General features: G+C 62.6%; 23 protein-coding genes, 1 long non-coding RNA gene, 2 other non-coding genes and 1 pseudogene across 66 annotated transcripts; 13 read left to right on the forward strand and 14 right to left on the reverse strand.

Moving 5' to 3' along the window:
* The first annotated feature begins 207 nt into the window (after positions 1-207).
* Positions 208-7,802, forward strand: SLC2A6 (solute carrier family 2 member 6). The gene is made up of 10 exons (XM_047700827.1): positions 208-396; positions 892-1,054; positions 2,040-2,246; positions 2,851-2,950; positions 3,484-3,695; positions 4,087-4,239; positions 4,882-4,990; positions 5,378-5,563; positions 5,739-5,884; positions 6,726-7,802. The coding sequence occupies exons 1-10, from the start codon at positions 305-307 to the stop codon at positions 6,879-6,881; spliced, it is 1,524 nt and encodes a 507-aa protein (XP_047556783.1). The 5' UTR covers positions 208-304; the 3' UTR covers positions 6,882-7,802.
* Positions 7,803-7,825: 23 nt separating this feature from the next.
* Positions 7,826-9,945, reverse strand: LOC125083034 (uncharacterized; annotated as a pseudogene).
* Positions 9,456-18,096, reverse strand: CACFD1 (calcium channel flower domain containing 1). Of its 2 annotated transcripts, XM_047700832.1 has the most exons (6): positions 17,892-18,096; positions 14,761-14,833; positions 13,171-13,296; positions 10,530-10,637; positions 9,996-10,087; positions 9,456-9,815 (listed from the first exon to the last, which is right to left on the reverse strand). In XM_047700832.1, the coding sequence occupies exons 1-5, from the start codon at positions 18,010-18,012 to the stop codon at positions 9,997-9,999; spliced, it is 519 nt and encodes a 172-aa protein (XP_047556788.1). In that variant the 5' UTR covers positions 18,013-18,096; the 3' UTR covers positions 9,456-9,815; position 9,996. The 2 variants fall into 2 exon arrangements, with proteins under 2 accessions (XP_047556788.1, XP_047556789.1); XM_047700833.1 differs by lacking the exon at positions 13,171-13,296 and having other exon boundaries at positions 9,456-10,087.
* A 371-nt stretch (positions 18,097-18,467) lies between these two features.
* Positions 18,468-47,768, reverse strand: ADAMTS13 (ADAM metallopeptidase with thrombospondin type 1 motif 13). Of its 2 annotated transcripts, XM_047700823.1 has the most exons (34): positions 47,647-47,768; positions 47,116-47,418; positions 45,085-45,196; positions 44,700-44,766; positions 43,428-43,708; positions 42,413-42,572; positions 41,213-41,388; positions 39,676-39,759; positions 39,382-39,506; positions 39,125-39,271; positions 37,580-37,720; positions 36,813-36,975; positions 35,913-36,017; positions 34,972-35,123; positions 34,799-34,862; positions 33,373-33,499; positions 32,825-32,973; positions 32,368-32,488; positions 31,659-31,739; positions 30,277-30,458; positions 28,427-28,562; positions 28,217-28,346; positions 27,725-27,907; positions 26,628-26,802; positions 25,993-26,113; positions 25,128-25,257; positions 24,818-24,997; positions 23,946-24,128; positions 22,804-23,008; positions 21,864-22,173; positions 21,184-21,330; positions 20,716-20,892; positions 19,477-19,652; positions 18,468-18,913 (listed from the first exon to the last, which is right to left on the reverse strand). In XM_047700823.1, the coding sequence occupies exons 2-34, from the start codon at positions 47,412-47,414 to the stop codon at positions 18,728-18,730; spliced, it is 5,175 nt and encodes a 1,724-aa protein (XP_047556779.1). In that variant the 5' UTR covers positions 47,415-47,418; positions 47,647-47,768; the 3' UTR covers positions 18,468-18,727. The 2 variants fall into 2 exon arrangements, with proteins under 2 accessions (XP_047556779.1, XP_047556780.1); XM_047700824.1 differs by lacking the exons at positions 24,818-24,997; positions 27,725-27,907.
* A 397-nt stretch (positions 47,769-48,165) lies between these two features.
* REXO4 (REX4 homolog, 3'-5' exonuclease) lies at positions 48,166-57,016 on the forward strand. Of its 2 annotated transcripts, XM_047700829.1 has the most exons (8): positions 48,168-48,559; positions 50,254-50,609; positions 51,927-52,064; positions 52,308-52,501; positions 53,650-53,738; positions 54,794-54,868; positions 55,374-55,448; positions 56,108-57,016. In XM_047700829.1, exons 1-8 carry the CDS (start codon positions 48,341-48,343, stop codon positions 56,237-56,239), a joined length of 1,278 nt encoding a protein of 425 aa, XP_047556785.1. In that variant the 5' UTR covers positions 48,168-48,340; the 3' UTR covers positions 56,240-57,016. The 2 variants fall into 2 exon arrangements, with proteins under 2 accessions (XP_047556784.1, XP_047556785.1); XM_047700828.1 differs by lacking the exon at positions 53,650-53,738 and having other exon boundaries at positions 48,166-48,559.
* A 392-nt stretch (positions 57,017-57,408) lies between these two features.
* On the reverse strand, positions 57,409-77,157 carry STKLD1 (serine/threonine kinase like domain containing 1). The gene is given in 22 exon segments (XM_047700825.1): positions 57,409-57,459; positions 57,461-57,502; positions 57,505-57,602; positions 57,891-58,031; positions 59,223-59,351; positions 59,428-59,556; positions 60,208-60,336; positions 60,982-61,299; positions 61,626-61,742; positions 62,963-63,046; positions 64,325-64,452; positions 64,962-65,125; positions 65,590-65,708; positions 67,001-67,116; positions 67,917-67,987; positions 70,046-70,147; positions 71,228-71,302; positions 72,634-72,678; positions 75,180-75,266; positions 75,409-75,416; positions 75,730-75,933; positions 76,902-77,157. Coding segments are annotated over 22 exon segments (2,469 nt in total). The 5' UTR covers positions 77,014-77,157.
* Positions 77,158-77,393: 236 nt separating this feature from the next.
* On the forward strand, positions 77,394-90,779 carry SURF4 (surfeit 4). The gene is made up of 6 exons (XM_047700830.1): positions 77,394-77,580; positions 85,454-85,640; positions 86,262-86,338; positions 86,939-86,982; positions 87,448-87,634; positions 88,384-90,779. Exons 1-6 carry the CDS (start codon positions 77,533-77,535, stop codon positions 88,648-88,650), a joined length of 810 nt encoding a protein of 269 aa, XP_047556786.1. The 5' UTR covers positions 77,394-77,532; the 3' UTR covers positions 88,651-90,779.
* Positions 90,648-94,875, reverse strand: SURF2 (surfeit 2). The gene is made up of 6 exons (XM_047700831.1): positions 94,771-94,875; positions 94,532-94,686; positions 93,857-93,960; positions 91,889-92,077; positions 91,537-91,703; positions 90,648-91,231 (listed from the first exon to the last, which is right to left on the reverse strand). Exons 1-6 carry the CDS (start codon positions 94,846-94,848, stop codon positions 91,145-91,147), a joined length of 780 nt encoding a protein of 259 aa, XP_047556787.1. The 5' UTR covers positions 94,849-94,875; the 3' UTR covers positions 90,648-91,144.
* A 32-nt stretch (positions 94,876-94,907) lies between these two features.
* On the forward strand, positions 94,908-98,385 carry LOC125083862 (surfeit locus protein 1). 2 transcript variants are annotated; one of them, XM_047700840.1, is made up of 8 exons: positions 94,908-95,115; positions 95,744-95,877; positions 95,958-96,040; positions 96,539-96,730; positions 97,419-97,491; positions 97,572-97,734; positions 98,033-98,114; positions 98,202-98,385. In XM_047700840.1, the coding sequence occupies exons 1-8, from the start codon at positions 94,926-94,928 to the stop codon at positions 98,269-98,271; spliced, it is 987 nt and encodes a 328-aa protein (XP_047556796.1). In that variant the 5' UTR covers positions 94,908-94,925; the 3' UTR covers positions 98,272-98,385. The 2 variants fall into 2 exon arrangements, with proteins under 2 accessions (XP_047556796.1, XP_047556797.1); XM_047700841.1 differs by lacking the exon at positions 95,744-95,877 and having other exon boundaries at positions 94,968-95,115.
* Positions 98,386-98,570: 185 nt separating this feature from the next.
* Positions 98,571-101,159, reverse strand: RPL7A (ribosomal protein L7a). Of its 2 annotated transcripts, XM_047700839.1 has the most exons (9): positions 100,857-101,159; positions 100,345-100,465; positions 100,013-100,162; positions 99,786-99,926; positions 99,511-99,590; positions 99,241-99,371; positions 98,898-98,967; positions 98,659-98,769; positions 98,571-98,622 (listed from the first exon to the last, which is right to left on the reverse strand). In XM_047700839.1, exons 1-8 carry the CDS (start codon positions 101,142-101,144, stop codon positions 98,665-98,667), a joined length of 1,086 nt encoding a protein of 361 aa, XP_047556795.1. In that variant the 5' UTR covers positions 101,145-101,159; the 3' UTR covers positions 98,571-98,622; positions 98,659-98,664. The 2 variants fall into 2 exon arrangements, with proteins under 2 accessions (XP_047556795.1, XP_047556794.1); XM_047700838.1 differs by having other exon boundaries at positions 98,571-98,769.
* On the reverse strand, positions 99,669-99,742 carry LOC125084172 (small nucleolar RNA SNORD36). The gene has a single exon (XR_007122521.1). It is a non-coding gene; the product is annotated as a small nucleolar RNA SNORD36 (small nucleolar RNA).
* LOC125084174 (small nucleolar RNA SNORD24) lies at positions 100,223-100,294 on the reverse strand. The gene has a single exon (XR_007122523.1). It is a non-coding gene; the product is annotated as a small nucleolar RNA SNORD24 (small nucleolar RNA).
* MED22 (mediator complex subunit 22) lies at positions 100,997-109,095 on the forward strand. Of its 4 annotated transcripts, none has more exons than XM_047700842.1 (5): positions 100,997-101,117; positions 101,496-101,649; positions 103,151-103,231; positions 103,965-104,173; positions 108,121-109,095. In XM_047700842.1, the coding sequence occupies exons 2-5, from the start codon at positions 101,527-101,529 to the stop codon at positions 108,539-108,541; spliced, it is 834 nt and encodes a 277-aa protein (XP_047556798.1). In that variant the 5' UTR covers positions 100,997-101,117; positions 101,496-101,526; the 3' UTR covers positions 108,542-109,095. The 4 variants fall into 4 exon arrangements, with proteins under 4 accessions (XP_047556798.1, XP_047556802.1, XP_047556801.1 ...); XM_047700846.1 differs by lacking the exon at positions 108,121-109,095 and adding an exon at positions 106,567-107,347; XM_047700843.1 differs by having other exon boundaries at positions 101,033-101,154.
* Positions 109,096-111,270: 2,175 nt separating this feature from the next.
* On the forward strand, positions 111,271-120,286 carry SURF6 (surfeit 6). Of its 3 annotated transcripts, none has more exons than XM_047700836.1 (5): positions 111,271-111,483; positions 112,705-112,938; positions 113,533-113,621; positions 114,733-114,924; positions 115,135-120,286. In XM_047700836.1, exons 1-5 carry the CDS (start codon positions 111,390-111,392, stop codon positions 115,606-115,608), a joined length of 1,083 nt encoding a protein of 360 aa, XP_047556792.1. In that variant the 5' UTR covers positions 111,271-111,389; the 3' UTR covers positions 115,609-120,286. The 3 variants fall into 3 exon arrangements, with proteins under 3 accessions (XP_047556792.1, XP_047556793.1, XP_047556791.1); XM_047700837.1 differs by having other exon boundaries at positions 111,274-111,474; positions 115,129-120,283; XM_047700835.1 differs by having other exon boundaries at positions 111,274-111,483; positions 115,129-120,282.
* A 14,995-nt stretch (positions 120,287-135,281) lies between these two features.
* LCN10 (lipocalin 10) lies at positions 135,282-138,321 on the reverse strand. The gene is made up of 5 exons (XM_047698927.1): positions 138,044-138,321; positions 137,307-137,446; positions 136,847-136,964; positions 136,504-136,606; positions 135,282-135,445 (listed from the first exon to the last, which is right to left on the reverse strand). The coding sequence occupies exons 1-5, from the start codon at positions 138,152-138,154 to the stop codon at positions 135,282-135,284; spliced, it is 636 nt and encodes a 211-aa protein (XP_047554883.1). The 5' UTR covers positions 138,155-138,321.
* Positions 138,322-139,119: 798 nt separating this feature from the next.
* LCN6 (lipocalin 6) lies at positions 139,120-143,377 on the reverse strand. The gene is made up of 7 exons (XM_047698928.1): positions 143,288-143,377; positions 142,914-143,053; positions 140,359-140,429; positions 139,796-139,906; positions 139,541-139,642; positions 139,241-139,318; positions 139,120-139,157 (listed from the first exon to the last, which is right to left on the reverse strand). Exons 1-7 carry the CDS (start codon positions 143,375-143,377, stop codon positions 139,120-139,122), a joined length of 630 nt encoding a protein of 209 aa, XP_047554884.1.
* Positions 143,378-146,554: 3,177 nt separating this feature from the next.
* LCN8 (lipocalin 8) lies at positions 146,555-153,776 on the reverse strand. Its single transcript, XM_047698929.1, has 8 exons — positions 153,693-153,776; positions 152,690-152,820; positions 152,180-152,250; positions 151,745-151,849; positions 151,570-151,659; positions 151,345-151,465; positions 146,930-147,044; positions 146,555-146,677 (listed from the first exon to the last, which is right to left on the reverse strand). Exons 1-8 carry the CDS (start codon positions 153,774-153,776, stop codon positions 146,555-146,557), a joined length of 840 nt encoding a protein of 279 aa, XP_047554885.1.
* Positions 153,777-156,079: 2,303 nt separating this feature from the next.
* Positions 156,080-161,537, reverse strand: LCN15 (lipocalin 15). Of its 4 annotated transcripts, none has more exons than XM_047698997.1 (8): positions 160,809-161,537; positions 159,991-160,022; positions 159,726-159,865; positions 159,579-159,649; positions 159,233-159,343; positions 158,265-158,366; positions 157,969-158,035; positions 156,080-156,200 (listed from the first exon to the last, which is right to left on the reverse strand). In XM_047698997.1, the coding sequence occupies exons 1-7, from the start codon at positions 160,867-160,869 to the stop codon at positions 158,001-158,003; spliced, it is 552 nt and encodes a 183-aa protein (XP_047554953.1). In that variant the 5' UTR covers positions 160,870-161,537; the 3' UTR covers positions 156,080-156,200; positions 157,969-158,000. The 4 variants fall into 4 exon arrangements, with proteins under 4 accessions (XP_047554953.1, XP_047554955.1, XP_047554952.1 ...); XM_047698999.1 differs by lacking the exon at positions 160,809-161,537 and adding an exon at positions 160,482-160,555; XM_047698996.1 differs by lacking the exon at positions 159,991-160,022 and having other exon boundaries at positions 160,482-161,537.
* A 4,349-nt stretch (positions 161,538-165,886) lies between these two features.
* Positions 165,887-167,752, forward strand: TMEM141 (transmembrane protein 141). Of its 16 annotated transcripts, none has more exons than XR_007122173.1 (5): positions 165,888-166,008; positions 166,298-166,364; positions 166,494-166,618; positions 166,898-167,005; positions 167,315-167,752. XR_007122173.1 is itself a non-coding variant. In XM_047699003.1 (5 exons), the coding sequence occupies exons 1-5, from the start codon at positions 165,955-165,957 to the stop codon at positions 167,373-167,375; spliced, it is 429 nt and encodes a 142-aa protein (XP_047554959.1). In that variant the 5' UTR covers positions 165,888-165,954; the 3' UTR covers positions 167,376-167,752. The 16 variants fall into 16 exon arrangements, 14 of the variants coding, with proteins under 14 accessions (XP_047554971.1, XP_047554959.1, XP_047554958.1 ...); XM_047699003.1 differs by having other exon boundaries at positions 166,535-166,673; XM_047699002.1 differs by having other exon boundaries at positions 165,889-166,008; positions 166,435-166,618.
* A 592-nt stretch (positions 167,753-168,344) lies between these two features.
* Positions 168,345-179,123, forward strand: CCDC183 (coiled-coil domain containing 183). Of its 4 annotated transcripts, XM_047698995.1 has the most exons (14): positions 168,347-170,246; positions 170,722-170,843; positions 171,296-171,373; positions 171,549-171,716; positions 171,844-171,948; positions 174,016-174,138; positions 175,424-175,549; positions 175,647-175,701; positions 176,226-176,326; positions 176,917-177,077; positions 177,321-177,489; positions 177,580-177,690; positions 177,760-177,856; positions 178,746-179,123. In XM_047698995.1, the coding sequence occupies exons 1-14, from the start codon at positions 170,177-170,179 to the stop codon at positions 178,862-178,864; spliced, it is 1,605 nt and encodes a 534-aa protein (XP_047554951.1). In that variant the 5' UTR covers positions 168,347-170,176; the 3' UTR covers positions 178,865-179,123. The 4 variants fall into 4 exon arrangements, with proteins under 4 accessions (XP_047554950.1, XP_047554948.1, XP_047554949.1 ...); XM_047698994.1 differs by having other exon boundaries at positions 168,345-170,246; positions 177,580-177,856; XM_047698993.1 differs by having other exon boundaries at positions 168,346-170,246; positions 177,321-177,690.
* A 193-nt stretch (positions 179,124-179,316) lies between these two features.
* On the forward strand, positions 179,317-200,190 carry RABL6 (RAB, member RAS oncogene family like 6). 3 transcript variants are annotated; one of them, XM_047698988.1, is made up of 15 exons: positions 179,318-179,647; positions 185,330-185,464; positions 187,103-187,150; positions 189,356-189,408; positions 190,312-190,403; positions 192,491-192,631; positions 193,055-193,160; positions 194,480-194,583; positions 196,316-196,620; positions 196,837-196,987; positions 197,835-198,050; positions 198,125-198,362; positions 198,654-198,825; positions 199,371-199,429; positions 199,517-200,190. In XM_047698988.1, the coding sequence occupies exons 1-15, from the start codon at positions 179,518-179,520 to the stop codon at positions 199,700-199,702; spliced, it is 2,136 nt and encodes a 711-aa protein (XP_047554944.1). In that variant the 5' UTR covers positions 179,318-179,517; the 3' UTR covers positions 199,703-200,190. The 3 variants fall into 3 exon arrangements, with proteins under 3 accessions (XP_047554947.1, XP_047554944.1, XP_047554945.1); XM_047698989.1 differs by lacking the exon at positions 179,318-179,647 and adding an exon at positions 184,996-185,044; XM_047698991.1 differs by lacking the exon at positions 185,330-185,464 and having other exon boundaries at positions 179,317-179,647.
* A 968-nt stretch (positions 200,191-201,158) lies between these two features.
* AJM1 (apical junction component 1 homolog) lies at positions 201,159-206,660 on the forward strand. Its single transcript, XM_047700762.1, is given in 5 exon segments — positions 201,159-201,719; positions 201,965-202,232; positions 203,313-203,467; positions 203,543-204,571; positions 204,574-206,660. Coding segments are annotated over 2 exon segments (2,916 nt in total). The 5' UTR covers positions 201,159-201,719; positions 201,965-202,232; positions 203,313-203,467; positions 203,543-203,601; the 3' UTR covers positions 206,520-206,660.
* Positions 206,661-208,598: 1,938 nt separating this feature from the next.
* Positions 208,599-210,058, forward strand: PHPT1 (phosphohistidine phosphatase 1). Its single transcript, XM_047700763.1, has 3 exons — positions 208,599-208,880; positions 209,203-209,327; positions 209,850-210,058. The coding sequence occupies exons 1-3, from the start codon at positions 208,622-208,624 to the stop codon at positions 209,940-209,942; spliced, it is 477 nt and encodes a 158-aa protein (XP_047556719.1). The 5' UTR covers positions 208,599-208,621; the 3' UTR covers positions 209,943-210,058.
* A 1,017-nt stretch (positions 210,059-211,075) lies between these two features.
* Positions 211,076-219,700, forward strand: MAMDC4 (MAM domain containing 4). The gene is made up of 29 exons (XM_047700790.1): positions 211,076-211,357; positions 211,853-211,960; positions 212,032-212,205; positions 212,286-212,411; positions 212,607-212,737; positions 212,822-212,906; positions 213,065-213,190; positions 213,304-213,438; positions 213,514-213,602; positions 213,683-213,856; positions 214,197-214,281; positions 214,356-214,535; positions 214,614-214,739; positions 214,874-215,005; positions 215,096-215,217; positions 215,298-215,409; positions 215,537-215,653; positions 215,788-215,922; positions 216,042-216,178; positions 216,250-216,469; positions 216,534-216,671; positions 216,759-216,877; positions 216,960-217,050; positions 217,176-217,322; positions 217,464-217,598; positions 217,686-217,813; positions 217,909-218,017; positions 218,730-218,908; positions 219,027-219,700. Exons 1-29 carry the CDS (start codon positions 211,312-211,314, stop codon positions 219,063-219,065), a joined length of 3,645 nt encoding a protein of 1,214 aa, XP_047556746.1. The 5' UTR covers positions 211,076-211,311; the 3' UTR covers positions 219,066-219,700.
* A 764-nt stretch (positions 219,701-220,464) lies between these two features.
* EDF1 (endothelial differentiation related factor 1) lies at positions 220,465-223,925 on the reverse strand. Its single transcript, XM_047700791.1, has 5 exons — positions 223,742-223,925; positions 222,189-222,240; positions 221,686-221,846; positions 221,256-221,349; positions 220,465-220,695 (listed from the first exon to the last, which is right to left on the reverse strand). Exons 1-5 carry the CDS (start codon positions 223,817-223,819, stop codon positions 220,634-220,636), a joined length of 447 nt encoding a protein of 148 aa, XP_047556747.1. The 5' UTR covers positions 223,820-223,925; the 3' UTR covers positions 220,465-220,633.
* Positions 223,926-228,840: 4,915 nt separating this feature from the next.
* Positions 228,841-229,238, reverse strand: LOC125083299 (uncharacterized). The gene is made up of 2 exons (XR_007122235.1): positions 229,169-229,238; positions 228,841-229,083 (listed from the first exon to the last, which is right to left on the reverse strand). It is a non-coding gene; the product is annotated as an uncharacterized LOC125083299 (long non-coding RNA).
* A 1,348-nt stretch (positions 229,239-230,586) lies between these two features.
* TRAF2 (TNF receptor associated factor 2) lies at positions 230,587-255,530 on the forward strand. 8 transcript variants are annotated; one of them, XM_047699564.1, is made up of 11 exons: positions 230,587-230,740; positions 240,521-240,730; positions 241,239-241,317; positions 241,571-241,669; positions 246,494-246,655; positions 247,650-247,724; positions 249,636-249,710; positions 252,026-252,373; positions 252,908-253,085; positions 254,127-254,275; positions 254,808-255,530. In XM_047699564.1, the coding sequence occupies exons 2-11, from the start codon at positions 240,543-240,545 to the stop codon at positions 255,024-255,026; spliced, it is 1,572 nt and encodes a 523-aa protein (XP_047555520.1). In that variant the 5' UTR covers positions 230,587-230,740; positions 240,521-240,542; the 3' UTR covers positions 255,027-255,530. The 8 variants fall into 8 exon arrangements, with proteins under 8 accessions (XP_047555520.1, XP_047555521.1, XP_047555516.1 ...); XM_047699565.1 differs by lacking the exon at positions 230,587-230,740 and adding an exon at positions 232,460-232,532; XM_047699557.1 differs by lacking the exon at positions 230,587-230,740 and adding an exon at positions 234,085-235,113.
* Positions 255,531-260,275: the final 4,745 nt, after the last annotated feature.

A 260,275-nucleotide genomic window follows, 5' to 3' on the forward strand; every position in this document is an offset into this window, starting at 1 on the left:
CACCCTAGCCAGTGCCCCGCCCCCGGCCCGCGCCCCGGGAAAGCCCCGCCGAGCCCCGCACGCCGCCCGCCCCCGCCCCTGCGCCGCGCGCGCCCGCATCCGAGCATCCGCACGGCTCGCGGCGGCCCCATTGGTCGGCGCCGGCGCCGCAGGGCCGCCTCGCAGCCAATCGCGGCCGAGGGGCGGAGCTCCAGCCCCAGCCGGATGCTCCGAGCCGCGGCGGCCGCGAGCGTCCCCCGGGCCGAGCTGCGCTCCAGCGTCCCGGCCTGCGGCGGCCGCACGGACCCTGCGAGCGGGGGCGGCCATGCAGGAGCCGCTGCTGGGGGCCGAGGGCCCGGACTATGACACCTTCCCCGAGAAGTCGTCCCCGTCGCCGGGGGAGAGGACGCGGGGCGGGTGAGAGGCGCGGGGCAGGGGGCTGCGGGCGGGGGCCGGCTTCCGCCCGGGGCCTCCTCTGACCTTCCGCCGCTGTCCCGCGAGGGCCCGTCTGCCCCCCGCCCCGGACACCCTAGTCCTGTGTACGGAGCCGCTCGCCGCCCGGCGCGGGCCCAGCCCCGACCCGCGCAGAGGGGGAGGGAAGCCCCGAGAGGGCAAGGGGCGCGCTTGCCTAAGGTCACGGCGCGCTGCGGGGGCTGCGGGGGCGAGGTCCTCGCGGGAGAGCGGCGCTCCTTCGCCCGCGTCTCGGCCTCGGGGCGGGGGGCCACGGGGGCCTCCCTGGGGATTCTCGCAGCGAGCGGACACTCACGCTCCAGGAGCCCTCGGCCGAGCCGGGGTCGTGCGGCCGTCCGGGGCTGAGCCGGCAGCCCCTGGGCCCAGGACCCCGTAGCCTTTCGGCCGCGGGGGGAGGAGGAACCCCGAGACCTCATCGCTCTGCCCGCCCCCACCCACCAGGGCCCCACAGAACAGGAGGGTGTTCCTGGCCACCTTTGCCGCGGTGCTGGGCAATTTCAGCTTCGGGTACGCCCTGGTCTACACGTCCCCTGTCATCCCGGCCCTGGAGCACTCCTCGGACCCGGACCTGATCCTGACCAAAACCCAGGCATCTTGGTTTGGGGTAAGAGCCATGCTCGGAGCTGGAGACGGGCAGGGCGGGGTGAGTGGGGACCCACTAAGCTCGGGTCCCCCTGTAGGACCCTGGCCTTCCCCCTCCCCCATCCTCGCCAGGTTGTGGGAGGGGCAGTGGGTGAGCGAGGGCAGAAGATTGCTCTGAAACAGGAGGAGGAAGTAGTCGCTAAGAAGGGTGGGAAGGAGACAGCGAAGAGATGGCCTACCAGGTCTTCCCCCTGCCCCAGACCACCCACACCCACAGCCCTGCCGGGCTGCCACAGCAGAGCAGGTACCTCCCTGGATGATGGGAGGCAGGGGCATCAGATGCCAATGGGAAGAGGCACTGGCTGGGGCAAGGAGGCCCCCAGGACTGAGTGTGGGCACGTGGGAGGGAAGAGTGGGGGCCCTGAGAGTACAGGATGCTGGAAGGACCATCTCCGTAGCTTCCGATTTACAATCCCAACAGAGCAGCCAAGATGATACCTAGTGTGTGCTGAGCACTCAGTGTGTGCCAGGAGTGTGCCGCTGGGCACCGTCCATGAGAGTGGGTTGACTCCAGGGCCAGCCCTATGAGGGGGCTCTTCCTGGTGTCCCCATAAAGAAACTGAGGCTTGGGTAGGCTGAGCAACGTGCCCAAGTCAGTGGCTGGATCCTACTCACTACACTGTACAAAGATTCCAAGAACCCCCAAATCTGAAAATGCCGGGAGCTTCAGGTCACAGAATTCTTCCATCTGCCGTAATAGTATTAGACATTTAAACGTTCGGCTGAGCTGAACCACTGTGGACAAGTGGCCCCACATACTCCCCAGAACAGGACTCCCCATGGTGGCATTGCTAACAAATGGTTGTGCACATGATGTTTGCACACCTCTGGGGACAGGAGGCTTACTACCTCATGATCAGCCTGGAAAAGCGGCTGCCCCTAGGCTCCGATGGGGGGTTGGAGTGTTGGATGCCCACACATGTCTGCCTTGCTCCCCTTTCCTACAGTCCGTATTCACCTTGGGTGCAGCGGCTGGAGGCCTCAGCGCCATGGTTCTCAACGACCTCCTGGGCCGGAAGCTCAGCATCATGTTCTCAGCTGTGCCATCGGCAGCCGGCTACGCGCTCATGGCAGGTGCCCACGGCTTCTGGATGCTGCTGCTGGGGAGGACGCTGACAGGCTTTGCTGGGGGGCTCACAGCTGCCTGCATCCCGGTAAGGCCAGGACTGCCCACCCCGTCCTCTCACTGCCTCAGCACTGTGCCGAGCACGGCGGCTGCAGTCTCCCGGCCACCCCCCACCCCCGACCCCCCTGGGCAGTGGAGATCTGTTTGCCAGGAAACCTCAGCTTCCCTGTAGCAGGACAGCTAATCTGTCCCCACATCCCCAGCCGACCTCACGCTGGACCCCTTCAAGTTTCTACTCCATTTCCCGATAATCAGGCACATTGCTCAACTGAAGAAAATCTGTGTTGAGCAACGGAGGAAGGGGAAGTCTCTCCCTCCCTAGGACACCTCCCACAGCTGCACACACACCCTGTCAGGGGCCAGGCCGGCAGGGGGCCGAGGACGCCCGGGAGGCACTGAGTCTGGGGGCCCGTGGGCCTCCCACATCCCCATCACCAGCTACCTGTTTTAGAGGTGAGCTTTCGCCCACTGGACCATTAGGGAAATGGCATGAGTCACAGTCAGGACAAGAGTCCCACCAGAAGACCCCACTTGTCACTTCCCAAGGTTCACCGGGGCCACCTCTCCCATCCTAGCCAAGCCTGGGAGCCTGATCTCACCAAAGGCGCGGGGTGGGCCCACATGTCTTGCAGGTGTACGTGTCTGAGATCGCTACCCCAGGTGTTCGTGGGGCTCTGGGGGCCACACCCCAGCTCATGGCAGTGTTCGGATCTCTGTCCCTCTACGCCCTTGGCAAGTATCATCCAAAACAGCACTGAGCACCTCCTGTGTGCAGGCGGGGGGTGACCGGGTTGGAAAGGCAGTGAACACACCCCAAACCAAGCCCCGTGCTGGGGGATGGGATACTGGCTTAGCCACCCCCATGCTGTGTCCCTCCAGGCAATGCCCAGCCTCTCTCTGGGCATGGGGCGGGGGGGTGGTTCCATATAGAAAAGAGATCAGAGCCCATCTGTTTGAGATGGGGTGGGGTTTAGGGTAGAAACCTGGGGACTGCTTGCTAAGGCTGCCCCTCCATCACCCTGCCATGGCCCTTGAGACCCATCAAGGACCGCCTTCTATGTGCTGGGCCCTGTGTTCAGGGCCAAGCAATTCCTGGGGCCCCTCCTGGTCTGGATCACAAAGGCCTGGGGCAACCAAGGTAGGCTTCCTGTGGGAGGCGGCCCCGGGGCTAGCCCTTGAGAACAGAAGGGGTTGCTCGGAGGCCTCGGCAGGAGGGGAGTCTGTCCGGCCTGGACCGCATCTCCTCACCCTGTCCTCACCCCCAGGCCTCCTGCTGCCGTGGCGCTGGCTGGCCGTGGCGGGAGAAGGGCCAGTGCTCGTCATGGTCCTGCTGCTCAGCTTCATGCCCGAATCCCCTCGCTTCCTGCTCTCACGGGGCAGGGACGCGGAGGCACTGCGGGCGCTGGCCTGGCTCCGCGGGACCGACACAGACATCCGCTGGGAGTTCGAGCAGATCCAGGACAACGTCCGCAGACAGGTGTGGGAGGGTGGGCCTCGGCCAGCCCCGAGGCCTCTTGGAGCCTCGGCTGCTTCTTCCCGGGGAACAGGGATAAGCGAAGCGCCCCCTCCAAGCACTGGGGGGAGGGGAGAGATTGTGGTTCCTGACCCAGAGCCCGTGCTCCCTGCTGCTGATGCCTGGGCATGCAGAGATCCTGGCACGCACAAGTCTGCCTTGTCCCACCCGCTCATCCAAGAGCCTGGGGTTCGGGCGGTGGTCCCCCAGCCTGTGTGTGGCCTGGACTACCTCTGGGCACAGTCTTTCCTGGGGAAAGGGAGGAGGGAGTCTCCCACCCAGCCCAAGGCAGAGTGGTGCCTGCTGGAGGGGCTAGCCCAGCACCCCCAGCCCAGTGACAGCTTCCTGTTTCTAGAGCACCCACATGTCATGGGCCGAGGCCCGGAGCCCCCACATGTACCGACCCGTCCTCATCGCCTTGCTCATGCGCTTCCTGCAACAGCTGATGGGTATCACTCCCATCCTGGTCTACCTGCAGCCCATCTTCGAAAGCACCGCTGTCCTGCTGGTGAGAGCCCGGCCCCAGCACCCAGGAGGCCGTCCCCTACTGCCGCGGGTCAGGGGTGCATGCACTGTGCCGAGCCCGCCAGGGTCTCCTGGCCATGTTTGTGCCACCACCCCCCATTCTCAGAATAATGTTTGGAGGCCAACTTACATGCCTTAAAATACCCGGGCTTCCAAAGGTACCTGTTGTCTAGAAGTGCTGAGCTCTGGGGGGTCATGGACCTCAGCTTCAGAGCATCTGCCACTCGCCAAGGGAAGTCCCTTTCCTCTAGACCTCAGCTTCCGCCTCTGTAGAAGGGAGATAACGGGGTGTGCCTGCCTCGGCCGGTCCTGGGCTCCGAGGGAGAGGAGATTGAGAGATCAGCGACAGTGCAGTCCCACGGTCATTGTGGCGCTGGGATTCCATGCAGGCCCCAGCCTCAGCGGTGGGCATGGCAGCTGGGTCCTGGCCAAGGAGCCCTGCAGCCCAGGCTGGGTGACCAGAGGAAGTGCCTGGCACGTGGTGTGTGCTCAGCAGCTCAGTGCTCCACAGGAGCTGTGGCCTTGGCTTGGGACCTGAGAGCCCTGCGCGGCCCCTTGTTGGGGGATAGGTGGGATGGGAGCAGCAGGCTGGAGCCCCTCAGCGCCGGTGGCTTCCTCCCTGCAGCCCCCAAAGGACGATGCGGCCATTGTGGGGGCCGTGAGGCTCTTCTCCGTGTTGATTGCCGCCCTTACCATGGACCTAGCTGGCCGCAAGGTTCTGCTGTTTGTCTCGGGTGAGCTCCTGCGTCCTCCTCCCGCAGCTCCTGGTCGTTGGCTGGCCCAGGCAGAGGGCACTGTGGCTGGGAGCTCCGGGGTGGGGGTGTGGGGTTGTCACACCTGCCCTGTGGGTCCTGCCTCCGCCAGTGCCCAGCACGGGGCCCGGCACACACCAGTCACCCCAGGAAGGTCTGCAGGGCTCGGGGGAGCAAACAGCGGGTATGACGTGAGCTTGGACGCGCAGGCGGAGCTCACTGCTCTACGGGAAGCATCTGGTCAAGGCCATGGTGGCGGCCTGGATGAGAACTGGCCCACCCAGGGCGCACAGTGCTGAGGGGCTGTGCGGAGGAAGCACCCGGCTCAGAGGGTCCTGGCCCCCCCGAGGGCCACCTGTCTGTCCACAGCCACCATCATGTTTGTGGCCAACCTGACGCTCGGGCTGTACGTCCACTTCGGTCCAAAGCCTCTGACTCCCAACAGCACCGTGGGCCTCGAGAGCGTGCCCTTGGGGGGCACAGAGCAGCCACTGGCCACCCCGTCTAGCTACCTCACCCTCGTGCCCCTGGTGGCCACCATGCTGTTCATCACCGGTAGGTACCCAGCGACTCTGCGGGTCCAGGGCCCGGGATAGCCAGCTGGGGGTGGGGCGGGGGTGCTGGTGCTCCAGTGGGAGGGGCCTGCTGGGGCATGGGCGGGGCGCTGGGGCTGGGCCGGGTCTGGGCAGCTCCGCGGAGGCAGCAGAGGCCCCTGGTCCTCTGTGGGCAGGATACGCCATGGGCTGGGGGCCCATCACCTGGCTCCTCATGTCGGAGATCCTGCCGCTGCAAGCCCGCGGCGTGGCCTCGGGGCTCTGCGTCCTCGTCAGCTGGCTCACCGCCTTCGCCCTCACCAAGTCCTTCCTGCTGGTGGTGGTGAGTACCGGGGTCGGGCTTCCTGGCCAAGTCCTCTGAGCGTCCCGCGGGTCCTCCCAGACGGGACGAGGGAGCCCAGAGGGCCTTATGTCTGGGGGGCAGTTTGGGTCTCCTGGCAGGGTCCCTGCTGGCCGACCCACATCCTCCGCACTGCTGGGGTTTTTTTGTTTTTGTTTTTATTTATTTTCAGCATAACAGAATTCATTGTTTCTGCACCACACCCAGTGCTCCATGCAATCCGTGCCCTCCTTAATACCCACCACCTGGTTCCCCCAACCTCCCACCCCCGCCCCTTCAAACCCTCAGGTTGTTTGTCAGAGTCCATAGTCTCTCATGGTTCACCTCCCCTTCCAATTTCCCTCAACTCCCTTCTCGTCTCTGAAGGCCCTGAAGCCAACCAGAATGTCACGCCCAGCGCCCGGAAGGGATAATCTGACGGGGGCGGCTGGGGCCCGGGGCCTCCCCTGGTGTAGCCCGCGGGACAGGGCAGGGCTGGGGAGTCCATGGAGTGTGCACTGCGCCCGCGGAGAGGTGCTGGTGGGCTTGGGGCCGGGCAGGAGGACGTGTGTGGTGGCTGCAGAAACGCAGGCACTTGGCTCCCCACCAGGCTGGGGGCCAGGCCTCCTGCAGGTGGGAGGGAGGTGGGTGCCTGAGCCCAGGCTGAGGCCAGAGCTCCGGGCAGGGCGGGCCACGCTAAAGCATTTGCGTCTGAACGGGAGGCAGTGAGGAGCCCCGCAAGGGCCCTGAGTAGGGGAATAAGGGGAAGGCCCCCCAAGGCTGGCTAACACTAGGAGGGCCCTGGGAACCCCCGTGTGACCAGGCGTCCCCTCTGTGCCCCCAGAACGCCTTTGGCCTGCACGTGCCTTTCTTCTTCTTTGCCACCGTCTGCGTGGCCAGCCTGGTGTTCACCGGCTGCTGCGTGCCTGAGACCAAGGGCCGGTCGCTGGAGCAGATTGAGTCCTTCTTCCGCACCGGGAGGAGGTCCTTCCTGCACTAGGTCAGGGGCCCTGCCACGGTGGAGACGTGAGCGTCTGCGCTGACCACGAGCCTGCACGCCAAGCTGGGGAGGCAGCAGCCATCCGCCATCGGACGCAGCACAGGAGGACCGGATGGAAGCGCGGCAGGCCCCCGCCGTGCATGTTCTGGCTCCGGGCCGCAGCTCCCCTGTCCGGCCTGGGCCCCAGCTCCAGCAGCCGGCCGCCAGCACGCCCCTCGGCCAAGACCCACTGGCAGGGGAGGCGGCCACGGGCTACAAGGCAGCCCACAGCCCAAGGACCGGGACAAGGCCCTGCTGGGTGACATGGGGCCGGGCTCCTTACTACAGAGGATGCGGCCACGGAGGGCTGTAATGAGGACAGAGACATGGGCCAGGAGACAGTGGAGGGCTCCACACAGGGACATCACAGTTTTGTTCTGATCTGCTTAGTCATCATGGAGCAACTTGATGCTGGCGAGGAAGAGCGATCTGCAGTTCTAAAACCTTGTGGGTGCTACAGGGAACATTCTGGACTCCCACAGGCCAGGGCCCAAGACCCAGCACAGACACTTCCTCCTGCCCCTACCCAATCTCTGGAAACGGGGCTTAAGGGCTCCCATCCGCAAACTGTGTCCACCCTGTTTTCGTCACAGTCGGTCAGACTCTTGGCCTTGAGAGTCACAGGATGGGGTCTCCTGCAGATGGGGGAGCCCACCCAGCAGCCAGGTTCTGCTAGTCCCAAACCCTCAGCCACAGTTGCCAGGGACTACTGGCCCAAGCAAGGCCCCCTCTGTGGGCCGCAGGATGGCTCTGTCCCACAGGCTCCAGCCCTCCCCAGCTGTGTGACCTGGGCAAGCCATGTTCCTCGGCGGAGAGGCTGTGAACAAGAGTGGGACAGGGCCAGCCACACAGAAGGTCAATAAAACGGCAGTTACTCCCAGGGCCTGCGGTCCCTGCCTGCTTGCTTACGGCCCTGTGGGAAGGAACAGGCAGACCGCACAAGCGAGGGTACGGACTACACCAAGCTTTATTGCTCAAAACGCAAGCTAAACACTGTGAGAAAACAAGGACCCCGAGATGACACAGTCCAGACCCGTGGAGGCAGGAACAGAACCGGGCGGCCTGGCCCCTTCTGCCACCTGGACGGATGTTCCTTGCAAGGTGGCACCCCACACTGAGGGACGGGGTCACTGCTCCGGGACTGCTTTGCCGGGCTCGCTGGGAACCCCGGGCACATGACGGGTCCATCCTGGCCGATGACTCGGGCTGGAGGGTCTGCGCCTGCCTCTAGAGCCCACCCCACCTGATGGGGTGGAGGTGGGGTAGAGGTGCAGCCTTCCTGGACACAGCCAGCCTCTCCCCCTGCAGAAGGAAGCCCCTGCCAGCAAGGCCCCTGCAGCAGGGTCAGGAGGGCTGGGCAGAAGCGGGCCCCCCCATCCCACTGCCTCGGTAAGAATGAGCCAAGAGGGGCCGGCAGGGCCCTTGCTCCTCTCGGGAGGTAGACAGGTCTTGTAGCACACACAGAACACACACACGCGACACCCCCGCCCGCCTGGAGTATAGAACCCATAGCCCTTTGAACCCAGCGCTTGCTTGAGAAAGGTGGTCCCAGGGGACCCCTGAAGGCACGTGTCCCACCAGGCCGGCCAGCTGCCGTGCCCTGGGGCTCAGCCTGGCGGGCTCTCTGGAAGGCCGCTGGGGGCCGCTGCTGAGCAGAAGCCCTGTGACGTGTCCCTCCCGCTGTCCAACACTGACAAGCACCCCCTGCCAGAGGGGAGCTGTCTCCGGGAAGCAAGGATTTGGACACAGCCCTAGGGCTGCTTTCAACAAAGCAGGGCTGGGGCTGAGCTCAGGGCTGGGAGCTGGCACAGCCAGGGTCCTGGGAGAAGGAAGAGCAGAGCTAGACCTTTTCCACACCAACCCATCTGTGCCCAGTGCCGCGCGGGCTTGGCCAGGCCCCATGGACAGGCCTAGCAGCTGGGGGCTGGTCCCTTGAGCGGAGCCGTCCATGGGCTGAGGCGGACACACGCAGGGGACACAGGAATGCTGGCATGGAGGGAGGCCGGGGGGGATGGCGCACAGCCCAGGCAGGGCCGCCTCCTCGCACCATCCACACAGGGCTTGCTCCCGGGTGGCCTGGGTACAGCTCATGGTGGTGGAGGCAACTCTGGCCTCTGCCCAGCTCTCAAAGGCAAGAAACTCCCCGAAGGCAGGGTCGGGGGGTAGGCCAGCAGCAATATTGGTGGGTTGAGCTTAGCCCTACTAACTCGGTTGGGCCACGGCTAACGTGGCAGGACCACACCAGAAAGATGGACAAATAGGCCCAAGGGACAAAGAAGAGCCTGCCCTCCCCAATTCCTCAGCACCAGGGCCTTGCGGTTGGAGGGAGAACCTGGAGGCCCGGGCCAGGACCCAGAAGTATGCTGGAATGGCTTGTGCAAGCTTCCAGGGAACTGGGGGAGGGAGCAGACCCTAGCTGTCCAGCCACTGCCAACATGGCTGTTCTGGATACTCAGGAAGCATCTCGGGAGTGCTGTGGGCTCCCACTGAGAACAGAGAGGTGGGGCGGAGCCTGGGCAGTGGTAGGAGGAGACCATGGGCCACAGGGCACCGCTGTCCCGATGACAGGTAGACAGAGGGGACCCAGGTGGCTCACTCTGCCCAATGCCCGGGCCCAGGGTGACATGCCTCCCTGCTCGGCACAGGCCCAGCATCTGTGGGGGAAGCCCCGCCCAAGCCAAGCCTTCAGCAGGTCCCGGGGACTCCGCTGGCGGTGGGAGTCCGGAAATGCACACGGCAGCCTGTTTCCAGCCGAGCCAGGCCAGCTGCAAGGAGTGGAACCAGGCAGGCCCCGCCCTGCCTCCAGCCCTGCGGCCTGGGTCACCGTCGAGGCTGCCCGCTGTCACCGCCAGTCTTCCTGCTGCGGGCCGAGGCCCAGGGCCGGGAGACACCAAGCTAGAGGGAGGAGAAGACAGAAGAGGACTCCAGGTGTAGGGACAGGTGTAGGGACAGGTGTAGGGAGGCTGGTGGGAGCCAAAGGCTCCTCTTCTAGGCTGTCCTTCAGGGTCAATGCTCCAGGCCTCATCCCTACAGGACATGTTTGAACTGAACCAGAGGGGCGAGCAGGGAGCTCACATTACAGCTCCCCCTCCAGGGTGTCCGTGAGCTTCTCCTCATCCACCTGCTGCTTCTGCTGCTGGATCCTGGCATAGGAGATCGCATCGCCCCTGGGGAGAGAACGAGTCAGCATCACAGAGGGGAATGACACCAGGCACACAGCCCTCCCTGCCACCACCAGATCCCTAGCCTGTGACCAAGGCACAACCTGCAGGGACACGCTACTGGGCTCTGCTTTCCCCAGAGACCTTGCTGCGAGGAGGGCAGGCATGTCCCCTCTAAGAGTGACACGGGTTCTCCCAAGCCACAGACCTGCCATCCCCGCTGTCGGCTGAGGCGAGGCACAGCCAGGCCACCAGAAGCCCATGAACCCTCCCACTCTCATTTCCTAGAGATGAACACCCTGGGGACGCTGACAAGTGTCGCTGACAACCTCTGTGCCTCAGTTTCCACAAAGGGATAACAGGGGCCCCACTCGGACCATCCTCCCTGAGAGACTTCCGGAGGCAGGATGTCAAGATTCCTCCCGGGGGCCGGGAGAGCCGCACGCACTTTTTGCCCAGAGCGGAGAGTCCATACAGCACTCCGGTGGCAAATGCGATGGCATTGCCCAGCAGCGTGGTCAGGGTCAGGCTGATGACGATGGGAATGACGGCCATCCTACGAGAAAGACAGAGGTCAAGGGGGTGCTCCTGCCCTGTGGCTGCCTCACCGCTTCCAGACCCCCTTCCCGGACACCAGGGCTGGGAAGGGTCCCTGGAAATCAGTCCCGACACTAGTTCATGGCCAGGCTTCGGAAAGCCCTTAAGACACATGTGCACTTGTCTGCGGAATCCTGTGTACTTTCTGGGGAGAGGACGTAAAGCCTTCATCAGATCGTTCAAAGGGTCTGTGGTACACAAAGGGCGAAACAGCCCTGGGAGAGTCCCTCTCCCTGTCCAGAAAACAGGCCGACCAGAAAATCTCAGGTCAGTCCAGCCCCTAGCGGCTTCCGACTCGGCAAGTTCCTGAACTCCTCCCGTGTTAAGGACATGATGCCCGGAACAGCGTCAGCACCGAACACACGGCAGCTCGCTGTACTGCGGTAAAACGGCCACATCCCCCAGGACGGAACCCAAAGCTGCAAGTGCACAAGGCTTGGGGTTTCCTGGTTCCCAGTGGGGGCAGCCCCAGCTCCGTCTGGTCCAGACCTCCGTCTGGTGTCCGCTCTGGCTGCAGCAGCCACGGGGCTGAGTCTAGGTGCTGGCTGGGACTCCCAAACCAGGGTGGCGGCCAAGCTTAGCCAGGCCAGGAAGACACTGTGCCTGGAGGGCCAGCTCTCTGTCCTGGGCTTCCCTGGGCCAGGCTGTGCCCAGAGGCCTCCCCTGCCCAGGCGCACCCTGTCCACAGAGAAGGTAAGACTGGGCCGCCCGCTGAATCCCACTTGACGCTTTCAGGAGGGATAAGCGATGGTGAGGTTTTGCCGTGGTCATAAAACCCCGAAGTAACAGAAGAAAAGGAGAAACGACACACACACACGAAAAGACCGTGGGGGACAATCTTCCGTCAAGACAAAGGCAAACAGGCTGGAAAAATATCTGCGAGGAGTGTAACAAAGCACCCGGAAACCTTCCCTCCGGGAAAGGTAGAACTTTCTAAGTAGAGCGTTAGGATGCCAATAGGTAAAAAAGTAAACTGGACCATTTCCAAAAAAGAAAACGCAGTCAGCAAAAACGTCTGAAAAAACATCTCACCTCCCCGACCACGGACACAAATGTAAAATGGTGCCCCGCCCCGGGAGGCCGGAGAGGGACAGAAACTCTGATCACCTCTTCGGGAAACAAGGTCGTCCCGTACTGAGGCCTCTCCGGCGACTGCGACCTCTGACCTAGTAAGCGCGCTGCGAACACATCCCGAGAAGAGCGTCACGGGAAGGGTTTTGGCGCGTTGCTGGCTGCCACGATTGATCTGATTTGGACCCCGGTTTACAAATTAAGAAAAGCGTGATGTGCACAGTGCGGTGAGCACTCCCGTCATTAGAAGTAACGTCATAAAGTCTTCGTGGTGATCCTGAGGACACAGATTTACTTAGAACGGTCACAACCACGGCAGAAACAGGTTTAGAAGGCGCCTGCAGAGGAGCAGACGGAAGCTTACCAAAGGGTTCCAAGCAGGGGGCTCCAATGTGTTCCAAGTCATTTGTAACGAACAGAGGTTGCTGTTCGTATTTTTTAAATATTTCTCTTAAAAGTAAAGACCGAGGCAAAGGACATGATGGCAGACAGCACTGAGACCCCGCGTTCCTCTGTGGTGGAGACCCGGTGGGAAGGGCTCTGGCACGAAGGAATGCGTGTCTGGTACTCAGTCAGTTAGGCCTCTGCCTTCATGATCCCAGGGTCCTGGGATCGAGCACCGAGTCAGGCTCTGCGCTCGGTGGGGAGCCTGCTTCTCCCTCTCCTGCCGCCCCTGCTTCTACATTCTCTCTCTCTCTCCCCGTCAAATAAGTAAATAAAATCTTTTAAAAGATTAAAAAAAAAAAAAAACACCACTGGCTTTCACAAAGGGAAGAAACCTCTAGAATAAACATCTCCGTTCTTCTTTCAAAGATAACCTAAATCCAAGTGACTACTGGTGTTGCCCCCAGAAGCTGCTGAGGGCCTCCCGTGGGCCTGCACTGTTCTAGAGGCTTCTGTGTGGCAGGCACACCCTGAAATTAGTTCAGCCTCATGACTCAGGTGGACAGGGCTGCATACGGAATCTGGTGTTAGAAGATGGAAAGTCCAAGGAAAGCGTGTGGGAAGGTGACCGTTTCTGTTCTGCGACCCGCTCTCCCATCAGGGCACCCGATGGGCTGCCCACAAACACATCCTGTGAACCTACCAGAATCTAGTTAACAACTCCCAAACGATGGGCCAACATCCCAGGCACCGCTCGCTTCTCGGACACAGCAGGCCGCGCCACAGGGCACCCGCCTCCCACGTCTGCACCGCGGTGGTGGGCCCGCTCCCGCCTCGCTGGGTCGCACTTCACACCGGCCATGACCAGAGGGCTCTGCACGACGCTCTCCCAGCCTCCTCCTCACCCACGGTACCCCCCACCACGCGGGACACCAGCCATCGCCTGCCCTTCAGGTCCTTGAGTTTTGGGAAACCGTGTCAGGGTCCCTGTTAGGTTCAAGGTCCGTGTTGGCCCGGCCCTCCCCGGGGCCCCTCACCCGCAGTAGAAGACAGCCTTCTGCCAGGAGCGCAGCCGGTCCACCTTCTCGGCCACCGTGTTCGCGAACTCGACGAACCGGCAGCAGAAGGGTGCCTCGCAGAGCAGCAGGATGAAGGCGTTCATGCTGGAGGGCAGGGAAAGGGGGGGCAGGCTGACAGGCCTGAGGGGACAGGGGTCCCCGATACCCAGCCCCGGAATGCCACCCTTCCCGTGCCCCCCACATCCCCCTCTCGGGGCCTCTGCTGAGCCAACGCTCGCACACCAGCCCCCCTCACCGAAGCCAGCACTCTGGAGGCAGGGTCCGGTCTTCCCTTCACCCTCTGTCCTTGAAGGAGACGAGACCCCCCGTGTCAAGCGCCCCCATAAGCATACAGCGAGCCCCTCCACGCTTAGCCCTGGGCAGAGAGCCAGCCGCCACTCGGCTTCTAGCATAGCCACTGCTGTCCCCACACGGCCGTCAGCACGGAGAAAGCTGTCCCCAGCAGCGGCTTGTCCGCCAAGGACGGTGAGGAGTGGGTCAGTCAGGCCACAGTCACTGAGCGCTGACCGTCGGCAAGCCCGCCCAGGGCAGAGGAAGCTTGGCAAGCCCTGTGGGGCAGGGTTCTCTCCCTCTGCCCCCGCCATCCTGTGCTCAGGCCGGGACGGCTAACCCGTGGGGACAGACTGAGGTGTCTGCTCCGGTCTTCGAGTTCCCTGTGACGGGGGCACAGTCACAGACACCGGGCCCTCATTACCTACCTTCGACAGAAACTCCAGCTGCGGGTGCCCCAAGAGCCCGCCGGAGCCCAGAGCGGGGACTCTGCACACCCCACACCAGCCCTGCCCCCTGCCCGGCTCCTCCCCAGCCTCCCCTCCAGCCCCGTCCACCCAGCCCTTCCCCAGCCAGGCCAGCCGACCTCTGGACTCTGCCCACTGAAGCCTCGGGCCAGCGCCCTGACCCCCACGTCCCCCATGCATCTCTGGGTCCCACCCCAGCCAGCCTCCGCCCCGGCCTGAGTTCTCTTAGGGCAGGGCCCCAACCTGTCCACCTCCGTGCCCCTCCCCGCCAGGTCCCACCTGGGCACAGGCCACACTTGGGGCACAGCCACCTTTCACATGCACTGGGTGGCTTAGATGTGGCCAAAGCTGCACTGGCCAGTGTCACCCCTGCCTTCCCCTCCCCCGGGATGGAGCTACCCTGGCAGGAGGTGGGCAGAGAATTCACCCAGGACGCTCTGACCGCCTGATCCCGCGCGCGCTCTAATTCTGCCCTGGCCGTGGCTTGCCCACCCCACACTGGGGCTCCTGATCCCAGCACCAGGCTCCAAACCCACTGGATGCCAAGCTTCCAACTAGACCAGCCCTGAGGACCCCCAGAGCTCCCAGAGGCCAGGCCCAGGGGAGTAGACATGGAGCCGGCAGTCTGGCTCAGTGGACACTCAGAACACATTGGTGACCCCAGTCCTAAACCCAGTAGGTGCCTGGGTGGGTGTGCCCCTGGCCTGGCCCTACAGGGAATCAGGAAAACAGAACGTGGCAGGGTATGGAGGAGGTGAAGGCCTGCACAGCGGCCAGAACCCACACGCCCCCAGCCCCACCGGCCACTCACATCATCCACACGCCGGCCGCAATGTTCAGAGGGCGGATGGTGACGCAGTTGAAGAGGCCCGAGATGGCGCAAGCTTGGAAGCGAGACAGGAGCAGGAATCAGCAGGGAGGAAGGGACAGAGCCTGCCGGGAAGGACCCCCAGCAGACCCCTTCTGACACCCCACGCTTGCTTCCCCCGACAGCACCTCCAAGTCTCCCCTCTGCCATCCGAGACAAGTGAGACCAATGGAACCGCTGGGCGTCCGGTGAGGCTGCAGCTCAGAGAGCCGAAGCAGCTGGCTCCAGGCCGCACAGCAAGGGTGCGGCTGGCTGGCGTGGAGGGCACCTCACCCTCTGTCCTGTCCACGGCTGGGAGGGCCTCTGAACCCCAGTCGTACCCACACCCACCACAAGGTACAGAGGACGAAGAGACCAGAGTCTGGAGGGCTCGGGCCAGGCAGGCGCCACCATCCGCTGGGTCGGCCACACAAGAAGCCTGACGCAGGAAACGTGGCTTGGATTTTGGCTGGGACAAGGGCTGCCTCTCTTGGGGCAGAGATTGGGATCAGGGAGACCCGGTGTGCTGTGGTGTGCGGCAGGCTGTGACTGACACACCGGCTGAGGATGTTCTCGTCCCTGTTTTAGGCCTGTTTGCTCTCCTGCACACAGGACGGGCCACAGCCCAGCCCACCCACCCCTGCAACACCAGGTCCTGATGCCCCAAATGTGGAGCCTGGCCCTGCGCTCCCGACCACGCCCACAGGCAGGGTGTGCCACACCCGCCTCGGCCTCCACGCACACCAGACACAGCAGCCGCCTCTGGGCCCGCTTCTCCCGGAACTCTCCGGAGCCAGCTAGGCACTTCCGGGGCCCTGGCTCCCAGCCAGGCATCTAGCCCAGGCCCTCGCTGGGGTGGGGCTGGAAGCTGGGCCCGGAAGCAGCAATTATCAACCAGTTGATTAAAGTGCAGCGGCTCCTGGGTTGGGCACCTGATCCCGGCTGGGACTGGAATTCTCCTGTTGTTTTCCCTTGTGACCCTACGCAGGCTGCGGGCGGTGGGGAAACCGGAGGAAGTGAGTCTGAACTGCAGAGGGGCTGCCCTGTGTGTCCGTGAGCCCGAACTGCAGAGGGGCTGCCCTGTGTGTCCGTGAGCCCGAACTGCAGAGGGGCTGCCCTGTGTGTCCCTGAGCCCGAACTGCAGAGGGGCTGCCCTGTGTGTCCATGAGCCCGAACTGCAGAGGGGCTGCCCTGTGTGTCCCTGAGCCCGAACTGCAGAGGGGCTGCCCTGTGTGTCCCCAAGGTCTCCTGAAAGGACAGAGGCGCATTCTGCCTTCTAAAAAGGAGACATTCCCCTTGGACATAGCACATAGGCTTTCAGGCAGCAAGGCCCCCCACCAGAGCCGTGGATGAGAGTGCCCACAACACAGTACTGCTTCTGCCCGGCTCTGGGCTCTGCCTGGGCTCCTCTGACAGCGGTCTACACCTGCGGCAGCCAGCAGTTCCCCTCCAGCTCCAACCCTCCCCCTGCCGTCCTACCAACAGCCAGCCTTGGGGGAGAACCAGGTTTCAACCCGGACAGAAAGGCTCCAGCCAGGAGCCCCATAACGATCAAGGCTGGAAGATGCTCCTGGGGTTGGCTAAGTGCGGGAGGCATCCTGTACCATCCTCTTTCCTCCCAGCCTACAGCCTCTACAGGACTGTCGGGGACCCTGCATAAATGCCCCTCTGAGGCCCCCACCAGCCAGGACGGCAACCCTACCCTGAAGTGACCAACCAGAATTCCTGTTTCATCCCTGAGCCTTTTTTTTCTTGATATTTTATTTTTCAGTAACGTCCGCGCCCAATGTGGGTCTTGAACTCACAACCCCAAGATCAAGACTTACACAGCCACCCACAGAGCGGGCCAGGCACCCCCCATCCCTAAAACTCCTGCATGCTTTGTGTTGTACCCTGGGGCGGACTGTTTGGTATTTGCATAACGACCCCCTCCGCCCCCCATCTTCAGGTGAAACTGACATTTCAAAGCCACTAGCTTCTCCTGGCGCTTAATCTGTAGCCTCGACACCATGAAGTCCGGGGACAGCCCAGGTACTCCACTCTGAGACCCAGAACTGCATGGGATACCAGGGTGCAAGCATCTTATCTAGGGCCTGACCTCCAGCCACCAGTCTCTCCTCCCGAGTCAGAAACATGCTTGCTCCCCCTGCGGTGACGGGACGCCTCTGGACGAGGGCCTGCCCTGCCTGGGCGGTGCACTCCCACGCCGGCACTCCTGAACCTCCTTCCAGCATGCACCCACCCTGCAGGGCTGTGGGGCCGGAAGGGGACCCTGAAAGGTGTTCCTACTGGCAGACTCGATCAGGATCTGCCCTGCCCCAGCCCGCGGTGCCAGGCGGGCACTGGTTCCAGCCCGGGGAAGGTGCCCGCTCCTCCAGCAATCCCCAAAGCGAGGGCCGCAGGCAGGGGAGAGGAGAGCCGACGTTCAAACACTGGACGCGCATCCGCGCTCGAAGACCCGCCGCAGGATCTTTATTTCACTTCTGTAGCAGTCTGCCTTCCTGTTCGCCGGTCGGGACGTGCGCCGGGGATGGCGCTGGGGGGACGCGGGGGGCGGCTGAGGCCCAGCGGCCGCAGAGGGCACGCGCCGGCCTCCGGATGGACAGGGAGCACCAGAGGAGAGGCCGCGTCCCCTCGGCTCAGTGCCGGGCCTCCCTCGGGGCCGCTTGTCCCCTGGCACCATCCGCCCCACGTATCAGCAACCTCGCCCGAAGGGGAAGACCGCGGCCGCCCCCACCCACGCCCACGCCCACGCCCAAGTCAACAGGTGAGGCTGCGTCCGGGCCGGGCTGGGCCGGCGCCCCGCGAGCCGCCCCCCGGGGCAGAGGCCGCGGGTCCTCGCGCTGCGACGCGGCGGGGGGCGGCGACTCGGCCGCTGGAGCGCACTTTCCGTCCCGAAACTTCCCCGGAGCCGCCCGGCCGCGGGTTGCCCGGCCGGTAACCATAGCAACCTCCCGGCGTCCTCCCCGCGCGCGCCCCGCAGAGCCTCCCCCACGCCCACCCAGCCCCCCCGCGGAGGCGCGCCAGAGGGGCGGGGCCGGCACGCATGCGCGGTGGGCGGCGGGGCCGGCCCCTCCCCTGGGCCGGGTACTCACAGACGGCCCCCAGCACCCCCGACAGGCGACACAGCCAGCGGTACCACCACGTCATGCCCTCGTCCTGCGCCGGCGGCGCGGAGCTGACGGCCGCCGCCGCCGCCCCGCCCGAGCCGCTCATGGTGCCGCCGTCTGGCGTCGTCCGCCGCCCTCACAAAGGGCTCCGGAGCCGGCCGCGTCGGCCCGGCGCGCTGCCTTGTGGGAGAGGCGGCCGCTCATTAGCATAGGGGGCGGTGCTCGCAGGGGTGGGGGCGAGGGGAGCCCCAGGGGCTCGCGCTCATTAGCATAGGGGGCGGGGCGCGGCGGCCCCCGCACTCTCCGCTGTCAGATCCTCCCGGCGGGACTAGCACCGGGCGGGACTTCGCAGAGAATTAACAGGTGCGCCAGGGTCGGGCCCATTCTTGAGTCCACACAGTCCCTTGTCGTCCTCCCTGGGCAGCAGAAAAGACCTCTAGGGGTGGCATGGGACTTGCTCAGGTCAAGAATGGGTCTGGACCCGACCGCCGCCAGGAATCTCGGCAACGCCGTAGGGTGGGTTTTCAAGCTGGATGGGACAGGGTATGAAGTAAGCGCTTCTCGGACTGCACATTCCGTTTATTGGTACAGAGAGGCCTTTTCAGGGAGTCCAGTCCCTGCTTCCCAAGGCCCTGAAGGAGATACTTAAGATTGGAGCGATCCAAACTGGAAAGCGCTCAGAGACCAGAGTCAACCCTCCGGTTCGCCGGGCACTGAACAGGTGCTCATAAATGTCAGCCTCCTTCCTGTCTCTTCCAGGACATGGAGGAGGCATCCCACTGTGCCCACAGGTCTCTGGAGAAATGTCCTTGGAGAGGAAGCTAGAGCGCGGCCCGGCCAGGCTCCTGCACCCTAGATTGGAGGGTCCAGTACCAGCCCCGCAGGCTGGCATGCGCCTCCAGGAAGCCCTGGCTAAACTCCATCTCAGCCTGGCTTCCCTCTGACTCCCAGTAGAGTGCCCGCTGCCCACGGAATGTCATCGTCTTCAGGCTGTGGGTGTCCCGGATCTGAGGGGAAAGGGCCAGCCACAATGATAACTAGCTCACATTCCTACACGGCATCATACACTCAGGGTCACATTTAATCTTCACACAACAGCCCTATCAGGAAGACACTACTGCTCCGCCCCAGAAACTGAGGTTCAAAAGTTGTGCTACTTCCCCAAGGACACACAGCCAGGGTGCTAGAGCTGGATTCCAGAAGCCAGGCTGCATGCACTGGGGAGCTGACACCTTGCAGAGGACAGTTCTCTTGGAACACATGAACCGCATGCAGGGAGGGACTGGCCTCTTCTGGAAAAGTTGTAACAGGGTCTAAAATATGCTTCAGGCCTGGGTTAACAGTCTACATCAGAAAAGGTCTGTGTTTCACTCTTGCGCAGAGCTCAATAACGTTTGTTGGTGAGTAAGTGGAGGAAATTCTTCTCTCCTGTTCTTTCACTAATGATTTTCAGGTTTTTGAGCAAAGTCGGGGGGTCCTCTAGTAAGCACCCCCGGTTCCCATCCCCGGGGATAGCTATCTCGAATCAGCGAAATTCAGCCCATTCCTGTCCCCATCCTGGTGGCCTTACGGAGATGTAGCTGGCTCCGGTTCCCGAGCCGACGTCAGTGGTCAGGGCATGGATGGCAATCCGGGCCTGCGGGGCCACGTTAATGAAGATGCGGCAGCCCCCCGAGTTGCTCCCATCGGGACTCTTCGAGGGGCTCACGATTTCACCCGAGGGTCCAAAGCGCTGCACGTCACAGTCTGCAGAGAAGAGCAGGTGGATGGGCGGGTGGGGACCATCTCGGGTCCTAGGAGCCCCCAGAAAGACCACCAATGCCGGAGGCCAGGGTAGCTCACAGCTGGGGAGCAGTGAAGGGGGGCAATATGGTGGTGTTCTCAAGATCAGGTCTCCCACACAGAAGCCGCCACTGAACCCCACCTCCACCACACTCTGTTGTGTGACCCTAGGCGAAGGCTTTCAGTGCTCTGAGCTCCAGATCCCCCTCTGTAGAGTGAAGCTAACAAGGGCAGGTGCCAGGAGAGTGGTTTTTAGGACTCAAGTCACATGTGCAAAAGTGCTTAACATTGAACCTGTCACAAAGGCCACTGCCATTATTAGGAGCCCACGGGAGCCCCGCCTGCCTGTACCCCCTGGCCCCCAGGGAGCAAAAGCCCACGTGCAAAAGACCAGGTAGTGGAGAGCAGTGAGAAGGGGCGGCCAGCCTCTGCTCTCAGTGAGGGCACCAAGAGATCGGGGACGGCGTCACGTCTCTGTAGAGGCAAAGCCAGGGGGATCCCAGAAACCTCTGGAATTGGCTAGGGAAGCCACATTCAGCCAGCCTGGGCTGTTGGGGGACAGCAAGTCCCCAGGAGCCTCCAGAGGGCCGTGGGACAGCAGGGAGGACACCAGGGGGGCCGTGGGATGCCATCCCCTCCGTGAAGTTGTGTGTGTGCACACACACACCTATAAGCATGCGTGCACACAGAGCTCTGCGGGGGCTGAGCCAAGAGCACGGTGCACCAGAACAGGGCTCAGCGGGGAGGGAAAGCTGCGCACAGAGGACTCTAAGGGTCTTGAAGGACATCAGGGCCAGGGTGGGGGTCCATGGTGGTGGCCTGAGCGACAGGGTGAGGATGTCAGGGTCCACGTCCACCCCTGTCGCTGCAAGGCCCCAGGGAGGAAGGGACACGGCACACATGTCCACATGCCAGGACCTCGTCCTGGGGTCAGGGAGCCAGTGGGGGATCCTCCATCTCCATGGGTGCCCTGTCTGCCCATCTGGCTGCCCTGCAGAGATGGGGGAAAGGCTCTGGCGCCCCGTACCTCTGTGGGGGGTTCCCGAGGCAGGCCGGCTCCCGTACCGCAGCACAACCCCACCTTCAGGCCGTGTGCGGCGCTGCCTCACCACCAGCGTGTTCGTTTTGGAGCTGAAGGTCGAGCCAGACAGCTTCCCGCACATCTTCCTCCATGTGAACCTGTCCCAAAGCAGCAGCATGTCCCCTAGGAAGGGGCCGTGCGGTGAGCATCAGCAGCACGGGGGCCTGGGGTAGACGGAGCCACTATCGGGTCCCTCTCATGTCCCGGCTACGTGACTCCAAGTCCCCAGACACAACCTCAGTTTCCCCATCTGTGCAACAGGACCAGCCCGCGCCCGTCCGCGATGGCCATGAGGATTCCAGGTGGGGTTGCCTGTGGCACATCGTGCCGGGACAGGGGTAGCCGGGAGTTGTGCTCCCCAGCGCACAGCGGCCTGAAGCTGGGCAGCAGCTGTGCACATGGCCCGAGACCTACCAGCCCTGCAGCTGAGGGAGCTCTCCAGGACCTGAAGGGTCACCACCTCACCCAGCGGCCGCCCAATGGCCACGGCACAGTCAGTCTGCCCTGGGCCTCGCATATCAATGGTTCCTGTAGGCTCAAGGTGCTGCTGGCCGCAGGCGCCTGGAAAGAGGGCAGGAGCACGGGTGAACAGGGCTTCCGGGCAGCGGACACCCCCAGCAGGGCGGGGGGTTCCGTGCTGGGGAGGAGCCTGGCAGGTGGGGGGCTGGCATCCTCCTGGGCCCCGCCAGAAGCAGGCTTCGGGCAGGGGAGGAAGCTGCATGGGTCCCGGTGTCTCCATCCAGGGCCCAGAGCCGCTTCCGGATGCCCCGGTGAGAGGGAAGCGGTGTATACAGCAGGGTATGGCTTGGAGTCCCATAGACCTGGGTCGGATTCCACGAAACCTCAGGTTCCCTTTCCCTTGATGATAACGAAAGTGAGCTTGAGCTCTGCCAGTGGAAGCAAAGTAGAAGAGGAGGGCTGGCCCCGAGCACCACCGCCCAAGCCCATGCCTTCGGTCTGGCTGCACGCCTCCCAGCAATCCACCCCACAGGGATCCCATGAGGAGCTGGCCCCAGCTCTCCCAGTGGAGATGCCTCTGCCCACCCCTCCTGCAGCCAGCCGGCTGCCCAGACAGAAAGGTTGAAGAACATAACTGGGCTCAGCTGGGCTTTCCTGAAGCCCAGGCAGGAGCCCCTGAAGCCGGGAAGCTGGGGAGAGGAGGTGGGCCCGGGGCTGGGGCCACTCCAGAGAAGCACCAGCAACGGCCAGGTCTGCAGCAGTGGCTTCCTGGCGGGGTGCCGGACTGGGAGTCCCCTGCCCGGTGCAGGGTCCGGCCCAGCAGCTCTGCACAGTGGCCGGCTTGGGCAAGTGCTGGCAGAAAGCGGCCGGCATGGGTGCCTGGGTCTGGGGTCCAATGCAGGCGTGACGCCGGTGCTGGGTGCCATCTCCGCAGGAGACAGAGCACTGCCAGGAAAGAGGAGAGGGAGCTTCGGCGGACCTCGCCAGAGGGTGTCAGGGACAGCAGTGGCCACTGGCCACGTGTGATCTGATCTAATCTTTGCACAGCCCAGGAGACGAGCCCATGTCTCCATTCCACAGAAGGCGAGACTGAGGCTCAGCAGCCGCCCCCCCCCAACCCTGCCCTCCTGCCCTGCACTGCCCTCGTCTGAGGTCCCGTCTCTGTGCGACCCAGATGCCCACAGTCCTCTGATTGATGCCGGGGGTGGCTGTCTGCTTGGCCCCTTCTCCCGCTCCACACCATGAGTGAGGGCCTCCAGCGGGAGACCTAACCGTATTTTCCTTAGTCTCTCTTGTACTTTGTGAGGTGCTTGGGCACAGGATGGCCCCAGAAAGATAAAGGTGTGGGACGGAGTCACCTTCCCCTTCATCTCCTGGTGTCTCCAGACCTCGGTCTGGACCTGCCCCTCAGGTCTCGAGGCCCTGCTATGTCTCCCATCTCTAGGCACCCGGCCACCTCCTCCCACCCTACTTTCTCCCTCCTTTCAGGGGATCACAATGAGTCAAAGCCCCCAGGGTCCCCATGAGTCAGGACCCTGGGCGGACGTACTCCCCAGCCCCAGCCCCAGCGCTTACCTGTGTCCAGGAGCTGACATGCCACCGGTAGGTGCAGTCGGTGATGACACAAGGGATGCTGGCCTGAGGCCGCACCTGAGCCGCACAGGCTGCCCCCTCCACCTCCACATCCTGGCCTTGGCTGAGCTGCACACAGGCCACGGAGCGTGTGGCAGTGCCGAGGCCACAGCTGGCTGAGCACGGGCCAAGGGACATGATTTTCCACCTGCAAGAGACCAAGGCCCAGAGCGCGGCCCTGAGCCAGGGAGGGCTCACCGCTCCTCCATTCTCCAAGTAACAGGGATAGGGGAGAAGATGCCCCAGGAGGAGGAAAACCAGTCTCTGCCCGGGTCAGCCCTGCCGGTGTTCATCTCTAACTGGTCAACAAACGGTAGCGGCTGAGGTCTTTCAGAGCCGGGACCGAACCCCGGGAACCCATGCTAGAGGCTGAGGCCCCCACCGTGACACCAGGCCGCCTCCTGGCTCTGGGATGCCACCTTGCAACCATGCCTTCGGCGGGCCTGGTGCTGTTCTAGACGCTAGGGAAATGGACTAAACCAGACCGAGACCCCTACCCGCCCTTCAGAGCACACGTGCTTCTCCACCTGGGCACCACTGACCTCAGGGGCCAGCGGTCCTGTCGTGGGGGCATCTGGACTGTGTGGGATGTTCAACTGCGCACCTGGCCTCCACCCGCTCACCGGAGGCCACTAGCATCCCCCTTCCCTAGCCGTGACATTGAAAATGTCTCCAGACACTGCCACATGTCCTGTGGGAGGCAGAGTCACCCCTGGTGGAGAAATGGGCCCCCCCGCAGGCTCCAACCCCACCTCGGGACCTCGCTGGCTTCAGCTGTTAGGTCCTGTGCCCCAGCTGGGACCACCCTCAGGCTGGTGGGGGGACCACCCTCGGGCTCCGCACCCTTCCTCCTCCCGGAGACCTCTCCAGCGCGCCCCCCAACCAAGCCCTGCTGAGAACCTGCAGCCCCGTCTGCATTTCGTTGGAATGTCGCCTCTGACTCCTAGGGCGGCCTTCCAGGGAATCCTGCTCCCTGAGGACCATCTCCCAGGCTGGAGCCAGCCCATGAGCCCCACGGTGACTGGCCTGGGGTCTGCACACTCTGGAACGTCAAGCTGCTTCCTCGACACCCTTGGGCTGCTGACCTGGCCGGGCAGGGCTCTGGGCTGCAGGCCTCCCGCTGCTCCGGGCGAGGCAGCCCCTGGCAGTGGGTATCCGGCAGGACCTCCTCGTCCTCATCCTCCCCGTGGGCCCGCGCGCAGTACAGCAGCCTCTGCGCAAACCCTCCTCCACAGCTCACGCCGCACGCCGCCAACTTATACCTCCACCTGAAACACACCGGAGTTGGGGGGCCCAGGGGAACGGGGCCGTCCCTCGTTTCCCCGACTGGGAAGGGCCTGGAGACGTCCTTTCTCTGAGGGGCACCCTTGCGTCTCCACCAAGAGGCTGGGCACAGTGGACAGAGAACATTCCGAAAGGCCCACTCCCCCCAGACAGAATGCTGAGGGCAAACTGATGTGTTCAAAGGGCAGACGGGGGAGAGACAGAGCACCCCAGGGGGACTGCGAAGCTGGCTGTGTCTCTAATAGGAATGCCGGCCCCCCACAGGCTGTGGGCTGGCCGGCACTCCCAATCTTCTTTCCCGCTGTGTTTGCCACATCACGCCAATGCCAACGGCAAACTGTGTCTCCCGGTCTGTCTGCTCACTCTTCCATCTCCCCACTGCCCCTGGCTTCTGCTCCAGGAGGGCCGGGGCACCTGTCTGTCCTGCTCACTGCTGTGTCCCTACCATCAGAACAGCCCCCGGGCGTGGCAGGCGCTCGGGGAAGAGCAAGGGATGACGAGCCATCAGCCACGTGTGCTCACAGCGTCCCACATGCTGAAGCCCACCACAGCCTTCCAGGACACCAGTGCGGGGTCCTGTAGGGGAGGGCATCGAGCAGCTTACAGGGAGGGGCTGAGGCCCGCTCCGAGGACGCGTGCCTGGGACCACCTGTCTCCTTGGGAAGGGGCCCACCTGGCAGGGCAGGGCTTCCGGCTGCAGTCCTGCACGGGGCGGGGCCTGGGCACCCGCCAGCACTCAGAGGGAGGCAGGGGGACAGGGTGGCCTTGGTCCAGCCTCACGCACCGAATAGCCAGTGGCACCCAGCCCCGTCCGCAGGTCACTGGGCACGGTGCCGAGGCTCGGGTCTCCCACCTGCAGCAGGAAGGCCAGTGCTCTGTCGGAGGCGACACCCCGGGACGACACGCCTCCCTCCCTCAGGGACCGGGGCTGCTGCCTCCCCCCAACCCCCAACCCCCACCACATAGTCTCTACCCCCCCTCACCAAGCCGGGCAAGGGGCAGCCCGACAGGCTTCCCGCCGACTGCCAGGCTTGCTTCCCAGGTCACAGAGCTCTTCCTGAACAGGGGTCCCCAGGACAGAGTCCATGCACGTGAAACGCAGCTCCCTCAGGCCTGTGGGGCGGAAGCAGAGACCCCAAGCCCCAAGAGGAGGGTTCGACAAGAACTACGGGTGTCCCGCTCTCTGGAGAGCTCCAGAAGACCCGACTTGCCAGCTGGGTGACCTTGGACAAGTGACTTAACCTCTCTGAGCCTCAGATTTCTCACCCGATGGTGCCTCACTTACAGGGATATTTATACGGACTTTGAAGTGGGGTACAAAAGGCCTGGCCCATGGCAGGCCCTCCAGCGACGGTTCTGCTTCTTGTCACTTGGTGAGGACTGCTCTAACCATACTGTACTGTGTTTATGACTACGATGGTGTCAGGGTCCGGTTCAGCGAATCTCTGCTTTAGGACTAGCCTCAAAAGAATCCCTGGACTTGATTCTGAACACGGACAGGTTTCCCTGGGCAAGTGCCGAGGCCTGTAGTGCAAGAACACATGGAATCTTAAAACCTTGCTGCTCTGACACGGCGGCCAGGAAGCTCAGAGCTGTCTGGGGCCCTTTGCTCGCTGACTTTCTAGAAATACGTGTGGGAGCCAACACCGCCGAGTTTTATTGTGTCTCCTGCCTTTCACCCAAGCGATGAAGACATGCCCCAACCTCTCTGTATACGACGTCACGTTCTGACCTAGTCTGGATTCTCTGACCTAGTCTGGATTTGAACTTGAGCCGGTTCAAATGCATTTTAGAACTATGCAAAAGGTAGGCAGGTAGGAGTTAGTGAAGGAGCCCTGGGGGCCTCACCTCGACCGCAGGAGGCAGAGCATGGCCCCGCCAGGGGAGTCCACATGTGTGCAGCGTGAGCCCCCACCCCAGCGCCGCCCGGTGGGGATGTGGCCTCCTCCTCCAGAGACCGGGGGTCTGGCTGCGGGGGACAAGCAACAGACTGCTGGGTCTTGGTCTCGGTCTCCCCCTCTGGATCCCTGATCCCCCACCCCACCCACCCCAATCTCTTCAGGAGAGGGGGTGTGGTCAGCACAACCCCAAAGATGGCCCCTCCCACTGCTCCTTTCCGGGAACACTTGCTTCCGGCTGCCTGAGGACGCCCCCACCCCACTCGCCACCTTGACCTCTGTACCAGCACAGCGGTCATCCACAGGGCAGGGCTGAGGCTGGGGCTCGGGAGCCAGACCAGCCGCATCCTAATGGGATGCTTGGGTCTGGGGCCCAAGCCCAGCTTGCCAGCTGGAGGGGGGACGAGGCCCAGAGCTTTCTCCCTAGGCTCATCCTTTGAGCAAGGCAGGTCCTGTACACAGCCACGTTGCAGAAGGACAGTCCTTGTGCTCTGGCCAGGAGGCCAAGGGTACCCAGTGCTCCCTGTTCTCCTGTCCGATAAGCCCCCAATAGCCCAGGGGTACCCTTGTGCCCAGGATACTCACATCGCTTGGTTCTGGAGAACATGTTGTGGACACACAGGGCTCCTGGGCACGCAGCTTCTCGTCTGTGGGGCAGGGACGCGCGGTAGCCGGGCCCTCTGCCCTGCGCACACACGTCCTATTCCACAAAGCCGGGTCTGCTCCACAGTCTGGCAAGCACGCGTCTGAGCCCTCCTGCCTGAGGACAGGACAGACAGCAGGCCCTGCCTCTCATTGGGCTGTAGGTATAGCCGGGCTCCTGGGGCAGGGAAAGGCAGTGAACCCGCACCCCAGCACCCCGGCACTCAAGGAGGAGCCCCACAAAGAAGCAAAACCCCGAGGCCTCTCCCTGGAGCGCTGGACAAGCGGCTGCCAGCCCTCCACTTGGCAGCCCGGGGGCCGGGACTCAGGCCTGGACCCGGTGCCTTCCAGAGAGGAAGGTGGGCCTCTGTCCCGAGAGTACCATCACTCCTCGCACCCGAGCAGGTGCCGAGAAACGGAATCAGGCCACCCAGGTGAGGGATGGCAACCGCGTTCCAAGTCCAGGCCAGCCCTGACAGGGGGCGGCTGCCAGCTGAGCTGAGGCAGGAGCGACCTCTGTGGGAAAGGGTGAGGATTCCCAGGTCCGCCACGCACAGGAGAGGGGCAAGGGAGCCTGAGCCATGTGTGCGCCAGCCACTAGTGACCGAGGCCAGGCCCCTCCCCACTGGACCAGTAACAGAACTGGGGCCCAGAAAGGGAAGGGACTTGACCTGTTGCCCCAGCCAGTTAGCAGCAACTCAGAAGAAGCCACTGTCAGCCCAGATCCTGAAGGGAAAGGAGGCACCATGGGGACGGCAATGGTAACAACAAAGGGACACTTATGGCTTTATGTGTGGGCAAGGATCTGGGGATTCAGAGAGGGAAATGGCCGGCCCAGTATCTCCTGGACAGTAATTCTGAAGCTGGTCCCTCTGGTGGGGCCCAGCCAGAGTCCTAGGGGTGAGGGGACACTCTGCAAGGGTAGGGCCGGGTGTAGGACAAGCCCTGAGCCCTGACTGGAGTTGGGCAGTCGCCTCCCTGCCTCCCTGCACTCGCCGCCCTGCATCTCTGGACTCCCCTCCCCACCGCCCGGAGCTCACCTCCCTGGGCAGGCCTGGGAGTTGCAGGCTTCCACCACTGCTGGCTCTGGGGCCAGCGCCCTGCACCGGGCAGGGGGCAGTGGCCTCAGGAGGGTTCCCTGGGCCTCCACGCAATGCACAGCCCTCTCCCGAAGGCCTCCCCCGCAGGACACGCTGCACGCACCGAAGTCTCCGGCTGCCCAGCTGAGGACAAGAGGGACAGAGCATCGGGGCGGTCCCTGTCCCCTCAAGGACTGGCTCAGGAGAGGCAGGGAGAGAAAGGCAGATCTGTCCAGCGGACCGGCTTCCCTGCTCTGCACTGGACCCTATGTCCCTGCAGGTCCCTGGACACGGCCCAGGGACAGCCCACTCAGCCCAGTGGCCCCCTGGGTGTCCCAGCGGCAACTGGGGGGCTCGGCCGATTGAGCTTCTGACTCTTGATCTCAGCTCAGGACATGGGCCCCGTAGCCAGTGAGAGCCCAGCAAGCATGGCAGAGCGCGGGCAGCACTCACTGTGGGGGGCAGGGCCCAGGGGCGCAGGACTCTGGCCAGGCTGCAGGCTGCTGGCTCCCTTCGCACCAGGCGGCCTCCACCCACTCGTTCCTGGCCTGGTCCAGACAGCCGTAGGTCACCCAGCGCAGCCCTGGGAGGGAAGAGGGGGGCTGGGCCACCTCCCTGCAGGGGGCAAACCTTGCTTCAGGCGAGCCCCGCCCCAGGCCTCACCTGCCCCACAGCTCACGGAGCAGGACCCCCGCATGGCGGCCCATGCCCAGGCCTGTGGCCGCTTAGGCTGGAAGTAGGTGAAGGTGATGTCTGGGCGTGCAAGGTCACCATACTCCTCCCCATAGCGCCTGTAAACCTGCCAGAGACGGACGGAGAGCTGGGGGCCTTGTCCGCTGGACTCCCCAAGGGAGCTCGGCCGGTCCTGGGGCTCTGTGTCCAAGGCCAGCCCCAGAGTGGGGCCAGGCTGGAGGGCAGAGCCCCAGAGGCCCCGAGGTTCCAGCCCCTGTCCCCACAAGTCCTTATCCAGCCACACAGCTCCATTCTCTGAGAATGGGGATGCTCAGGCCCGCCCAGCAGGTCCTGACACAGTGGGTCAGAGCAGCCCGGAATCTGTGTTTTACACACACACCACAAAGCGTGCAGACGTAGCTGCGCGGCCCTGGGAACAATGCTGCTGGGGGTTGGGAGGTGGATGGCCTGGGCTGCATGGGGAGTCACGAAAGGAGTGCACTAGTCCTCGGGGGTCTCCCTGTAGCCTGGGTGGACTCTGGGGCAGACCCTGCTGTCTCTCCAGCTGTGGGGCAGAGGCTGGCACTGCTAGACCAAAGTCAAGGGCCACCAAGCCTCGGACCTCTCCCCAGGGCTATTTCAACACATGCTAACGTCCATCTACTCCACAAAGCCCCTTTCTCCGCAAAGCACATGTGGGGACACGAGCAGAGGAGCTCACGCAGGAACTCTGTCCCCGAGAGACAGGAAGAGCCAGCATCCACCCAGAGCCTCCTCTGGACCAGCGACTGCTGCCAACACGGCCCAGCACACGCATCCCCGACCCTCGGAGGCAGGCGGCAGCCCCTTGCCCATTCTACAGGGGAAGACTGAGGTCTGGGGGCGGCGGCAGAGACAGGATGAGAACCTGGCATGATCTGCGGAGGACAGCGAGGCTTGGGAGAAATTTCGGCTGCTGGGTTGGCCCTCCTGGCACCCAGGACTTCTGCAGCGGGGGTGGGGAGGGGTCCTCACTTTCCCACCATTAGGATGGGGCATCCCCAGACTCTGGCACTTTCAAGATCCAAGCCAGCAAGCATGTTGGTTGCAGCTGCCACCTCTCGGGGCACACACGTGTGGGGCGCTGGACACCCACCGCACGCTTAATGCCCCTTATCTTTAAGAGGTGGATCTTCACGCTAACTTCATAATGTATGTATTCTTAGCCCCATTTTGCAGATGGGGAAACTGAGGTTCAGAAGAGTCAATTCCCTTGCCGAGTTCTTGCCAAGGCAGGATTCAACCTCCCGTCCACCTGCGTCCCCGGGCCCCAGCCCTTGACCTCAGGGTCTCCCTGTTTCCAGCAGCTGGGCTGCCCCTGCTCCAGGAGGGACGTCCCCCACAGTGGGTCTCTAATCTGGGCATCCCACTCCTTCCCCACAGCCTCCTTCGGCCAGGCCTGACACAGGCCCGATCCCCCCTGCGCTTTACCCGGAGCCCCCTCAGCAGCTCTGGCCCCAACACCCCAGTACCCGGGGGGAAACCCCAAGCCCTGTCATGGCCAGCAGGGCCCCTGGAGACCTGTGCAGCCTCCATCCTCCTCGCACGTGAGGTCCCCTTCCCTCATCCCTCCTAACAACGCACCCTGCGCACACATCGCCCTCTCCCTGCTGGGCCCCGCAGCGTCAGCTCATCTCAGACCCTCACACCACAGCCCTCCCCAGGGGTAGCCGCAACCCCTGCACGCCCACACTCAGAACTCCAGGGACTCCCGTGCGCCGCCCCCCCTTGTGACTGCTGAGCCAAGGAGCAGGTGACAGCAGGAGCAGGCCCCGCTGCCTCCCCCAGGCCCTCCCGATCACCTGGATCTCCACGTCGTCCTGGCTGGGTCCCTGAATGTGGATCTCCTCCAGGAGAGGCAGCCGGTCCTCGGTGAGGGCCACTCGGTACCCCACGCGGCTGTCCTCCAGGAGGGAGGGGTAGGTGGTGCTGGGAGAGATGCTGGAATTCCCAGCCACGACGTAGCGCCCTCGGATCCGCACGGCTGTGGGGGGAGCAAGGCTGTGGGCGGGGCGTCCGCCTCCCCCACACCTGTGGCAGCTGGGGCGCCGGCCCTCTCACAGAAGAGGTCCTGACTTAACAAATGGGGTGTTGGCAACATGGGGACGAGTCCCCAGTGCCACAGCTCTCCTCCCCGGGGCCCAGCCCTCCCCAGGGAGCCCGTCTGCCCAGTGCCCTGGCTGGTCAGGCAGTCTCAGCGGCAGACAGGGGACACCCTCCCAGATGCCCACAGGCATCTGACCACACATCAGTGGCCCTGCACCTCTGTCCAGAGCCTGGTGAGCACTATGGACCCGCTCTCTCTCCAAGCCTGCCCACACAGAGCTCTGCAGGCAGGTTTCGGGGGCTCAAGGCCCCCAGGGCCGTCACCCCCACTCCAGATGCCAAGGGCAGGTGTGGGCACCCTCTGGAAATCAAGAAACACTGTGGCATTAAGTGGTAAAGGAGGCGGCCTTGCCCAGAGACAGGTGTGGCCTTCCAGGAAGGGACTTATGTCACACCAGGCAGGAGTGTCTTTGCTTGAGGCGGGGACCGGCCAGGTCAGAAAGACCAAATAGGCGAAGCCTGACAGCAGCTTCGGTTGGCCTCCTCCGGGGACCTAGAGGCCGAGGCCATCACGTGAGTCATCAGTCACTCAGCCGCGCGTCGTGCCCACATCGCGACGTCCTAATCAAACTGGACGCTGAGCCCGGGTGAGCTCGCGCTTGGCGATAGCCGGTGCCTACTGCCACTCCCCCGTGCGGACACCGAGCCCCCCCAGACTCCGCCCGACAGGCATCTCCGCTCTGGTTTCTTCCACCATCTCCTCCCCTTGAGCGAGCCAGATCTGCGCACAGAAACGTTCTCGGTGTTCTGGGGGTCCTCCTGGGGACTCATCCGACCTGGCGGTGCTGAGGGGACCCCCGAAACTGCAGGTGGCGTCAGAAGTGTGAGGGCATCTGGGGGCACCTGGCGGCTCCGTCAGAGAAGCGCCTGCCTTCAGCTCAGGTCGTGACCGCGGGGTCCCGGGATCGAGTCCCTGCTCAGCGGGAAGCCTGCTTCCCCCTCTGCCTCTGTCCCCCACTCGTGTTCTCTCTCTCTAGTAAGTAAATAGAGTCTTAGGAAGAAAAAGTCGTGAGGGCATCTGGGGGATGGTGTTTTCTCAGCCTCGGTTGGTCAGGGACGCACCCTCGGGCCAGCTCACCCAGGTGTGTGAAGAGAGGCCTCCGGTTGGTGACGTGTACGCTGGTCAGGTTGCGGGTCACGGTCAGGAACGTGACATACTCTAGAAGGAAGCGGCAGGGGTGAGGGGGAGGGTCTCAGGTCACTGACATTGGAGTGAAAGGGGGATTTCAGATGTCCCCGGTGGGGGGGAGGCACCTTGAGGCCAAAAGCTAACAATGGGGTTGCCTCAGGCAGTAGAGGGTCCCCTGTCACAGGGGGCCAATCCAAGCCAGGCCAGATGGTCACCTTCCAGGGGGCTGCCCAGCCCAGGCGGAGGGACCGAATCCCAGGTTCCAGGCTCAGCATGTGGCCCACCACAGGGAGGGGGACTCCACGGCTCGGCTGACCCTCCAAGCGCCTACTCTGCGAACGACTTGACCTCTTTCAGAAATCGATCCGAGTCGCAGGCTTCCCAAGAATAACATCCCTTCGGACAGGATTCCTCGGGGAGGAGAGAGGCCAGGCCACTCCTCACTGTCCCCCGTCTGGGTCTTATCACAGCTACCCTGAAGTGCCACTGCCCGTGGCGGCCTCAGCCAACGCTCAGCTGCTCAGGGAGGCTGGCGAAGAGGAGGACGGAGGCAGAGGCCCACGCGGAGGGTCCTGGGCTCGCTGCCAGGGCTCTGAGCTACAGGGGGTTCTTAGAGGTGGGGAGGAGCGCGGCCATCCATCCTGAGGGGAGCCCCTACCTCTGGCCCTTCCACCCGTGAAAGAGCCATTCCGCGGCTGGCACGTGCTGTTGTCCCCTCCGCACACCTGACACACGTCTCGCACCTGAGCGGAGTCCATCCTGCCGTCACAGCCGAATGTCTGTGGAAAGAGCAGTGGCGGTGACACGCGGGCGGGTGTCACTGGAGGGTGCTGAGGCTCTGACGGGCGGCACTCGCAGCTTCCGAGGGCAACACGGGAAGCAGGTGTAAATGACTCGCCTGCGGTCACAGCAGGGCTCCGAACCTCCAGCCGACTCCAAGGTCACCCCAGCGCCCTGGGATCAGCCGTGCAGACTCCGCCGCAGCTTCATGGCGGCCAGCACCCGCAGACTCCCCCTCACCCCACCCCCTAAGCCCTTGAGCATCTGACTTCCCATGGGACTGGCCCCAGGGCCACCGTGGCTGAGAGGGCACCCTGCTGCCCACACACGCCTACCCTGCAGCTGCCCGACACGCACAGGCTCAGGGTCCCGTCCTCCCGCTGACCACTTGGCACACACCGGGTCCCATCCAGGAAACTGTCCCCACGCCTCACAATGAAGGTCTCGCCAATGGCCCGGCACATGTGTCTGCACAGAGCGTCCCCTGGGGAGGCAGAGGGACAAGGACCCCTGGTGTAGGGGAGGCAACTCGGCAGACCACAGAGCACAACCCAGGTGGGCCCGCCCCACCAGCCACCACCCCCACCCCTGCTTCCTCCTGTGGGTTGGGGGCAAGGGTCCCGTCTCCTGAGGCAGTGATCGCAATCAGGGCGGAGTGGTGTCACGGAGTTACAAGCCGAGCGCCCTCGGCACAGCCCCAGTGTCATCGCACTGAATCCTCTCGCCTGAGCAGGGGGCCTTGCTCCCATCTCCGTGTTACAGATGGGAAAGCTGAGCCCCAGGCCTGTTAGCAAGGGATGGTGCCAGGACGTGATTCAACTGATGCAGAGCCGAAGCCGGTGCCCAACCCTCCACGGCGTGGGGGTGACGGGGCCAGTCCCACCTTGACTGTACTGCTCAGCGGGGCCCCAGCGGTAGAAGGAGGCTTTGCCTGGGGACAGGTGCAGCGGTTTCCTGTCTGTCTGGGAGCACTGCTCGGCCATGAACTCCAGCTGGGTCTTCTCACAGGCCTGGCCAGGAGGAGGCAGAGGACAGGCACAGGAGGGGCCCCGGGATGGGGGCTTGGGGCAGGACACCTAGGATAGTGGCCTTTGCCACCGGGCACCACAAGGCACCATGCAGTGCACGGGTCACTATGTGGGCTTGAGCCCAGCTCCTGGCTTCGCCTTGGTTTCCTGCTCTGTAAAGTGAGGGAGACAAGCCTTTCTCTGCTGATGCAGGAATCCGGGAGAATTTGCCGGGACAAAGGACAGGACACAGAGGTAAAGAGCGCTGATCGCTGGCTCCCTCCCCCGAGCCTGTGCTCCTGGGGAAGACTGCGCCTTCCCAGGCTGGGGAGGCCCCGAGTCTGCCTGCAGAAGGCGGGAGGGAAGGTCTCATCGGGTGCGGATCTTAACTCAAGGTCCAAGGAACCACCCAGTCTGATGGCCGTGACCAAAACCATGAACAGCGAGGATGTAGAGAAGGGGGAGGACTTGGGGAAACCAGAACCCTTGCACCCTGCTGTGGGGAAGCAGAGTAGCTTCCCTGCTGGGCGGGATGCCGGGTTCCTCAAAGAAAGAACTGGATGTAGAAAGGCTTAATGACCCAGGGACCTCTCTCTTAGGAGTCTGCCCAAAAGAAATAAAAACTGGCACCAAAGTCCATGGACAGACACGTTCCCAGGAACACGACTCTCGACAACCAAGAGGTGAAAACGGCCCCGATGCCTACGGACGGACGAGCAGATAACACAAGGCCGTCTGCACGATGGGATGTTATTCAGCCACAAAAAGGAGTGCACTGCTCACACCTGCCGCACGGGGATGACCCCTGAGGGCGTGATGCTGAGAGAAGCCCGTCACGAAAGCCCGCCTACCGTGGGACGCCACTTCTATGAAGCGCCCCAGTGCAGGCCACGGGGACAGAAAGCAACCGGTGGTTGCCAGCGGCTGGAGGCTGGGGAAGGGGAGTGGCAGCTTCATGGGCCTGGGGTTTTCCTTGGGGTGGTAGAGATGTTTTGGAGCCACACTGTGAATGGACCAACGCTACGGGGTTCCACACTTCAAAACGGGTGATTTGATATGATGTGAATTTCACCTGTGCTTGGACTAAAAGGCAGGGGTGCCACCAGGAAGGGCGGTGGCATGTGGGGACAGAGGTGTGACACATGGAGGACCACTGGGGTCCCAGCAGAGACACAGCAGCACCCCACTCTCCAAAGCGCCCTGGCGTGAGCCACAAATCACAGCCGCCCCAATCCCTCGGCTCCCCGGGGCCCGGCACCACTGCCCTGAGCCTCTCGTCCTGCCCGGGGGAAGCAGGCCTACCTGGGCGTTGCACATCTCAGCCTGGAGGTCAGCACCCACACACGCACGCCCTCCAAAGGCAGGCCTGAAAATGTCCGTAAGACACCAGAGGTGACAGGTGCCCCCTCCGCCCCCCAACCGGGGAACATGGAGCAGCCCTCCCTGACCTGAAGGACAGCCCCTCCCTGTGGTACCTGGGGTTGCCACAGCGTCTCCTCCGGGTGACCACACCTCCTCCGCAGGAGCGAGAGCAAGGGCTGGGGGGACCCCAGCTAGACCAGTGCCCGTGCACCACCCCCACGGGGCTCAGCTCCGCCAGGGAGCGGCAGTGACCCTTGGAGCACCACTGCAAGAGAAGGACACGCCATCCCACATCCAGGGCACCCCATACCATGCACATGCACCCCACAGCCACGCTCACCCCATAGCCACAGGACACCCCACACAGGACACCCACACCCACACAGGCGTGTGCGTGCGCATGCAGGAACCCCCACACCCCCATCCTGCTCAGGAAACAATGCTAAACGGAAGAGGGCAAACCCCAGGCTATAGGACAGGAAGAGTCTGGCCACGCTGGGCAGAGAGGAAGGACAGAGGCCCTGAGGTCTGCAGCGGAGAGGAAGACACTGCCTGGTACAGCCAACGAGAGGCAGCCTGGGTCAGGGAGCTAAACCATGCTATCACGGCCACTCAGAGCCTTTGTCTCCTCTGTGGGACGGGGGGACAACACAAGCCTGTCTCCAGACCCAGGGAAGGGGGAAAAGAAACGCAGCACTGGTGCGGGGAGGGCAGGGCTCTGGCAGAGTCACTGGCAAGCCCTTTGTCGGTCTTCGGTGGTCCTGCAAACCTAGAAAACCCGTCCCATCTTCCAGGCCCTGCGGAGAGGCTGGGCAGGTCACGGGGACACAGGAAGCATCTTGAGGCCTAGCTCTCCCCACCAGGTGGCCAAGAGCAGCTCCGGGGCCCTCTGCCCCAGCTAACCGATCCTCCTGTCCCCCACCCCAGGAAATCAGGCAGCCAGGCTTTGGGGCCCCGCATGGATGTGGGTAAGGGTACACACACATGGGCACACACACACACACACACACGCACACGCACACGCACTCAAACATCCCTTCGTTCCTGCTCTGACCTTCTGCGTGCCGCACTCTGTCCCATCCAGGAGAGGAACGAGGAGGCGGCTACAGCTGCTTTGGTCCAGGGGGTCCGTGTGGCAGGACAGAGCCTGGCACATGTCCTAAGAGGGGAGACAAGTGCCCGGTTCGGGGCCACCACAGCCCATTGGCTCAGCGTCCAGTCTTAATTGTACCCCCACACCACAGGACCCACTGACACATACACTGTTCCATGGGCACTGGTGGCGAGGGAGAGAGGGCACAGCACACCTCTCCATGGGACAGGGACACTGACCAGGGCCCATTTTAGTGGCCCACGAATACAATTTCATTTCTTTCAAAATCAAAAGAAAAAGATGATCTTTGAGATCAAAGATGTTCTAATATGTAATATTAATATAACTGTATTTACAATACTCGTGCAATATTTAAAACACTGATAATAAGTGTTAATATTTCATGTGGAGAAAGGGGCCATGAAGGCAAAGGTGTCTGGGGCCCATGAAAGTCCTGTCAGCCCAGGGAGGAAGTCTGCGTTTGGGGCACCTGCCCCCTTCATCCCTTCATCTCCCCTCCCCCTGCCAGCTTACACGGCTGCTACAGGCTTTGGTTTGGAGGTCACTTCCTCCAGGAAGCCCTCCAGGTTCCCACTGAGTTGGAAGACTTTAGTGACTGCCTATCGAAGTTCCCTGGGCACAGAGCCAGGAGCCTGCTAGGGCCCACTCTACATAATTTGTGGAATAAATGTGTCAAAATGGGGAGCAAACATGGGGACTCTTCTTTAAAAAATTAAGAATTTTAACAAGTGACCCAGCCCGGCCCAGCAGGCACTCTCAGTGGGGCATGAGCTGGGCACAGGTGGAGGGAGCTTGGGCTGGATAGCGGACCAGGGTCGGGGCGGGGGGACGACAACTCACGAGGTGCTCCCTGGTGAAGGTGCAGGCCACTGCCTTAGCACCAAAGGCCACACGGCACTGCTCGTCTGCGCCATAGAGGAGGCCCGGCTGCGCCTGGGGGGGGCGCCCCGCGGCCCCGGCCTGCGGCCCCGGCAGATCCAACAGGCAGTGCGCCCGTCCTGCGCTGCGACAGGCCTGGGCTCAGGCTGCAGGTGGACACGGGGTGGGGGGTGGGGGCGGGAAGGGGGAGAGGGCACGAGAGCGGGAGGACCGGAGTTCTCAGCACGAACCCGCACCACGAGCGGGCCCTGGGCTCGGAGGCAGCTCAAATCCAGAGCTGAGGGGCCCGATGCAGCGCTGAGAGGGGATGCGGCGGACGAGGGTTGCATGGCAGAGTGGGTGGGAAGGAGGGTGGAGGCAAGGCAGGGTGGCTAGGGGTGGGCATGGGTGGGGCAGAATTATGGGGTGAACGCAGAAGCGGGTGGGACGGAAGAGCAGGAGCGGGCGGGAAGGAGGGAGCGGGCACCAGGAGGTGTGGACAGAGGGAGGGGCACGCGGTGGAGGGGTAGGTGGAAGGGTGGGTACAGGGGTGTGGAGGAGGATGGAGGAGAGCACCGGGGAGGTGATGGGGGCCCACGCGGAGGGAGGCACAGGACGGGATGGGAGTAAACAGAGGGCTGGGCAGGGCTGGGGCAGAGGGAGGGGTGGGTCTGGGGGACAAGTGGGGGTGCGCCCGGCGTGGAGATGAGGGCACGGGGAGGACAGGGCGGGGTGACCAACACAGCTACCTGAGCAGCTGCAGCACTTGCCGGTGGCTGCAGGCGGACCAGGACAGATCGCCACGGGCGGGCACGGCGTCCTGGGAGGCCATCACGTGGCCACTGGGCCCGCAGCCACTGCCGGGTGCACCATCGTGCTCCACGCCCAAGCTGTGCAGCGGAGGCAACCGCTGAGGGTCCCCTCACCTACCCACCCACTCCGCCCACCCCTGCACTCCAGGCCTGGCAGACCCTCCAGCTGCGCAGTTTCAGACCCCAGCGGCCTCCTGACCCTGCCGTCAGAGAGCCCTGCCTCAGTTTCCCAGCCGAGAGAGCACTGATTATTAGCCAGAGCCTCCTGCCTCTTTCTGCTAATAAACATCGAAAGGCTTTTAAAATGTTGAGGAAAGCCACTCGGTGGTGTTAAAAGGGAGGACGGGGTCGTGAGGCACCTCGGGGCGGGGGGGGGGGGGGCGTGCGGGGCTGCCCGTGGTGACTTTCTTGATCTGTGGGCTGGCCCAGAGTGGGAAAATCCATCCACTGCCTCTGTCCTTAGATTAGTAAAGAAGTCGAGAAAACGCCCAGGACTCCAGCCACCGTCTCCACTCCCAGGGGAATGGACACTGGTTTTCAAAACCTTCTTTAAAACAAACAAAACAACTTTTTCCTCCAAAACAAGACAGATGGAGGCGCTGTGGAGGCGGGGTGGGTGGGTGGGGGTCGAGGGTCAAGTGCAGGGGCTGGAGCCAGGGTGAAGGTGGAACTGCTGGGGGCTGATGTAGGGGTGAGGAGCCCAGGCTCACCGGGCACCTGAGCCGCCCACAGAGGCAGGGGTGCGGGGGGCCGCACAGAGCTCAGAGGAGCCGGAAGGCCTGGGCCGGTGGGTGCCCAGGGGAAGGAGCACAGACCCAGGTTTTTACTTCAGGAGTCTCTGTGCTGCACGCGGGCGCGACTTTCATAATGAAAAGACTTAAAGATCATCGAGAAAACTCGCCACTTCGGGTAAGTGACGATAGACGGGAGCACAGACATGCCTACAGAACGCAGAGCGCCCATAACAGGAAAAATCTGGAAACAGCCTAAAATCCAACAGCGTGGGATTAGTTAAATAATGCGCACCAAAAGAATTATAAAAACTCGGGGGAAAATGTTCGGGATGTATTGTTCCCTTAAGAAAATAGTAATGAGACAACATACAATGTAATCCCAATTTTGCAAATAAAAAATGATGTGTGTGGGTAAGAAATTACTAAAACAAAACGTGAACAGACATTCTCTCTGGGTGGTAGGATCTGGGATAATTTTGACCGTCTGCTTTCTCTTTACCTGAATTTCCTAAGAAACGGATTTTCTAATTGTTAAGTTCATCTTGCTTGTTTTGGGGGGAAAAAAGGGTTTTTTAATCATCTGGAAATCAAGCAGTATCAGATTTCCCAGCCCTTGTCCCTCCCCTACCTCCTGAGTCCACTGGGGCCAGGGGTATAGGTTCCTTCCAATAGACTCTGCCAGCCCCGACATGACCTCCTGGGAGCCCAGGTCAGCTCCTAGGCCTCAGCTTGGGGACAGGGTGCCTACCTGTGTGCGATCTCATGGGCGATGGTGACCCCCAGGTCAAAGCCAGTATCCTCAGTGATGAGGCAGCTCCAAGAGGACGAGCAAGCACCCCCCAGCTGGGTGACCCCTCGAACCTGCCGGTTACCATCTGGTAACTCCAGGTCAAACCTTGGGAAGAGAGGACAGCCATCTGCATGGTGCGGACATGCCTGCCGGACCGCCTTTGCAGAGGGGGCAGCTCCCGGGCGGGCTGGGGTGCCCCCAGGGAACACGGCTACCTGGTGATGTAGAGAACCAGGTCGGCGTGCCCGGGATCTGCGTCGTCCTCAGGGTTGACCGTCCTGCTCCACTCACAGACACTCAGCAGTGACGCTGTGATGTTGCCCGTGATGCTTGGCGCATCCTGGGGGATCCAGTAAGAGAGGCTGCGTTTATGGAGGCGGCGCCCAACGGGGGCCGCTGGCATCTCAGTCCTCACCGCAGCCCTGTTATGAGGCGGAGACCCACGGGAAGAGGTAAAGAGAACAGAAATGGGTTTTCCAGTGACTCTGGGCTCCCAGCTCGGCGCCTACCTCGGGCTGGGTCAGGATGACCATCTTCACTAGATGTACTCGGAACTGAGCCCCCAGAGATGGGTCCCTCAGCAGCTCTGACCCCTGTGGGGGGCAGGAGAGAAGGGAGACTCATGTGGGCTGGTGTGGCCCGACTGGCGCGCTGGAGTCCAGAGAAGACGTTCCATCGGCCCAGGGGGAAGATGCCAGTGGTCCGGCGGAGAGCCGGCCACGGGGAAGGGCAGATGCGCTCCTGTCCTCCCCTTGCTCAGGCTCAACACACACACACACACACACACACACACACACACACAGAACCCTGAAACAATGGGACACGGAGAGTTACTAGTCTAGAACATTCCATTCCAACCCTTCTTCTCTCACCAGATTCGTCCTGTCCTTTCTCTTTTCTGTCCATCCACCTGAAACTGTTCTCTGCTTGTCTAACCTGCACATCTCCATGAGGGGGCACGAGGGCCCCCCTCCCTCCACAAGCCCTTTCCGGGTACTCCAGAAAGAAGCCCCCTCCCCACGCCCCAGCCAGCCTCCTGGCTCTCTCTCGCCACATGTGTCAAGATGCCGATCGCGGCTGCCTTATCATGTGGCTGTTGGCGCCAGCTCGTCCTCTGAATGACACACGGCCCCGTGAGAGCACTGTGCGGCCACGGGCCTCGGCTGGCCTGGGCCAGAATCCGAGCTCCACTGCTTCCCTTCCCACGCTGCTCAGATGCTGCTAAGGGAACCCAGAAGCCCAGGTTCCATATCTGTCAAGTGGAGGGAAAGCCTTCCATGGTCGTCAGCCTGGGGGACTTTGCCTTTTGCCCAAAACAGGTGGCCGTCCCCGAGGCAGGGCACATTCGTGGGGCAGCCCACCCCCCAGGGCCGGCACTCTCCTTGCCGTGTTGGTCCTGATCTCCTGACGCTGCGGAAGCTTCCGCGGCAGCCTAGAGCAGTCACTGTGTGTGTGTGTGCACGCCTGTGTCCCGCGCATGTGTGTGTCCTGCACGTGCTCTCTAGCTGCGGCACGGGTCTCACATTCCTCTCCTGACTCTGTCTCTCTGACACCACTCAGTGGGAGTCGTACTCTCCACCCCACCTTCACCCCTAAAGCCAAGTGAAGGGGAGGCCAGCGGCAATGGGATGCCCACAAGAAGAGGGCCGGCACTGCTAGCCAAGGTTCCCACGGAGCAAATGGGCTTCAGGACAGAGGCCAGATTTGAGAGTCGCCTGGAGAGAAGGGACCCAAGTAGCAAGAGGCCGTGGGGTGTACTAGGGACCCAAGAGGGGGTCCTGGGCCCTCGCCCACCTCCACTCCAGGTGAGGGAAGGGAGGAGGAAGCAAAGTGCAGGCTGCACCCCTTCCCACCCCCAAAGTCCTGGGCCGCAAGCATGACCCCAGACTTAGTGTTACACCGAGTTCAACCTGAGTTCAAACTCCCAGGCAAGCCAGCCAATCGCATTCCACCCAAGTTCCTGGCATGGGGCACCGTGTCCAGAGGCTCCCGAGTCCCATGCATTGGGGTTGGCACCATCCAAGGCTCTGCACAAGGAACACTCACCATGTTGAGGTTAGTGAGCACGTAGCGCTCGGTGTCCTCCTGGTGAGCCTGATAGACATCGGGGCCCACGGCCACCAGCAGCTCCAAGTGCAGGACACTCCCCGCAGCCTGTCTCCGGACGCGAGGGGAAGGAGGACGGCCCGTTGAGAGAGGAAGTGGGGCTGACAGCAAAGGTTCTAGAAAGAAGATGACTCGTGGCTTTGGACCCCCATGCCCAGGTCTTTCCTAGGCTCGGAGACACCGTGTGAGCCCGGTCCCTACTACTTCCCGCTATAGAGCTTAGGGAGACAGGAGTCCTCAGCTTTCACGTGGGGAACATGGGGGGCAGGCGATCCCTGCCTCCCAGCTGGGTGGACACCCGGGGAGCGGGCCTGGGGTGGGCCCACTCTCAGCCCCTACCTCCGGGAGCGGGTCTCCTGATGCCTCAGGAGGCTTGAGGGTCCCAAACTGTCACAGGTCACTTTCTGCAGCAACTATTAGAACTAGTGGTGGCTAGCCCGAGAGGCTGCTGGGTCTTGGATCCCGCCCCACCCTGAGGGCCAGATCCCATAGTGACCAGGCATCCCGGAGCATCTGAAAGGGCCCAGTGGCAGTGCACGGCCCAAGGAGGGAGCTACTGTGTGGCCTTTTGGTCCTTTACGTCTCTCCAAAGCCCCGGGCACTGGCTCTGCATCCTTGATGCCCCTCTGGGCACCTGCTGGAGAGCAGAACAGGCTCATTCCATGGTGACAAGGCTTGCCCAAGACAGCGCCCTGCCTGCACCCGGAGGCAGCCCGAGGGCTGGACAAGCAGGCCTGGGAGGCAGCAGGGCCCTCTCCAATTGTGATCATGCCCAGAGCCACCGTGTCAGCCCTGAGCGGCCACTCTCTGTCTTTGGGGCCCTGCGTTCCCGTCCGTGTGAGCAACCAATACCAGTGAGTGGCGTCCTGCCAGCAGCGCACATCTGTGAGCGTGCTGTGTAAGCTAGGAAGGGCTGTTTGTAGGCTCAATGTCTACCTGTTCACCAAGTAGACAGTTGGGGGCAAGGCTGATGGCCGGCCACGTGCTCCCCTGCCCTCCCTGCGGCCAACATCCTGATGAAGATGGTTCAGTCACGGCTGCGGCAGTTTGCATGGCTCCCTGGGCATTGGGGAGAGCTGGCCCTCCCCCCCAGAGCTGTCCCCAAGGGAAGTCCCACCCTCCCTCTCCCAGGGGCTGTACCTTGGATGACTTCTGGGGCCTCAGGGACTGTGGGGACCTTGGGGACAGGCCTATGGATCAGGTGGGGCTGGGCACGAACCCAGGGAGGCACCAGCTCCTGGTGCTGCTTCCTCACTGGCTGGACATAGAACCTGTCCGCACCCACCAGGATGTCGCCCTCCTAGAGAAGAGAGAACAGCATGGCACTGAGCCCAGTGGCCCCACTGCGTGACAGGGCCTCTCTGGGACGTCACAGCACCAGGCAAAAACCTGTCCTGAGCTCTGTCCAGGGCTCCTCTCCAAGTCCAGTGCCCCCAAGCCCATCCTTGTGGGACAGCTGGGGAGGACCCGTGCCCTTTTAGGGCTGTGCCCACTTCTACACCTGCAGCCAGCACCCACCCCCACCCACACTCCAGACCTCCCTCAGGTCGTGGCCTTGGCCTTTGGAGAGACACTGGTGGGATCCCACATGTACAGAAACAGGGAGGGTCTCCAGGGACTAGCTAGGCCTGTGCTAACAGATAGCACAGCAGTCACCAGGAGTCACAGGCTGACCAGGAATGGTTTATGTCCCGGCCCACACTGGGCCCTGCAACGCAGCAACCAGGGAGGGGCACGTGATGACGTGAGCAGCTTTGGCCGCTTGGATGCATGGTGACAGATTTACACGGACACCTGACACCAGTCCCCATCACTTCTCAGCTGAAGACCCTGAGATCCAATCGAGTGACTGGTCCAAGGTCTCCTGGGACAGAGCTGGAATCAGAACTCAAAGGGCTGACTGCCAAGCCCTGGTTCTTTCTGTTACGTGGTCCCCCAGGTTCACACCTCGCTCTGCCACCGGCTAGCCCGGCGGCCTTGGGGAACTCAGCCCGCTTTTCCGAGCCTCCCTGGGACACGCCCTCGGAGGCCTGGCGCGAGGCAAAGATCCAACGCGGTGTCCTCCGGCACACCTGGCTGGGCACCGTGGGGTCCCCCCGACCCAGCACACCCTCAGCACGGCCTCTCCCCGAGGCGAAGCCGGGCTCCCACTCACCAAGCCGCCCGAGCAGTAAGTGACTCTGGCCCGGGCGCCCGGAGGCAGCAGGGGGCGGCCTCCCGTGAAGCAGAGGTGGGCCGGCTGCCTCAGTAGCCGGAGGGAGGCGTTCAGCACGTGCTCGCTGGTGAAGGAGGTGGACAGGAGGCTCCGCTCCGGCGGGAAGGAGACGGTGATGCGCCGGCCCCAGGCGTGCAGGGAGCAGCGCGGGGTCCTGCAGGGAGGCCCCCGGGGCCCGTCTTCACAGACACAGCTGAGAGGGGCCACATGGAACGGAGGCACTGCAAGGGAGAGCAGGCTGCCTTGCTCAACCCTGCTCGGCCCTCCTCTTCCTGCCCTGGAGAGGGAGCCCCATCCGTTCCCTTTGGCATGTGGAGTGGCGTGCTGGCCTGGGACCCCGGTGGAGGGGGTGCCTGGGTTCAAATTCAGCTCCTTCTGGCTTGTAGGAGGACAGAGTGCAAGTCGCTTCTCCCATCTGGGCCTTGCTCCGGGGCGGACCAGCGCTCAGCACGCTAGCCTCGACCCATGAGGGGTTTCACGAGGGGTGGCATGAACCCCAATAGGCAGAGCAGGTACAAGTCCAGCCTCTAGGAAAAGCAGGCACCCGAGACCAGCCTTGCCATCCTTCTCCACCCACCTGCCTCCCCCCTAAGGAGCCCCCAGAGGAGTTAAGGACCCCAGGCCCCAGGAGGGGAAGAGCTCCAAGGACCTGGGGTCCCGATTCACAAGTTTCCACCCCGAGGCGGCCCCAAGCAGGGCTCCGTGTGCATCTGACCCAGGCCTCAGACAATTTGGGCACAAGAGGGACATCCCTTATTTCTTTCCACCCTGACTAGCCCACCCTGCCTCTGGTCCCCAGCAGCCTTTAGATCAATGGCCCAACTCGGAAAGGGGCCTGGCACGGCACAGAGGTCCACAGACGGGGCCCAGAGCGACAGGAAGGCTCTGGCCGGGCCTGAGCCAGGACCTATCTTGTTTCTCACAGAGAGGATAAATATTTCCATCCATGACCAGAAACCACAAGAGCTCCTGTGGCTTCCCTAGCCCAAGGGAGGCCCCGGGGCAAAAGGGCCAGCTAATCAGCAACTGTTTCCTTGAGATACTGAGCAGAAGCCTGCGGTCAGAACCCCAGCTTGGTCCAGAAGGCTTCCATGGACTTGGCAGAAGTCCGGAGTTGATTAACAGGAATGGGGGCAGGTTCTTGGACTTCCTCCCCCCAGCAGAGCCCTGACCCTGGGAACCCCCCTGCCAAGAGGACCCCACGACAAGTACCTTTTAAAGCAGCTTCAGGACCGAAATAAGAAGTCAGGTCCTCTGGCTCCAAAGCCTGACGAAATTGCTGCCAGACAGAAAGGACAAGGGGGAAGAGAGGAAGGAGAGGGGGCGCCAGAGGAGCAAGGCAAGGGGGAGGGGAACCGGGGTGGGGGTGGGGGAGGGGGACACAGAATGGAGAAGCCCGTTCCTTCCTCAGCGAGCACACTCTATCCCCAAAACCCCATGCTCAGATCTGCCCCTTGCCCAGTGCAAACCCCAAAGCTGAGAGAAGACCCCAGGCGGTTCCCTCTCTCCCCAGGGCACCCTCCTTCAGCACCCAGAGGAGCTCAGATTCCCAGCCCCAGGGCTCCCCAAACACCTCGACGCCTGCAGACTCACCCACCTGCTGGAAATCGGAGAGTCCCCAGCAGCCCAGGAGAAAGAGGGCAGAAGTGAGAATTGCCCCCAAGCCTCTGTGCCAGGGGTGAGGCTCCCTCATCCTCGGGAAAACCAGCCTGTAGCCCGGGGAGAGAGCCTTGTGACTGGACATCTGGCCGGCGTGGAATGTGGTAGACCCCGGTGGGCGGGAAGATGAGGCTGTGTTTACTCTTGGGAGCTTCCTCTCGGGGCAGGGGCCATGGGAGTGGGCAGCCCGCAGACTCTCGCACGAGGTGAGTCCTGGGCCCAGGGCAGCGGATCCCACACCCTGGGATGGGGCTGGGCCAAGCAGCAGAGTCACGAGGAAGTAGCACTGGACCGGGGATCATGGGAATGTGGATTCAGGCGTGATTCTAGAACCGAGGCTGGGTTACTGTCCCCTGACTGAAGGCATGCTGCGCCTTCCAGCTCTGACAACTTGCTCTCCTCTACTGACACCCCGTGACCTGTCCTGCTTTCCACTCCCCATTCTCTGTGTCTAGCTAAAATCATCAGGAGGCGATCACTACACAAGCTCACTTATCTGGGATTGAAGAATCACTATCCAGGGCACCGAGATTTGGGCCACGACCCAAATAAGGCCCCACTAGGGAGCAAATCTCAGAAGCACTCACAGCTAAGATAGGCCACTTGGGTATGTTGCTCACAGACAACTTGTGATGCATGTCGGCAGCAGAAAGGGAACCGCATGACATAATCTGCCCTGAGGCTGTCACTGCTGGTCTCTCACTGTGGGGGGCTTGAAGGGTCAGGGTTGGTCCCTGGAATATTTGCACTTTGGCCCAGTTCAAGAGGTCACGTGTCCACTGGTGAGGACAGGCATATGGCCAGTCTCCTTAATGGACTCCTGGCTCCATTCTGAGATCCCTTGACATATAAGTGACCCTGTTTCATTCCACCCTTCCTCACCCAGTGCAGATCCCGGGCCCCCCACTACCCTCAGGTCTCAAAGACACTTTCTGCCTCAGTCGCTCCCCCCACTACTCACTATCCTGTGTCTGGCCCCCGTGGACAGTCACAGAACCAGGCCACGTGGCACCACGCTGCCCTCAGCATCACAGACCACCTGGCAACCCACTCTACTTTCTGGAAGGTTCTCAGTCACGCTCTCCAAAGCACTATTTCCAGCTCCCTCACACCTCCAGGACACCACCCCCGGACTCAGCTGACAGCTAGCGGGGGACGGTGCAGGGTCCCTGCCCCGGTGTCCTCTGCTATCCCGGAGGCTGCGAGGATTCCATCCCAGGCCCGGCGGGTTGGCTTTCCTTTCCCAGGCCAGATCTGCAGGATTGCCTTAGGCTCTCCCGCCCATCCCGCGTTTCCCCTTTTACCTTTCCCCTTACGTCATCCCAGTTCACGCTGTGGGCTCCTGACTGTCTCTGTGACTGCTCCCTGGAGGACACACTGCCCCCAATCCAAGCTCATCACCGAGGGCCTGGGCATCGGTCGTGGGCTCCCACCTGGCCTCCCCGCTCTCTCATGCCCGCGCGCCCTCCTTGTCCCATTTCTCACACAGTGGCAGTGATCCTTTAAGAACTCAAGTCAGACGGCGTCACCCCCCAGCTTTAAAGCAACCGATGGCTTCCCTGCCCTAAGAGTAAAATGTCCAAACCCTTCCCGTGGCCTCCGAGACTCTGAAATCGCAGGTGGGACTGCCCTGCTGCTCCTGTCTCCCCTTGGCGCACAGAGCCTGAGCCGCCCCGGCTGGCTTCCCCGTGCTCAGAGGTGTCAAGGGCTTTGCGGGTCTTCCCTCTGAGCCCTGGTTCCCCGTCAGGTTTCCACTCACTTGTCACCTGCTCAAAGAGGCCCTCCCTTGTGACCCGATCTAAGTGGCCCCGCCCCCCCATAGGGTGGCCACTCTCAGAGGATAAAAATCAGGAATTTTCGTTAAATTTCCGTTTTCGATAAACAACGAATACTTCTTGTTTTAGTCTAAGTATGCCCCCGATATTGCAACTAACGCGTCGGGCACAAGTAGGCAAAAACTGTTACTCACCTGCAATGCCCAGGTCCCCGGGCATCCTGCGAGCGGTCTGGCAACCGCACCCTCCCCACGCCCGGGGTCAACCTCTTCCCGGCATCTCTGTTACCCGCGGCCCGCAGTTGCCGGCACCCGAACTCCCGGGCTGGTGTGTGAGCTGTCTCCCTGGAGCCCCCCGCCCCGCGCGCAGACCCACGTGGAGACTTTGGGGAAGCCGAGGCTGCTCCGCGGCGTGAATCGAGGCACCGAGGGGCCAGGCAGAGGGCGGCTGGTGATTTATTCCCACCGCTGCTGCTCAAGATAGTTCTCAGCATTGTTTTGTTTTTTTTTTTTAAGATTTTATTTATTTATTTGACAGAGAGAGATCACAAGTAGATGGAGAGGCAGGCAGAGAGAGAGAGAGAGAGGGGGGGGGGGAAGCAGGCTCCCCGCCGAGTAGAGAGCCCGATGCGGGACTCGATCCCAGGACCCCGAGATCACGACCTGAGCCGAAGGCAGCGGCTTAACCCACTGAGCCACCCAGGCGCCCCAGTTCTCAGCATTGTTACGATGTTTCCTTGTTGCTGTCGGCTATGGCTCAAGAGCCTCTGCGGCCCCGTTGCGCTGGGGTCGACCTTTACTCCCCGGGCCTCAGTTTCCCCACTCGGGGAGGAAGGAGGGGCGGAGTCCGGGCCTCCCGGCTGGGGCCGTGGCCCTGCCCCGCCCGCTCCGCCCCCCGGCTCCGCCCACGCCCGCCCCAGGCCCGGCCACCCAGCGTCCCCTAGCGGCCGCCTGCGCCCCCGCGCTCGGCCGGCCCAGCCGCTGTGCTACAACGACTGCGGCCCCCCAGTTTCCTTCCGGCGTCCTCGTTTCTCATCCCCTTCCTCGCTCTCGGAAGATTCTAGGCCTCCCCGAACCCCACTCTCGGTCATGGAGACCGACGCCGCTCTCTGGGCCGGTGACCCTTCTCCCAGGAGGGCGGAGAGCCCCGTCTTGCCCCGGGCTGTGCGGAACCAGGGGCGGAGGCCCGGTTTCCAGCGGGTCGGGAAGAGAAGAGCACTTCCGGGGGGCGGGGGCGCACGTGCGGCGGCGCGCGCAGGGTCGCTTCCGGGGTGCGGGGGGCGAGTGTCCCCGGAGTCGGGGGTTTGGGGGCTGGCCTGGGCCTGCGCTTGCTGGGCAGACCTCGGCTCCGGGCCCGGGCTGCGGGGCTCCGGTCGCGCTCTAGCGTCGGGTCCCGGGGACCCCGGACGGCGGCGGCGGCATGGCCAAGGCGCTGACCCCCAGGCGCGCCCCGGGCGACCCCCTGGCCGAGCCGGGGCTTGTCCAGAAGCCCCCTCGGAAGAAGAGCAGGAAGAGGAGCTTCTGGAAGAGCAAAGGGCGAGAAGCAGGCAGGACGCCGGGAGGCGGCCCCAGGGCGGTCGTGGCGCGGCCTCCGAAGGCGCCGGAGGACTTTTCCCGAAACTGGCGGGCGCTGCGGGAGGTCAGGGCGGCGGGGCCGCGCGCGGGACGGGCAGGCGGGTGGGACCCGGCGGGGCCTGGCCGAGCCGCGCGGGCGGAGGCAGACGGGCCGCCCGACGTAGACCGCGAGCCCCGGGCGTCGGCGGCGGCTGCCTCCGGCGCGCGGCCGCGAAGTGCGGACCGTCTCCTCCTCTCCGTGCGTGTCCGTTTCCCCGACCGACCGCCTGCGGGGCCCCCGCTAGCCGCCCCGGCGGACGGACGAGGGGGGCCCGGAAAGGGCAGGGGCGTGACCGGGAGTGCGGCCCGCGCGGTGGAACCGGGCCCCGCTCCGCAGTCCCCGCTCCGGACCGGGGGTGCCGCGCGGCCAGTCCGCCCGCGGACGCTCCTTTCTGCCCCGCTGTCCCGGGGGTCCGCCGTGATTCTCGGCGGCCCCTCGGAGTTCGCCGCTTGGTCCTGGCAGTTTCCAAGGCAGGAAACGGGGTTTCAGAACCGGGCCCAGCGGCGCGCGGCCGGTGGAAACGTGGCGGGCGCCGGTTTTCTGGACTCTGCTCCCGAGCCTCCGGGTGAGCGAGACAGACAGGGAACGGCTGCCGCAGCCTCTCAGCACAGCCCGTGTCTTAGGATGCTGGCGGCCCCGACCGCCTGTCTCCAGGGGCGGGACTGATGCGGTTCCGTTGGGAAGCCCCCGGGTTCTGTATGGTTTCTCGAGTTGTGACTCTCCCTCTTTCTCCCAAGAAGGTAAAGCAAGATTAAGTGCGTGGGAAGGGTGGTTATTACGGGGGAACCTTGTGTTTTCTCTGTGTCATACGAGGAACCAAATCCTTCCTTTTTTTTTTTTTTAAATGCATTTAAACCATGGATATTTTTTTTCTTTTTTTTTTAAACTGGCTTGTGATGTATTATTAGCCCCAGGGGTACAGGTCTGTGAATCCACAGTCTTACACACTTCACAGCACTCACCATAGCACATACCCTCCCCAGTGTCCATCCCCCAGCCACCCTGTCCCTACCCAAATCTTAAACGTTGTGGGAACTGGTAAGTCGAAACCCAGTTCCTCGTGTCTCGGCTCACGGCCACATAACCAGGGTCTTCACTGTGGCTGAGAACAGCCAGGCTGGGACCGGAGCACCAGGGGAAGGTTGGGCTGGCGGAACGCAGGAGAGCCAGTCTTGTAGGACAGAAGGATGGCCCCTGGCCGCCCTTGAGCCTCCTGTACGGTGACAGACACTGTCCTCCGCTGTGTCTGAGACCCGCACAGCGGTAGCAAACCAAGAGATCTTGTGAAGGACGGGGGTTTCCACGCTGTGGCTCCAGGGCCTCATCTGTGGGAGAAGTAGCTCTTGATGAACCGTAGACAGGAAAACGGGTTGCGCATCATGCCCTCGGGCTCCGGGTCAGGTAGTCTCTGCTCAGTGGTTCAGGAGGTACTTAAGATGAACACTCGTGTGAAGTTTTGTAGGAACGAGGAAGCAGTTATCAAATCCTTGTTGCAGTCAGACAAGCGGAGAAGCCATGTCAACACAGCCGACTTCAGATGGGCGTGAGGAAGGGCTCCTAGACCGTGCGAAAATGAGTGTCCGCGATGCGGGATGCGGGTAGCAGACATACATCGCTGTGACTGACGTGCACGTACACGTGTGTACACACGTGTTTTCCACCTTGTGCGTGATTTCCAAATTAAGACGTGTCGTGTTTTTTATTTTGGGTTCTGTTAGCTCCTGAAACGAAAAACCCAGGCCCCGGAAAAGCCTCTTGTCTCTCAGACGAAGTCCAAAAAGCAGCCCAGGATTGTCACACAAAAGAGAAAAGCGATCCCAGATGCAGCACCGAGACGTGAGATGGGGACGGAGACCGCAGACGCCGAGGCCGTCGCCACCCCTGTCCCTTCAGATTCTCCAAGGACCAGGAAGATGCCGGCACCTCGCACACAGGCCAGCGGAGCCGAGCACGGTCAGGAAGGAGCCAGAAAAAGGACAGACGGCAACACTTCTCCAGACGGAGGAGACCTCAGGCATAAGAAGCAGAGAGCTAAGGAGGTGACTTTGGCCTTGCCTCCGGCCCTGCCCACCGAGTGAGTACAGGTGGCCCACCCAGTCCCCTCTGCCTCCCTGTGTGGCCGGCAACCCCCTGGGCTCATCTCCCCAGCACCTGCGCCCCTTCTCCTCCAGGAGGCCTAGGCAGGCGCCCCCCCCCCCCCCCCCCCCCCCCGCGCGCCCTCCAGCGCCTGGCCCCCTGCTGCTTCCTGGCCTGTTACTGCTTCCACGGAGGCAGAATGAGGGCAGGGTGTGTTGGGTAACTGTTGTCTCTAGGGCCTAGAGCAGAGCTGGCGCTTACTAACAGGCCTCCAGTAAGGATCTGTGGGATGAACGCACGCCAGAGCCGGAGGGACCCAAGCCTGAGAGCAGTTCACGCATCTGGCGAGTCGGGTGCGCAGGGGCGAGCTCCTGACCCCCCACCTCAGTGTGGTCATCTGTGGTGTCAGGCGGGGACTGGGAGGTTGTGAGATGCAGGGCGCTGGGTCAGCACTTGGTGGTTACTGAGCAGACCCAGTGGGGGTCAGTCTCGCAGGGACGACCAGGAGCCAGTGGCTGCCTCTCAGTGGCTCGGCTGGAGGTGGCCTGTCTGTAAGACAGGCTGGTGGTGAGTCGTCTGGGTCGCCGAAGGCTCTAGGAAAGACGGGTTGGACTGCCTGCGGGTGTCCCTGTGCCAGGGACGCCCTCTGGAAACGGAGCAGGCATGACAGGGCCCTCCCGCTTGAGGCTGATGTCAGGCAGAAGGCACGGCCGGAATGAGACACTTCTAGGGATTCTGCGCGTGCGGTCACAGTAGACCCCAGGACGGAGCAGGTCATGGAGCCGATGGCCAGAGGAGCGCGTCCACTCAGTGGGGTCAGGAAGAGATTTCCAAGGAAATGACATTCGGCTGAGCCCGAAAGACAGAATTCACCAGGCAGGAACGTGCACACTTGCACGGGCGTCTGCGTTCAAGGCTTGCTGTGAAGACACTAGAGGTCACTCCCGCCTAGTGCGGATGGGGAGTCAGTGTTTCCATTTCACGGCCCCGCATTGGTGGCTCAGTGATAGTTTCCCCCCTGCCATTTCCTGGTCTTGCGCTTGTGTTTTCTAAATGTTTGGTGATGAACCTCCTACTTTCTCAGTTTAGAAACGAGCGTCGGTAGTCGTTATACCTGGCGTGTACGTTTACAAGGTAAACGTTCTTACGTTTCTGCGTTTATCTGTGGTTCTAAGTTGGGGATAAGGAGCCGGTCTCGTAAGGAAACAGGAAGCGGCAGTGTGCGCCGGTCAGTCCACCGGAGCCTCGTACCACCCCCCACTCCCCTGCCCCCGTGCTGCACCAGCACCTCCAACCTGTCCTCTCTGCCTTTTAGAGAAGACATCTGGTTTGATGACGTGGACCCGGCAGATATCGAAGCGGCCCTGGGCCCCGAGGCAGCCAGGATAGCAAGAAAGCAGCTGGGGCGGAGCGCGAGCGGCATCACGCTGGTGAAGGAGCAAGCCTTCGGCGGGTGCGCGGGGCCAGGGCCACGGGCGGCACTCGGCCCGAGAGGGTGCGGGTTTGGGAGGGGGCTCTGGCTCTGGCCCTGGCCCCTGGCTGAACCCTAGTTGAATTGGGCAGGCGCGCCCCATCCCGCGAGGAACCTGAGCGGGGAGAGCTTGTCCCGCGAGCCGTGGCCGTGGGTGGAGAGCTCTAGGTGCCCATGGCTGCGTCCCGCCGTGTTGATTAAACTGGAACCTTTGGCTCCCTTCAGCCTGACTAGAGCCTTAGCCATGGATTGTGAGATGGTGGGCGTGGGTCCCAAGGGGGAAGAGAGCATCGCCGCCCGAGTGTCCATTGTGAACCAGTATGGGAAGTGTGTTTATGACAAGTACGTCAAGCCCACCCAGCCAGTGACGGACTACAGGACAGCAGTCAGCGGGATACGGCCAGAGAGCCTCAAGCAGGGTGGGTCCTCCCGGCCCATGAGCCCGAGGAAGGGCAGTGCCTGGGTCCTTCTCCCTTTTTCTTTTTTTTTTTTTTTAATTAGTTTTTCAAGTAATCTTTATACCCAACACGGGGCTTGAACTCACAGCCCCGGGACTGAGCCGGCCGGGAGCTCCTCTCTTTCTTCCTCTTGTCCCCTTTCTGTTTGGAGTATCCACCACAGCCGGAGTCCCGACAGTCTTACCTGCCTGGGCTGACTGTGGGCAGAGACCTCGCAGACACACTTGTGTCTGTCAGACAGGCTGACCCCGTGCCAGTGTGAGGTTGGGAGGAGATGCAGGACAGATTGTAGGGTCTCATCTTCGTGAGGACTTCGGGAAGCCATGGGAGGGTCCGAGCCATGAGAGGCCTGGCTCGCGTTCTAGCAGGTGCCTTCTGGCCGCGATGTTGAGAAGAGACTCTGGGCCCGTGAGGGTGGACATGGGGAGAGGGAGCACGTGCTGCTGGTGACCTGGTGCGGGGGAGCCCCCAAACCCAGATGCATCCTGAAGGCGGAGTCTGTAGGGTTTTCTGGTGGATTCGTCCTGTGGGAGGAAGACCAGAAAGACCCCGTAGGGGGACTCCAAGGTTGGGGCCTGGAGAGGTCCTGAAAGCTCTCGGGATCCAGGCCACACTGCTCCTTCCTGGCCACTCGGGTCTCCTTTCTCTGCTTCTCGGGTTCCCTCTGCACACACCTGACTGACAAGGGGTGCCCTGGCCTGGCCAGCCCCTCAGCTCTAGGCTCTGATAGGTCCCGCGTGGGGTGGGCTGCCCCGATCTAATTTCCTCTGTCGGGGTGGGGCGGTGGGCAGGCGGAGTCACGGGGTGCAGGCACAGTGAGGGCGGGGGTGCCCCCGGGGGCGTCTGCCAGCAGAGCCGGCCACTCTGCCTCTGGGCCCCAGGGTCTAGAGCAGCCCTCCTTGCTGTCCGGGGTGGAGCACCGTTGTTTTTCTCTCCTGTCGGAGAGCCCGCAGCCCAAGCCTGGTTTTCCCAAGGTGCCACAGGAGCGTTCCCATCAGGTGGCTGCGAGCGCTGAAGAAGGCCCCCCTCACGGCCGTGGGGGGCTGGCGTGCGGGGCTCCCCGGCACAGCGCACGGCGCTGACGGCCGCGTCTACACTCTGCTCGTCAGGAGAAAGACTGGAAGTCATTCAGCAGGAAGTGGCTGACTTGCTGAAAGGCCGGATCCTGGTCGGACACGCGCTGCACAACGACCTGAAGGTACGTCGGGCACCTCGGGGGGGATCACGGCGTCCAGTGTTCGGCCCCAGTGAGGGCCCCAGGTGCCAGTCTCCGGGCTCTTTCTGTGCCCTGGGAGGAGCGCCCGGCGTTTCCTGGCTCTCTAAAAGGCAGCTGAGGCACTGTGAGTTAGGTGACATGCCCACTGCGTCCTACGGCAGAGCGGGATGCCCCCTGGACCTGGTGCCCGGCCCCCTGCCTGGCCCTCTAGCACGTTCCGTGTATACAAAGCCAGGCCGCTGCCTCTGCAGTGTCACCCAGCTGGCTGGGGCCTACTGCTCCTGTGAGGTCAGAGCCGCCGTCTGTGGGGAAGTGTCCCCTGCGGCCAGCCCTGCATGGCCAGCAGACCGTCCAGGGCTCCATTTGTCTTCCTCATGGCAGGCAAGCTCCAGGGGCCCCAGAGGCGGTGGCCTCCGGCCTCTGCTTCTCGAGGGTCTCTGCTGTAGGCAGGACAGGGCCGCCTGTTCTGATGAGGCCACGGGGCAGGCAGAGTGGGAGACTGTCCTTCCTGGGCGTGGGGCTTCTCAAATAGTGTTCCGTGGAACCTGGGAGTTCTCCGATGTTTGAGGCAACCCTGAGTGTCGGTCTGCATGGCCTCGTGAAAATTCTGAACTGCGGAAGCAGACAGTGGGTCGCCCACCGAGTGTGATGTGGGGCCATAAACCCTCAATGGCCACCACCCAGCCCGTTCCTGCTCACTCCCCACGCGGCCAGCTCTCCTGAGGTCATGTGAGGAGCCGCTGCCGTCCGCTACTGTCCTGACTTCCCGCACATGGGACGCCGGCTCACCACGTGGGGACTCTGTGCTCGCGGGTCACGTGGTGGCTGTTGGTCTCCGCGTCCCCGGCTTCGGGATTGCGTCCTTAGTAACCGGGTTCGGCCGAGCATCGTCTGTGGACAGCGCAGTGGCGGTCTCTCAGAAGTCCGGGTCCCGCCGGTGTCCCCACTCGAGCGGGTTCTGTGTTAGGGATCCTCGTAGGAGGCGACTTGAGAGAAGGGGGTCCCACCGCCGTGACCATCACTCTCTCCTCTTCCAGGTGCTGTTTCTCGATCACCCCAAAAAGAAGATTCGGGACACTCAGAAATACAAACCGTTCAAGAGTCAAGTGAAGGTACGAACAGGAAGCAGGGGTGCTGCCGCTTGTGTTGTGGTTGGCTCTGGTTCCTGACAGCTTATCGTTAAAGGGGATTGGTCTATGGTTTGGGGCCACTTTTTAACTCTTGAAAGGTTAAAAGGAAAAGTAGAGATCTGAGCGCTGCGCTCAGAGGTCTCTGTGAGCGAGAACGGGTTCTCCCCGCTCCAGTCTCTGTGCCGAGAGCCCCAGCTTTGGGGAGGGAGCTGCCCGCGGACCTGCTGCCACGGAGGCCTGAGGCTGAAAGGCGGAGGTGCAGGCTCCTTCCCGGGCCCTCCTCTCCAGCCGACGGCGGGCTCTCCAGCCCTGGGGGGACCCGGCGCCTCAGGTGAAGGCACACTGAGGGGTCCTGGGTTGGGCTCAGGAGGTGACTGGCCTGACCCCTGGCCTGGTGCAGCACCCACCCCTCCACCCCTCGCGCCAGCAGAGCCTGCAGAGGCCTGCCCCCCCAGCGTGCGGTGTGCTGTCCCCTGTCCCCCGACAGAGTGGAAGGCCGTCTCTGAAGCTGCTTGCAGAGAGGCTCCTGGGGATCAGGGTGCAGGAGGCAGAGCACTGTTCGGTAAGTGTGTCCTGGGGTGATAGTCCTCAGGATTGGGGGCCATCCCTGACCGGGGGCCCGGTCAGGGACCTGGAGGACTTCTTTTTGGAAGGCCCCGGGTCTGTAAAACTGAGGAGACAGAGTGGGCTCCACAGGACATTCATTGCGTCCTGAGTGTTCACATTTAGCTGCTAAACACTGAACACAAAAACTACCATTATTGCAGTCGTTTGGAGAAAAACCCCCATCTAGACTGAAGGCCTTTTAGGCCGGTGCTGCTGAGGCTGGCTGGCCCCCTGGGCCTTGTGACAGGCTCCAAGGCTGGGGCCAAAGAGTGTGGGTGCCAGGCTGGCGTGTGGAACCTGGCCCCCACATCATGGCCTCGGTCCACCTCGCGCTCGGAGCCCGCCCTCCTGCCTGCGTGACCGTGTGTCTGTGTTGCCTCACAAGGCAGCGTGCCTGTCCGTGCCCCTCCTTGGGTTCCTTTCTTCTCCCGTAAGCGGGGCCCTGGAGATCCCAAAGCCCGGCCAGGACCGAGTCCTTGAACCACTGCTTTGCTCGGCTTTCTCCTTTGCATGCCCAGTGTCTGGCGCTCGGGCTTGGCAGTTGGGGGATTGGGTGGCCCGTGGCTGTGCTTGTCACCTGCAGGGACAGTCACAGTGGTCTTCTGTGTCCTCTAGATTCAGGATGCCCAGACAGCAATGAGACTGTATATCCTGGTGAAGAAGGAGTGGGAGAGTACGGCCCAGGACAGGCGCCCCAGAGCCCCCGCCCCAGATGGTGGCAGCGTCTCTGTCCCAAAGCGGTCGTGACCAAACATGGGACAACTCGGGCCTGCCCAGAGCGGCATCTCGGTCGAAACTCATTCTCCATCCTGTGGCAGGGCTCGTGGGCGTGCTGCTGAGAACTGCTGCTTCCCTCCGAGTTTGTGGTCTGAGAGCAGGTGCCCCTCCCCGCACCCAGGGGGCCGGGCAGTGCGGGCAGGAGTGTCTGTCCCGGGCGCAGCTGGAGGTGGCAGGTGGGGACGGACATGGAGGGGCACCTGGAGCTCTGGCAGGACGGGGGTGGGGCCGTCTGTACCGTGCTGTCACCGCAGCAAGGTGGCAGCTTTGCTGGGGGTTTGCCGTGTCCTGGGCGTGGAAAGTACCCGGTCATCCACCGGGGTGTCCGTGCCTGCCTTGGCTGGGAGGAGGGCCCACTCCTTCCTCCGCCTTGAGTCACGGAAAGAGCACTGGCCTCGCGGGCCTGGCCCCGTCTCGGGCTTAGCTGTGGCTGAGATTTTCTGAGCCCGCCGTTCCGCCCCCACCCCACGTATACTCCCGCCAAGTTTAAGGGCAGGGCCCAAGGTGTGGTGGTGAGGCTCAGGTTGTCTGAGCTTGGTGACGGCAGTCACTCCCAGAAGTCGGGGACTGTCCGCTTCTGAGATGGACGTGCTGAGCCCCGGCTGTTGGGCTGGAGCCTCGTGTGGGTTTGGCCGCGGGTTGCACTCAGTGCCCAAAGCGCCAGACTTGACCAAGCTGCCTGACGGCTGCCCGAGAAAGACCCAAGCCCGCAGAGGGTACTGAACATGAATACAGGTTTTTACTGGAGGCGGAGCTTCTGGAGGTTACTTTGTTGCCCTTGAGGACGGCTGTGCCCAGCCGCCGCACTGACTGGGCCAGCACCGTGGCTCGCGTGACGCCTGCCGAGCCAGGCCCCCAGAGCACTGCCCCTGGGATGCTTCCACGCCAGGCACTGGCCTTGGGCCTCACCCTGAGGAGGACATTCCCCCCCAGGCCTAAGGAAGACTCCATTCAGCGGGCAACTCTGGGGACATACAAGGAAAGGGCAGGAGAGAAGGGGTGGGGGTGGGGGACTTGGGGCATCTGCCTCCTTAGGGCAGAGCCGACTGTCCTCGCGTGGAGCAGGGTGGCGTGATGGCCTCCAGCCTTAGGAACACCATCTCTGCGTGTGAAACCAGCTCCTGGAAGTAGAGGAGCCATCAGAAACTATACACACAGAGATTTGAGTCTGGGCCCCTGGATTCAGGGCGACCGGCATCTGACTGTAGAGGCAGGTAGGAGGCCTGGTTGGTGGGGCCCCCGCGGACACTCACTAGGCTGGAGGTGAAGCGCTCCTTGATCTCCTTGACCAGGGGCCGGATGCCACTGGACACCAGCTCTGGCAGGATATCCTCTGTGGGCAGAGCGGGGGGTCCTGAGGTCAGCGCGCAGCCAGCCTGATGGCCTACGGCCTCGGCAGGGGCAGGGGCACTCTGGGGAGGCCGGCAGGACAAGGCTGGGCCCGTCCCCGCAAGGCTCCGCCCAGCCCACCCGCCTGCTGCCTCTCTACGGCTCTGCATCACCCACAGAGCCTAGTGAGCGCCCCTGCCGAACCACCAGGAAGTGGCGATGGCTAGAGCTGGGAGCGGGCTGCCTCTGAGCACTGGCATCTCGGGGGTGGGGTGAGGAGGACGACCCGCACCGTAGGCGACCAGGTGGGCCAGCAGCACGCAGATGTTCTCCACCACCTCAGGGTCGTCCTTGTGGAGCTGGTACGTCTCCTGGAGGAGGTCGAGGCCGCTGCCGCCCTCCTCCGGCACGACCACTTGCAGGGCTGCCAGCTCTGGGGGGAGGGGGTGTGCACTCTATCCGGCTGCCTGTGCCGTGGTGTCCTCTAGCGAGTGGGGTGACAGCGGTACCGAGTTTTCAGGGTCACTGAGAGAGTCCAAAGCACTTAGCATAGCAAGGACCTCAGCCACTGGCAGAGGCCAGCTTCCTGCCGCCCAGGGACAGCTGAAGTCTGTGTGTCCCCATGGTGGGACATGTACACCCCACCTCCCTCTCCCAGCAGAAGGCTCCTGTCCTCTGGGTGCTCTCAGCCTGGGGGCCCAGGAAACACTAGAGCACATGGCAGAGGACACCTATAGGGTGGGCACGGTGGGGGGGACCCCCAGCACTGCACACGTACACCCCCGGCTGGGCTAGACCCTGACTCGGGCTGGGGGCTTGTGTGAACGTTAACCCCTTGGCACCCTCTGGAGCCTCGGGGACCTGACGCTCAGGGGCACAACTTGAGTCTCCCAGCCAGTAGGTGGCAAAGCCCTTCCTCTCCCAGACGCTGGCCCTGAGCTCTGACCACCTCCTCCATCCTGAGCCAGATCCCTTTTGTCTTCAGGACCTCAGCCTCCCCTCCCATCCCCCGAAGGTGGGCAGCTGATGCAGACCTGGGCTGGGGGAGACCCTGGAGCCCGGGGTGTCTAACCGGGAAGGAAGAGCCTGCCAGTGCTCCTCCGAGCCTCCCAGTACTGAGGGTGGCCATACTCCCTCGGGCCTGGACAATTTCAGGCTCAGAAGCAGACAAAGGCCCGGCCGCCCCTAGGCTCCCAGCCTAGGCCACCCTGCGCATCTGCCCTGGGACCAGATGTCAAAGGGGCTGAAGCCCCGCTCACACCCCAGCCGGCAGCCTTGTGCAGTCTGTAGCCCCAAGTGTCTGTGAACCCATCACAGTGCCAGGTGCTGCACACTGAGCAACAGCAAACCATTCCTGTTACAGAGCGGGGACCTGGCTCCTGGGGTGTTCTGAGAAGCTGCACCCGCTAGGGCTGCGTGTGCACACCCAGCATGTGTTTGAGCAGTGTAGCGTGTAGCCAAAATGGAAAGTCTTCATGGCAACTTCTGGATGAAGAAACTATACACTGTTCTTCCCCTTTTTTTGAATCTGCTCCTGGGTTGGGTCTGCAGGAACCGGCGGACACGCCTTGCGGAGTGTTGCCCCCACCTCCTAGTGGTAGGCCCCGTCCACGGCCGGGCTCACCAGACACCTTCGCGAGGCTGGCCAGCCCCCGGTAGGCGTTGTTGACGAGCAGGACTCTGTCCTGGCACAGCCGGATGCTTTGCAGGAACAGGGCCACCACGTCTTCCAACTGGTCCTCCTTGATGCAACCTGCAGAAGGCCTGGTTGAGGCCTCGTGGCCTTGGGATGGGGTGGGGGGACACACCTCCCTGCCTGCGCTGCTCACCCAGCAAAGACAGCAGCCAGAAGACCGCACAGCCAGCTTCCGCCATCTCCGCGTCCCCAGGGTACGAGGCCAGAACCTTGATGAGGAGGACGGGGGCTTTCTCCAAAGGGGTCTTGTTCACAATGACAGCTGGAACCAGCACGGAATGGCAGGGACACCTAGCCCTTGGGTGCCTGCTGTATACGTCGCCCCACACCCTCTGGCCCCCACCAGGGATGACAAAGAGCTGTCAGGGAGAGGGCTGCTAAGCGGGGGTTTAAGTTCAGGGACTCCGTCCGCAACTGGTCTTGGGGAATGTTTCACTTTGGGTATGGACAGTGCCCTCTGGTTTCCCAGGCTCTCCGGGGCCGGGAGCTCTGTTTTCCTCAGAACAGATGCCCGGATGGCTGGAGGGCCGAGACAGGGCCTGGAGAGAAAGCAGCACAGTCTGGGGGCCCTTTTCTGAATCTAGAGCGAGAGTAGGGTGCCAGAGCCAGGCTACCATTGGGGACTGCCCAGGGAAATCCCAGGATGTGCAGCAGGTAGAGGGGTTCCCACAGCAGGAGCCCCTGGAGTCCATGAGGACTTGCCAGGTCAGGACAGAAGGTCCTGCCTCTGCTGGGGGCGGCCCCCCTCCCCGCCCCCTTCCCCTTCTGCTTCCAGGCTCAGAAGAGCCTTTTTCGTGGTCTCTGCTCCTGGAGTGTCTAAGGAGCAGGCCATGGGGGCTGCCAGAGGCAATTAGGGAGCAGCAAGGATCACCCCCCACCACCAGCAGGAGAGTGGGGAACAGGGGCCCCTCACCGTCCACCATCAGGGCCCAGAGCAGGCTCAGGCCATTGATGCAGATGTCCCTGTTGGTGGAGAAGGTACTCAGGTGCTCCAGGATGTGCTCAAACAGCCCAGCCTTCTGTAGCTTCTCTGAGGCCAATTCTGTGGGCAGGCCCCAGAATTAGGGCCATGGAGAAGCCTCTCCTCCAGGAAGCCTTCCCTGAATACCGCCTCCCTCTGTGGCCCTTGCCCACCGCAGGCCCGTGCATCCTGCGTTTCTGGGCATCTCCTGGGCCAGTCATACCCAGTGTGGGGCCCCGGAACAAGAGGACATGGTCCATCCCCTGGATCCCCAGTCCCAGTATTGCCCATCCTGTGACTGGGTTGGGACCGGCTTCCTGGGTGCTCCTGAGGTGGGAGCAGTGATTGTCTTTCCTGGATGGTGAGCCGATAACCAGTTTGCCTGACGGTTCTGATGGGCACCCGTCATCCATAGCACCCCTGCTCACTCCCAAAAGTGGGATCCAGTCAAGCAGGGCGAGGAGCAGAGTACAGGCACCCCCCCACTCCGGCCACAGGGGTCCAGGCGAGCGTCCCGGGGCTCGTGGGCCCAGCTGTCCACCAGGAGGAAGCATGCTGACCCGAGGAGGCAGGCGGGAGCAATGCAAGCTGTGTGCGGCCCCAGGTCCTCCGCGGCATCCCCAGTCCTGCCGCCCACTGCCTGCCTGACTGGTGGCTGCCCGACCCCAGGAGCCCCATGAGGTGGAGATGAGTGAGGCAGATGTCGTGTGAAGCCCACGGTGGCACCTGGTCCGTGTCTGCACGTTTGTGGAGGGAACAAGTGACAGTCGAACGGAAGCTTCCCATCCCAGAAAAGGACAAGCACGTGGAACGGACCCAGTGAAGGCGGGCGGCCGCGCCACCTCAGGGAGGCAGGTTCCCCCCCGGCCCCCGGGCCGAGCGGGGAGGGCGGGGCAGACGCACCCTGGCTGGAGATGACGGTGAGCAGGCTGTAGACCATGACCAGGAGCGGCTGCGACTCGGGGTGGACCCACATGCTGCTCAGCAGTGCGGGGATGACGGAGCTGTCCCTCCGCACCTCGGCGGCCCGGTCCTGCACCAGCGCTGCTTGGGCCGAGGGAAGAGCTCAGGGTGACCTCCTGTATCTGGGGATCGTGGGCCGGTAGCCTGCGGGGACGCTCCCTCCCTGGTCGGAGGTGGGTAGTGCCCCCACTTGGCGCGAAGAAAGCCAAGGTCAGCCTCGTTCCAGAGCAGGTTCCCGCGAGCGCTGGCTGCAGGGCGGGGTGAAGGGTGGAAGGGGCGGGCACCTGCCCAGCCCACACGGCCAGTGAGTAAGCGGCCCCCCGCAGCCAGTGCTGGTTTCCAAGGCTCTGCCGGGTCTGGGACAAGGGGCCAGGGCCAGCATTTACCCCACGTGGCTCAGCACGCACCTTGACCCAGGGTACGCAGCAGCAGCGAGCAGGCGCACAGCTGTACGTCAAGGATCCGCTCGTGTTGCTTCATGATGGCGACCAGCATCTCTACCAGCTCCATCGGCCACGGCAGACCTGGCAGGGCCGGGCAGCAAGGTTGAGCCCCGACCCAGGAGCAGGGGGCGGGAAGGGCGTCCGGACCAGACCAGAGAGCCCGACGCTGCTGGGACTCAAGCATGGGCCCCTGGACGGGTGAGTAGGCGAGTGAGGAACATGATTAATGAGCGCGGATGTGTCTGCCCTGGGCGGCCCCTGCCCCGGAGGACCCCCGAGCCTACGCCAGTGGCCCCCCGAGGCAGAGTCTTCCCATCGCGCTCTCACAGAGGAGGAAACACGGTCAGAGAGACGGAACCACTTGCTTTGGACCCAGCCTGACTCGAGTCTGCGGCCATAACTACCCGAGAGTGGGCATCTGTGGGTCTCACGGACTTTGGCTGTGGGGCGTGCGCGGAGTGAGAGGTGGTGGCAGGCAGCGGAGGGTCCGGTGCCCATGGTGCCCCTTCTCTACACCATTAGAGAAGGATCCCCGGCCTGCGTATCAGGCTCCCAGCGAGGCCACCTCCCTCAGCAACTCCCGGAAGGCACAGCCTCCCCTCCCGTGGACTCCACTGGCCATAGCCCAGCTCCAGAAGGGGTCTGGGGGCAGGACCAGGAAGAGGGAAAGGCGAGGGGCCAGTATGAAGTCTCCGCCATTGCCTTAAGGGCCGGAACCAGGCCTCTGCCATGTCTGGGGCCACAGCCCCCGGAACAGACCTTGTGCGGAAGAACAGGTGGACAGACGGTTGATGGGTGGGGGGACAGACGGACAGATGGAGGCCTGATGGGCGGATGGGTGAGCGAGCGAGTGTGGCACTCCGGCTGGTGAGGCAAGCCGAATGGCGGGATTTTATGAAACACTGTTTGGGCAAAACTTAAAAGGTACAAATACTCCTTGAGGGACGGTGCTGTCCCGGGTGGGGGGTTACTGGCGGCACCTGGGAAGGTGTGACGGGTCCATCTCCCGAGCACCCAGGAGTTTCTCCCACAGCCACACTTGCGCGGCACACGGGCCCCTCGCCTGGCTGTTCAGTCCCGTGCTGGACAATCAGCAACCACCCAGCCAGCCCCCGTGGGGACCGTGGAAGGAAAGGGACCCCCACTAAAAACCCGTGATGGCTGGTCACTCCACACCAACTGCCACCCCATCCCCCCCTTCTGCTGGGCAGAAGGGGTGACACGGGAAGGATTCCAAGCAGGGGGAACACAAGCAGGCCTCGGAGGTGTTAGGGAGCCCAGGCCCCCTCCCAGAGGTCTACCTAGCTGATCTGCAGGCATTCTTACGAGCCTCTTCATGGCTTGGAGCTGGACTTCAGGTCTGCTGGAGTAGCTCTGCATGACCTCTGCGGGGGAGAGGACAGCGTGGGGAGGAGCCTCCTGAGGGCCGGGCGCCCAGGGCCCGGTGTGGAGGCCGGCGCTGCTCACAGGTCCGCGCGCTCGGCCATGAGCTGGCGCCCTTCTCGCCCCCCTTCGCAGGCAGAGCCGCTGATCAGAGTCAGCCCTGGCCTCGGGGAAGGGGCTCCCTGCAGAGCTCTTTGCCTTTGGTTCATAAGGAACCACCCCAGTGCCCACAGTGAGCCGTGGTGTCCAGCCACACACACTGGGGACCCCTTCCTCATCCCGTGGCTGACTCAGAACCCCCCTGGAGCGCCCACCAATAGGCCCCATGCTGCTCGGAGAGGGCGACTCGCTCCAGGCCACTGAGCCCGTGGGGGATGGGCTTCCGTGGGACCCAGCTGCCTGCCCACAAAGCCCCCCGACCCGGCCGTGAGATGCAGGCAGACAGAAGTTAGGGCCTCATGCGTGTCCCCCCCCCAGAAGTGGGGGCAGAGGCGGCAGGTGGGGGGTCGTCCCCCGTCACCAGCAACCCGTGCAGGGGCCGCGGAGGGAGAGGACGGAGTGAGCAGACCACCCAGAACACGAGGACAGGCGAGTGCAGCCGACCTGGAACCTGAAGGTGGCCTCTAGGCCCACGGTTCACCCAAGACCTTGGGGTGGCGATTGTGCCGTCCCTGTGCTGGGAGCCACAAGGCGCCCCCCACCAGGGGCGCACGGTGGAAACGAGGTGCTGAGTGGTGAGCGAGCTCTGGGCCAGCACCCCAGCAGCACCCTCTAATGAGGCCTGCCCGTGTACCTCAGCAGACAGAGCCCCTACAGGGACACACCTGCCAGTCCAGGGCCACGGCCATGCCCCTGCCCATGGCCAGCACCGTTCTGGGCACATAGAAAGCACACGGGAAAGGCTGCCCAGTGAGGCAGCCGCTCTGGGCACGGGGGTCACCGAGTGCCACGGTGTGGAAGCAATCGGGGGGCTCCGGGGGTTGTGACAGCGGAGGCTACTCAGCAGGAGGGGAAGGGAGACCGGTCGGGCATGAAGGTGAACTCTGGGACAAGTGACAGAAGCAAGGAGGGTGTCTGAGCAGGTGGTGCCCTGAGCGATGCAGAGGCTGGGGTGGGATGGAGGGGAGAGCCCTGAAGTCTTCTAGGCCCCTGGCCAAGGGTCAGAGCAGTCCAGCAGTCCAGGGGACTGTGTGGCAGCAGAGGAGGGGGAGGCACTGACCGCCCTCCCCGTCCCAGAGCTGAGACGACAGCTCCCTCCCCCTCTGAGTCCCCAGCATCACCTAAAATGCTGGCGATGTTACTTTCCAGCAGCAGGTCAGTGATGAAGGGAGGGGCCACCTGCTGGTGCAGGGCCAGAGTGACACTGGAGGACTGGAAGTTGTTGCTCACGAAGGTGATGATCACATCCCTGGAGAGGAGGGGAGATGGCCGCTGGGCTCTCCTGCACACCCCGCGGCCAGGCAGGCAGACACCTGACCTCCACCCTCCTGTTTGCAGCCCCTCTCCTGCCAGTGCCAGCACACCCAGCCGGTGCGGGAGCTCGGTGAGGGGGAGACCGTTCCTCCATAAAATAACCGAACCATCAGATTTGACAACCGCATTGGTATAAAGAACCCAGGCCAGATTTGCTGTCCTATGTTCCTTTCTTCCTTCTCATGGGGAGATCAACTACAATTAGAACACGTTCCAGGTCCCCGGGGCCCTGCCTCCGCCCAAGGGAGAGGCCGGCTCTGTGGGCTCCGGGGCTCAGAGGCGTGCGTGCCGCTACTGCCCTTTGAGACAGACCACGCCTGGGAAAGCCCAGTGGGCCACGGAGGGGTCAGCACGTTTCACCGAGTAGCAATACATGCGGGACAGTGGACAGATGGCGGGAGACACGTGGCAAGATTAAAATACAAGCACAGCCCCCAGGGTCACCTGATCGTCACTCGCTCTGAGGGCTCGATCCGCAGCATTAAAGGCAGAAGAGAACAGAAGCTTCCCACATTGGGGATCTTCTTCTCCTCCAGGGTCTGCAGGACGCCCCACAGCCTGGCCGGGTCACTCCGGAGGGACTTTCGCAGATGCATGGCATCCGTTCTCTGAGGGGACAGTACTGCTCGTGGGCCCGACCCAGATGGCGCCCTGGGGCGAGCTGGCAAGAGGGCCAGAGGTGGGAAGACAGGACGAGAGCCTGCACGGCCGCCTGAGGTCCCGAGGTGCGCTCAGGCCCGCCAGGGTTGTTTCCTTGGCCTGTACCCCTCCGTGGGCCGGCAGGGGCACGTGACCTCGCTTTTCTCCTCCATAAGGAGGCAGGCAGCCCCCCGTGCGGGTTAGCCATGGGGTGGTGTATCTCCGTCATCGTCCCCAACGTGCCAGGGCCCCGAAGGCCAAGGGCGGGGTGCCCCACGCAGCCCCCGTGGAGGTGCGGAGCAAGGCAGGAGGCTGCGGGTCGGGGGCGTGTCCCTGTCGAGCCAAGGTGGGCGGGGCCGGCTCTCCGGGATGTGGGCGCGGGGCGGGGGCGGCCGGGATGTGGGGGCGGCCGGGCGGCCGGAAGGCAGCTCACGGTCGTGAAGGAGCAGCTGAGCATGTCCAGAATGATGCAGCCCAGGGACCAGACGTCCGACTTGGGGCTGAAGGAGAAGTTGAGGGCTTCGGGGGCCATCCAGGACTTCTGGAAAGGGTCTGTTGACAGGAGAAGGTATCAGAGGCAGGAGGCCTGTGCTCCCTGGGGGAGCAAGCGGCTCACAAGGGAAGGGACCGTCCGTGGGGGGAAAGGAAGAGGGCCCTGGTCTTCAGCCCGTGAGGCTGCCCACCGGGGCACGTGCCTAGCCAAGCCGGCCCGGGTGTGCACACTCACGTCTTCGTGCCCAATGTGGCTGCACACGTGGTTCGGAAGAGGCATGTGCCAAGAAGGCTGAAGCTTCCTCCCTCTTTCAACACCGTGCTCCTCTAAGGGTCAGAGCCTGGAGGCAGAATTCTGGTCCCCCCCCCCCCCCCCCCCCCGCTGCTAAACCTGAACCCCAGACAAGGAGCCAAAAGAGAGGGTCGCTGGTCTGCCGCTTCCTGATAGACCTTGGGCAGCCCTCCCTCTCCGGACCTTCAATCCCCCCCAGACAGTACAGCGGGGGACCCCCGACTCCAAGGACCCCTGCCACCCACACCTTCGGCAGATCTACCCACTCACCCATCCGCCCACCTGTCCGTCCACCCACCTGTCTGTCCATCCACGCATTTATCCTCTGTGCACGCAGGACTCTGAAGTTCTCAGCTATGGCTACTCTCTCCACCCAGGACAGTGGGTATAGGCTTGAAGCCCAGCTCCCTTGGCCCCGCTGTGTGTTCGAGGGAGGGAGAACCCATCTCCCCTTCCTCCCCGCGTCTGCCATCACCTCAGTGATTCATAGGACTCAGGAAAGTAACCCGGCTCTCCTCGGTGCGTGGCATCCACTAGCCCCCCATCTCCTTCCTTGAAGGTTAACGTTTTCCGAGTGTCTTTTGGACCCTGATTCCATGCACCACCCCCTGCCCCGGGCTTGGTGGTTACAACCCAGGCAAGGGGGTCTCTTTGGAGCCCACATAACTCCACGGGGGTCTGTGGGGACCTTCTGAGAAAGGAGAGGTTTGGGGCACCTGGGTGGCTCAGTGGGTTAAAGCCTCTGCCTTCGGCTCGGGTCATGATCTCAGGGTCCTGGGATCGAGCCCCACATCGGGCTCTCTGCTCAGCGGGGAGCCTGCTTCCCCCCCTCTCTCTGCCTGCCTCTCTGCCCACTTGTGATCTCTCTCTGTCAAATAAATACATAAAATCTTAAAAAAAAAAAAAAGAAAGAAAGAAAGAAAGGAGAGGTTTGATGTTGCCTTGTTCCAGCTCCAGCCGCTGCCCTCTGGACTCTGGGAGCGCCCCCACCCCGGTGCATGGCCTCTCCCCCACACCCCCCAGCCGCTGCTGTCCCGCAGCCTGGGAGGACCCCGGCCACCTTCCTCTGCACGAATGTTCCACTTGGGTTTGTCTGTCATCAGTGCGTGTGAGCTCAGGTCCTGTAACTTGCAGTGGTGGCTGCTGACGAGGGCTACGTTGGAGGGCTTCAGGTTCCTGAAACCAAGAGCGGGGCCTGTCCTCTGGGGGCCTGCCTGCCTTCCCACCCACTGCCTGCGGGCCACGCGCCCCTCCTGGGGGGCCAGCGCACCCTGGACCGCAGGCCCTGCTCCCCGCCCCACCCAGCTCTGCCCTCCTCTCCCCAAATGCCCCCTTTGCGGCCCACTTTTAAAACAGTGTTTCCTGCAGACATAAAATATACTCCGTTGTTTTAAACTCCAAAACAAGCAGCTCCAAGTAGGAAAACTCCAGTCCTTCTGCCGTTTTCTCTGCTCACATGTGTTCCCCTCCTTCCAGATCTCAGCTACGCGTTTGTTTTGGGGACTGGTTTTCAACCATTTCGTAATGTTTGGTGCTGTGAACACGAAACCGTGGGCATTTTCTTTGTACACGGGGTCCACATGGGTTTTTCTCTCCTTTAGATCAGGTACTGAGCCAGTCTGCGGCCATCGCCAGCCCCTGCAGACCGTGGACACTGGAGTCCTGCCGCGGGCGGGTCTAAGGCTCAGCCCCGGGACCGCGCAGCCTAATCTCCGGCTTCCCGGCGCTGTTATCTGGCAGCTCACCCTGCACTTTAGAACGGACCTGCCCGGTCACGTCCACTCCCGATGCTGGGTGAATCAGTGCGGGTGACGTGGAGGGGGTAGCATTCCCCGGAAGCCCGGGAGGGGCTCTGGAAAGGTGCCCGCGCTTCTCCGGGGCTGCGCTGCGCCCCGCCTCACTCCCAGGTCCTGGGGCAGGGCACCTGAGGGGACTCTGTGCCCTTTGTCCTGCGGCTGCCCGGCCCCCACGGTCACCTGTGGATGATGTCCAGCTGGTGCAGATACTCCAGAGCGTCCAGAACCTGGCCCAGCATGTTCTGCATCCACTGGGGAAAGAGCGAGAGACGCCAGGGTTGGGGGAGGGGGACTCCCAGCAGCAGCTGACCGGGCAGGTCAGCCACCCCAAGGAGCGGCCGGCGGGATCATGGAGCGTTCTTGCTTCTTCAGACGGGCCCCAAACTGCTGAAGCGCTCAGAGCCAGAGCAAAAGAGTTCTGCCTCGGGTCCCTTTCAGGCTAGGTGCGCGGGGCTCTCCCAACGGGGCATGCCCTCGCTTCCAGACCCCACGCTCCTGTAGCCACACCGGAGATACCCCCACCCGGGCCCCACCCCTTGTGGGTATCAGAGATAGCAAAGCCTTTATTGCCTACATTGGGGCTTGCCTTGCCATGTCATTAGAAGGAAAAGAGCTCTGACAAAGAACGTTCTGGAAACACCGTGTGTCGGAGGCAAGATCCAGCTAGTCTCCAGGGCAGTGATTTTCAAACCAGGTTCCGAGGAACCCTAGATTCTACCCAAGGGTGTCAGAGACGGGCTGAGTGAATGGAACCCCAGGCTTCTTCCCACTCCACCTGCCACCCGTCCTCCCGTGCCCCTTGTTCAGAGAAGCTTCACCTTCCTCGCTGGGTTTCTGAGAACATCCTGTGCTTGAAAGGGTTCCACCACCAACAGAAACGTTGAAACCCACTCCAGAGCCTACCCCTGAGGTCCACATTGGGAGAGGAGTGGCATGGCCCTCAAGAAGCCCTCAGGCGCGAGATGGTGCCTGGCGGCCTGCCGAGCAGAAGGGTGCTCAGAGCAAAAGCAGACACAATTGACTCAGGGTGGATCATAGGCTTAATGTGAAACCAAAAATGACTAGCTCGAAAGACAAGGGGAAATATCTTCATGACCTTGGAAGACAGGCTCTCACACAGGCTCAAAGGTGCTAACGATAAAAGGAGCATTGATAAATTCACTTCATTACAGTTAAGAACTTCTGGGGGCACCCAGGTGGCTCAGTTAAGTGTCTGACCCTGGCTAGGGTCAGGATCCCAGGGTCCTGCGATCGAGTCCCGTATCTGGCTCTCTGCTCAGTGGGGAGTCTGCGTGTCCCTCTCCCTGTCCGCCCCCCCGCACTTGTACACACGCTCTCTCTAATAAATAAAATCTTAAAAAAAAAAAAAAAAAAGAACTTCCGTTCATCAAAAGACACAGACTGAGAGAAGACAGACACTCTGGATGCCCATATCTGCAATATGTAAAGAACACCTACAGATCAATAAGAAAAGTCAGACAACCTCAGTGTTTAAATGGACAGAAGACTTGAACAGGCACAAAATCCAAGTAGCTAAAAAGCACTCCCTGTGGTTAATCATAATAACTCAAATTAAAATGCAATTTTCAATTAAAATGAAAAAGACTGAAGTGCTGGCCAGGAAGTAGGCACAAGGGGTAAGCACAAGGCTTACCCCTTGTGCTGGGAATAACCCCAAGTCAACCAAGCCATCCTGGACGTTGGCACATAGACTGGAACTGCTCTACAATCCAACAACTACACACCCAGGGCTTCATCCAGAGAAGATGAGTGATTAGGTCCACGAGTAAACACGCCCGGCAGTGTTCATGGCAGCAGCCCCAAGCTGGAAACACCCGCAGGCTCACAGCGCTAGGCTGTGCACAGACTGAGGTCACCACACGACGGGGCAGTGCCCAGCCATGCTGGGGACGATTTCCTGATCCGCTCACATAAAAAACCAGACACAGTGGCGACGTGCCATTAAGAGCGTGAGTCCGTTATTGGGGACTTTGGGGTGGGCAGAAGGGTCTCTGGAGACAGAAGTCCAACCGCTGGCAGGGCCAGGGACTTCTAGAACTCCAGAAGGTTCTGCATCTCGATCGGGGGCCGGGGCTATACGAGTGTCTGCCTGTGTACAGTGACCTGAGCTGTGCACTGAACACTCGTGCACATTACACCATGCAAACCCCTCCATGTAAACGTAACAAACAACCTGGCCAGTAGCATCTGCCCTCCCCTCTGCCCCTCTGTCCCATGACTGGGCCTGTGACATCACAAGGCCTCATAGCAAATGGTCCCCAGGCCTGGAGTCCCAGAGTCTGTCTTACTTCAGAGTCGATGATTGTCTTTGTCTCCCTCTTCTTCTCAATGATCTTCTGGAAGCTTCCCTCGTTATACTCCATCACCAGGCAGAGGAACAGAGAGGAAATCTGATGGGGACATGAGGTCTTAGCCAAATGCCACGGTCCTGATCCCCAAAGCCCAGGCCTGGGTGTCTCGGCGAGGTTCCTTGCCCCTGGGCCTGCCTCCTCTGGGGCCACCATGCACGGCGGCTGCGGGAGTATGGTCAGCGATGGGGGACTCACACTCACGGGCGGCTCCTGCTCACATCTCCAGCCTCACTGACACCCCCCCCCCCCACCGCCAGCTCCAACCGCACGAAGGTCCTCTGACTTTTCTGAAAGCGGCCCAGGCCTTCTGGCCGAGGCACTCACAGACGCCTGTGCCTGGAACCACCTCTTCCCAGGGTGACTCTCTATTCTTCGGGGCTTAGCTTCGGTCCACTTCCTTCTGTGGAGGAGCCTGCCTGGAGGGGGGCTCCAGTGGACCGGGTCAGGGGCCTCAGCTCAGCGCTCCCAGAGGCCCCTGCTTTCCTTCCACAGTCAAGTGTCCCCTTACCTTTTCTGTGTTTCCTCAAGAGTGTTACGGGGTGCTCAGAAAATATTCAGGGTGCACACAGTCATGGCCCCTCCCTAAGGCTGTTTTCAGGCCCCAGCTGGACAGGGGGCACGTGTATGAGGGGACCCTCCACTCCTGCTCAAACCTGTGGTTGTCCACCCCAGACGAGGACCCTAATGGGGACGTCCAGTTATGGTCTGACCCTAGCTGGGAAGCCTTGAGGCCTCCCTCCACCTCCGGGCCCTCCGCCCCAACCCTGCTCACCCTCCCTCTCCCCCTCCATCTCATCTGGAATAATTCGCAAGATTCTGGATCGCTGTAAAGAAAAGAAGTCCTATAACCTCTGGGCTAAAGTGCGGGGCTCGGGGGCTTACAGGCCCCTGATCTGAACCCCACTTGGCTGTGGTTTTGTTTCACGTTTTCTTCCCCCTCAGCTGTTACTGGCCCCCTGCAGGGCCCCCCAGTAAGTGCTGAGTCAGGGTGGCCACATTTAGAGTCCCTGCCATTGTGGCTCTGGGGGTTATAATGGCGTTGGGGTGCTCTGAGCTCAGTCCACTTGTTCCTGGAGCAAATGAATGGCCACTGAGCCGTAAGGTGTCCCTCGCACCCACCTCACTGTTCCATGTGAGGAAGAGCTCCCGGTAGCTGGAGATGTGGGCGTGCTGAAGCTTCAGCAGCGGCATCAACTGCGGGGACAAGGACGGAGCAAGTGGAGATGTTCGAGAAATCCTGCTTCTCAGCTCGTGTTTCTGTGTCACGGACCCCCACACAGACACAGCCTCCAGCTCTGAGTAGGGCTGGGGAGCGGGCGGCTGGGAGGGGCTGCGGCCTGGTGATTCAGAGCCAGACAGCCTGCTGGGGGCCTGTCTTCCAGCATGTGCTGCTGGCTGTACTGTGTGACCGAGGAGAGGCTCCTCAACGTCTCTGAGCCTCAAGCCTCATCTGAAAACAGCAGTGATGGTGGTATCTGCCTCACAGGGGCATCAGGGGGGCTAAGGGGAGCTGGTGCAGGCAAAGTATCTGTTGCAGAGGAAAGAAAGCCCCGTCAGGGGCAGCTGGAGCAGGCGGTGGCCAAAGGGAAGTGGGACATGGTCACACGTGCACCCAGCTCGCCTCCTGGGTGGCGCACACTCGAAGCCCCAGGGCCCTGCTCCCGGCTGAAGGTGCTTGAAGGGCCCACACAGTCGGGCTGCAGCAGTGGTGGCCACGGCCACCAGGAGCCAGGCAGACAGCTGCTGGTGGTGGCAGGCTGGGTGCGGGAGCAGGTCACCTCGTGGGCTGGGGAAGGGAACAGGGATGTGCACAGCTTTGAGGCAGTGAGGGCCGTGGGAGGGTCTCCCACAGCCTCCGCTTTACCAGCATATGCCCGGCCCCTTGACTGTGCAGCGGTCACACTGTGGACCAGACAGCTATTTGCTGGCAAAGCTCGGGAGCCGGGGATTCCCGAAAGAAGGCAAACAAGTAACCATTAACTAGGAGGGACACGTTTGGGTCATGGGAGATTCAAGAGAAACAAAGAAAGACTGCTCAGAGCCTTTGTCCAGCAAATCCAAGTGCACATGCTGTCACTGCTGTTATTATAAATCAGGATGTTCTTGGTGGTAGTGACTGGCTGACTGAAGGAACGGAAAAGAATGTACATTTTCTTTGTTAGATGATAGTTCTGTAGTTCCCACATTTTCTACTATAACTAATATTTTTATAATTGAAGGAACAATATTTTAAGAGATGGTTCTTGATAGACTAGCCCTGGGCCCTAGGGAACACTGAAACCTTATCTTCTCGGAGAACATATATTCTAAGTTGTCTGTGCCTGATTTAGAAATGAATGATTTGGGCACAGACTCCCCTCATGACCTGGGGTTTCTGGCTTCACAGCATGGGGCAAGATCTGGTTCTGACCCTCCCTCCATGCCTCCACCGAGGCTTCTATCCGGTCATTCCATAGGAGAGGACAGAACAGTCTCTGTGTGCTCTGCATCATGTCATCTCGAAAGGGTGCCCCCGTGAGAATTACCTCCTCCAGGGCCTCATTGGCCTGATGCTCATCGATACATTCCACCTGTAGGGGTACAAGAGCACTAACTCAGTAAATGTGTAGTCAGCCCATCACCACCACCACCATCACCACCACCATCACCACCACCATCAACAACATCACCACCACCATCACCACCATCACCACCATCACCACCACCATCACCAACATCACCACCATCACCAACATCACCACCATCATCACCACCATCACCAGCACCACCATCAACACCACCATCACCAACATCACCACCATCAACACCACCATCACCAACATCACCACCACCATCACCACCATCGCCATCAACACCACCATCATCATCACCACCACCATCACCACCATAAATATCATCCACATCAACATCAACATCACCATCATCATCAATCACCATCACCACCTTCACCACTGTCACCACTATCAACATCACTGCCATCATCACCACCATCACCAGCACCATTACCACCATCATCACCACCATTATCACCATCAACATCATCATCACCATCATCAATCACCATCACCACTTTCAGCATGATCACCCTAATCGCCATCATCACCATCACCATCACCACCATCACCATCATCACTACCATCACCACCTTCACTACCATCATTATTCACAGGGGTGCCAGGCTTCTACCACATGGCACTAGATGAGGCCTGGATATGTTCCTAAGTCAGGGATCCAAAAATACTCAGCGATGAGAACATCTTTGCTCCCATGGCAAGGATAAGTTTAGGATAGCGTAATACAAACTCTGACCAGTTATTAGAGGATCCGTTCTCACCATCTTGAAAGCAGGGGAGAAAATAATGTGTTGCCCCTAGAGCCGAACAGCTCTGCTCTGGTTGGCAAAGTATCGACCTCCCACTTCATTCCTTACCTGACCTGGGAAGACTGTCGCTGTCACTGAATGTGGGGCCGTGGGGGACGCATGGAGAGGGAGGGGCCAGCGGGAAGGGCAGCGGCCAGCTCCAAGTCTCCAACACACTTGGTGGCGGACGGCAGGTGCATATCATCGCCGCTTCCAACACCAGACCCTCACCCAGAGCGCCTCCTCATAAGGCTTCCACGTGATGAACCCTTGTAATTGGGGGTGATCGTGGATGAAAATGCAGACAGTGGCTTATTCCCAGATCCTTACAGACCCCAGACGGAGCAGCAGAGTGACTCTGTCCGTCTTCCGTTCCTCCTGTGCCAAAACTCATGCGTATAGGTGACTTTGGCCAAAACGCGCTGAAAGCTTCGCAAACGTCCCATCTGTTGACCTAGAAGCCTCACTCCCAGGAATTTATCCCAAGGATACCATGGATCCTCAAAAAAGATGCTTATCAGAGTTGTTTACACAGAGTGAAAATCAAGAATAGGCCAAGTGCCTACGGTACACGAGGGGATGACTGGGTCAGTTCCAGCACCCGGAGCAGTGGGGTCACGTGGTTGCCAGAGCCGAGAGAGGAGGAAGTGTGTCTGTGGCATGAGATGGGGTTTGTAAGCCACTAAGTGGGAAAAGGTATGTTAACCATCTCCGCAGCATTCTTGTCAAAACAAAGTTTATACGTGCTTAGGAAAAGACCAGAAGGAGACACAAAGCCCTACCTGCACCCCACCCTCATTTTTGGAAAAAAGAAAGACTGGCTGGCTTTTGAAAAAGCTCCTCGATTGCCCAGAAGGCAGTGGGCTCCGGCCTCACCGGCCCATGAGACAGTGGGGCCTGCCCGCAGTGGGGCGGGAGGAAGGCAAGGACTCCAGGCCCAGCCTCCTCTGCCAAAGGCTGCTGAGCGGCTCCACAGGCAGGAGGCCTGTCTGAACAAGTGGTGGCCCTAGCGGCTGATGCCTGCGACACTCCTCCGTGTGCACGGTCAACCCCAGTGCCACAGTGTCCCCGCCACCACCGTGTGCCATGAGAGGGTGCCAGGGACGCTCATGGCGCAGCTCTCTTCTCCTACAACTTCTGTTCAGCTGAACCACCTTGACTTGGACACACAAAGCGCTCGCCCCGTGCAGCTCCGTACCCCACCCTGCCATGCCAGCCCTGGTGAGGACGTGGTGGAAAGGCCCATCGAGGTCTTGCCCTTAGCTTTGTGTGACCTTGGGCCAGCCCCTGCCCCCTCCTCCTCCACCCCGGCCTGGCTCCCCTTGGTAAAAAGGTAGCTTGAATTCAAATGCTCTTGGGAGCTATGTGACGTTGGCCAGTCTGCAGCCTCCCCGAGCCTCCCTGTCCTTGGCGGTAGAGGGGCCCCCAGTTCCTCTTTGCAGGGTTGGCGGGAGGCTGAATGGGATGAGGCTGGCATGAAACACCTGCTGAAGAAATGGTGGTGGGGGGTGCGAACGCTCTCCAGGTGAGAGCGTCAGGTGCGCCGGGAAGCCCAAGGAACTTCAGGCCGCCCCCAAGGCTACTCTCGCTGGGATCTGCCTCTGTGACCGCTGGCAGAGAGGAACCAGCTGTCACATTGGGAGGCCCCTCTCCAACATGGGGATGATGAGTGGATGTCTGGGGAACCCAAGCCCAGGAGCCACCTCTTACCTGCTTTATCACACGCTTGACTTTGTTTTCTCTTTCCTCCACCACCAGGTTCACCCCCAAGGCCCCAGGACTCATCTGGCCCAAAATCTATCAGCAAGAGGAAGAGAAGCATTCAGGAAATGCACACGGCTTTTCCCTTCTGGGAGTGTGCTCAGCCCTGTGGCTTCTCCTGTAGGCTGGCCGAGCAAGCGCCTCCACCACACTGTGCAGAGAAGGAAATGTCCAGGAGCCCGAGGAACCCGGGCCCATCTCTCTGGGGCCCATGCTGGAGCTCTTTCCACCACCCGCTACCGCTTCTCCAACTTGCAGTGGGCACCTAGGAGCCAGCATCAGCCCACATGGGCACAGCTTTGGTCCCTGTCTCCAGCCACCTCTTGCCCCTGCTTCCCGCACCCCTCCGAACTCAGCATCCAAACCAAAAAACTAACTGGCCCATCACTGGTGCGTAGTCACAGCTGTGGGTGGCCTGGCCCTGGTGCCAAGCACCCTGCAGCCGCCTGTGAGCAACACTGTTGCTCTCTCATGTTCACACCGAAGGAAACGGAGGCACAGGGAGTGACGGTCATGTCTGAGGCTAGAGTGCTAATAAGTGAGGTGGCCTGGATCAGACTGGAACTCGGGCCTGAGTCCGGACCTTTTGCTTTGAACCAAACCTGCAGAGAGAGGGTTGCCGTGTCAGAGCTCTGTGCAGGGAGGCCAAGGGCCACCGGGGTGGGGTGGACACCGGCATTACAGGTCAGAGGATGGAAGAGGCCTGGCAAAATGCAGAGGAGTGAATGCAGGAGACGGAACCGAGTCTGGGGACCCTCAGAGTCCAGGCAAGTCTTGGATTCTGTCATCCAGCCCCTGTGGGTGGCCTGAACCCAGCTTAGGGAGTCGGGGGGCCAATGTCCTGAGCAGCTTACGCCAGTTTAAGAAGGTGCATGCCCAGGCTCTCTCCAGAGGCAGGTAAAACACACTGTGTCTCAGGGGGAAGCTGTTGTTTCTTCCTGAAAAGGTGCCTTTGCCTTCCGAATTCTCTGGCCCCCGGAAACTCAGCTCCTTTACCACTGGCTGACTCCCCGGCCGTCCTCCGACACGAATGGGAGTTCTTACAAAGCAAGAAAACCTAATCTACAAATTGTTTTCAAATTAATGACATTTTTACAAAGGCTGAATCTAACATTTAATGAAGGTGACGTGTTATGTATAGAAGCAGTTAATTAAACGTTCACTCATTTTCATTTTGCGGCTTTCCTTTCGTTTTGTGAATTTTTCAAGTCTTACACGTTTTCACAGGCCCTGGAAAAGGCCCAAGTCCTTCTCCCCGGGACTAGGGATGGCCTGTATTGGAGTTTGGGGGCTACTGATTCTTAATTTTGGACGCTCTAGGGTGCCCTGTCCCAGCGGGCCCAAGGAGAGCCAGAGGAGAGTGAGGTGGAGTTCCCTCGCACCAAGCATTCAGACAGATGGGGGTGGACCGTCCTTCATTTCATCCATCATTTTAGAGAGGGGGAAACTGAGACCCCAGGAGGCAAAGGGCACCCAGGAGGTCACCCTCCTTGCTGGAGGCATACCCTGACCCGGGGTGGCACCTGGCCATCGGCCACCTCTCCAGGGGCAGTGACCAGTAAACCAGTAAGTAGGGGGATGGGGAGGGTGCCGGAGGTCCGGGTCCCTGGCTCGCCCCAAACCGGCGGGCTCTTGTCGCCCCTGCCTCCCCGCCAGGGAAGAACTTGGCACCTGGTACTTCTCCATAGTGTCTCCAGGGGAGACTCCCAGCCTCTCCTCCCTCCGCAGGGCCCTGGGGGTGCGTCCCCAGCCCTCGCCAGCGCGCGGACCCTCGACTGAGCATGCTCAGGAGAGACGGCGTCCGGGCGAGCACCCCATCCCCCACCCCGGGGGCGACCGTCTGCCCCAGGTGTGTCCGCGGAACGGTGCGCTCCGGGGCTCCCGCCGGCACCTCCAGCGGATGGCCCGGGGGCCTGGTGGCTGCGGAGCGCGCCACGGGCGGGGCCTGAGGAGGGTGGGCGGGGCCTGCGAGCGCGGCGGGCGGGGCGGGGCCGGCGGGGCCGGAGGGCGGAGGGCGGGGCCGGAGGGCGGAGGGCGGGGTCGACGCGCGGCGGGCGGAGCCTCGAGCGCGACGGGCGGGGCGGCGGCGGGCTGCGCGCGGCCCCTTTAAGGCGCGGCCGGGGCGGGCCGGGTGGCGCGGCCCCTTTAAGGCTTGGCCTACGTGGCAGCCGCTGGAGCCGCGGACGGGGAACGAGGCCGGTCGCCGGGCACTTCCTGTGGAGGCCGCAGCGGGCGCGGGCGCCGACGGGCCGAGCGCCGAGCGAGCGAGCGAGCTGAGCGAGCCGAGCCTCCCGCCGCCGCCATGGGCCAGAACGACCTGATGGGCACGGCCGAGGACTTCGCCGACCAGGTGCGGCCTGCAGCCCGGCCGGGCCTCCCGCCCCCGGCCCCCGCCCCGAGCCCCCCTCCCGCGGGGCCTCCCGACCCCCGCCGCCCGCCCTCCCCTCGGGTCCCGAGCCCTCGGCCGCCCGCAGAGCCGGCCCCGACCCCGGAGGGCTGCCCCGAGATCTGGGCCGCGTCCCCGCTGCGCCCCCCCCCCGCCCCCGACCCCGCCGGCGGATCGCGCCCCCTCCCCCAACCGGGGCATTCCCTCCCGGGCTCGTCGCGCTTCCCGGCTCGGGACTCCCCCGGCCCGGCCTCCCGGCCCGGCCTGCCCTGGCCGCCGCCTCCCCGCCAGGACTCTGGGTGTGTTCTCGGGCCGTGCGTCGGCACCCGGGTCGGCGAGCTGTGCCCCCCGAACGCGGACCGGGCGCTCCCAGAAGAGGGGCATGGAGGGGCTGCCTCGCCCCCTCATGAGAAGGGAGCCCGGGGTCCTGGGGTCCTGGGAGCGACGCTGGTTTGGGCCAAGTCTGGCGACCCGGAGCGTCCTCTCCCTTCTGAACCGTCGCGGTGGTCCCTGCGCGCTTCCCCGTTCACTGGCACTCCTAGGGGGCGGGGTGGGGAGCTCCGGTCCTGAGCGGGGTTTGGTCCGCCTGGAGGCCTGGGGGGCCCTCCCGGAGCGGGGTGCGCCCTGGTGTGTGCCCCGCTAGAGACCTCGGCACTTTTCTCTTTGCTCTTCCCCAGATGTGTTGGGCTCGTGGGGTCCCTCTGACCCTCCCCGCGTTTTCCCTCCCTGTTTGGACTCTGCCCTGGGACTGGATTGAATGGGTCCCTATCTGCACACAGACCTGGGAGGAGGGGAAGCCCGTCTTCCTGGGTTGGTTTTTCCCCTCCCAGAGTGTACAGGCGGCCCCCTGAGCGGCAGGGAGGCTGGAGCAGGCAGTGGACGCACACCGGGTGGACCGAGTCAGACCCTAGAAAGGGGGAGGGACAGCACTGCCACCCTCTTTCGGTTAAGCTTTCGACTGTGTAGTGTCCCTTTTACTTGTAAAAGTATCCCGTTAGGTCTGTGGGTCAACAGCCTCATCTCGGCCAGGCCGACCGGGTTTCGCCCCGTTGCCATTTCGTTCCTTGGTTCCCTTAATGCGTTTGCGGTTTTTGCCAGAGGTAACAGTAGTGAGGTTAAGTTTTTAATTTTTATGGAGGTCGTGTTGAGTCATCGAACGCCGAGGCGTAAGCTTATTGGAAGGCTCGCATGGGTTTGTGTGATTTTAAAAAAGATAAAGGTGTTTCGGATCAGGTGCGGGTGAGCAGGGTTTTCCGCTGTTCCCCTCGAGGGCTGAACCTTCTAGTGGGGGCTGCTCATCGGTTCTCCTTCCACCACTTTCCTGTGCGCTGGTATCTGAAGACCAGTTTGGGGGAGAAAAAAAGTGTATCAGTTTGAAGAAATAGTTTTCCCTGAGGTCAGGGTTCTGTGTTTACAGACACAGTGTAAAAACTGTGTCCTTCGCAGAAACAGCTCACACGGAGAGCTCTCGGGAACCGAGCAGGCCTTCCTTCCCTGTCGGTTTTCACTGACACGGTTTTCGTGGCCCGATTTCATCTCCCCAAGTAGCAACTCGCGAAGAAGATGGCTCCTTTCAGCCGAGGGGGGCCGTGGGAGCTCTGTACACTCACTCTTCAGTCTGGAGAACCCTGATTTTGCAAGTGCATTTCATAACCAAATCCAGCTAAAATGTCTCTAACCCAGCTGCTGCCAGCGATCAAATGATAAACTTTCCTACAGAAAAAAAAAGTTAAAAATCTCTTTATGTAATCTTTTTTTCTTTTTCTCCACGTGTTTTATTTGAAATGGAAGAAGCAGAATCTTGGAACCGGAAAGGCCCTTGAAGGGGACCCAGGGTCTCCCTGCGCCAGGTTACTGCTGGGAAGGAAGGCAGGGCCTGCTGGGGTCTGCCCTGTGCTACACAAGACAAGCTTTTGAGGCCTGGTGTTCTTCTGGCACAAAAGGAGGGACAAGGACTGGCCTCACCAAAGGGCACGCGCCACCACACCTGGCTCCCGGAGCGGCCCAGGGCTGTGTGCGGCAGGCTGCGCGGGCTCCCACGGTCGGCTTCTCCATGCCGGGGCCCACCCGATTGGTGGCAGCAGATGTCCGAAGACATCTCCGTGCCCCCTTGTGGGTGACTTGGGAGGGCAAAACCAAAGTCTTCAAAACTTCAAAACCAAAATCAGGAGCCTCTGCTGCCACAGGCAGGCTCGACCCAGGAGGATGTGGGCAGATCAGAGCACAGATCCCAAGTGACAGTTTCCCGTGGACAAAATCTGGCCAAGCTGCCGTGGTGTTTTTGTTTCTCGCATCGATCCACTACTAGTAAAACAAAGCCGCCAATGATAAAGGTGCTTAAGTCCAGGCTTTTAGAACTGAAAATGATTTCATTTGAAAGGAATGGGGAAATACTGAAGGCACCGATCAGGTAACGTGATGCACCCAGCTTCTCTCACCCGGCCTTCAGAAAACAAAAGCACAAATCAAGTGACAGAGTTTGACCTGAAAGTCTGGGCTAGTGAGAGGGAACCTAAAAAGGCCTGTGTTTCCCACAGTATTTAGGATCACAAGCCCAAGACACTCACTCTGGGCCAGGCCGTCCGTGTGCAGCGCTGTTACCGTCTGGAAGCGTGCGAGGCTGCCCGCAGTGCCTACACCTTCAGCAGCGGGGAGGGCGGTCTTGCACGGCTTGCAGTGGGCTCAAGCTCTCAGTACCGAAGCTGGGCTCCTGGCCTCCTGGCCGGCCCGCACCCTTTCCTTCAGGCCCACAGAGGGGAGAGCACAGGGTCAGCTGTTCGGTTAGTTCTGGCTGGCAGGCCCCTGGAGAGCCGCACCCCTGGCATCAAGCTCCTCGCCCCGGGCAGCCAGGAACAGTGACCTGCTCCCAGGAAGCAGGCGCTAGAAAAAAATGCTGAGCGTGCCCTCTGCAGACACTAGGCATCCAGAAGCCATCTGAGACCAGGTTCGAAGGAGCCAGAGACCAATGAGCCCAGCAATCTGGAGTGACGTCTGAGTCCTGCGGCCGGGGCTCGCTGCCATTCAGCACCACGTAACCCACCGCGTAACCCCGGAGCTCTTCTGTACCGGCCAGCAGGAGTATTAGCACCTAACGGGTTCAGCTGACAGCTCATCACCAAGGTGACAGATAAGCTGAGTGGGGCCTTGGTCTCCTGGGGGGCTGTTGGTTTTTACCTGTCTTTGGCATGAGTGAGCCAGTCCTAGGAGCTCTGACCCCCCCGGGTGCTCCCCTTGGCCTGTGGTCAAGCCTTGGGCAGCGAGGATGGCCTGACGTAGGGCACAGGTGTTAGGGCTTTGGGTCAACCGTGTGGATGGCCGCTGGGTGCGAGTAAGGCTCCGGGGACGGTGATGGGTTCTGAGTATCTCGTTCCTCTCCTCTGTGCCCCCCCTCCCTCCCAGGGCTTCCTGCCTTACGCCATCAGGAGTAAGGGGAGAGGGCATTCTCTGCTTGCCCATCCTAGGAGGTTAGAAGAGCCGCCCTGCCTCTTCTGGGGAGCAGGGTGGAGACATGGGGGACTGCGGTTAGCGAGGCGCCTCCTGGAAAACGAGGCACAGCTCTGTTCTGGTCCGTGGGACCTGTCGCTGCTCTCCTAAGCTTGGGCTCTTGGTCACGTGGGGTTTTGGTACACACCAGGGCCTGCTGACACTTGTTCCTGGAGGTGCGGCAGGAACCCCCAGACAGCAGCATGCTGGGAGACTTGCTGGGGAGCTCTGAGGTCATGGCAGATGAACGCGTGTGCGTCCCTGTACTCTTGCTTTGGCCCTGACTCAGCCTGATGCGAGGGAAGTCACCAACCTCAAGTTCTAGTTATCTGGGATGTGTAGGCTTGATGTGGTCCTTGAGAAGGGCAGCCCCACTCCCCGGCGATCAGAAGGTGTGACTCGCCCTCTTCCACTTCCTCTGAGTTCTCCACCAGGAATTGCACACTGTGTCCCTCCAGTCCCTTCCGCCCTGAATACTCAGAGACAGTCGGGTTCTCGGTGCTGCAGGTGGCTGTGGGCTGTGATCACGAGTTAGGTCGCAGGTGGGGTGTGTTTCTGAAATCCCCTCCAGAACTGGAAGCCTCGTCAATGAGTCTCGCTCTCTGTCTTGCCCAAGTCCCTCCGATGCTCACTGCTCTGAACCATACCGTGCTTGGCACTGGGGTTCTTGGAGATGCCGGTGAGAAGCCCGCCCCACAGAGGCCGGCCATCCTGGCCCGTGGTCTGTCCCTGCTCAGTCTCCCCCTCCAGCTCTCTTGCCATGATTTGCTCCCGTGAGTGGCAGCGCTCTGCAGGGCCTGTGGGCGTGTTGGACACTGGTGCTGTGCGCACACCGGACAGGGGACCGCTCTGGGCTCTTGGGCACTGCCAGGTGCCTGACTCGGGCTGCTCCCTGACCTGTCAAGGGGATGCTGTCCACAGATGCGGGATGTGGATTCAGCGGCCAAGTCTGAACCGTTGTGACCGACACACATTCAGGGAATCTGTAAAATTGGGTCTGGCCTCTTGTTTATTTTTTAAACCATTATTATTATTTTTTTTAAATGATTTTTTTAAAGATTTTATTTATTTATTTGACAGAGAGAGATCACAAGCAGGCAGAGAGGCAGGCAGAGAGAGAGGAGGAAGCAGGCTCCCTGCTGAGCAGAAAGCCTGATGCGGGGCTCGATCCCAGGACCCTGAGATCATGACCTGAGCTGAAGGCAGAGGCTTAACCCACTGAGCCACCCAGGTGCCCCTGGAACCGTTTTTTAAAAAGATTTTTATTTATTTATTCGATAGAAGGCATGCAAAAGCAGGGGGAGCGGCAGGCAGAGGGAGAGGGAGAAGCAGGGAGCCTATTGCAGGGTTCAGTCCCTGAGATCATGAGATCATGACCTGAGCCAAAGGCAGACGCTTAACCGACGGAGCCACCCAGGTTCCCCAAACTGGGTCTGACCTTGTGTTTAAGCATAGGTTTTAAAGATTTTATTTATGAGAGAGAGAGCAAGCCTGAGTGAGAGCATGAGCAGGGGGAGGGGCAGAGGGAGAAGCCGACTCCCCACTGAGCAGGAGCCTGACGTGGGGCTCCCTGAGACCATGACCTGAGCCGAAGGCTGATGCTTAACCTGCTGAGCCCCTGAGGCGCCCCTCCAGAACCTCTTTCAAGCCAGCCAGCCTCTAATAAGCACCTGTGTGGACTGAACACGGGAGAAAAAAGCCATGTTCAGGGGAGCCTGGGCGGCCCAGTCAGTTACGCCTGCTTCCCCTTCTCTGTCTGCCTCCGCTCCCCCACTTGTGTGCACACACTCTACCAAATAAATAAAATCTTTTAAAAAAGAGAGAGAGATTCTGGAGCAGTGTGACTTACAAAATATAGTCGGCTCCAAGCCTAGACCACATCTGACTTTGAAAATCAGATAGGTGCTTAGTTCTCAGCAGAGATTACCTGAATTTTGGCATTTTTCCCCCAAGCTCAGAGCGTCTCCTCAGCATGTCTTGTGGGGAAGGGAGGAGTCTCTCTGTTGCTTTTTAATCCTCTTGACCCAGACACTCAAATTAGGGGTACAGACTCCTCTCAGAGCTTTTAAACACTGCCTGTGTCTCTTGGGCCGTCGCCGCGGAGCAGTGCGTGTGCTCAGTGGGGCTGCCTGAGGATGGCGAGGGCTCCGAGCGAAGCCCAGGGGCGCGGGCTCCTTTGTCCTCATTGGGGAGCACGGGAGCGCCTTTCAGCTCCAGCTCGGAGGCAGCCCAGCACCCCCTGATGTCTGTCTGCCTGCCTTTTGGGGCCAGCCTCCCCTGGAGTCCCGCTGCGGCTCCATCCCTGTGTCTCTGAGGACTGCACGGCGGGTGAGTCCACCGGTGACTCTTGCTGGGCCTTAGGAGAGCATCTGGGCCCCTGAGGCGGAAAGGGCAGGGTTGGTGGCATCCGCTGCCCCTGTTCCCACGGGTCTCACACCGGGGTGTGTGGATGCCCATTGTCCGTACGTCTTATGTGCGCTACGGAGACTCCCGAGTTCACAGGGGCATTCGAGGCCTCTCTTTCCAAACAAGGTTCCTTCTCCTTCCTTTTTCTCCTCTGCTCACTCAAGTTGGAAAGAGTCTTCGCAACCACTCACCCAGCCGTCCTCTCTCTGTGGGAGGATAGCAGAACCCGTCCCTGCCTCCCAACTGATGGGGCTTGGCTGCGACCGCTCAGTGCACGGGCCCAGCCTCGTCTTCGCAGATGTGCCTGGTCGATGGTCCAGGCGTGTCTTGTCTCTCACCGTGACCTCTGTGGTCAAGGGCTGAGCAGGCGGGTGCAGAAGCCCCACCTTGGGGCTCAGTCAAGCTCAGGAGGGGTGCGGAGAAAGGCCGGCTGGCTCGGAAGCTCCTCCTGCTCTCCCTCCCTCCCAGGTGAGCCTGTCTGCTGTGGCCCAGGGGGAGGGGGAGGGGAGGCTCCTCTGCTGACCCAGCCAAAGTGTGCCCGCGAAGGTTCACTGGGACAGCCGGAGGCTCATTCCCTGCGGCCGGGAGCTTCAGCTGTGTCTGGAACTGGAAAGCAGCTTTTCAAAACGCCAACAATTAAGAGATGCTCTTAGAAACCAGACATACTTTCACTGGTGCCAGTAAGTTTTCATCAGCTCTAAGAGGGACTGTGACGTTCATGTGACCGTCCCTCTGTGGGGTCAGACCCACAGATGCCCTTTGGACTCTGCCGCCCGACGCGTCACTCCCGTGGGTGGGTCCAGGTCTTCCGCAAATGGCCGCGGTCACCCTGGGTTGTAGGGTTTCTCTTTGCACTTCTTTTCGAGGTTGGAAAGAGAAAGTGGCTATTGGGACCCAAGGGACACCGGTGCCCCGATTCAGCTCGCGTATTTGTTTCCTAACTGTGCCTTTGTTAATAATGGCCCACCCCGCGGGGCAGGAGGAAGTTCTAAACCTGTTTTCTCTCTCCTTGATGTTTGCCAGCGAGTTTCCGAACTTGAATTTTCTGCTGTTGACACAGTCGTCCATCCATTTGTCAGCGTGTCTTTGTGGGAGACTCAGGGCCATGGAGCCGTGTGCCGCACCAGCCCCCCACGGGCGCTCCCACTGGCGGCGCCCTGCGGTCCACCTGCCGTGGCGCGGACTCTGGGCCGGGCCAGGAAATGCATGTGTGGCTGCCAGAGCCTCCCAGTGGCTCTGCAGGTCCTGGCCACCTGGAGACATGGGAGCTTACCATTGGGTCAACCTAGAGGCCCTCTAGGCCCAGGACCCTGGCTGTCACTTAAGCGGCCTGTCTTCTCAAGAGTGTGCTCGGCTTCCGTCTAGAGGGGATCTGAGTGTCGCTGGGGTGCGGGGGGCCACGCTCAGCTGTGTGTGACCAGCAGGCAGCATCGGGTAGGTGCGGTGCTGAGCGAGCCCCTCTCCCCTGGGGGGGTTCAGTTTGCCCGTTTGTCCCACCAAGGGACATGTGACACTGTCTGGAGGCAGTTTTGGTTGTCGCAGATGGAGTGGGGCTGCTAATGGCATTTGGTGGGCAGAGGCCAGGGCAGCCCACGATAGAGAAGGGCTCTGTGCAAATGCCCAGGGGCGCAGGTAGGGAGACGCCCCGCGCACAGCTTGTCACAAGGTGATCCTAATTCACTGAGGCCCTTGCCTGAGAATACGAGCCGTGTGTCTTGTGGCCATCCCACGTTTTGACGACCATCATTGCCGCCTGGACACGGGTGCCGAGAGGACGGGATCACAGAAGGGCGCGGTGGCCGTCGCCCGGGGGTCTGAGCCAGAGAGGCCGATGGCACGCCCAGACCCACAGGGCAGTGCTGAGAGAGGTGCTGAGGGGCCCTGCGCCTGTGGGGGGTGTCCAGTGTCCGGCCCGCAGCCGCCTTAGCGGGCTTTCTGGGGCCCACAGTTCCTCCGGGTCACGAAGCAGTACCTGCCGCACGTGGCGCGTCTCTGCCTGATCAGCACGTTCCTGGAGGACGGCGTCCGCATGTGGTTCCAGTGGGGGGAGCAGCGTGACTACATCGACACCACGTGGGGCTGTGGCTACGCGCTGGCCTCCGCCTTTGTGCTCCTCAACCTGCTGGGACAGCTGAGTGAGTGGCCCCGAGGCGCGGGCGGCATTCGCCCGGGATGCGTGGTCAGAGCGCGTGTGCTCCGGGGCGGGTGGGGGAGAGATGGGTCACTGAGGGTCTCCTGGGGCGGATGATGCTCTCCCTCCCCTCCCTGCCTGGCAGCGGGCTTCGGGGTGGGTGCTCTGGGCCGCTTGGGAGATCTGGGCGATCTGGGTGGGCCCAAGAGGAGCGGAGGGGTCAGAGCCCAGGGAGAGGGCGAGGGGAAGGACCACGGGCAAGGAAGAGCGTTAGGCTGGAGAGCAGCTCCCGGGGGCTTCAGGTCTTCTGCTCCTGACCACTCTCTTCTGGTGGCAGCCCCTCCCCGGTACCTTGCGGGGCAGGAAAGGGGCCTTTTCAGCCCCTCCCGGAGCTCTCCACAGCGGAGTTTCCGAGGGCCCTCCCACTCTGGAAAGGGGCCCGTTCTCTGGAGCAAGGGACCACTTTCTGGAACGGTGTCTGCTAAGCGAGGTCCAGTTGACGTGGGTGTGGTCCGTGCCTCTCGCTGGTTTCCTGGAAGTTGCTTTTCCCTCGGGGTGGTTCGTGGGGCTGCTGCTTCACGGGGGGCTGGCCGCAGCCCCTGAGCCTTGCCCTCGTCCTTTGCAGCCGGCTGCATCCTGGTGCTGAGCAGAAACTTCGTGCAGTACGCCTGCTTCGGGCTCTTTGGAATCATAGCGCTGCAGGTACGCGGGGCCGAGGCCCGGGTGCGCTCTTCCTCGCGGTGGCGGGAGCAGAGCTTCTGCACAAAGGTGTCTTTGGGGACTCAACGTCCCTCCCCCCTGAGCCCTCTGCCTTTGCCCGGACCTCCTGCTCTTCTCTGAGAAGTCACTGGAATTTCCTCCAAGCAAGCTCGTTGGAGCGGGAGAGGCTGGTGCCCGGAGAAGCTGCCAGGCTCTGGGTACCCACCTTCGGGCCGCCTCACTGAGTTTCCTTTGACGGGGGGACAAACCACAGGGTTGGCTACAGCCAAGACATTGTCTCACCATTTTCCCTCATAAAGAGCGCCCGGCCGGCCGTGTGAGCTGTGCGACCCGTAGCGCGTGACCCTCAGCGCCCCAGCCCACCGTGGGCTCCGGGGGAGCAGGCGCTGGCTCGCAGGCGCGGGCCGAGACGTGCTGAGCCCGGGTGCTGAACTCGCAGCCGTCCTGGGGCCCTAAACCGGCGGTGTGTCTTATGTTCGCACTTACACTGGAGGAACTGCCTGCCGCAGTCGATCGTGTGGAAACCCGAGTGGGTTTGGAAATGCTGACTCCAGCTTCTGTCTGTCTCCTCTGTCCCTCCAGACGATTGCTTACAGCATCCTGTGGGACTTGAAGTTTCTGATGAGGTACGTGTGCGCCCCACGGCGAGCTTCTTTTCGTGGCTCTCGACTCCGGAACCAGCAGTCAGAGGGGACGTCTTTGGGTCCAAGTGTGCTTGGAGTCTGTTGGGGTGTTGGCAGGGGCAGCCCGCCCCGCCCCCGAACGCAGGCCCGGATGAAGCCGTCTCCCTTGAGCCTGTGTTCACGAGGGAGGGAAGGAGGCCCAGAGTGAGCTCTTGCTCACAGGCCGGTCGCCCCTAGAGCCAGAGCTAGAGCCAGGTTCCTGTCCCTGTTGGGCAGAACAGACGCGGCTGTCTTGAGCTGTGGGGGGCCTTTGCGGGCGGAAGCGGTCATCCAGCTGGTCTGTCTTGGTTTGGAGAGAGGGACCCGAGGGCCTTGCCCGGGCTCCCGCCAAGGTCTCCCGGCCCAGTGCGACGGGCACGTGTCGGGCCCGGTGAGCCGTATTGACCCGCCTGGCCTGTCTGTTCCCAGGAATCTGGCCCTGGGAGGAGGCCTGCTGCTGCTGCTGGCGGAGTCGCGCTCCGAGGGGAAGAGCATGTTCGCGGGCGTCCCCACCATGCGCGAGAGCTCGCCCAAGCAGTACATGCAGCTCGGGGGCAGGGTCCTGCTGGTGCTCATGTTCATGACCCTGCTGCACTTCGACGCCGGCTTCTTCTCCGTAAGTGTCCCGCTCGCTCCAACGGGCAGGTCTCCTGGGCTTCGGGAAGGCGCGCTGCTCGCCACCCCCTCCCCTGGTTGTCGGGGGCCGTCAGAGCCATGTCGGAACGAGTTGGCTCCGAGGAAGCGAACCTTTGATCCTGTTAAAAGGAGTGAAAACCCGGCAGGCTCTCATGGGCTCAGGGTGGACAAATGAAGTCCAGAGTCTCCCTGACCCCGCGGGAGGGTCTGGTGCCCACCCAGGCTCTTCACAGACTCTCCCTGCCTCCCTTGCCTGCCCATTGCTCACACCTGTGCACGCGGGTGTCGGCCTCAGAGCAGAAGGTCCTGTCTTGTTCCCAGGAGCTTACAGTGCACATCTGGGGGGCCCACTGGGTGCCCTGGCCCGGAGGGGTCCCCAGGAGGGGCTCCTGGTGCCATGGTTGGGGGAGCCTGGTTCTAAGGCGTTCTGGGGCAGAACCACCCTGATAGCTTGCGGGCCCACAGGCTCCGACCTGAGTGTGTCGTAGGTCACAGCCTGTTGGCTGGAGGCTGACCTTGACCCTTGCCCCGAGGGCTTGCGCTTTGGAGCGCTGCTCTCCGAGCTGCCCCCGGCTCCCTCGGGCGTGAGCACAGCGCACGCCCCTCCGTGACGTCACCCTGACACCTAACCACAGTGACCAGGGCACTGGCAACTTGCCTGATTATTAAACAGGGTATGTCTCTTCCTCACCTTTTTGGGGGGATTTCTTACCTTTCCGACCTCTGCAGATTCTCCAGAACATCGTGGGCACAGCTCTGATGATTTTAGTGGCCATCGGTTTTAAAACCAAGCTGGCTGCTTTGACTCTTGTCGTCTGGCTGTTTGCCATCAACGTGTACTTCAACGCCTTCTGGACCATTCCTGTCTATAAGCCCATGCACGACTTCCTGAAGTACGACTTCTTCCAGACCATGTCGGTGATTGGAGGCCTGCTCCTGGTGGTGGCCCTGGGCCCTGGGGGCGTCTCCATGGACGAGAAGAAGAAAGAGTGGTAACAGACCCCTTCCCTGCCTGGCTGAGACCCGCGGCCACCGAGGACTGGTTCGGGGTGGATTGACAAAGCTGCCAGCATTCATGTGTCCTCTCCCTCCCCTCCCTTGGTAAAGGCACAGATGTTTTGAGAGTTTCTTTGCAGACACCTGAAAATTGATGGCTAAATTTGCTCTGGACCCCTAACCTAGTAGCCGAGCATCGGAGCCGGCCGGCTGGCAGGCAGTATTCCCCCTCCCCCACTCCCAAGGCAAGGCCTCGGCTTCTCGGAGCGAGTTGGGCTTGGCGGCGGCCTCCTGTCCTAGTCTTTCGGGTCTGCGGGTGGGGGCGTCAAGCTGTACTGTGAGCAGATACATTTGTGTATCATTCAGAGTGGTCTCCCTCTTATTATGCTTTCAGTTTACGTTTTTAACTAAAATGAAAGGATTCGGGATGGCCCAGCCCAACATCAGACACACTAAGTCCCAGTTTTAAACCGCTCCCATGGCTCCGAGTGGTCCCCGCCCCACACTGTAACACTCGCGGGGCCCGTGACGGCCTAGAGACCCAGACCCAAAGAATGATGCTGCCCGGGCAGGGCGGCCGTGGCCACTGTTCACAGTGGAGGTCACTCGTCAGAAAACCGCCTCAGATTGGGGCTGATGTTTGAAAGGGCAACCTGCCCGCCCCCACCCCAGGAGCTTTAGTGGCTCGAGGTGGGGACAGAGGCGCTCCAAGTCCTCCGATGCCCCTGGAGCCTGCAGGGACCCATGCTCCGACCCTGGCCTGGCCATACACCTGCAGGTTGGCTCCCGTGGTGGGGGGGGTGGGCCCGGTGGCAGCCGTGGGGGCCGGGCAGCAACACAGCGGGCTCTCAGACCAGTTACCTCACCCCGACCTCTGCACAGAGCCTCCGCTGAAGCCGTGGGCCCAGCTCCAATGTGGCTGGGCGCCTGCGCGGTTCTCCCCCGGCTAGAGGGGGTCTTCCCGGGCTGTGCAGCCGCGGCCTACCACCCTCCCTAGGCTGTCGCTTACTCAGATCGTCTATTTGCTATGCTGAATGCAGCCCAAGTTACTTTTTAAGATTTGTGATGCCTTACCGATTGGATCTTAATCCTGTATTTAAAATTTTCTAACATTGCCTTATACTGCGTTTCTCTTCTTGGGGGGTACGAGCGCCTGTGGCTCTTCTCCCCTCGCTGAGCCGGAGCAACACTGCGGGGGGCGAGTGGGACACCTCGGTGCCTCCCCGACTCTCCTGGGGCCGGCTGACCAAACTTGCCCGAGGACCGCCTGGAGCTTGTCTTCTCTCCTGGCTCAGCCATTACACGTACAGGCCTGAGGGTCACCCCTGGGGATGCTGGGGGCCGGTCCTGAGCCGGGAGCCCCATCTACCAGTCACACCAGAGCCAGGGTGAGCTGGGGAACCTGCCCCGCTTTCAGCTCCCAGAGGCTCGCCTGGCTCTGCAGCCTGGACCCACCAGCCCCGGGGGCCGCGGTGACACACGTCAGGGGCCCACCAGTGCCCGTGCCCCAGCCCCTGTGGAGGCCCATCCCCACACGTTCCTAACCACATCCCACCTGCACACCCCTCTGGCCTTTTGAAGAAGCAGCAATGGCTTACGGACGGAGGGCTTTTCTACTTCCCAGCGCTCGGATGCTCCCCACACGAAGGGGGGCTCTGACTCCAGGTCTCCACCTGGGCGGGGCCGTCCCTTGGTCCACCCCATCCCCCGTCAGCACAGCACGACAGCACTCTCAAATGACACTCAGCCAAGGCTGTTCCTCCATGACACCGTTTTTGACAGGGTACGGGTCCCTCTTGGCCCTGTGCTCGCGAGGCCTTTACTGGTTTGTAGAAGCAGGTTGACCCCCGGAGGCTGGGGGTTTGGTCAGAGGTCACCCTCCGTGCTGGAGGCTCCGGGCTCACCAGGCCCTGAGCAGACCCCCACCTGGGACAGGGTCGACGCCTTTGCAGGGAGGAAAGAAAAATACCATCTACCAATTGGCTTTGACAAAACAATTTCTGAAAATTTTTTTGCTTTATGTGGGAAATAGGTATAAATCTCATTTTATGCTGTATTTTATATCTTAGTTGTGTTTGAAAACGTTTTGATTTTTGGAAACATCGAAATAAATAATGGCATTTGTTGTACGCAGTGTGATCCTCTGGTGTTGTCCCGCCGGCGCGGGGCCTGGCCAGGCCTCTCCCTGGACGCCGAGTGAGCTCGACAGACCCTCCAGGCTTCGCTGAGGAGCACTCAGAAGCCACGTCTGGACCGAGCTCTTCCCTCGGGGTCCCTGGGGTCCCTGTGCTCCCTGGGGGTGGGGAGTGTGCGCCTGACACCCAGGGCTCTGACCCCAGCCCCACCTTTGGGGGCAGCTGGCGCAGAGTGGAGGGAGAAGGCCCTGGGGCACCTCAGTGGCTGAGAGGACGCACTGCAGGCGGCTGGAAGAGGAGCGCGGGGTCCGGTGGCTGAGGAGTTCTCAGTGCTCCACACGCGCTTTGTCTGCGGCCATTTACGAACCGGACTGTTTAAAAGGGCCGGAGCTCTGAGCCTCACGATGACGACTTCTAAACTTCCTCCTCGATGAGCTCAACTGCTTCTGCAACACGAACAGGGTCCCAGCTCGTAAGCCTGCCCCCGGCACCCCCAGGCCCCACCCTCACGGCAGGCCTGGAGCTTCTCGAGCCCCGGAACCAGGGACAACAGAGGCACATCACTGCCTCACGGCGAAGGGCCGGGTCCGGAAGCGAGTGTCCCGGCCGGGCTCCCCGTGGCATTCAGCAGCCCTCAGAGCCTCGAACCGGGAGGCGGCCAGAGCCGGCTTGGCTGTTTACTTTCATTTGCAAAAATGAGGTTGTTAACGTTTAAGGACAGAAAACTACCCCCAGGTAAGCGGCCGCTTGCCTTCCTCCGCTTGCGGACCAGCACCTGGGCCGCTGGCGGCTCTCCTCCGTCCCCGGGGCTCGTCCCTGTGGCGCGCCTTGGCTCCTCGCCCTCCTCTTCAGTCAGAAAGTCCTCGGTGCTGTCCCCAGGCTCTGTCCCTCCCAGGTCCTTTCTGGTGAACAGCTCGGCTGGAAGGTATGGGGGGGGGCGCCTGTTTCAGGTGAGGTTCACCACGCAGGGCCCAGGACCTGAGGACATGTGGTGGGATGGAAAGACGGACAGAGGCTGGAGCCCACTTGCTGAGAGCTCAAGACAGACCAGCCAGCCAGGATCCACGCCTGCGGGGAGAGGGGTGGGGGGCAGCCCCGCTTACGTGGGTATAGGTCTGTCATGCTGTCGTCACTGTCACTCGCAGCTGCACCATCGTCGCTAGACACAGGTTCCCAGAAGGCCTCTTTCGGACGACGTGGCCTGGCGCCGTCTGTCTGGTCTTCTCTCCTCCTCCTCTTGTGCAAGAGGCAGGCAGGCACGTACTCCACACCCTGCTTCTGACACTTTTCATCTGGGGGACAGGCCAGCACGCTGCCTGGTTCTGGGTTTGCCGCGGTCCCCCAGTGCGGAGCCAGGCTCCACCAGGGCCCCGTACCCCACAGTTTCTACCAGGAGAGGAAGGAGGCCAGCACGGGTGCAGGTTGTGGAGTGAGAAGATACGGGGGCGTGCTGGGCCTTGAGCATTGAACCCCAAGCCCTAGCCTAGCTCCCGGAAGCCTCTGGTACGCCAGCTGGGGCTCCACACTGCATGGTGGGGCTCGTGGGACCTGGGCCGTTGGCCCAGAGCAGTGGATAGAAACGGAGCCCCGATGAGGAGTAGGGTGGCATCGACAGGCCTGACTTGGGAAACATGCCCCGTGTGGGCCTGGCTCTCCTGTCCAGTGTGGCCCCCTCCGGGAGGAGGGAGAAAGAGGACCAGGCCCTGGTCTCCAATATCACTGCCTGCTTCTGCCCACCTCCAAGGTCCTATCCTCTGTCTCATCTCTGCCACCCACTCTGTGGTCCCACCTGGCCTCCTGGCCACTGGCCTCTGCACCCATTGTCTCCCATCTGCATCCCCAGCCAGGTTTCCCGGCTGCCAGGCTCTGGCTCCTTCTGGCCACTGATCCTGGGAGCCACGCACTCCAGTGTCGGGATGACTGTTCTGCTCCTGGAGTGACCCAGCTCTCCCTTTCCCGCCCACACCAAGCAGCCCTCAGGCTCTGCCCGGGCGCAGGATCCCTGCTTCCCAACCCTCCACAGTGTCCTTCACTACTGGCTTTAGGTGAAGATGGTCTCCTGTCTTCTTGGGGAAACAAAGCCTTCAGACCTCTCTTCATCCTGCCGGCGTCCATGCCCAAACCCACCGTACTCTGCTCATCTGGTCCTCCCCCACCTTCCCTTCAGGAACATTGGAGAAGTCTACCACTCTCGAGACCTCTGCCCCAACACCACCCCACCTGGCTGCTTCTCTCCTTCTGGGGGCTCCTTACGTGCTCAGGCCCGGCCCTGTCCCCTCTTCCATGGCTTCAGGAATGCAAACGCCACCTGTGTCAGTGGCGTGCATCGTCCGAGTGCTGGCCCCTGTTGTCAGTAGTCACTCTCCCTGCCACACGTTGACAGCAACGTTTCATTTTCCCACCAAGCCTGTCATCCAGATGCCACTCTCCTAAACCACCCCAGGTCTTGAGCCAGGAATTGGGGGTCACAGCTGACTTCCCCCTTCCCTCACCCACTGATCCTGCTCTATGCACATCTTCTCTGCCAACACCTGGTCACCCCAGCCACGGTCACCTCACCTGACTGCACAGCACTGAGCGGCCCCTCTTCCACCCCTCCCCACCCTGCCCCCCTCGGAACCACAGTGACCCTGACAGACAAAGCGATTGTGCTGGGCCCTGCTTCGGTCCTTTCAATGCCTCCCCACGTCACGTAGTCCTGACCTCCAAGGCCGTGTTCTTGTCCCCACCTACCCTGCTGACCCCGCCTTGCAGGTGGCACAGTGGCCTTCCTCCAGGAGCTCCTACAGCCAAGCGTTGTTCTGCCTCTGCCCTTGCCTGAGTCTTTGCTTCTACTCCCCACGTCCCTGAACTCAGGGACTCGGCCTCCCCAGGGGCCTCGTGGTGGTCCTCTGCACACGTCCTTCACAGCACTTGCTCGCCCGTAGTGACCTCGGAGCCCACTGCACCACCAGCTGGTGCCAAAGGGTGACTGAGACCCTTCTGCCTTCAAGGGGCACGCATCCCCCAAACACCTGTGGAGTGAGGCAGGCCGAGTCCGCCCGTGGCTACTCACATTCGTGGCTACTCACATTCTCGCAGAGCTCTCTGGTACCGGCGGCCCCGGGTGTGCCTCAGCACGTGCTCTGGGGACTTGTTGATGTGCCGCAGGGTGAGCCTGCAGAACAGCTGGTGCCTGGGGACAGGGAAAGCTCGGTCGGTGGGGACATTCACGACATCCCCAGAGCCTGAGAGTGGAGGTCTGCAAGGTGGCCCCGGCAGCAAGATTCTTAAAAGCTCCCCAAGCGATTCCACTCTGCAGCCGGGGTGCAGATCGCTGACCCAGGGCAGCTGCGACCACCCCACCTTGCCCTGGAACACAGGCCTGGCCAGTCTGGGCAGCCGTCGGGGACCAGGAAAGGCACGTGGGAGACCGGCAGGCAAGGCGCGGGATGAACGGGAGCAGCCGCCCTCGCCCACTTCCCTTCAGCCACTGGCGGCCATGCGGGTCCAGCTCCACCGAATTCTCCTTACACGTGCGAGGCTGACCCCGTCCAGAACTTCGGGTGACAAAGCGCAAGCCCTGCAGCTCCGAACGGCAGCGGACAAGCCCGGGTGACAAACCTCAGCCTTGCAGACACCGAACAGCACCCGGGAGGCGCCTATCCCACCCGAAGCTGGGCGCACCCGGCGGGGAGGGGTCGGGGCTCGCCACCCACCGCCCGTCCCCACTCGGGAACCCGCCTACCGCGGCCCCGCGCACGTACGGGTTCTTGGTGCTGGGCACGATGTGCGGCTCGAGCTCTGCGTAGTCGAAGGCCGGGGCGGCGCGGACCAGCCGCCGGTACTTCTTGCCGCGGGTGTAGAGCTGGAGCTCGGGCAGGCGGCAGGGCAGCTCGTGGCCGGTGAGCGCGCATTTCACCTGCGGGCCGGAGGGCGGGCGCGGGGGTCAGGGGGGCCCAGGGCACACCGCGGGGCCCGCGCCTCCCCCGCCGGCCCCACGGACCTTGTGGGCGCCGGGCTCCAGCCGCAGACTCGGGTGCTCCCGCAGAAAAGCACACACGTCGGCCGAAAGCTCCGCCATGGCGCCGCGTGGGCCGGGGGCGGGGCTCGGCGGCGCCCCGGAAGCACATGCCTCCGGGCCGGAAGTGCCGGCGGGCAATGGCGGCGGCCGTGCGGTGGCTGGGGCTGCGGGCGGCGGGGCCGGGGGCGGTGAGCGCGGCGCGCGGCTGTGTCGGGTGGGCTCGGGGGCCCGTGCCCCGGCTGGCGCGAGCTCGGCCGCTGCCCCCGTCTCCGCAGGCCTCGCCCCGTGCGGTCAGGAGGAGCGTCCTTGCGGTGCCCCCGCGCCCAGGTGAGGATTCGCTCGCGTGAGCCCCAGGCGCCCGGGAAGAGCGGCTCCCGCGCCCGCCCCGCGCTCTGCACCGAAGTGCGCGGTTCCCAGCGCCGGACCCGGCCGAGAGGGGTCTGGGACCCGTGGCTTGCGGGGGACGCTGTGCCGGGAGAAGAGGGTTTGGGGAGTCCGCTGGGGGCCTGCCTCTTCGCCGTCCGCGAGGCCCGTCACACTCCGGCAGCTGCAGTGTGTTCTCCTGTGCGTCGTGGCGTCTCCGTCTCCGAGCGCTGGAAAACAGGCCGCTGGGAGTGCTCCTGGAGCCGCTCTCCCCGAGCCTGTCCGGTCGGTCTGCGCGGGTGCGTCCTGGTGGAGCTCACCGCAGCTCGTGAGGAAGGCAGAGCTGTTTTCCGGGGTGGCGGTTGGTGGCACGGCCGGGACTGAGCCCTAGGTCTTGTATTTAGTCGGTAAACATCCGCTGAGCGTACCGGCTACCGAGCCCCGGTGTAGGAGCCGGGCTGGACAGAGGGTGCCGCAGCCTGTGGTCTGTTCCCTCTCCAGCAGTAGAGGCGGCGTCTCCTTGAGGAATGGGCTGCTCCCGTTCTGTTCGCAGAGGGCTTCTGACCCCGAGCCGGTGTCCTGAACCTCCTAGGGTTGGCCTGGGGGCCAAGCAGATGGGGCAGCTCTGCAGCCCAGGCACCTGCCACGAGAGCGCAAGAGGACTCCTTCCTCCATTGGTTTCTGCTTCTCATTCCTGTGACTGCTTTTGGCCTGGGGACATGGCAGGTAAAGACTGGCTTCTAGTTCCCGTGGCGCTGGGCGCTTGACCTTGTCGCCATCTGCTCACGTTTGTGCCGCTTCCACAGGTGCAGCGTCGAAAGTGGAAGCTGAAGCTGATCGAAGAGCTGGAGTCGAGAGTTGCTGCTGAGCCCGTCCCGCTGCCAGCAGAGTGAGTGTGTGGCTGCCCGCCTCGGGCTTGAGGTCAGCAGTGGGGCTTGGCTTCTGCTTGTGATCCTGACCCTTAGACCAGGGGGTGGCGGGGGGCGCGCAAAACCAGTTGTCCTACTGGGCTTCCTGACCACCGTTGCGAAGCTGCCTGAGATACTTAATACTTAGAAAAATATTTTTGATCCTGAGTTTTACCTTTTTTCCTGACGTGTTGTACCTGAGGATCCCCCAGTGCGGACGGCCCCTATAGCAGGATTCTAACCTGGTGGGTGAGGGAGAGTGCGCCCTCATGTTGTGTCCTGACTTGAGAGGATGATCTTGAAAAAGTGCCCTGAATGACTCTACTGCCTCTGCCTCCTCATTTTGAGGCACTGTCTTGGAGGGCAGATACGGTCGGCAGAGCTTTCATTTTAGGGGAGCAAATGCGCATGCCACGTCTGTGATGTGCGGGGTACAGCCCGGCTTGGCCTCACCCTCACTTCTCCCCCCTCCCACGTAGCCCAATGGAGCTGAAAAATCTGGAGTACAGGCCAGTGAGGGTCAGAGGGCACTTTGACCACTCCAAGGAGCTGTACATGATGCCTCGGACCATGGTGGACCCGGCCCGAGAGGCCCGGGAGGCTGGCCGTCTCTCTTCCTCACCTGAGAGCGGTGCCTACGTGATCACCCCCTTCCACTGCACTGACCTGGGGTGAGTGGGACACACAGGGATGCACCAGCCTTGGGGAAATCCAAGATACGCAGGAAGGTTCAATTCCTTGAGAGTTTGGAATTTGCACCTCCGACATTGTTAAGCCAGTTTGTTTTGCTTCTGAGCCACTGCTGTGTCTGGGGAGGCGAAGGACATCAGCCACTCTGGAGAAACGGTCTCGTGGCCAACGCGTTGCGTGGTTGTGGTGCCGCCCGACGGGGGGCTCGTAAAGGAAAGGAACCGGCCAGCTCTGCCTGGAGGGGGTGGGATCAGGGAAGGATTCCCAGGGGACTACTCGGGCTTGGCCTGGCGTTGGGCGGGCAACGAGTCCAGCGAGGGGCATTGCAAGACCAAGTAGAGCAGCTTCCCAGCTCTGGGTCTGGGAGGGTCTCTCCGCCACCCCGAGTGGGTATTGGAGGCAGGTATACAAGGCAGCTGCTGCTGGGGGCGTCAGGGTGTGGACGCTGCACTGGGCGAGGCACAGAGGGGAGCAGAGATGGGGGCTGCGGGCCCTGGAGATCAGTCTTTAGAGAGCCGGCGGTCCTGTCATTAAGACCGGGCCGGGGAACGGGGGGCCTGTCCCATTTTAGACTCTTCCCCAGCACCATCCTTGTGCTCACAAGGACGACCAGTGACGATCCTTATCCAGAGCCCTTCCCCTCCTGAGAGCTTGCTTCTGTCGCTGCAGAGTCACCATCCTGGTCAACAGAGGGTTTGTCCCCAAGAAGAAGGTGAACCCTGACACTCGGCAGAAAGGCCAGGTAACGGGTGTGACCCCTCCCTGTGAGCAGGCGCTCCAGAAGCCACAGGCCCTGAAGCGCCATCTCTTTTCCCTCTCCAGATCCAGGGAGAAGTCGACCTAGTTGGGATGGTGAGGCTGACGGAGACCAGGAAGCCCTTTGTCCCAGAGAACAATCCGGAAAGGAACCATTGGCACTACCGGGACCTGGAGGCCATGGCCAGGCTCACAGGCGCAGACCCCATCTTCATTGACGCGGACTTCCGTACGTTGTGCCCAGCCCACCCCAGAGGGGTGCCAGAGGGGCAGGTCGCGTCTGTAATACCTGGTCCTGCCCTCGTCTCTGCCCAGACGTTCCCCTCCTCCCTGCTGGCTACACTGGAGCGAGGGCGGGAGGAGCGTGGGGTGCGGCAGGGACTGAGGAAGGCAACACGGGGCCGGCTACGGGTTCGGAGACGACAGCTCTCGGGCGCTCTGGAAGGCCCCAGGAGCTGGCCAGTGTGCTGTGGGGGACGCACAGCGGGTGGCCGTGATCATGGACACGGAGCCCACGGTCTCTGCAGGGAGCAGCGTCCCCGGGGGACCCGTTGGAGGGCAGACCCGAGTCACTCTGAGGAATGAGCACATGCAGTACATCGTCACCTGGTGGGTCCTGGTCTCCGGCTGCCCCTGCTTCTCCCCTGCCCCTCCCCTGCCCACCCCGACCCTGACGGTCTCGCTCTTCCACCCGAGGTACGGACTCTGTGCAGCGACATCCTACCTGTGGCTTAAGAAATTCCTACGCCGGACTCCTGGCCCGTGAGCTCGGGTCGTGGGTGCCCAGGCCGCGGTCGGCAGGAGTCCCCGATTTCCAAGCTTTGTTTTTACTCGGGGTCAGGTCTGTCGGCGTAAATAAACCTCTTTGCTGCGCACCCGTCGCCGTCTGCCTGCGTCCCTGCCTGCGCTCGGCCAGCGCGCTCGGGTGCCTCGTGCCGCGGAGCGGTCGCGGCGATGTGCTCGCGACTGTCCCCCAGGTCCCCCACCTGCCCTGGGTTGGGAAACGCCTGCCACCGCCCCGAATGGACAGTGAGACGACGGCCCGTGTCCACCACAAACGCCAACTCACAGGGACCGAAAGACAACTTTATTAGTTTTCTGTACAGCGCGCGGCCGCTCAGCCCAGCTCGGTGGCCGCTCAGCCCAACTCGGTGGCCGCTCAGCCCAGCTTGGTGGCCAGCTCTTTAGCCTTTGCCTTCTCCAGCTTGGCGATGCGAGCCACCGACTTCGGACCCAGAACGTTGCCTCCCCAGTGGCGGCGGATCTGCAAGGACAGCGGGTCAGCGGGGCCTCCTTCCCGCGGCCGCCCACCAGGCTGCTCCAGGTCCCTGTCGGGCAGGACGCCCGGTCCCCACTGCCCGTGCGCAGCGCGCCGCACCAGCTGCCGCTTACCTCGTCATACCGGTCGTTGTAATTGGTCCTGATGGCCTCCACCAGCTTCGCCAGAGCCCCTTTGTCTTCCCTGAGTAGGCAGGGGTTACGAGGGTCACCACGCCTCCGGAGAGCAGGGACGAGGGCCCCGTCCGCCCCAACCCGAGCCCTTTGCCTCAGATATGACGCGACCACATGGCTCGTTCAGGTGAAGAAATTCGTGGCCATCATCGGCAAAGACTCGGGCACGCATCTCCCCCGCAAGGTAAAGGCAGCGTGTCTCGTCCTTCGGGATTAAGGGACCCGGGGCAGGGAGTGACTGACCCCGACGGGCTGCCGGGAGCGGGCCCCCGCGCGTACTCACGAGTTGACCTGCGTGAAGGCGACCGTGGTGCACGTCTTCCTGTGGACCAGACGCCCCAGCCTGGCCTTCCCCTTGACGATGCAGTAGGGAACCCCCATCTTGCGGCACAGCGCGGGCAGGAACACCACCAGCTGGAAGGCAGCGTCCCCGGGCGGATTCTGACCAAGGGGGGGAGCGGGGAAGGGCCGGCTCGGGGCGCGGCGGCCACTTGCAGGCGGACTCCGGGGAGAACTGCGCCCCCCCCCCCCGGGCCCCGCCCGCCCCCCGCACCTCAATGGGGTCCACGTCGTGCGCGATCACGACCAGCTGCGCCTTCTTGTTCTCCACCAGCGTGGTGACCGTGTTCACCCCTAGGACACGGCCGCCGTGAGCCGCCCGCGCCGCCCGCGCCCCACACCCGGCCCACACCAGCCCTGCTCGGCGCGGCTGCGGCTCAGGGTTAAAAAGCTCGGTTTCGCTCTCCACGGCGGCTGCAGCTGAAGGAACGCTCGCATCACGGCCGCGCCGCCCGCCCGCCCGCCGCCCGCCCGCGGAGGGCCACTCACCGGCTCGCAGCACGGGCGGCCTCTTGGTGGGGACGTCGCCTTTGCCCGCCGCTTTCCTCTCGGCCCGGGCCAGCAGCCGCTGCTTCTTCTCCTGCTTCGTCTCGGGCCGGTACTTGTGGGCCAGCTTGAGCAGCTGCGTGGCTGCGGGCCGGGCCGGGTCAGGCCGGGTCGGGTCCGCCCGGGGTCAGGTCCGCGCCCGCCCCCGCCCGCCCCCGCCCGCGCCTCACCCGTCTGGCGGTCCAGGGCCTGCGTGAACTGGTTGACGGCCGGCGGCACCTTCAGCCGCTTGTAGAGGATCGCGCGCTGCCGCTGCAGCCGGATGTAGCGCGGCCACTTGACGAAGCGCGTCAGGTCCCGCTTGGGCTGGATGTCCTGACCTGCGGGGCGGCGCGCGGGGGCGGTGGGCGGGCGGCCGGGCCGCGCCGGGGCCGCGCCGGGGCATCAGCGATCTTGGTGGCTGCGCGTCGTCACGCGGCTCAGATAGCAAATATCCGCTCACATCACCTGCGCCCGGCGCCGCCCCCGCCCGCCCGCCCGCCCGCCCGCCGCGCGCACCCACCGATGCCGAAGTTCTTGGGCCGCTTCTCGAACAGCGGGTTCACCACCTTCTTGGCCTCCTGCTTCTTGACGACGGCGGGGGCCGGGGCCACCTTCTTCCCCTTCGCCTTCTTCCCCTTCGGCTGCGCGAGACGCAACGCGCTGGGGCCGGGGCCGCGCGTCGCCGCCGGCCTCGGCGACCCCGCGCACGGGCCGAGCCGGAGCCCGCCCGGTCCCCGGGCTGCGCGCCCCTAAGAGCACGGCGGGCGCGGAACCCACAGCCGAGGCCCCCGGGGCGGCCCCCAGGCTGCGGCGCGGCCCGCATTGCGGCGCTGCACTCCCGCCCGGGCCCTCCTGCCCGCACTCCCGGCAGCCGCCAGGATGACACCCGGCCTGGGGCGTCCCTGCCGGGCCCCGCGGGGCTGCCCTAGCGCGGGACGGCGGAGAAAGCCCCGCGCAGCCCCGCGCTGAAGAGGATGGCCGCGGATAGAAGCCGGACCCCGGGCCGACAGAGCCCACCGCGAAGCCACTCACCATCTTGCGTTCCTGAAGAAGAGAGAGAGAGAACGGAGAATTGTGGGTAATATGTAGGCGACCTGGGAGATCGCGAGAACTGGCGCCTGCGCGGGATTTCGAACTTAAAGAGACAGGACTGCCCTCGCCAGCCTCCGGTCGGGGGCGGTGCCTCAGCGCGGCCGCTTGGCGGCCCGGAACCGGCGGCGGGGAGCCAGGCCTTCCGTGGGGGCAGCGCGCTCGTCTGCACCCAGCCGGGTCGCCCCGGGCTCTGCGGACCAGGTGCGGGCGTCGGGGCGGGGTCGCCATCTTTTCTCAGGTGTGACCCCCTCCCCCAGCGCCCCCGCTACGGAGAGGCTCCCGGGCTCCGAGTTCGGTCGGTCGGCGGCGTGCAGGCCCCAGGCCGGTCTGTCCGGGGCGCGCGGCCGCGAGGCGCCCGGCGCGGGGCGGGGGGGAGGGTGGTCCCGGCCTGGAGCAGGGGGTGCGGCGGGGGCGGAACCCGAGGGAGGCCTCCGGCGGACGCGCAGGGCGGGCCGCGGCGCTGACCGGTCGGGCCTGGGAGCCCACGGCTGCACGGGTGTGTCCCACGGCAGGCCGCGCTGAGGTCGCGGTTCTGCGGAGCCGGGGGCGGCTCCGCTCACGCCGGACCGTGGCTCCCAGGTGTCGCCGCCGCGCCGCCGGAGGCCCCGCCATGGCCCAGCAGAGAGCCCTGCCGCAGAGCAAGGAGACGCTGCTGCAGTCTTACAACAAGCGGCTCAAGGACGACGTCAAGTCCATCATGGACAACTTCACCGAGATCATCAAGACCGCTAAGGTGGGGGCGCGCAGGCCGGCGCCTGACGCTCTGAGACCAGGGGAAGGGGGCGGCTTAGGGTGTGGCCTGCGGTGAGCTCGGTGGCCGCCCGCTGCGGTCAGGGGTCACAGGGTGGGGGTCTGCTCTCAGGGCGCAGGTGCTCGGTGCCTGGTGGTGACCCCGGGCAGAGAACGCACAGGCCAGGCCTTTGTCTGCTCGGGGAAAATATTGGGGAGGGCAGCAGGGGAGTGGGGAGTAGCAAACAGGGCAACGGGTAAATATGTGGGCCAGCTGGTTAGGGACCCTGCTGAGATGGCCAGGCTGCCCTGTGCAGCGCCACGTAACCCGCGCACGGGTCTGGATGGAAGCCGCACTTCTCCATGCCTCCGTTTCCCCTGCATTCTAAGGCCCCCCTGGTGAATGGGTGACTGTGTAAAGCCATTGATGGATTGATCGCCATGGGGCCTGACGCCGGCTCAGATGCGGTTGCTGTCCTGCCAGCGCAGTCAGGGAGAAAAGCTGGGGAAGGCCCCTCCGGGTGGTGAGAACAGGTCAGGATCGGGTCTGCCAAGCCTGGCGGGCTGCCCCGCAGCAAGTGGAGGGGGACCTTGCGGCTGCTGTAGGCCTGGGGGACGGTTAGAGCCGCGAAGAAGCAAGCTAGCCTGTACGTAGCGTGCGTTCACTGTGTCATGCCTGTGTCATGCCGAGTCGTGAGAGCTACCGTGTCCCATCACATTTATCCTTCACAAGAGCTCTGTGGGGCAGGTACTGCTGTCCTCTTCGTTTCTAGAGGCAGAAATGAGGCCCAGAAGGCTTAGTAACTTGCCAAGGTCATTCTGTTCACAGCCGTCAGAGCCAGGATTTGAACCCAGGAACCCAGCTCCTCACGTTAGGGTGCCCTGTCCCCAGCCTGGGCTTGGTAAGGAAGCCCTGTCCACATGGATGGGCGGAAGTGAGTAGCCTGCACTCGGGCCAGGCCAGGCAGCAGCACCCCAGGCTCCTCCATTTACCGTCGGAGACACCTGGGGTGCGCACTCCGAGCGGTCCCGGCTTCGGCTTTGCCCACCTGTAGACCCAGGATGACGCTCCACAAGATCACTGTGGTTGAGCCCTTAGCATGGTGTCTGGCAGTCTGGAAAGTGCTCAGGAAACAGTGGCTCCGAAGACATACATCGTGTCTGTATGCATTCAGCAGCTCGGTTTACTGCGCGTCTGAGCTCCTGACCCCATTTGTACCTAAGAGGGCTCCACACCCGCAAGAAGACGTGACCTAGACTTCCTTCCCTGCAGGTGGTACAGAGTCAGGGTCCACAGGCATCCATTTTCCCAACGAAAGTGCCCATCAGAGCGCATGAGAACAGAACAGGAAGGCATGAGGCCAGCCCAGATCTGGCCAGCAGGGCACGGTGGAGAAGGCAGAGTGGATGGCAGGCAGGAGGCAGCAGGTGTGGGTGACCTGCAGTGGGCCAGTGCCCCGGGCTGGGGAACCTGCCAATTTGGGGTTTTTTTGTCTGCCCTCCAGATCGAGGACGAGACACAGGTGTCGAGGGCCACTCAGGGTGAGCAGGACAATTACGAGATGCACGTTCGCGCTGCCAACATTGTGAGTCACTGGGTGGAAAGGGCAGGGCCCAGACTGCAGGAGTCTGTGGTCCCACCTTTGGGGGGGGGTGGGCAAACCACTTCTCGGGAGACTCCCCTCAAGAGGAGGGCTGGCTGGCAGCTGTGCGAGGGGCAGCGGGTAGCCAGCCACGTGTGTCCCAGAGAGCGCCCTGCAGTGGTTAGAGAGGGGCAGACGTTTGCTTGCCCACGGCAAAGCTCCTGGAGATTCATCACGAAAGCAAAAGCAAATTGCCGAACAGACCAAGATGTGCGTTTTAATTCCTCCTCATGTCACGGGACAAACACAGGGGCCAAACGTTTCCATGGATGTGTGCCCTCGGGTGCAAGTCACAGGAAATGCCCAACTGGCCTGCTCGCTCCCCCGAGGAGGGGCACCGGCAGCCGCCCCACGGGACGGTAGTTTTAGCTGTGGAGCTTGTGGCTTTGAGAAGCATAACCCGTGTAAAGGGAGGTCAGCACCCCTACAGAGGCAGCAAGTGATTGGAGGGGGGCTGGGAAGCTGGGGGCGCCAGCCTTCGAAGCACGTCTTGAAGTCAGGGTGGGAGCCCTGGACCCTGTCCTTCACATGCTTGCTTCTGCCACGACCCGGTGAAGGTCAGTGCTGTAGTCCCACTCGACAGAGGAGGAAATGGCAGCTGCGCCCAACACCAGGCGCCCGGGGGCAAGGCTGCTGCGCCTCCCTCACCACCTTGCACGGGTTCTGATGGCCGCAGGTCCGAGCCGGTGAGTCCCTGATGAAGCTGGTGTCTGACCTCAAGCAGTTCCTCATCCTCAATGACTTCCCGTCCGTGAACGAGGCCATCGACCAGCGCAACCAGCAGCTGCGAGCCCTGCAGGAGGAGTGCGACCGGAAGCTCATCGCCCTGCGGGATGAGGTCTCCATCGACCTATACGAGCTGGAGGAGGAGTATTACTCGTCCAGGTACCGATAGGGCTGGACCCTGCTCGGAGCACAGCTGGGGGCCCCGGCCCAGCCTGCAGCCCTGAAGGCCCCGTGTTTGCAAACCCTTCCTGCTCTTGGCACAGATGTGTGCCCGGGTCTTAGAGCAGAGCGCACGTCAGAGCGAGTGACGGACAGACAACTGACGCCGCCTGCCAGGCCCCCGGCAGCGGGATGAAAATCACAGGACTTCAGGGGTGGGCCAAGCCCCAGAGGGGAGGGCAGAGCCAGCATTCCTGCTGGGGCTGCCTGCTGCCTCACTCTGGGCCTGCGCACCTCTCTTAGCTATTCAAACATTCCCACCAGGCCCGGGCTAGCTTCCCTGGCAGCCCAGGCTCATGCCCAGAATGGGCAGGGTGCCGGTGCTTGCCTAGGGATTTCGTTCCGTGTGGGCATCTCAGACCTTCAGCATGTGTGTCAGGGTCCATGGTGGGGGGGGTTGGGAAGGAGGAAGAAACCCGAGCAGAGGATGGCCTCGAAAGCTGGGCCTGGGGTACCCAGACCACCGAGTTCCTGTTCACCTCAGCCTGGTTCACAGACCAGAGCCTGTCTACATGTTAGGCCCATGCTGGGCCCCAGGGATATGGCAGTGGGAAAGACCCATCACCCCAGCTCTCGTGCACTACTTGGAATCCTGAGACCCGAGTCATCTGAGTGCGATGGGTCCGGAGGAACGAGAGTCCAGGTGTAATATACACAAGGGAAACTGAGGCCGGAGACAGGGAGGCCTCGCACCTCTGTCCCTATCAGCACAGAAAGTGAAGTCTCAGTTCAGACGGAGCAGTGTCCCCCATGCCCTTGCCCAGACAAACACGTCCTTCCTGTGGTGGCTTTCAGATGCTCCTTTTTGCCCCACAGAGGCCATGCTGGGGCCACAGATGCCCAGAGCCAGCATGGTCTGTGGTCTCGCCTTGGTTTCCCTACCCTGTACTCAGGGCTGGACCTCACTGTCCCTGGCCCTCTTGGCCTCTGTGGGAAGGACAGTGCCACTGTCCAGCTGGAGCGGTTCTAGATTTTCCAGAGGGTTCTGAGGCCACCTCTGGTCCCTGATACCCACCGGCCCAGCAAACACGTGAGCACCTCGTATACACCAGGCCTTCAGAGAAGGGTCCCGAGTGGGTCCCTGGGGTGGGTGTGCCATCTGTGTCTCAGACCATGCCAGGGGACATGGTTCACAGCCCCGTGGATTTTGCAGAATCCCTTCGCGTCCCTGTGTTTGTTTCCTGTCGCCCCCAAGGGCCGGGCTTGGGGGCCGGGTGGTTCCAAGACAAGCATTTATTTCTGCCTCTTGTTGAAGGCCAGGTTGGGGTGGTGGGGAGGGACATGCCCAAAGTCACTTTGACAAGACTAGAGAACCCAGGGCCCCGAGTGCCAGCCTTCCCACGTCCTGCCCTGCCAGTGTCTGGTTCACCCAGGGGGGTTCCTTGCTGTCCCCAGGGCCTTGGGAGGCTTACTGTGTAAGGCCAGGACTTAGTCACGGCCGCCAGGCTGTGCCCCCTCCTCGGAAGCCCCTAACACAGGCTGCTGTGCTCTGCATGCCCGTGTCCGCGCTCACCTGCTCTCTGCTCACGACTCGCTCTTTCTCTGCCTCTCGCCCTCTGCTCTCCTTGGGACGCCACTCCTTGCCCAAACCCCCGAAGGCAGGAGCAAGGGAGGGAGTGAGGTTGGGGTCAGATAGGTGTGGGACCTCGGGGCTCTAGTCACCCCTGGACAGCTCTGGTGAGCCACGCCCCTCCCCTGCATCCCCACCCAGGTCTTGCCATGCAGCCAGGCCAGCGCTGCTGACCCAGTCAGAGGCAGGGAGACCGAGTTCGGAGGCCTACAGGCCTCTCATCCTGCTGGTACGGTGGTGCAGCACGGAACACCAGGGCCCCTGGTTCTGCCCCTCACGCAGGCAGAGGTCCTGCTGAGCAGAGAAACTAGGAACAAGACAGGGTCTGCTGTTGGGGTCCTCGCAGAGTGTAGTGACTGTGAAGAGACCATAGCAAGCTCCAGACGCTTGTTTCTGGAGCATCTGGAGCCAGGATGGGAGGCGGTGGGACGGGCTGGCTCAAGCTTGCGGCTACTCAGCTGTGAAACACACTTGGTTGGTCAGCGGGAGGGCCACACAGCCTTTTGGAGGCTGGTCCTGGAGCCCCGCGCCCGGTAGGATGCCGTACTGGACCCAGAAGCAGGGGCAGCCCCACGTGGCCCTGGTAGCCAGGCGTGCCTGGAGAGGACTAGCACAGAGAAGAGGAGGGAAAGGCAGGTCTGGGGTGTGGTCTGTGTTTTCTTAACTTTGCTTCTGTCTTGCTTCCCTGCCCCTGCCCCCCGCCCTGGCTTCCGCCCGTCTCTGCCCGCTGCTGTCTCTCCCTGGGTTTCTGGTGGTGGAAAAGCTGGAGTCCTGGCGAAGCTAGCGGCCGGCCTCTGTGCGAAGCATCCCGGGGGCTGGACCTCGACACAGACTCCGCTGATGGCCGCTCGGCCCCCGTGCTGGCGTCCCCGGAGCCCAGCACTGGCCCCCTGCAGGCTACGGCCCCTGCCCACTCCCATGCCAGCGGCCCTGGCCCCACAGAGCACGCCTGAGCCTCCCAGTGCTCCCCTCCCTGCACCCCTAGGTTCTGAGGAGGTGTGGTGTCCCCTCCGGGCTCGCCACAACTTTGCTTCTTTTAGCCTTGCTTCCCATTGGGCAGCTGTGGTGGGCTCCTTGGGAGCTTTGGCCCAGGGCCTGCCACCCCCCCACCCCCTGCCAGGAGCGTTGGGGGGGGGCGGGTAGTTCCCCCAGCCGTTTCCAAGGTGGCCCACCTCCCGAGTGGTCACCTCTGTTCATGACCCTCCTGGCCTGCTGGGCAGAAGGTTCCTGGATAGTCCTGTTGGCCCCAGGAGTGGGCCAGGAGGATGTGCGGCTACTTAAAAGCTGTGGGGTGGTGCTCAGAGTGGACCATACTGGCCAAGTCCAGACTCTCCCTCCCAGGGCAGGTCTCCTGTGCAGAGCCACACCCACTGCCTTGTCCTCAGGGTCCCTACACTAGCTGACTGTCCCCAAGGGCTGTGGCGGCAGGGAGAGAGATCTGCCTGCCGCTTTTGTGGAAGCAAGGACTGGGACCTTCCTAATTTCTGCCACGTGTGTTTTGATAGTTTTGTAATAACAGTTGAATAAAAACAGCTCTGCCTGTTTGCAGCGGTTGGCACTCTCTTGTGAGTCCTGGCCCACCCTGGGGCCACCCTTGGCTTCCCACCGGCTGCCGGGAGAGCGGCTCTGGGCTCTAACTGCACAGCCTTGGGCCTGGGCAGGGATGTGGTCAGTGTGGGACCGTCACTGCATTGCCATTGTCTAGAACTGCCAGAGACCCGGAAGGTCCTTAACATTTGGTGATTGAAAAGCCACTGCCATTCCTGCACGTTACAAAGTCCAGGTGTGTGTCTCTGGGCCCTGCTGTCCTCATCGCACCCGGAGTCAGTGCTGTGGTGCCCTGCGCTACTGGGCGGAGCAGGGGAGTTCAGAAGGGGCTGAAGGGTTGTGTCTGCAGTCACGGAGCTGGGAATGAAGCGGCAGAAATCAGGACTCAACCCACAGGGAATGCTGGGCCCAGTGCCTCGCACAAGGCTCAATGCTGGGGAATCACACCAGAACCGGGACTTCAACCCTGTGCCATCACCAGCAGGCCTTATCTCCTCGTGAAGGAGACATCAGCTGGTATGTGGGGAGGTGACAGCCCACAAGTGTCTCAAGGAAGGGGGACACACACAAGCTGAATTATGCTGGGTCCCGGAGACACCTCACCCCACCCCCCACCCCCCCACAGCCAAGCAGAGGCACCGTGCAGGTTGGAGCATGGGCCTGGGGCCCAGCCCTGGCTCTGGTCCTGGTTTTCTGGGGTGCCCTGGGGAAGTTGTTTTCCCATTGAGAAAGTAGGTGATGATCTCCTTCCAAAGCACCTTCCTTGCAGAAAGAACTTGTATTTAACGCTGACGAAGGACAAAGGGATTACAGCCAGTGAAGCCCGTGCGGGGAAAGGGCTGGAAGGAGTGGACCAAACCTGGTGCTGGGCTTTCGAGTCTTCCAATTTCAAACACCCGAGCAGCGGGATCTCTGCACCACCGTGTGACGCTCTCCTGGGCTCGGGCCGCTGTTCCCGTTGGAAAATGAAGTGGTCTCCCCCTCCTAAAGCGAGGCAGCTCTCCACTGCCACCTCTTCCGCTCCAGCCCGCGGCCCTGGCAGCAGAACGCACTGGACAAACGGGCTGTTTGCAGCTCCCCTGGAGCCTGCTTCCAGCAGGTTTTGTCTCCGTGACCCGGGCCAAGCTCCATGTGTTAGGGTCCGCAGTGGCCTCCACGTCGCTAAAGTACTAGGTGGTCCTCAGTCGTAGCACCTGTGTCCCACGAGTCTTACCCTGAGACCGTTCAAAGCCCTGGTGAGGGTGTAAAGGTCGCATAAAGAACACCCACACAGATGCTTTTCGGGACTCACCTTCTGCACCTTCACTTGCGCTCTCGTTTATAAACCCCACGAAGGGCAGCTGCAGGCCTCATGACCCCACCCCTCGGACCACGGGCCCGCTCGCCTCTCTAAGAAAACCGACACTCTCTGGGGCTCAAGGCCAGCGTTGGGCCCAACCGACGGAATGATTGTTCATTCCACAATGTCATCTGGGATCGTGACACATACTGACTTCCCCGGTTGTTCTCCAAATGTCTTTTTATACTCGTCTTTATTGTGCTTGCATTTACTCTACTTTCTTCTAGTCCTGAAATCCAGAACAGGGTCAGGGTGGTGGTCTGGAGTGCATCAAGTACAGTTCTGGATATGCTATTTATTTATTGAAAAAAGATCTATCACGGCACCTTCGTGGCTCAGTGGGTTAAGCCTCTGCCTTCGGCTCAGATCATGATTCCAGGGTCCTGGGATCGAGCCCCACATCGGGCTCCCTGCTCAGCAGAGAGCCTGTTTCTCTCTCTCTGCCTGCTGCTCTCCTTACTTGTGCTCTGTCAAATAAATAAATAAAATCTTAAAAAGTAAATAAATAAGATCTATCCATTTTAGAGTGTGCACGAACAGGGTGGGGGGGCAGAGAGACAAAGAATTGGGGCCAGAAGGAAACAGACATCAACACCTGCCCGGCCTACTGACCCCCCCACCCCCGGGGTATTTTTTTAAAGATTTTGTTTATTTGACACAGACACAGTGAGAGAGGGAACACAAGCAGGGGGAGTGGGAGAGGGAGAAGCAGGCTTCCCGCCAAGCAGGGAGCCCGATGTGGAGCTCGATCCCAGGACCCCAGGATCAAGTGGAAGGAAGCCACTTAACAACTGAGCCACCCAGGCGCCCCCGGGGTATACTTTTTAAGGGAGAGCCAAAAGATTTGCTCAAGGCCTGGATGTGGGGAATGAGGGGAGGCAGGGTGGCTTCAAGGCCTGACGCTTGGAGTGGCCGGAGTGGCCGAAACTGAGAGAGAGAAGGCAGTGGGGGAGGCGGGGTTCTGTACATACCCATGGAGATGTGTCTGGAGTTCGGGGGAGTCATTAGTACCAAGTCAGGAGCCCTGAGGAGGGTCACTGTGCAGTCAGAGTTGACAGAAAAGGGAAGCGAGGCCCAGGGAGGAGGGAGCAGGTGGGTAGGAGGAAGGCCTGTCATCTGGGGCTCCCAAACTCCTGGGAGGACAGGATTTCCGGGAAGAGGTAGATCAGCTGGTTAGACCCTCTAGACAACCCTCACAGCAAAGGTAACTGAAAAGTAAGGCCCATCAGTCTAGATTTGCACGTGGAACCCAACTTTCTTCTCCCCGCCCTGTGGCAACTCTGCTGCATCCATCACTCCCTGTCCAGGGAAGACCTCAGGAGAGCGTCAAAGACCTCCTGGGAGATGGTGACGGAGAAGAGAGAAGCCCAGACTTACTGCGGGGGCCAGAAGTCCCACTGAAAGAGCAGCCACCACCACCCCGCCCGCCCCATCCCCGTCCCTCAGCGCGTCTGGCTTTGATGGTTAAAACTGACAGTGCCAGAAAGAAGGTGCAGGCGGCTCAGTGAGCGTGCCGCACACACATCAGACTGTGTCCACCGAAAACCCGTGCGGGAAGAGGACGAAGCCATCCTCTCCTCAAAACGGCACCCCATGACCGATGAGCGGCAGAAAGTTAAATCTTTACTGCTTCAAACGTACTTATCAGGAGCCTTTTCAAACGGCTTTTGAGGTGGTGATTTACAAATCTAAGCCCCAGGTCCCGCTTCCCCTGCGGAACATCGCAAGGTCCCCTTCCCTGCTCACACCCAGGCAACCCTCAAAGGGCCCCCAGTTGTGTCACAGCCTGTCACTGCCATGAGTTAAGGAACCAGGCGCAGGGGTCTCCAGGCTCAGGATGGTGAACGTTCCTCTCCCTCCCCTCCTGAGTTTTTACTTATTTGCGTATTTTAGACCGAGACCGCGCGGCAGAGGGAGAGGGAGAAGCAGACCCCCGCTGAGCAGGGAGCCCCACGTGGGGCAGGATCCCAGGACCCCGGGTCATGAGCGGAGTGAAGGCAGCCGCTCGCCCGACTGAGCCCCCAGGCGACCCCCCCACCCCGTGAGTTAAGTCTCAGCTCTGTTCAGAGCGACATCCCGGTGGGTCTTCCCTGAGCGCCCCAGCATCCTCCCTCCCGGGCCTTTCTTCTGAGCACCCCCCGCCACCCGACTCACGCTGCGCTCGTGCTGCGTTCTGCCCGGCGCCCCCGGGACGCAAACTCGCGAGGACACCGCGCCCCGCACAGGGCGTCGGAGGGCCCGTCCTGTCCCAGCACCGTCAGTTTTAACCGTCAAACCCAGACGCGCTGAGGGACGGGGATGTGGGGCGGGGGGTGGTGCTCTCGCCAGCTTCCGGTTGGGATTCGAGTCCCCAGAGGCCTGGACCACGGCCGGTCGGGCCTGTCGCCCCCCCCGGTGCCGAGCGCCTACAGCGTCCGCGGCGCGGTGCCGCGGCTGAGGTGCAGAGGCGGGAGCACCGGCTCCCTCCCCGTCCGCGCCCAGGGCCCACAATGCTTTGCGCCCCGCCCCGTGCCCCTCTTCCGGCGGGGCCAGGCCTGGCTAATCGAGCACCGCGCGCCGGCGGCTCGGCGCTCGGCCGGCGGCGCCTGCGCAACCCGCGGTTTCCGGCGTGGGTGGCGCGGCGGTAGCCGCTCTGTGGGGGTCGCGAGGTGTCTGGGAAGCGCGTGTGCCGCGCGAGGAGGGCCGCGGAGTGCGCGGCCATGGCTTCTCTGCTGGCCAAGGACGCCTACCTGCAGGGTCTGGCCAGGAAGATCTGCCGCCAGCCCAGCCCGGAGCCGCAGCAGCGCACGCCCGGTAACGCGCCGCCGGGCGTCGGGCCTGGGAGGGCTCGGGGCGGGGGGTGCCCCGCACGCTACCCCGTAGCCTTGCGTTGGGTTAGACGTGTAGGTGCGGGGACAAGCCCGTAAGGTTCTGGGAAGGCAGACGAGGGGTGTCTCAAGTTGCCGCTGCCTCCCCGCTTGTCGTGGGTCGGCCTGGGGGTTCCGGGGGACCCCGCTCCGTCTGCTCCCCGGCGGGCAGCTCCTGCGGGGCTTGGAGGAGGTGCCCGGTAGAGTGGGCAGCGTAGGGAGGTCAGGAGGGAACCGGGATGCCTCCGGGCGGCGTGGCGGGGAAGTGCCCCTCAGGCAGGTGCAGCAGGCTGGCCGGCCGGGGGTGCTGCCCGGGCCGGGTGGAGGCGAGTGGCGGGGCCTGGCAGGGAGCCAGAAAACGACTTCGTCCTCCTGCAAAGCAAGCGTGTGTTCAGTACACAAGGTGAACAATTGAGTTCCGGCGCGCCGGGTGGCTCAGTCGCTTAAGCACCTGCCCCTGGCTCAGGTCATGATCTCAGGGTCCCGGGAGCCAGTCCCGCACCCGGCTCCCAGCTTAGCCGCGAGCCTGCTTCTCCTTCTGCATCTGCCCCCTTGCTCATGCGCGCTCACTCGCTTCCTCAAGTAAATAAGTGAAATCCAAAAAACAAAAAAAGTAAAAGGGCGGAAAAGGTAAATTTTTAAAAATTGAGTTTTTCTTTTTAGCAGCTGGGTATAGTTTAGGTTTATGTTGTTTTAGGGTTTTTTTATGGGTGCGGTTTACGCATTAGGACACTTCCCTTTGTGTAGTCACTTTCTCTGTACAAGGGAACCTTACTTGATGTTAAAATGAAACCTGCGTCATCATTTTTGATGGCGGCACAGCACGTCGTCACGCAGCCGCGCCTCAGCTCGCTCTCGTAGGTACACGGTATTTGGGTTTCCCCAGTTTCTCCCTCAGACAGCATCGTGATGATGTTCTGAGGCCGTCTTTGTGCGTATCCAGATGGATTCTCACGAGCTGGGACAAGTGTGGACGTTTTTCAGGGATGGGCATGTGTGGCCGGTTTGCTTTCCAGGGTTGGTGGGTCTGAGCTCTGCAGATAAGGGTGGGTCCTCCTGCCTGATTCTCTGTCAGCCTTTTTTGGGATCAGAGGTTTTGCAAGACCTTTCCTGCGGGTTGAATGGGTCACAGAGGTTCAGACTGCACTGCTGTTTAACTCTGTTTCAGCCGGCAGAACTCGAGGCTCAGAAGCTGCTGGGCCCCCAAAAAAGAAGAGGAGGAAAACACAGAAGAAATCACGGGAGCGGGAGAAGGCTGTGGAGCTGAAGACCCAGGCTCTGGGGGGAGAATCTCCAGCACCTTCCAGGGCCAGAAAGCCGGCAGTATGTGAGGAGGGAGAGGCCTTCCCCTCCACGCGGTCCCCAGCACATGGGGATATGGAGCCGGGCCAGCTGACACCAGGTGAAAATGTGGTCCTCGATGACCCTAAGAAAACGTGGTGCTAGGCACACTGGAGTAGCTTGAGACTTTCTAGAGAGAGAGCTCTCAGGGGACAGACCCCAGGGGCTCCGTGGGTGCACGAGATCCCCAGAAGTAGGTAGTGGTTCTTGGCCATTTGGCAGCTGGGTCTGGTGAGGGGCAAGGTCACGTCCCACGAGGACCTGGAGCAGCTTGCCCTGCAGAGCCTCACGGCCTGCAGGTGTGTGAAGGGGAGTCACGAGAGCCGACCTGTGAAGAGACGCAGGGAAGCCCAGGCTGCAGAGGTTGGAAGAAATGAGAGATGGCTTCGGCTTGACCTGTAGGAAGTGTTTTGTCACACCACACAAGGGTGTTCTGTCCTGGAGGACGTCCTGGGGGCCAGTCCAGCCTGAGGAGGTGGAATAGAGTTTCCTGGACTGCCCTGCAGGTGGATAGGCTCTGGCGTTTGGGGGGGCGGGGAGGGCGGGTTGTGGTGGGCAGCATGTGGAGACTCAGTCTTTGAAGCTGGGCCTTGGGAGAATGGACGGGATGGTCAGGGAGGGGTTTCTTCTCAGTTCCCTGCCTCTTTCCTTGCAGAAACCCTGGCCACAGAGCCCGACTCTCTGTTTGCCCTGGATGTCGTGCGGCAGCGACTACATGAGAAAATCCGGGAGGCTCGGGGCCAGGTGAGCAGGGAGGCCGCTGGGGTGCAGGGAGCAGTGTTTACCGCGCTGGTTTCCTTGCTCTGCCTGGAGGAGAAGGCGCCTTGGTGCTCTTTGTGGGGTTGTCCCTCCAGCTCTGCAGCCGTTGTGGGGCTACAGGAGGGACCGCAGCTGCTCTTCCCACCCCTGCAGTGGGTCCTGCCAGGGTCTTGGCACTTTGTTAGGCAAGAGATCAGCTGTGGTTTGCATCATCTCAGGGAGCTTCTGTTCCAGGGCCACCCGCCTTGTACGGTCTCTGCCGGGCTACAGATTCCTTGTGCTCTCGGGGGGAGGCCCAACCTCTTCTCTCAGGGTTTGCCGAGCCCCAGGCAGCGCTTCCATCCCCGCAGCACCACGACAGCCCTGTGAGGTAGGCGAGGGCCCAAGCTGAGGTGACCTCAACAGGGAGCGTCAGACCTGCACCAGCTTGGCCTCTCTCTGCTCGCATTGTTGTTTTCTCACTCAGCCTCCAGCTGCCCTTTCCTGGGGACATGCCCTGGACCTCTTGCTGTGTGCGGATGGTCCCCGAGCTTCTTTGTGCAGCTGTCCTGGGACGAGCCCAGGGATCGTTCTAAGGAGTGGTCCAAGCGCCAGGCCCGGCCCCACATGCGGGTCCGCACCAGGCTCGTGTAGGGTTCCCTTGTCGGCCTGCAGAGGAAAAGTTCTTTGGTGAGAGCACAGAGGTCAGATATGCCACTAGCACAATGGGGCCGCGGTCAGCACGGCACTGAGTCGTTCTGACCTGATGCCACTTTTGAGTTGGTGGGTTTGGTTAAGCCTGTCCTCGTCTACGAAATGCTGCAGGACGTGTTTCCTGTGACCGTGAGGAAGAGACAATAACCGTGTTTGGAAAGTGCCCCGGTATGATGTGCCTGGGGACGGGAACCCGTACTTCTTACTCAGGGGTCTTAGTGTCCTCTTGGGGGTCCCTCACGTTCTGAGTGATGGATAATTTCACAGGGCACACTGAAGTCAGTGGGGACCTTGTCCGGTGCAGCCGTCTCCTCGCTTGCTTTCCTGCTCTGATTCCACGCCTCAGACCAGGGCCCCCCAAATTGGGAGGACCTTCCATGTGAGTTTTGCTTTCCTCTTCCAGGGCCAAACCATGGAGCTGTCTCTTGCTGCTTTGGAGAAAAGACAGCGGAGAAAGCAGGAGCGGGACCGGAAAAAGAGGAAGCGAAAGGAGTTGAGAGCAAAGGAGAAGGCGGCGGAGGTGGTGGATCTGCCCTGTGAGCTACCCCAAGAACCGCTGCGAGAGGACGTACCAGCGGGGCTGCTCTTCAATAAGGTGAGGCCGGACGCAGCCATGGCACGGGGGCACCTAGGCTCTGCCCGTGCCTGGTTGTGTGGCTTCTGGCCTCAGCTGCCCGTCTGCAAAATGGGGTCGTACTGCAGAGTGTGACGAGTCCCTGCCCACTGGGGTGCTTGTGAGCGTCACAGGAAAGGTACTGTAAAGCTGTAATTCACTGGGATCGCAACCCTTCTTTCTGAGGTGGAGGTGACTGCGGAGCAAGCCACCAGCAAGGCCCAGCGCCGCAAGGAGAAGAGGCGGGAGCTGAAGGGGAACCTGGCGCCGCTGACAGGCAGGAACTACCGGCAGCTGCTGGAGCGCCTACAGGCCAGGCAGGCTCGGCTGGAGGAGCTGCGGGGCCGGGACGAGGGGAAGGCGCGGGAGCTGCAGAGCAAGATGCAGTGGACCGACCTGCTGTACAAGGCGGAGGGCGTGCGCATCCGCGACGACGAGCGCCGGCTGCAGGAGGCCCTGAAACGCAAGGAGAAGTGGCGGGCACAGCGGCGGCGCAGGTGGGAGAAGCGCACGGCCCACGTGGTGGAGAAGATGCAGCAGCGGCAGGACAGGCGGAGGCGGAACCTGCGCGAGAAGAGGGCGGCCCGGGCCGAGCGGCGCCTGGAGAAGGCCCGCAGGAAGGGCCGGGTCCTGCCCCAGGACCTGGAACGGGCCGGCCTGGCATGACCCTGCGGCCGGGGGGCTGCCCTCCCACCTCGTGGGCGGGCGGCGGGAGCTTGGTCTGCGCTCCTGGCGGATGGCGGCTCCGTGGGCTCCCCCCACAAGCTGGTTGGGAGGACTCAGCGCCCCCCGGGGGAAGGAAAGGGTGAGTTACCGAGAACAGAGGCCCAGATCCTTCGGAGCCTGGGAGGGGCTGACCGGGTCGGGTTCCCGCCTTCTCTTGGGAGGCCACAAAGCTGCCCGCCAGTCTGGGGTTGGGAGGCGTGGAGGGCTGGAGGGTTGAGGGGCTCTTCCCGGGCTCCTCCTCCCCCTCCCGTGTTGACATGAGCCGGGAAAGTGTGGCCTTTGGGACTGTCCGTGTCTGTCCAAAACCCCCCTGGAAGGGAGGAAGCTCAGAACTGCTCCAGCCCAAGTCCAGAGTGGCACCGGCCTCGCCATGGGCAGAGGGTGGGACCGACGTGGCTGTGACTGGGAGGGTGTCATCCTGAGTGTCTTTGCAAGAGCAGCGAGAGTTAGAGCTTAAGGCGAACACCCACACGGGAAGTGTTAAGACTGTGATGCCCGCTGGGGGCCCCCTGGGTCGCTCCGTCGCTCAGAGGCGCCTGACTCTCGGGCTTGGCTCCGGTCTGGACTTCAAGGCTCTCGGATCAAGGCCCCCATCAGGCTCCCTCGTCAGCGTGGAGTCTGCTTGAAATCTCTCGTGCTCTCCCTCGGTTCTTCCTGCTCGTGCTGTTTCTCTAAAATAAATAAATGTTCGGTGGGGAGAGAGCGATGGCGGCCGGAGGACGAGCGCGGCGTGCGCTGTGCCGGGAGGAAGGGGGAGCCGGGGCGCGCGGAGGGTGTCCGTGCAGGAGAAGGCGGCAGACAGGGACGGCTGGGAGCTAGGACTCGGCGGGGCGATGCGCGCCTCCCACAGAGGCGGAGGGATTCCACACACCCCTGCAGGGGAGCAGAACCACTGCAGACACACAAGACCCGGGTTCGTGGCTCATGAGTCATTCCTCAGTAGAGCCGTTGGTAACTGTTTGGCTGAGCTCCAGTTACATCGACGGTAACGGAAAGGCTGGCGTGGCCATCCTGGCCAGAGCGGACTTGAGGGCCACAGCACCACAGAGGCTGAGGTAGGTCACGGCAGGATGGAGGGGCAGGATGGAGGATGGAGGGGCTCTGACGCCTCCATCACGGGTGCTGACGCCCCCAGTGACGGAGCTGCGGGTCCCCCAGGGGAAATCTGCCCACTGGGGGTGGTGGTTTCTCTCAGGCCGAGACACACCAGGCAGAACTCCAGTGGATCGGGAAGATCTAGATGCGGGCTGGGAGCCTGATCTAAGGACCCAGAGCGCTGTGTCTGGACACAAGCGTCCGGCTGGCCACCCACATCTGGGGCAGCAAAGAGAACTGACCGCCTGGTCCACGAAGCAAGCTCTCTGTCTCAAGGAATCGGCGTCCTCCCAGGCGTGTTGTCTGGCCACAGCAGGGTTTACTTGTTGGAGTCAAGAGGTGATTGCCGAGGTTCCGCATGAAGAAGTCTGTTCCAGGGAGAACCGTCATCACAAACCCCAGGAGATGTACCCTCAAGAGGGAATCATGACAACGGATCCAACAGGGAAGGAGGGACATTGCATCTCCGATGAGAAATCCACCAACCCAGCGGCTCAGCCAGTGAGGTCCCCCCCTCGCCCTGAAGTCCTGCTCCTGCCCAGGGTCTTCCGGTCAGGACAGCTCCTTCTAGTGTCCTCATAAAATAACTCTCCTTTCTTTGTTGGACTTCATGGTGGTTTTGTTATAGCTTGCATGTCCCGAATTGTAGTTCTCTGCTATTCCCGAATAAAGCCATTTTGGGGGCAAAGTTCTGGTGGTTTTTAGGTCAGCAGGAGTCTCCCGTTGGCACTGGTTCTTTGGGTGAGACTGAGAAGAAGGAAGCCGGCCTTCCCTCCTGTTTGGGGCCCCAGGGCTTGAACTAATGCATGTTCAGAAATTCAGAGGGGGCTGTGACCGATCAGGTAGCCCAAGTGAGGCATCTGTTTGCCAGACCTGGGGATGGGGGACAGAGGATCTCCAGACCTCGGTGGGTCGTGTCATCCAGCTCACCGCACTAGGCTGGCAGGAAGTCATGGGAACCTTGCATACGTGGCCTGTGGAAATAAAAGTTCGCTGCATGTTCTCTGCTGTTGGGTCGTGACACCTGCGTTGGCCCTGGGAGCTCAGTTATGGTCTCATAGCAGCGTTCCAGCTTCAGAGAGGAACCACCATGCTGCTTTTCCAAGGCATCTGAGCTCTGCATGTGGCAAAGGTGCGTCTTCCTGATCCTCCCCTGACCATCTGCTGGGTGGGTGAGCAGGTGACATGACCAGGCTCCTCCGCATCTACCTCTCCATGGGGATTTCTGACGTTTCTGTTATTCCAGGGGGTGTCTGGGAGCTTCACGTACCTTAGTGCAGACCTCAGTGGACTCCAGGCTTTGTGTGGGCAGCAGAGGCGAGCACTGAATCCGTCCTCATTCCCTAGCTAGTGCATCGGACCTTGGTCGCACACGCCAGCCAATCTGGGATTGCGTCCCTCCTTCTGGCCAAGCACTTCCAGGATCAGCTCCCACATACTTCCCTGATTTTTTTCCCCCAATATAAAGCAGCAAATGTTTCTGTTCACTTAGTGAGTTCGACCTTCCTATTTTGACCTTGTAATTGGGTACTCGGGGCCTGCTGAGGTCTGACTCCGCTTGTAGGACTAGAGATCAGAAGGCGAGATGGATGTAGCGATGAGGAAGCCGGCTCCTCGCGGTTTTGCGGAGAACCTGAAACTGCTCTGTTCAACTGGTAAAGTCATCAGTTAAGAAAACAGGCAGACTCCACGTGGGATCTGAAAGCTTTTGTCTGCAAGCACCACGAGTTCTCACATTTCACTGGCCCAAACCAGTCCCACGGCTGCACCCAACTTCCAGTGGTCACAGAAATGCAACCTACTCAGGGCCCGGAGGGAGGGCCAGGGTGCTTTGAAGAGGCTGATACCTCCTGAGCAGAGGCTGGCTGCCAGCGCTCTTGGCACACATTTCTACATCAGTCTCGGCTCTCAGCGGCAAGCCGTGGGTGACAAGTCTGTGGATCTGAGCGGTAAGGGGATTCAGAGATTAGGGCACGTCCACCCTGAAGAGTTCAGCACGAAGCTGGTATTTCTTCTTTCCCAAGGCACCAACGCCAGCTAGGAAAATAAAAACAGAAAACAAGACGATCTTGTTGTACGTAGGAGGCATTGGGGTCCCGACCCACACAGCAGCTGACGGTGCAGAAGCCAGCAGGAATCAAATGGGAGCAAAATGCAGTGAGGAGGGGATGTCTTTGGTCCTAGCTCTTGGGAGGATCCGTAAGTCCCCGCTCCGAGAGGCAAATGCAAAGCCTGTGTCAGCTCCAGGAATGTGAGGGGCAGAATGGCAGCTGGAGCCCGTGTGGGAGTTTGGTCCTGGGAAGAGGAGTGTGGCATGGGGGCAAAGACTCAACCACCTGGCCGGAGCACCTCTGTGGGGGGCTGGGGTGACCGCGACATTGCCCCGAGACTGTTCCTACAGCTTCCTGTTCTCTCCGACTCGGGGGTGTAAAGGCTGAAGCTACACACCCAGCCCTCGGTTATAAGGAAAGTCCTGTTGCTCTGAAAGATAATCACGTTTCATCCTGCTTCCGTGACCTGTGCAGATACCTCTGTCGGGAAGAACCTTACTCTGTCATGAGTTTCCAAGTGAGAATTTGCATGAGATCTGTGTAGAAATACCACCCGATGCAAAGGAGAGAGCCAGGGACAGGTGCACTTGAAGAACCCATCAAACGCTTTTTGCCAGTGAATTTTCTCACATATTTCCTCAGGAATTAAAAAAAACAGAAGCAAAAGCCAATCACCTCTCTAAAGGAAGCCCAAAGTGGAAAAAAGACCTTGCAGAGGCAATAGTGAGTCAACAGAAGGGTTGAAAGATATCAGGCAAGGGGCGCCTGGCTGGCTCAGTCCGTGGAGCATGTGACTCGTGATCTCAGGGTTGTGAGTTCAAGCCCCCACTGGGTGTAGAAGTCACTTAAAAATAAAAAATTCTAAAAAAAAAAAAATAAATAAATTTTAAAAAATAAAAAATAAAAAAAATAAAAAATTCTAAAATATGTCAGACAAGCTCAGAATGGGAGAAAAATAGGTCATCACGGAAGTAGAATTGAAGCAGCGTAAGATGGCTTCCTATGACAACAAGAAGCATCCTCAGCGACTGTCCACCGAAGAGCGTATCATGCAAAACGCAAGAGGAGATGGGCTGAATGGCCTTCAAGCTCTTCATGTCTGTTCATTCAGATCAGCTGGACACAGAGTAATCCCGATCCCTAGAGGTGTGACACCATGCAGGGTGACGTATACCGAGAGTGGGCGCTACAAATTTTCAAATACAGGGTGGTCATAATTAGTCCACGAATATTAACTCACTGTAAAGTAAATCTTAATACCCTAAGCAAAAGAAGAGCACCACAGGCAATGTTAACTTTCTTGAGTTGTTGCAAATAATAATAATAATAAAATAAAAACTGCTACCCTCAAGTAATTTTCAAAGGTCGCTCAGGAACTGGGAGGAAAGCAAGCGGACAGGGGCATTGGAGTTGGTGGGCTGAGCTCAAAGAAATGAGCTGATTTTTTTTTTTTTTTTAAGATTGTATTTAAGTGGGCACCTGGGTGGCTCAGTGGTTGAGGCCTCTGCCTTCGGCTTGGGTCATGATCTCAGGGTCCTGGGATCGAGTCCCGCATCGGGCTCTCTGCTCAGCGGGGAGTCTGCCTCCTCCTCCTGTCTCTCTCTGCCTGCCTCTCTGCCTACTTGTGATCTGTCAAATAAATTAAAAAAAAAAAAAAAGATTGTATTTAAGAGAGAGAGAGCATGAGCAGGGTGGAGGGGCAGAGGGGGAGAGAGAAGCAGACTCCCCACCAAACAGGGAAGCCAAAGTGGGGCTCAATCCCAGGACCATGGGATCATGAACTGAGCTGAAGGCAGATGCTTATCTAACTGAGCCACCCAGGTGCCCCAGGAGTAAACTGATTTTATTACTTAGGTTAAAAGACAAGAAATAAAAAGTAAATTAGAGGGGCACCTGGGTGGCTCAGTGGGTTAAAGCCTGAAAATCTGAACAAAATAGATCATATCCTAGGAAATACAATTTAGCAAAGGTGATTTTGGGAGAGAGAGCAGACTGCTTTTCGTAATGGAAATGGAGAAAATGTCTAGAGTTAACCCTGTCACAAAATAAATAATGATGGAATAAAACGAGGTCCAAAATTTTACAGAATCCTACCCAAAAGCCTACAGAACAGATCATTTTGATTCATGTACACTTCCCAGAAAACAGAAGTTTTGCTTCTAGATTACTTGTATTAATGAGCGTAACGTCAGCAGTGAAATGCAACGGCACAGAGGAGAAGAGGACAGAGGAGCAGCACTTAAGGTCCGGCAGAGCCTGCTGGCAAGGAGGCGCCTCCGAGTCTCCCCCCTTCCTGGGACAGGGCCTGCCACGTAACAGGCCATCACCCACAGCCACTGAGTACGTGGATGTTTACGCACCAGGTTCTGCTGGCGGCACAACGCCAGGATGTCTTACCTTTGCCTATGGTCCCCGTATTCTGGAGGCACATGAAGCACTGTTCGGTGGTGTGGGGAGGGCTCCGTGGGGGGCTGCCAGTGCATCGCAGGGGAACTGAGGCACGGCCCCTGACACGGGCCTGCGGTGCTAGGGAAGACGCCCCAGGGGAGCAGTGTGCAGGCTTCTCCCTCTCCCTCTGCCCCTCCCCCTGCCTGTGCTCTCTCTTGTCTGTTCTCTCTCTCTTTCAAAAAATACAATCCTTAAAGGGGCGCCTGGGTGGCTCAGTGGTTGAAGCCTCTGCCTTCGGCTCAGGTCATGATCTCAGGGTCCTGGGATCGAGTCCCGCATCGGGCTCTCTGCTCAGCAGGGAGCCTGCTTCCTCCTCTCTCTCTGCCTGCCTCTCTGCCTACCTGTGATCTCTGTCTGTCAAATAAATTAAAAAAAAAAAAAATCTTTAAGATGCTGAGTTGCATTAAATAGACTATTGTTAGGTCAGCCTTATGCTGTGATAGAAAAAAAAACTATTTAAAAAAAATACAATCCTTAAAAAAATAAGTAGGTATTGTTAGGATGAAATTCATATAACAGGAAACCGAACGTTTAAAGCACCTGACTCAGTGGCTTCTAGTGCATTCACACTGTTGTGTGGCTGCCATCCGCCTCTTGCTGCAGGACGTTCATGTCACCCCCAGAAAGACCCCGAGCCCATTAAGCAGTCCCTCCCCCTTCCCTCCTCCTCCCCTCCTCCCTCCCACCCCAGCACCCACCAACCTGCGTTCTCCCCGCTGAGTTAGCGCCTCCGGACACTTCACAGAAGTGGAATTACAGAATATGGACCTTCGGTCTCATTTCTCTCACCGAGTCCAGTTTTTTGAGAGTCCTTCCCTGTAGCGTCTATCAGGATTTCATTCCTTTTTTTTTTTTTAATTTTCAAGATTTTATTTATTTATTTGACAGAGATCACAAGTAGGCAGAGAGGCAGGCAGAGAGAGAAAGGGGGAAGCAGGCTCCCCGCTGAGCAGAGAGCCCGATGCGGGGCTCGATCCCAGGACCCTGAGACCATGACCTGAGCTGAAGGCAGAGGCTTAACCCACAGAGCCACCCAGGTGCCCCTGGACTTCATTCCTTTTTATGGCTGAATCGTATTCCATTGTGTGGACAGACGGCGTCTCGTTTGTTTGTCGATGGACGTTTGGGCTGCTTCTACCCGTCGGCCCCTGACAACCTGCTGCTGCGAACATGTGTGCACGGGGACGAGATTCATGAGCCCTGTTAGGGTCCATGATCAAAGGAACGAGACTGATACAAAGCGAAGGTCAAGCAAAGCTTTATTTCGCGCCAAGCATCAAGAATCAAACTGACCGGTCAGGGCTGTCTCTTACGAAAAGACGACGATGATCCCGACAACGTCCCTCCCAAGAAGGCCGCTCCGGACGAGGCTGCTCCGCAGATGAGGCCGCTCCCCGGTCGGAGCCGCTCCCAAGAAGAGGCCACTCCCAAGAAGGCCGCTGCTGATGAGGTCGCTCCATGGACAGGGCCGCTCCCAAGAAGAGGCCACTCTGGAGGAAGCCGCTCCCAGGACAAGGCCGCTCCCAACAACGAAGAGGCGATGACGACAGCGACGATGACAAGGAGGACAACACCGATGACACAGACTCTGCTCCCCATGACGCCACTCTGACAAGGCTGCTCCCCAGAGGAGGCCACCGCTCCGGACGAGGCTGCTGCTAACGAGGTCGCTCCCCAGACAGGGCTGCTCCCCGAACAGGGCTGCTCCTGCGAGGCCGCTCTGGAGGAAGCCTCCTCCCCGACGATGCTGCTCCCGCAGGGCCGCTCACCAAGGAGGCCTCGTCCCAGACGAAGCCGCTCCCCCGAATGACGCAGCTCCGCGAGGCAGCGGCTCAGGGTTGGCGGCGAGGTTGCTGCCGTCTAGGCCGTCCCGCGGCGCCGCTGCCGAGGGGAGGGTCGCGGTGTGTGGGCGGGGCCGCTCTGACAAGAGCTCTTCTTCTTCCCTCTCCCACGACTCTCCTTCTGCTCCCACAGACTCTGCTGCTTCCTCCCCACAGCCTCGCACACCAACCTTTATGGGGGTGGTTGAGCCCTGCCCCTCCACAGGTGGCCAATTGAATCCCAATTCACCCCAGTGGATATACACGCGCCCCACCCATTGGACGTCTCCACCCGGCCTGCCCCGCCCCTACATCGGGGGTCCACAAGCCAGTTCCTCTAGGGGAGGGGCAGGCCCTTACGAGCCCCACAAGATCAAGGCCGGTTGTGTGCAGCGCCTGGGGGTGGACCCCGGTGATGGGAGGGGCCTCAGGATGTGACATGGTGTGAGCGCAGCCGCTGGTCAGCGGGACACATGGGGGTGCAGCCTGTGGGGTCGGCTCCTCCTGGAAGGACCCAGAGGCTTGGTCCCCTGCATCAGCTCTCCAGCCCCACTGGGTGCCACCTTCCTACAAAGTCTCATCACACTGTGTGTTTTTCAGGATGCTTTACCCCCGGCCCAAGGTGCTGACCCCGTCGTGAGTAAATTTACTGAAATGTGTTCCCTCCCTCCCCTCCCTTCATCTCCCTTCTAGAAACTTATGGAAGTTCAAGGCAGGCGCTGAGGGCGGGTTCATTGAAAACTCGGCTGGCACATGCTTTGCCGATCGTGTTCCTGTCCTTGCTGCCCAGATCTGGGTTCGGGGCCCAAAGATCATTCTCTGTGCTTTGCCCCCTCTCCTTGCTAGGCAATCCCAGCTCCCACTCAGGTCCTGCAGGGTCCGGACTTGCTTAGAGCAGGGAGGGCTGCACAGGGTTGAGTATGGGTTGGCATCTCATTGGTTTCTTGCAGGTGTGAAGTCCTTCTGGAAGGAGGGCATGCCCTGTGGCTTCCTGAACGGATGGAGGCCGGGGGAGGGGGGTGGCCCGGGTGGGGGTGGCGAGCACCCTTGGTGTGTTGACTCTCCAGCCGGCTCACACGCTGCCTTGCAGCTGTCTTGTCATGCAGGAGGAATGATGTCCTTGTCCTGACCCCATGGCTGCCCCTGTCATCTGGAAAGGGAGCTCCGACACTGACGTCCTGAATGAGCAGTTCCGGCCACAGAACGCCACCATCAGACTAATGGTGTTTGCTATCAAAAAGTAAGTCGATGAGATGACAGAGTGTGGGGACCGGGAGGCAGGAGAGACCAAAGACATCATGGTGTGTGCGTGTGCAGCACAGAGAGGGGCAGGGACCCCCGTCCTCGGGATTAATGTGACAGTGCATGCATTCAGCAGCCTTACGGGGCTCTCCTGGGCCCACTGAGGCGACGCCGCTTGGCTCCCTCTCAGGAGGCTGCATGTCACTGCGGATGACAGCCCTGCCTGCTGACACCCCCCTGGCACAGACACAGCCCTGACCCCAGGCTGCTTTCCTGTGGAGTCAAGGGGCAGCGCACCCCAACATGCAGGCTACTGGGGAGCCCTCCTCCAACCAGAGACGTGGAAGGGGAGACACATACGTGCAGTGGATTGGTAGCGAGGCAATGCCAGTCGGGCTGGATCCTCCTGTGCGTCCCTTAGAGGATGCGGCTCATGAGGGGGATGGCAAGGTCAGACCCGGCAATCAGTGCCGGACCCCAGGTCCCTGAGCAGGAGCTGAGCAGTGAGGCCATGGGACCCCAGGTGACCCGTGAGCATGCCAGGCACGGCTACTGGCAAGAGGCCTGGCTCCTCAGAGCCCCTGGAAGGTGGGGCTGGTGACAGCATCAGCTTTCAGGATTGCCATGGGGTGGGGGGGGCATGAGAGCCCAGGGGGTGCAGGGCCTGTGGCAGGTGGAGCTTCCTTCCTCCAGAGAGCTCCCCCAAGGCCCTCAGGATCGTCCTGAGGCCTGGGTGACCCTTTCCCCAGGCCGTCTTGAGAGAGGCATCGGGCCCCATGGGCAGGGACTGAGACAGGTATAGGTTTGGCCCAGAATCCTCCCCCAGTCCCTGGAGACAGGGGACGGACATCACCAGCCAGAGCTTCACTGCCCAGGGCTCGTGGTCAGCACGAGTGGCTCTGTCGCAGCACTGCCCACTGCACAAACACAGGCTCTCTCCTCACATGTCCCCCCCTCCCCGGGCTCTAAATATGGCCCGGGCCGTGGGCTGGAGATGGGTTTGCACGAAGGAGCCCTTGCCTGCGGGATCCTTGGAGGGAACCAGACTCAGAGTCCAGCCGCGAACCCACACTCACGTTGCCCGGTCGTGGACTTGCCCCGGTGACTTGACTCGAGCCTGTGGGGTGTAGTGTCCCTGTCCCCAGGTTCAAGGTGGTGCCCACCTTCCCAGTGGGAGCCATTGACTGATCTTCCAGGAATGGGGCAGACCTAGGGAAGTAGCTTCAGAGGCTGCTGATAAAAATCCATCTCAGAGGGGCTCAGCAAACCTGCCTGACCACAGGGAACTGCTATCCCCACAGTGCGGATCCCCCCACAGTGTGGAGCCCTCATGGGGGACCAGCCACATGAGGCTGTTGACGAAGACTTCCCACGTCTTGGGCCGGGGAGATGTAGACCTGGACCCGGAGGTTATGACCTTGGATTCACAGCTGGGGCCCAAGCAAGCCCCCTCTTCTTCTAGGGGTCGACTTTCCCCTTCCCTGCCCCTGGGCTGGACCAGATACCTGATCTGGGGGAGTTCAGAGAATACCAGTGGTTGACCAGGGACCTTGTCAGCAAGAGAATCAGTCGCCATCAAGGAGGGACAAGGCAGGAGGTGGAGACAGCTTAGTGGGGGCCAGCGACAGCCCCCCAAAGCTAAGTGGGGCAGGAGGCCAGCCATCAGGCTCCCTGAGGAGCTCTGAGGCTTCCCAGAGGAAGGCGTTGTGCCCTCGGGCCCCTGGCTCACAGGAGCACAGCTGGGGATGACCCACCCTCGTAGCCCCCATCCGCTGTGGGTGCTGGGGGTCCTAGCACGCTGTCCCGTCCACATCTTCATCCTTGTTCTCTGCATAGGAGATGCAGGGAGGGCAGGAGAGGGGGCCATGGGTGGAGACCTGGCGTGGCGAGTGGGGCACACACTCACGGTGCTGGGGGTTCCTACTTCCGAGGAAGCCGCGGCAGGACTCCAGGCTGAACCACAGGGGGAGCTGGAGCATAGTGGACGCCCGGTCCCTCCCTGGCTGAGGAGGAGCCCCAGCCCTCTCTGTCCCTTGTTTAGGACCTCAGTCCACACAGGGGAGCCGCTCCGACAAGGCAGGATCGAAGGTCAAGTCCAGAGACAGCAAGTGGCCAAGACACAGAACAGTGGGGTTGTCGGTGGAGACGAGGGGGTGCGGTGGCCAATGCTGTAGAGGGTCTCGGCCTCGGCCTTGGGGCACCCTCTGTGGCGCGGCTCTGCTGTCCCGCGGAGGCCCGCGCACCGCCCGCCCTCGTGCACCTGCGGCTGGGGGAGCGCCTGCCCCCTCCTCTCTGCGGAGGGCTCTCTCCTGCCCCAGCCGTGCCTCCTCCCATGCCAGCCGGCAGCTGCCAGCCATGCAGCCAGGGAACCTGGACATCCTGACGACCCCTGCCCTGGGGACAGAGCGGTGCGGGGTGGGACGTGGTCTCCCAGTGGGCCTGAGGTCAAGGCCCCCACGGCGCTCCCTGCCCTCCTTTGGGCTCATTGTGCCACGTCCTCCCTCAGGCTCCCTGGGCCCAGCTCCTTCTCTGCTGGGGGGGCACCCTCGGCCCAGGCTGCACACGCTGGGACCGGGAGCAGGTCGTCTGGACCTTCTGGCCTTGTGCTTCCCTGCCTGTGCTACGGGCACCGGCTGGCCTCCCAGGCTGGTCCGAGGACACCCAGCGCAGGGAGGTGCAGGGCCTGCATGAGAGATGCCTCGGGACCCCCGAGCAAGCGCACAGGCCTCGCACAGCACAGCGCGCCAGTCTTGTGGGTGGCCCAGCGCTGGAGGCAGGCATCCCGCCACGGGGCACGGGGAGTCCTGGCGAGGGCGGCCGTGGCGGGGGAGACCGCTGAAGGATCCCAGAAGAGGCAGGAGACAAGGAAGACAACAGGACAGAGCTTCCCAAGGAGGATGACGTAAGGCTCAGAGGACCTCCGAAGCCCTTGGGAAAACTCAGAGGCCCTGGGGATGTTGGCTGCGATGCTGTCCCTGGGGCCGAACAGTTGTGTCCCAAACCCCCAGTCGACACTGCCTGAGGCACTCTTTGTTGCATCGAGGAACCAGGGCAGGTGGGCCAGGAGGACTCCCAGGGCGTCAGGTCGAGGCTATCCTGACTTTGCCTCCCTTTGCAGGACTCGGTGTGTCTCGAGGCAGTGCGAAGCATCGTTCTCTCCATTCTTGGTGCAGCCGGCCCCCGTGTTCCGGAGCAGATTCCTGGTGCCCATCCCGCTGCTCAGGCTGAGGACTGTCCCCTGTCATCTCCCACAGTGACCGTGAGTGCCACGGGGACAGGGACCACGTGGTTGGGGGTGCTCCCAGATGAAGCCACAGTGCTCAGTTCCCAGCTCAGGGCCCAGATCCTCTGCTGGATGAGGGAGGAGGGGAGGGAGTCAGGCTGGGGGAGAGGGAGGAAAGGAGGGAGGGAAAGAAGAGGAAGGTATAGAGGGAGGGAGGGAAGGAGGGAGGGAAGGAATTTGGGAGGGAGGCTGTGAAAGCGCAGAAGTGCAGCCCTACCATCAGGAGTCCTTGGTTGGAGGGAGGTCCGAGGGCGTCCCAGCCCAGACCCTGGATGGTGGCTCAGGGCACGTGCATCTGTCCTCCCCGTCCTGCCCTTCCTTCTCCTGGGCCCTCTGTCATCCTGGATCCTGCCCACCTCCTCCTCCAACCATTCTGAATGTTGCCAGGAGCAGGGGGGTGGGAGGGCATCTCAGGAGGGGCTTCCCGCATCCCGTGCCCCATGCCCCGGACGACACTGGGACAGGGTCTCTAGGACATGCTCTCCTGAGGACTGGGACGGAGGATGGCATCCATCTCCTTGGGCATGAACGCTGTTCCATTCCCAGCTGTCCCCACTGTCTCTCCCTGCTCTCTCCCTTCTGGCATGAAAAACGGTGCCAGAGATTCCGGGCTGAGTCCCAGGTCGAGCACTGCTAGGTGCTGGGTGCCCCTGCGGCCTGGGATGGGTGCTGCCCACTGTTGTCCCAGACAGGGGTGCCCGTCCCCCTTCTCCCCGGGGGACCTGCACCGGACCTCCGTGTCCTCCCGTTCTCCCCAGGGCTGCTGGTCCCCAGGCCAGACACCTGCCGGTCTGAGGGGGACCTGCGCTGCCTCCAGAGGGTTTCCTTGGCCGGTCTGAGGACACCCAGCGCAGGGAAGTACAGGGCTCTGCACTGGAGATGCCTCAGGCCTCGCACAGCACAGCGCACCAGTCTTGTGGGTGGCCCAGGCCTTCCCCGGGAGCTCCGGCATCACTAACACACGCTCCCCCCGTGCCTATCTGCCGCCCCCCACCTTGCATGCTTTCGGTCTGTGTCGTTGTGGGACCCGGTGACTTAGAGCCTGGTTGGGACCAGAGGCCGGGGAAAGCTTTCTCTGGCCTTGGGTTGTGAGTGCTGTGTTGGCCACGTGTGGTGTGTCTTCCCGCTCTCTGCCTTGCCCTGGTGTGTGTGCGGGCCCCGGGAGGAAGCTGCCGTGTGGTGTCTGGGGTCAGGCTGTGGTGTCCCAGCGGGAGCAGGGGTCTCGGCCCCGACATTGGGCCCCTATCCACTCAAGGGGCCTCCATGATCCCGTCTCCTCTGGAATCCACCCGGGGCTTCGGTATGGCAGAAGGGAAGTTCTACGTCCAAGACACCCAGGACAAAACCCAGTCCCTTTGGAAAGAAGTGGGCAGACACCAGGGCACCTCCTGGGTGATTCCCCTCCCAGAAACGACCAGAACAGGTGAAGGAAGCGGGAGAGAAAGCAGCTGAGGCGTGGCGAGCGGCCGGGCTGGGGGAGTCATGGGCAGGGAGGGCTTGGGCTCAGGGTCCCGTTTGGGGAAGGAGATGTTCCCCAGCGATGTCCTGGGCTGTGGGGGGAGGGCGCCGGGGGTGGACTGAGTGCTCGGCACGAGATCCACGGAAAAGGATGCATTTTACTTAAAAGAGATGATAGAGAGCGTAGAGGACGTGGAAAGCGACGATGACAGTGACACTGTACTGGAGGGAAAGAACACAGGGGAGGGGATGAAACTGGTGGCCGGGCGTCGGGGTCGGGGCATGGGACTGAGGGGAACCGTCCAGGGAGCTCTCCCCGCAGAGCGGGGGGCTGCGGAGGGGGCTCTGGGAGCCCCACAGGAGCAGGTGTAGGGGCAGGGGTTGGGCCAGATGCAAGAGCGGGGACAGGGGCAGGAGCGGGAGCCAGGGGAGGGGCAGGGTCAGCAGGAGCGGCCCGTGTGGGATGCAGGGCTGGAGCTGGGTCAGGGCCGGGAACAGGAGTGCAGGCAGGGGCAAGGGAAAGGGCAGGAGCAAGGGGCTGGAGCTGGGTGTGGGGCGGGAACAGGGGCCCAGGCAGAGGCAGGGGAAGAGCCAGTGGCCCTGCGAGGGGCCAAGGGAGGGGCAGCGGTCCTTGCAGAGGCTGGGGAAGGGGCAGGGGCCCAGGGAGGGACAGGCGAAGACATAGTGGCCCTGGTAGGGGCAAGGGAAGGGCCATTGGTCCTTGGAGGGGCAGGGGAAGGGGCTGGGGAAGAGGCAGGAGCAGAGCGGCGGGGAGGGGCTGGGTCTGGGGCAGGAACAGGGACCCAGGGAACAACATGGGAAGGGAGCAAGGCAGGGGAAGGGGCAGGGGCAGGATCCAGGGTAGGGACTGGGTGTGGGGCAGGAACAAGGGCAGAGGCAGGGGCAGGGGAAGGGGCAGTGGTCCTGGCAGGGGTTGGGGAAGGGGCAGGAGCTGGGTCTGGGGCAGGAACAGGGGCACAGGCAGGGGCAGGGGTAGGGGCAGGGGCATTGACAGGGGCTGAGTCTAGGGCAGGAACAGGGGCAGAGGCAGGGGCAGGGCAAGCGGCAAGGGCCCTGGCAGGCGCAGGGCAAGGTGCATCAGTCTTGGACGGGGCAGGGGGAAAGGAAGGGGCAGGGGCAGAGGGAGGGGCAGGGTCTGGGGCAGGGACAGGGGCCCAGGCAGGGGCAGGGGCAGGGTCCGGAGAGGAGCTGGAGCAGGGGCAGGGCCTGGGGCGGGAGCAGGCACCAGCTCTTCCTGGGCAGCGTCAGGCTCTCCGGGGCCCGGTTCCTGGTCCCCTGCCGGCTGCTGGTCCCCGGCTGAGGTGGCGGCAGGCACCGTCCCCCAATGCCCAGCTCCTGCTGATGCCAGGGCCGGCCCGAGCTCCTTGGATGGAGCAGCTGTGAGAGGAGAGAAGGTCACCCGCGTGCCTGCCTCTGCGTGTGCCTTGGCGCAGACGGGACCCAGCCCGGGGCCTCCCAGAGAAGCCACAGCCGGGAAGGAAGCCTCAGCGGGACGGCGCCCCGGGTGCTGGGTGCTCTGAGCCCAGTCCCTGCTCCTGGCCCCACACCAGCCTGTGGGGCTCGTCCCTGTGGGGCTCAGCACCAACCCATCCCCACACACCCCCAGGCCTCCAGCCCCGGCCTTCTCACCCTCGGGCTGGGCTTCCGCAGGTGGCCTGGGAGGTTTGGAAGCCTTTCCTGGGACTGCGGACTCCTGGGTCAGAGAGGAGGTCATGTCCGCCTGCCTCTTCTCCTCATCCGTGGCCTTCTGCAAAGACAGGGACCGGTCGCTGGACCGATCACCAGCCCGGACGCATCACAGCCCCGCCCGGCCGACCCCATTGTCCTCTTGCCCAGTTCCCCTGCTGCTCCCACATCAGACACAGACCTGTGTGTGCACAGCCCTGCACCCGGGACCGGGACCCACACCTGCAGGGCTCTTGGATCAACCCTGGCCAGAAGCTCGCATCCCACACACCCCGTCCCACCCAGCCAGCCTTGACCTTGAAGGAGACCTGCTCACTGGGCATCTGACCCCTCATCCACCTGCTCCTGCTCAGGAAGGCCCCACCCCACGTGAGTCCTCCTTCCATCCACGTGCATGCACACCCACTCTCACACATGCACACACACTGGCACACACTCGCACATGCACGCGCGCGCACACACACACACACACACACACAGGGGTTAGGGGACTCGGGGCTGCGCCCGTCGATGAGAGCGTGTAGGGCTGGGTGGCCGGCTCTGGCCTCCCGGTGTCACCTCTCTCTGCTTTCGGCCGAATGGCCAGAGGCGTTGGGCAGCCCTGACACGACCTCCCCAGCAAGGGAAAGTGTTTGCCGGCGCGCAGTCCTCTGCCTCCAGCGTCCCGCGTCGCGGATGCAACACGCGAACGTGTTGTTGGTTGGACGATGTCCAAGGCAATGAGCTGCGCAGGGGGCGTCCCTGGAATGTGGGTGCCTGGTGACGTGGGTTCCAATTCTGTTGGGCTCCGTGACCAGGGAAGTGAGGTCACCATCCTGGGGATCACTTCCCCGACTTCCTCCTCCCAGCAGAGCCCCCGAGGGCCCCCTCCCCCAGCTGCTCGGTGCTCACCCTTCACTCCATGCCCCGTCCATACAGTGGCACCCACACAGCCCACCCACAGCCCCCGTGAGTCCTGATGCAACCATTGTCCTCGCTTTGAGGACAGAGAGCTGGGTTCAGTCCAGGTTCCTGCTTCTTCCCAGGACTGTGACCCCGGACAGACCCTGTGCCTCTCATGGCCTCCCCAGGCTCTCCATCTGCCCCGCGGGGTCTTCTGGCTGCTATTTCTAGGGGCGCCATCCGGAGAAGGACTCTACAGACGTTCTGTCCCTGCTATCACAGGGGGCCGGTGCACACACTTGGCAATGCGAGGGGGAGCGGGAGCTGGACAGGGCACGCAACACAGCTCAGAGGGCCCCGGGTCTGCTCTGGGGTCCAGGCAAAGCCTCTCCCCTGCTGCCCGTGTCCCGGACCCAATGGGGAAGGCTGCCATTTACTTTCTGACCTTGTCCCCTGGCGACACAGACTTCCAGGGGCTCCCATTAGCTGTAGGCCCCGGTCCCAGGGCCTCGCGTGTGCCCATGGGCTGGGCCGTCCCCACAGTGGTTCCCGGGCATTCCCGAGTCCTGTGCACACATCCCTGTGGAGTCCCTCCCCCCAGGCTGGATGGCCCGTGTGACTGCGCTCTCAGGAAGAGAATGGGGCAAAACGATGGGATGTCATTTCCAAGCCGATGGAGGGAAGTCTGGGACTTTTCCTGGTTCCCTCTCACTGGTTCCTTCTCTGTGTGTGTCTCTGGGTCTCTGTTCTCTGTCTGTCCTTTGTCTCTCTTTGATCCAGGGCTTTTGGAGATGCAAGTCCATGCGGTTGAGCCGCCCTGGGAGGCCCCAATCCAGAGAACCTACTGAGGGTCCAGGATGACCGGCAGGCAAGTCCTGCCAGCCCCATTCTGAACCACTTCCCGCCAACACCCAAGAACGGTCCTGGAGACGGAGCCTGCCCTAGTCGGGCCTGAGAGGGGACTGCAGCCCTGGCCTCTGGGGGGACCAGGAGGCAGGGTCTCCCCGCCGAGCTGAGTCGGGATTCTGGCTCTCGGATGGTGAGCTGGTCCCTGGAGGCCCGTGTGTCCCACGGCACAGACAGCCAGGAGGCCCTCCCTGCAGGCTGGGGTCTGGTACACGGACTGTGAGATAGGTCAGGTCTGTTCCTACAAGCACTGAGCTTGGGTCCTGTCTTTGTCAGGACTCTGGGAGAAATTCGGTGTGCACAGTCAGTTCCTAAGCTGTACAAAAGGGCATCTGGGGTGTGGAGACCCTGTCCCTCAGGGGGCTGGTATCCTCCATGTTCTAGTAAGGAAGTAAGTAGAAAGAGGCTGTGGCCTTCTGGAACTGTGGAGGAGGATGACGGGGGCCTGCACAGAAACCCGCAGTGTCCCAGAGAACTGTGTTGACAGCAGGGTTGACCAGAAGGCGCCTAGCTCTGCGGGCCCCGGGCGTGCTCTGTGCAGACAGGCCTGCCCCCAGCACCTTCCCCAGCAGCAGGCAGCCAAGGTGTGGAAAGTGAGCAACAGTCAGAGAGCCGAGCTGGAGGACAATGGAGCGGGAGCCACTCACGTCCTGGAGGAACGAGGCCCACGTGTTGCCCCAGCCAGAGCCCTGGGCTGCCGCCAGTGTGGCCTTTCCAGGCCACCTCTACCACCCATGTCACTGCGGCCTCACTGTCTCTTCCCCCGCGGAGGCTGAGGCAGCGATCCGCTCTGGCCTCACGCTGTGTGGTCTAGGGGGGCCTCTGCAGGTCACCAGACCCAGGATTCGATCCTACTGCCCCCCACTAGAGGGGATGGGGGCTCTGGGCTGGAGGACAGGGTGAGGACACCTGGGGCCGAGTGCGACGCTGCTGCAGGCGGGGTCTGGGGCCTGAGCGGGCCGCATCTTCCCGTGCCTGTGCCCGCGGCCTGGAACGTGTGCCTCACAGCCCCGGCTGGACTTTGAGTCTGCGGCCGCGACAGGCTTCACTCAGCCGCTGGAGCAAAAATGCCAGACCCGTGCCCAGCCCTTCTTCCCCCGTCTGCTGTGGCCTTGACGGCTGTGGTCTCAGCGTGACCGTGACACGAGCAGGACGTGGCCACTCCCGGTGGGAGGGGTGCAAAGGCAGCAGAGCCGAGCCGAACCAGTCACATCCCGCCAAGCCCCAGACACCAGAGCGATCTGCCGAGACCCCCACACCGCCCAGCCGCGCCGGCCTGCACCGGCTGGCCCCACACTGACCCCAGACGGGAAAGATAAGTGCATCTGTGCGGCTCCCAGCCCCGAGATCCTGTGGTGGTCGCTCCGTGGCCTTGGCTGATGGAGCCATCCCGCCGCGCTCTCCTTGGGCAACCCTCACCGCGCCCGTCGACGCCATCACCCACGATGTACTGGTGACCCCACATGTCCAGCCCCTGCATCTCTGTCCTCTGAATTCCAGCCCCCCACAGGGCATCTCCATTTAGGGGTCCCGGACCCCAGACGCAGCCCCCAAGCCTGTCCCGTGTTCCCTCTCCTGTGATGGAAACCCCCTCCACAGCCTGCATGTCCCCCCCTTGCCCTTCCCTCTGCTCCCACTACCCTGGGGTTCTTCAAACATGGTTTCCTCTTCCACAGATGCCCACCCAACTCACCGAACTACCTCTGTCCTTCACCCCTCTTCCGAAAGTCCCTTCCTCCGAGAAGGCCTCCCTGACCGTCCTGGTCTGCAGACACGTTTCTCCGAGTCGCGCTGGTGTGCGCGCCCGACAGCCCTGCCGCGAGCCTGTCTCAGTGGCCTCTCCAGATCCCCGAAGCTGCCTTTGCCTATAGGCCTCTCCAGCCGCCAGCACGTGCCTGACGAGTCCCAGGTGCTTAGAAATGGCGTGTGGGTAAGTGAACTTTCTGAGAAAGTGCGGGCCGTCAGGGACCCCGGGATGGCAGCAGACGCACTGCGGAGAAGGAACACGGCAGGGATGACGCTGGACCAGCCCCGGTCTATTTCCCAGCAGGTAAGGGATAGCCTCATTCCGCCGGGGTAATCGGGAGGCCATGAGCAGAGTAGGCCTGGCTGGGCCTCTCCCTACCCGGTCGGCACCTGACCTCCTACCCCATCCCTCCATGATCCTAAAGGATCCCTCCTGGGCTACAGCCACGGCCCCGGCCGTCACCCCATCAGTGACCCAAGGTCATCAAACATGTCTCAGCACGTCTTGGCCAGCGCTCCTGGCGTCTGGGGGGCCCGCAGGCGGAGACCCAAGGGAAGCAGCGAGGGGACGGCTGGCTCTCAGGGCAGGATGGTGTGCACAGGCGTCTGCAGGAGGGAGAGGAGGCCTGAGTGGGCACGAGTCTGCGGGAGCCCATCGGCCCACAGTGTTCTTTGGCCCTCCCAGCGTCCCCCTGTGCTGGCCTGGGGCACTACAGGCGGCCAGGCCAGGCATCCCGGGTCCTCCAGCACTCGACCAGACGGCAGGCCCGGTGCCACCTGTTCAGGCCTGTGGGCAGGGCAGGTCTGGTGCTGCTGAGGGACCGGTGACGGTGGGCGGGTGAGGGGGTGAGGGGGTGGGGAGGTGGGGAGGTGGGGGGGTGTGGCCCTACCCAGGGTGCACCTTCCCAGCCAGCTGCAGATCTTGGGAAAGACGGCCCTGTCCCGCTCCCTCTGTCCATGCCCCACAAGTCAGCTTTATGGGATGGGTAGGGGCCGGGTGTGGGGTTGACCCAGACAGAAGGACCCGTGGTGTCTGTTACCATCTTTCGGGAGGACAGTGACACTGTGGGCGACCTCCAAAATCTCACATATGTCTATGAATTTTCTCATGCTTGGGAAGCTGGACATGTTCTGTCTGCCTGTGGTTAGAAGCAGAATCAGCAGGTCAGTGTCCCCAGATCCGGCCGTCTGGGGCCACACCCCAGCCCGGGGCCACTGCAGTGCCCGCCAAGCTGGCAGGACAGGTGCTGCTGAGGGAGACGGCGGGGGGGCCGGGGGTGTCCACTGTTCCCCCCGTGCTCCAACGCAGGCGGGTGTCCCCAGCACAGCCTGGAAGCGGGCACCACAAAGGACCACGTGGGGAGCCCTCTCTGCTCACACAGACCCTCCAGCCGCACCCCTGCCCCTGGCCGCACCCCCCATGGAGACTCCACAGGACCCCCCGCCCTCTCTGATGGACGTCCCATGGGCCTCGGTGCCCAGAGTGGGTTTGTGCCTCCTTTCCCCACCCCTCCCTGGACAGAAGCTCCTTGTCCCCCGTCCCTTCAGCCCTGGCCCTGTTCCCCCGATCCTGCCCTCAGCCCGGGGGCCGGGGGGCCTGCCTCCACATGGATGGTGAGTCCCACTGCTGGTCTCTCACCCTCTGCACTGGGGTCCCCCACCCAGCCCTGCGACAGCCACATCAGAGACCTGTTCACGTGGTCCCCACATCTGGCCTGCGCTTGGCCCGCCCACCTGGCCACTGGCTTGTTCTGTGTGGCCCAAGCCTGTGCTCCTACTTCCCGCCTCCTGCCAGCCTGCTGTGCAAGGGCCGTGACGGGCGACGTGGACTGCGTGTCCGTGTCCTCCCACATTCAGACACCCCAGAGCAAGGGGGAGGTGCCGGGGTTGGGGGGTGCTTACGCTGGGATTAGCACCCGTGTAGGGAGAGGATGACGCCAGAGCACCCCCCAACACGTGACACGGGGAGAAGGCGGCCGTGGGCAAACCAGGAAGGGGCGCCCCCCAGAACCCGTGAGGCTGGCCCGCTGAGCCGTGAGAATCAGCGTCCATCGTGGGCACCGGGGTCGTGGCGCTCTGCGGCGGAGCCCACGCTGAGGCCTCCCCTGGCCACACCTTCCCCTCTGGGCTTGTCGCCCCCCACCCCCACCTCACCTGCCCCGCACGCCCCCTCCCCAGAGGCGCCCGCCAGACTCACTGAAGAGCAGCAGGGTCCTGGAGGTCCGGCCAGCCCGGCCCAGGCGCACGTAGACCACGCCGTAGCTGTAGTCGGTGGACAGCACGTGGAAGCCCTCCACCCCCTTCACTGGACCGGGAGACAAGTGTGGGTCCACGGGGTCACCCTGCCCAGCAGGGGCGTCTGGAAAGGGCCAGGAGTGCCCCCGACACCCAACCACCATCCAGGCCCAGGCTGCAGGCTCTCACATGCTTGTGGGCTCTGGGACGTGGCTTGCCGGACACCCCGTGGGCCGCTGTCCCTCCCAAGCACCCAGCCCTGGGACAGAGCATCCCCGGCTCTGTGACCCTGAGGCCAGGGACACGCCCACCCCCAGGTCTTTCTCTCTGGGCCCCTGGCCGCCATACGCACAAGTATTCCTGAACGTCGCCTTTTTCCTATCTTTCCGCAGAATTAACGTGTGTGACCAGCACCCCTGTGACCTAGGGGGGCAAGCGGGAGCCCTTTGTTGGCTCTGTGTTTCTGGGATCTTCCAAGCGGGACCAAGGCCAGTCCCACAGCTTAAGCGGGACACAGCAAACACCCACGGTCTGTGGAACGTCCCCACACACCTGGTGGCATCTCCCAAAAGCAGTCCTTGAATTTGAGGGGCAGGAAGGGGTTTGGGGCCACAGAGACAGTCTGTTAGATTTCCAGATGACCGTGGGTCTGGCTCGCCACCCCTCACCAGCTCCCTTTCCCCCATGGACGGGGGAAATGCCCTGGGCTGTTTGTGGCCAGGGCTCCGGGAAGAGTGTGCCGGGCCCCCGCCTTGGTCCGCTCACCGGCTGAAGGCCAGGACCACCTTCAGCTGGCCTGTGGTGTGTACCTTTACCACGGATGCCCCCAGCTTCCTCCTGTCTCTGCCCCGCAAGAATCCATGGCCCTCAGAGGCGATAGCCAGAACGTACCAGAACCCTGAAAACTGTGGAGAGCGTGCTGGGGAAGCTGCCCGTGCCAGGCTCCCAGCCAGGCCCCCAGGAACCCAGCAGACCCTGACACTGGCCCGAGGCCCAGCCCGGGTCCCATACCCCCAGGCAGGCACAGCCTGTGTGCCAGACCCCGGCTGCCCACCCTGGGCCCTGGAGGGCAGGTGCCAGGCTGGCTGGAGTCCCCAGGGCTGGGCCATGGGTGCCGTATGCTGAAACTCACCTTCTGTGCAAGGCCTCCCCTTCCTTCCAGCTTGGCCCTCAGTCCCATCCGCCGGACTTCCTGCCACAAACCCTGTCCACCCCCACTAGAACCTTCCACCCACCCACCATCTCTTTATTCCGGAACATGCTCTGCTCATTCTGCCTCTGGCCCCTGGCATCTCCGGTGCCCTGAGGCTGCCCCTGCCTGGGGCCCTTCCCTCCCCCCTCCTGCGGGGTCGTGAGCTCCTACAGAGAGGCCGGGGCCTGGAACTCCCACCTGCCTCGGGCCACTGCCGAGTTTCAGGGAGTGATCATCCCGTCACACGCTGCATCCTTGGCCCCATCGACCCGGCGGTCTGGCTTGGGCACGGCAGGCGCGTGTGGCTCACCCTGTTCCAGTTGAGGTTCTGGGACTCCCTGGGTAGCTGTTCCTGCGGCCGGGACCCCAGAGCCAGCACAAGCGCCAAGACCAGTACGCACATCAGCCTCCCGGGTCCCATTGTCACCCTCCTCCCTCAGCCACCACAGCACTGGGTTTAAATCTCCCCACCCACGGGACCCTGCCGTGGCCGTCCAGCCAACCAGGAGCCTTGAGCCAGCCTCAGGTGGGCCAGTGGGAGGGAGAAGGGCTCTGGGACCCAGACGGACAGCCCAGGTGCTCGGCCTGGCAGGTCTGCCTGAATTCAAAGGCCATCTCGTTCCCACGGGAGGCCCTGGGCCTCGCATCCCAGCCGCCCCAGATTAGAGGTGAACAGCCCGGAGGCAGGCCCCCAGGGCTCTCTGTCCAGGCAGGTGCTGCTGGACAGGGCTGCTGGACATGTGTGCACCTGCCTAGCCCCGACCCCGCGGGCCCTGCCCCTCTCCGAGAGCAATGGCCAGCCCCCAGCCCCGCTTCTGCCAATGGCCCGTGCTCTGGCCACGATGTCAGGCACGGCCCCACCAGACCACGGGAGGACCGACGGCCTCTGGAATCCTGGCCCTGCCCCGGCCCCCGAGCCCCAGACCGGGAAAGCCACGCTCTTGCGCCCTGGACGCCGTGGCACCCCAGCCGTGCAGCCTGGTGGCCCCCACGCCCACCCGCAGGGTCTGCTCTAACTCGGACGGTCCTCCCACCAGCTGGGGATCCTGGTGACCTCTGCTTGAGGAGCCGCTGCCCCCAGCCCAGCCCCCACTCCGGAGCCAAGACCTGGGTCCGTCCTCCAGAGCTGGCTCTGTGCTGCGTGGTCCAGCCCTTGGCGAGCCCACCGCACCCAGCCTCTGCCCCCTGCACCGACGGGAGCCCCAACAGGGCAGTGCCCCGTCCGGCATTTCTGTTCGCCCTCGGCACACAGGTGAGACGCATCTGTAGGCGCCTGTGGAATCGCTTTATTTGGAACTGCAGCCTGAGTCCTGGGAGCGCACCGCCCCATGCCGAGCTCCCAGGCAGCCGAGCCAGGAGGCCAGCGCCTGGCCAGCCTCACATGACTCAGCAGGCACTGTCCCCCGTGCAGGTTGCCGCAGTCACTGGAAACCAAGAAGACCGCTGGGGGACCCCAGACTCACTGTGAGGGGTGTCTGCCCCCGTCCCAGTCCCCGGCCCCTCACACCGGCGAGGCTCGGGGCTGTAGGTCTGGGGTGATGCTCGGGAAGGCAGCTTCCCTGGAAAGCCTTGTGCGCACAGGTGACTAGAGGGACAGGAAGACCTGTGAGGGTGGGCACCCAAGACACACTGGGGCCGCCCCGCTCTGCCCACAACCTCGCCCGAGACGGGGCTGCCCCTGTCCGGGCCTGGCTTGGGCAAGAACAGGTAACCCCAGGAAAAGCTCCCACCCCAGTCCTGCCAACTCCCTGAGGCCCAGAGGACCCCGAGACCGGACAGGGGCCTGTGGGCAGCGGGCGACACTCACGGTCCTGCTGCAGCACGGCCTGCTGCTGGGACAGGAAGCCCAGACCCTTGCTCCATCTGGCAAAGCGGCGCATGGCCTCCTGGCTGGCCAGGTCCGTCCGGCCTACGGAGCAGGACAGGGGCCCTCACCACATGAGCCCCGTGCCCCAGCCATCCTTCCTGAGGGGGAGCGGGGGCTGGGATGAGCCTCTGGGACTCTGGGGGCACAGCGTAGCTGTGGGAGTGGTAGCCCTGGCCCCTGGTCTCCAGCGCTTACTGTACAGCTCCACGGTGCTGAAGGCCTCGTCCTTGAACTCCAGCTGCGTGAACACAATGGCGTAGTCCCTGAAGTTGGTGCCTAGCACCCGGTAGTCCAACACGCCCAGGGCTGGAAAACACATGCCCCCGGGGGAGCATCAGACCGCACGAGAGGCCGCCCGGAAAGCTGAGAGCTCCCCACCATTGTCTCCTGGTCCCTGAGCCAGCACACAGAGGGTCTCCGGGACGGGTAGCTGGCGAGTACCTGTCCCAGCTCCTGTGGATCCTGTCCCCTCGGGGGGGCACCACCACAGAGGGAGGCCCGGGGTCCCCGCGGGGGCATGCCAGGTAGAGCCCTCTGTCCTCAAGATTGGGGTAAAACCTCTGACAGAATGAGTCCTTTCGCTTCCTAGTGGAAGTCTTGGGGACGGACCAGACCGGTCCCCTCCCCACGGCACTGGGCAGGCGGCAGGGGACCCCAGGCGGGCTGCAGGCAGTGGAAACCACCGGGGAGGGCCCAGGAGCCAAGCGCCCCTCCCCCGCCCTGTGCCCCCCATGAGACAGCAGAGGCCGTTGCCTTACAGGGGTTGTCAAACGCCCACCCGGGCTTCTGTCTCAGCAGCTCTACCACGTTCACGTCACACCTCTCCAGCCTGGAAGAGACACCGTCCGTCCTCGGTTGCGGGTCGGGACTCAGGACCGGGAGGGGCGAGGACTCTACCTCCTGGATCTGGCCGGCCGCCAGCGTGCGGCACAGGGGGTCCTGGCTGCCGCCAGCCCCGGCTACCTGGAAACCTTGTTCTCCCGCGGATCCCACCCGGCCTGGGAAGGAGCCGGTGCGAGAGCAGAGTGCAAACCCGCTTCCTTCCACCTCCCAAGAGCCCCGGACCGACACAGCGTCAGCTGCAGCTTTGGGTGAAGACACTCCGCATCCAGATGGCCCACGGCCCTCCGAGGTCAGTCCGGGAACTGAACAAAGCCAGCAGAGACGCCGCGGTGTCTGCGCAGGACGAGCTTGCGGCTGGGACCTTCTGGAAGGAGGAAGAGCCGGCAGGAGCCCTGCAGGAAAGGACGCAGCGGAGCGCGGGGCTGCCATGGGGCAAACACGGGGTCTGCACAGTGAACAGACCGAGCAAAGGAACGAGCGGCAAGAAAAAAAGCAGGGGCTCCTGGGGGGCGCCGTCCATCCGGCGTCGGGCTCTCGGCTTCCGCTCCGGTTGTGATGTGGCGCTCGCGAGGCCGCGGCGGGCTCCGCGCTCAGCACAGCCGGCGGAAGCTTTGCCCCCACGCCCGGCCCTCCTGCTTGTGCTCACCCTCTCTAGAATAAACACATGAATCTTTTTTTAAAAGTCCAAAAATAAAGCAAAATGGGAGCGTGGGAATTTAGCGTGTGACCATCAGCCCGAGTCCGTGGAGGACGGGGGGCAACCCGACAGACGATGTTAGAAATCGGGTAGTCGTCTGGACAAAAACAAAGCGTTCCTCCTTGTTTCCCAGGGCCAAACCCCAAATGCAGCGGAGGGGCCCGAAGCGCCAGGGCTTGGAGCAGTTTCCTAGCTGACCGCGCTGCCGGAGAAAGCCGGCGCGCACCCACGCAGAATCGGAAAGAAACCCTCCCTGGAGGCAAAAAAAGAAAAAAACTCTCCTCAACGTTATAAGAAAAATGACAGACTGGAAAATATATTTGCAACGGTTTCTGTCGCAGACAAGCATCTAATATAATACGTACAGGTTCCTACAAACCAGGAAAAACACACCTCAGAGAAAAACACGCGGGACACGTGAGCAGGCAGCGCACCGGGCCGGCAGCATGGAGGGCTCTGCCGTCGTCACCGGGGCGCCTAAGAGCTCCCGGGGTCACCTGGGGCCCATCCGACAACGGAGAATGACGGAGGACCGAGAGCTGGGGAACACGTGTGACCCGGAGCCTGGCAGCCCCCAGGGACTGACCCTTTGGGGGACCCCTCAGAGACAAAGGCCCCCAGGCCCCCTCCCTAGAGGGCGTTTCCAAGTGCGGACGGTCGGAGAGCACGGTCTGTCCAGCAGCAAAAGGCCTGTGTGGGGCCACCCCGCGATAAGGAGGAGCTGAGCCCCTGGTCCGTGTGGGGGACGGTCACCGTCCGGCCAGCGAGGCCCCTGCAGGGCGCACACCCAGAAGAACCCAGGGAAAGGCTCAAAGGGAGACTCGCACACCCATGCTCGCGGCAGCGCCGTTGACAGAGCCAAACGGTGGAAGGAACCACGAGGCCCGTCCACAAGACGGAACATGACTCAGCCTGGAAAAGGCAGGAATCCCGACACCGGCCACACTGCGGATGGACAAGGAGGACGTGGTCCCCAGCGAGGTCTGCCCGACACGGAGGGACGGATCCCAACGGAGCGACTCCCAGGAGGCCCCGCAGGAGTCCACCGCAGACACCCGGCGGGGGAGGGGACTGTGCTCAGTGGGTCAGTGGGGACGGAGGTGGAGCGGCCTGGTGGCGACGGAGGGAGGGGACGGCGGCGCAGCAGCGTGAGTGTGCTCCGCGCCCCCGAGCCGCACGCTTAGAGGGGTGAAGGCAGCAGTCTTGGCGCTGTGTTCATCTTACTGCAGCTTTTAGACATTTCATAAAGCCCAAAGAGAACAAAACCTGAAATGCTGTAAAAGAGAGCAAAGCCTCTGTGGGCTGGTAGGGAACAACCCCAGCACGTGTGGGCAAATGACACACGTGTGCGGGCGTGTAACTGCCCACGCTTCACAGACATGGGCTACCCGCCGGGAGGAGACGGGCTGGCCGGGCAGCGGGGAGCACCCCCACAGTATGCCCTGGGGACCCTGACTTTGGTGCCGGGCACATGTATTTCCTGTCCGAGGGCCGACGGAGAAAATGGAATGACTCAGCCGGACGGAGAGGCCCGCGCGCTCCTTTAAGCCCTGATGCGACTGTGTGTCCCAGGCGCCGGCTCAGCACAACCTGCCTTTCCTAATCGGGGTCTAGCCCGGGGCCCCCAGGCCCTCCATCTCCTGCAGGCAGGCTTGGGAACGAGGGGTGGCCGGAGTCCCCGGAGAGCCCACGTGCAGCAGCAGCTCATGCGTCGCGGAGGCCCCTGAAGCCCAGCCCGAGCCCCACCCAGATGCGGGGGCCCAGCCCGCTCACCGGTGCCTGGAGGACAGCATTCTCAGGTGGTTTTCTGAGGTCAGGGTCACCACAACGCCCTCGATGTTCTTCGTGGCCTTCTCCAGCGCAAAGCCCTTCTCGCCCGAGGCCACAGCAAGAACATACCAGGGCCCCAGCAGCTGGTTGGGGAGGAGCACGTGAGGGGCTTGACCCTCCAGCCCTTGGAGGCTTCCTCTCTCTACCTGGGAACCCAGGGCCCCTGCCTCAGGTTAGCCCGTCCCCCCATAGCTGGTGCCAGTCTGGGCTGCCACTGGGAGGGTAGCCCCAAGGCTGCATGGCCCCACAGGAGGGGCCTGGGCCCCTAGAACAGACGGGCTTCCAGGCCTATGCCATCCCAACAGGGCGGCTGTTACCTGCTGGGGGTCCAGCCTCCCCAGCCACACTGTCTGGGTCCTGGGCACTGAGACCAAAGCCAGGAGAGCAGTCAGCAGGACAGCTGGCATCCTCCCTGAGATCTGCCCACCAGCACACGTGCCTCGGGGCCGGGGGTGTGCCGTCCATCCAGCCACTGAAAACCCATTTATGTGTCTCTGAATGGGTCACTGTGGGCGGCCTGCTAGCCACAGTACACCATCCGGCCACTCTTCTTTCGAGGAGGGGAAGTCACCCAAGGGTGGGGGCATTATTATTCTGCGGTGGCCTCTGCGCCCTGCCCAGATGAGCTAGAGCGGAGGGAGTGCGCCCCCGGGGAACGGGTGCCAAGCGCGCACCAAGCATCTTTGTCAACATGCCCGTGCCAGTCCCTGCTCCCTTCCATTGGAAGCTTCCGGAACGAACACCCTAATCGCGGTCACACCACCTCCTCTCCTCCCCGGAGATTCAACACCCTCCCTCGTTCGGTCTGGGAAGGCCAGAGACCCTGGTCTTTAACCCTGGTTGGCAGTAGGCCAAGGCCAAGTCCAGGGGGAGGCACAACTAGTTCTTCCAGGAGATGCACACTGGATCTTTTCTTTCAATCATTAAAAATTTTTTTTTTAAAATCTAAAACTTAAAAAAACAACAACAATAAAAACAACCCCTCCCGGCTCACCCATTATTCTTGCTCTGGTGGCCTGGCCTCCTGCCCCCACCCACAGTCAACACCCCATCAGGAATGTCCTGTTCCTTCTGCCCCTCCACTCCACCCGTCTGAACTTGTCCACTCTCTGGCCAGACTTGGCCCTGCTGCCTCCCAGCTCTGCGCTCCCTGACCCTGGCCAGACCCCTCAGGAGCTGCATGTGCCCCAAGGTCCCACGGGAGCTCTGTGTGGGCCTGGCTTCTCAGCCCCGATCATCTGAGCCCCTACCTGGGGGCAGAGGACAGAGGGCTTAGTAGGATCTCTCTGAGCCCCTGAAACCCAGGGGGAGGTGGCTAGGAAGACCCTTCACTGGGAGGTTGGAGGGAGTGATGGAATGTGCAGACCGTATTTCCAGGCCCCTCTGCCAGTTAGCTTCCAGGGGTTCTGTCAACACAGAAACGGAGGATTCGGAGGGCGGAGAACAGATAAAGCTTTTGTCTTGTTAGGCCTTTCTAAGGACGGGCCTCTCTGAAGCGGCCGCTCCAGCCCCCGCCTGGGAGGAGAGTTTGCCAGTGAGCGCAAGCAAACCAGCCCTTGCGTGAATTTGCAGCTAAAATTTCCACCACCCCAGGGCCTGGGGGTCTCAGATCTCGAACATGGATTAGGGTGTCCTGCGACCACCAGCTTCCCTGATGCCTGCTAGGGGGAGACGAAATGCAAGGACAAAAATGTCCCCCACACTTCAAACCAGTCCTGTGCACTGTGTGTTTCCAAGTACAGTTTCCTGACGTGACGTTTGAGGGGACTAAGATGGAAGAAGAGAAACGCTGCAAAGAAAGAGATACTAGAAGCAGACCCACAAATGCTTCTGGCCTTGAAACTACAAGGCCAGCTCTCCCAGTCCGCCTGGGCTGACATCACAAAAAAACACACACTGGGTGGCTTGCGAACAGCAGATGCTTAGTTCTCAATTCTGGGGGCTGAATGCTCCAGTTGGGGTGCCAGCAGGGTCAAGGAGGGCCTCTGGTGGGTCACAGACCTCTCAGTGTCCTCATGGTGGAAGGAGTAGCAGTGTTCTCTGGGGTCTCTTTCATAAGGGCACTGATTGCATTCATGAGGGCTCCACACTCATGACCTAGTCACCTTTCGAAGGCCCACTTCCCCGCGTCACCATACTGGGGGCTTGGATGTCAGCATGGATGTTGGGGATAGACACACACATCAGGACCACACAGACTGTGAAAACAGCTATGATCACCTTGCTTAACAAGATGAGAGCCACATTTGAAATAATATTGTATTTTCATAATTCTCATAATACAGCTGGGAACCATAAAAAGTGGTATAGGTAAATGACACCTGTGTAACCCAAAATAATCTTACAGAGTGCGGATTTGGGGAGAAAATATATACAGAGGGCTCTTGTGAACCAAAATGAACAAGTTGTACTACAAAGGAGACATCTTAAATCCTGGGAAAAAATAGAGTTTTATAAATATGTGCTGTCAGGACAACCGGAAATCCAGGGGGAAGGAGATTAAAACGGAGCACAGTCACCTCGTGCATGAGAGTCAGCGCCAAATGGATCAGAGACCCAAAGGCTAAGCGTGGAAATGCAACCGTGTGAGTAATGAGAGAAGTCACCAGTGAGTTCCTCTATGACGTGGATGTAGGGAAAGGCTTTCTCGTTGTGTCAGAGTTCACTCCTGAAGGTGGGACCACTAGGAAGCCTATGTCTTCACAAGGAAGGGTTTTGTGGCAGGAGTTTGGGCTCATGTCAGCACTGTGGGAGCTCATTTTGCAGGCCCTGTAAGGCTCTTGCCTTCTAGGAATTCTGGGGAATGTCCCGCAAGCCGGGCAGATCAGCCCCTACAAACCCATGAGCCACACTAACTGTGCATCAAAATCCAGATGTAATGAAAGGAAGTACTGGAAAATCACTTGACTCTATTTTTAAGCTTTTTTTTAATACCAAAGCCCTAAACAAAGTCAAAAGAAGAATGACAAGGCCGGAGAAAATATTTCCAACATGTGTCACATGTGAGGGCTAATAGCCATACTCTAGAAGAAACTTTTAAAAAATTAAAGAAAAAAGGACTGGGGCACCTGGGTGGCTCAGTGGGTTAAAGCCTCTGCCTTCAGCTCAGGTCATGATCCCAGAGTCCTGAGATCAGCCCCACGTCACGCTCTGTGCTCTGCGGGGAGCCTGCTTCCTCCTCTCGCTCTCTCTGCCGGCCTCTCTGCCTACTTGTGACCTCTCTCTCTGTCAAATAAATAAATAAAATCTTTGAAAAAAAAGAAAGAAAGAAAAAAGGGCTGAAAACCCATCAGAAAAATGGACAAATGACATAACCAGATAATTCGCATGAAAAACTTAACATGACCCTAAACATACAAAGACAGGCTCGTTATGAATCGCATTCCCGCCCCCCACCAATTTCTATGCTGGAGTCCTGAGCCCAGAAACTCGGCACAGGACGGGTGGGATGTGGACACTTCAAAGGGGCAATTAAGTCAAAATGAGGCCATTCAGATTAAATACACCTGGGATCCTTATCCGAAGAGACTAAGGTACACACACACAGGGGTGACCGCGTGAGCACCGCGGGAGCAGATGGCCACCTACACGCCGAGGAGAGAGGCCTTGGGAGGTCCTCGCGTGAGCCTGGCCTCAGACTCCAGCCTCCAGATCTGGGAGAGCCTGTACCGCTGGTGTTTAAGGGTCTGGTGCTTTGTCACGCAGCCCTGGTGAATGGACACAGGGCGCATTTTCATTCAATAAGAGAAATGCAAATTGAAACAACGCGGAGATGCCGCTCATCTCCTGTCGTGTTGCCAAAACCGGCAGAGCCCCGCGCGCCACCCACACGCGCCCACGCACGGCTCGGCCCACGGCACACAGTGCAACCATCATAGAGGGGAGTGTGGCAACATCGTAAAACCTTAACTGCGTGCCCGTGTATCTTTTGTTCTAGAAACCCCCTCCCGGGAACCTACCGTGAGGAAGCGCCTGGGACGGCAGGCGCGGTAGGACACCCGGGGCTTGGCCGGGAAAGCGCGGTTTGCGATGCGGCTGTCGACAGTCGGCTCGGGGCCACACCCGGGAGACCGGCTGAACGACAGATGCACCCACAACAGGCCTACGGGGCTGTGAAACATAACCCACAGGTCTCTATCGACCGGCGTGGAGGGACAGGACATCCAGGTATATCGTAAAGTGGAAAATGCGGGTGCCGGAGGGCATGTGATGTACGCAGCCTTCCAGGGAGACAGAAAGGGCGATGAGAAACCATGTCTGTCTGCGTATTTCTGCAAGACACGGAAGGACAGATGGGCATGCACACCCCCGGGGCTGGGCTAGGGAGGACGTTAGACCCCTCCCATTGCATGCCGTCTTTTTTTTTTTACAGATTTATTTATTTATTTTAGAAGGAGAGGGAGAGCGAGCAGGGGGAGGGGCAGAGGCACCGGGAGAGAGACTCTCCAGCAGGCTCCCCGCTGGGTGTGGAGGAGCCCGATGGATTCGGGGCTCAATCCCACCACCCTGAGAGTGTGACCTGAGCTGAAATCAGGAGTCGGACACTTAACCACCTGCGCCAGCTCCGAGTCGACCTTCTTTGTGTAGTTGTGCCTTTGGGATCACATTAATCTACCGCCCTCGAGAGTAAATGAGTGGGATACAACCGTATGGCAAGTGATGACGTAACCCCGGGAAGGAGGGCCGCAGAATCAGCCCTGAGAAACTTTGGTTGTTTAGTGTTGTTTCTAGAAGTTCTCGGGCTGAACAGTAAAGGAGCGATAAACAAATCCGAGTCGCGGCCTTCCTGAGGCTGGCTCTCCGCCGGGGTGACTCCTTCCCGTGTGCTCGGGGTGTGTCAGAGGACAATGGTTTTCCCAGGGTTGGGAAGGCAGGTGGAAAGGGGGGCTCGCTCTGCTGAGAAGGCTCAACCCCACCCGCCCAGACGGGCGGGCAGACGCAGAGCTGAGCGTTCCCGGCGCCCAGACCTTGGTTCCTCGGCACTGTTCTCTACCAAAGGGAACCAGGCTCCTTGGAGAGGTGATTCGAAGTTTGAGTCACAGGAAGCATCAGAGGAACTCGGGGTGATTCTGGTCCCAGACAGGAAACACGTGTTTGAGGAATCAGGGGAACGTGTCAGAAAGACTCCGGGGCCATCCTAAACGAGTGACCCTGGACAAGTCCGCATGGGTTTGCTCGCCAAGACCAAACACTGCGGTAGGCGCTGAGCCGTGCAGGAACGAGGCCGGCCTGAGCCTGTGCTGACGGATGGGACACACGTGGGGAGAAGCGAAGGCTCGAGGCCCCTGGACGGCGCTGACCTGCCCCGCTGAGCCCTGCTCTCCCAGCCCTCCTGAGCTCCCCGCGGGCCTGCATGGGCATCACCTGCGAGGTCTCTCGGCCTGGGGCCACACTAGCCCCTCCTTTTTTTTTTTTTTTTAAAGATTTTATTTATTTATTTGACAGAGATCACAAGTAGGCAGGGAGGCAGGCAGAGAGAGAGGAAGGGAAGCAGGCTCCCTGCTGAGCAGAAAGCCCGATGCGGGGCTCGATCCCAGGACCCTGGGACCATGACCGGAGCCGAAGGCAGAGGCTTTAACCACGGAGCCGCCCGGACGCCCCTGGCCCCTCCTTCTTGTACTGCCCGTAGGTAGCGACAAACTCTCTGCACTTCGATCTGTGTAAATAGCTTCATTGCCTACAATTCCCAGTCGTCCGGAGGTGACCTCCACGCCTGGCCTTGTCCCCGGCTCCGTTCGCGTCTGCAAACCGGGGAAGCCGCAGACGGCCACGTCCCTGGGCGTGGTGCCCCCCATCCTGCATCGGCCTCCCTGAGCCGCAGGGCTGTGTTTCTTTGAGCATATTTTGGCCTCCATTTCTTCAAATATTTTTCCGCCCATTTTCTCTGCTCTCTCTTGTGGGATGAGTCTACACGCCCAGCCTTGCCCCCCCCCCCCCCCCCCCCCCCCCCGCCCAGGCCAGTCTCTCTCCACTCTGCTTCTCGGTGCCAATACTCTGTGTTGGTTTGTCTGGGTTCCTGGCCCTCCGCAGTCCTCTGAGCCTGTCCAAGAAAGCCACGGCCCAGTGACTACGAGCATTGCCTGCATTCCGGCCTGGCTCTCCGCACGGTTGCCGGCTCGCCACCCAAGGGCCCTATCTGTTCCCATGTTCGTGCTCCCCGAGCAAACACTGTCGAATTCTGCCTTCTCCTAACGCGCCAGCTCCTGGAGCCTGACTTCCTTTTGTCCTTGAACTTAGAAAGCCAGTGTGTTCGAACCCCGCCTGCGGGCCGTCCGGGGACCTCCTGCTAGTCTCCCATGCGGCCTCATTTCCTCGAGTGTCCAGAGGCCTGTGTACTCACGGTGACTTCCTGAGGCTCTGGCTGCCCCTGTCGCCCTCTGAAAGCTGTTGGCTTTTGTTGGTGATGAAACTGCGTCCCCAGAAACGCCACTCTTGAAGCCGCAGTCGCCACGGCAGCTGTGTCTGGAGCTGGGGCCTCTCGGGCAATGACGGGGTGGAGGGAGGTGGTGCAGGTGGGTCCGCATCTCCTGGGACTGGCGCCTGTCCAAGTGGTGGGGAGCCCGGTGCGCGGAGCAGAGGCCACATGTGGGCCCCAAGGGAGGCCCACCGGCTCCGGGCCAGGAAGCCGGGTCTCACCAGAGACCAACCCCGTCAGCACCCTGACCTCGGGCATCCAGCTTCTAGACGTCTGAGAAGCAAACCCTGATGTCCGGGGGCCACACCCGGCCCACAGTGCTGTCATGCCCGCCCAAGCCGATGAGGTTGACTGTCACCTCTCAGGCAGCTCACTGTGTACTCATTGCAAGCTTGGGCCGGACAGATCCGTGGAAAGTCCAAATTGTCCCCAAGTACCCCTAAGCTGTCAGAATGCAGCTTTCAAACATCGCTCCTGTGGGTCTTCGGGGAATTAGGCTCAGGATTCCGTCTGGCAAGTCCCAGGCAGGCCCCACCCTTGGGGCAGGCTTCACGCTTGGCTGCCAGAGTGTCACGGGCGTTTCTCTGTTCTGGGGCAGCCAGTGCCCACCAGTGCCCCAGCACTGCTGGACCTCAGGGACCGCTCACCCCTGAGGCAGCTGCTCCCCAGAAGCTTTGACTGTCCTGGGCTGTGCTCAGACCGTGGGGCTGACACCTGTCCCACACTTCCTTCCATGACCAGGCCACCTTGTCTGCCATCTGGTCTCAGACACAGCTAATGGAAGAAAATGGGGTGATCGGACAGTCAGTGCAGGTCATGGGGTGACAGGGCATGACGGAAAAGGCTGGACCAACCATGCACGGCTGGGCGCAAGGAAGCCAGCAGGGGACAGAAGCACAGCCAGGACTGAAGGGCCTTGGCCACTGTGCCCACGGGGATTAACTTTAGGGCAGTGGGGAGCCGTGGAAGAATGTGGGTTGAAATGCAGCCGGGAGATCTGACCTACAGTTCTGTTCAGGCCTGGGGCCGCTCAGGCTCTCAGGGAGCGGGACGGCAGCCTGGGAAGGACCGTGGGGCCCACACGCCCGGGAAGCCTGGCCCGTGGGCTCTGAGCAGGGCAGGGCTGGGCATGACCGCCGGCAGGAAGGAGGGAGACGGCCCTGTCATCCTGCACCGAGCTGTGTGGTCCCCGGGCCCCACAGGGAAAGAAACAGGGAACAGACCAGAAGCCAGCCCGGCCCCATGACCTCCCCGCAGCTCAGCCCTCCCGGGACAAAGACCCAGCCAGGGGTGGGATATGAACGGCTCCCGTTCCCGAGGTGGTCACGCGGCGCCCACAGACCACCAGACAGCTGGGTTTGCTGTCACTTCCTAGGCAGCCCCGCCCATTCCCCCACAGCCCTGCTCCCCCAAGAAAGACGCTCGGGGCAGCGGGTTGGGTAGTGCGCTTTATTCAGAGCAAGGGCCAGCAGTCCCCCGGGGCCAGGACAGGCCAGAGGGACGGAGCTCGGAGCATCCCGGCCTGGCCCAGGGCTCCTCTAGATCAGCTCCTGAGACACAGAAGGGCAGGGCCTCAGGGCACGGCCTGGCCTCCAAACGCCCCTCGGGGCAGTGGTTAGGGCTGGGGGGTGGGGGAGCCCGTGTCCTAGCTGCGTGACCGCGAGCCAAAGCCGCCCTGGGCCTCGGTTTCTCTACCTGCAAAGGCAGGGTCACCGTCCCCACCTCTCAGGGCTGTGCTGAGACAGAGGGGATTGGGGGGCCTGGCACCGGGTGGGACATGGGGAACCCGAGATGGTGCCCACAGGGCGTGTGTCCCCCCACCCACCCCCCGGGCGGGATGAGAGTGCCTGGCTGGCCAGAAAGGCGGGACGAGGGCCCGGCTTCCTCCCCTCCCTCTCCCAGCCCTGCCCGCGAGACCCCAGCCTCGCGGGTGCCCCTCTGGCAGCCCGGCGTCCCCACCCTGGAGGCCCAGGATCCAGAGTGATTTGGGGCCCCTGTCGGGATGGGAGACCCAGCTTGGCGGGGGGCCCAGCGCAGCCCGGGGCGAGGCTCACCTCCTTCAGGAGCTCGGCGCATCTCCCTGCAGGACGGGGCGGCGTGAGGTGCGGCAGAACGGGCCCCTCGGACCCCCACCTACCCTCAAGGTCCCCAGCCTAGCACCCACCCAGAAGGCCTGGGGCTCACCGTGCCGGGCCACCAGGTAGAGCCCCATGTCTGCAGTCAAGTCCCGGAACCTCCGGAAGCCTGGTCCACATTCATCCTCCAGGCTCCGAGCTGCAGGGGGCACAGGGGGCGCTGGGCTGGGCCGTCCCCAGGGGGGCAGCAGCAGGCCCAGCCCCCAACCCTGGCATGCGCTTACTGAAGTACTTGAGCACATGGTAGTCCTTGCCTTGCCAGCGGAGGGACAGCCTCAAAATGGCATACTGCTCATAGTCCGTGTCTATCATGTGGATCTCCCTGTGGCCTGGGAGCAAGAGGCCCGGGAGAGACCGCAGGCATGCCGGCGGTTACCTCGCAACCTGGCAGACCTCGGAGGCCGGGTGCAGGGTCTGACTTCATCCTCTCCGCACCCAGGGCCCGGACCCTCCCATCATGCTGGGCAAGGCGTTGTGGGGACAGGTAGAACAGCCCTTGAAGGATGACCCACTTGGTGGTAAGAGAAGGGGAGCACCTGGGGCTTGAGGAGGAGTGCAGGGAACAGCATGGGGAACAGCACAGGAAAAGCAGCAAGGCAAGTGTAGCTGGATGCAGGGCCAGGGCTCTGTAACTGTAGCGGCCGGACAAGGGTTCTTACCGGGAAAAACAAACGTCCCTGAAACGTCTATTTCTGAGCCCACTATTTTTTCTGTCTCACAACTTCCTGAGCTGAAAGACGGCAGGGTGCTCATCAGGAAAATACCAGCCTGCATTCTCTCTGCAGGGCACATCCCAGGATGTGGGGGCGGAGGGGCCGGGCGGTGTGTCTGTACCCGGGAAAGCTCGGGCCAGGGTGAGGCTGGGGGAGGTGAAGAACGGGGGCCCCAGAGCGCTCCAAGGCTGCTTTTGTGTCTTACAGCCTAATGGGGCCTTATCAAAACACTACGCTTCTTTTCGGGAGAATTGAATGTCTAGGTCTACATGTAACAGCTCCAGGATCCTGGAGGTTCTGGTGCTGGGGATGGGGGTCAAGGTCTGGAGTTTTGGACACAGCGGGGCTGACCCTGTCCAGACCCCACAGCCGCAGCTGATGGAGCTGCCCCCGCCAGGCCCTCTGCCACACCTGCCTATTCCTACTGGAGCTCCCAGGGGCCCCAGGACCCCTCACCTGTTATACGCAACCTTCACAGTCAGCTCACGTCCACTCAGGGTCAGGAACAAGGCTTCCAGCCTCTTTGGGGTCTTCAGTGCCAGGTGTTGGCTGGAGGCCACCCCAACTTCCCACCAGAATCCTGCGATCTGGAGAGAGAAGCCAGAGCCCTGTCCTCGGTGGCAGAACCTCTGGGGCCCCGGAGCGGGGCGCCGGTGGTCCCTGAAAGGTCAGCATGTCTTCATGGCAAAACAGCAGTCACCATCCTTCCCATCAGACAGCAGGGCGCCTTCCGTGGGGCCAGAACGCCAGGGGCAGCAGTGGTTGGAGCCCAAGAGAGGGGAGGCAGCAGCCAGCAGCCCTTGGCACCCACGGGAGGGTACAACTTCTCTGGGAGCTGGGGTGGGGGACTCCTGCCTTCAGAAATGTACCCCAGCCCAGAACTTCCGTCTGAACCCAGAAACTGATCGTTTTGTGAGAGGGAAGTATACACGTCCCCAACGCCTGTCCTCTCTGAGCCCTTCTGAAGCGCTCCCGGCTCGGCTGCCAACACAGACCAGTGAAGAAGGAACTCGGGCAAAGCCCCCTGCGAGCTCCCCGCACTGGGAAAGCGTCCTCTGGTCGCACATGGTGCGGCCCCGTGAGACCTGGTACAGCAGGGCCGCTCCCAGGCACCTGGCCTGTTCCCACCGGAGCTCCCAGGGGACGGACCCCACCGATCCAGGAGCAGGAAGGGTCCACGCTGAGCCCCAGGTAGACCAGCCGGCTGCCCACGGAGAAGCTCAGGGAGGGCTCTGGCCCTGTCGGTCCCGGGTGTTTGCTCACACCCCCTCTCAAGGACAGGGGTGACCAGCCAGGCTAGGCTCAGACCCTCAGCCAACCTGCTCTGTCCGGGCTGACCTGGGGAGGGGTGGTCCTGGGGCCCCTGATGAGGCTGCTCTGGCGTCGGCTGGGGGGCAGGGGGGCTGGACACTCAGGCCCCTCCCTGCCCCAACCTCCCCACGTAAGACAGAAAGTCCACCTTCTGCAGGTCCAGGTCCTGGGAGGCTGTGTGCACCTGCACCATGACAATGCCCAGGACGACAGTGAGGAGCCCAGGCTCCATCGCGGCTCGCGGTGCCTCTGCTCCCCGGAACCTGGGTTTTTAGCGGGGGAGCGTTGCGCAAGAGCCTGAGACGGTCATCAGCACAGGTGGCCGAGACCCCTCCGGGAAGTGGCCCCCGGGACACCCACAGCCACCGGGGTGGGGTCAGCCCACACGAATGCCAGCTTCCTGGCCTGGGATGAATGTGGGCATGGCAGGGGGGCTGCCTGAGCAGAGGGGGACGAGGCCCCCACCATGGAGCAGCTGGGACCACAGCTCCAACCCCGTAGGGGCCGACAGACGGGTGCCGCGCCCAGACCCACGGGCTCGGAGCATCTTCCTCGCCTGGCATGTGGCGGCTTTCAAGCTCTTCCTGATCAGCCTTGGGGCAAGAGAGGCTCCGAGGGCCTGGTACAGCTCACTGAGCTGAGGGGGGAAGTGAAGGAGGGGTCTTGTCTCCCTGTGGAGGTCCCTGTGGGGAGGGGAAGCTTGGGAGCAGCATGGGAGAGGCACAGAGGTCCCTGGGGGGCAGAGGTGGACGGCCACATCTCAGGGATCTCAGCACACACTGGGGAGCTGCCTTCCTGGGGCCCGCGTCCTCGTCTACCCTGACAGGACACAGCCCCATCCCCAGGCCAGGCCCTGTGCCTGTCCTCGCCTGGATCAGTCAGGCCCGCACACAGCTGGGCACGACCCACCGCCCAGAAGGCTGGCCTGAGAGCGGCCCCGTCCTGCTGGCCCCCGACCTGAGGAGCAGAGCCAGGACATGAGCCAGGGCAGTGGGAGGCCAGAGCCGGCTCTTCCCCAGCTGGCCCCCCCCAACAGTATCGCTGGGTCCCCCCACCAACAGTACGGCCGGGCCCCCCCACCAACAGCACGGCTGGGCCCCCCTCAACAGTAGATTTTGTCCCAGATTAAGAGCCTGGCAAGAGGAGCCCACCTCAGGGACAGGGGCCCTGGCCCAACCAGCTGTGTGGCTCAGGGCAAGCTGTGTGCCTTGGTTTCCCAGCTGTAATGGCCACAAAGTAGGAGGACGGGTGCCACGTGGCCAGGAGGGGTCCGAGGGTGCCCAGAGCAACTCCTGCCAGGACCAGCATCCATGGTTCTAGACCAGTAAGAGGCAAGCTTCCCAGCTTCGGGGCCAGAAAAGTACACCCTGGAAGGGCTCCAGGCTTGGTCCAGTACCGGACAGCTCCCACCCCGCAGGGAGACAGGCCGCCTCGGATCCTGGATGCTGCACTGTCCTTCCACCAAGGCTGTCAGCTCAGGGTCTGCCCGGTGTGGGAACGTCCAGGCAGGACAGGGAAGCCCAGAGCTGGCCAGCCCGCCGGAGACAGAGGGACCCACCACACCACAGGACCAGCAAGGGCCTCCCAAGGAGGCTGATCTGGGACTAGCTAATCTGAGCCCCAAACTGGCCCAGCCCGGGCTGATGAGAAAGGGTCCCCCCACCCCCAGTGCTTGGCCAGGCAACAGAGGGAGGACAGGAAGCGTGGGGGACGCTGTCTCTGGGTGACCAGGAGCAGGATGAAGACAGGGGCCCTTCATCTGATCCGGCCGACTGCCTCCGGCTCCAGACCTCGGAAGGCTGCAGGGCACCTGTGAGCAATGAGGCAGGACCCCCACTACCTTCCTGTCGCCTCACCTGGCCCTTTAAAGTGTGTGCACTGGACGGAACCTGGACGTGCTGAGCTCCTTTCAGGAGAACGGCGGTGGCCAGGGGCCCCTAGGGAGGGCTCTCTCCCCCAACATCTCACGGAGTGTCCTCATGCAGCCCAGGCCCTGGAGCCTGACCACTGGGCCTCAGCCTCAGCCTGGCCCCTCGCTGGGCAAGTCACCAACTTCTCTATGCCTCAGTTTCCTGAGTAAGGAATGCAGCGAGCTCACTGTGTGTGTCCAGGGGTCCACTGTGGAGCATATGACATAGCCAAGGTCAAGGTCAGCCCAGCAGCAGGAGGGAACACCCCTGGTGAGTCCTGCTTCAAGGCCCCCATGCTGCTGTGCCCCCAGCTCCTGCGGCCAGGGGGCTGCATGTGCCCAGTGGAGCCCCCACAGCGAGGCGGTCTTCACGGGCACCCTGGCTCCCTGAAGGTGCCGTGAGCCCATGAGGACAGGACAGTGGCGTCAGACACCGCCTACGGGGACAGCCCCTCGTGGGTGCCAGGCTGGGCTGGAGTTCCTGTCCCCTCGAGCCAGGAGGTGCCCAGTGGTCAGTGTCTCCCGCGTGCCCACTTCCCTGCCTCAGTTTCCCTAGGAGTCCTGGATCAAGACAGAGCTCACCGTGCCCTCCCCAAGGGCCCCTGCAAAGAGGAGAGGAGCCTCTAGACTGCAGAATATGTTTATTGAGGGGAAGAGGGAGGCCCAGGGTTGGGGAGGAGGGGGTGACCCAGGAGGACGGTGGGTCCGGACAACTCGGGACGACAAGGTCTGCTGCTCCAGCTGGCCCTGCACAGACAGGAAAGGTACGGTCACTCCAGGCACCCATTCAACAAACACTCCTCGGAGCCTCTCGCTGCCCCCATCCACGGCACGCGTCGCCTGCAAGGCCAGAGCTAATTCTACCATTGAAACTTCCACAACTGTGGAAGCCCACCACGGTGGCCCCAGAGGCCAGCAGCATACCGTGGCTTCCCGCAGTCCCGGGGACCCCAACACATTTTCCAGCACCTTGCTTGCTCGCTGGCCAGCATGGCAAGAAAGCCCCACAAGGGCCACTGAACCACAACAAAACCCCCAGATTCAGCCCCTGAGAGGGGGGTCCACATGGACGCTTTACCCTGGAAGTTGTGGCGAGGCCCACAGCAGGACACTGGGGCTCCTACTCTCTGAAGGTAGAACCTCCCAGAGGCTGATCTGGCATATCCCTCCCCCTCTCCTCCCACCGAAGACAAGAACCTGTGGGGTGCGGCGGGACCAGGGGTCGGCAGCATCTTCTAGACACACGAGAAGTTAAAACAGCCCAACGCCCCCTGGGTGAATAGCCAGGAGGCCAGGGAGAGCAGGATGCCAGGGTCAATGGCGGGGGGAAGCTGCGGGGGATGGCAGGGGGGATGCGAGGGGTGGGGTGCTGAGGGAGATGCAGGGGGAGATGCCGAGGGAGATGTTGGGGGGATGGCAGGGGGATGCAGGGGGAGAAGATGGGGGGATGCCGGGAGGGATGGTGGGGGGGGAATGCTGGGAGGGATGCCAGGATGGATGCTGGGGGAGATGCTGGGATGGATGCCGGGGGGGTGGATGCCGGGAGGGACGGTGGGACGCTCCCTTCAGAATGAGGAAGGAGTCCCACCACACAAACACAGGCCTGCCAGGAAGGACCACAGGGCTGCCTCTGACACTTCTGTTATTTATTGTCTTATGTGGGTTCCCAAACTATTCATTGTGAAGTTGGTAAGGGGCTGGACAGTTTCTTAGCATCTACTTGGGGAGAGGGTGTCCCCAAGAGTCCACCTACTTCCATATCCCAATAACCCTATAACGTCAGTGCTATGCAAGGTGGAGGTTCCCGTCTCATGGGGCCCTCCGGGGGAGACCAGGTTCCTAGACAATTCCAAGGCCTAGTACCCCAGGAAGGTAGCCAGAGGCTGCGGGACACACAGCACACTGGGCTGACAGCATCTCCCGGACTCACGTCCACCCAGGGCCTCAGAGCAGGACCTTCCCTGGAGACAGGGTCTTTGCAGACGTGATCAGTTAAGGACGGAGACGAGGCTGTCGTGGACTTAGGGCGGGCCCGGCCCCTGTGACCGATGTCCTCGTCAGAAGAGGGACATTTAAACACAGACACACAGAGGGAGGACAGCCGTGTGCCCGTCGAGGCAGAGAAAGCAGGGATGGGGCTACAAGCCAAGGGAGGCCGAGGCCCGCCAGCACCAGCAGGAGCTGGGAGAGGCCAAGATTCGGCCCTGAGCCTCCAGAAGGAACCAGCCGGGCCCACTCCTTGACTTTGGGCTCTGGCCTCCAGAACGGTGGTGAGAACAAACTCGTGTCATATGTGGTAATTTGTTAAGGCAGCCCTAGGAAATCAGAGGAGGCTTCCTGGAAGAGGTAGCATTTAAGCTGAGGCCTGAATCGTGGAAGCGGCCGGCCGGGCAGCTGGGTGGGGGCTGGGGGAGTGGGATCCACACGTGCAGAGCAGCAGACAGAGCGGCGGCCCAGGGCTGCCCACGCAGGCCCTGGAGAACAGGACGGAGAGGCCGCCCTGCCTCTATCCGACCTGCGAAGGGCCGAGGTGGGTCTCCACAGGTGTCAGGGAGCTTCCTTGTCCCCAGAGGAGCACGCATCTGCGGGAAGGAAGACAAAGAGGCTGAGCTGGCCGGACTGCCCACAGCTTCCTGCAGCCCGACCCCCTGGGCCCCCAAACAGCCCCAACCCCTGAAAGCCTCTCCCTCCCAGCTGCCCATAACCTCCTCCTCAGTGTGTGCGGGCGGAAGGAGGGGGCTGCGGGCCCGCCTTACGAGAGACACCACCTGGTCTGGCTCACTGCCAGGGGTCGGCAAGGGGCCTGCGCACCTGACTTGGGCACCATGACCATCATGTCATCCTCAAGCCCCACTGTGGGGTAGAAGTCCCGGAAGGTCTTCACAGCTTGGGGACTTGCTTCCTGGGTCCGGTCTGAGGCAAAGCAGGGCCCCAGTGAGCTCTGTGTCCCACAGAGGTTGGGGGGTGGGTGGAGGTCTCCTGGGACTCACAGAGAGGTAAGGGGAAGGGGGCAGAGGTCTCTGGAGCTCACAGAGGTGAGGGGGGAAGGGGGGAGGTCTCTGGGGCTCACAGAGGTGAGGGGAGGGGGGGAGGTCTCCTGGGCTCACAGAGGTGAGGGGAGGGGAGGGGATGGAGGTCTCTGGGGCTCACAGAAGTGAGGGGAGGGGAGGGGGTGGAGGTCTCCCGGCCTCAGCGCTCTTCCTTGAGAGTTGACAACAGGTCCATCACCTAAGACTGAGCAGGTTGTGCACTGCTCAAAAGTGCCTGCCTGGCTGGGGAATCAGGGGACTGAAGCCGCCCGGAGGGGTCTCCTTTCCTAATCCACACAGGGTGTCTGGGAGACTGACAAGGGCCTGGGTCTTCCCCAGGGCCATGTCCCCCTGGGCCCCACACCCCTCAGGCCCCCAAAACCAGTCTCTAGCCCTCACCCCAACCTCTGCACCTCGGGGAGCCCCTGGCCCACTTTGCCAAGGCCCTCAGAAATTACAGCAAAACAGAACCTCAGCCCTCACTTCAGCTCTCAGGCAGCGGGGCCAGAGGGTGCCAGGGCCCCCAGAGGCCCCTTGTGCCGACTCCTCCCCTCTCCAAAGAGCTGCGGGGTCCCGCCACCACCCCCCTTCTTGGCTCCCGGTTGGGGTGATGGGGGAGGAGAGGCAGGGCCTGAGGGGCCCGGCCGAGGGGAGACAGGGCAGGGGGGGCAGCCCCAGGTGGGGAGGAGAGGGCCAGGTGGGCAGCAGCCAGCGGGGCCAAGGAGGGAGGGCGGGTGGCTGGGTCCTCACTGTAGAGCTGCACCATGGTGCTGAGGGCTCCCTCCAGTTCCTTGTAGATGTAGACCACAGCGAACGAGCTGTAGTCTGTGTCCGCGATGCACACGTCCAGGTAGCCCAGGGCTGCAGAGGGAGGGGCCAGCCAGCCGTGGGGGAGGGCCCAGGGCCCAAGCACGGACCCCCACCCATGCCGGCCTCTGCTTTGGGGCTCAAGGAAAGGGCAGAAGGTGGAGGGAAGGAGGGGTGGGGCAGGAGATGGTGAGGGGCTGGGGGATGGCCCCAGGTAGAAGGACCGTCCATGTCACCCCATGGAGACGCTTTGTCAGGGGTCACTGAGGGCAGGCGGGGCAGGACCTACCTGGAACTCTGAAGTGGCCCTCGGAGCCCGCCCTCAGGTACTCGGCGTCCAGCAGGTGACAGCCGTCAGCCCTGGGGGGGCACAGCCCGGGGCTCACTCTCAGCTGCTGGCCCGCCCCACCCCCACCACCAACCCCACCACACTCACCGAGGGAACTGCATGTGGACACTGAGGTTGCCACCCGCCATGGCCTCGATGGTCCTAGTGGGCATCAGCAGGTGGTCCTTCTTGCCCAGGAAGACCTTGCAGTCGGAGACCACGGAGACCACGTACCAGACGCCTGAGAACTGCAAAGCAGCTCAGTGGCCGGCTTTGCCCTGGGACCAGGGCCACAAAGCACACGGCCACACAGGCTTGTCTGGAACCGCGCAGCTGGGGGTCTCCGTGCCCATCTCCCCGTTCTGCCACCTACCTGGACAGGTCGCATGACCTTTGTTCCCCCAACTGTGAAATGGGTCAGTAATTACCCCCACACTGTTGTTCCAGGATTAAATGGAGAGAAGGGGGACGCCTGGGTGGCTCAGTTGGTTAAGCAGCTGCCTTCGGCTCAGGTCATGATCCCAGGGTCCTGGGATCGAGTCCCACATCGGGCTCCTTGCTTGGCAGGGAACCTGCTTCTCCCTCTGCCTCTGCCTGACACTCTGTCTGCCTGTGCTCCCACGTGCTCTCTCTCTCTCTTTCTCTCTCTCTCTAACAAATAAATAAAATCTAAAAAAAAAAAAAAGATAAATCTTTTTTAAAAATAAATAAATAAATAAATGGAGAGAAGGTCCAAGGGTTGGCCGGTTCAAGGCCCAGAGCAGGTACACTGTAGGCGCCACCCTGTTATCCCGTGGTGCCATCATTTCCCATGGGGCTCAGCCCCCATGCCCACCCGTGCCACAGCACAGAGGACTTTGTTACCTTCTTGGCATCAAAATCTGGCTGCAGCAGAACCTCAGCCCCAGCCACGGACACCCAGAGGAGTAGCAGGACCTGGCCCAGCAGGACGCACTTCAAGGCCATGCCTGCCGCCCAGCTCCCAGCACAGGAATCCCAGCCCCAGGAGGCCAGGCTTCATAGCCCAGCCCACCAGTGGGCTTAGCCGAGGGGCCGTGGGGCAGCAGATGCACTTGGCTCTGGAAATACAGCCCCCATCGTTCACTGTCCTGCACAATCACCCAAGGTCCCCCACCAGCCCCAGGGGTCATTTCCTGGAGGGCTCCAGAGAGGCGGACTCTCACCTCTCACCTCTCCCCTCTCCCGATCCACACCTGCCAGCCAGTCGCTGAGGACCAAGCAGGGACCTCATCCTGGCCTCCGTCCACCTCTAGACTGGCTGGGGCCCGGGCACATGGGGGTGCTCTAGCTCACGGCCTACTCAGGGTCTGGGTCCCCAAAGTCCTCACTTGTTCATACCTCGCCCCCACACCGCACACAAGAGTGGAGTCACCATGGGTCAGCCCAGCTATGACGGAGGGGACATCAGAGGCCTGGGTGACCCCTCACTCTAGGCCCCACTGCCACGCACCAGGTCTCCAGCGGGCTGGTCTAGAGGGCGGAGCTGAGCCCCGCTTAGGGTGGATTATGGCGTCACAAGTGTCTTATCAAAGGTTGCATAAGCACGCGGGCACGAGTGTCGCCAGAGCGGCACCCAGGGCTGGTGGGGGCTCACTGGCCAGGCCTCCCACGTGACCTCTCCTGTGCAGGCAGACAGCGTCCTCCACAGGAGGACCACCTGCTGGCCTTGGGGCACACGATACCTCTGATCGGGGGCGGGCGGCCCAGGCAAGGCCAGCGCTGCCAAGGGCTCCGGCGTGGAGGGGCCTACAGGGCCCGAGAGAGAGCCTCACCCCCAGCAGGGAGGCAGGCGAGGAGCGGGGTGCTTCTGAGGGCCGCCCGCTCTGGTTTCAGGGGATCCCAGCTCGCCGCCAGGTCCCATATTTACAGAACACGCATCTGATAAAGGATTTAAATCCTGAATCTGTGAAGAACTCTACAGATGCAAATAAGAAAAACAAGCAATTCAACTTAAAAAAAAAAAAGAACAGGCAAAGATTTGAAAAGCCATTTCACCAAAGACGACGTCCAGGTGGAAAACAAACATGGGAAAACGCGTCCGTGAGTCAAGGGACGGGCAAGGCGAGGCCGCTCTGAGACACGCCACAGCTCTAGGGCTGCCGGTCGCCGTCCCCAAGTCCTCGCTGCCCAGGCATCAGAACGTGGGCTGGGACCCTGGGAACCATGTGGTGGGTTCTCAGAAAGGGACACACTCATTTCCCGGACAATTTGACAATCGCACACCTCAGTGTTTACATGAGAAAAATGAAAAATTGGAAAAACCCCTGCGCGTGGGTGTTTGGAGGGCTTTATTCAAAACTACCCAGAAGCAGAAGCCACCAAGTGTCCCCCATGGCCACGTGGATGACGGGCCGTCCATGGCAGGAGTGCGTGGAAGGAGCAAACCATCCACTCAGGTAACGCGCTTGGACAAATCACGGTTGGTTCCTGGGTGAGAGAGGCCTTCTCAGGAAGACTACAGATGGGGATACCTTTCTAGACCTTCCAGAATTCGCAAGTGCCCAGGAACAGGAAGCTGCTTGGCGGTGGCAGGCTGGGGGGTGGGTAGGTTTGGCGGCCAGCAGAAGGGCACGCAGCCACCATCGGACCCGGGATTGTGGTCACGCATCTGCATCTGTCTATAAACTCACAGAGCTGACAGCAAAAAAGTGAGTTCCATGTGTGACGGAGACTTTGCTGTTTAAAACGCATAAATACAGGACACCTGGGTGGCTCAGTGGGTTGAACCTCTGCCTTCAGCTCAGGTCATGATCCCAGGGTCCTGGGATCGAGCCCCGAATCGGGCTCTCTGCTCAGTGGGGAGCCTACCTCCTCCTCTCTCTCTCTCTGCCTCTTTGCTAACTTGTGATCTCTTATCTGTCAAATAAATAAATAAAATCTTAAAAAAAAATAAAACGCATAAATACAAGCAAAAAATACCTACAAAATCTTCCCCCAAACGCACCTCTCCAGTTGGAGGACAGGAAGGCCAAAGGAGTCTGTCCCACTCCACTCCAAGGCCAGAGCTCCAAGGACAGTGTGGGGGCAGGACGTACACCCACGCCAACCGCAGGCCTGACCAAGGCCCAGACAACCATAGCCTCGGACGCCCTGAGGAGCCCTCAAGGTGCAGGGCAGCCCCTCTACCCACAGAAAACGCACTGGCCCCCAGCACGTCCCTGACCAGGGCCTTCACCACAACCCAGCCACCCATTGGCTCCCCGTGTCCTCGGCCACACAGCAGGGGGCAAACCTCAAGGACAACAAATCTGACGCGCCCCGGCATCTAGAGCCATCCCGCACCGAGGCAACACCCGGCCCGCTGGCCCCGTGGCATTTCCAGCACCGGCCCGGAGCCGGCCGCTCCCTGGGCAGCTTGTGGCTTCTGCCTCCTCCCAGCAGCCCTCCTCAAACCCCGGTCTACACCCCACCCCGCCCCGTCTCTTTCCTCCAGTCTGTGAGCTTAATCTGCATTTTCTTCTGTGTTTACGCATTGTCTCTGCACTGCCACTCAATTCCGGGACAGCAGGCACTACCAGTGGCCTGACGGCTTCGGACTCCCCAGGTCCGGGTGCAGAAGGTGCTCGGTTCACAGCTGTGGATAAATGAGGGAGGAAAGTCGCTTCGGCCTGCAGGTCCACTAGAGCCTGGGGCCTCTCTGCCACGCCACCACGTCTGCAGCCCGTGGCAGGGGTTTGCGTGCTGGCGCCGCCTGCCTTGTCCACAGCCGCAGGGTAAACTCCACCCGGAGCCTCGTCTGGCTTCCCTGCCTCACCGCTTCCCAGTGTCACACTGTGAAGACCAAGGGGCACAGGAGTGGGGGGCTGCCGCCTTGCCCATCAGCCCCCCTGGCCGGCCCAGGGCTCTGAGTTCTTGCCCTGGGGGTTCTCGTTCTGTGCCTGTTCACCAGACGGCCGGGCTGCCCTGTACCCGCTCTCTTGGTTCTCTAGCACCCTGTTAATCCAGGAGCCCCGCTGTCCTTCCGGTAAACTCTCACCGGTTATAGTCGGTCAGGGCTGCCGACCATCTCTCCGCCAGGCCCAGCCCAGTCAGGCTCCTGCCCCCCGGTGCTTCCTAACTGGGCCCCGTCCTCGGGGCAGGAGAGAGAATCTCAGGTGCCCCGAGCCTCCACCTGCTGACCATGGAGGCAGCCCAAGCTGCATGGACAATGTCAAGGGCCCCCTGGACCCCTGCACAGTTGGGCTCCACCCCAGGGGGCCCCAGCAGGAGGTGGGAGGGGAATCGAGGTTACTTTGTGCTAGCCAGATCCCCCTACAGTCCCCAGGGGTCTCACCTACACAGTTCCCCCTCTACATGCTGGAACAGGTCCCCCACCCACCCAACCTGGGGTGCTCCCCTCTGCTGCTCTGAGCTCTAGGTTCCTGCCGCGGCCCTCGGGGTCTCCCATGTCCCACTCACATCTGGGTAGTTGCTTTGCAAACACACTGTCCACTTTCCCCTAATTTGCACGTGCCCTCTGGGTCCCTCCAGGGAACGGGCCAGGGCTGGGCACCCCTGCAGTGACTTCATGAAGGGCTCCTGCCCCTCAGGCAGCGTCAGCACCCTGATCACCCGCTGCAGGCCACTGCGCCCCAGCCTGGCTTCAGTGTGCAGGCCAGTGGGGCGTGGGTTCCTGGGGTGGCATGTCCTGCGCCTGAGGGCAGGCCCCAGCGCTCTCAGTCACGTGGGCACTTACAGGGCAGGGGTGGTGGCCTCAGCCGCCAAGGACCACACTTCCTGCCTCCAGTCAGCCTCTGGATGAGCGGCAGCTGCCCTGGTACAGGCTTTAGGCTTCCTGTGGTCTGCTGGGCCTCCAGTTTCGTTGGAGCAGCCACAAGAATGGGACTGAGAAGAGGAAGGAGAAAGAGGAGGGAGAGTGGGACAGGGGAGGAGACAGGAGGAGTGGAGGGAGGGGAAGGACAAGGAGGGGGGAAGGAAGAGGTGGGGGAGAGAGATGAAGAGTGAGGGAGGGGAGGGAGGGGAGCAGGGGCAGGAGGGGAAAGGGGGGGTGGGGAGACCCCTGTCCGGGTAAGAGGGGCCGGCTCAGATGCATCAGCTTGCGCACACGCACCCCTCCAGGTGTGGGCAGGGGGGAGGCAGGTGGTAGGAAGGGCAGAAGCAGCTCATCCTGGCAAACGGAGTGTGGACAGCACAGGATGGCCTCCTTACGCTGCCAGGGGAGGCGGAAGGGTACCAGCCTGTAGCCCACTCTCCCCTGTTGCGTGCAGACCTGAATCTAGGGCTCTGGGTCTCAGGACAAGGCGACCATCCCCCAAGCTTGCCCTGGCTTTCCCGGCCTTCTGGGCAGCCAGACCACGCGGCGTCCACGGCGGGGAGAACCGTCAGCCCCAGGCCCCACCGGGGAAAGATGTGCACTGTCTCCCCTACAAGAAACTGACCCCCGGCCCTCACCACCCGGAGGGCTTGCTTCTCTCCAGCAGGCCTGGGTTCAGAGCAACCCCTCCCAGTCCTTCTCCATAAAGTACTTCCTCGCGGTCATTGGTTGGCCTCATCCGCGGTTTTGTTGTGGCTCCCAAGTCCCAAATTGCAAGTCTCTGCTGCTCCCCAGTAAACTCCTAGTTGGTGGTAAAATAACTTGTTTTTCAGGTCAGTGCTACCATCTAGTGCAGAGCCAGAGCCGGGGGGCAGGCGGGGGGCGGTGGGCGGGGGTGTCTGGCCCACCCAGAATGCCCAGCCTTGGCCGCTGGACAGAGGCTGCCCCCCACTCAGGGGGCCTCATCCTCAGGCCCGGAGGTAGCTGGCCTCTCCCCTGTGGCTGGGGCATACAGGGGAGCTGGACCCTCCCATAGGCCACGCGACCCCCAAGCCATGTCCATTCCCAAGCCCACGCGCCACCTAGGACTTCAATGTTCTGACCGGCGACCTAAACTGACGCCCACTCTCCCCCAGGAGACCTGGCCAGACCCAGTCTCATTCCCCCTCTACTTCAAAGACCACCTGAGTCCACACCCCAGACTCTCTGCCATCACTCAGACCCTCGGCCTTCCCCGCCTTCTCTCAGGTCCCCCCAGCCCCACCCCTCCTGCGAGCTCGTCCCAGCCCCTTCGCCTGTCCCGCCCAGGCTCCGCCCCGTTCGCCCCCGCCCCTCCGCCCCCGCCCGCGCGTCCTGCAAGGCTCCGCCCCCTCTTCGCTCCACCTCCCCCAGCGCGCGGCCCGCGTAGGCTCCGCCCCTGTTCGCACCCGCCCCTCCGCCTGTCTCACGCGGGTCCCGCCCCCGCCCCCACGCACGTCCCTCACAGGCTCCGCCCCCTGCTCGCCCCGCCCCCCGCACGTCGCGCGCAGGCTCCGCCCTCCCGCTACGGGTGACCTGCCAGCCATGGTGAACCTGGGCCTGTCCCGGGTGGACGTCGCCGTGGCCGCCAAGCACCCGGTGAGAACGCCGGCCTGGCACGCGGGCCCCGGACCTCAGAAGCTGACTTGAGCGCGGCGGGTGGGGGCTCGGTGGCGGGCTACCCTCCTCAGGGAAGGGAGACAAGGCGGGAGGACGCTCCCGTTGTGGGGATCGGGGCAGCCTGGGTGGACATGGAGGCAGGTGTGGGCAAGCCCCCAGGCCCTCACGACGCGTGGTCCCGCTCCCCGCGGCCCGAGTGTGCCCGACGGCGGGACGGAGGGCCTGTGAAAGACGGGGGGACTGAGCCCTCACCCCTCCGCCACCGCAGGGGCTGGGGGAGTACGCCGCGTGCCAGTCGAAGGCCTTCGTGAAGGGCATTTTCAGCTTTGTCGCAGGTAGGCTGGGTCCAGACGTCCTGGGGTCCGGACAGACCTCACCTTCCCGTCTCACCCGAGTGCCCAGCAGGTGCCGTCCGGTCCCCGTCCTCGGAGGCTGGGAGCCTGACCGCTGCTGTGGGCGCCCAGGCGGTGGACAGGCTGGCCGATGGGGACCTTGGCTCTGGCAGGCACCGGCGCCGCCTTCGGCCTGCAGATGTTCGTCCGGAGGAAGTTCCCGTACCCCTTCCAGTGGCACGTGCTCGTGGCCGTGGGTGGGTACCCCAGGGGCTGTGCCTCCCGCTTTGACACGCACCCGAGTCGCCAGAGGTGATGCTGGCTTTCCGGCGGGGGGGGGGGGTGCCCACTGGGGTGGGGAGGCCGTGGTCCCGCGCATCCCCACCTCCTGGGAGGGGGTCCCAGTTCTCGGGGCGAGTCCTGCCAAGCCCACCAGACCCTCTGCCGGGAAGAAGCCTGGGCCCAGGTCCCCTTTCCCTGAGAAGTGCAGAGGCCCAGGCCCACAGCCCAACTGGCCCGTGGCCCCTGCTCCCCAGTTACAGGCTCGGTGGCCAGCTACTGGGTGACCCGAGTGGAGTCGCACAGATGCAGCAACCTCTGGCTCTTCCTGGAGACGGGGCAGCTCCCCGAAGACAGGGGCGCAGGTGAGAGGCCAGAGGGTACTGGAAAGCAGGACCTGAGGCTCTGGGGCCAGAGGTTCTGGCAGGCAAACCCGCGGCCCAAGGTATAGACCGGACAGGGCCTCTCCCCTCTGGCCTGTCCATCCTGGAGGGTCTGAGTGTAGCATGCAGCAGCCAGACCTTCCTGAGCCCCTTGGGCAGGAGGGAGGGCAGGATCAGGAGGGTGGACACCCCAAGAAGAGGTCAGCATCCCAAGCTGCTGACCTCAGGCCTGTGTCCATCTGGTGAGCGGCTTAGGCTGTGGTTCCAGCTGTCTCCCTTTGCCTCCTACAGATCGGCACAGCTAGGAGAGCTCCAGCTGGGGCGCAGAAGACTTGGGGCCGAAGACTTCTAGAACATAGCCCTCAGGGCCTCGTCACCTCAGGCTTGCCCTGCCCCCTTACACAGGCCCTCCTCACACCCTAAGGTGACCCAGCGGTGTCCCCTGCGGACAGTCATGGGAGGTCTGCCAACCCTGTGCAAACCTTTGCTACTGCCCAGGTCACACCAGAGGGGCTGTCCCTGCAGTGGTTGGCCTCCCAGAGGGCAGTGAGAAACATGGTGGACGCTGAGAGCTGGAGAGCATCAGAGAGGCCCTGGGCACTTGGTGGAAGGGACTTCTGCAGGCCCTGGTGCTCTGACACTCCCTGTCTGGCCCTGGCGTCCCCCACAGTCCGAGGGGACAGCTGCTGCAGGGGCATGCTGCACAAATAAATGCTTTGCCTTTTCCCAGCTGAGTTCTAAAACCATCGGGAAGGGGCGCCTGAGTGGCTCAGTGGGTTAAGCCTCTGCCTTCAGCTCAGGTCATGATCTCAGGGTCCTGGGATGGAGCCCCGCATCCGGTTCTCTGCTCGGCAGGGAGCCTGCTTCCCTTCTCTCTCTCTGCCTGCCTCTGGGCTTACTTGTGATCTCTGTCTGTCAAATAAATAAATAAAATCTTTAAAAAAATAAAATAAAAAAATGCAACCATTGGGAAGCAGGTCAAAGCAGTAAGAAAATAGGAGACAGATGTCCCCTCGGCGCCATACACTGACACTGGAGGGCAGTTCCCAGCACAGCCCCAGAATCCAACGGTTCCGCAGGCCTTCCCACACGGGGTCTGCTTGCACACATCCAGCCATGAAGGAGCAAAGCAGGGGTGTGCGGCCGGGTAGCGCCTGGCCCCCGGGACTCAAGGCACAGGAAGTGGCCATGCCTATCCACCTACCATTCCAAACACACCTGTCAGATGAAGTCACTTCACTCCAGGCAGGGGGAAGTAAAGGGTGGAGGGCGGCCAGAGCTAGCTTACTGGAGTTCCGTCCACAGGGAGGGAAAGCTCTAGTGGGCACGACTACACGCCGCCCCACACACCCAACGGAGGGAGAGGCAGCGATGACGTAAAAGCTGGGCAAATCCATCATCCTGGACAGCTGCCCTCCTGGTCACACCGAAGGCCCACGACCTGGAGCCATGCTGCTCCAGCCCCAGCCCAACTCCTGCACCTCCCGGCCTAGCCGGTCATTGAGAAGAACGCTGAGTGCCTACTGTGCACCAGGGAATCGGTGCGTGGGAAGGCAAAGTCCGAGATAACCATGGTGTGAGCGAGCGAGGGTCGGGGTTTTCTTTCATGTAATGGTCCAGGTGGGTGATCCAGGGCTGACAGGTACTCAAGGCCTCCCTCCAGTCTGCCCCCTGCTGTCCCTGCTGTCCCCCCTGCTGTGGCCTCTCTTCCGGGTGCACCTCATGGTCTCGGGCAGCTGTGCCAGCTCCAGCCATCGTGCCTTCATCCCAGTCACTAGGGAAGAGGACAGTTCACTCACCACTTGGGCTTACCCTCCATCAGCCAAAATTAAGTCATGGGGTACACGCCTAGGAGGACCGCCTCGTTCTGGGCAGCCATGTACCCCACTAAAGTTCAGGGGCTTGAGGAACAAGGGAGAACCAATACTGAGGGACAGCAAGCAGGCTTTGCCTGCCGCCCAGGGAGAACAGGGGGCAGGGGGATGCCTATGACTGGTCCTTCCAAACCCCTGAGGCCTCAGAGGGATGGCAGAAGGTGAGCCTGTGGTTTTAAGTGGGATGGGACTCACTTTCTTAAAAAGTGGCAATGACCAGGAAGTGACCCCTGTGTGGGGTCTTAGCCTGAGGGCCATGGTTATGAACTGCGTGTCCCGAAATTTACACATCACAGCCCTAACACCCAGGACCTTGGAATATGACTGCATTTGGAGACAAGGCCTTTAAAGAAATGATTGCATTAAAATGGGTGGGGAGCCCTGATCCCGTCTGGCCTGTGTCCTTCTGAGGGGAGGACACAGACATGAGCAGAGGGACGAACTTGTGGGGGCGCAGCGAGAAGATGGCCGTCTCCTAGCACAGGAGGAACCAGCCCTGCCAGCACTCCGATCTCAGACTTTCAGCCTCCAGGATATGAGACAATAAATTTCCACGGTGGCAGCCACACGGGCTGTGGCACTCTGTTATGGCAGCTCCAGCAAATTCATGCAGCGTGGCCGGAAACAGTAACCTAGCTGCTATGCACCCCTGGGATCCCAGGCTGTCAGGGGTTCAGGGCATACAACTCCAAGAGCAGCGTGGGCTGGGGTGACCCCTCCCAGAGTAAATGACACCTAGAGCTAGACCCAGGAATTCCCCAAGGAGGCAGAGGCATAGCAGGACAGGCTCCAGGCAGCAGGCAAAAGGCAGGGAGAGGTGGGATCTCACAAGCCAGGTCGTCCAGGGTGTGGAGTCTGAGCCTGGGGTGTGGTGAGAGAACGGAGATCCCATAAGGCAGAGGTGGGAAGTTTTAGTTAGGAGACTCAGTGGAGGACAGCGTGGAGGTGTGGAGGGTACGGGGGGCTGGTGTGGGGTACAGTGTCAAACCACCACAGATCACGTCCTGTGGAAGGCACCTCCTCCAATACCCCCGAGCCGAGAGCAGCCATAAGACACACATCCAGGGGACAACCCCCCAGGCTCGCTCGGGGCAGTGGGTGGGGGCAGGGCGGGCCAGGATCGCCAGGGTTCCCTGAACTGGACATCGAGAACCTTGGCCCCCATCACAATGGGTGGAGATTCCGGGGACAACCTGAACTGCGGGCAGTTCTGCCGAGCAGGCCCAGCACAGGGAGGGTGGGAGGTGCAGAGGGGCCCGAGAGGACTCCGAGGGCCACCATGAAGACGCGCAGCGAGGCAGAGACGGACGAGCAGATCCAGGAACTGAAGACAATCACTCGGCTCCAGGGTGAGCCGCCCCCAGGGGACCACCCTGCCTGGCCTGCCTGGCCCCTTCCTGGGCTCAGAGGCTCTCAGATTTAACACAGGCCAGTCCAGGGCAAACAAGGGCTAGTGGCCACCCCCCCCCCCAAACAGACCTACGAGAAGGGACCAAAGGGGCTGCCACGCAGGGGGGCTTCAAAGAGATGTGTGAGCACCGCGAGCCCCAAAGCTGGAGGAGACAGGAAAGGACCCACCTGTTTCCCTGGCCCGCGGGTCTGGAAGGGATCCAAGGATGTGCCCCGCACAGCCATCCCCATAAACACCGTTGAGCCAGGAAGCCGATGACCCCGAGCGGTGGGAGGAAGGACTGCGCCGTGGGATCAGCGGGATCAGCGTTCTCCTGCCTGCCCCGGTGTGGAGCCCCCTCAGCTCGGGGATCCAGACCCGCCCACATTCTGGCCCCCTGGCCTCTGCCCCTTCGCCCCCACTCCCTACCCCAGAGCAATGCCGGGCACTGCAAATCCAAGCGGTAAAGGAGAAGACGGCCAAGAACAAAAGCACGCTGGCCCTCCTGCGCAGCAGCATCCGTCGCGGGACCCAAGACTGGGCTTTGGCCAAAAAGGTGAGCAGTCCCGTCCTCTCCCTGCAGACCCCTGGCTGGGGCTGGGGGGCAGGGGCATGCACTGCTGCAACAGTCCCACACTCAAGTAGAGGGCAGGCACCTTCTCTTCTCCTCCCTCCCCTGCCCTTCTGGAGCCAGGGGGCATCCTGGGGAGGGGCTTCCCAAGACCTGTTCCCCTAGCTCCAGTCACTCCCAAAAGTCTGGCAGGCAGGGTGGGCCTGACTGGGGTCCTTTTGGGGGGCTACCCCCTACAGCACAGGCCCCTCTCTCTGGCCTTGGAGGGGAGACCTGGGTCCTCTTCTCCAGATTCCCATCACATCTCAGCTGGAATGGTCTGGATGGGGCCTTGCTGTTGGGCTAGCACAGGGTAGAAGAGGCCAGGGGAGAATGCCTGGAAGGATGGGGGTCTGGGGGTACACACAGACCCCAGCTCAGCCACTGCCGCTCTGCAGTATGACCAGGAGACCATTTCCAAGGCTTGCAGGAAGGACGTGTCCATGAGGCTGGCGCACGGCCGCTCCTCCATGGAGGTAAGGTGGCAGGGGGGGGACCCCTCGGCCTCGCCCAGCCAGTGCGCACCTCCCACTACCACCACTAAAGGGCGCTGCGGAGCCCGTCCCGATCCCGGGGTCCCGCCCCTCCAGCCCCGCTGCGAGCCGGCTCCCCGCGCACACCCACGAGCGGGCCGTGTCCTCCCTGACCCAGGTGGCGCGGGAGAAGCTGCGAAAGTACGTGTTCGACCGCGTGAACGCACACAACGTGCTGATCCACCTGGCGCGGCGGCGGGGCCGGAAGCTGGAGAGCCTGCAGCTGGAGCTGGCCAGCCTGAGGAGCCAGCCGGCCGCCACCAAGGAGGAGCTGCACCTGCTGCAGGTGGCGGGGGCGGGGCCTCGGGGGCGGGGCTAGGTGAGACACCGCCCTCCCCGGAAGAAAGCGCAGCCTCCAGGTGGGCAACCGGGTGGTGTGTCCCTAAGCCCAGTGTGCCCTCGGGCCCCCCCAGGTCATCCGCCAGCTGGAGAACAACATTGAAAAGACCATGGTCAAGATCACCACAAGTCAGAACATCCACCTGCTGTACGTGAGCCTGCTGGACTACCTGAAGAAAGTGAGCCCCTCACCCCAGCCCCCAGCCCAGGGAAGCCATCTGGCCGCGGGCGCCGGGGGTCTCAGGACCCAGACTAGGTGCAGGGCTGGCATCTCAGTGGGGACAGGAGCCTCCGGGCGGGACCACGCCCCCTGCTGCCCCCCCACTACCCGCGGAGGGGAAGGGCTGCAACTCCCTTCAGGCCAGTGTGCCCCAAGGACAGACCCCTGCTTTGGGACCCCGCTGAGCAGGGGCACGGTGTACCTGTCTGGACACTTGTTATTTGCTACTTCAAAAGGCATATCATGGGATGTATCAGAATTGTGTGGGTTTTCTCGCGTGTATTTGATGGCTCAGCGTTGTGTTTTGCCCCATTCTTTGTCATTTGCCTGGCCTCTGAGGGCAAAAATGGGTCCTGAGCCCTCAGAAAGTTCCCTGTTATAGAGGACAAGCCACCTCTGAGCAGGCCGGTAACCTCGAGCTTGCTGCTCACTTCTTCCAAGCCGGCTACCACCCCCCCCCCCCGCCCCCAGGAGAAGAGTCCTGAAGGAAGCCCCCAGGGTCCATGAGTCCCACTGGGAGGCAGGGCCTCTCTCCATGGGGAGGGGGAGGGTGAGGAGACAGGGGGGCTGGACGGGGGTGCCATGGTGCTGCGAGGAGCGGGGTGGCAGGAGGGGCAGGGACAGTGAGGGAGTTCTCCCAACTCCCTCATCCTGAGGCTGGTGCACGGGCAGCCAGGTGGGTGGCCGGCGGAAGTGTGGTGGGGGCGGAGGGTGGTGTGGGCACTGCAGCTCTGCTGGCTGGAGTCACAACCCTCTGGTTCCCGCCGGTGGCCACAGAGCCAGGCACTGAGGTCCTCCTGCCTGTCCCTCTTGGCCCGGCGCCCTGTTCCTAGACACCCAGCTGCAGGCCCTGCCACCTTGCCTTCCTGGGCTCCTCACAACCCTGCGCCCGCTGCACTCCTGGGTCCAGCTCTCCTTCATCTGGGAGCATTATGTCCCCCCAGGGGCATGTTCTTTGCAGAACAGACACATTGTTTTCTTAATTGGGCTCCACGCCCAGCGTGGATACCAGCATAGGGCTTGAACTCACAGCCCTGAGATCAACACCTGAGACGACAGCAAGAGTCGGATACCCAACCAGCTGAGCCACCCAGGCACCCCAGAACATAGGCATTTAAAAAAATAACTCCCATAGGCATCTATGTTAAAAAAAAAAAAACTAGCAAAGATTCTACATTGTAGTAACCAGTAACAAGATACTAAGTCAGATATATTGGGTATTTATGAACCTGGCTCTGAGCTCAATACCTCGTTATACCGTCTCAACACATTCTGACAGCTACCTTCCGAAAGAGCCATTATCGACAGATGGGGACACTCCGAGAGGTTAAGTGGCTTTCCCGAGTTCCCACAGCCGGCTGGTCAGGGCAGCCTTGGCCTTGAGCTCCGAGTCTCTGACCACACATCTCTGTGTTGAGCCTCCCTGCCTCACTTCGGACAGCAGCCAGTCCCTAGCAGCAGGCTCCCTGGGTTGCGGTCACTCCTCCCACAGTGGGACACCCCATCGCCATCCTCGGGGCTCACGCAGTCTAGGATAAGGAGTTGGGGGCAGGCATCATCCACTCTGAAAGTGCAGCATCTGGTTGGCCACAGGCCCTGCTCTTGCCTTTTTTTTTTTTTTTTAGATTTATTTATTTTTTTTTTTTCCTTAAAGATTTTATTTATTTATTTGACAGAGAGAGATCACAAGCAGGCAGAGAGGCAGGCAGAGAGAGAGGAGGAAGCAGGCTCCCTGCTGAGCAGAGAGCCCGATGCGGGGCTCGATCCCAGGACCCCGAGATCATGACCCGAGCCGAAAGCAGCGGCTCAACCCACTGAGCCACCCAGGCGCCCCTAGATTTATTTATTTTAGATAAAGAGTGTGCACGGGAGAGTGCAGAGGAGGGAGAGAGAATCTTAAGCTCTGCACCCGGCACAGAGTCCAACTTGGGGCTTGATCTCACGTATGACCTGAGCCAAAATCACAAGTGGGACACTCAACCGATGGCATCATCGGGCGCCCCTGCTCTTGCCCCGTTCAATGCAGGAGCTGACCGGGTACCCCATGGAGCTGGACAAGCTACAGAATCTGGTGGACGACTACTGCTCAGAACTGTCAGACATGACAGTCATGTCCCAGGATGCCATGATGATTACAGATGAGGTCAAGGTGAGCTCAAGCCCCACGGCTGGGGGTCCCACAGGGCTCCCTTGCAGACCCATCCGGCCCAGGGTCCACAGGAACACCCCAGACCCACAGAGCCTGCCATCAGTGGCTACCCCACGAGCCTGCTCTGCTCACACATGATGGCCCTGGACACAGAGGGTCCCACCAGGCATGGGAGCCTGAAGGGAGACACAGGAGGGATCTCGCCTGGCCCAGGCAGGGACCATCCCGTCACCCAGTCTGCCTGCCAGTCAGGCATGCTTCATCCTCACGAAGGGACAGCGTACCAAGCCATCCAGCCATCCATGAAGAAATGTCACCACACCATTGGCCTGTGCTGCAGAGAGAGGAGTGGGTGACGTGGGGCCATCCTGGGGCACTTACCTGCTCAGGGAGGCGATCCTTGAGTGGGGCTCTGGAGGTTGGAGATTCCCAAGCCCTGGAGGTTGAAGGACAACAAAAGTCCTGGGGCATAACCAGGCCAAAGGGGGAGCAAGTGGCTGGAGCAGAGAAGATGCAGAGGAACGGAGTCTGCGAGTGTGGGGAGGCAGATGTGGCTGGGGTTTAGCTCCTGGCCCCCCACCCAACCTGGAGCTCTGGGAGGAGACACAGGGGTGATGGGATCAGATCTGCATTTCAAAACCAGGTGTGGTCCGGCTGCAGAGACAGAAAGGAACCACAGTCCAGATGCTGGTCGCCTGGGATGGGCCAGTTGTAGCCCTGGGTACCTAAAGTCAACCGGGCTCAGAAGTCTCTCATGGTCACCCAAAGGAGTCTGGTGCCGAGCGAGATGTGGTTGGGGAGTGGGAGAGCCCCATCCAGGATGCACAGACAGGTGCGGGTGGATGATGGGTTTAGCCACTAAAATAGGACATGTGGAAGGAGACAGGGTTTGGGGGAAGATGTCAGGTTCCTTTTTAGACAGGTGGAATCACTCCCCATTGAGTGAGTTCTCAGTGGAGCCCGCCAAGGCAGCGGGGAGCCCAGGCACCAAGAGAAATGGGAGCCCCGAGCCCTGGCTACGGCTGGGGCCAGCGACTCCAGCAGAGGAGTGGAAGGGGAAGGCGGCATCCCTCAGAGGCCGGGGAGAGGGGAGAGGCCAGAGAGGAGGGTGGGAGGCAGGAAGGCTGTTGAAAGCTATCAGGCAGGAGCATTTTAGGAAGACGGGCGCAGCCGAGAGCCTCCAATGCTATTCCCAGATCTGAGAGATGGGACTGAAACTGAATACTGGACTTACACCACGGGGTCTTGGCGAGACATGACCACGCCCCACCTCCCCTGTCCCCAGATGAACATGCGGCAAGGGGAGGCGACTTTCATCCAGGAGCGCAGGGCTCGCGAGAACCAGCTCAATCAGCAGAAAAAGTTGATTGACAAGATCCACACGAAAGAGACCAACGAGAAGTACCGCCGGGTGAGTCCCCGTAGGATCCCCACTGCAGCATGACAGACACTGGGTGGCCGCTCCCCAGCAGAGGGCGCTGCTCACCTCATCCTCCCCTTCCCACTAGGGCCGGCGGGACCTGGACTTCCCCTCCAATCTGATGGGTACAGAGACCGTGAAAGGTGAGCGCTCAGCTCTCTGCCGCCCCCAGCCAGGGTCCCAAGAGGCCAGCAAGGGCTCAGGCCACCCAGTCAGGTCTCTGTAAGGTCAGGTGCACCTGCAGCGGCAGGGGCGAGGGAGCCTCCCGCCTCTCCCGGCTCTACCTGCAGGGGCTGAGTGCCAACAGCCACGGCCCGCAGCCTTGGGCTCGCTGCCAGGTGTGGTCAGGACCCCAGCTTCTCCGCTGTCCCATGGTACCCCAGGGCTCCATCCCCCAGTGATTCCCCAGAAGGGACAAGTCCGGCCCCCTGGACCCTTGGGCTGGTGTTGAGAAGCACCGCAAAGCCCCCATACCAGGCTGTTTCTGGACGGAGTCGCCCTGGGGCACCCTGGAAGGGCCAGCTGGGGGGGGGGGCAGGACAAAAGTACAGGCAGGTCTGATGAGTCCTGCCCAGCTCTCTGGCATGCACAGACGTGTTTGGTGGCCTCGAGCCGAGCTCCCACGCTCTTCCTGAATGCTGGCCACCTTCCTCTCTGCTCTTACCAGTGAGAAAAAGAGAGACCTCCAAGGCGGACATCAAGTACCAGACAGATGTGACCGCTTTGGTGGAGAAAGTGAAGACAGCGGTGCGGTGCTCCCACCTCTGGGTACCTCTCCCTGGCTCTCCTGAGGGAGGGTGGGAGGCAAGGAGCCCCTGCCCCAGCCCAAGGCCTGGCTGAGCCTCCTGAACGAAGGGACACAGAGCCGCCACCCCCACGGCTGAGAGTGGAGAGGTGCCAGCGTCTCCGAGTCACTTGCCAACGGCTGCTCGGAGCCTGCTGGGATTTGAGGATCCAAGTGCCGAGACCCCCACCTATAATTCCATCCCTTCCCAAACCCCTAGGACATGAGAGGCCGCCTCTGCCTGGCCCTTCCATTTAACCTGATGTGGGTTTATCATCAGTAAGCCTTAGTTCCCGTCCTTGGCCCTGACGTGAGCTTGTCCATCCTCAGACAAGTGGCTCCGAGCGCAGCAGTCTTTGAGGGGCGCTCTCCTGTCTCTACCTTGGCTGTCTGCCCTCTCGGCTTGTGGTATGGGTCCCATGTGCTGACCTGCAGAGAGCACTGGGCCCAGTGCCTGGCCACAGTCACTATCATCCCGACCATGGGGAGGCGCCCAGAAGAAACCAGTCCCGGTCTTGGGGGGGCTTGTGCCCACCGGGCCCACACCCGCTTGCCCCCACGTTGGCCTCACCAGGACATCGCTGGCCAGTTCCTGGCTCAGAGGAACACCGAGGAGAACCTAGAGCTGCAGACGGAGGACTGTGAGGGGCGGCGGGCGAAGTTGGAGGCTCTGATGAAGAAGCTGGAAGTGGAGCAGGCGATCCTGAAGTTCCGTGAAACGCCCGCCTCCGCCAGGTAGCCCGCCAGGCCCCAGAGCCCCCGACGGGGCCCTCGAGAACAGCCCATGTGCGCTGGGCCCGGCTCGGAGCCAAGAGCGTCCACTGCCGACGAGCCAGCAGGGACCTGGCAGGTGGACTGGGGCACCCCAGCCAAGGGGCGCCACACGCCCACGTCTGAATTCCAGAGTCCCTGAATTTAGCACAGCACCTAGCTCGGGGCACCTTGGCCCGAAATCTGTGCCACCATCCTTCTCAACAGCTTCAAGTCCGTGGAGAAGAAAATGAAGGACATGCTAAGAGAAGAGGAAGACAGACTCCAGCTGGCCTACTCCAGCATGACCAAGAGCCAGAAACTGCTGCTGACCGTCCAGACAGGCATCGACAACCTCTTCATCCGGCTGATTGGCATTGCCCTGCCCACAGCCCAGGTGCCAGCTGTGGGGGTGGGGGGTTGGAGCTGTCTGCAGAGGTCCTGGGAGAAGCCAGAGGAGAGACAGGACCCTCCTCCCGGCCCACAGAAAGAAGTGGCGCTCTCCGACAGCCTCGACATGTTCGGCAAGCTGGCTTACTGCGAAGCAAAGCTGCTGTACCTGGCCGACAGAGTGCAGACGCTGTCCATCACCGAGGAGGTAGCTGGAGGCTGGGTGTGCCCACCGGCCCCCGTTCCCCTGGAGCTGACAGTCGCCTGTGCCCTGCAGGTTGACACAAAGGTGAGGGATACCCTAGAGACCTCGACTCTGAAGGAGAAGCACAACACCAGGGTCAGCTTTGAGGACCTGGAGGACGATATGATAGGTACAGCCTCGGGGCTACCCAGCCATGGGGAGGAAGGGAGGAACAAGTGGCAGATGGCTCCGTCTGACTGGGACAGCCTGGAGGCACAGGGCCCCGGGGTGGGGAGGGGTGCAGTGCCACAAGGACTGAGAGGGTGTATGCCCCGCACCCACAGGATTATAATTTAGGGAAGTGACAGTGAGGAAACAGAAGCTGATGCCATTGAAAGGAGAATTTGTAACATTTCCTGAACATGTGGGAGCATCACTGCCTTGGGGGGAGTCCAGAGAGGAGTGAGGGAACGGCCTAGGCCAGAGCCTTTCTTGGAGTTTCCGCAGGAAAGAGCAGGTGGAGGACAGGGAAAACAGCTTCCGATGGGCTGAGTAATGCTGGGGGCGTGGGGCACAGGAGCTGTTCCCAGTTGCCTGGTGCCCGACCCTGTGTTGATTTAGAGGGAGAATATTGGCTTGGTGTGAGAGTTTGATGAGGAAGGGGGTTGGGAGGGGCGCCTGGGTGGCTCAGTGGGTTAAGCCTCTGCCTTGGGCTCAGGTCTCTGGTCTCACGGTCCTGGCTCTCTGCGGGGCGGGGAGCCTGCTTCACCCCGCCCCTGCCTGCCCGTCTGCCTGCTTGTGATCTCTCTCTGTGTCAGAGAAAGACTCTTAAAAAAAAGAAAAGGGGGCCGGGGGAGTGGGCTCTGAATCAGTCGGTTTGCAAGCGGCCAGCCTTCCGCCTCGGTAAGAATGGGCCCTCCGAGTGGCAGCCTCTGTCCCCAAGCCCGTAAGGCCCCTAATGCCAGCGCACCAGGAAGAGAGGAATTAAGAAAAAGTGGCCAGCCTGTGGCCCCGGGAGGCACGCGCGCTGACCGAGCCGGAGCGGAGGCGGGCGCCCTCCTCCTCGCCCTCCTTTCCAGAAACCTTCCAGTTCGCGGACGTGGACCACAGCTACGTGCCCTCGCGCGCCGAGATCAAGCGGCAGGCCCAGCGGCTGCTGGAGGGCCGGCTCAAGGCGGCCAAGAAGAAGAAGAAGTAGCCCCCGCCCCGGCCCCGCCGGCTCTTCGTTACACAAATAAACATTTTTCCAGGACGGCTGGGGACACCGGGGACGGCAGTCTCGGCACGAACCCGGCGGCCGCAGAAGTGGGGGTCACGCTGGGAGGCGGGCGGAAAAGTGGGATATTGGGTGTGGGTCCGGGGTTGAGGGGTGAGTCGGGGGTGGGCCCAGCGAGGACGCGGACGGCCGTGAGGCCCACCCCGAAAGCAGGGGGACAGCTCCGAGGACCGGCCGGCCGACGTGGCTCCGCTCCCACCGCCGCCCGTGCCCTCTCGCGCATGCGCGCGCTTTTGCGCTGCCGCCCGGCCAGGGCGCGCGACGCGCTCCTTAGCGCCAAGTGCGCATCACTCGCGTGTCGCCGCGCATGCGCGCGCCCTCTTGGCCCTCGCGGCGCCCCGTAGCCGCGCGCCTCGTCGAGCCAGCGCCAAGATGGCGGTTCTGACAGGCGAAGGGTGGCCGCGCCGGGGGTCGCTGGGGCCGGAGCGGAACCGCCGCGGCTGAGCCCCTGAGCCGCCCTCGAGGCAGGCGCCCGGCCGCCGGGACCCAGGACATGGTGCGATCCGCACCGGGCCGCCGCCGCCGCCGCCGCTGAGCTCGCGGGCCGCGCCGGGCTCGAACGTGGGAGCGGGAAGATGTTTTCCGCGCTCAAGAAGCTGGTGGGGTCGGAGCAGGCTCCGGGCCGCGACAAGAATATCCCCGCCGGGCTGCAGTCCATGAACCAGGCGCTGCAGAGACGCTTCGCCAAAGGCGTGCAGTACAACAGTGAGTGCAGGCCGGCGCGCGGGCTTCCTGCCAGGGGGACGTGGGAAGTGGGGTCCGAGGGCTCGGGCGGAGGAGGGCGCTGCCCCGCGGGGTCCGCAGGTCCGGGCTCGGCGACTGGGACTTGGCGGAGACCAGGTCGCGGCCCGCACCCGGAAGCACTGGGGGCCGCGTCGCGCCCCGGGGCCTCGCGGTCTGCGGGTGGCTGTGGCAGGTCCTGTTCGTCCGTGGTGAAGATCTGCTGCGCCCTTACCTGTGGCGGGTACTCTAGGGGCCCTCACTTGGGGTCGAGAGTTGATGCCGGGCGGGAGATGAGGTCCTGGAGGACCCCAGGGGTGGAGGGCGGGCGCCTCGGACCGCGGGATCCCTCCCGAGGCGCAGAGGCGCGGTGAGCGTTCTGTGCGCTTCGCTTGCGCGGTGCGGTGCGTCCAGGCGGTTCCTGGTGCGCTCGGCGGGGCCCTGATTGGCCCGGATAACCTCGCCTAACGGCGACTCTTACATAACGTAGGGAGAGCTCTGTGGTCTGTGACGCTTGAGGGGGTGGGGGGGCTCCCCGTCGGAGAACCACGTGACAGCCTGCCCAGGAGCCCCGAGATCCAGCCGGCCCCGGTGGTGTGAGCGTTGGGGTTTTTCCTCGTAGGCTTCCTGTTCGGTTTGAAGGGAATGTCGTCTGCGCCACATGTGCCCGCCCCACCCCCTCCCTTGTCTTAGGAGCGTTCGTAGGGATATATTTGGAAAAAGCTCCAGAAGGCAGAAGGACTCTTACTTACTGTAGGAGACTTTTCTTCCCCTGAGGGAGGGAGCGGTTATTTTCAGCTGCCCCCAGAGCCCAGGACGTTTCCAGGCCTGTTATAAATTATGCAAACTGTGTAGCTCCTGGACGCTAACCATTCTCTTGACCTCTTTTACGTTTTTTCTGCTCGCTGTCCTTTCCTAGCGTTTTAAAAGCTTTTTATGTTGTTCTCGGCGTTTAAATTGTTCCCTTTCAAGTATTTTCATACGTTGCTGCAAGATTTTGGACTCCTCCCTGCCGCTCCCTTTGCTACTTTAAGGGGAGAGCTTTTGGTCCCTGCGGTGACCTATTTAGTCAGTAATGCACAACAGGAAGAAACTAATTAGGAGGATCTCTGTGCGGGTTTAGAAGAGAGGTCGTTGTAGTTGTACTGCCGCACAGTTTTGTATGTGTTTCTCTCACATTGAGAGAGGGGAATGGCAAGTCAAAATACTCTTGTGTACAAACCTGTAGGATCTACATCTGGAGTCCCTCATTCACTTTTATTACTTAACGGTATTGTTTTAAACTTGATCCTAGTCTTGTGGAATCAGAGCTGGAAACTGAATTTTTCACCTTCTGGAAAGCACTCCCCCAGAGGCACATTGCCTAGCCTTGGGTGGCAAAGAAGGGTGGGGGGTGCGCGGTAGACTTATCCCAGAGAAGTAAACCCAGTCTCCGGTAGCTAGGAGGACAGGCTGGGATTCCCTAGGACTCCCGGAAAGGGGTGAGATGGAGAGAAGTTACATTAGAGGGAGGTTGTCTCTGTAGTTGGACAATATGCAGCTTTGAAACTTTCTGGTAGACTTTGCTTATTTTCCAAAATAGCTTACTTAGGAGAAACAAAGCAGCAATCTGGGGACTACAGATGCAGGACTTTTGTAGGAAAGAGCTGATGACGTCCACGTGTAGATGCTGTTTCTTACAGATCCTTGCTCTCTTGGGGCAGACAAGTCATCTCCTTTCAACCGGCTCTCATACTGAGAAGTGCTCAGGTCACATGCGGGAGCCCAGCATACACATCGAATTTAGAATCAAAATCTGAGTGGAGCCCTGGACCAAGTGGAAGAGTGTTGCGTAACCTGGTCTATCCTTTCTACCATCACGGGACACAATTCTTCACCCTGTTTGGTGAAGAAGCCTTGACTGGGGCAGCTTCCCAAGTGAGGAAGTACCAGCCCTAATGGAACTGGTCAGAAGTGCTCTTGCTCAGGCCAGCTTTCCTCACTCACAGAGAAAGCCTCCAGACACTGGGACAGCCAGAGTCCTGGCCAGGTGGCTCTCAGCACTAGAATTTAAAAATAGACTTAAGCACTCCTTCACTAAGAAACCTTTTGAAAGGTTGATTTCGGGATAAGAGAGCTTTTCCAGGGTAAGAAGGAAATAGCTTTAAGATTATATCAAGATTCTGGGGCGCCTGGGTGGCTCAGTTGGTTGAGCAGCTGCCTTCGGCTCAGGTCATGATCCCAGCGTCCTGGGATCGAGTCCCACATCGGGTTCCTTGCTTGGCGGGGAGCCTGCTTCTCCCTCTGCCTCTGCCTGCCACTCTGTCTGCCTGTGCAGAGAGGCATATCGGCTGTGCAGACGGGATATCGGCTCTCTCTCCCTCTCTCTCTGACAAAAAAAAAAAGATTATATCAAGATTCTGTGAACAGACAAGTCATGTTTGAAAAAGAACCAAAGAGGACCTCTAGGAATGAAAACCACGGTCGTGAAAATCAAAGTCAGCAAACAGGTGAGGCAGCGTAAGAACCAGACTAAGGAGAGCGTTGGTGCTGGAAGAGAGCTGTGCAAGCCCAGAAATGAAGCAGATTCCAACACACACCTGACAGGGCTTTCAGAACAGCGAGAATGGGGAAGGAGCAGTATTGGAGGGAATGAAGACTGGGGATTTTCCAGAATTCATGAAATACGTGAAACTCCCAAGAAGTCCATGTCCAGAGTTTTTAAAAACATACATAGCTAGACACATCATTAGACATTTTCGGAACATCGGGGCGCCTGGGTTGCTCAGTTGGTTGAGTGTCTGACTTGTGATCTTGGCTCAGGTCGTGAGATCGAGCCCCATGCAGGGCCCTGTGCTCAGTGGGGAGGCTGCTTGAGATTCTCTCTCTCATCCTCCCTCTGCACTGCCCCCCCCCCCCCCCCCCCCGCCCCGCCATGAAGGAACAAACGAACAGCGTTCAGAGAGCCACTCTAGCTGAGACAGCGCGGAAGCAAGGGCGCTCGGCTTGCTTCCTGCACGTGGTAAACTCTGGTGCCGGACAGAGGAGGAAAGCACAGGAAGCGGGGTAGCCATCCAGGCCTGTCCGTGAGCACAGACCTAGTAACCTAGTGAGAGGTCAGGAAATGAGCACTGGAAAAGCAGCAGAATATTAATAACAAATCATTGCACTGAGACCAAGTAGGACTCCCCAAGAATGCCAGGGTTAGGAGAGACGGTAAAGTCTGTGCTTTACCGTGGAGCATTATAACCTCAGTGGGTCCAAGAAACAGATGTGATAAAATTCAACACCCATCCATGATTTACAGAAAATGAGAGGAGGTTCAGATTTTATTTTTATTTATTTTTTAAAGATTTTATTTCTTTATTTGACAGAGACACAGCGAGAGAGGGAACACAAGCAGGGAGAATGGGAGAGGGAGAAGCAGGCTTCCCGCTGAGCAGGGAGCCCGACCCGGGGCTCGATCCCAGGACCCTGGGATCAAGACCTGAGCCAAAGGCAGACGCTTAACGACTGAGCCACCAGGCGCCCCTAAGGTTTTATTTTTAAGTAATCTCCACACCTAACATGGGGCTTGAACCCACGACTCTGAAATCGAGTCACATGCTCCACTGCCAGAACCAGGTGGTTAGTGTGGCGGACGACAGGCAGAGGCCTTGTGATGAATGTGGCTCCAACCCAGACCTTAAAGGGGCCCCGGAGATAAAGTTCCAGGAGACAACGGGCTGCCGGTACAAGATCAGGAAACGCCCAGCAAACATCAGACCTTGGTCTCTGAGGACGTCAGGTTTCACAGAACGTCACGTCGGTACAGAGTCCGAAACACTGTGACAGCTTCGAGCGGTGGCAGACGGTGGCCGCCCTTAGGGCCGGGACCTCCGAGGGTGTGTGTACACAGATGAGCGTGTTGTACGCCGGAGGCTCACGCCATGTGTGGACGCTGCTGCGGTGGACGTGGTCAGTGTGCATGATATGTCCGAGAGATAAAAGAGAGCTTTGGTAAAAGCAGGAATTGGTACAACAGGGCCAAGCAGATTTGAAAAGGAACCGCTCCGGAAAGCGAAGAAAAGGGAAGAAACCGGCCATGAAATGAGAGCCCGGCGCTGTAGCAGGCGGTCCGCAGAGCACGAGGTGCGGCTCCTCCCGCGCCCAGGAAGGTCTGGGGCTGGTGCTTTGTCCTGCCCTCAGCCTGGCCAGGGTTGTCTTGGGGACAGGAGCCTGCCACCCCCTGGGGGTCAGCTGCATGTGGTCTGTCCCCCTCATCCTCACTCAACGAGAGGCAGAGGCCCCGGCATCAGGGGACTCCCCTAGACCGGCATGCTTCCCGCAGAGGGTTCAGGCTCATGCCAGGGACCCAGGACCTCCCCACAGCTGCGCTTACAGCACAGACGTGTCACGCCCTGACCTGTCTCCCAGCTTCTCCTAGGTGTCTGGCTTCTGGCTGGAATCGAGTCTAGATTGCCCGGACCTTGGGAGCAGTGGCCGGGTGTGTTCTGTGTGTGGACATGACCGAGCAGGTGGAAGAAGGGCAGCCCCGAGGTCTGACCAGAGACGGTCTGACCCGTCCCGAAGACGGAAGCTGGGACTCAGAGAGTGTGGGCTGGGCTGGGGAGGTTGATGCTGAGAGTCTCACGGGGAGAGTACTGAGTGTTCAAGAACAGAGGGGCTTTGGAGCACTTGGGGGTGCAAGGAGGGAAAAGCCAGCTGGCCGGGGGACCAGACAGGGCTCTAGGGCAGCTCCGCAGTGTCCTCGCCCAGCCCCAGGGCATGAAGCGCCATCCCCCAGCCCCAGGGCTGCTCCAGGTGGTCCAGGAGCCTGCAGCCCATCCCTCAGGCTGCCCATCTGCATGTCTTCTCAAGCCAGAACCTTCCCCGGGGTCCAGTCCATCACCATGGTCATCAGCCTTGCTCCCATCCTCGCCCCGCCCCCTGCCCGCCGGCTCTCCATGGCATTCCTGACTGCTCTTCGTCTTTCTAGAACAAACCGGACCATGGTACTCCTATACTAAATGCCACACCATCTCAGAGCTGCTGGCAGGAGGACCGCACCCCTGCACGGTGCTGCAGGACTGGGCCCCCGCCTGCCCAGCGTCCGCGCACTCGGCTGCCTGTGGGCGTGCACCCAGCTCCCAGGCCACTCTGTAAATGTGTGCAGCAAGTAAAACGGAATTCTCCTTTGTGCCCTAACCCCGCCTGTGTGGCCTTGAAAATGGTGGCGCTCTGCAGAACTGCTAAAAATACCAGGGCTGTGCGGAAGTAGGTTAGGAGCAAGCTACGGAAATCTAGGGAGCCGCCTAAGGAGAACGTCGGCCACCCCCCCAGCCCCTCCAGCAGCCTGACCCTGGCCCCGGGAGTCAGGAGTTCACAGGATGTCCGACTCCAGGGGAGACCACTTTCCTGCAGGTGCAAAGTCTGAGTGGGCTGTGGTTCCGTCACCCCAGGGCCTGGGGAGATGCCTTCGGGGCCCCCCTCTGCAGAGCAGGGAGGGAGAGCCGAGGCCCAGGCTGGGGCCGCGACCCCTTGGGTGTCTCCCAGCAGCTCAGCCCTAGTGCCCTGCTCTTCCCTGCTCACAGGCCACGTAGGCCACGCTCTGTGCAAAAGCGCGCGTGTGTGGCCTGCGGCTCCCTTGCCAGAGTTCGAGTTCTCTGCCGGTCTGATTCGCTTCCCTGATCTGTCCTGTACCCTCAGTGAAGATCGTGATCCGCGGGGACAGGAACACGGGCAAGACCGCATTGTGGCACCGGCTTCAGGGCAAGAACTTTGTGGAGGAGTACATCCCCACGCAGGAGATCCAGGTCACCAGCATCCACTGGAGCTACAAGAGTGAGGGCCGGCTGCGGGCGGTTGGTGTGGGGCGGGCGAGAGGCGGGGTTGGGGTGCAGGCACGGTGCCCCTCATGTGGGGCGGGGTGGGGGGTGGCTCTCATGGATCCTCCTGTAGTCTGGCTCCTTGGAGACCCTGCCCCGGTGTCCCCAGCTGTGGTGTCATCAGGGAAACCCTGTAGACGTGAGGGAACCTCCTTAAGCTCAGAAGCGCTATGATGGGGGCACTCGCTAGAGCTTCTCCTGGGTTGCTCTGAAACCACCCCCTCCCCATGGGCAGACAAGGTGGCGAGGGAGGGTCCTCCAGGGCGGGAGCTGTGGCAAAGGCCCCCTCTCAATTCTAGAGACCACCGAAGGGCACAGAGTTCAGGTTTAACACGGGAGACATCTGGGGAGTCTCCCTGCTGCCACCGGCCCTGGGCCCACACGTGCTCCACCAGCAGGAGGGACCCCTCAGTCCCTTTGAGGCTTTCCCTCTGCAAGATCGCCTGATGGACAAAACGTGTCGTGTCCTGAAGCCCCACGGGCAGCAGACAGTTGCTTTGCATGTTCAGAAACCATGAAAGTAAAAGTCCTTTGAGCCATTTCAAACATACTTTTTACTGACAAAAAGATGTAGTTGTGAACAGGACACATGGGCCTGTAGAAGTTGTGACTCCCACTGAGTGATGGCCCAGCCCCATCCCAGGACAGCTACACGGGCCAGCATCACCCTAGCTCACCAGCGGGGGCTGGCAGGGCCTTAGGGCAGCTCCCCCGGCACCCTTCCCAGTTGGGATAGTGGCAGCGTGCTTTTGTGCCCTCAGCTTGGGGACAGGTGCATGGCGGGTCTCCACCTGTCCCCTCAGAATCATGGGGATGGAGGGGTGAGCCCACTGTCCTCGTACTTGGGCCCACCACCAGGAGCTATGGCACATGCCCTGGGCCCAGGCGGGCTGTTCACAGGGTCTGCTCCCTGGGTCCTGGCACCTGTCCCAGGCAGAGATCCGCCAAGGAGGGTCTAAGAGTCTCCTCCCTGTGAAGAGTGAGCAGAGCGTGAAAAGACAGGTGGTTCTGAGAAGGCCAGGCCGTGAGCCGTCCTGACGGCCTGCGGGGGTGCCCGCCTCCCAGCAGGGGCCTGTGCCCAGCCGGCCGCTCCAGAGGCTTCAGTGGAAGCTCAGTGCTGCGCAGCCAGCTAGAGGGGGCTGATGTCCTGTGAACAAACTTGAGGCTGGTCACTGGATAAGAGTCAGGCTCATTGAGGCCTGTCCCTGCACCCGGAGCCTGCTCCCCAGGCGCCCCTGCAGAGGTGACCTTAGCTGTTGGACCTGGCTGGGGACGAGCCCACCCCAGGAACACCTGCAGGAAACTGGGAGACTGTCAGCTGCGGACAGGCCAGGGCTGTTGAGTGCAGCCTGAGCAGAAGCCTAACACCTTGTTGCCCTCCGGGGAGGGAGGCTTCGGCTGCAAAGGCCGCACGTGGGAGCAGGGTGTCCTTGGCCAAGGTGCTGAGGGAAGAGCCTGAGGTCTCCTGGTGGGGGACCCACGCTGGAAGAGTGGGACCACACAGCAGCACCTGGACAGCCCCTAAGAGCCCAGGTGTGACCAGAAGGCCAAAGGTCACGTTGGACACTAATCTTCATGTCTCTCCCTATTTTAGCCACTGACGATATCGTGAAGGTTGAAGTCTGGGACGTGGTTGACAAAGGTAAGTCCTGTCTGCATCATGAGTCCTTTTTCCCAATGCTTTATGCCCTCTGTGAGCAGAAGCCCTCCTTGCCGCCTCCCCGCCGCAGTGTGGCCACTGTGTTGGCGCGTGTCCTGGCGTCTCCAGCACGCAGGTCTCTGCGTTCCCATCACACTGGCTGTGGACGCCGAGCGTGCGACCAGAAGGGCCACTCGCCAGAGCAGCACGGGGCTGTCAGAGCTCTGGGCCTGGGAGCCGCTCCCTCCTGCATCCGGGGTGGCGGGAGCTGGACACCCAGTAGCGAGCCGGCAGGACCGCAGCCTCCGCCCTTCAGAAGCGTGTTCCACCCGCGGAGGCAGCACACGGCAGAGGGGCGTGGACCGGGTACAGCTGGGCCCCCCCCTGCCCCCCCCCCCCCCCCCCGCCCAGAGCCCAGGACCAGCTTTTAGGCTTCCGAAGCCACCCCCCACCCCCAGGGGCCACATGCCCCTCGGACTGCTCCACTCAGGCTGCGGAGTCTCCGCTCCCACGGGGAAGCCCTGGGCCTCTGGGCCCGGCCCATGTGTGCTTGGCGGTGAGGGGCACACGGCCCCCTTCGGCCCCTCCTACTCCCTCTTCACTCTCGGGCCTTGAGCCCGTGTTCCTCCAGGTGCACCGTGCGGCCCCCTGTGCTGCTGAGCGTGCTCTGACCTCCGACCTCTGACCTGGGAGGCTTGCTGTCACTGCGTGTCCTCCAGTGAGAAAGGAGACGGTGGTTGCTGGTGCAGAATGTGCCCACCCCCTGCCCTCCCCGTGTTCTTGGGAGGCAGGTTTAGGTTCCCAGGACTGGTGGAGCTGCTGCCGCTGGGACGCCTTCAGCCCGTGGGGGCCTATGGAGGCCTCGTGCTCCAGACCTGGGCCCGCAGCGCTCTGCGGCCTGGTTACTGTTGTGGTTTGAGGGGAAGCCTCCGTGCTCTGGGGGCCCCCCCCTCCTGGAGCACTGCCCGCCCCCTTCCCGGCCTCAGCTCCATCAGTTGGGGTGGGATACAGGTTTCCAGAGTGGAGTCCATACCTGGGGGACAGGACCCCTTCCGGTGAGCATGTGCCGTTGTCACTGCTGGGAAGTGTCCTGCAGTACACCGGAGATGCAGCTCACCCCACGGGTCATGGGTGCGCCCGCTCCATGCCTGTGGAGGCACAAAGCCCACACGCCACGTGTGGGGACGGCAGGGGCTGGGATCCCTTGGCCTGGCAGTGTACAGTGTCCCACTGAGGCGCGGAGAGGGCCAGGGCCAGGGTGGCACTGCAGCGGAAGGTCCCAGGCTTGTGTGTGAGCACGCAGTGAGCCACCTAGTCCCCTCCAGTGAGACAGAAGAGCCCCCTCTCCCCCGCTCCAGCCGCTCGCCTGCTGGGCAGGGTCTGAGCGCCACGCACAGCAGCAGAGGTGTGGCAGCTGAGGCTCAGGTCCTGGTGGACCGCGGGAAAGGGGGCACGGAGGCGAGGCCCAGTGAGTCTTGAGAACCTGCTTGTGGGGGGTACCCCAAAAAGAGCGGGCCCTGGGGAGCAGTCTCCCTTCGCCCGGGCAGCGGTAGCCCCCTGAGATGGTGGGTGGCACTGGAGGCCCTGTGGCCCCAGAGCAGGCTGCTGACCTGGGACAGCCCCACAGGGCGGAGAGGGTCAGAAACGAATGCAGTTGTTGGGGGGAAAGGAAGGCTTTCTTACTTTGCCCAGGCCATTCCTCAGACTGAGGGACCCTGGAATTCCCAAGGTGACAGACAGTCCTTCCTCCCTGCTTGGAAATAGAGCCCAAGGGCAGGGAGCAGAGGGTTTGGAGCCCTTTATCCTCAGGAACCACTAGAGCTGCCCAGGGCCTCAGCCCAGCCCAGGAAGGCTCTGTGGCCCCACAGGCAGCACCTGGGAGACTGGGCTGGGCTAGCCTGTGCCAGCGAAGGAAGGAAGTGCCCACGTTTGAATCAGGGCCGGCTCGTTGATCACCCCGCTGAGCCCTGCTGGGCACCTTCCGGTTTAGGCCGAGCTGTTGGAACCCGTCAGGGCCTCTCTCCGGGGGTCCCGGTGAGGCTGTGGCCCCTTCCTCCACCAGCAGGGTTGCTCCAGCACCAGCTGTGTGGCCGGGGCGCCCCATTAGACAGGTATGGTGCCTGCTGGAGCCGGGAGCGGGACAGTGGGGGGAAGTGTTCCCTCTGGGGCTACGATTCCCCCTGTAACTGTCGTCTGTCTTCTAACAAGGGAAGTCCAGGAGGCGAGGGGATGGCTTGAAGGTGGAGAACGACCCCCAGGAGGTGGGTAAGCTGCGTCCCCTGCCCCCGTGGGTCCCACCGTTCCAGGTGAGGGTTGGGACCGCCCCAGGACTCTAGTTGGACCAGCTGGCCCCACTGCTCATGGGGCGGGGGGGGGCTGTGTTGCCCATAGGTGTATTTTGGGATGGCTGGGCTTGCCTGAGCTGTTATCGGGGACACCTGCCAGGCCCTGTAATGAGTTTCACCTGAGACGTATTTAGGTGCACGGGCCCAGTTCTGCAGCCCCAGGCACAGGGGCATGAGTGTGGCCTGAATGAGCTCTGCTGGCAGCCCCCACCCCAACACGAAGTCTGAGGCAGATGGGCCCCCCTTCCATCCCAGGGGAGCTTTCCCATTGTTTTCCGAGGACCCTGCTCTCTGGGTCCTCCTGCCCGTAGACAGTCTCAGGGTGGTGGGCAGCCTCTTTGCTCCCCTTTAGGGCAGGAAAGTTGGGTGACTGCCTGGTCCAGGTCTGTCTGGCCCTTTCTGGGACACCGTGCTACTACCACCACATTACAGCCACACCTGTCTGTGTGCTCTAGAAGGTTCTCTGTCCGCGTCTTCCCCCGGTCTGGATGCGCTTGTTGCAGTGGGGTGGTGGCTGCTCCAGCACTCTTGTCCCTCTGAGTGCTCGAAGGCGGCTCCTGCGGCTCACAGGGAGGCTGCGGTAGGCTGCTGGAGAAAGCCCCAGGTCAGGGGCGAGGTCAGGGGCTCTTTACTGCTGCAGACCCTTCCAGGGTCAGTTTTCTGACCCCGACTCTCGATGATCTCCTTTACGTATTTTTTGCCAAAATGAAAATAGCCATCACCTTCCGGACTGTGCTCTTCAGCCTCCCCAGGAGATAGGGCTCAGCCGTGGCAGCCTGCCCCGGGCACCGTCCCATGCCGGTTGTGTCCCGTCCTTAGGCAGAGTCCGAGATGGCCCTGGACGCCGAGTTCCTGGATGTGTACAAGAACTGTAACGGTGTGGTCATGATGTTCGACATCACCAAGCAGTGGTAAGGGGCGCGGCTGGAGATAGCCCTCGAGGCCCCTGGTGACGTGCCACCTGGAGGGCCGCCCCTGCTGTCCAGCAGGTCGGAGTGACCCCAGCATCAGTGCCGGTGCCGGATAGTTCCAGGCTATCCATGGACATCGTGCACACCAGCAGCTCAGCCGCGTGGAAGCCGTGCCTGGCCGTCTCTGGGCATGTCCATGAGCACAGGGCGGGCTGGGCTGGGACAGCACAGGGGCAGGGGGGTGCACACCTTCCACAGCCCATAACCCTTCCTGAAAGTACCATGCAACATTTGGCAAAATCAAGTGGCCATTAGTTTGGGGTTCCCTAAGACATCCCTGACATTCTTTGACTGGGGGGACACAGAGCTAAGATCCCAGCAAAAGACTGCAGAGCAAGCTGCAGGGGTGAATGAGGGGGCAGCCCAGTGCCAGCTCCCAAGGGGCCCCTCCTTGTGGAGTTACACGGGCAGCATGACACACAGGAAGTGCCGTCTCCTAGGGCAGACGGGGACACTCGATTCCCCAGGCCTGCCTGGCGCCAGCGCTCCCGCCTCCCAGAAGCAAGGCAGGGGAGCCGCTCCTACAGGGTGGGGAGGGGGCACTATGGGTAGAGAGCACCAGGAGCCCCGGCCCAACAGTCACCCAGGGCCAGCCTTCCTGCAGGCCTGTCCAGGAACAGTCGGGCCTGCCCTGTGGACGCTCTGGGGCGCACCGCCAGAGCAGGTGTCTTACAGAATGCCGGGGGAGGAACGGACAGCAGCCTCTGTGGAAACGGCCTGTGGGGCCTTCATTCCATTGTCACTGTTTTTAAATGTTTATGATTCTTGCGTACGTAGCCCACGTTCCCCGTTGCACACTCGGTCCTGCTGTCAGACGCTGCGCTGTGTTGCTGGTGGGATCCAGCCAGGTTTTCCCCGGGACGCTCCGTCTTCAGAGCTCTGGGGTCTTACTGCCGGCTGTGTGGAATCCATTCACGCACGGGGGCCCGACAGGGCCTCCCACCAGCCCTCCTGGCACGAAGGGACGCACACCTGGGTGCCTCCCATCGTGGGGCGCCCGGTAGCTCGTGCAGGAGAGACCTCGGGGTGGCGGCAGGCGGCGCATCGGAAACGTGCAGGGCGGGGTGGGACGGCCCCGGTGGTGCAGACGTGCCCGTGAGAGGCAGCCAGGTGTGTCTGCTGGGCACACCGCAGTGTCCCTTCCACCCAGGGGACTGGAGGTGGCTTTCCTGCATGCAGTCTGCTAGAAACCCTTGCAGTTTCGGGCAGGCCCTCGGTGTCAGGGAAGCCTGCAACCTTTGCCGACAGCAGGAGGCCGGCACGGGGTGCCCGCTGGGAGGCACGCGGGGGCTGCAGGGAGGAGCAGCAGGTGCCAGTCTGGAGAAGCGAGGGCGGACCCGGGTCCCCGCGCTGGCTGGCGCTCAGATGCTGGGCCAGAGGGAGCTTGGAGGCCGGCGACTAAGCAGCAGCACACTCCATGCTGGCGGCGCCCTCTGTCTATGCTGCGGCCAAGGAGAACAGCTCCACTGACCACCCGCACTGACCCCCTCGTGGGTCAGCTGGCATTCGCAGGGGACAGTGCGGGCCAAAACGAGGCGTGAGCTGCTGGGCCCTGTGGGGCAGAAGAAATGGTAGAGACAGGGCCGGAGGGCGGACACCCCTGGCCCTTTGTTAACACTCCCAGGGAGGCGTGGGAGTCAGAAACAGTCCAGCTTGCTGCCTGGGTGTGCGAGTCTGTGGTTCCCGCTGCAGCCTCTGGGTCGGAGGCACGGCGCTCACTCCCTCGCACGCCATCTGGGAGCCCGGGCCTGGAGAGCAAGGCTGTGACTCCGCAAAGGCACCCCTTGGAGCCCCGCAGGCTGCAGCTGTGTTCCACAGGGACGGTGCAAAGACCCCTTGCCTCAGGGACCCCTGCAGGCAGGGAACTGGGGAGAAAACTGCAGAAGCAAGGCCTGTTCTGGAGGGTGTGGGCACTCGGCCCTTGTGCTCCATGCACCCGGGGTCCTGGGCTCAGGACATGTGACACAGTGGGGTGTGGGTCTTGAGGTTGACACTAAGGAGGTCTCTCCTTGCCTGTGCCTCCTAAGGACCTTCAACTACATCCTGCGGGAGCTTCCCAAGGTGCCGACGCACGTGCCAGTGTGTGTGCTGGGGAACTACCGCGACATGGGCGAGCACCGAGTCATCCTGCCTGATGACGTGCGTGACTTTATCGACAACCTGGACAGGTGGGTGGGGCAGCCCACGCCAGGGATGCACCCCTGCCTGCCCAGCTCCAGTGGCCCCCGGGCTGGGAGCAATGCTGTGGGCAGTGAGGGTCCAGCAGGAGGACCTGGGGCCAAGGACAGCAGAACAAAGTGTTGGTGGCTGGCTTCCTGGCACCCGGCAGGCCTGCAGGGGCAGGGGGTGCCAGGGGTCGGGCTGACACAGTGAGGCCCCTGCCTCTGCACAAGTCCGGGCTGGGTGTCACCTGCTGGGCCCTCAGGCGTGGCCCTGGGGCTGCGGGACTGCTGGCTTTAGCCTGTGGCTGGGGGAGGTGCCGGCATCAGGAGCAGCCTGGTCCAGGTGTGGCCCTTGGCCTGGAGGGACTGCGCCCTGCTGCCCACCACTAGCCACCTCCACCTCAAGCCACGTGTTCCTTTTGCAAACAGGCCTCCAGGCTCCTCGTACTTCCGCTACGCTGAGTCCTCCATGAAGAACAGCTTTGGCCTAAAGTATCTGCACAAATTCTTCAATATTCCGTTTCTGCAGCTTCAGGTGAGCGTCGGCGGGTAGGCAGCACAGGGTTCTCCGGGACCCGTCTGGGGCTGGCAGTCCCAGGATGGCCCCTCCATCCCCTCCCCTCTGCCAGGCCAGCCTGAGACCCAGGGATCCCTTAGATGCCCCTTTGGGCCATTTCTGACCAACAAGGCAAGAACCGGAGGCCTAGACGTGTGGGTGACTCGGGCCTGCACCGGCTCCTGCTATCACGCCCTTGTGCTCGTCGGTCTTCCCCGTGGGAGCATCCTGGGTTCCTGGGTGTGTGGCTGCAGGGGGAGCCCACCACGTTGCCCCCTCCGTCTGTGCAGGCGCAGAGCCCGGCGACCACGCCCACTCTGGGGAGCGATTCTGGGTGTACAGAGGAGACAGAGAGGTGGTGCCGGGGGCCTCCGGGCCCCTCGCTCCGCTTCCCCTGGTGGCAGTCTCTGGTTTCCCCAGCGCTGCTCTCCAGACCACAGAAGCAGTGTTGGTGCCCTGATGCAGGGTTGTCCTCCCGTGTCCCTCACAGGCCTGGCCCCACCTCATGTGGAGCGTTGGGCTGAGCCTGCTCTGGGCTGGGAGAGCATCTCAGGGAGCCCCATCCGGGTCTGTCCGACGTGAGACCAGGTCTTGGGCTTTCAGGGGCAAAACCACAGAGGTGGCCGCCTTTCTCATCACATTGGAACGTGGGCGTGTAACATCGTGGCATTGTGTACGTGGCCCCTCTGTGGCCCAGTGGCCGCCACGCCTCCTCCAGGCTGTGTAGGCTGGCTGGGGAGCGTGGTGGCCTTCCTGCCCTTTTTCTCTCTGGAGGGCAACGGGTGCCCCGCAGACAGGGTGCGTGGTGGAGGTTTCAGCTGGAAGGCAGGCCGGTACAGGCAGACTCCTTGGGGGTGGCGGCGGCCGCTGCACCCCGCTCTTGCCCTTGGGACCGTGCGTGTCGCACGCATCCCTTTTACTGATCCCTGGAGCTTCCTGTCCACGCACAACAGGCACCCAGACCCGAGAGAAACACCCGGAGTTTCCTGTACCTGGCAGTCAGCACCGCACGTCACTGGAGCAAGCCAAGCGGCTCGTGGGTGGCAGGTGTGGCTGATGCCCGTGGAGAGGCGTGTGCCGGAGCTCGGAGTGTGCAGGGACACGGCGGAAGCCTGGTGTTAGGCCGTCAGAGCCACACGGGCTTCTGGGGCACCGTGTCTCTGGGTGTCGCTCACGTCCTTGACCCTGTCCTCAGAGCCACACCGAGCTGTGGGAGTGGCCCGCTAGCCGCTGGGTCGTCCATCGAGGGCTGGCCAAGTGGGGACGCAGGCTGACGGGGTCTCTGCTTCGTCCTCTAGCGAGAGACACTGCTCCGGCAGCTGGAGACGAACCAGCTGGATGTGGACGCCACGCTGGAGGAGCTGTCAGTGCAGCAGGAGACGGAGGACCAGAACTATGACATGTGCGTGCGCCCTGCGGCAGCCCTCGCGCCAGCCCTGCCCGCAGGCTCTGTGGGAGGGACAGCCTCCCTCTGGACGCCTGGAGCTCAGGCCTCACCAGCCAGCAGTGCCGAGCGCCTCCCTCCGGGCGGACATGACAGCCTGAGTGGATCATGTCGCCCCAAGAAACCGGAGTCATTTCCGTCGGGATGCGGCGGTGGGAGGGGATGGGAGCGCAGGAAGGGGAGCTGTGTCACCGTCAGCAGGGCGCTTGTCCGGAACAGGCAGCTGCTCTTGTGCGAGGGGACCCCCCCTCCCAGGGGAGCAGACCAGCTGCCCCTCCGGGTACTCCCTGGGGCCCACAGAGCACCTCGGGGCCTTTTTAAATTGACCTGACCAGATCCCCGGGGGCTCCAAGCTGACGGGCGTCCCTGAGGCCCAGCCAGCCATCTGTGTACCAGAGGTGGTCACTGTGCTGGTGCCACTGACCCAGGACAAGTGTTAGCCCGAGGCCCTGCTGAGACTGGCTGGCCTCATGTTTCCTGACTCGGGCTGCCATGGTTGGGAGGTCAATTTCCCCAACTATAGAGTAGGTCCTCAGAGAGCTCCTTGACCTTGGGAGAGGCTGGTGGAGCTGAAGAGTGGGGGGGTAGGAACGGAACCTTCCGGTCCTTGGTAGCGGAGGGAGGGAGGCTCCTGGTCACGCCAGCGCATGCCGACGACGGCTGTGTGGGTGACGGGCAGCCCTCAGGCAGGCCCTGCTGCCGCCCACTCCAGGGGCTGTGGCCACCCTGCGGCTCCTGGGAGAGGCTCTTTGCTGTGTCAGGAGGGGGTGACCCTGAACTACCCTCGATCCTGGCGCTTCCATTCTGTGTAGTTCCCACAGAAAGCACCTGAGTGCCCCCACCGCCCACGCTCATGTCCTGGGCACGCTGGCGCCCCCAGCATCTGTCTGTCCCCACAGGGACTCACAGGAGGGCCTCTGGGTCTCCCCGGAGCCACATCCATGTGTTGGTCCTGGACCTAGCCAGAGTGGTTCTGGGGGAATTTAGGCTGCTTGGCTGGTTCCAGGGTGAGCCCCACGCTGGCGGGGGCAGCTGTCTTGCCGTGGAGCTCCTCCTGGGGCTGATTGGCTGAGCCAGAGCTCGGGAACCCAGCACTGCCCACTCAGTGTGTTGCCCCCAGGGGAGACGGCGGCCGGAGCCCGCCCTCCATGTGCGCCCCACAGCCAGCCCTGGGGCCAGAGGAAGGCAGCCCCTCGGGGGCTTGACGTTGCCGTCTCTGTGAGCTCTCGCCTGTGAAAACGCGGGACCAGCCAGAGACCTAGGCCAGGGCTGGGCTCCACCCTCGGCCTGCCCGTCCTTCTCACTCCACCAAGTCCTAACTTGGGGGGCGCACACGGTGGCCGGCCCCCGTCCTTTGTCGGTCCCCAGGGAGCCTGGGCAGCGAACAGGGCACCTGTTTGTTATACACCTTCCGCCGGAAAGCCCGCCCCACGGACAGTGGGTCTTGTCACCGAGGCCCTCGGCGCGGCAGGTCCCGTCTGTGCCGCTGACGGATGGAGAGCCCCGGGTGTGGGTGTGGGGCCGAGCCTGCCTGTCAGCACTCGCCAGTCCCTTCCCTGGTGGGACCCTCTGCTTGACGCTCAGGCGTGAGAGCCGATGAGCCCGAGGGCCGGGACACGGTCGCCCTCATCTCCGAGGAGGAGACTTCAGGGAAGGCGGACTGCTCACTGCCTGCTCTGTGTGCCCCCAGCTTCCTCGAGATGATGGAGGCACGCAGCCGTGGCCACGCGTCCCCGTTGGCAGCCAATGGGCAGAGCCCATCCTCAGGCTCCCAGTCTCCAGTGGTGCCGCCCAGTGCCGCGTCCACAGGGAGCTCCAGCCCCAGCAGCCCGCAGCCAGCCCCGCAGCCGCCCCTCCACACCACCTCGGCCTGCCCCCGCCCCCCGCCCCCCATAGAGGCCCCACTGCCCCCTGCAGCCCCTGCCCCGAGGCGCAGCATCATCTCCAGGCTGTTTGGGACCTCGCCAGCGGCTGAAGCAGCCCCTTCGCCCCCAGGTGAGCCCCAGGAGCAGCTCTTGGGGAAGGGGGTATGGGTGACCCAAGCAGTGGAGTGCCCTGTCTCACTGGTCCCTTGAGCTTGTAAACCGCGACAGGGCCGACCTCCTTCCTCCTGGGCAGGCAGCCCCACAGCCCAGTCCCATGGGTACCACCTGGGATGGGCCCGCGGGGGCGGGCACTGGACACGTGGGAAGCAGCCTCTCTCGTCCCCAGAGCCAGCCCCTGCTGCAGAGGCCCCGGGCAAAGTCCAGAACGTGGAGGATTTCGTTCCTGAAGAAAGCCTTGACCGAAGCTTCCTGGATGACACGGCCCCCCAGGAGGACGAGAAGAAAGTCGGAGCCAAGATCCTGCAAGACAGTGACAGGTAAGAGCAGAGGCCAGGTGGGTCCCCAGTCTTCCCCGCACCCCCAGCCCTGGGTGAGCTAAGGGGGTGGCCCCACCAGATTGGCAGCCTCTCAGAGGGAAGGGCTCCCTGAAGCCCCCTGCCCAGAGGGAGCTGGGAGAGCAAGGCTGGCCTGACCCCACATGTTGGTGCCCGTGACTCACTGTTAGCACCTGCTTGGGCTGAAAGCATATGAGAGCATGGGCACTGGCAGAAGCCCCGGGGCCTCCCCGTGACGTTGGGCAGACGGGGTGGCTCAGGCTGGGCCTCCTGCCTCCGCTCACCCCTCACCAGCTCCCAGGCCTCCCCATGTGCTCCCCAACACCCTGTGGAAGCCAGGTCAGACCTGTTAGTCCCTGCATCCCTGGGTCCCTCCAGAAATGCAAAGCCGCGGAACAGAGCCCAGCCCCAGGCTCCTCCCCCAGTACCAGAAACATCCCCAGCCCATCCACACCCACGCCCTGCACCCCACCATCAGGCAGGACGGCACCCCCTTCCCACATCAACAGAACGAGCCCCACCGTGGCTTCCTGCTGTCCTTCTGGGCCCCCACCTCACACCCCCTGCCCCCCTCGCTGGCCTGTCCCACTGACCAGTGGGCTCCTTTACGGAGAGGCCCCCAAGACCTAGACCGCCCTTGCAGCAGGCCCCCGTTGTCCTCCCACTAATGTTGAGTGCCAAGGGTAGGGCTGACCCTCGGTCAGTGCCCACGCTGGGCACAGAGAGGACATCTGGCGTCTGTGGTGCCAGGAGTCTGGAGCGCAGGGTAGGCAGCTGGGCTCTCTGTACCCTCCAGTGACCTCTGACCGCCCTGCCCCCTGCCCTGCAGCGACGGGGAGGTCTCAGGCGGGAACCCGCTGGTGGCAGGTTTCCAGGACGATGTGGATGTTGAAGATAAGCCACCCAGCAGGCCGCTGCTGCCCACAGGCCCCGTCCCCAAGGACAACATCACTTCTTCCAGTGAGGAGGAAGCACAGGAGGTGGCAGGGCCCCCCAAGGCCACTGTCCTGGCCCCCCAGAAGCACCCAGGGCCAGAGACCAAACGGTATGTGGATGGGATCCAACCCGGGGCGGTGGGGGCACAGCCAGGAGCCCCCTGACCTCTTCCTTGTCCCCAAGGCCCTCCACAAAGGCCGTGAGGCTACACAGGGACGCAGCTCCCAGGGCGGTGGAGTCCCGCCGACCAGGTGTCCACAGGTCCCCCGCCGAGGACCCCACTGGAGGGCGTGAGCAGGGGAAGGATGAGCAGGCGGCTTCTTCAGAGAGTGACCCTGAGGGGCCCATCGCCGCCCAGATGCTGTCCTTCGTCATGGACGACCCTGACTTCGAGAGCGACTCGGACCCTCAGCGGAGAGCGGTGAGGAGGGGATGTGCCACCAGCTCGGCCTGGAGGCCCTGGGGATGGTTTTGGGTGGCAACGGCAGGAAGGAGAAAGTGCCCAGCGACATCTTCCTGGGGCAGGAGCCTCCCATCAGCGTGTGACACCCGGGAGCCAGTATCCTGGCTGTCACAGTGGACCCTGCTGGCCACCCTGACCCCAGGTTGGGTGTCCAGGGCTCTCAAGGTAGCTTGTCACTTGCCAGCGGGTCACACGCTGCAGGGCGCTGGGGAGGGCGCCGGCTGCTCAAGCTGCCTGCTCCTTCTCCAGGAGGAGTTCCCAGTTCGAGAGGACCTCTCTGATGGGACGGACGAGGATGCTGGCCCCGCCCTGCCACCCCAACCCCCCAAGCCCCCCGTGCCCTCCTTCAGACTGAAGAATGACTCAGACCTCTTTGGGTTGGGACCGGTGGAAGCAGGCCGCAAGGAGATCAGCGATGAAGGTAGTTTGGGAGCCTGGGGGGATTGTGGGTCACGGGGTGCGTGCCAGGACCATGCTGGAAGGATGGGCAGCAGGGGGCACCTGGCCGAGTATCTGCACAGGTGGCATTTGGTGGCCTGGCAGCGTGGCTGCAAGCGGGATGGACTTGGGAGTCCTGCCACCCCAGGGAGGAGTTTCATGGTCAGTGGGCCCGTGGAGCACTCGCGGCGCTGTGTAGCCCCAGGCAGCTGCACGGCTCCCTTTCCCCTTCCCCACCCTCTCCTGAGCCCCTTAAACCCAGCTTCGGCCGACCAGCTGGGTCACGAGACGTGTCCCAAAGGTTTCTTGTCCCCAGAATGGAGAGGGAAGGACCCCCCCCCCCCCCAGGCTCGTGCTAGGGTGAGGTGTGTCTGCCTGGCACCAGGTGTGTGCGCTAGTCCCCTACAGGTCGCCGCAGCGTTGCCGAGGTGCGCCTTCTGGCCTCTGTGCACCAGTGACAAGGACGGGTCCCGCTGCCCCCTGGCCAGCCAGGGAGTCACAGGCCCATGCTGTGTCTTTTCTCTGCAGATAAGGAGGGCAGGCCTCCCACAAAAGAAAAGAAAAAGAAAAAGAAGAAAAGCAAAGAGGTAGGCGCCCTGCCTCCCACCTCCCACGTGCCCACTGGGCAGCGTGGGGCCCTGGTGCCCCCACAACCTGACGTGCCCCCTTCCCAGGAGGAAGAAAAGGCCGCAAGGAAGAGGAGCAAGCGTAAGAGCAGGGACAGGGAGGAAGGCAGGCAGGAGCGGCGGCGGCGGCCCAGGGCCCCGGAGAGGACGGCGGTGGACGAGCTGGAGGCCTTCCTGGGGGGTGCAGCCCCGGGCGGCCACCTCCGCGGGGGCGGGGACTACGAGGAGCTGTAGGCCTAGCACCGCTGACTGACTGCTGGGGGGCCCCGGAGGGCGACAGGCCCACTCCATGCTGGCAGGCGTGCTGTGGGGATGGGGCCCACTGTGCAGGGAGGGGGGCCTGTGGGCGGGGTTCTGCGGGCAGCCGGCCCCCAGCGCTTCTCAGGGATGGGACTGAGGCCCAGGAGGCTGCAAGGCTGTTTACAGGGCGGGGTCCGTCCTCGTCACTGGCCTGGCTCCTGCTTGCCCCCAGCCCGCTGCACTCGCTCTCCCAGCCCCCCACACCTGGGTGGGCTCCGCTTCCTGCCCCTTCTGGCATGGGGGGCAGACGCCAGGCAGCACTGGCACCTTTTCCGGGGTTGGCTCTCCCCCGGGGCCCAGCGGCCAGCTCTGCACCTGCGCTGGGCTTGCTGCTGACCAGGCCGGGAGGTCCTCACACACTGCTTCCTCTCGTTTTCCTCCGACGCTCCACTCCGACCATAAAGCTCTCCTGTTTTACTGTGTGTCTGTGTTGCTTCTCCCTGTACACGGCTCCTGCCCCGGCCCATCTGTCCCAGGTCGCCCTGGGTGGTGGGTGGGAAGGTCCTGAGTTCCCTGCCTCCCCCAGAGAGGCAGCTGTCCCTGGACAGGAGGCCCAGGGAGGGGGTCCAAAGAGGCCTTCCCAGCAGGCCCAGCCCCAGGTGTGCCTTGCCTCCTGCAGGCTGGCTGACCTAGCCATTGTCTTGCACACCTGCCGCAGCCCACCTAGGTCAGGGCTGGGCAGCTGTGCCCAGGAATACCTGTGGACTCCCAGCCCTCCTAGGGCAAGCGTGGCTCTGCTCTACTGTCCGCCCTACTGGCCTCTGGCAGACACTGCCCTGTTCGGCCACCCTCCCCGTTGCCTTCAGCCCAGCGTCCTCTTGTGGCCCCAGCGGCAGGTGCCCAGCCCCCACCCGCCACCTCCACAGTTGCCATGAGAACCATGCACACGGTGGGAGGGTGGGGGCCGAAGCCAGGCCTCCCTTCTCAGTCCGGAGAGCCTCCCCTTCCGCAACCCCTGTGCCTAGAGGCCAGACAGTTCTGCACCCTGGAGGATGCAGGACAGCAGTCCCAGCTGGAGGCCAGGCACCCAGCGGACCCCTCAGGGATGTTAGCCCCCAGCCTAGGACATCTCCTGCCTGTTGGAGGCTGCTCGCCATGGGGGAGGGGAACCTGCCCAGGGCCCTGAATCTAAAGGACCCACAACAGGGCAGGTCCCGCCCTTAGAGGCCAAGGGCATCCATGATTCCAGCCTCTGCCAAGTCAGACTGTCCTGGCTCAGCATCGTGTCTGGGAGGGGCTGGGCGGCTACAGGATGGATGTCACCATGTGGTTTGGAAGTGGGCCATGTGCAGACCTGTGCAAGGTGGTGACAGCCCTCCACTCACCCAGACACTGGCCCCCAGGGAGCCGAGGAGTGTACCCTCGTCCCGGAGAGTCTGAGCATGCTGGAAACAGGAGGCTGCGGGCCTCACTCTGCTGTGCCCATCTGGCCCCAGGTACCTGCCAGTTTGGCCAGCGGGGCTGGGAGCAGCCCATCTGCTCCTGCAAGGGCTTGGCGGAGGGTGAATTCCGGGAGCTGTCAGCAGCCCCAGCCAGAGCCTGGGTCTCCTCCACGTCCTGCTCCAAGGCCACCATCAAGCCACCAGCTGCCTGGGGCGGGGGTGGGGGGAGTATATGGCTGGAGGTGGGGGCTAGCAGGGTGCTCCTGGGTGCAGCCACCCCGGTTGGACCCGAGGTCTGCACCTTGGACGTGAGGGAGAGCTTGTCACCTGGCACTCCGCACCAACACACAGCTGGTGGGCCCCACGGGTCCCAGGCCCACCGCACGGCCCCTTTAAATGCAGCCCCGCCGGCCACCAGCGGGGGCAGCACTGAGCGGCCGGCGGCCTCCGCGCCGCTGCCTCGAAGCTTCTGCCGGTGCCCGGGACGCCGCGGAGCGGAGCGGGGAAGGCGGAGCGGGCGCAGGCCTGCGCAGCCCACCGGGCGGGCGCGGCGGGGAAGCAGCGCCCAGGTAAGGGGTCGCCGGTCGCTGCCCCACGGTCGCTATCACGGGGCGGGGGGCACCTGCAAGGATGGGGGGCCGCCCCGGAGCTACACCAGCGGGTCCCCACGCGAGGCGCTCAGGGCGGGGGCAGGGCTGTGCGGCGCGGAGGGCCGCGGGAGGGGCTCGTTTGGCCTGGGACCCCGGCAAGGGCCGACCGGCCCCATGACCAAGGGGAGGGGCGTCACCCAGTCCAGCTCCTCACCCCACCGCAGCAGCAGAGCTGGGCTGTCACCTCCCTGGGGCGGAGCGTCATGCCCTGTCATCGGACCCCCAATCCCGGCCTGGCTCTGAGCTTAGGATGGGAAGGGGTGAGAAGGGGACAGTCCTATGGACAGGGACGGAACAGGGGAGGGCGCAGGGCTAGGATGGGACAGGCACCGACGCCCCGTGGCCCTGACCCAGAAGAGCAGACCTGCGGGCAGAAAGCCCCTGGCACCCTGGGACACAGAGGGTCGACCTGGAGGCCAGAGATCCTGCCAGGTGAAGACCCAGCCCCCTGCTTGCCCTTGCTCAGCCTGGGGCACGCTTCCCCGTTTGTGTGAGGAAGGGGCCGCCAGCATCGCGGGAGACCTGAACCAACTGGTCCAGCCCCCTGAGCAGCAGCTGGGCTGGTGGCCCAAGCACGAACATTAGCCCAGCGCATAGGGTGGACCCTAGCCCAGCCCCCACTGCGGGGGCAGAGGGACCTCAGGTTGCCATGGAGCCTTCCTGAGCGGCTGTGGAGAGGGCCCTCTCCTGAGAAGCAGTGAACAAGGAGGGGGGGCTTTACCCGCCCACCACCCTGCCTCCCTGGCCTGCGGCCTGGCCTGGTGCACCGCTCAGGGGAAGAGGGGCGGCCATGAGCTCGTGGCTCACGCCCCCATGTGGTCCTGCAGCCCGTGCCTGGCTTCCCAGCTGCAGGGGGAGGGGGGCTCTCCAGTCCTTGTCATGACAACCCCAACAAGCCTGGTGGGTTTCAACCACCCCAAGATACTAGGGATCAGAGAAGGTTTCTGCAAAGGAATGGGGGCTTTCAGGCCCAGGTATGCCCTCTGTGGGGCATTATTCTGGCCTGGGCCACACACAGAGGGTTCAAAGTGGGGCAGGTCAGAACCTGCTGGGCCCACATGAGGGCCCACTGGGGCCTCACGCCTGGGGTTTGGCTCCGGCGACCGTTCCCAGTGTAGCAGCCCTTGCAGAACTGGGAGAGGGACTCCATGGCCCACCTGGCCAGCAAGTGAGTAGGGAGCCTCAGCGACTTTGTGCAGAGTCAATTAAGTCTGGGGCCCCGGGTCTCTCCCTCGCCTGCCCCATCAGAGGGGCCTGCTCTGCGCTGGGCACTAGGAGGGGCTTCGTGAAGCCAGCTCCTCCGAGGAAACCTGTAAATAAGGCTTCACATGAGCATTCGGTCATTCCAGCTGGGACCCCTCCCTCCTTCCGGCCCCAGGAGGGAGCTCTCTACCCAAACCTGCCCAAGGGTCACTCCTGGGAGCAGAGGGACCATCCAGGGATATGGGGGCAGGCGCTTGGGGACCGCAGCAACAGCATGGCCTTTCTGGCTGACTGGCTCCATCCCAGCAGAAGGTGGCCCCGGAGGGAGGGCCCGGGGCAAGCGGGAGGACCTGAGTGGCTGGACACCTGGGTTCCTGCAGGTGCTCCTGACGCCGGCATGGAGCAAGAGCCTGCGGCCTCAGCCAAGGCCGGCAGCCAGGACTGCTGCGTCCACTGCGCCCCAGGTAAGTGGGGCCATTGCAGGGGTGTCACCTGGCCTGGGTTGCAGAGGGGCCACCCTGACCCGCATCTCCCACCAGGGCAAAAGCCCCCCAAGGCAGAGTAAGCGGCAACCGCCAGCCTGGGGACCTCTCTTAAGATGACCCGCACGGACCCGCCGGACCTGTTGGTGTCGACCGTGTACCAGGACATCAAGGTGGCGGCCCCCGGGCCCGCGTCGCGGCGCCCGCCATGTGAACGCCCGCCTGCTGCGCCCGCGCCTTTCAACAAGCGCCACTGCCGCAGCTTTGACTTCCTGGAGGCGCTGGACGGGGCGCCCATGGAGGCCCGCACAGAACCGCCGCCCCCAGAGCCTGCGGCGCCGCGCCCACGGCCCCGCGACGGCGAGCCCCGGCGCCGCGCCCGCTCCAAGAGTGCGCCCCGCGCGTCCCCGGGCCTGGCGCCCGCTCCCGCCTCGCCGCCGGTGCTACCGCGCCGAGGCCGGGATGCCCAGCGGACGGCGCGGGCAGAGGCATCGCCGCACAGGGAGCCTGCGTACCCCGCGCTGCGCGCGCTCGCCAACGAGCTGCACCCCATCAAGCTGCAGCCGCAACGGGGCGGCCCCGGCCGCATGGCGCCCCTCTGCGCCACCACCGGCCGCTGCGCGCCCCCGGAGCCGCCCGCCGGGCCCGCGCCCCATGTCCGCTGCCGCCTGGACATCAAGCCTGACGACGCGGTGTTGCAGCACACCGCCCGGGGCTCTCGGTCCTGCGGGCCCGCGGAGACCACGCCCTGGGCACGCGTCGCCCCCCAGTTCCACGGCCTCACCGTGCCCGGGCCTCGCCACATGGCGCTCTCGCGCACCCCCACCCCCAGCGACACGTACTGCACGGACCCCCGGGCGCTGTACTGTGACGGTCCGCTGCCTGGGCCCCGGGACTACACGGAGCGCCGAAGCCTGCCCTTCACCACGCCGCCAGGCCCCACCCAATTCTTCTACACCGAGGAACCCGAGGGCCACCCTGGCGGGTTTCCTGCCAGCCCCGGGCCGCCGTTGGACAACTACTACGTCAGGCCCTTCCCGTCCGAGGAGCCCCCTGTGCCCAGTCCGAGGCGCAGCGGGGGCTACTATGCGGGGAAGTGCGCACCTTCCCGGTCCAGGAACCGCCCTCCCGTTCCTACTATGCGGAGGCCGCGCGAGTCTACGGACCGCCCTGCGGCCCCCGCTATGCTCCCGAGGAAGCCCGGGCTCACCCCCCTCTCCGCCCCTTTTACACAGAGGACTTCGGACGGTACCGCGATCGCGACGCCCTGGCTCGGACTTACCCCCACCCACGCAGCAGCCCCTCCTGGGGTGACTGGGGCCTGCGGCCTTACCGCACGCTGCAGGTCGTGCCTCCCCAGGACTCTGGCCCGCTGCTGGCCTCTTGGCACGGCGGGACCGGCACCAGCCCGCCCCGGCTGGTGACTGACAGCCGCCACTACTCTCGCTCCTGGGACAACATCCTGGCGCCCGGGCCGCGCAGGGAGGACCCCCTGGGCCGCGGCCGCAGCTATGAAAACCTATTGGGGCGCGAGGCCCGGGAGCCACGGGGCGCATCCCCCGAAGGCCGGCGTCCGCCCGTCGTAGTGAACCTGTCCACCTCGCCCAGACGCTATGCCGCGCTGTCCCTGTCAGAGACGTCACTGTCGGAGAAGGGCCGAGCGGGCGAGGGTCTGGGCCGCAACTGGTACGTCACGCCGGAGATCACCATCACCGACAACGACCTGCGCGCCGCGGAGCGGCCGACTGCCAGGGGCTGGGAGCTGCCTGGGGGGCGACCGCGGCGATCTCCGCCTGCCGCCCTGGAAGGCCCCACTGGTGGCCGCCAGCGCAGCCTCGAGCAGCTGGACGAGCTCATCACCGACCTGGTCATCGACTCTCGGCCCCCCGCCGGCCCGGCCCCCGACCCCTCGGCGGAGGGCCTGGGCCGCCACCTGCGCCGCCTGCTGGACTCTCGGCCCGCGGGCCCCGGGGCCCCAGCGCTGGCGCCGCGCTCGCCCCCCGCATCGGCCGGCAGCGCCGAGGAGCCCGCGGGCCAGGGGCAGGCGGCCGACGCGTCCCCGGAGCCCAGCGCCGACGAGGACGACCTGATGACGTGCTCCAACGCGCGCTGCCGGCGCACGGAGACCATGTTCAACGCCTGCCTCTACTTCAAGTCGTGCCACAGCTGCTACACCTACTACTGCTCGCGCCTGTGCCGCCGCGAGGACTGGGACGCGCACAAGGCGCGCTGCGTGTACGGGCGCGTGGGCAGCGTGTGCCGCCACGTGCTGCAGTTCTGCCGGGACAGCGGCCCGGTGCACCGCGCCTTCTCGCGCATCGCGCGCGTCGGCTTCCTGTCGCGCGGCCGCGGCGTGCTCTTCCTGGGCTTCCCGAGCCCGGGCTCCGCAGACAACTTCCTGCGCTTCGGCCTCGAGGGGCTGCTGCTGTCGCCCACCTACCTGTCTCTGCGCGAGCTGGCCACGCACGCGGCGCCCCTGGGCAGCTATGCGCGCGAGCTGGCGGCCGCCGGGCGCCTCTACGAGCCGGCCGAGTGCTTCCTGCTCAGTGTGTCGGTGGCCGTGGGCCCTGGCGCCGCGCCCCCCGGCGCCTCCGGCCGGCCCGCGCCCGCGCCGCGCAGCCCTGGGCCCACGGTACGCAAGTTCGCCAAGGTGGCGCTGGCCGCCGGCAGCCCGGCGCGTCCGCCCCCGGCCCGGGGTCGCGAGCCCGACATGGAGACGCTGATCCTGACTCCGCCGCCCGGCACCGCCGGCCTGGACCAAGAGGGCGAAGCAGGCCGGCGCGCGCGCGAGGTGGCCTTCATCCACATCCAGCGCGAGCTGCGGCTGCGCGGCGTCTTCCTGCGCCACGAGTTCCCGCGCGTCTACGAGCAGCTCTGCGAGTTCGTCGAGGCCAACCGGCGCTTCACGCCCACCACCATCTACCCCACGGACCGGCGCACCGGCCGCCCTTTCATGTGCATGATCATGGCCGCCTCCGAGCCACGCGCGCTGGACTGGGTGGCCAGCGCCAACCTGCTGGACGACATCATGTGAGCCGCGGGGTCGCGCCCGGGCTCCGCCCAGCCCGCTCAAGGCCCGCCCCCTTCGACCCCGCCCAGTCCGCGTGGGGCCCACCCCCGAGCTGCGCCCCGTCGACTCAGACACCGACCGCCCCGTCCACCCCAAGCCCACCCCGAGCCCCGCGCAGTCCACCGAGGGCCTGCCCCCGAGCTCCGCTGCCTACTCAGACCCCACCCAGCCCACCGGGAGCCCCGCCCAGCCCCTCAGGCCGGGCTGTGCTCCCCTCCAGTCTTCCACCTGTTCGCCGCAAGCTCCGCCCAGACCCCCTCCCTTTGGAGGTCAGAGGCCCCGCCTTGCCCTCCCCTTCCCCCAGCTAGCCCTGGGGCCTCCCCGGAGGCCGGTCCTCGGCCCCTTGGTGCTCCCCGCTGGGAGGCGGGGTGGGCCTGAGGGCCGCCCGGCCCTGCCTTCAAGAGGACGGGTCACCACTGCAGACCCCACCGCAGAGATCCGGTCAGCCCATTCCCTGACGCCCACGATACCTCCCGGGCACCTCCCCAGGCCGGGTTGATCAGAGCCTAATCCCGTCCCTTTTACATGCATCCACCCGTTTACTGTGGTTTGGGGTGCGTCCTGCTCGGAGGCCGTGCCTCTCTGGAGGACACCCTGGCTAGTCCCGTTGTGCTCGTGTCCCGAGCAGAAAAGGCTAGTGCGGGCCCTGCACGGCCCGTTCCCGCTGGCTCAAGCCCGGGCTAGAGAGACCACAGCGGGACCCCGAGCGCGCACACTGGCGGCCCTGCCCGCCCTCCGGCCGCCCTGTCGTGGGCCCTCGCAGGAGAGTTTGGGACAAGCAGCAGTGGAGGGGTACCCGGAGGTCTTCAGGCGTGGCGCAAGACACCAAGACAGGAGCCCCCGGGAGGGGGAAAGAGGACGTGGGTGCGGACGCCGGCAGGATCCAGCCCAGAGCTGAGTCCTGGCAGGGCGTGAGTCGGGCTGTCTGCCCAACACGGACAGGAGGCTCCTAGGTGGGTGCCAGGGCAGAGTGGGAGGGCGGGAGAAGACGCACAGGATGGATGAGCGGGAGGGACCGCGGAGGCGGACCTCTAGAAGGGGCTCCGCCGACCCGCCAACGTAGGGAGGACAAAAACGATTGGACGTTCCCCGTTGGGAGCGGGCGCCGGACCGAGCTAGTTGACCAGGGCGGGGTCCACCGGAGGGATGGGTGTGTGACTACCCGGACGGCCCCGCGCGCTTGCTCTGGCCTCGCCCTATGCCGTGCGCGGAAGACGCGAGGCTGGCGACCCGGCTCCGGCTCTGGGAGTGCACACTCGTTGGCCCACCGCCCTGGCTCCATAAGGGCGAGTGACCGTAGTCCCCGGGACTCGCAACAGCCCTTCTGGAGCTCCCAGCACTCCCCGTCGCGGCCAGAAGAGACCATCAGTTGGATTGCGAGCGCCCCCCACACCTCTGTTCCCGGCTCTCGCCCCCGCCTCGTGCACTCCCGCCCATCCCCCCACAACGCCTGCGCGCCCGCCTCGGCCCAGCGCGTGTGCACCGGCCACGTGCCCCGCTCGCCCCACCCGCCTTCGCGACCTGCCGGGCCCGGCCGCCGTGCCCCCTGCCCGCGGGCCCCAGCTTTCCGCCCGACGCCCGGGGGCTGGCTGGCCAGGAGTGACCCTAGACCGGGATTATGTCCAGGGGCGAACGCTTTCGAACCAAGTAAAACAACTCAAATGTGGCTGCGCTTGCTCTTTGGGGGCGGGGGAGGCGTGGGTGGGACCGGGAGGGGGGCCTGGACGGGCTGGGCGCGAGGGAGGGAAGGTGAGGGCCTTGGGGTGCGGCGGGAGGAGGGAGAGGGAGGCCTTGGGACATGGGCAGTGGGGGGACGAGGAGAAGAGGTCAGGGCCTCACGGGCCGCCGAACCCCCCGTGAAGGTGCCCGCCGCCCACTCCGCCTCCCAGACCCCGCTGAAAAGAACTGCCCGGTTGGCCGGGTTGGACCACCACCCACTCCGGGTTCGCAGTTCTCCTTTAAGGGGGACCCGCGTGGCCGCAGAGTTGCAAGGAGCTAGATTGCCATTGGCCAGGCCGTGCTACAGGTCGGCGCACGATTGGTTGAGGCTCTGGGCCTCAGCACGCATGCCCCCGCGCGATTGGTCCCGGACTGGCAGAGCCCGCCTCCCTCGGGGAGGACTCAACCCGGGCTCGCGGGTGGAAGGGCCGCGGCCTGCAGGGAACATGGCGGCGGCGGACCTCGCCCAGATCGCCGATGTGGACATCGATTCCGACGGCGTCTTCAAGTACGTGCTGATTCGAGTTCACTCGGCGCGACCCTCCGAGGCCCCGACCGGGGAGAGCAAGGAGATCGTGCGCGGCTACAAGTGGGCCGAGTACCATGGTGAGGGCGGAGCCGGAGGGCGTTTTCGGGGCGGGGCCAGCCGGCTCGGGGGCGGGGCTGAGGGCGAGAGGCGATCCTGTGCTGGGTCTGACCCTGAGCTGGCTCAGGGGAGTCAGGGTCCCGGAGGGCAAGGGGCTGCCGTGGACCGACCCCTGTCTCCTAGTACCAGCGCTCTTGCCCGGGTGCACGCCTTCCTCCCTCTCATGGCGTCCCAGCCCGGAGGAGCTGCTCTCCCGGGGAAGGAGCTGCTCCGAGCCGGAGCGTCCCGTGCCCTGGCCGCCCAGGGGCCGCGGCGGGTGCTGAGCTGCCTTCCCTGTCCCAGCTGACATCTATGACAAGGTTTCGGGCGAGATCCAGAAGAAGGGCTATAGTTGTGAGTGCCTGGGAGGCGGGCGCATCTCTCACCAGAGCCAGGACAAGAAGATCCACGTGTACGGCTACTCCATGGTGAGCCCCAACGGCCGGGTCGGGGTCCAGAGACCAGCTCTCACCAGCTCTCACCAGCACTCACTGCCCTGCCCCCAGAGGCCTGCAGTGCTGGGGTCTCTGGGCTGTGTCAGCTGCTGACTCCTCCCTCCAGTGGCTTGCCCATTTCCCAAGTGGAGCAGGAGGGAGACCCCTGCCTGCCCCTCAGCCCTGGGGGGCCGTGTCCTGTTCCTACATGAGGCCTGGCTGGGCCGCCACTGTCCTCCAGCTCTGGGAGGCACTCCAAGTTTTGGCGTGAAACACAGCAGCCTCTCCCTCTTCCTTCTCTAAGCCGAAGTGGTGACCCCATCTGTCTTGTCACCTGGGATAGCCCTCTGGCTCACCGTGGCAGCCACCTTTCTGCAGGAGAGCTCCCTGGGGCAGGCAGGGAGGGTGGCCGTGTTTGGCTCCCCCCGGGGATGCCCCCCAAGGCAGCTGCTTGGAGTTGCTGTTGGTGGACGCCCAGAGCCAGGACGGGTCTGTAACACAGGCTTCTCTCTCCAGGGTTATGGTCGTGCCCAACACTCCATCTCCACTGAGAAGATCAAAGCCGCGTACCCTGATTACGAGGTCACCTGGGCCGATGATGGCTACTGAGGCCTGCCCAAGGGGCCAGCTGTACCCCCCGGCCAGGACACCAGCCTGGCCCAAGTGCCCCCAGCTCACCTCACCCACAGGAATTAAAAATGTTATCACCTGTGCTGTTGCCCAGATGCTGTGTGTCTTGATTTTTCTGTTTTGGCAGAAAGCCGGAGGTGGCCCTGGAAACAACAGGGCCCCTGCGGGCTGCCCCTCACCCGGCTCCACATCTGGGGGCCCCAGGGAGTGGCAGTGCACACTCAGCCCTTTGTGGTCTGATAAGGGGGCCCTGCACTGCTGCCCCTCTTTATGGCCTGATGGCTCCGCATGTGGCTCCTATGTCCAAGGACATTTGGGAGGAAACTCTGAGCCCTTGTGCAAGGAAGTAGCACCAGGTCCCTCAGAGCCAGCGGACGTCAGTGTCTCCGCATGATCTACTGCTGGTGGTCACACGTGACGTGACCCAGGACCCCTTCCAAGACCAGGTCCCAGGGCACCTGCTCAGCTCCTTCTCCAAATAAATGGCTGAGGCCTCAGAGTTGGAGCTGGGAGCCCCCCTCTCGGGACCACCTCCCCTCCTCCCGTGCAGGGCTGTGGGGGACCAGCTGTGGCAAGCGGATATTGTATCGGGAGGGGAGAGCCAGGCACCGCTGAGCGTGCCTGTCCCCGCGGCTCCCTGTGCTCACAGGTGCCATCTCATGGTGCATGCCCTCTGTGAGCCCACGGCGACCCTCAGGGTCGCCGCTCCGGGCAGGTGCTGTTGTGACCACACGTCACCGATGACGAGACAAGCTCCGGAGGTCTCACCGTGGTCAATGGCAGCCAGATGCCGGGGTCTGTGCCTGGCAACACCCAGCCACACTGCCCGGAACACTCATCGGATAAGTGACTGTCATTTATACGTGGCTAAGCCATCGGGAAGCCGTGGACTGAGTTACGGAGGATGAAGTCCCTGGGTGCTTGGGGCCAGGGACACAGTTGGCACACGCTGGGCTCCCCCCTCTGAGCTCCAGGAGACCTCAGAGCCTCACAGGGTCGGCGATGTGGCTGCAGCCAGTGCCACTGCAGCCCGTCCTACCCCTGCCGGGCCTCTACCAGGCAGGCCTGGGCGGCAGTGGGCACAATGACTGTGGCCCGACCTTTGGTCTAAAGGAGCCAGGCAGGTGGGAGCTGACCTCGGCCAGGGGCCCCTTTCCTGGACCCTTTTACAGCCGGATGTTCCTCCTCACCCACACGGGGTGGGGCCCTCTGACGGGCAGCAGGTACAGAAGGGGCCCAGGCCCCACTGCAGTCAGCACAGTCAGCCCGTGGGGCCACGGGCAGATAACCGGGCAAAAGGGCCACAGGTCGCTCAGGGCGCACACCGTCTGTTCCCACTGGCCTGGCCATGCCTCTGTCCGGCTGCCTCCTGCCTGTCCTGGTCCTGCTCGTGGGTGAGTTGTTGGCTCCGGCTGCTAAAGCAGGGCCGGGCACAGGTGCTGGGCCTGCAGGGGAGGAGGGGTGCCAGGCCCCGGGTGAAGTTGGTGGGAGAGTGGGCAGGCCAAGTCGTCGAGAAAGGGGCAAGAATTCTGCTTCCTCTGGCCCCAATGTCCATAGGTCCCAAGGCAAGACCCTAGTCCACCACGCTTAGACACACGGAGGCCGAGGAGAGGGCGGGGCCCCTCCTAGTAGCTGCTCCAGCTCGCCCCTCCGGCGCTGCCCCCGCTGGGGGCCCTTGGCCCTGTGCTCCCATCCCCCCACGCAGCCACCCTCTCCCAGGCCCGATGGACTCTGCCTGGGCCCGACTGGGAGCCCCAGGTGGCAGGACCCAGCCCTCTCCCCACCTGACTCTTGGCCCGGGGCCCCAGAGCAGGTGAACAGCATCGCAGGTTCCCTGGGACTGAGGGGCCACACTGCCTCCAGCCACCCAGCTGTTTCTCTGTCGGCAGCTGGGCCCCTAGGCTGGACCGGGGTCCCCAGCAACTGCAGGGCCCCCCGCGAGGCCACATGCAACTTCGTGTGTGACTGCCCAGGCTGCTCCGACGAGACCCGCTGTGGTGAGCCAGGGCCGAGCAGGGGTTGGGCGGGCTGGCCCTTGACAGGCAGCCACTGACCTCCCACTCTCCAGGTTACCACGGAGCCTCGCCCGCCCTGGACGCCCCCTTCGCCTGCGACTTCGAGCGGGACCCGTGCGGCTGGCAGGACATCAGCACCTCGGGCTACAGCTGGCTCCGAGACAGGGCAGGAGCCTCCCTGGAGGTTCTGGGGCCTCGCTCAGACCACACGCTCGGCACGGACCTTGGTGAGGCCTGGCTGGGTCTCCATGGCATCCCCTCCCCTCTTTCCTCCCAGCCCCGTGTCCTGACCTCTCTGCTGGGCCAGGCTGGTACATGGCTGTCGGCACCCATCGTGGCAAAGAGGCCTCCACAGCCGTCCTGCGCTCCCCTGTCCTGCATAACGCAGCCTCCACCTGCGAGCTGAGGCTCTGGTTCAACGCGGCCTCTGGAGGTGGGTGCCTGGGACCCTACTGCCTGGTGGGGGTGCCCTGAGGGGAGAGACCCAGAAAGGAAGGAGGGCTGCTGCAGAGCCTGGGAGGGTACCCAGTAGGAGGGACAAGCATCTGAGGGCTGGACCCAGGTAGTAGGCTGGGGGCAGCCCTGGGGCCTGAGTTGCCCCGGGGACCCCCCCACCCCCCCATTCCAGATGTGGCTGAACTGCGGCTAGAGCTGACCCACAGGGCCGAGACCTTGACCCTGTGGCAGAGCTCCGGGCCCTGGGGCCCAGGCTGGCAGGAGCTGGTGGTGGCCACTGGCCGTATCCGGGACGACTTCCAGGTGAGCTAGGGATGGTCTGGGGACTGGGGGCAGCAGGGAGGGTCTGAGCCTGGACTTAAGTCCTAAGGACCCCACTCTTTTCAGGTGACCTTCTCTGCCACTCGAAATGTGACCCACAGGGGTACCGTGGCCTTGGACGATGTTGTCTTCAGGGGCTGTGGGCTGCCCAGTAAGGCCCCCCTGCCATGGGCCGACACTGGGGGGGGGCGTGAGTGGGGGCCCCTCACCTGCTCACACCCGACCCGGATGGTCTCAAGCCTCTCCCCTAGCTGCCCCGGCCCCCGCGGTTTGGGGTCACGGTGATGGGCTGCCCCTCGCCCATCTCAGCCCCCCAGGCACGCTGCCCTCTGGGGCATCACCATTGTGGAAACATGGCCTGTGTGGAGTCCCACCAGTTATGCGACGGAGAGGACAACTGTGGGGACGGCTCAGACGAGGACACGCCCACCTGCCGTGAGCTGGAGGGGCTGCTGCGGACCATCCAGAGAACATGGGGGGGTGGGGGGCAGGGGCGGGTAAAGGAGAGGCCCTGCTGGCAGTCTGAGCACCCCGCCCCTGTCCTCCAGGCCACCACACCACCACCGACTTTGAGACGGGCCTGGGCCCATGGAACCACTCAGAGGGCTGGGCCCGGAACCACAGTGCCGGCGCCGAGCATCCAGCCTGGCCACGCCGGGACCACAGCCAGAACAGCATGCAGGGTGAGGCCCGCCAGGGAGCACTGGTCCTCACCTCCCAGAGCCCCACCAGCCCTGCCCACACCTGTCTCTCCCCAGGCTCCTTCTTGGTCTCCATGGCCGAGCCCAGTGCCCCCGCCGTCCTCTCCAGCCCCGAGTTCCAAGCATCGGGGGCCCACAACTGCTCGGTGAGGCAGGGGACACAGGGCGGCTTGTCCTGGGGGCCTGGGCTGGCAGGTCTCCCTCACCTTGCACGGCTTCTTCTCAGCTCATCTTCTATCACTACCTGCACGGGTCCGTGGATGGCTCCCTGCAATTGTTCCTGCAGACTCGGAGCCCGGGCTCCCCCCAGGTCCCCGTCCTGCTGCGCAGGCGCCATGGGGAGCTGGGGGCCGCCTGGGTCCGAGACCGGGTGGACATCCAGAGCCAGCACCCCTTCCGGGTGAGGCCAGAGAGAGCAGTGGCTGGAGGGGGGAGGGTGGGCACGTGGGAGGTCCGGAGGGCCCCCAGAGCTTGAGCAGAGGAGCTCAGGGGGCGGGGTGCTGGCCCAGGTCCCTCCAGGCTGCCACAGCAGAAGGCTGGTCTGCTTGTCAGTGAGGTCACCCTCCAAGGAAGGAGCCGTCACGATCACAGCCCCTCTTGTGGGGCTGTGGCAGGGCGGTGACCAGAGACGGTGTCCAGTGACATGGAAAGTACAAGGCGGGGGGAGGGCTGGAGGGAGCAGAGCTGGGGAGGATAGAGGGTGCTGGGGTGCGCCCTGAGCCGCCTCCCCGTGCTCTCAGATACTGCTCACTGGGCACACCGGCCCAGGTGGCGTTGTGAGCCTGGATGACCTCATCCTGTCGGACCACTGCCAGCCAGTCCCAGGTGGGCCCGTGAGCCCCTCCCTCCCCAGCAGGAGCACCACTCCTGTCCACCTGACCCCAGTTTTGCCCCCACAGACATGTCCACCCCGTCCCCTGGGCTCTGGGCCCCGGCCCCTGGGCCCCAGCTGTCCAGCCTGCCGCCCCAGGACTTCTGCGAGCCAGGACATCTTCCATGTGGGGACCTGTGTGTCCCCCCAGAACAGCTCTGCGACTTCCAGCACCAGTGCGAGGGGGGCGAGGACGAGCAGGAATGCGGTGAGGGGCATCCCAGGCGGCGGGAGGTGGGGCCCGCCTTCCTCCACACCCTCCCGCTCAGTGGGGCTGCTGTTCCAGGCACCACGGACTTCGAGCCCCCCGAGGCCGGGGGCTGGGAGGATGCCAGTGTGGGGCGGCTGCAGTGGGGGCGTCTCCAGGCCCAAGAGAGTGGAGGCCCTGGCGCAGATGGCGGGGCTGCTGCGGGTGAGGCCCGAGGCCCCCTGCCCACGAACCGAGTCCCCACAGGGGTCCTTGCTCTGCCTCTTCCCACCAGGGACCGTGTCTGCGGTGGGGGTCCCTGGCAGGAATTGGCTCTGAGCCGCCTCGCTCTTCCTCAGGGCATTTCCTGTCCTTGCAGAAGGCCTGGGGACAGCTGACGCCAGAGGCCCGGGTCCTCACCCCTCCCTTGGGCCCCTCGGGCCCCCGCTGTAAGCTCCGCGTGGCTTACTATTTCCACGGTGACCCCCGAGGTACCACGCAGGGGCTTGCGAGAGCTCCCCAGTGCACCCTGCGGGAGGGGGGGGCGGGCCGGGTGGATCCACCAGGACCCCCTCGCCCAGGCTTCCTGGCACTGGTCGTGGTGGAGGGCGGCCGCCGGGAGCCGGTGTGGCAGGCCCCAAGCAGCAGCAGCGGCTGGAAGGCGGACACGGTCCTTATCGGGGCGCGCCGCCGACCTTTCCAGGTGAGGAGGACAGCCTGGGGGTGCGGCGCTCACCAAGCCAGGCCTGACTTAATAGCCCCTCCCTTGTGCTCCTGACGCAGCTGGAATTCGTCAGCCTGGTGGACTTGGACGGCCCTGGCCAGCAGGGTGCTGCAGTGGACGATGTGACCTTGGAGGACTGCAGCCCCGTGACAGCAACTGAGAAGGACTCAGGTTCCAGTCCCTCCCCAGGGGCTTCCACCCAGACCACCCAGACGGACCCTTGGGAGCCCCTGCCCCCTCAGGACACAGGAGGCTCCTGGTGGCGCTGGGCTGTGCTGACCCCCCCGGCCCCCCCCAGAGGTCTCCTGTAACTTTGAGCGGGACACTTGCGGCTGGCACTCCGGCCACCTCACAGATGCCCACTGGCGCCGAATCCAGAGCCGTGGGCCTGGGTACGACCACACCACGGGCCAAGGTAGGGTGGGGGCACCCAGGCCTGGGGAGCAGCTCTCAGAGTCGGGGAGCGGGTGGAGGGCATCGCGGCCATCCTGACCAAGCCCATCCCGGAAGCTGGCATCTTTGCAGCTCAGCCTGGTGTCCCCACGGCAGGCTACTTCTTGCTCCTGGATCCCACGGACCCCCCGGCCCGGGGCCCCGGGGCCCACCTGCTCACCCAGCCCCAGGCCCCAGCAGCCACCCAGGAGTGTCTCTCCTTCTGGTACCACCTCCACGGGCCTCAGATCGGTGAGTGACCCTGGGGCTGGGCGAGGGCTCCCTGTTCTGCCTCTCCAGAGCCCTGGAGGAGAGGCAGGAAGCCACCAGGAGCCGGGCTCTGGCCCTCTCCTACCCTCCCCTGCATCTAGGGACACTGCGCCTGGCAGTGAGGCGGGAAGGAGAGGCAGAAACCCTCCTGTGGTCGCGGAGCGGCACCCACGGCAACTGCTGGCACGAGGCCTGGGCCACCCTGCACCACCAGGCGGGCTCCGGCGCCAAGTACCAAGTGAGGCCCCACGCCTGGGGGGGCGGGGAGGCCGGGCAAGGCCCCCAGCCGCTGACGCCCCTGGTCCCCAGCTGCTGTTCCAGGGCCTCCGAGACGGCTACCACGGGACCATGGCACTGGACGACGTGGCCATGAGGCCTGGGCCCTGCTGGGCCTCCAGGCGGTGCTCCTTTGAGGACTCGGACTGTGGCTTCTCCAGCAGCGGCCAAGGCCTCTGGACACGACAGACCAATGCCACGGGCCATGCCTCCTGGGGCCCCCACACTGACCACACCACAGAGACGGCTCAGGGTACGTGGCAGGGGTCGGGGGTGCCCAGGGGAGTCAGACGCAGGCTGACATTGGCACCCCCCAGGATACTACATGGTGGTGGACACGAGCCCACACGCCCTGCCCCGTGGCCACGTGGCCTCCCTGACCTCAGAGGAGCACCGGCCTCTGACCCAGCCCGCCTGCCTGACCTTCTGGTACCACCTGAGCCTCAGAAACCCAGGTGAGGGGTGGCAGGGGCTGCCCAGGAGCCCCCAACGGGCTGTTCCTTGTGGCAGCTGCTGACCGGGCTGGCCATGTGCTGCGGCAGGCACCCTGCAGGTCCACGTGGAGGAGGCCGGGAGGCAGCAGGTGCTCAGCCTCAGTGCCCACGGGGGCTTTGCCTGGCGCCTGGGAAGTGTGGACGTGCAGGCTGAGAGAGCCTGGAGGGTAAGTGTGGGGGGCAGGGGGCCTTCTCCCCTTCGAGGGCGGTCTGGACCCCGGAGGCGACCCCCCCACCATGCCCGTGCAGGTGGTATTTGAGGCGGTCGCCGCTGGTGTGGAGCGGTCCTACATCGCACTAGACGACCTGCTGCTCCAGGATGGGCCCTGCCCCCGGCCAGGTGGGAGCACCCCCGCTGCCCGGCCCTCGCACCTGCTGCATACCAACCCCAAGACGCCTGGCCCGGCCCTGGACCCAAGAGGGGAAACAGGGGCCGCCCTGCTGACCTGCCTAGGTCTCTCGCAGCTTCCTGTGACTTCGAGGTCGGCCTGTGCGGCTGGAGCCATCTGCCCTGGCCTAGCCTGGGAGGGTTTAGCTGGGACTGGAGCAGTGGGGCTACGCCCTCCCGGTACCCCCAGCCCCCCGTGGACCACACTCTGGGCACAGAAGCAGGTGGGTCTGAGATGCGGAAGAGGCCCACGCCCCACCCCACCGTGGGCCAACGAGCCTAGCCGGTCCAGGCTCCCATCACAGTCGGTGGGGTCCACGCCATCCCGTCAGCCAGCCCGGAGCCCTGCCCTCTCTCATTTCCAGGCCACTTTGTTCTCTTTGAAACCGGTGTGCTGGGCCCAGGGGGCCGGGCGGCCTGGCTGCGCAGCCAGCCTCTGCCCGCCACCGAGTCCTCCTGCCTCCGATTCTGGTACCACGTGGGTTTTCCGGAGCACTTCTGTGAGTGTGGCTGGGCCGCCAGCGCCTGGGTGGCAGGAAGAGCCGGGGCCAGGAGCGGCGCTGACCTGCCCTGACCCCCACTTGCAGACAAGGGGGAGCTGAGGGTGATCCTGAACAGCGAGCGGGGCCAGCTGACCGTGTGGAGCGCCGGCGCACACCGGCGGCACCAGTGGCTGGAAGGCCACGTGGAGGTGGTCAGTGCCGAGGAGTTCCAGGTGAGGCCTGGTGGCCCCTGTGCCTGGAGATCCCAGAGGCCTGGGCAGGACCAGCCTCCTCTCGCCCACGCAACCTCTTCTCCCTCCCCCATCAGATCGTGTTTGAAGCCACACTAAGCGGCCAGCCGGCCCTGGGGCCCATCGCGCTGGACGACGTGGAGTATCTGGCCGGGCAGCCCTGCCAGCGGCCCACATCTAGCCAAGGTGAGCCCTGCCCAGGTCCGCCAGCTCTGCTCGCGTTCAGGGCCCCCGTCAGGCACAGCGGCTCATGGCCCACGTGGTTGCCAGTGGCCCGGCTTCCAGACCGAGAGGCCAGGAAAGTCACCAAGATCGGCCCCGCACCATTCCCTCTCTCCCCCTCTGTCCACTCCCTTTTTAAAAGATTTATTCACGTGCTGAGAGAGAAGGCTCCTGTGCGAGAGCGGGCAGGCAGGGGGAGGGGCGGAGGAGGGTCGTTCAAGCTGACTCCCCGAGCAGGGAGGGCGAGCAGGGTGAGACCGTGATCTGAGCTGAAGTAAGACTCCACACGTCACCAAGCCATGCAGGCGCCCATCTCCTCCCCTTCTAAGCTGGGCCACCCTGGTCCTTGGTCCCTCGGGAGGCCAGCCAGGTCTGCGTCCCCTTCTTGGACCGGCACTGCACGCCCCCACTCCCGCGGAGGGGGCGGGCGCTGCGCAGACCCTGGAGCAGGTGCCCCATCCTGCCAGAGACCAGCAGCAGCTTGTGGAGCTCTTGCTGTCTTGACAGCTGACAAAGGGGCGGGTCCAGCTACCTGCCAGGTCCCTGGCCTCAGCCTGGTGCCCCCCTCCAGCCTACTGGGGCCTCAAGGACGGGCCATCCCACGTGTCCTCAGCTGTCGGGGTAGGGCTGATGGGCAGGGCTTGAGTCCCAGGGCTCACATGCCCACGGCCCACAGGGGACACAGCGCTGGCCGCGTCGGTGCCAACCATCATTGGCAGCGCCCTCCTCGTGCTCATCGTCCTGGTGCTGACTGGACTTGGGGGATGGCGCTGGTTGCAGAAAAAGGGGAGCTACCCCTCCCAGGCCGAGACAGCAGCCGTGGCCCCGGGCTTCGACAACATCGTCTTCAATGCGGTAGGCTCCCCTGGTGAGGCCAGCGGGCAGGGAGACTGCGGGGAAGTCCTCCTGGCCTGGCCTGCCCAGCCGGGGGTGTATACATCCCCCACTCAGAGGCTCCTCTCCTTCCATCTAGGATCATGTTACCCTGCCGGCTTCGCTCACCGACCCCTAGTAGATGGCCCAGAGACTGGCTCCCCAGACAAGCACACCCACCCCGACCGCAGCCCTGTCCAGGGAATAACACCTGCCTCTCCCCCAGGATCCCTGGAGCCCCCAGGCTGTCACCCTGCACAGAGACTGCCACCCACATGCCTGGGGACTGTCCTCACCCCAACAATAAATGCCCTCGCCTGTGAGGGCAGCCCCCACTTATTGGCTGAGGTCCGTGCCTCCTTCTGTGTCAGCAGCAAAGAGGGCTCCCAGGGCTCCGCAGCTGAAAGGATGTGCTTGGGGGTGCCTCCCACACATCTCAGGGACTCGGTGACCACACCAGACAGGACCCAGGGCAAGAGGCACAGAGACAGACACAGTACACCCTGATAAGCCCCTGCCCCTGCCCCAGGCCCAGCAGGCACCTCAACACTCAGGTGGCCCGGCCCAGCCAATGGGATCCTGACCCGAGCCCTGTCCCTGCCTTGCTGGGTGATTCTGCATCTGACTTAGGACAGGGAGAGACCCCCACAGTGCAGGCGATGGACCGAGGAGCAAACGCTTAACCGGGTATAAGGGGGCGTAGAGTGGGTCTGGGTGGTGGGGCGATGTTCTGCTGTGTCCACGATTCTAAATAAAGGTCTCACGTCCACTGTCCCACGGTAGAGGTCCTGTGTCATAAGGGCCCCCATGTCTGCCATCCCATGGTCAAGTTGAAGTGGTCCCCAAAATGATGTGTCTCAAAGCACATGTCACTCGGTGCCCTGTGATGCCGCTGAGGTTACTGGCAGGCCAAGCTGGGGTTCCTGCTCTCCTCACAGGCTCTGAGAAGGAAGGCCACCCCCGTCTCTGAGCTGTCAGAGCCCCTGGTGTGCCACATACCCTCCCTAATAAAACAGAGCAGAATCTTTCCAACCCAGGAAGGGTCCCCCTGGGCACCCACACAGCCAGGTGCTCTCCTCCTACCTGCAGGAAGGCTCCCCTGCCTTGCCATCCCAGGCCACTGGAGAGCCCAAGCCAGGGGAGCACACAGGTCCCCAAGGCAATGCCCACAAAGTGTCCCAGCAAAGGGTGACAAGGAAACAGCGCTGCAGAGTGACCTTCAAGGTCCTCAGGCATCACCCCTCGCCAACACGGCATGTCATGAAACCCGTGTCTTCCTACGCTCTGGGCAAAGTGGTGCACTGACGCCGTGGCAGACCACACTAGACAGCACCGACTCTCCACCAACAGGAAGCACAACCATCGTTTATTGGCTTCTCTGAAGGCCAGACTGGAGACAGCATCTGCTCTTCCCATCGGGTCACCCCACCCCACAGCCCCCGCCAGCGTGAGGTGGTCCCACTCAGAGCCCCCCGGGGAGTCACCCCAAGACCGGGCAGACACTGGGGATGAGAAGGAAAAAAGATCAGGAGAAGCAATACTTTGCAAGGTTTTGTTTGACAGCGGTATGGGGAGAGGGAGTTCCTGGGCAGGGCTGACGCCCCGCGTTCCGCTCGGCCACGTGAAGAGACCCACGCTGGCGCTGGTGGTCAAGGGGAACCAGCCAGACAAGATCAGCCGGAACGCACTGATTTCGAGGCTTTGTGTTCATTTCGCCCTTGGCCCCTTCTCAATCGGCTTCCCGATGTCCTTCCCCCGGAGCTTGAGGCCTGAAAGAGCCATTGGCCCACTCACCGCCGCGACGGCCACTCCAGGACCCGAGAGGCAGGACAGCGGCACAGCGCTCCCAGCCATCACCCCCCAAGGTGGCAGCAGCACCCACCCTACCCTTGAGCACCAGCCCCCCTCCTCCACAGGAAGGAGCCGGAGAGAGCAAGGAGGCCAAGGACCACCCCCTCCAGTCCCGGCTGGGCTCAGCCCACAGTCCGAGCGCCTGCTAACCTTCCAGGGTAGAGGGCAGCTGTCCCCTCCCAGAACTAGGGCTCCAGTGCTCTGGGAGCTCCACATGCTCGGTGCCACACTGACACCACGGGGTGGCCACTGAGCCTTCTCTCCACAGGCCCAGAGGACGCTGACCAGCAACAAAGCAGGGGTAGAGGAAACGTGAAAGCCGGGGCTCGGCGCGCAGACGACACTCAGACAACAAACTTGGGAATTTCTTAAGGGTCTGGAGAATTCGGCAGCCTCGGGGGCCTTCCTGTGCTTGGCAGCTGCCCTGTACCTGGTCAGGCAGCAGCAGGGACCCGATAAAGGACCAAAGGACACTCACCGATAGCTCTCTCGATTTTGCCCAGAACCTGGTTATTAGGAATGGCCCGTCCACTCTCGTAGTCTGCGATGACCTGCGGCTTCTCATTGATTTTCTAAAGAGACGGATTTTGCACGTGACAACTCCAACAACAGCAGGTCACAAAATGAGCACACAGCCAAGGGAGTCGCCACGAGCACCACCTTCCATGGCAACACGTGGGCCAAGGGCCTTCCTAGGTGCCCGCCCTCAGAGGCCCCGGGGTCTGCACACGATGGAAGCCATGCCACATTCAATAGGAAGATGACAGCTGGCCCGATACAGCTTCCCCAGGGGCTCCCAGGGCCAAGCGCCACTGAGAGCCGCGCCCAGCCGTGTGGCAGTGCGTTCTGACCACCGACCTCCCTCCTGCCCAGCCGCAGCCTGGGAGAAAGGGCCCTGCCATGCTCACCGTGGCCAAGTCCTTCTGTGTCAGCCCCTTGCTCTGCCGGCCCTGCTGGATCACCTTGCCCACCTCCAGGGTCACGCGATCGTGGTGCAGCTCCTCGGTCTCCCGGTCCAGCTTGGCCGTGTTCTTGGTGATTGAGTGCTGTCTGTTCTGGCCGGCGGCCCCTGCACCGGCACGAGGCAAAAGCACAGCACAGGGTTTGCCACGAACCCCCAACAAAGCCACTTCAGAACAGGAAGCAAGCCCACAGGCGGCCTGTGCCACAGTGACCTGGGAAGCCAGGCACCAAAACACAGGGAACCCCACGGGCTTAAGAGCATGGGGCGCAGAACCTTGTGTGAGTTCTCGCCTGACTACACCCTGCACCGCTGCTCTGCTAAGACCCCAGCCCACCTCCAGCCCCCCGCAGCTGTCCCAACACCCCGGGGGCATGGCAGGTGTGCTGATGCCTGGGGCAGAGAGCACCCGAGAGCACCCCGCGTTTGGTGAGGAAGCACACAACTCACATTTCTTGGAAGTCTCCACATCCTCTCCTCGTCTCTGAGCCGCCAAGATGGCCTAAAAACGCGGACAGTTTCCGGTCAAAATCCGATCTGCAGACACCAGCGCCGGCTGCTGTGGGCCGGTCAGTCCGCTGTGGACGTCCAGGGCCTGTGCAGCTCAGGCGACCTGGCCCACAGCTCGTGTCCTTAAGCTCTGTCCAAGCCAGACAAGCAAGGCCGAGTCGAAGGCCCAAGCTCAGCACACAAAACCCTCCGCCCTCCGGTACCACGAGCTGACGACCGATCTTCCGCAGAAGCAGCAAGGGACACCCGGAGCTGGCCGGCATCAGACTCCCCGGCCACTCCGACTCCTAACACGAGAGCCACGGCCCACGCCCCCGAACGTCGCCAGCAAGACCAACACCCTGTGACCTCCACCCGCCAAATGTTAGGAAGACGTACTTCCCGACTGGAACGCCTCACAGAGGCCACGGGCCGAGACAGCGGTGGCACGTTCAGAGACACTTCCAACACGTGTCCACGTGACTGCTAGCTCGTACTAAGTTTCCTCGGGGAAAAAGGACAGTGGGTTTGGTTCTGACCCCGCAAGCGAGCAACTCAGGGCAGGTCAGGGAATGCCAGTTCCTGGGGCTGCAGCTAATCCGGGCCCAGACCGGGCAGGTGGGTATAGGCCCAAGGCCCCCCAAGGGTAGACACTTAGCAGAGGGGCAATGACTAGCCCCTCCACACTTGCGTTGGACTCACACGTGAACTGTGGGTGGATAAGCCAAGCTAGGAACCTTCTCTCCCTCTCAGAGCCTGTCACCTTCGCTCCAGTGACCCAGAAGCAGAGTCCACCTGTGCCCTGGGTCTCTAGGCCACCTCGGTGCAGGGACAGGGGCTGCCTGCATCCCAAAACAGACCTCAGTGACGCTCCACAGCCAGCCTTGGGCGGGCCAAACACTGGCAGAGGAGACCCTGCGTGCACCAAGACGGCCCCGCCCCCTATCTGCACCCCAGTCCCTCTGGGGGTACTCCCCCTCCCCTGGGCCCCTGCTCACCCCATCCCCGCTGACACTGGCCACAAGCCCACCCCGGCCGCATTCAGAGCCTCCACCACCTGGGGCCTTACCTGGGCCTCCCCACCACGCACGCATCACTGGCCCCAAACACTGCTGGACCCTTCCACAGCCCTCCCGGGCCCAGCGGTCCACGCCCCCACCCCTGTCCTCCCCCTGTCCTCCCACCACCCCACCGGCCCTCCTACGCTCTGCGCCCAGGCCCTCCCTTCTCCCTGGCCCCTGGCCCTTTCCCCCACCCGACCTCTGTCGCACACCGTCTCCGCCCGGCCATCTTCCCTGCCCCGGTCTCCGGCCTCCCATCCCGGGCGCCATGCCCTCACCCCCGGCCCTGGCTGGTCCCCCCAGCCTAGTCCTGGCCCACGCAGCCCCGGTCCCCAGCCTCGTCCCCGGCCCGGCCCCGCCCGCCCGCACCCGCACCTCCCGCCCCGCGCCCCGGCCCCGCCCCGCGTCCTCCGCCCGGCCGCCCTGAGTCCCGAGGCCCGCCCGGCGCCGCACCTGCTTGGACTTGGCCTGGGCGGCCGTGGGGCCCTTCTTGCGCAGCACCGTCACCGTGTCCCAGTCGCTCTCGGCCATGGCTGGCGGGCAGGTCCGGCGGTCCGTCCGGCGGCTCCGCGGCAGCTGCTGGAGACCCGGCGACGCGACGTCCCCTCGTCGCTCGGCCGCTTCCGGCGCCGGCCGCCGACCCGCCCCCGCCTCCCCATTGGCCGGCGGCCCGGGGGGGCGGGCACTTCCCGCGGCTCCCGCCCAATCCGCGCCCGGCTCGTCCCCGCGGGCGGCGGGCGGCGCGCGACGTGGGGCGGGAGACGTCGGGGCCGTGCGCTGTCCGGGCGCCGAGGGGCGGGCGAGCGGGCGGTGGGGGAGCGGGGAGCCCCGCAGCGGAGCGGGGGCCTCGGAGGGGGTGCGGGGCGCCGAGGGGAGAGGGGGCGCGGGGAGAGGAGGAGGGGTGCGGTGCGGCCGTGCAAGGGAGAGGGTGCGGGTGGGAGGGGCCGGTGCTTGGGGGCGCGCCGGGAGGACGGGACCCCCGGAGCCGCGGCCGGTGCAGAGGGGGCTGCGGGGGAGCTGCCGTGGACTCGGACGCAGGGTGCGTGTTCTGTGCGGCCGCCCCGCGTGCGCCCTGCAGTCGGGTCCCTGCCGTCGGGTCCGTGCGGCAGCGGGGCTGGGGCGGGCCTCAAGCCTGTGCACTTGGAACGGCTAAAAACACAGGTAAAACCGTAAAAATAAGGTTCGTTACAAAAGTCAGTATTCTTCCGGAGCGTGTGTAGCTCGTGTGACCTTCGAAACGCGCCTCCCTTTCCCCTACAGTAGTGGACAGCCCTTCGCGGTAACGGATAGACAGAAGGTCTGACCCGCACCACAGGCATCACAGAATTTGAGAAAAAAATAACACTCGTGTGAATTTACAAGTGCGTCGCATGCTCCTTGGACGCCACGTCATGACTTTGCGGAACTGTTCTGTGAAAAACCAGGACTGCTCAGACACTTCCCCAGGGCGCTTGGTAGGATCTGTATCCAACGCTGGTCCTGACGTTGGTTTGGGTGACACCTGGGGCTCCGCACAGACGCTCCTCCAGGATGATGCTCCACGGATAGAAGTCTGATGAGTGCAGTCCGCGCCCAGACAGAAGAAAGGCGAACGGTATATTACGTCGTACCTACTGGTTATGGAACTACTTATCAGAGGAGACGGCTTCTGGTTTACCCTGCTGTTGGGGAGAACCAAGTCCTCCGCTCCCAATCCGCAGACTGATTTCTGATTCACACCACAAATCTTGTGTCTTCCTCACGTCCACGTGCTTATGCTGTGCAGGGGGTAATTGGCAGCCACAGAAGACCACCCAACCCAGGAAAGGCAGGCAAGACTGAGCATCATAAAACATCCCATAAACCGCAGCTAAGCACATCCCCACTCAAGGTTGCCCTATGGGGTCCCAAAAGCGCTTGTGATCGGCCAGAAAGAGGGACGAAGAAACAGTCCACGTGAAAAGAGGCTGTGGTCTTAACTAATGGTGGTTAAAATAAGTCCAGGAGCTTCGCTGACATTTGGCCATGTGAACCCACTGCTGGAATCTCAGCAGGAGACGTTGCATCAGCTCCGTAATGTTGCAACTGCCCTGCTTGGCTCAGACCCAGAGAACAATTACCTAGACCTCCGTGTCCTCTGTCTGTGCGGGGGGTCTGCCATCTAGCCTTTGGTCAGGATGCCAGGCCTGAGGCTGCAAAGACTTCCAGTGCCTCTGTCCTTGTGGCGCCCTCTCTGAGCAGGACACGGGCGATGCAGGTGTCTGTACCCACCCCCAACACCTATGCTTACCTGTGCACACCCTCTCCTGGCTCTGGGTGCTTCCCATTTCCTCAGCGTCCCGGGACGAGTAGCCTCAGGCATGCAGCTGTAGCAGGTGTCAGGAGAACCAGCTCTAGGAGCGTCCATATTCCCTCCAGGGGTGCCACGCCAGTCACGTTAATGACCCCTCTGCCCGAATCGTTTGCAGTAAGCAGTCTACCGGTGGGGCGCCTGGGTGGCTCAGTGGGTTAAGCCTCTGCCTTCGGCTCAGGTCATGATCCCAGGGTCCTGGGATCGAGCCCCGCATCGGGCTCCCTGCTCAGCGGGGAGCCTGCTTCCTCCTCTCTCTCTGCCTGTCTCTCTGCCTACTTGTGATCTCTGTCAAATAAATAAAATCTTAAAAAAAAAAAAAAGCAGTCTACCAGTGTTACCCATTTACCTTCATACACAGAGACGAGCAAACAATTCTGATGCCTTCTGGAAGGCAAAAATCTGAGCGGTTTCTGCATTTCTAATATAAAGTTTAAACATTGTATCCCTAGTGAAAAACTAGCACTAAGTGTTACCAACTAAAAACCATCTAGCAAAATGTCATGAATGTGAGAGTCTGCACACCTCAAGAAGGAAGGATTATTCACACATCTCAGGACTATTCACAGTTAGGGGCAGACAGACGCTAAGGTGTTTCTGTGATTCCCCCTCCTGGCAGTCCAGCCTTTGTGCGAGCCCCTCCCCCCCTAAAATATCTTTTTTTACTGTAGTCAAATACAATTAACATGAAGTTACCATCTTCACCATTTTGAGCGTACAGCTTAGTATTAGATATACTTGTGCTGTTGGGAAACCGTCCCTATCCATCAATGCCATGACTTCGTTTTGTAGACCTGAAGCTCTGTCCCCCTTCGCTAACTTCTCATCCTGCATGCCCCCCACCCCCCCACAAGCCCTCGGCACCCACCATTCTACCTTCTGCGATTCCAGCAAGTGGAATCCTTCAGTATTTGCCCTGTTGTGACTGGCTCTCGTAGCAGTGTCCTCAAGGCTCACAGGTCTCAGAACAGGTGTCAGACCCTCCTTCCTTACTGTGGGGGACACTATTCCATTGCCTGTACAGCCCTCGTTCTGTCCATCTGTCCACCCACGGGCACTGGCTGCTTCCCCCATTAGCTCTTATGAATAGGGGTAGAATTTCATGATGTGGTTTTCTACCCCAATCATTTGCTCAGCACTTTGGGCCTTCAGAGTTTAGAAAATAATGCCCTTTGGTTTGCAGATATTCTCTTGTGCTATTTTTTTTTTTTATAACATCTTCTCTCTTGTCAGCTTCCACTCCCAGGTACCCCTGTCACTTGTGATCTCTCTGTCTGTCAAATAAATAAAAATCTTTTTTTTAAAAGATTTTATTTATTTATTTGACAGACAGAGAGATCACAAGTAGGCAGAGAGACAGGCAGAGAGAGGAGGAAGCAGGCTCCCCGCCCAGCAGGGAGCCCAACCCAGGACCCTGGGATCATGACCTGAGCTGAAGGCAGAGGCTTTAACCCACTGAGCCACCCAGGCGCCCCAATAAATAAAAATCTTAAAAAAAGAGAGAGAGAGAGAGAGAGAGACCACATCCATGTGGTGACAGCGTCTGAGTGACTTTCCAGCTGCCGAGATGTCTGAAAGCCAGGAGGACGGGCTGTGTTTACGGAGACACGGGCGGAAGCACAATTCTAGAACGCAGTGAAAGCTGCATCTCTGGGACCCCTGCCAAATGTATCTTTCATAAGGTCATCCCTAGTCCGTGGCTTTGCGTGAAATTACCAGAATTCAGTTTAATAAAAAGTGTCCTTTGACCAACAATGGGCAGAAATAGATGGCACATGTGGCTGGCTGTGTACTGAATGTGACAAGGAGAAAAGGATCGATCACGACAAAACCGTTGTCAAATTTGCAGACGTTGAGCCTCAAAAACAGAGATTGGGCCCTAACACTCACTACTGTGGAAAAACTTGTGTTGGTATAAGTATTCCCTTGTTTTTGAGAAAATACAACAAAGTAAAGAAAGTTTTAATCCATCATTTTTTCCTTGTTTATACTTTCTGTTGACTGTATTTGCTTTCTTTTTTGCTGGCACAACCGTGTACGTGAAGTTCAGACAAAGCACATTTTTACTGCTTTGTCTTCCGACCACTGTCCTCCCTGAACACGCGTGGTGGTGTGGAGGGGGCACTGAGAAGGACCCAGCCAGCCAGCCGTTAGTGAGGACTGGGGAGGCCCGTGTGCGGGAGAAGGCAGGGCTGTGACCCCGGGAGGGAGCAGGGGCCGCAAGACGGCGCACCGGGGAGCGACTCGCTTCAGCCCCTGTCAGGCTCCGCAGGAGGGCGGCGGGGCAACAGGGAGAGAAGGGAGGCCGCGGGCCGAGCGGGGGTGCTGATGGGTGTGGCCCGGGGCGGGGAAGCAAGGAGGGCCGGCGGACAGGCGGGAGGGCCAGCGGCGGGGGTGCCCGCCAGGCCCAAGCAGGCTGAGTCCGGGACCAGGGTTCGAGCCCCAGGGCGGAGGCAGCGGCGGGGGCCCAGGCTAGCCCGCGTGGCAGGGCGGAGAGAGGCCCGGAGGGACACTTGGAGCCTCCCAGACGCCGGGCTGGGGGCCTTGGCCAAGCGCTCGCCTTGGCGGGTCCGGGTGTGAGAGAAGCTGTGCACGCACGGCTGGCCGGTGTGAAGCGAGGCGGTGCCCGCAAAGCCCCCGCGGAGAGCAGGTGCGCGGGGCTCCCGGCCCGGCGGCAGTTCCGGCGGAGGCCGGCAGGCGGCGAGCGCAGACCGGCGCGGCGCCCGCGTGGGCGGGACGAGGAGGGCGAGGACCGGGGCAGTGCGGTTTAGCGCCGCAGGTGGCCCCTGGGACCTGCGCTCCGTCCGGCCGTTACCGACCATGCCTTCAGCTATCCAACAAGAACAAGCCAGGAACTGAGCCCCGAATGAGGCCAAAGCGACCACCGACCTCCAGGGACCCACATCTGGGGGAGGAAACTCAGCACTGACTGTAGTCACATGGGGCACGGGAAAGGGAACCCTCTTAACACAAGGCCGCCAGGGGAGAGACTCATCTTTATTTGGAGACCTGAGGACCTCCAGAAGCCCCAGGCAGATGCCAAGTACCTGGGAGAGGCAGGGAGCTGGTCCATGGGAGGGTCTGGCTGGTGCAAAGGCCCCGGGGCCAGGTCTGCCTGGTGGGCAGAGGCTAGGGATGGCCTGGGCATTTTTCTTTAGATATCTCTACACCCAACATGGGTCTCAAACGCACAACCCCAAGATCAAGAGTCACATGCTCCACCGACTGAGCCACCCAGCTGCCCTGAGCCTGGGCATTTTTTAATTCTGCATGTGAGGTTGTCGCCTGGGCCTTTGGCTTTGGGGTATGGTGCGGCATTTGCGTTCTGAGGTTGGCTGAAGGAAGGAGAGTGTTAAATGGAGTAGGGAACGAGCTGCTTCTGGGTGGGGGAATTTGGGGTGATCTTTGCTTTCTTCGTGGTACTTTCCTGTTGTTTTCCAGAGCTTCTGAAGTGAGCTTCTGTTGCCTAAAACACAAATGTTTTTCAATCAGTTATAACATCAGGTGGGGAGGGTGTATAGTGAACATGTCCCTTCCTCTTCTCTCCTCACCACTGTTAGGACTTTCTGCGCATCTCTCCAAGTCCACAGAGTACGAATGGCCATGGAGATGGTGGTCCATGTCTGCTGGCAGAGCACGCTGTGTCCCATGCGTGTTGGTCACCACCATGCCTTCTCCACCAGCAGCGTCCAGCACAGGCTCCCATGGCTGGGGCCAGCTCCAGGCTGGCCCTTCAAAACACCTTTGTGGGGGGGGGGGCTGGCATCCTCCTCACTGCAGTTCTGGGACGCCCCCAGGATGAGCCTGTCCCAGCGCTGGCTGCTGACAAGTCAGCCACAGGACCTCGGAGCCTTGTGTGTTTCTCATTTTTGAGGGGGTTGCCCTGGGGGAGGGCTGGCTTTCCCGCCACTTTGTGGGCGGGGGAGCCCCCCTTGGCAGGCCTTCTGGAAAGGCGCTGTCAGATGACCGCACAGTGAGAGCAAAACCAGCTTCCTTCAGAAGCTGCGGGCCCAGGCTCACCTTCACAGATCTGAGAATTGAGCGGAGGAGAGGGCTGGGCGGTTAGGTCCAGAGCCGGGCTGCGGGGGCTGAGTGAGCCCGTCCACGCGGGGCAAACTCTGCCGAGCAGGGGTCCCTCCTGCAGGGACAGAACTGGGCACATGAGGGGCATCCTGTGTCCGGGGTCCTGAGCGGGGCGGAGGGGTCAGCTTTCCTGCCTCAGGCTCTGTGTGCCAGCGGCTGCCTGAGGGAGGAAAGGATAAGAGGACAGGGCCTCTGAAGAGGGTGGGATGCCCTGGTGAGAGAGGAGGGGCAGCAGGCATTGGGAAGCCTCCCTGGGGCACAGGTGACACTCTGGGAAGGGGAAACAGAACGGGTGGGGACAGACTGCAGGCCCTCGAGAGCTATCGGGCCTCAGGAAGAGCGGATGTGGGAGGCCGCAGACCCGGTGTCGGCCGCAGTTGGACCCCAACGTGCAGCCAGGTCCATGCCTCTCTCGGGGCAGGGGTGCGCGGAGGCCCAGGACAGCGGCCCTCTGCTGCCTCTGGACCCCAGCCTTCAGTGGGAGCACGAGGTGGGCCCTCCCAGTCTGCTCGGGGCTGCCCCAGGCCCTCCCCAGGCCCTCCCACTGCAGCTGCCTTGGGTGGAGTTTTGCTTTCTTTTTGGCAGGAAGGAACCTGAGTGGGAATCCCCTGAGCTGCCTGACGACCAGAGTGAGTCACCCCTTTCCAGCCAGCCAGGACCGAGGTGTCACCCGGGCTGAGCGGGCCGTGGGGGCGGGTGGGCCACTTCCCAGTCTGGGCGAGGCTGGGGCGTCCTCTCCCTTTATCAGCTCTGCATGCCTCAGAGGCGTGTCATCAGAATCAAATTTTTTAAAATGTGTGTGTGTGAAAAATCCTTGGAAACAGCAAAGTCAAAGAGCATTTTCCTGCTGAAACCACTGGCAGGTCCTTTAAGATTGGCCCAGCCCTGCAGTGGCTGAGGTCTACAAGTGGCAGCCCGACCAGGAGGCAGGAACGTTGCCAGAGAAATCTCTTCTGGACTCGGGGCCAGGCCGAGGTGGCCACACGGTCCCTGATCTTGGAAGAGCGGGGTCTGACACTTTCTGGGAGCCACCACAGAAGATAGGCAGACAGCTTCCTGATTTCACCCTGAAGGAAGGGGTGGGGAGGGACACTGCTGCTGGTGAACCTCCTCTTTGTAACAAGAACCATTTCCTTCCCAGCTGTGGGTGCGTTCCCAGGACAGCCTTGGCATCCCAGATGCTGGGAGGAACTCAGTTAGTTTCGGGATTTGGACGAAACCTCACCGAACCTGTAAGTTGGCCTGGGGAGGTGCTTGTGGCAAACTCAGCCCCGAAGTTCGTGGAGCCACCGCCTGAGTTCAAACAGAGGCAGGGTGGCCTAGTGGGTGAGTCTGAGGACGTGGTTTGGAAAGGGGCATTCAGACTCCAGACCGAGTAGTGTTGACGCACCATGTCAGCACTTGCGGACCAAGCGCAGAGCCCTTACATCACAACGCTGCAAAGCCTGCCTCTTTTTTGGGTTTGTTTTGTTTTAAAGAATTTATTTATTGGACAGAGAGAGGGAGAGTGCGTGCGCACAAGCAGGTGATGTGGTAGGGAGAGGGAGAAGCAGACTCCCCACCCAACAGAGAGGCAGAGAGCCTGCAGTGGGGCTCCATCCCAGACCCTGGGATCATGACCCGAGCCGAAGGCAGACGCTCAACCACCGAGTCACCAGGGCGCGCGTGTTCTTCCATTCGTTCCCTCCCCAAGTGTTCCCGTTGCTCAGATGATCCCCTCAGAGTGGGGTGCTGAACGTGCCAGGTGACATGGGGTAAAGACTCTCACCTCTCTGAGTTTTCATTTCTCTTCCTGCAAAATGCAGGGAGCAGGGGCGCCTGGGGGGCTCAGTGGGTTAAAGCCTCTGCCTTCTGCTCGGGTCATGATCTCAGGGTCCTGGGTCTCTGCTTAGCAGGGAATCTGCTTCCCCACTCTCTGCCTGCCTCTCTGCCGACCTGTGATCTCCGTCTGTCAAATAAATAAATTAAATCTTTAAAAAGAAACGCAGGGAGCAGCTGCCAACCCCGAGCCCTGGTACGAGCTGAGACGGGATTCTCTTAGGTGCTCAGCAGAACCGTGCGCAGGGGGAGATGGTTTCCTCTGGCAGGTCCAGAGCAGCCTGGCCTCGGGTCACACACGCAGGGGCAGCGACGGGGTCCGCGCTCAGCTCCCTTCCTGTGCCCGCCGCGGTTCTTGGGTCTGCGGGCGCTGGGTCGTGCGTCTTCGGCTTCGATTGGTCAAAAGATTCGCACAAGTAACCCCCCACTTAAAATCACGTTAAAAGGTGCAAATCCGCGGCATTTGAACATTCCCGGCGGGACTTCGGGACAGGGGGACCGCGGTCCGTCCTGCTGCGTACGAGCGCGGGGCTCCGCAGACTCTCCGCACGCCTAACGCCCGCTGGGGCCTGTGCTGGGCCACGCTCCGGGGAGGGGCAGGCGCTGCCGCGGCGCCCACGAGCCCGGCTCCCGGGAGCGGAGGCGCCCACCAGGGCTGCCCGCAGGAGGCCCGCCGCCCGCCGCGCGAGGACCCCGCGGAGCCGCCCGCAGCAGCCGAACAACTGCGGGGACCGACCCGGGGCTCAACTTAAGTGCTCCGGTCGCGGCGGCTCCAGCCAATCGGCGCCCGCTGCGGCCTCCGGCGCGCTCCTGATAGGGTCTGGCGTCAGTCCGTCGGGGGGGCGGGCCGAGACGGAGGGCGGGGGCGAGACCTGGCCAATCGGCGCCTGCTGCGGCTCGCTGGGCGCTCCCGGTAGGCCCCTGCGCCCGTCAGTCAGGCTGGCTCGGGGGGCGGGTCCGCAGCGGCGGCGGCGGCTGGGCGGGCGCGCAGTTCCGGGCGCGCGGCGACCGTTGGTGAGTGGCGCTGTGGGGGTCGGGGGTCGCGGGTCGGGGGTCGCGGGTCGCGGGGGCGGCGGGGGCCGGGGCGGCGGGCGCGCGCGGAGCCGGGGAGTCGGGGCCGGCGCGCAGGGTCGCCGCCCCGCGGGCCCGAGGGGGTTTCTCGGAGCTGGGCCGCCCGGAAACCGAAAGTCGGAGCGCGGCCGGCGCAGGAAAGTTCGCGAACGCCCGCGGGCGCCCACGGCGGCTCCGGCCGGGGTGCGCAAGGGGTCGTGGCCCGGGGGCGGCACGCCGCACGCCCCCCGCCGCCTGGCGCGGCTGCCCGGAAGCCGCCGGTGGGCCCGTGCGCCCCCCGCCCCTGACCCGGCCCCCGGCGGGGCTGCTGACCTGTTGCAGGGACCCGGCCCTGCGCTCGCGGGGCGCGCCTGGCCGCCCCGGTTCCCGCCCCCGCGCGCCCTTGCCCTTCTGTGCCCCTCGGGTGCCCCGCCCCCACCGAGCTCCTGCGGGGCCTGGAGGCCCCTCTGGGTCGGTGGCGTGGCCTGGACCCTCGAGCACCCGCGGGCTGGGCGCCGAGCGGGGCGCGGGGGGAGTCGGCGAGCGGCCCGTCCTTCTTCCTTGGGCCGCAGTGCTCCTGAGCGCCGGTGTGTTCGCGCCCCCCGACGGCTCCCCGACGGCACCCGCAGCCCGCGGGGAGCAGGGAGCGCTTGGACCGCGTTCCGAGGTCGTGCGTGTCGTGCTCGTGTCCTGACCGCCCGGCAGCCGGAGGGGGGAACCGGGATGAAGAACACCGGGAGGGAGAGCGAGTACCCTCAGGGCCCTGGGCTGTTAGAGAGCTGTGCGTCCCTGCGGTTCCGGATCACCTGCGACGTCCTGGGGCTCGTCCTGGGACTCCTCCCAGCCCTGGTCCCATCTGTCCCAGCCCTGAGGCATCCTGCTGTCCCTCAGTGCAGGTGGGGTGTCACGTGTGTCGGTGGGAGCCAGGTGAGCGTCCCGAGGTGGGCGGTGAGGACGCGGTGATGGCCTTGGGCCCTGGGGTCCGGATCCTGCCGTGGGCCGACTTGGAGCAGCCTTGGAGCAGCCTGTTCGGGTGTCCATGGCAGTGGAGAGCCCAGGACAGCAGCTCGGGAGAGCTGACGCCCTGCGTGGAGCCCGGCAGCTCACCGGGGGCTGGGGCTGGGTGGGCCGTGGCCTGTGTCCGCTCAGTGGGGGTTTAGGTGGCTGTCTCAACCAGCCTCGTGGTGTTGGCCGGGCAAGTGCAGTGCGGCTTCGCTTCAGCCCTCCGCAAGCCCCAGAGGCCCTCGCTGCTTCTGGCCGTGGCTTCTCCACCCCACGCATCTGGGCAGCCCCTCTCTCTGGGTGCTTGGTTCCCACAATAAAGCCCAGCCCCTGAGGCCCTGGCTCCTGAAGGCATGCACTGGCGCTTAGGGGCTCTGTGCAGGCCTTTTTTTTTTTTTTTTTTTTGTAATGTTTATTTATTTGAGAGAGTGACGGTGTGGAGCGCGGGGGGCAGAAGGAGAGTCTCCAGCAGACTCCCCGCTGTCAGAGCCTGACACAGGGCTCAGTCGATCCGGCAATCCTCAGATCATGACCTGAGTCAAAAGCAAGAGTCCGCATCCCCCCACCCCGGGGCGCTCCTGGTCTAGCCCTTTTGGCTGCAGGTGCTTCCCGACATGCCTAGTCTGCACCATGTATCCTTCTGGTGCCCTGCAGCATCACAAATCTGTGTCCTGTGGCCCCATTGTGCTGTGTGGTCCCAGCCCGCCCCTGCCTCAGTGTCCTCAGCACCAGGCATGGCGCAGGGCAGGAGCCTGTGAAGACGGGTGCGGTGGGAGGGACGGAATGAAGGCTGTGTGTGTGCCTCGCTGCTGCACTGCCCTGCTGGCTCCCTCGTGGGGGGCTCCGAGCGGAGGGGGCTTTCAGCTGGGGGTTCTCTCAAGTGGGTTTTAAACTTCCTGGGGAGGTAAATGCAGGTGCCATTTCATTGGGGACCTGAAGGAGTGGGTTGTAGCTGTGCTTGTAATTTGGGGACTAGAGCACAGGACTCAGCGGTGGTCACTTGTTCCTGGAGAAACCATTGTCTCCAGGAAGATGAAGGCCTTTTCGGCACGTGTTTTGAGAGTCGGATCTGTGGGAAATTCCCGCCCGCCCTCCCACCGGCGTGGTCGGTGCACCAGCAGGACGCCACAGATGTGGAGAGGCGAGGGCCAGCAGGTCTAGAGAAGAAAATCCGGGAAGAGTCACCCGCAGACTGCACGCGTGATGCCAGGAATGGGGAGCGCACCTGTCTTCACTGCGCGCTGGAGTCCAGGCCTGTGCTTGGGGTGCCGTTCTCCGTGCACTGGGCCTGCCCCCTTGTGGAGAGGAGTGAGGACCGCTCTCTCAAGGGCCTGGCCCTTGTGTCCACAGGGAGGACATGTCACGGTGTCACCACAGTCTCCCACCCCTGGACAGAGGGTCTGAGCCCAGGAGGGGCATGTAAGAGGCAGACTCCACAGAAACCGTCAAGGGTCTGCACAGGAACAGGCTTGAGGCCGCATTCCCGGTGGGGACCTGGGGGCAGTGGAGCCCGGGGTCTCGTGACCCGTTGTGGCTTAGGAAGGCGAGTACTCAGCAGGGCTGGGGGTAGGGGGTAGAATAGGGGAGCCTCAGCAGGGCTGGCTCGTGCGGGATCAAGGATTGAGGTGCCCCATTTGGATTGGTGTGGAGGAAAGGCGGGACTAATGGGCAGAGAAGTCCATGGAGGAGCGGCGAGTCTGGGAGACATGGCCTGTGTCCCCGCTCCTGCCCTCCCAGTTCCTACCTGCTGGTGCCTAGCTTGTGTCCTAGAAAAGACCGGCCTGTGCAGTGCGGTTTCCTGACCGCTGAGAGGGAAGGCCTTGTCGATAAAGCCCAGCCCTCGGATGGCAGGGCGCTGGGTGGAACCACGGGGCAGGCCCCTCTGGCTGCCCGGAGGGCCGGTCACGGTGGTGGCGGCCAGGGTCTGGCCGTAGCAGTGTGCTCTGATTCCCGGTGTTTGCGGGGGTGGGGGGTGCTGCGGGATTCACTAACACGCTCACGGTGGGTGGGTGAGAGAGAGCGGTCTCGGAGAATGTGGCTGCAGCAGCTGAGGGGGGTGCTTCTTGGCTGAGGTGGGGGCCCAGCTGTTGAGGGGGGCAGGGGGAAGTGCGGGCACTGACTCCTAGAGGTCAGGGGGTGGGGCAGGGGAGCAGGGCAGTCACCTGGGCCAGGAGGACTGGAGAGTCGCTGCACCATGACCGACGGATCACCCTGTCCCTGCTGAGAGCCCCGGCCTTGAATCACAGACGCTGAGCTTCAGGGTGGCGGTTGCGTGAAGACACGTGAGCACACGCCTGGACCAGAAGCGCCCGCACGGCGTTGGCTCGCGATGCTGATGCTGTAGTAGGAGCAGGAGTTGGCCGTAAAGTTGGTACCAGGCTGCTCTCTGGCAGTACTTGAGCCTGGAAAAAGGTGAACTTCAGTAGAAACTTATAATTTTACACTGGATTTCCAGTCCGGGGCGGGGGGGGGTTTGGGCTCCCCTGCTGATGGGAGCTCTTGAGCACTGCCTCGGCGGGCTTCTCGGCCGGCCTGGGACCTGGGTGCGAGCAGGTGAAGTGGGACGTGGAATCCTGGTGTCGTACAAAATGGAGCTGTCAGTGGGGATGTGAACTTGGAGAGCTGGGTCCCTGGCATTCAGGGTGTCACCGGCTGAGGGTTGAACCCGTGTGTCTGCTGGCGGCATGGTGATGTCCCCCCTTCCTGCCCGGCAGCCAGGCACCCCCGTGTCTCATCTGTTAGGAGTTTGGGTGGCGCCTGGTTGTCGGAAGGAGAGAGCATGTCCTTCGGGGTCGGGGGGGACCTGCACCACTGCCCTGTGCTCATGTCCCAGGCTGGGACGGTGGGGCCAACTGCCCTGTTTCCTCCAGCTCAGCCGGCAGTTTCTCACAGGGACGCCCCTTTCCCTGGGTCCTTGTGCTCCGCACCGAGGCAAGACCTGAGCTTATCCAGGGCTTGGATGCCCCCCTCTCTGGGGGGCTTCTTCCAGGTCAGAACCTGGTTTTCAGGTTGCTCTGCCATTTTCAATATTACGAGACAAGGTCATTTTGGAGAGGATTAGGGATTTATTAGGGACTCAAGAAGGCCCTCTTTGATTCTTTGGGAATAGAAATTCCATCTTTTAAAAAACTTTTTTTGAGGTTGAGGTACATGTGCGACAAAATGTGTGAGCCCTAAGGTAACGGCGAGGTGCGCGCTCACCCATGTGTACGGGCACTTCTGGCGCCCCGAGAGGCTCCCTCTTGCTCCCGTTGGTTGGTGTGGAGGCACTGACCCCCTGAATGGAAAATGGCTGTTTTTCTACTCATGGTCCTTCTGACACCAAATGTGTGGTTCCTGGGACCCCATCCGTGGGCTCAGTGGTTTCTGGAGTGGCTCAGGAAACTCCCGCAAACACGGATTCCAGGAAATCGTAGATGGGAGAGACGCACAGGGTGAGGTATGGGGCGGGGACACGAGCTTCCATGCTCTCCAGCACACCGCCTCTCAGCACCGTGACCGTCCCCAGCCCAGGAGCTCTGAGCCTCACTCTTCAGGGCATTCTGGGGGCTCTGTCACGAGAGCAGGATTGATTAAATTATTGGTCGTTGGTGATGAGGTCAGGCTCCAGCCCCTCCCCCCTCCCTGGCCTTGGGCGGGGGTGGGTGTACAAGGGGCTTATGAATAACAGAGAGGCCCCCCTGTCCCTGTGGCTCAGGAAATCCCAGGGGTTTTAGGAGCTTTGTGCCAGGAACAGGGAAGAGGAGGGAGTATCTGGCACGTTACAGCCCCTTGCCGCCCAAGGGGATTGCCTCCCGGCTTCTGCTGTCCCAGGGTCAAGCTTTGGGTAGCTGGAACGTTCTGGAAGTACTGTTTTGTGTCTGGTAGAAATGCTCTTTTTTTTTTTTTTTTTTAAAGATTTTATTTATTTACTTGACAGAGATCACAAGCAGGCAGAGAGGCAGGCAGAGAGAGGGGGAAGCAGGCTCCCCACTGACCAGAGACCCAGGACCCTGAGATCATGACCTGAGCCGAAAGCAGAGGCTTTAACCCACTGGGCCCCCCAGGTGCCCCTAGAAATGCCCTTTTAACAAAACACAAATCTGTTCGTTGTAGGAACTTCGTGCATTCGTGTCTGAAGCCTGATTTGGGGGAACGAGTGAGTGTGAAATCCAGGACAGGCGGAGTCGGAGGGCTTGTTCCCGCCTTCCCGAAAGTCACTGCTAATGGGCGTGGTTCATAGCCGACTTCCCCGGAAGAGGATTTGGAAGCTTGACGGGACCAGTAGGGTGTTGGGGCTCTAGGTTGGGGTGCTGCTGACTCCTGCACGCAGTCGCTGGCTGGCCTGCCCCCCGCCCGGGCGCCTGTGTCCGTGTGGCGGCCACACTGCTCATCCAGGGAGGCCCCCAGGCCTGCGTCATTTCAGATGGGTGGGTGTGGGCAGACCACCTAGACGTTCTGAGGTTCAGGGTCAGAGACAGGGAAGTCTTCTTCTGGGGCTGAGGCAAGCATCGCAGCACAGCAGCGGGACTTAACGTGGTGACGGCCTTCAAAGTGTTACTTTTTCTTTTTTTTAATTTGTTTGTCAGGGGGAGCCGCAGGCAGAGGGAGAGCAGGGAGCCTGATGTGGGACTCGATTCCAGGACCCTGGGATCGTGACCTGAGCCGAAGGCAGACGCCTAACCCACTGAGCCACCCAGGCACCCCTCAAAGTGTCACATTTTGGAACAACGCTTTTGAGTTTTCATGATGTGTTTCATTGCAGTTCTCAAAAGTTCAGATGTGTTTACGAATGAGATTTGAACAACACGTTTAGGGACGGAAGCTGGGAACCCTGCAGGCACAGCATGGGCGGTGCTGGGACCCCGGGCCAGTGCGAGGTGTGGCCGGGCTCCTCGGGCTCTCCAGGGCCACTTCTCCACGTTCAGAGCAGAAGCACAGAGCGCCACCGTGTCTGCCAGCTGTGACCACTGAGCAGGCCGTGTTGGTGAGGTCATGGAGGCCTGGCTGCGTGTCATGGCCTTTTACCTTCCTCATCACTCAGAAAGGAGGCCATTCGTGTGGTTCTTCTAGAGCTCACGGGAGTCCTTTGATGGATTAGTGCAGTGAGTTCAGTTGGCCAGAAAGCGGGGCCCGGCTTCCAGCAGATGGAACGCCCGCGACTCCCGGGCGCTGAGGGAGGCGGCTCCGTGCAGTTTTAAAGAGAGGAAAGCGTCACCGTAGCCCTTGTACCCTGTCACGATGGGGTTTGTTTCTCTCTTACTTTTTCCCGTCCGTGTGAAACACGCTTGTGAGGGTGGAGTCCTTCTTGTGCGTTCTGTTTCACTTAACGAGTTGGACGTGAAACAGGCGTGAAGCGTGTCTCGTTGCTGTGGTTGGCGTTACTTAAAGGTAAAAGTCTCCGTCTCACGTAGTCCATAGAGCAGTGACTTTCAGATCATTGATGGGTCGTGAAATTGGTTTCATAGCGTGCCCCGAAGAACGGCGGGACGCGCAGGGTGTCTCCCCTGAGAGTAAGCGCACGTGGACAAATCCTTTGCTCGGTCAGTGCTTGTCCTGCAAACGTGGCCTTGAAGACTGCGGGCTGAGGACGTCCTCCCACCTCGGTCGCCCTGGCCAGCACCGTGCATGCGCCCGTGAGCTCTCAGGCTCTTGGGTTAGCTTTTCCACCAGAGGGCCTTTTGATGGTACCTTCGAGTGCCTACGCGTCTGTGTCCTGACGGCTGGAGAGAATGACATCCCCTAGTCGTCAAAGGGACTGACGGATGGTGTGGGGGCCCAGACACGCCCACACGTGCTGACGGCGTGTGACGACCAGCGAGAGGGGCTCTTGCTGTCCTGCTGAGCGGCCGTGGGCACCACCCCCCACCCCCGTCTGTCCAGTGGTTGGAGGAGTAATGGCGGGTTATAGAGCTAGAACCTGTGTGTTCTGGCTTGCCAGCCCGGGCAGGCCTGACAGATCCAGAAGCCTTCATTGGAAGGGGGTTTGCCTAGTAGACGGGAGACAGGGACACACTGTCGCTGCTTCCTGTGCTGTCCGGACGGCTCAGGACAACGAAGACAGACTTACAGGCGTAGGCAAGAGGCCTATCCTTTCAGAACATTCTAGTTTGAAAGTTGTCGTGCTCCCCTTGCACATGCGGGAGAAGACACAGGGGTGTGTGTCCAGGGGCATTTGGGGAAGGAAGCTGTTTGGAGCGTTGGCGGCGGGGCTGGGCAGCTCGGAGTGAACACTGATTCATGCTCGGGTTGCTGGGTCCTTGTCCTTTTCTCGGGGTTGGTGGGGCCAGTTGATTTTGAAATACTGGACGCTGAACAGTGTGTTCCGTGCAAGGGCTCAGAAGGCCGTGGAAGCCTGTCCCCTGTCCAGCTCGTGCGTCCTGGTTGCCTTGCCCCAGTGGCCTTGCCAAGGCCTGGGGGATAGCAAAGGGCAGCTCCCAAATGAGAGGGACCCTGGTGACGGTGGCTGGAGAGCAGAGCAGTGGTGCCAGGCGGGCTGCATGCCTCCTCTCGGGGGTGACATTGGAGAGGCCGACGTCTAGAGTGGCCGCCTCCTGGCTGCTGCCTCGGACCGAGCACGGGCAGGTCAGGATTTCCTGCCGGCTGACTGTCGGAAGTTTGGGCTAGTGAGGAAGGCACAGGCATCAAGGACTGAGGATGGCCGGTGTTGGCGGGAAGGTGGCATCTGGTGTGCGCTCTGCCCATGGGTCACAGCAGAGTGGGCCGGGTGACCTTGAGGGCGGCCGGTGGGTGTGGAGGCTCCGGGTGGGCGTGCTGAGCCTCGGCCTTGTGTGCGTCGGTTGGGCTGGCGGCTCCCGGTTCCTCCAGAGTGCTGGGTGCCGCTCCTCCGCCCTCCACCGCCATTCAGCCCAGACCCCTCACTGCCGGGCAGGGGCTGTGGCCCCGCAGTTGGGGCCCGTCTGAGGACCCCCCCCCCCCCCCCCCGTGACCTGCTCTCTGTTCTTCCACAGGGCGCGGCGGTGCGCGGCTCTCATGGCTGCAGCCGGCGCGACCCCTCCCGGCTCCCTAGACCTGCTGCAGCCCGGCTTCTCCAAGACCCTCCTGGGGACCAAGCCGGAGGACAAGTACCTGTGCTCGGCCTGCAGGAACGTGCTGCGCAGGCCTTTCCAGGCACAGTGCGGCCACCGCTACTGCTCCTCCTGTCTGACCAGCATCCTCAGGTACGGCAGGCGATGCCCGCACGTGTGCTCCGGGGCTGTCCCTGAGGGCAGAGGCGCGGGCTCGCGGCAGCGTGAAGTCCAGAGCCGGGGAGGCGGGGCTGCACGGTGTCTGGGCACTGTGGCCGCGGGGAGTGACATACACACCGTTCCGGCCACCTCCTGTGGGTCACGTGGGCGCAGGACCGCTCACTGGCCCGCGACTGTCTCGGGCGTTTGCACGGGGTGCGCCGCTCCAGGGGATGGACACGTACGCAGGAGCCCCCGGCGGCCGCTCCAAGTGGCCCGTGGGCGCCGAGAGCCCCTGTGTCTGCAGGGGAGGCGGTCTCGTGGTGGGAGGGTGCGGGTCATCCCCCAGCTCAGAGATCTTCAGCGCGGAGCCCGCGTGCAAGCTCACGAGGGGCGAGGGCCGGGCCAGAAGGCCAGGGCGCAGCGGGGACTGGCGCTTGGCCCGAGGCGCCCGCGCCCTCCGCGTCCGGTGTGACGGCCGGCCTTCCCCTTTCCTCGCTAGCTCCGGGCCTCAGAACTGCGCCGCCTGCGTTCACGAGGGCATATATGAGGAAGGCGTCTCTATTTTGGAAAGCGGTTCGGTAAGTGAAAAGTCTTCAAGCAAAAAACGAACAGAAAACGTTCTGGTGTTTTTCTAACACCCCCGAGGGCCGCGTGGTGCCGGAACCGCTGGGATGCGGCCCTCCCAGCCACGGTCACGTCCAGAGCTGGGAGCGGCCGCGCCAGAGGCGTCTCGGGCCTGGGCCTCGGTCTGGGAGCCTCACGGTCTCGGGGGCGGGGTCAGCGGCGGGCAGCTGCGAGGAGGAGGCCTGACCCTCCGAATGCTTTCCTCAGGCTTTCCCAGACAACGCTGCGCGCAGGGAGGTGGAGAGCCTGCCGGCTGTCTGTCCCAGTGACGGCTGCACCTGGAAGGGGACCCTTAAAGAGTATGAGGTGGGTGCCCCCTGCGCCGGCACGGCCTCCGAGCCCGAACCCCGCCCCCAGAGCAGTCGTGCGGAGCCTGCACAGGGAGCCCGTGGCTGCTCGCCGTCCAAACGCGGGGACACACGGGGGTCGTGCCTCGGGGCAAGATTTTTGTGGCTGGGCCCAGTTGTCCGCTCGGCAGGATGCCATGGCGGGGTGGCCGCGAGGGGACAGCGTGTGGCAGATGTCGTGCTGGCTCTGAGGGCACCATGGCCACATCTCCCGGAACGTGCAGGAAAGGAGCTTTTTTGCTTGGTGGGATCTTTCTGGGTGTTTTCAGACAAGGGCTTTCTTACTTAGAATCGCGTGGACGTTGGGAGTGGCAGGAGGATCCTGCATGTTCGGTCTGTGGCCGCAGAGAGGCCCTGGCCAGTGACAGGGCAGGGCTGGCTTGCGTCCCCGTGTCGGCGTGCGTGGCAGCTGGAGGGCAGACCGCCGCAGCCGCCGTGGCTCGCTCGTGTGGCTGTCGCTGCTTTGTAACTAGCGCGGCTCTGATGGGCGCCCGTACGCAGACGGCATGGTAGCCCGGTGTCCTTCGCCTGAGGAGGAGACACACTGTATTTGGTCCATCCGCACCATGGACCACTATCCAGCCACACAGAGGAAGGAGGGAAACCCTAACATGGGTGGACTCAGAGGCCATTGTGCTCAGCGACGTGAGCCCGTCTTAAAGGGCTAGTCCTGTGGGAGCCGCTCCTGCGAGGGCCCCAGAGCAGTGACACCCAGAGAGGCAGGAGGGGATGGGGCGGCCACCAGGGCGGGAGGCCAAGAGTCGTGGAGAGTGGCGGGTTGGCCTCTCGCTGTGGGCAGCCCTGTTGGCAAGGCTGGATGGGCTGTTGGTTTGGAACCCTGGCTCGCCAAAGCTCAGGCACGCTCCTGCCCCAGGCCCTGGGATAGCCCCTGTCATAGGGTGGACACTGGGCACTGTCGTGATGGTGGTGGAGGGCCCGTTAGGGCTGGAAGTGGGACCTGAGCTCCTAGCGGGCTTCTCCCTTCCTGCTCCTGGCCTGTGTGCCGAAATTCCCTTGTTTTCTTTTGTTCTAAAGATTTTATTTATTTATTTGACAGAGATCACAGGTAGGGGGAGAGGCAGGCAGAGAGAGAGAGGAGGAAGCAGGTTCCCTGCTGAGCAGAGAGCCCGATGCCGGACTTGATCCCAGGACCCTGGGACCATGATCTGAGCCAAAGGCAGAGGCTTTAACCCACTGAGCCCCCCCAGGTGCCTCTTCCCTTGTTCCCTTGACCAGTCAGACTCCCTGGTCTCCGGGCTGTAAGCTGTGTGTTTCCAGAAGAGCAGCTTGGCCGTGTCTAGGGAGGAAGCTCTGGTGGGGCAGGCTAAGATATGCACTTTCCATCCGGCGGGCACCTGGGTCTTAGAAGTGGAGCAGCTCTGGGCCCCCCACGCCCTATCTGGTGCCTCCCAGACTCCCAGGCCTGAGACCCAGAGGCCCCCGGGCTGTGCCATGCAGGCAGAGGTTCTGCTCAGCAGAAGAGGCAGCTCCGACTGCCTGGGGGTGTCCAGAGAGGAGGCCGTGGGTCTGTGGGTCTCTCCTGGGAGGGTGGAGAGCCTGAGCAGGCTCTGGGGCTTGGGTGGGTATAGGAGGCTCTGTGGGGCGTAGGGAGTAGGCACGGGAGATGTGCTGCCTTCTGCAGGGACCCAGAGACGCCTTGGGCACAGGTGGAATCACCCCCACCTTCCAGTCTGAGAGGCTGGTTTCTGCTGCCTCCAGGCCCATAGTGCAGGCGGGTGGTGGCTTCGTGGGCCTTGGGCCAGGGACCGCAGCCAGCCTGTGGGCTCGGCCACGGCCCTGCAGGCATGTAGGCTGGAAAGTCCCTGGCTGGCCCGGAGAGCCCCGGAAAGTCCCTGAGAGGGTGGGTTTGGTCATGTGGGAGGGCGGGCGCTGCTCTGGGACACTAGGCCTGGTCCTTTGGTAAAACCTGTCCTTGGCTGTGAACGTCACAGGCCTGAGCGAGATCAAGGCCTCCGTGCACACCCGCCCTCCACTCCGAGCCAACCTGGCTGCCCTTAGCGGAGCTCAAACTCGTGGTGGCATTGTGAAATGCTGGTGCCGCGGCTGAGCTGTTCGGAAATTCCTGGTTAGCCTTTGAGATTTTCCTTTGCAGCAATGTCTGATGTTTTCTAAGAAGGCAGTGACTTAAACCTCCAGTTCGGGTCAGAGGCGTTTGCACAGCACCTGCCAAGTGCCAAAGGTGGCCCCGAGTGGGCGCGGGCCTGTGGTGGCGGCGCAGGAGGGCCTGGCCGGGCGGGGAAAGGCTCTCTGCAGAAGCGCCAGAGAGGGACACAGGTCACCGGAGGCCACAGTTGAAAGGCGAGGCCGGGGCAGGCGTGCTCCGTCCCCCAACACGTCCCAGCGAATTCTGAGGCAGCACAGCGCTGCTCGCGGAGACAGCTGGAATTCTGCTTGAATAAATACCGATTCCTCCAGAGTGTGCATCTCTCTGATCCCGCGAGGGCGGGGCGCCCCGCGCCTGCTCCGAGGCGGTCCTGGGGTGACAGGCGTGCAGGTGTCTGAGGTCGGACCCGCTGTGGATGGCAGTCAGCAGAGGGCTGTGCCCCCTTGCCCGTCTCGCTGGTGCCAGCTCGCTCTGTGCTGCCTCGGGGGCCCCCCCGCAGCGATCCCCAGGTGTCCCGCCGTGTGGTCAGCGTCCTTAACTAACTCCGAGCAGCCCGTCTGCGGGTACCGTATTCCGTCTCGTGAGCCGTGATCACTTCTGGGACTCCTCCCGGGTGCGTTGTGACTGTTACGAGGTCGGCGTAGCCCAGACGCTGCCTACCGTTGGGTCACGGGGTCCTGCATGGTGTCCGTCTGCCGCAGCCCTGGGGATCCTGGGGGTTCGGCGAAGGTGGGCTCTGCTGCAGTGCAGGTGGGTTGCGGGGGCCAGGCCACGTCAGCAGGGAGTGGCAGGGAGCCGGGCTGCGGTGACAGCGTGGGGCTGGCCCTCTGCTGGGCCGTCGTGCGGCGTGTGGTGTCCTGGCCGGCCAGCCTGGTGTGCGGCCTTCCTACAGCATGGCAGCCTGTGCGGTGCCCGGTTGGGCCGCGGTGGCTAACAGGGAGGCCTGCTGGGAGTGTGGCGTTGGGTCTGGACTGTGTCCCCGTGGGCGGGTAGTGGGCCCCACCAGACATGTCCTTGGAGTTCACCCGTGGCTTCTGCTCCCTCTGGAAGTGCTGGGCTTTTGCCTCAACAGCCAAGCCTGTGGCACAGGTTGGAGACACGGCCAGCATGTTCCCCGCCCGGGAACAGCACATCTGAGGCCCTCCCTGCTGCTTTCGAATGCGCCACGACCAAGCTTGCGGGGGAAGCCCTGAAGACCCAGTTCCTCTGGAGGGCATCGCGCCCCATGGCTGCCCCAGCCCAGAGCTCTGTGCAGATGCTGAGCCCACGGTGGACGGCTTCCTCCTGCTCTGGACCAGTCCAGAACTTTCCTCTCACGGTGACCTCGCCTCCTTCCCTAGCAGGCTCCTCGTCATCCCCAGTGTGCCCTAGTGTGTCCTGCCTAAAACTTCTTACGTGGTGCTGAGTGAGGTCATCCCGGCACAGAAGGACCAATTCTGTGTGTGAGTGGAAACTCGCTGGAGGACGGAGGCTTCGGACCCACAGACGCGGGGGGTCGGGGGCCGGGTGGGGCCGGGCACAGGGTTCAGTGGGACAGAGTCCAGCGTGAGACGATGACCTTGTTCTGCGGACAGATGGAGGGGATAGTGCCCCATAGTGTGAATGTGTTTGGCGCCCTTAAAAGCAGTTAAGATGGTCAACTTTATGTCCTGTATGGTTTACCACGATAGAAACACTTGACAGCAAACAAACCTGGAGCTCCCCGTTCCTCTGCCCTGTGCCCCTCTGCCGTTCCCCGTCCTGGCAGACTTGCCACGGACCTGCAGGCTGTGTGGGACCGTGGGCTCCGGGTCCTGCAGGGCCGGCCTGGGACAGGCTTCGGGTCCTTGCCGCTGCCCTTCCCTACCTTTGGCACCGAGCCCCGTCCCACAGTGTCCTGCTCACGCTCAGGAAAGCTGGCAGCTGAGGTTCAGCCGGGTTCCCGCGCCCGCCCGCGTGTTTCTGTGGCTCCAGAGGGGCAGCGCCTGCCCGCCCTCCTCCCTCCACCTCCGCCGCACCTCCCCGCACGTTCCTCCCAGGTGCAGGCGGCTGGAGGGCCCCAGGCTGGGCCCGGCCTCCCTTGGTCACCACACACCCTCCCCGTCCATGCCGCCTGTGTGGGCTGTCAGAGAGGGACTTGGCACGAGTTCGGGGCTCCCGGTCCTTCTCTGCTCAGTCTGGCTGCGTGGCCTGTCCTCCCAGCACATAGACTCCCGTCACTCCTGGGCCTTTTGTCCACTTAGAACCGGCCCTGCTCTAGGCCCTCCGCCTGGGGCCTGGGCTCTGCCACCCTGTGGAGTGCCCTCCCTCTGTCCCTGCTCTCTGTACCCCACGCCGTCTCTGCCCTCAGTGGCCCCTCTCGCTATCTGGACAGTGGTCCTCTTGTCCCCGAGTGTCACTCCGGAGCATCCCCAGGGAGGAATGTTGTGGGGTATCACGTGGGCAGGGTGTCAACAGCTAGACTTGAGTCCTCCTCGCCTCTGACCTGGAGCACAGGTCCTGCAGCGGATGAGATTGGGGCACGCGGGGCGGCACCCCTCATCTGGCACTTGTGGGGTCGGCGCAGGTCCCACTGGCCCTCAGCAGAGTGGCCGTCTCCGTACGCACATGGGGCCCGGTGACGGCGGCCTGTAGTGTCCCCTGTGCACCCTGTTGACACTTTGCTGCCTTTGTTGCCAGAGCTGCCATGAAGGACGCTGCCCGTTCACGTTGACCGAGTGCCCGGCGTGCAAAGGCCTGGTCCGCCTTGGGGAGAAGGAGCGTCACTCAGAGCACGAGTGCCCGGAGAGAAGCCTCAGCTGCCGGCACTGCCGGGCACCCTGCTGCTGGGCGGACATGAAGGTGAGGGTGCCTGGCCCCGTGGGGCCGTCACCACACCGCTGAGCCGCGCCCTCTGCCGCTGTGGCCAGTTTGGCGCTTCGGCTGCGTGCCCCCGGCTCTTCCCTCCCAGCCAGAGGTAGAAGGTTCTGGGTGGGGACCTGGGTTGGGGATGAAGGCAGAGCTGACGTGCTTTAAAAAGCTGTTTTAGCGTAGCAGGTGCACACACACAGCGGCAGTGCAAGGCCCACGCCGCCCTCACCCACCCGTGTCCGTGTCCGCACGTGCCAGGCCGTGTCGGGATCCCCACGCTTACCCCGTGGGTCCCAGGCTTTGTGTCATTCTCTCTCAAAATTCTTGAGTCTCTGGAGACCTGTGCGCATTGCTCTCATTTCTGGGTCTTACTGGCGACTCCCTGCCGTCCCTGCCTCACTCGGTGCCCACGTTTAGTGACGTCTGTGGCATCTGTTCCCTCACTGCTTCTCGATGACGTGTCTACAAGGTCTTTTCATCTGTAATGGCGCTCTGGGGGTGTCTTTCTTGTCTTTTCCGCCTATTTGTTGAAACAACGGGGCTGCAGGGTTGGCCGATGGCGTCCCCAAGGGTCCCCTGCTGTGTTCCTCAGTCCCCTCGTCTGGAGCCATCTGTGTGGAGGCCTCCTGAGGGCCAGACTGCATTGGGGCGCCGTGGGGGGCCTCCCGGAGGCGTTCCCGCCCCTTGCAGGGCCGTGGCCCGTCCTGCTGGCCTTGCTCCTCGGGGCCAGAGAGGCCACTAGCCCCCTCTGTGGCCCGGTTTCGGGTGACCGGCAGCACTGTCCCCCCGAGTCACCACTGGTGGCTTGTCCTTCCCGTGGTGCCCTGGAGCTGCCAGATGAGGAGGCGGCTCTGACCTCCGGTGCTTCTGAGCGCCTGCAGGACCCACCCTGTTGGGGGTCTCAGGAGCTGCTGCCCCAGAGTGAGACCACGAGATGGCACGGGTGACCTCACGCGCGCTCTGGCCCCTGACTGCTGTCTTTCAGGCGCATCACGAAGTCTGTCCCAAGTTCCCCTTGACTTGCGACGGCTGCGGCAAGAAGAAGATCTCACGGGAGAAAGTAAGCGGCTTCCCGGGACCGGGGCGGGGGGGGTGCGTTCGTGCCCGTGGTGTGGGGCTCTGACCCGGCCCCGAGGGGGAAGTGTCGGCTTGTGGTGAGAGCGTTGGGTCACCTGTGGGCCGCTGTGTTGTCACGCGGAGGTGGAAGTGACCCAGCCTGAGAGAGGACACGCGCCTGGGACCCTGGCCCAGAGCCTCCCCCGGAGCCGCTTTCCGTCTAGGTCTAGAATACCTCAGTGGCCGGGGCGGGGACTCTGCTTTTGCTTGTTCTGTTTTGTTTTGTTTTTGTTTTTGTTTTTTTTAAGATTTTATTTATTTATTTGTCAGGAGAGAGGAGCAAGAGCGAGCACAGGCAGGCAGAGAGGCAGGCAGAGGCAGAGGGAGAAGCAGGTTCCCTGGAAGCAAGGAGCCCGATGTGGGGCTTGATCCCAGGACGCTGGGATCACGACCTGAGCCGAAGGCAGACGCTTAACCCACTGACCCCCCACGCGCCCCTGCTTGTTTTTAATCTCATTTACTTGAGAGAGAGCGTGAGCGCGGGGCAGGGCGGGGTGAGGGGCAGAGGCAGGGGGACAAGCAGACTCCACGCTGAGCAGGGAGTACGACGTGGGGCCTGAGCTCAGGACCCCAAAGTCATGACCCGAGCTGAAACCCAGAGCCACCGAGCCACGCCGGAGCCCCTCGCTGCTCTGTTCTAAGAGAGGCCACGTTGTGGGCTTGGACGGGCTGTGGCGGTTACGATTCCCGCCCGATTCCGGGTCCGCGCCCGCCCTGCCGCAGGGGCATCTTGGTACCTGCTGATCTCGGCCCGGGGGCGCGCTGGTGCTGTCGCCCGGACGCAGCCCCTGCGCTGCGCACACCAGCAGTGACGGTGTGCTGGCGGCCGGCCTCCGGCTCCTCTGGCGCTCGCGGGCCCCGCGGTCAGGCTCCCGGGGGTGCGCCGCCGTCCGTCTCTCCGCTTACCAGTCTCTGAGATTGCGGTCGCGTACGTGGGTAAAACGGTAGCGTGGGTCCCGAGTGAGAACCAGGGCAAGTGTGCTGGCAGGTCAGAGCCCAGGTCCCGGCCCCAGCAGCGGGTGGGGTGACGCCCTGCGACAGCTCAGAAAGACCGTCCCGGGGGTTTCTGTTTGTGGTTCTCAAATCACGAATTCATCGGGCCTTTTGGTTAGGCTCACCTGCATTTCTCCTACTGGGGACTGGGACCCCTGGGGATGCCTGCCCGTCTCCTGCAGTGGGGACAGAATCTTAGTTCTTTTATCTGTTTCCAGAACTCCGTCGGGTAGCTTGGATCGCAGTACCTTGTCCTTTTACTTAGTTTGGTGTTTTGTCTGTTTCCATTTGGCATTCGGAGCCCTGATTGTCATTCTAGGCCCCCAGAGGATGGAGGCAGACAGACCATTCTTAAGGAGTCCCATGGCTGCCCCTTGGCCTTGCCCACCTCAGAGAGCTGCATCCACCCCCGTCTTGGCCGGCTGCTGGCTCCGTGGCCGGCACACAAGCAGTCGCTCTCTTTCTGGGTTCTCCCGTCTGTTCTGCTGGGCAGTGTGGTCGTGCACCAGCGCCACGCTGGGTCAGTGGTGGGAGTCTCAGCGCTGGTCAGGCCGTCCCTCCCTTCTCCCAAGGCCCCGGGCCTCAGACAGCACGCGGCGCTGAGGCCTGAGTGCAGGACCGGGCCGCTGCGGGTGCTCTGACGCTGGCCATGGTGCAGATCCTCAGGCTGCACACTCCCCTCCGCACACCTCCCTCTGTTGACGCCCGCAAGCTGCACGTGTGCGTGTGTGTGCGTGCGTGTGCGCGTGTGCCCGTGTGTGCCTTCGGCTCTCCGACTGGGCTGTCAGTTTGTTCGGTATGAGACTGAAGAGGCCAGGCAGGGAGGGGAAAGGAAAGGCACTCACGGCGTCCTTCCTTCTAGTTCCAGGACCATGTCAGGGCGTGCGGCAAGTGCCGGGCCCCGTGCAGGTTCCATGTCGTCGGCTGCCCTGAGTTGGTGAGTCCCACTGGCCATGGGTCCGCTGGGGCCAGGCCTGCGGCAACTCCCTGTATCCCAAAAGGGGACCCCGCGGAAGCGCCCTGCGCGTGCTCTTCCCCAACGCAGTCCTTGCTCGGCCTCCGGCCTGGCCTCCTGGTCTCCCTCCCACCTCCCCTGCTGCCTCCTCGGCCCTCAGCTGTCCCGGCCTCCGCTCGGGCTCTGCTCCGTCCACTTGTCCTCGTGCTCTCTCAGGGCCCTACCTCTGACCACCTCCCTTTGCTGAAACTGCCCCGGGCTTTGTACCTCCCTGATACCTCGTGGGCATCTCAGGCCTCAGCTGCACTCTGGGGCCCCCCACCCCAACCCTCCCAACCTGCCCAAAATGACCAGTTTGTGTCACCCACTGGTGCCAGCCAAAGCCCAGCAGTCATTGTGGGCCTTCCCCTTGTCTCCTGCGCCTTGTCCGGTCCACCCGGGGAGGTCCATGCTTCCTGCAGACAGGTCCGGGACCCCACCTGCCTCCCCTGTCTCGGTGGCCTGTGTGACCCTGGTGGGTCACTGGCCTGGCTGTCCTGGCGCACATTCCCACCCCAGGACCGTGACCCGTCGGCGTCTGTGCCGCTCGTTCAGGCTTCTGCATGGCCTCTACCTTTCCCCGACTGCTGTGTCCCCGGGTGGGAGGTGCAGCCCCGGCTCTTGGAGGGCCTGGGGCACGGCTGGCGTGCTGCTGCCCGCAGACCCCCTGGCAGGCCTTCTGTGGCGGTAGTCGCAGGGCTGCTGTCATCTGGAGCCTGGATACCTGGTCTCAGGTGTGGCCCACAAGAACGGCCCCTCCCACCGTTCTTTGCGTTTGGCGATGTGGTACAGGTGGTGGTCCCCCCCGTGGGCGCTGCTGGCGGCCTGCTTGTGGGCCCAGAGTGCGCCAGCTGCAGGCTTTCTAGCCAGTGGAGCCAAACGCACCCCGAGGCTGAAGGCGGTGTTGGGCTCGTTGCTCTGACCCTGACCTCAAGCCCCCAGCCCCGTGTTATGCACGTGCTGCCCCCACGCCCACCCGTAGACCGCCAGGGGACCGCGTGTCCCAGCGCCACTTGGGACGTGCTCTCTGGGCACCGTGTCTAGTGGACTGTGTTTGTTGCTTTCTACTTTTGATGTCTTGAGAGCGTCTAACGTTTTCATTTTTATTATTTAAAAATATTTTATTTATTTATTTGACAGAGAGAGAGAGAGACAGCAAGAGCAGGAACACAAGCAGAGGGGGTGGGAGAGGGAGAGGCAGACTCCCCGCTAAGCAGGGAGCCTGATGTGGGGCTCAGTCCCAGGACCCTGGGATCGTGACCTGAGCCAAAGGCAGACACTTATTGACGGAGCCATCCAGGCACCCCTATTTTTATTTTTTAAAAGATTGATTTGAGAGAGAGCCACATGCAGGCCTGTGCCAGTGGGGAGGGGCCAAGGGAGAGAGAGACTGTCAAGCAGACTCCGAGTTGAGCGCAGAGCCCGACTCAGGACTTGATCTCACAACCCTGAGATTGGACCTGAGCCGAAACTAGGAGTCAGGCCTTAACCAACTGAGCCACCCAGACGCCCCTGAGAGTGTGTAACATTTTAAAATTTGGGAACATCTGGGTGACTTAGTTGGTGAAGCCTCTGCCTTCGGCTCAGGTCATGATCTCAGGGTCCTGGGATGGAGCCCCACATCGGGCTCTCTGCTCAGCGGGGAGTCTCGTTCTCCTTCTGTGCTTTCTCTTCCTCCCTCTCTCTCTTTTTTTTTTCTCTCAAATAAATAAAAATTTAAAAAATTAAAAAAAAATTTTTTTTTTTTTTTAAGATTTCATCTATTTATTTGACAGAGAGAGATCACAAGGAGGCAGAGAGGCAGGCAGAGAGAGGGGGAAGCAGGCTCCCCGCTGAGCAAAGAGCCCGATGCGGGGCTCGATCCCAGGACCCCAGGATCATGACCTGAGCTGAAGGCAGAGGCTTAACCCACTGAGCCCCCACAGGTGCCCCTAAAAAAATTTTTTTTCATTTGTTGTGAAGTTTAGGAGAAACTCAGAAGCGTGTGATAAAGAATATTGACGACTTGGGGAAAGGTTAGCTTTACAGGTCTCCTCTCTGCTCGGGCAACGTCTTACACGCGTGTGCTCCTCCCTGTTACGTTGAATACTAGCAGAGAAGTTACTAGGACGGTCTGTGTTTTGGAAGGTAGCGACTCCAGGTAGCGACAGGTGACATGCAGGCAGGTGAATGATGGGGAGGTGTCCCCGCCCTGCCTCACCTTGTAGCCTGTCCGCGGGGCTCTGGGTCAGGGCTGAGCCCCCCGCTTCCGTCTGCAGGTGGAGAGCGAGAAGCAGCAGCAACATGAGGCCCACTGGCTCCGGGAGCACTTGGCCATGCTGCTGGGCGGCCTCCTGGAGGCCAAGCCCTTCTCTGGGGCAGGGGGCCACTTCCTGAGCCAGAGCGAGGTGGGGGGCTGGGAAGCCAGCACGCTGCACCCCGAGGCGGGGCTCCCCAAGGCTGCAGAGCTGCAGCAGCGGTGCGAGGCCCTGGAGAGGAAGACCGCCACCTTTGAGAACATCGTCTGCGTCCTGAACCGAGAGGTGGAGAGGGTGGCCATGACTGCCGAGGCCTGTGGCCGGCAGCACCGGCTGGACCAGGACAGGATCGAGGCCCTGAGTAACAAGGTGTGGGCCCGGGGTGCTCAGGGCTAGTCCGGGCGGGTCCGGGGCATCACGGCACCTGAGCTGGGATTTCAAGGACGGCACCTTGGTTTCTAGCACAGCGTTCTTTCTGCTTCTGCCTCCTCTGTTTGTGAGCCCTGCTCACTTGACAGGCCTGATGTGGGCGTCCTAGCGGTCACTCCGAGGCAGCCTTGTCTCTCTGGCCTGGGGGGGTAGAGGTGGCCGCAGGGAACAGGCCTCGCAGTTGCTGTGGGCGCTGTGAGCATGTTTCCTGCACTGAGCTCTTGACCTTGGGCATAGGTGGGGTTGGGTGTCTTGTGGGGACGGAGCTCACTTGAGACAAGCTGAGTCCAGTGAAACCTCAGGGGCCGCTGGGGGATGCCGTGCTGCCCGAAGCTGGTGGAGAGGTGGGTGTGGGGCACTTCCACAGGCACTCCCCGTGAAGGTGGCCTCGGAGGCGCGCTGGATGGAGGCCCACGGCCCCGCCCGCTGGCGCCCGAGAAGCCACACGCCCTCACAGGCCCCTGGGCCCCCCAGGTACAGCAGCTGGAGAGGAGTATCAGTCTGAAGGACCTGGCGATGGCGGAGCTGGAGCAGAAGGTCCATGAGATGGAGGCGACCACCTTCGACGGCGTGTTCATCTGGAAGATCTCTGACTTCGCCAGGAAGCGGCAGGAGGCCGTGGCCGGCCGCACGCCTGCCATCTTCTCCCCAGGTGCTGGTCTGGAATCTGCCCCCAGAGCTGCTGCTGTCTGAGAGGCCGGTGCCTCCCCGAGAGGGTGAGGGGGCTGGGGGGCTGCCTGCGGAGGGCTCCCCGCACCTGCCGCGCCTCCGCTGGGTCTTCAAGGATGGAGCCACGAGCAGGTGCTGGGAGCAGGGGCTTCTGCTCTGCCCCGGCCGCAGGCACTCCGCAGCCCTTCCTGGGTCCGCCATGCCCCTACCTGCCCAGGCCCCCTGCATAGATCTGACCCCCTCCGACGGAGAGAGCCGCACGCGCCCGTGACTCCCGCGGCGCCTTTGGAGCTGCGGGCTTAGCGTGTAGGTCCCTCTCCTGCGGGCGGCCTGGGGTGGGACGGGGAGCGCGGCCCGTAGGCAGGGGCGCTGTGTGGTCCTGCCGCATCTCCTCGGCCCGTCCCGGACGGAGCACATGCTCTGGCTTCCAGGGGGTGGGGGAGGCAGGCTGTCTGTCCGGCACCATCCTCTGGGCTCTGGACTCTGGCGGGCCCCTCCTTGCTAGCGCGTTCCCAGAGGAGCAGGAGCACCCCTGCCAACAGGAATCTCTTCTGAACCAAGCTCTGACAGAAGTGGGCCGAGGGCGGGGGGTCAGGTGTGTGCCCCGGCTGGACCCCCCTTCCCCCGCAGCTGGAGCAGGGCCGGGTCCAGCTCCTGGAGGTGGGAGCAGGAAGGCAGGGAGGTCGGCTAGTGGGAGTCTCCGGGCACCTTGCTGGGTGTTGGCCGTGTCCTCTCTAACTTGTCCCAGGTGCTACCCACTGTTGCCCCCTCCAGGCCGGGCTCAGGTTGGACCAGCGCCGAGCTTCACGGCTAGTTCACGTGTGGCCGTGCTGGGCTCGCATTTGGGGTTCTTAGAAAGGTTTTCCCTAATTAGTTGTTTTTGCTTTGGGGCACTCGTGTCCACGAGGAGCTAAGCGTACGTAGTCGGAGGACGGGTACGTGCCCCCAGACCTGGGCATTTTCTCCGTGTGTGGGTTTCTTGGGGAGCCCTCGGCGTGGGGTCATGGGCGCCGTCTCCCCGCAGCCTTCTACACGAGCAGGTACGGCTACAAGATGTGTCTGCGCATCTACTTGAACGGAGACGGCACCGGGCGCGGGACACACCTGTCGCTCTTCTTTGTGGTGATGAAGGGCCCCCACGACGCGCTCCTGCGCTGGCCCTTCAACCAGAAGGTGCGTGAGGCTGTCCCAGCGGCTGTCCCAGGGGCCCTGAGGGCAGTGAGGTAGTCACCCCTCGGGGCTAGTGGTTAAAGACGCTGCCTTGGAGTCGGTCCCCGAGGACGGGTACGGCAGGAGGCCCACGTCTTTGGGGGTTATGGACTCTCTGAGACCCGGAGTCGGCTCCTGGTGGAGGGATTGAAGGTGCCAGCGCCATCATCCTTTTCCTCCACTGCACTGGGCTGGCCCTGTGGGCTTCCTGGTGGAGGCGGCGGCACAGGGCAGCTGTGGCTCCTGACGGACAAGGACTGTCCCTTCGGGAGGGCAGTGGGTGCTCTGAGAGCTCTTCCATATGAGAGCCTCTGTCACGTGACTGCGAGTTGGCGAGGCGCCAGCCAGCACGGCTCTGCAGTGTCCCTTGTGGCCTCAGACCCTGGGGCCCGAGGGATGGAAAGTGCCAGAATGGGCACCAATCACCCAGACAGGGAGCTGGGGCTGGGTGGGGCGTGACTCAGGGTGTCGTCCCTGTGTGGCCACTCTCTTCCAGGTCACCTTAATGCTGCTCGACCAGAACAACCGGGAGCACGTGATTGATGCCTTTAGACCCGATGTGACCTCGTCCTCTTTCCAGAGGCCAGTCAGTGACATGAACATTGCCAGTGGCTGCCCCCTTTTCTGCCCTGTCTCCAAGATGGAGGCCAAGAACTCCTACGTGCGCGATGATGCCATCTTTATCAAAGCCATCGTGGACCTGACGGGGCTCTAGCTGCCTCTCCCCAGGGTCGGGTCGGGGGTCAGGAACCGCGGGGCTGGCGGCTCAGTGAGGGAGCCACCACGCAGGGCCTGAGCCTCGTGGTGGGTGGGCACCTGCTGTGTTCACATCCCACTGGGAAGGGGCCGCCCTGGGAGAGGCTGCTCCGCTCAGGCCCCGTGGAGTGGGCTGCAGGCCTGCCAGGAGCTGGCGGCGGGCCGGCCGTGCGGGCGCTCGGGGCAGGGGGAGCCGAAGGGCAAGGGGAGCCGGCACCGTGTCCCGCCCTTAGGCCTGGAGAGAAGGGACATTCTCAGGCCTGGCCACTACTCTGAGGAGGGGTCCTGCTGTGCAGGCCTGGCCAGGCCAGCGGGCAGGGAGGGCACGCCCGTGTCCTCGGGGCATCCTTTCCGCTGCCCTGTGGTGAGTGTGGGGTGTGCACTCGGCCCTGCGAGGAGATAGGATGGGTCGGCTGCCTCGTTGGGCTGCGGAGAAGTCGTTATTAAACTGTTAAATCTCTGGTGCGTGGTGTCCGTCTGCCTCTGGCCTCGGTGGTGGTCACCTCGGGTGTCCTGGCCCTCTGCCCTCCTGTGGCCCCTCCCCACAAGTCACCAAGTCCCTGAGAGATTACATGGCGTCCGACACAACGCTCATTCCCGCACACCTTGCTGAAGCCGACTCTTCTCTTTCCTGGCACGTTCTTTGCTGGCTCCTCTCCCCTCAGGCCTCCCCAGGGGTGCCTCGGGAGCAGGTGCCCGTGTGTCCCCACCCATCCACGCAGGGACCTCTAGCGCTGGAAGAGCAGCTTCTTTTGCGTTTGCCTCCCCTGAACCGGACTTGTCCCGATGCCAGGCATTTTCTCCTCCTGGCGCCCTGAGCGCAGGCCTGAACCTCCACGGGACCCGGGTCAGGGCCTCTGCCCTGTGCAGTGTGGGACCGGGGCAGACTCGGGGTCCTGGCCGGTGGCCGTCTGCACTGTGTACTGGGGACCCCTCGTTTGTTCTCGGGACTGCCTGTTCCAGAGGGCCCAGTCGCGGGCAGCCCGGGCGTCTTTGTGGAGAGCCCACGACACATGCGACCTCGCCTGACCCGACTCACTTCTCTATGTCGAGAGTTAAAGTGACAGAAAAGCGCTGAGGAGAAAGAAGGGAGCCTCCCCCAGGACGCGTGCCGTCGTGCGCAGAGACACGGCAGGAAGGTGAAGTCCTGCCCGGCCCTTCCCTCCCAGCTCTCCCGGGCACCGTCCTCATGAGTTTCTGTCCCGCGTCCCCACAAACGAGACCACAGTGTCCTCGCAGAGAGCTGGCCCGGGTTGGCAGCCCCCGCCCATCGTCACCATCCCCCCACGCCGCCCCCGTCGGGCCCCTGGCCTGGGAGCACGGAGGCCTGCTGGGCCACGGAGCCCAGAGACGCGCCCGCCCGCCCTTGGCCGCCTGTCTCCTGGGTTGTCGGTCTTGGTTTCCCCTGTCGGCAGGACCGGTCCGTAGTCGTGTCTGCGCTGTGTTAGCTCGGGAGCCTGAAGCCGGCGGGACGCGCCGGGTGGCTGCTTCCTGTGGACTCTGCCGCTGACCACTTAGGAAGTGCCAAGTCTCCCCAAGAAAATGCTTTTGGGTTTTTTATGAGGTTTTTAAAGCTTTATTTTCAACACATTGGATTTTTACTTTGGGAATTTGTGTGGGGGCGTGCGTTTTCTTTTCCATTAGGTCAGTTGGGATAAACCAAGGACATTAGTGAATTTACTTCCTTTTCCTTAAAACAGAGCAGTAAAATAAGAGGGTTGGAAAAGTTTTGGCCAACAGGACAGAATGGGGGGAGAGGAGGCAAGAGCAGAAAGATATGTGCCCATTTGAGAAGGGGGAAGGAGGGTTGGGGGGTGGCCTGTGAGCCGAGGAGGGCCCGGGCAAGGCTGCCTGACAGTCGTCCCTTGCTCTCCAGGGCAGCTGGCCTGCAGGGGCTCGGGGGTCTGGGTCTGGAGAGCTTGCTAGAGGAGTGCTGCGGGTAGAGGAAGGCCGTCAGGCTCCAGGAGAAGTGGGGGGAGGTCTGCACCAGAGCCGAGGGCACCAGGCGCCTGCCCTTGCTGAGTGCTGGCTGCTGTGGGGAGCGCGGGGGCCTCTGGACACAGCACAGGCTCTAGAGGCAGACCCTGTAACAGGTCTGTTCCAGTACCTTGTCACCTCCCAGAAGGCAGCAGGCCCTGCTCCCGGCTAGCTCTGCCGCTGTCTGTCCCTGGGGACTCCTCTGGACGCCATCTCTGGTGGCACAGCACAGCCTTCACACCTGGCTCGAGCAGGACAATTCCAGACTCCGGAGCGGGAATCAGGACTCCTAGCTTCCGAGGGCCGGATGACACTCCAGTTACCACATTTGGTTGATTTGTCTGTGGATGGACTTGGGCTGTCATGAGCCGTGTTGCTGGGAGAGTCGTGTATGGCTCGTGTCCTGGCCGGTTCCCTTGCCGCTGGGGGAGGTGACAGGCCTTGTGGGGGCGTATTTGAGGAGCTGCCAGCTGCACTGGTGACATTCTGCGCAGCGTGACTTCCACTTTGGCCTTCATTTGACCTCCTGCTCCCTCCGCACGTTCTCTAGAATTTCAAGTCCATATTCGTTTTAAACACAAAAAAATACTTATTAGGGGGCTCCCGGAGGGCTCAGTCCTTAAGCATCTGCCTTCAGCTCAGGTCGTGATCCCAGGGTCTTGGGATCGAGTCCCAGGTTGGGCTCCCTGCTTGGTGGGGAGTCTCCTTCTCCCTCTGCCGCTCCCCGGCTTGTGCACCTTTTCTCTCTCTCTCAAATCAATAGAATCATCTGAAAAAAAAAAAAAAACCGCTGAAAACCGTCAACAGCAGCCAGGGCACCCACACGCTGCTGTGGCTCACCATTGCCTTGTGCCCCCTGTAGCCGCCCGCCGCACTGTCCTGCAAGCCTCTGGCTTCCTGCAGCTGGGTGTGTCCCACCTTTGCTTTTGGTTCTGTTTTGGGGGGAATGTGTGGGGAGGGGCAGAGGGAGAGGGAGAAGTTCTGTGCCCAGCTGGAGCCCGACGCGGGGCTCGGTCTCACGACCCTGAGGTCATGACCTGAGCCGAAATTGAGAGTTGGACGCCCGACTGACCAAGCCCCCCAACTGACCAAGGCCCCCAGACCCCGACTCTAGCCTTGGGTTAGATGTTGACTGGGTTTAGAGTCCTGGGACGACGCTTACTTTTCCTGTGCACTTGGAACCACACCTGCAGTCTCTCCTGGGCCCCTGGCGGGTGAGTTGGTGGCACTTTCTCCAACAGCCCCTGCGATTTGTCGGGGGAAGTTGGGTCATAAGCGTTTCGGGTGCGGCTCTGACCGTCTGCTCACACTTACGGGAGCACGTGAGCACCTCCTCCATCTCTGGACCCCACCCTGAGCCCCCAGCCGGCGCCCGTTCTCCGGTTGAGGGCCGCTGGGGCTGGAGCCGCGGGCACTGCCTTCTGAGGCCCGGCCCTCCGCTCAGCACGCGGACGCTCAGCACCGCCAACAGCGCGCCACTCGGTTCGGCTACCGCCGGGCGCGGAGTCCGCACCTGCTGGAGGGCGTCTGGGTGGTTCCCAATCTGGGTCCCGCGTGCGGCTGCTCTGAGCGCTTGCTGGCAGGCTGGTGTGGAGCGCCCTCCCCTGTCCCGGAGCAGTGGTGTTGCTGGGTCGCACGGTAAGGGTCGCTTGGATTCCTGAGAACGTGCGCCGTTTTCCAGAATAGCTGTGACGGCCTGAGGGGGTGTGTGCCCCCCGCCCCCCCGAAGTCATCGGCTGAAACCCAAGCCCGAGGGAAGGTGTTGGGACACAGAGCCTTTGGGAGGGGAATGACAGGTCACGGGTGGGGCTCGGGAGAGGGACCCCAGGGAGCCCCACCCCCCACCCCGCCCGCCACCTGCGGACACAGCAAGAGGTGCCCAGCCGGGGCCTGGACTGGGCCTCGGGCCTTCCCGACTGAGACACAGCTGTGTGCGGCCGCGGACGCGTGGGGCAGCGGGGCGTCCCGTCACACAGCCTCACAGGCGGACACAGTGGCGCAGGTGGGGGTCCCGTGCCCCCTGCCCCGCAGCCGCACGCTGGGCTTCTGTTGCGGCTCGAGCCTGCCTTTCCCGCTCGTGTGGCGGGAGCGTCTTCTCCGGGCGGGCGGCTGCTGAGCCCGAGAGCCGCTGGCCGGTTCTAGCGACGCGCTGCTGGTCCGCTGTGCGGCTGCAGGTGCTTTCCTCTGGTTCCTGTGTCACAGGCCGGGTCGGTAAGTTCCGGAGAAGTGCGCCGTGGACCGGGCTTTCAGGTGGCGTCTGGGAGCCTCCTGCTGCCACCCGATACCGGAGGCGCACCTCCGTCCCCGCCCGCGGTCGTGACAGGCCGCGCCTGGGCCTCTGACCCGTTTTGCGCTGAGTTTTGCAAAGCCGTGACGTTGGGGTTAATTCCTCCGCATCCGGCCGTTTGTGGAAATGACTGTGAGCTGTTTGCCTCCACGGACGGCCAGCCTCCCTCTGTCCACTCACTTGGTGCCTTCGTGAGGCCCAGTCGTCACGCATGTGCGACCTGTCGCCCCCACCCGCGTGTCTGCACCAGCGCAGTCCGTCCGTCGCACACGCCCCCGCGAGCAGTAGCTGCAGGGCTGGGAGCCCCTGCTCTCCTCCCTGTTGCTCAGAGGGTCCCCAGCTGTCTCTGTTCCTTCACCAGAACGGGTCAGTCTCAGAATCCCCTGCCCGTAGCTACAGGAAGCCCTGCTGGGCACGGACGGGAGTTGTCATAAATCTAGGGTCGGTTTGGGGGGAACTGACGTCTGTGTTGTCTTCCAAACCAGGAACATAATTTGTCTCTTTGCTTTTTCTCTGAGTCCTCATTCTGCAGCACCCAGCACGAGCACCTGCTTCCTTAGGTTGCCGCCCGAGCGTCTCCTTCGTTCTCGAGCTGTTGTAAAGGATTGTATTTCTTTAAAGATTTTGTTGATTTGTTTACTCAGAGAAAGCGAGGGAGCAAGGGGCAGAGAGGGAATCCCTAGCAGACTCCTTGCTGAGCACAGAGCCCAGCGTAGGGCTCGATCCCAGGACCCCAAGATCACGACAGAATCAGGAATCGGACGCTCAACTCACTGGCCCACCCAGATGCCCCACAAAAGTTAATTTTTAAGTTTTGGTTTCCAACCGTATATCCCTAGTGTGTAGATTGTTTTTTGTGCGTTCTCTTTGTATCCCATAAGTCTGAAAAGCGCACTGGTTCTAGGAGTGAATTGGTTGCTTTTGTAGCTTTTGGGGAATTCCCC

Source organism: Lutra lutra, chromosome 13 (assembly GCF_902655055.1).
Source record: "Lutra lutra chromosome 13, mLutLut1.2, whole genome shotgun sequence".
Lineage (NCBI taxonomy): Eukaryota > Metazoa > Chordata > Mammalia > Carnivora > Mustelidae > Lutra > Lutra lutra.

Bases quoted from the DNA above. Each gene is read 5' to 3' on its own strand.
- SLC2A6 (XM_047700827.1), top strand. From the start codon at position 305: ATGCAGGAGCCGCTGCTGGGGGCCGAGGGCCCGGACTATGACACCTTC. The intron at 3,696-4,086 runs GTGTGGGAGGGT...TCCTGTTTCTAG, and splicing joins AGGACAACGTCCGCAGACAG to AGCACCCACATGTCATGGGC. The intron at 5,564-5,738 runs GTAGGTACCCAG...CTCTGTGGGCAG, and splicing joins CACCATGCTGTTCATCACCG to GATACGCCATGGGCTGGGGG.
- CACFD1 (XM_047700832.1), bottom strand. From the start codon at position 18,012: ATGAGCGGCTCGGGCGGGGCGGCGGCGGCGGCCGTCAGCTCCGCGCCG. The intron at 13,297-14,760 runs GTGAGTGGCCGG...CCTGCCCTCCAG, and splicing joins GCGGCCGGCGTGTGGATGAT to CATGAACGCCTTCATCCTGC. The intron at 10,638-13,170 runs GTGAGGGGCCCC...TCTTTCTCGTAG, and splicing joins AAGGCTGTCTTCTACTGCGG to GATGGCCGTCATTCCCATCG.
- ADAMTS13 (XM_047700823.1), bottom strand. From the start codon at position 47,414: ATGCTGAGAACTATCTTGAGCAGCAGCGGTGGGAATAAATCACCAGCC. The intron at 36,018-36,812 runs GTGAGTTGTCGT...CTCCCCTCTTAG, and splicing joins CCTTCACCAGGGAGCACCTC to GACATGTGCCAGGCTCTGTC. The intron at 27,908-28,216 runs GTGAGTGCTGCC...TCTTGTCCTCAG, and splicing joins CCTGGGCCCTGCCCCCCACA to CTGGGCAGCCGGAGACTTCG.
- REXO4 (XM_047700828.1), top strand. From the start codon at position 48,341: ATGGCCAAGGCGCTGACCCCCAGGCGCGCCCCGGGCGACCCCCTGGCC. The intron at 48,560-50,253 runs GTCAGGGCGGCG...GGGTTCTGTTAG, and splicing joins ACTGGCGGGCGCTGCGGGAG to CTCCTGAAACGAAAAACCCA. The intron at 55,449-56,107 runs GTAAGTGTGTCC...TGTGTCCTCTAG, and splicing joins AGGAGGCAGAGCACTGTTCG to ATTCAGGATGCCCAGACAGC.
- SURF4 (XM_047700830.1), top strand. From the start codon at position 77,533: ATGGGCCAGAACGACCTGATGGGCACGGCCGAGGACTTCGCCGACCAG. The intron at 85,641-86,261 runs GTGAGTGGCCCC...CGTCCTTTGCAG, and splicing joins CAACCTGCTGGGACAGCTGA to CCGGCTGCATCCTGGTGCTG. The intron at 86,339-86,938 runs GTACGCGGGGCC...CTGTCCCTCCAG, and splicing joins TTGGAATCATAGCGCTGCAG to ACGATTGCTTACAGCATCCT.
- SURF2 (XM_047700831.1), bottom strand. From the start codon at position 94,848: ATGGCGGAGCTTTCGGCCGACGTGTGTGCTTTTCTGCGGGAGCACCCG. The intron at 92,078-93,856 runs GTGAGTAGCCAC...CCTGTCCCCCAG, and splicing joins CCAGAGAGCTCTGCGAGAAT to ATGAAAAGTGTCAGAAGCAG. The intron at 91,232-91,536 runs GCAAGCGGCCGC...TTCGTGTTGCAG, and splicing joins TGGTCCGCAAGCGGAGGAAG to AAGCAGTTGAGCTCATCGAG.
- LOC125083862 (XM_047700840.1), top strand. From the start codon at position 94,926: ATGGCGGCGGCCGTGCGGTGGCTGGGGCTGCGGGCGGCGGGGCCGGGG. The intron at 97,735-98,032 runs GTACGTTGTGCC...CGGTCTCTGCAG, and splicing joins CTTCATTGACGCGGACTTCC to GGAGCAGCGTCCCCGGGGGA. The intron at 98,115-98,201 runs GTGGGTCCTGGT...CTTCCACCCGAG, and splicing joins ATGCAGTACATCGTCACCTG to GTACGGACTCTGTGCAGCGA.
- RPL7A (XM_047700839.1), bottom strand. From the start codon at position 101,144: ATGGCGACCCCGCCCCGACGCCCGCACCTGGTCCGCAGAGCCCGGGGC. The intron at 100,163-100,344 runs GTGGGTGCGCGC...GCCGCCCCGCAG, and splicing joins GCCCAAGAACTTCGGCATCG to GTCAGGACATCCAGCCCAAG. The intron at 99,927-100,012 runs GTGAGGCGCGGG...CCCGGCCCGCAG, and splicing joins GGCCCTGGACCGCCAGACGG to CCACGCAGCTGCTCAAGCTG.
- MED22 (XM_047700842.1), top strand. From the start codon at position 101,527: ATGGCCCAGCAGAGAGCCCTGCCGCAGAGCAAGGAGACGCTGCTGCAG. The intron at 101,650-103,150 runs GTGGGGGCGCGC...TCTGCCCTCCAG, and splicing joins AGATCATCAAGACCGCTAAG to ATCGAGGACGAGACACAGGT. The intron at 104,174-108,120 runs GTACCGATAGGG...CCTTCCTTGCAG, and splicing joins GAGGAGTATTACTCGTCCAG to AAAGAACTTGTATTTAACGC.
- SURF6 (XM_047700835.1), top strand. From the start codon at position 111,390: ATGGCTTCTCTGCTGGCCAAGGACGCCTACCTGCAGGGTCTGGCCAGG. The intron at 112,939-113,532 runs GTGAAAATGTGG...CTTTCCTTGCAG, and splicing joins GCCGGGCCAGCTGACACCAG to AAACCCTGGCCACAGAGCCC. The intron at 113,622-114,732 runs GTGAGCAGGGAG...TTCCTCTTCCAG, and splicing joins TCCGGGAGGCTCGGGGCCAG to GGCCAAACCATGGAGCTGTC.
- LCN10 (XM_047698927.1), bottom strand. From the start codon at position 138,154: ATGGGACCCGGGAGGCTGATGTGCGTACTGGTCTTGGCGCTTGTGCTG. The intron at 136,607-136,846 runs GTGTCCCTGGCC...GGTCCAGTGAAG, and splicing joins AGAAAGACCTGGGGGTGGGC to GGGGTGGAGGGCTTCCACGT. The intron at 135,446-136,503 runs GTGAGTCTGGCG...TTCTAACCACAG, and splicing joins CAGGACCCTGCTGCTCTTCA to GCAGACAGAACATGTCCAGC.
- LCN6 (XM_047698928.1), bottom strand. From the start codon at position 143,377: ATGCCAGCTGTCCTGCTGACTGCTCTCCTGGCTTTGGTCTCAGTGCCC. The intron at 140,430-142,913 runs GTGAGCGGGCTG...TGTCTCTTCCAG, and splicing joins ATGCTGTCCTCCAGGCACCG to GCTGGAGAGGTGTGACGTGA. The intron at 139,319-139,540 runs GTGAGTGTCGCC...CTGTCCCTCTAG, and splicing joins GGCCGTGCTGCAGCAGGACC to TCACCTGTGCGCACAAGGCT.
- LCN8 (XM_047698929.1), bottom strand. From the start codon at position 153,776: ATGGAGCCTGGGCTCCTCACTGTCGTCCTGGGCATTGTCATGGTGCAG. The intron at 151,850-152,179 runs GTAAGAACCCTT...TCTTGCTCCCAG, and splicing joins AGGGACGTTTGTTTTTCCCG to GCCACAGGGAGATCCACATG. The intron at 151,466-151,569 runs GTGAGCCCCAGG...CCCGTCCTGCAG, and splicing joins CTACCTGGTGGCCCGGCACG to GGAGATGCGCCGAGCTCCTG.
- LCN15 (XM_047698996.1), bottom strand. From the start codon at position 160,583: ATGGCCTTGAAGTGCGTCCTGCTGGGCCAGGTCCTGCTACTCCTCTGG. The intron at 159,866-160,481 runs GTAACAAAGTCC...GCTGCTTTGCAG, and splicing joins CAGATTTTGATGCCAAGAAG to TTCTCAGGCGTCTGGTACGT. The intron at 158,367-159,232 runs GTGAGGACCCAG...GCTTTGCCTCAG, and splicing joins CACCATGGTGCAGCTCTACA to ACCGGACCCAGGAAGCAAGT.
- TMEM141 (XM_047699001.1), top strand. From the start codon at position 165,955: ATGGTGAACCTGGGCCTGTCCCGGGTGGACGTCGCCGTGGCCGCCAAG. The intron at 166,009-166,364 runs GTGAGAACGCCG...GCTTTGTCGCAG, and splicing joins CCGTGGCCGCCAAGCACCCG to GTAGGCTGGGTCCAGACGTC. The intron at 166,619-166,897 runs GTGGGTACCCCA...CCTGCTCCCCAG, and splicing joins GCACGTGCTCGTGGCCGTGG to TTACAGGCTCGGTGGCCAGC.
- CCDC183 (XM_047698992.1), top strand. From the start codon at position 170,177: ATGAAGACGCGCAGCGAGGCAGAGACGGACGAGCAGATCCAGGAACTG. The intron at 170,247-170,721 runs GTGAGCCGCCCC...TCCCTACCCCAG, and splicing joins GACAATCACTCGGCTCCAGG to AGCAATGCCGGGCACTGCAA. The intron at 171,949-174,015 runs GTGAGCCCCTCA...CGTTCAATGCAG, and splicing joins TGCTGGACTACCTGAAGAAA to GAGCTGACCGGGTACCCCAT.
- RABL6 (XM_047698988.1), top strand. From the start codon at position 179,518: ATGTTTTCCGCGCTCAAGAAGCTGGTGGGGTCGGAGCAGGCTCCGGGC. The intron at 179,648-185,329 runs GTGAGTGCAGGC...CTGTACCCTCAG, and splicing joins CAAAGGCGTGCAGTACAACA to TGAAGATCGTGATCCGCGGG. The intron at 196,988-197,834 runs GTAAGAGCAGAG...CCTGCCCTGCAG, and splicing joins ATCCTGCAAGACAGTGACAG to CGACGGGGAGGTCTCAGGCG.
- PHPT1 (XM_047700763.1), top strand. From the start codon at position 208,622: ATGCCCCCGCGCGATTGGTCCCGGACTGGCAGAGCCCGCCTCCCTCGG. The intron at 208,881-209,202 runs GTGAGGGCGGAG...TCCCTGTCCCAG, and splicing joins CAAGTGGGCCGAGTACCATG to CTGACATCTATGACAAGGTT. The intron at 209,328-209,849 runs GTGAGCCCCAAC...TTCTCTCTCCAG, and splicing joins ACGTGTACGGCTACTCCATG to GGTTATGGTCGTGCCCAACA.
- MAMDC4 (XM_047700790.1), top strand. From the start codon at position 211,312: ATGCCTCTGTCCGGCTGCCTCCTGCCTGTCCTGGTCCTGCTCGTGG. The intron at 211,961-212,031 runs GTGAGCCAGGGC...CCCACTCTCCAG, and splicing joins CTCCGACGAGACCCGCTGTG to GTTACCACGGAGCCTCGCCC. The intron at 215,218-215,297 runs GTGAGGAGGACA...CTCCTGACGCAG, and splicing joins CGCGCCGCCGACCTTTCCAG to CTGGAATTCGTCAGCCTGGT.
- EDF1 (XM_047700791.1), bottom strand. From the start codon at position 223,819: ATGGCCGAGAGCGACTGGGACACGGTGACGGTGCTGCGCAAGAAGGGC. The intron at 221,847-222,188 runs GTGAGTTGTGTG...GTGCCGGTGCAG, and splicing joins TGTGGAGACTTCCAAGAAAT to GGGCCGCCGGCCAGAACAGA. The intron at 220,696-221,255 runs GTGAGTGTCCTT...TGGCTCTTTCAG, and splicing joins CAAAATCGAGAGAGCTATCG to GCCTCAAGCTCCGGGGGAAG.
- TRAF2 (XM_047699557.1), top strand. From the start codon at position 234,479: ATGCAGGTGCCATTTCATTGGGGACCTGAAGGAGTGGGTTGTAGCTGT. The intron at 246,656-247,649 runs GTGAGGGTGCCT...GCTGTCTTTCAG, and splicing joins GCTGCTGGGCGGACATGAAG to GCGCATCACGAAGTCTGTCC. The intron at 253,086-254,126 runs GTGCTGGTCTGG...GTCTCCCCGCAG, and splicing joins GCCTGCCATCTTCTCCCCAG to CCTTCTACACGAGCAGGTAC.